Below are 288,358 nucleotides of genomic sequence, written 5' to 3' on the forward strand. Positions count from 1 at the left end.
ATGTTGCGCCTTTGAAAAGTAAAGAAAACCCTGCCATCTTAAACTTCAGCAATCCTTGATCTTGCATTTATAATGTACTTAACACGTATCTCAAGAAATGCTGTAAGCGGTCAATTACTGAGGCTCAGCTGATCTACAGCTCAGTCATTCTTGAGACCTCAATTTACTGATTTGGAAATAACCAAATAACCAGCAATTACAAATGCACAATAGTTACCATCTTCAGTCATCTCTAACTACTGAAATCCTCCTTTTCATCTGTGGATTGCTTGTAAACTGCTACCAGCAGTCCAATGCTTTTCTATGTGCCTTGAGAAGTTGTAGCACCTAATGTACCAGGCACTTGTACTGATATGGAATCAGCTCCACTCCTTAATCTCTCTGGCATATCCCTTACCTACATCTACCTGGGATCAAGATTATCAAGGAACTATCAACAACACTCACTAACCTATAAGGATTGGGCCTATAAGGATGCTGTGGGCCTATAAGGATGCTGGAAAGGGACTCTTCATTAGGGACTGTAGTGATAGGACAAGGGGTAACAGGTTCAGACTTAAACCGGGGAAGTTTGGATTGGATATAAGGAGGAAGTTCTTATACTGTAAGGATGGTGAGGCACTGGAATGGGTTGCCCAAGGAAGTTGTGAATGCTCCGTCCCTGGTGGTGGTCAAGGCCAGGTTGGAAAGAGCCTTGGGTGACATGGTTTAGTGTGAGTTGTCCCTGCCCACAGCAGGGGGTTTGGAACTTGATGATCTTAAGGTCCTTTCCAACCCTAACTATTCTATGATTCTATGATTCTAACCACCACTGTCAGCAGTCTGTAAATTGAGGCCTTTCCTACAGCCCATTAGATTATTCCGCAGTCTCTCTCAGTTTTGTCTTTCTACTCTCTTCTATACCTGCCCGAAATCTCCACCACTTCGAGGATTTAGAGAACTCCTTGAAAAGCTCGAACACGTTAAATACAGACCTAGAAATAAGATGCTTTAAATTCTCTTTCTTCCAAGAAGTTAGATTTATTTCAACCCTAAAGCATGGATTGCCACCTGGAGGGTAATCCAGCCGCCAGAGTAATATGACCTTTATATAAACCATGCTTAGCTCCTCCCCTGTGGCAGTTCAGAGCTGCTGCTATGCACAGCCTCAGCAGTGAAATATTTTCTCCCCACCCCCCCAACCCCCACCTCCCTCCCCCCACCCCCACCCCCTCCCCCGGGCAACTGCTAAGTGCCTGAGTGCCTGCTCATGTGGATCTCCTTATCCAATAGGCTAATTTTAAATGAAACATACTGAATTTAGGACAAAAAACCTCAGGAACTATGTTTCATGCCTTGGGGTATTATGACAGCTCAGAGGGGTTGGTCCACACCCACACTTGTTAACAGATTGCCACAAAAGCAAAACAGGAGATAAGGGCTGGGATACTGTGGAGTAGTAGGTGATAGATTGATCAGTGACACCATTTTACCATAATAAAGATAACACTTGTAAATGACAAGCACAGTTCAAAGGAGGAGATGCACAAGCTCTGGGACATACTGACTTCTCTCAGTAGTCTTCTCTTTGATCTACTTCAGGCTAGAACTCTAAGTCTAATTACATAAAAAGCTTAAGCAAAATGGAGTTCAGAAACAGAATTTGTGCAGGCACTAGCTGCATGCAGTGAAAGTGCGGGTTTGGAAGTTTAGCACATACGATGCTGACCACAGCAGATCTTGTTCTTACAGAAAACTCTGGTTTCCAGTATAAAGAAAAAAAAAGGGAAGAATTTCAAAAGCCGAGTGATTTGTTTTTATAATGATTAATTTGTACTATTTTCACTGATGATTGCCTATAACATAAAGTGAGACCAAAGTAAAAAATGATATCCCACAGTCCTAAGATTAGACATAAGATACCTTTTCAGTGTACTGTACAGATAAAGTAGAGCCAATAATCTTACTTCATAGGTTGCGTTAAAGTCAGTATGTTTTTGGTTGTTTTTTGTTTTTTTTTTTTCCGTAACAAAGCAGTATTTCAAAGGCAGGAACAATCTTGAAATTATTTTTTAATGCCACCAAATGGAGCAACTAAAAAAATTCTGAGAATAAATCTTCTGACATGACAATACTAAAAAACTGAAAATTTACCAATGAAAATAACATCTGCTAAAATTAAAACTGTCTTTGAAGTTTGATAAGCTGTATAATCATGACTAAAATCAGTCCTTAAAAATATTTATGTTGTTCTCATTATCACTAATTTAGCACATATGCTTCTGTTCAAAAACAAGAAACATCCACCAGTATGCTTTTTATATATGAGTACCAAGGAGATGAAGCAAGAACAATGGATAAACAAAATTAACTGAATTTTTTACTAGAGAGTTGACATGACTAATACACTTTTTTACTTTATAATTGGAAAATGTATTCCTTGTTCTCAAGTTTCTGTAACTGGATAACAGATACCTTGTTAAGTAGCAGTGTGATTCATGTATAGCTTTAAATAACATTAAGATAACAACAGAACTGTTTGGTCATGCTAAACCATTAACACATCTCAGTTTATGGAGCTATGTTTCAATAACTTTAACAGTAAAAAATGCAAACATGTCAGAAGACCTGGGCCATAAACTTCTATGATATACTATACCTATGCCATTTCGTGTTATGAAACTCAGTGTTAAATGGTTCAGCGTAAAATGTATCTGAAAGATCTATTCACCTGCCATGCATAGGTGTCATGAAAGAAGTGATTCATACACTCCAACTTCAGGTGTGTCATCCCACATGTCTAAAACAAAGTATAAAATCCTATACAGTGAATGGAGTAAGGTATCACTGTGCCAAAGTCCTGACAAAATACATCCTCATGGGAAGATATGGGTAGCTTCAGAGCAGTTCCACTGTGTTACGATATGATTTATGCCACTCCAGTGCTTCTCAATCTACATGAACTTTATGGGGAGCCTCTATGACCGAGTATTGACTTAGAGTGATGTTTCATAATCAGTTTGAGCCAAAACACCTTTATGCTGTCTTCTCCCTGGCTACGCACTCCCACTCTCACCATGTCTCAGCACTAGGGTTTGTTGCACTCATATCATCATCAGCATAGCGAGCCATCTAGTTTAATGGATGGATTTATTTCCTTTTGAATCACTTTTGATAGCATTTTACTCCTAATTTAAATTTTGGACTTAAACTAGGTTGTACTGTTATTGTTGGTTACATTAACATATGTACCTACTACAGTAAATAAATTGTTCTCAATACCACCCTGGACAAACTAATTAGCTTTTGTTCCCTAATAGTAATTACAACTAATTTCAGTCTTGGATTTTGCCCTTGTACATCCAATTTCTGTTCCTTCATTTGGTTGGGTTGTTTTTACACAGAAGAATAATCTCACTGATTTGAGTACTCACATGGCAGAAGGTATGCATGTTTATAAGCTTTTTAATGCTTAGAAATGCTTGACCTTTCCAAAGTGCTAGAAAACTAAACAAAGCACCTTGTATCCTGTATCTATGATAAAATATATGTTTTGATATTAATTACCACTTGAAAAAGGAAAAAACAAAATGTATAATAATGGCCGCTTTCTTTTTAAGTCATCTTTCTTTATGTGGGAATTGAATCAACAGCTTAAAAAGTCTTCAAAAAAGAAATCCTCTAATTTTAACTTAAGTGGAATGAATGTGCTGTTTAAAAGAAAATAGCAAGAGATCAAAAAGACACAACAAACCCACAGAAACTCTCTACTAATATTTAAACTATAACAAAACCATAAGTATCTTTGGTATCAATCTCTAAAAGTACTACAAAATTAGCACCAAGAAGCTAGTCCTCCTATAATTTTTAATGAGCAGAAATGTACCACATGTTTTTTGAAAAAACCTGACCTGAACGAATTATTGAAAACTGCAAGCATATCTTACTTCAAATTAATTGCCTTGAAAACTATGAAAGAAACAAAATATATGACCCTACAGCCTCACATCTCCAATCCCTCCATTGCATTAGAATCATAGAACCGTTAGGGTTGGAAAGGACCTTAAGATCATCTAGTTCCAACCCCCCTGCCATGGGCAGGGACACCTAACGCTAAATCATATCACACAAGGCCTCGTCCAACCTGGTCTTGAACACTGCCAGGGATGGAGCATTCACAACCTCCCTGGGCAACCTATTCCAGTGCCTCACCATCCTAACAGGAAAGAATTTCCTTCTTATATCCAACCTAAACTTCCCCTGTTTAAGTTTTAACCCATTACCCTTTGTCCTATCCCTACAGTCCCTAATGAACAGTCCCTCCACAGAATCCCTATAGGCCCCCTTCAGATACTGGAAGGCTGCTATGATGTCTCCATGCAGTCTTCTCTTCTCCAGGCTGAACAGCCCCAACTTCCTCAGCCTGTCTTCATATGGGAGGTGCTCCAGTCGCCTGATCATCCTCATGGCCCTCCTCTGGACTTGTTCCAACAGTTCCATGTCCTTTTTATGTTGAGGACACCAGAACTGCACACAATACTCCAGGTGAGGTCTCACAAGAGCAGAGTAGAGGGGCAGGATCACCTCCTTCGACCTGCTGGTCACGCTCCTTTTGAGGCAGCCCAGGATACGGTTGGCTTTCTGGGCTGCAAGCGCACACTGCCAGTTCATGTTCATTTTCTCATCAACCAACACCCCAAAGTCCTTCTTCACAGGGCTGCTTTGAATCTCTTCTCTGCCCAACCTTTAGCTGTGCCTGGGATTGCTCCGACTCAGGTATAGGACCTTGCTCTTGGCATGGTTAAACTTCATGAGGTTGGCACCAGCCCACCTCACAAGTGGGTCAAGGTCCCTCTGGAAGGCATTCCTTCCCTCTAGCGTGTCAGCTGAACCACACAGCTTGGTGTCATCGGCAAAGTTGCGGAGGGCGCACTCAATCCCACTGTCCTTGTCACCGACAAAGACGTTGAACAAGACCAGTCCCAACACCGATCCCTGAGGGACACTCGCTACTGGTCTCCAGCTGGACATTGAGCAGTTGACCACAACTCTTTGCGTGCGGCCATCCAGCCAGTCCTTTATCCCCTGAGTGGTCCATCCATCAAATTGATGTCTCTCCAATTTAGAGACAAGGATGTCGTGTGGGACACGCTTTGCACAAGTCCAGGTAGATGACATCAACTGCTCTACCCCGTCCATCAGTTCTGTAGCCCCATCATAGAAGGCCACCAAATTGGTCAGGCAGGATTTCCCCTTAGTGAAGCTATGCTGGCTGTCACCAAGCACCTTGTTGATTTTCATGTGCCTTAGCATGCCATCCAGGAGAATCTGCTCCAAGATTTTGCCAGGCACAGAGGTAAGACTGACTGGTCTGTAATTCCCCGGGTCATCCATTTTCCCCTTCTTGAAAATGGGGGTTATATTTCCCTTTTTCCAGTCATTGGAAACTTCACCTGACTGCCATAATTTCTCAAATATGATGGACAGTAGCTTCGCAACTTCATTTGCCAGCTCTTCAGGACCCGCGGATGGATCTCATCAGGACCCATGGACTTGTGCAAATTCAGATTTTTAAGATGGTCTCGAACCAGTTCCTCTCCTACAGTGAGCGCAAGGTCTTCATTCTCACAGTCCCTGCATCTGCCTTCCAAGACTTGGGTGGTGCAGTCAGAGCCTTTGGCAGTGAAGACCGAAGAAAGAAGTCATTCAGAACCTCAGCCTTCTCCAAATCCCGTGTAGCCAGTTCTCCCGAGATCTTCCTGAGGGGGCCTACATTCTCCCTAGTCTGTTTTTTATTTGCTATGTACCTGTAGAATCCCTTCCTGTTATCTTTAATACCTCTAGCTAAGTTTAATTCTAACTGAGCCTTAGCTTTCCTAACCTGGTCCCTAGCTTCTCGGAGAACATCCCTGTACTCTTCCCATGCCACCTGTCCTTGCTTCCACTTATTATATGCCTCTTTTTTCAATTGAATTTTCCTCAGGAGCTCCTTATCCGTCCGAGGAGCTCTCCTGGCCCTCCTGCTGCACTTCCTTCTGGTTGAGATGCAACACTCCTGAGCTTGTAGCAGGTGATCCTTGAATCTCAACCAACAGTCTTGGGCCCCTCTGCCCTCTAGGGCTGTATCCCATGGAACCTTCCTAAGCAGGTTCCTGAAGAGACCAAAGTCTGCTCTTTTGAAATCCAGGGCAGTGAGCTTGCTGCACGCTCTTCTCACTATCCTGAGGATCTCAAATTCTAGCATCTCATGATCGCTGCATCCAAGGCTGCCCTGGAGAGTCACATTTCCAACGAGCCCTTCCCTGTTGGTGAGCACAAGATCAAGCACGGCACCTCTCCTTGTCGGCTCCTCTATTACTTGCAGAAGGAAATTGTCTTCTGCACAATCGAGGAACCTCCTGGATTGTTTGTGCCAGGCCGTACCGTCCTTCCAACAGATGTCAGGGTGGTTGAAGTCACCCATGAGAACAAGGGCCTGCGAGCGTGAGACTTTTCCTATCTGTCTATAGAGTGCTTCATCCGCAGGCTCTCCTTGATCAGGCGGTCTGTAACAGATCACCACCGTAATGCCTCCAATAGCTATATTCCCTTTAACCCTGACCCACAAACTCTCTGTGGACTGCTCACCTCTCCCCAGGCAGAGTTCCATACTCTCCAGCCTATCCCTAACATAAAGGGCAACTCCCCCTCCCCACCTGCCAGGCCTGTCTTTTCTAAAGAGCCTGTAACCTTCCATTCCAACACTCCAGTCATAGGAGCCATCCCACCATGTTTCTGTGATGCCTATTATATCATACCCCCGTAGATGTGCACACATCTCTAATTCCTCTTGTTTGTTCCCCATGCTATGGGCATTTGTACAGAGGCATCTGAGCCGAACTCCAAATGAAGCCAGCTCATTGGCTGGAGCAGCTGGAATATCTCTACATTGCTCCAAGCATTTATTATAGGTGCTGGCAACTGACTGGGTGTGTTGGGATGGAATGATGCCCCCCTCCCCCAACACATCTAGTTTAAAGCTTCCTTGACCAGTCTGGCAAGCCTCCTACCAAAACTGCTCTTTCCCTTAGACCAGCTCCACCAGTCCCCACTAGACCTGGCCTACAAACTTTATTCCTGTGTTCAAGACACCCAAACCCCTGACTATGACACCACCCTTTTAACCAGTTATTAACCTGGCTAATCCTCCCAGATTTTTTTAGGTCCTCCCCTGTATCCTGGAGAATTGATGAAAAGACCACCTGAGCTCCAGAGCCCCTAACCACCTCTCCCAGGGCTCTGTAGTCCTTCTTTATGTTCCCCAGGCTACTACTATCTATGTCCCTAGCACCCACATGTATCACCAGGAGTGGGTAATAGTCTGTGGGACTTACTAGAGGAAGCAGCCTCTCTGCCACATCCCCGATCCGTACCCCCGGTAGGCAACACACCTCCCTTGAGACGGGGTCTGGACGGCAGACAAGTGCTTCTGTCCCTTTCAGTGTAGAGCCCCCTACTACTATGACCCGCCGCTTTTTCCTAGCAGCACCAGTGGAGATCTTCTTTAGGAGTGCATCAGCCGGCTGTTTCTGGCTCGAGTGCGCTTCCTCATTAGCCCCCTGCAGGACAGCAAAGCGGCTCTGCGTGAGGACAACAGATTTAGGAGGAAGCCCCTTGCTTTTGGTTGTCCTTTTCCTTCTTTTTTTGGTTGTTTTTGTCACTAATTCCCAGCTTCCCAGGTTAACGGCCTCCTTCTTTCCTTCATGACGTAGAGGTGAAGCTCGAGGGCCCTGGACAGTTTGGGCGTGGAGCAAGCATTCCTGCTTCCTCTCAGCTTCCCTGACATCTCGCAGTCTATTAACAGCATCCCACAGCTCAGCCCCTGCTGCAGGAGGACCTCCACCAGGGAGCACCGAGTGCAGCCCTGCCCATTGGGCACCCTCCCCTCGCAAGACCGGTGCAGGCACTCTCTACACCCTGAGCTCTGCACTGCAGCCTCCCCTCATCGGCTCTGTCTGGGTGCCTACGCTGGCCACCGCCGGGGCAGCGAGAGCAGAGCTCCCAGACCGGGCTCTGATCATACGACGAGTGCTCATCATCCCGTTCGCCTGCCCGCGCGAACTGCCTCGACCCGCTCTGTTCGCCCGTTCGACCCGCTCTGTTTGCCTGCTCGCCGCGCTCCCGGTCTTTCGCGCTCCCTGGGGCAGGTTTTTACCCAGTCAGGGCTGGTGCCGCTGCTTCACGGCTCCGCCCCCTGTGAGTCAGCTGCTCGCTCTCGTCAGCTGAGCTGCCGGCTCATGGGCAGGTCCTGTCGAGGACTTGAGGCTCCCTCGGTGGGAGGCTCTTGCCGCTCTGAGTTGAGGCTCCTGGACGCTGATCTCCCCCCCCACTCCGGTGTTGAAGGCGTCCTCTCTCGAGCTACTCACCAATTCAATTAGTATAGAGAGGGGTAATTTTGCAATGCTTGTTATAATTTTTTCTTAATAACACAACTTATTTAACTGAGGCTATGTGCTTCTTTTGTTTCTGTAGTGAATATAGGTAGTCACTCAATATGTTTTATTTCTTTGTAAGTACGACATTTTTCTAATATTTCCTTTCCTGCAAATATTTTCAGTCATTACATGCTAGTTATTGGAATGAGACCAGTATATTTGTAATATAGCAGATAGAGATTTAAAGGATACTTTCAGCATTTGAAATTACTGATGCACTAGAAGGTGACATTTACTGGTTCAAGGTAGATAGCAAGACAGGACTCACAAATAACTAGACCTTGGGGTGTAAATTTAAATTCTGTTTTTACTGAAATGGATGCCTTCTCCATCTTTTAACTTCCCACCTCCATGGTTTTCAAGAGTTGCCTCTGTGTTCAGTGAAACAAGTGTTCACCACAATTTTCTTTGGTTTGGACTTTATTTTAGTGTACACTTTCAGATTAGCATGAAAACTAGAGTGCTGAATAAATATGTTTTTTTTTCAGATTATTTTTGTGTGTGGAAACAAGAAAAATAACAAACTAGTCCACTGTCATAATTTTACCTTAGGCAGAAAGATAAGAAATTGAAAGACAGATTGTGGAAAATAGTGTTGTATTATTTTTTGCTTAGAGATGTCTAGAGTATTCTGAGAGGAATATAGGTCACAAACTATGATTGGTATGTGAATGTTGAATACATTGCCAGCAATTTGTTGTCAGATATGAAGTTTGGACTAATAACCATGTGTATCCTAATATCCTCAAGCCTAACCCAAAGCAAAGGAGTTCACTGACCTATAGTTCTTGAGCATGCATTCACCACTAACAAAGTGTTACATGAAGGTTTACTATACATGACATAAGTAAACTATTCTTGGAATTGCTTTTTTTTTCTATTAAGTAACTATGCTACATAACATCAAACTGAATTTTCATAAGTCTTGTTTTATTTGAAAATTCCTTAGATATTAAATGTAATAGCAAATTAAATAGCCAGTGAATTGGACATTTATAACAAATTTGTATTGATTATATCTAGGGATTCTGTATGTTATTTCATCCTCAATAAGCTAGGTAAACAGACAAGCATAGCACCTCAGTATGCACAGCTTGAACTTCAGCATTACGCATCTGTTAACAAATATAAAAAAATATCCTATTAAACTGATTGTTTCAAAATATTCATACTGTTATGATGTTCTAAAGCTTAAGAGCTTATCACAAGCATTTAAGTCCTTCAGCCTCTCAGTGTTCCTCCAAATAACTTTCAATTTTCTATTGACGTGACAAACTGACAAATCCACAATAATTATTGCTAGTAAGAATGAATGCAGACTTAGATGGATCTTTCAAAATGAAACCTGTGCACAGCACTAAATCTTAATATAATCTACAAATCTACAATACATCTAAGACAAAAAAAAAATGTTCAGTGCAGCTTCTTGTAAAACCACTCCTCATTTGGACTGGATGAGGATATCCTAACTTCACCAGAATGCTAGAAAACATTTATTCTAGAACTGGAAAGCAGACTAATTCTTGGGAGAAAAAACAAAACAAAACAAAACAACAAAACTGTAATAGTGTTTGTCATTGCACCAATAGCCCAGAGACATCCTTATTGAGATCAGCTTGACATATGAGGACCATTGTAGCTCACAAGACAACTGTATCTCTAAAGCAGAATATTCTGGAGGAGTTCATTAATTTAAAATACTTTTCAATGATAAATACTTAGGACACTCTATTAAATTCTGATTTTGACATTTATTGTTTTTTTTTTTTAATGCTTTTGCATGGTACCATTAAGTGACTTTTTTTTACTTTGTATGCAAGGAAATGTTTGCATTTCTTTCTACATCAGACAGGATGAAGTGCCTAGATATAATTTAGAAACATGAAGAAACATGGCCTGAAGCCAAAAATCTGGGAAAAATGATCACAGAATGAAGTGATTCCTGATGTTTCAGATTTACACAATTAGTGCCTTTTTAGGACTATAATTTCACAGGGTAGAAATCATGTACAGTATGTGCCTATTTCTAAATTGCATTTCTTGGTATATGGTATTTGGTATTTATTATGATCTTGGTTACAAAAACTTATATCCTGCTGTCTCCCACAGAGAACTCTTATAAGAGTTTTGTTGTATCTGATTATATTTTATTCTGCTAGTAAGAGACGTATGATTTTTGATTGTTTAAGAAAATCTTAAACAGGAAGTCAAACTTTTGGATGATTATCCAGTTCATATGGAAAAATCGTTTCAGGTTCCACAGTTTTCTCTCATATTATAAAAATAAAATGGATGTTTACAATTTTAATAGGAAATGTGAAGAACTGCACAATCTGAAAGAGAAAATTCTTATATATCTAATCTGTACATAAATAATGAAATGTAATAGTTGCAGAGAGACTAAAAAGGAGCTTTTTATTGCTTTAAATCATATTTAGATGCTTAACACAGAATGCACCTCAGATGATTATGGTATATAGTATCCCCTGGAGCAGATATTTCTCAATGGATTATGATCTAACACTAATAAAAAAGTTTTATTATACCATCATTAAATCAGATAAATCTCTCCCAGAGAAAGCATTAATAAATTGAGATAAAATTTGAAGAAATGCATTGTTAAGTTTTGTCTCTCTATATTTTTATATATATGTGTTATATATGTAGGCAGAACTTATGTATACATGCATACATACTTAGACGTGCACACACAGATGAAGACAGACAGAAAAACAAACATTTAAAATACATAAGCATGCTTATGTGGTCTTAATCATGACCTTTTAGTTTTTTATTAAATTAGGAAAAAGAATAGAAGAAAAATCAGTTGCTATGTTGCTACTGAGCTGTAACTGTAAACTTTTCCTTGGTGCAATTGAATGTTTCTGACTCAGTTATTGTCTCTTACTTAGTAAAAAATGTTTTACCCTTTATGGACTACCTCAACTACAGAATAGTTAGATTAATGCAATCTGAAGGTTGAAAAAGAAGGGACTAGGATACCTAGGAAAAAAATTTCTTTTCATTTTTTCCTTTTTTTTAAATAAGAAGATCGTAGTGATTAAAATCTCCCTTATTATGACGTGGGTTTCTTCTTCACTAGATTTTTTTTTTCCCCAGAAGCCAAGACCTTTGGAATTCCTCAGTCCTTGGGCCATTAAGTTGTTCTTCATTAACTGTGCCTTGCCTCCCCTTCATTGCCTGCTTTTCTCTCCTCCCTGGCATATGCTGCTGACAGACCACAGAGTGGGAAGCACTCCTCATCTCATGATAGCTTCGAGCTTGTTGCAGGCTTCAAACTTTTGGAGACTGTATTTTTTTGACATATTTTATCTGGAATGATTTTTTTCAGAGAAGCATTTTATATTGAGGTCATCACAGCTACCTAAAAACCCTTTTAACAGGAGAAAAGCTTAAAAAGAAAACAGTATTAGGATTAAGTTGCAACAAGATCAAGTTATTGATTACAAAATTGGAAGTGAATTTACAATCAAAAAGCATTTAGTGCAGAACAGGTAAGCTGGGAACTAACCTTTCTTTCCTCATCTAGGATTTCTCATGCTTCGGCTGTCTCATACTGTCTGTAAAGAAAAGCCTTTAAGAAATGAATTTCTTCTCCAGTTTCCATCTTGTGTTCTTCTGGCTATTATTCAGTGTAATAAAAAGGCATTTCATGATTCCTGTGACTTTCTAAGGTTGCTCATTGCAGTGCAGCCATGCTCAACACTCTCAAACATTAGGTGAATAGCTGGACACCTTTTCCATGACAGACTGCGGCTAGCTTGAGTGTGATGGGAACCTGTATGTTCATAGGACTGAGGTGTCCAAATTCTCCAACTCTGACTTCTTTCTGTTTTCTTTGAGGGTTTTCTCAAAAGCATGCCTAGCACCTATCACAAGTGGCCTGCAGGCAGAGAAAGATTTTGAGGTGACCCCTCATTATTGATGTTTCAGCACACCATGTGCACCTGAAGAAGCTGATGCATCCCTGTAACTTAAGTATGCACCCACCAAGGCATGCCCTGACACTTGCAACCTGCTTCATTTCCAACTAGGATGGAGACCTGTGAACTGAGAAACACAGAAACACTGGGGGAGAGCAGGGACTGCCCCAGTTCCCTGCCACACCAGCCAGTGACCTGTTAACACAATCACAGCCTACTTCAAGCTCCAGGTTCAATGCTTTCCCTCTTCTGTGACACACATTCCACTTCTCCCCCTTCCACCAACACATTTGTTTTCCAAATAAGGGAGAAACACCATCTGAAACACACTCTGGAAGCCTAACATGTTTTGTGGCAGTGTCTAGATCAGTCTACAAAATGTGGTCACCTCAAGCCTCAGGTGCTTAGAAGGCTGCTGGCTTAGGTGACTATCTAAGGTTTGACTTAATCAATCTTGGCATTATTCCAACATTAAAATATTTTGCAATTTTTGCTGGGTATGCACTGCCCCCCTGAAATGAATGCTAACTACCCTCAGTGAAAGTGAAACAGAGCTTTCAAAGCACAACCACGACATTGGATCTAGGAGTGGAACAACATAATTTTCATGTCAGGGAACTATCACTTATTTTGCACTTGCACCAGTTCTAAGTTTTTAACATGCTTTTAAACAACAGATTAATATATTCTTGTAACTTCCTGATATAAGTCTAAGTATTGTAGCTTCACATTCATTCACAGTTAAACTTTCCCATCTGTGCCTGAAAGTGACATTTTCAAATTAACTCTTTCATATTCATCAATAGCTATTTAGTTTTCTAGAAAATGTCTTTTCCAAATGCAGCCCTTCTCAAATTATTTAGTTTCTTAGAACTACAAGAAAACAAATGTGATTAATTCTAAAAATCATAGTAAAAACCAGCCATGAATAATTACACTTTTTATTGAAATAGTCTCACCCATGCAGTATATTTAGTAAGTCAGCATCAAAGCCCCAAAAAGTTCTCCCTTCTGCTTTTTTTCATCAAAAATATCTCAGTAAGCAACATTAGTTAGGATAAAAATGTGTGGAATCACTTTGTTTTTTGTTCCTTATGCTTGTTCAAGCAAAAAGGTAAGATCATCTAGGATTGTCATACAGAAGTTTTCTGAGTTGGTACATCAGAAACAATACCTTCAGAACAACAGAAAGTAGCTCTAGAGGGAAATATGTTACATCTTCCTTTTCTATAATTGTTTCTGAAAACATATATATGAGCATCTCAGAATATTACCTGAATAGCATGAATAATTTAAAGCAATATTTTATTAATATTAAAACAAAGGAATTATTCTCTGTCCACTATTAGCCATATACTGGCAAGGACCATAAAATGTTCTGCCAATGACTGTCAGAATTAATTTGCAAGCCGCCTGCTTTTTCTGGTGCTGCAGAATGTAGTGAGTTTTGCTTCCCTTGTTTTTTTTTTTTTAATGAGATTTAGAAAACCACCAGATTTGTTTCCATTTGTTTCTGTAGCTAACATGCTAGAGAATCTATCAATAGGCTACTGTTCTGACCCCAAACCATAATTCCAGCATAGCCTACTGAGGACTATTTATTTCTTACAAGTTGCCCTCTGTGTCCATCTACAAATGAGATAGATTGTCAATCCTGCAAACTCTAGTAACTCATGCACTTAGCTTTGGAGTCTTAATTACCTGTACAGCAGTAGGAGACCAAAGTGAAAAAAATATACCCACCATCCACTAGGCTAGAAAACAATAAGCAAAATGTTTTCTTCATGCATCAATTTCTCTCCATTTATCTTTACATATATATATTCATACATTCAGAATAATCAGGTCCTATTATATTAACTTCTCACTGTTTTCTGGATGGTTTTAGACCAGTACAACATTTACAATTACAGAACATCTTTGAAATTCTTCAAATAATCGCCAAAGCAAAGAAGTCTTTGAAGCAGAATTTACACCACTATATCTGTATATACAAATATATAGAAAAGGGGAAGTTTGGAAAGAAAAGCTCAGGTAAACATAACTGTAGACTTTCAGCAAAGGTAAAAACCAGCATCTGGTTTAATATTCCAATATCTGAAACATTAAAGAGTTTATTATTCAGTATCAATTGCTACCAATTTTTTCGTGAACAACAATCTTTTAGATGATATATGGCACATCTCTCCATGGAACAATGTTTAAAGTCTTTTCCATGAAATTATTGTCAACATACCGTCACATTGTCTTCATACATTAACACATCAAATACCTTCATAAAATCTAAATATAAATTATGTGTTTGCTACTTACCTAACTGGGTCTCCTGAATTGTTAGCTTACTCTCCAAGGGATGCAAAAGCTTCGGTGGTTTATCTGTTAGTGGTGCTAGAAAAGAAAGACATTCACATATTTAGTTTTCTGATTATTATTGGGTAGCATAAGACTTGATTTTATACCTATTGTTTCAGATATGTTTCAGTTTTTCTTTTGTTTAAATAATGCTCATGTGTTCAGTAGCTGTAAATATTTCTGCTTAGAGAGTAAATATAGCACTGATATTTAGAATCTTTCACATGCTAAGATATTGAATTCACTTCCATTAATAAAACTCATCTCTTTAAACTCTCACAAAAAACATGCACTGATATATTATAATTTTGTATTTTCATAAATATTATCCAGCATTTCATTGTTTGTTATAATATTTAATTACCTTTCTATCAAATGTAGTTATTAACAGAGAAATAATATGATCAAAGTTACTGTAAAACAATTTTGAAATTTTGATTAAAATTGTATTTAAAAGATATTGCCGTCACTGAAACATTTGACAGTAGAATACTAGGAAAAAGGCTCAGTTTTCAAAATCCAAGGGACAGATACAGTGAAATAATGTCAAGATTAGTAAGATTACTTTCTAAGAAGATTATTTTCCTCCTCCTTTTTGATCTGCCCTGAAATAATACTAGGAGACTTACGCAAATTTTGTAATAGGAAGAGTTTTGTAGTGGTCAAAAAGCTTTTGAAGGTTGTTGAAGCATGTGCACACCATGCGTCTAAATAGTGCAGTCATTCCACTAGATTTATATAACATCTTCATACTTTATTCACAGAAGTGATATTGATTAGTACTACATTTGTTGTTGATAGCAAGTGTAATCCTTACTGATCTCTGACAGGTAAGTGCATGCAATATGAAAAAAAAAAAGAACATTTATTTATTTTTTTCTTTAAAATTTATAGTAAATGTTCAGGGGAAAGCTCCAACCTGGAACACTTTGATATTTTGCTTTTCAACATTAATTCATACTTCAGTCTTTAACACAGATTATGGGCTGTCAGAGATTTAAAGTACATTTGACATTTTGATATAACTCTATAATATTTCTTCCCTCCAACTTGTCAAAATCACTGTTCCCTTTCTTACTGACACATACATCCACATGTGTATGGGTTTAATCTACTAAACATACTCATCTTCTGTCAGCTGAATTGCAGGAGAGGTTTATGCATTCCCTTTACTGTTTCCTCTCCTCTTTGATTAAGGTATGATGCCTTTTAAAATCTACAATACAAATTTCAACTTCGCAACAATGACAGAATGGATCCATTATCTACTCACATGTGTCTGCATTACAGAGGTTTTCCTTTATCTGACCAGAGCACAAACCCACCCAATTGGTGTCTGCAATTTTGACCCTATCAAATCTAGGACTGAATCAAAATATTTCTTCAAGGATAGGAAAAGAACAGGATTTAGTCCACAGACTTTTCTTCCATTAATTTTTCCAACAACAGGTTCTACTTTCTTATACTTTTCTAGGAAATAATTCTAGACTATCGACTCTGGAGAGAGCCACAGCTGTGAAAGACTTTTCTTTACACTGTTTTCTGATTTGAATTATTTTTAGCTCATTTTTCTTTTCTCTTTTGTCTTTTTTTTTTTTTGGTCGATGGGAGATAATATGGATAGAAGGCAAAGGAATTCAAAATACATTTTTTCTTAAACTGAAAAATTAGTCATTTCCATTTCTTTACTCCTCTGTAAAGGCTCATAATTTATCAGCACATTGCAATTTTTTAACCATCATCCACTATGAATTTAAATTTAGTTTTGCAGTTCTGTCATTTTCAAGTCAATTACCATTCATCAGATAATATCTTCTGAGTCACTGTTGTTCTAAATCTGTTTTGAAACTCTTCCAGCAAACAAAGTTTTCTCATTCTAAGTAAAGATATAGTAACTGGTGGAGTTAATCTGAATGCAAGAAATAAGTAGATTAGAAAACAGTTTTTTTCTCAGTTAAGGAAAGACTGACATGTGATAGTCACCAATACCTGTGGCCAGGAAGAATTAATGCTTAATAAGACGCTGCACCTCTAAGCTCTTTAAATTGGGGCAAATATCAGTATTTCAGTGTTGCATTCCCTACTGATGCCTGCCAATCTAACACTGCTGTGGGTATGTCTGTACTACAAGCAATCACATCTTCCAGGGCAAACTCATTAACCCATCTTGAAAATGAAAAAAAAAAAAAAAATACCCTGGGTATTCTGCATTGGAGAGGTTTAGGCTGTAGGGAAATATTGTGAATGGGAGTAATACAGGCAAGGAAAATAATTTCTGTAACTTGGTATAATTAGAATCTCAGATTTTCAAAGGTGATTTGAAATGTGCCCGCAGCCAATCAACACCTTTAGTGTCTGTTATTTCATCTATTTATTAACCTGCAAATATATGTAGGTTTTCATTGCAATTAATCCATATGGACTGAGGCAGAGGTGGAAATATCTCCAGCTGCCTCTCTTTCTTTCAAGTTTACATTCTCCACAGATAGCAACATTAATGGACAGCACAGAGTATCTGCAACCCTTGTTTGATTTAGAAACTCTGAAGTAGACATATGTGTCTCCTATAAGCCGTTTTATGTCCTTCAAACCATGGGATTTGGCTTCTTAACTGGGTCAATTCACCATGCAACAGGCTATTCAAAATTAATATAATTTTCAGAAGGGTCTACTGAGGCACAGTTATCTACTAAATCAAACAGCAAACCTAGAAATTCATCCTTGCTTCCTAAACTTTTACTAAACAGCTAGAATCAAACAAAAATTACAAAACTCACAACTACATCTGGTCTCTTAAAAAGTTAAGCAACTTTTTTCTTTTTCACTAATAGATGCTGCAAGGCAATAATTTTCATGTCCTACAAAAATATTCATGATTTCAAAGCACTTCCTGTTCTGTACTGCATACAAAGAACCAGAATTCTTTTGAATGTGTTTAAAAAACACAAAGAGAGGGTCCTCTACCCACCAGGTAGTTATCAACAGGGTTGTCATACAGTCGGAACAGAGTATTCAGATTCTTATTCTTGCATAAGGGAGTTCTCGCCTGTCGGCAAGAATCTTAGTTCCTGGATATTATCCCCTACTGATGCATGGGTGCACTTCTCCCTCCCTCTCTCTCTCCCCCTCCCCACTTTTTATTTTTCTTTCTTTCCCTATTGATAGTTTAGTCTGGTTTTTTTTTTTTCCTTTCTTTCCCACTTAAGAGTTAAGAAAACTGGTATATTCCTCTCAAAAAAATGAGGTTTGACGGATCGAATTCTTTAAAAAGAAAAAAATAAATAACAAACAAAAAAAGATGATGGGTTACTGGATCATAAATCAAGTTTATGGCCAATCTTATATTTGATTTCCGAACCACCAGTGACGAATGTCACAAATATGTCAAACTTGATTTTGATTAAAAACAAACTGAAGTTAAAAAAAATCATGTTACCAATTCTGAAGCTTTATTAAAAATTACTATTTAACTCCAGAGATACAATCTAGTTGCAGATATATTGATCCTGCTCAAAGAGAAAGTGCCTAAATTCATATTCAAAGTCTATCAGACTGGTTTTACATTTAAAACATATTGAACAATCTATCTTGTGGCAATGAAAGTGAGAGCCATCACAATCCGTCACCCTTCTGGTAACTAGCCAGAAGATAATATTTTTACATCAGCTGCCTACTTCCATACTGCTCTTTCTAAGCTGCCCTTTTAAGTTTAGAAGCTTATGGTCACAATATACATTTCCCTATGCAAAATTCTGTTATTTGAAGAGACCACCCACCTGTTACAATTTAGCAGAGCTAATGAAGAAAAGCTTAATTCAAACTGTACATAAAAAAAAATCACAAATCTGGATATCAAAAATAGAACTGCCTCAAACCCTACAAGACTTATAATAGAAAAAAAAATAATTCAAAATTTCTATGTTCATGTCTGTTTTACAAAGTGCTCTCAGATTCTTCCTTGCAAATTGTAATGATTACAGTTAATTTCAGTTTCTTAGAGGCAGGAAGGGCTGTGGAGTTGTCTGCAACTCAGAAATCCAGTTTATTGGGTAGACACTTCCTGCAGGGGAAAAAAAAATAAAAAAAATCACAGGAATGGCTGCCTTACCTGGCCAGTCTGAGTTACCTATATTTCAGAGTATTTCTTCAACTTTTTTATTGAAGTAAAACTTCCTTTCTGAGGATGAAACCCCTTCTGATCCTTCTGAGATTTGAGAAAATGAGATTAAACCTCTTATGTTTATGAATTTAGACCATTTTTAGAAAAAAAATGACTGATATAGCCCTGTAACGCATTGCAACTAAGGCACAGAATTAAATCAGGCAAGGAATTCATTGCTATGCTAAGGCAAAATATTCATACACTTTGAAACAAAAGAAGCCAGAGGGATGGAGTTCTTTTCTTGAAGTCCACACTGTTTCTCTGACTTCACCCTTCAGTTAAGAAAGATCCCCCATCTCAACTTGCCTCTAGAAATTAAGGAATTCCTCATTACTATTATCTTCCCTGCTGATTTTCTGTGCCTGGATTTCTTTTTGCGCTCACTTCATTCCGCTAATTTTGCCACAGGCAAATCACTCCGGGGACAAGGCATCTCTGTCAGAGAAGGGACATTAGGTCTGATTAACTAAAAGCTGAACCTTCAGGCACTTCTGAGCATGGTGCCTGGCACTACTCCCTACTCCTCATGCCCTCAGAGTTGGACGGTGTCCGGCTATTAAGTGCACGTGGTGTGCTTACCCCTCTAATTACTACATCTCAACATTTAACCAAGCATTTTCAAGCCTGCTAAACTTATATCAGTGGCAGCAGAGAAGATTTCAAATGAGATTAAAACAATAGATTTGATTTTTATACTGCTGTGATAAGGTCCGTATCATGATGGGGCTCTTTAAATAAAGCACTGTCATTAGAAAGCCATCATTTATGAAAAGCTGCTGTAGATGGCAATATTTAGGAATCACAGGTATTTATAAAAATAGGAGGAAAAACTATAGCATTTCAGTTGATAAGTGCTGTACCTTGGAAAACAGTTGCACATGATTTTGGTTCCTTTTTTTTTTTTTTCCAATAATCATGTCTGTAAAACAAATAATGCAGTAACAGTAGTATACCATAGACTGCAATAAAATTAATTATGTGCAGCCTGAACCTGAAGCCTTGAAACATTGGTATACACAGTTACTGCCCAGATGAATACTAATTTGGGGAACTCTCAGGTTCCTTAGAGCAATTTTGAGCAGAGCAAAACATAGGTAATGCAATACAAGGATGTTGGTTTTTTCCTTATTTCTCCTAACGTATGCATAACTCTACGTATTCAAATATGTCACTAGAGAAATCATTGCCTTTAAAAAAAAATATGTATGGTAAGGACTTCCATAGAAAGGGAATTCTTTATAATATCTTGATACTTCTAACAACCTTAAATCTCATTTCTCAGCTGCAATCAGATTAGTTTTCATTCACAAGGGCATCATTTAAAAACATGTATGCCATGAATTGCACAGTAACCTTGTAAAACTGTCTCACTGTGTAAACAAGGCTGGTTATACACTGAATCAAGCAGTTCAAACTGAGGGCAGATAGATGCATATACAGATACTAAAGTTACATGTGTGAAGCCATAGGCATGTGACCATAAACGAGTAACCTAATGTGACCTAGCTATTTACTTCGACAGATTAAAGATCAGCTCTATCTTCTGAAATGTTCACATAAATCTTACATTGAGAAAGAAAAAAAACTCTGCCTCTTTTTTCAGTTTATGTCTTTCTGTCCTGGGGGGTGTGTGTGTGAACTAGCGGGCTGCGTGGCAGCTGGCCTTAAACAACGACACTTTCTCATTGTCTTATTGCACATTTAAAATGCCCCAAACCTCCTGCTCTGGACATAAAAATGAATACAGTTTTTATTTCTCATACCTAATCCTTTCTTATGATGTTTTTCCAAAACTGAAGTTTACATCCTCATATTTTTTACATCAGAAAAATTTCCTAAAAGAACTATGTAGAGCATTAAAGACAATATTAGCAGTTTCTGCGAGAAAGTGCAGCAGCAGATAAAATGGCGACTACTAAAGAGACCATTATTATGTAAAAGTTACTGTGATGCATATTGAGAAAAGAAATGACATTGCTAAAATGAAATCTTAGAAGACAGGAAGAATATTTGCAGGAAGCCTATTTAAGATTTTTTAACTAGCAAGTCACTTGGGTTTAATGACAGTTTGAATATGGGAGAACAGCAAATGAAGCCAGATGTTGAGGTTTTACATTATCTGTTCATCTCTAACTATAGAGTCATAGAATAGTTAGGGTTAGAAAAGACCTAAAGATCATCAAGATCCAACTTGTCCATGGGCAGGGACACCTCCCACTAAACCATGTCCCCCAAGTCTCTGTCCAACCCAGCCTTGAACACCGCCAGGGATGCAGCATTCATATCTCCCTGGGCAACCCATTCCAGTGCCTCATCACCCACACAGTAAAGAATTTCTTCCTTATATCCAATCTAAACTTCCCCTGTTTAAGTTTGAACCAGTCATCCCTTCTCCTGTCACTACAGTCCCCTGTGAAGAGTCGCTCCCCGACATCCTTATAGACCACTTTCAGATACTGGAAGGCTGCTATGAGGTCTCCATGCAGCCTTCTCTTCTCCAGGCTGAATAGCCCCAACATTCTCTGCCCGTCTTCATACAGGAGGTGCTCCAGTCCCCTGATCATCCTTGTGGCCCTTCTCTGGACTTGTTCCAACAGTTCCATGTCCTTTGTATGTTGAGGACACCAGAACTGTACACAAAACTCCAAGTGAGGTCTCACGAGAGCAGAGTAGAGGGGCAGGATCACCTCTTTCAACCTGTTGGTCGTGCTCCTTTTAATGCAGCCCAGGATACGGTTGGCTTTCTGGGCTGCGAGCACACACTGAAGCTGGCTCATGTTCAGTCTCTCATCAACCAACACCCCCAAGTCCTTCTCCGCAGGGCTGCTCTGAATTCTTCTCTGCCCAACCTTTAGCTGTGCCTAGGATTGCTTCAACCCAGGTGTAGGACCTTGCTCTTGGCATGGTTAAACTTCATAAGGTTGGCATTGGCCTACCTCACAAGCATGTCAAGGTCCCTCTGGATGGCATTCCTTCCCTCCAGCGTATCAATCGAACCACACAGCTTGAGTGTCATTGCAAACTTGCTGAGGGCGCACTCAATCTCACTGTACATGTCATCGAGAAAGATGTTGAACAAGACCAGTCCCAACACCAGTCCCTGAGGGACACTACTCATTACTGGTCTCCAGCTGAACATTGAGCCATTGACCACAAGTCTTTGCGTGTGGCCATACCTGAATCTGATGTGACACTTAGGCTACCCCTATGACCTCAGAGAAGATGTATATATTGCTTTTTTTTTTTAATTGTTAGTTTTCTTGAACACAGGGTGACATTTCCCGGTGGTCTCCAAGGAAAAAGCACAAATAATTAAAATGCTGTCATCACAAATGCTAATGCATTCTTGAAACACAAAAGCACCAAAGAGTATATGTAGTTAAAACTATTGAGTGAAATATTAGCCTAACATCTTGACATGATTGGTCTCTTTGCATGGCAGATTTAAAAGTTATATTTTGTATTTACAAAGAGGAAAGAAAGGAATAAAGAAAGGTTTTAATCCTAAAAGAATATTTATTCCTCCTCCCTATCCCAAGGAAAAAAAAAAAAAAAAAAGAAAAAGAGACCCTAAACACACAAAGACAAAAAAAAATTAAAGGTTCTAAAATATTTTTTCCTCTCTTGCATAATATTTCTATGCATTACACCACTGTTTCTGCATTAAACTAATCCCTAAAGCAAGAAAATGGATATGTGATTTTCTATGCAAGTCTATGAAAATGATGCCATGCTAAAGCCTAGCCTGTCCGTATGGTTTATTAAATTTGGCTGTCCACTAGGAGGCATCAGATCACCTGACGAAAACCTGACAAATGATGAACAAGATGGTTGCTGTTGTTGCTATAAACAAGTGTGATATATTATCCGTGCTTTTAATTAAAATCGAAGTTCTTCTTCACAGAAGAATGAAACAATGAAACCAGGCATCTGGGAACACTCAGGTATTTTCTGATATTTCATATTTCAATTTTCTGATATTTCATCTTAATGGAGAACCTCACCAACATTTAGAAATTTTGTCTTTTTCATGTTTATATTACTGCCTCATATGAGTCCTCTAGGCCAAAATAACCATCCTTCTTCCTGCCAGAGTACCAAAAGTGGGTGTTTTGCATAAATATTTTTTACACTTCTGGAGGAGGACGCCCAGACCAGTTGCTGCTCACATGTAACAGGTCACTCTTATAAAACATGTCAATAGGATCTGGCATTTTGCGTGGTCTGTAACTGTTCCTTCTGCCTGTATTATGACAGCAACTAGAAGTCAAAATAAACTGAGGACAGAAAAGGCCACTACAATTGGCACGTTTTTGTATTCACGCACTATGCTACTGGTTTGAGTTTGGCTTATTCTCCAGTTTTACCTACACAGACCTTTCCCTAAAACATCCTTGTCTTTACCAATGGGTGAAACCAGGATTAAGCAAATCCAGTTCACCTCAGTTAAACTGTATATGCTACAGTTTCTTCTATTGTTTCTGTTCAAGACTAATGAAAAATTCTGGGAGGTGGTCTCCTAGCACTTCTTAAGTCTGGCATCACATACTAATGATTTTTGGAGGTATCCATATGGGACATAATCCTTACCATAACTATTTATAGACATATTTATTTGCTTTTAAAACTTATAAAAGTATTCTGTTGCTCCTATATCTATGTGTTATATTATGCCTTTGTTTATAAGAGTCTTCAAGGGTATGTTGTATAGATCTTGTATAAAGCTGGTGAAACAAATAGAAACATACACAGTATTCTTCACAATTGGACTACCTGAATAGTTTACATATTCATGCAGCAAAACAGAGTTATATAAATCATGAAGTTTTGACAAACAAGCCAGACTCACACATTTCACAACAAGGAACCATTCTGCAACACGCACTGTTAAAATTTCTCTGCATATTATAATAGGTTCTCTTATATTGTTCCCTTTGTCTATTCTCTTTTCTTTTTTCCCTAGGTTAAAATATAGAAAATATAGTGGGGAAAGTTTCTGTTCTCTGTGACAAGGCCAAACACATGTTTTCTTAAAAATTACTGTATTATCCTTACTGCATGACTCCCAGAAAATCTTGTTTATTGTCCAATTAATTAGAAATAACTACATTTTCTCATTCAGCTTCAATTTTATGATTGCCAGTTGAATTTTAGCATTCACTATTATTTCTTTTCCTCAACCTTGTCATGATTGTTAAAGTTTTCCCTTGAAATTTATTGTTAATTTTTATTTTTGCCTATTATTTCATACAGCTGTCTCAGATTTAGATTTCAAACCCAAGGAACTGAAGTATATCTTCTCTCATTTAAAGTAATTTACTGTAAATTTTAGAAACTTAATTTTAGAATTTTAGAAACTTAATAATATATGTGGATCTCCTTATGCCTTGTTTTTGTTATTCTCTCCTGTTTTGAGATTTAGGGCAGATCGTTATTGGAAATACTGTCGCTCACGACCTTTGAACACAAATTCTAGATACTCGACGCTTTTCTTTTCATAATTAAATCTTTCTGCTGATAATGCTGACATTTCAGAATGAGATTTCTCAGCCTCTGAGGAGGCCTTGTAAAGGGAATAAGACCCTATGCACCCTGAGCACTTCAACTCTTCCAAAGAGCTGACATTTAAAGGCCTTGCAAGTTTTTACCTATCACACAGAGTTTCCTCTTTCAGGATTTGTAGTCAATCTTTTAATTCTGTTGCTTTATTTCAAAATAATCTTATTTAAAAGGCAACCTGCTCTATTTCATTCTGTTCTGATTCTGTCTTAGACCTGTATACTTCTCATTTGTTCTTTGAGTCATCTCAGTGATTTAGTTTTCTGAATCTGTCTTAGCTCTGCTATTTGGACATACTATAATTTCTTGTGACCCAAAAAAAAAGTGAGAAAAATCCATAATTTCCTCTTTTGTGAACAATATGAGAGCTTTTGTTGTTTTTTTTTTTTTGTTGGTTTTTTTTTTTCCCTTTCTTTCTGTACTTCTCTTTTAGTGCACATTAAATTTCCTGCCCTGTCAGACAGCTATTTTTTATCTGCTCCATTCAACTGGGCTTATTTGGTTTTAAGCTGAGACACTTTGGGCTATAACATAGCAAATACCGCTCTCATCTTCAAGAAAGGCAAGAAGGAGAATCTTGGGGAAATAGGCTGGACAGCCTCATCTTGACCCCTATGAAGGTGATGGAATAAATAGTCCTGGAAACCATTTGAAAATACACGAAAGAGAAGAAAACGGTTGGAAATAGCATGGATTTATAAAGGAGAAAATGTGCTTAATCAACCTAGCAGCCTTCAGTGATGAGCTGACTGGATCAGAGATGTGAGGACAGTAGCTGATGTTGTTCATCTCGACTTTTGCAAGAACTGACAGTGTCTCACAAAACATCCTCACTGACAAACTAACTATGGACTAAGTATCCAGTAAAAACTGGATGAACTGCTGGACTCAGAGTATTGCAAACAGCAGCACTAAGTCCAGCTGCAGGCCTGTACTAGCAGTGTATTCCAAGGATCAGTGCTGGGGCCAATGCTGTTTAATGTTCTCATTAGTGACCTGTATGACGGAACACAAAACTGGGAAAAGTGGTTGATAAACCAGATGGGTATGATCCCACTCAGAGGGAATTTGACAGGCTGGAGAAATGATCTGACAGGAGCCTCAGGAAGTTCAACAATGGGAAATGCCAAGTACTGAAACTCTGGAGGAATAACCTCACACTCCAGCACAGGCTGGAAGTCAACTAATCAGATTAGCCGAGAAGGACCTTGGGATGGTAAAGAACAAGTTAGACATGAGTTGGCAATGTGCTCTTGCATCAGTGAAGACCAACAGCACCCTGGGCTGCATTAGGCAGAGAATTGCCAGCAGGTTGAACGACGTGATCCTTCCCCTTTAGTCAAATGTAATGAAACACATTTGGACTGTCGAGTCTAGTACTGGGCTCTCCAACATGAGAGAGATGTAGACATACTGGAATAAGGACAGTAAAGGACCAAAATGATGATTAAGGGATTGGAGCATTTCATACAAGGAGATGCTGAAAGAGCTGGGACTGCTCATCATGGAGAAAAGAAGGTACATGGGGATCTTGTCCATACATAAAAAACTTCATGGGGCAAGTAAAGATAACAGAAACTGACTCTTCTCAGCATTGCTAAAGGACAAGAAAAAGGCAATGGCACAAACTGAAACACAGGAAATTCCACCTAAACATAAGGAAAAAATTATTCACTATGAAGGTGTTCACATATAGGAACAGGTTGCCCAGAGATGTTGAGTCTCTATTCTTGTATATATTCCAAACCCAACTAGATATGACCCTCAGCAACCTACCTTTGCTGAAGATCAAATCTGAACAGGGGGATTTGACCAGAAAATTTCTGGCAGGTCTATACCTTCTTTTTTATTTTTAGCAAATATTTGTTCTTACAATCAGGTTTAGAAAGTCTGGAGAATTCACAGGGTGTCCTGAAGGTTTATGCAGCAGATGGGATAGGGCTGGATTTAGGGTACATGCCATGCAAATTGCACTGTACAACTCTACAGTTTATCATACAGATCATAGAAATATAGAATCATAGAATACTTAGGGTTGGAAAGGACCTTAAGATCACCAAGTTCCTACCCCCCTGCCATGGGCAGGGACACCTAACGCTAAATCATATCACCCAAGGCCTCGTCCAACCTGGTCTTGAACACTGCCAGGGATGGAGCATTCACAACCTCTGTGGGCAACCTATTCCAGTGCCTCACCACCCTAACAGGAAAGAATTTCCTCCTTATAATCAATCTAAACTTCCCCTGTTTAAGTTTTAACCCGTTACCCCTTGTCCTGTCACTACAGTCTCTAATGAAGAGTCCCTCACCAGCATCCCTCTAGGCCCCCTTCAGATATTGGAAGGCTGCTATGAGGTCTCCATGCAGCCTTCTCTTCTCCAGGCTGTACAGCCCCAACTTTCTCCGCCTGTCTTCACACAGGAGGTGCTCCAGTCCCCTGATCATCCTTGTGGCCCTTCTCTGGACTTGTTCCAACAGTTTCATGTCCTTTTTATGTTGAGGACACCAGAACTGCACACCAGAACTGCACACAGGCCCTTCTCTGGACTTGTTCCAACAGTTTCATGTCCTTTTTATGTTGAGGACACCAGAACTGCACACAATACTCCAGGTGAGGTCTCACAAGAGCAGAGTAGAGGGGCAGGATCACCTCCTTCAACCTGCTGGTCATGCTCCTTTTGATGCAGCCCAGGATACAGTTGGCTTTCTGGGCTGCAAGCACACACTGCCGGCTCATGTTCATTTTCTCATGAACGCTCTGCCTGGTCTATACTGTGTGTTCAGACCCTCTCATAGCAGCATGAACCCTGGCACAGGGGACTTCAGGTTTCCATTATCTCTACACAAAACTTGTCTGAAGCCTAGGCCTGAAGTTTTAGTTTCCATAGATTTTCTGTTTTGTAACATGGTAGGAAGTCAAGGTCTACCACAGGACATTAAAATCAAAAAGTTATGCAGTCCATGTAAGGGGAGGGAGGGGAGCATGCCTGAGAACAATAATATCTGGCACTTACTGTCCATTTGATATACCAAGCTTTAACTAAAACTCCCTATAAAAACCTAGTATGGCAGATGTTATATTAGCACACATCATACCGTTAACTTGGCAACAAACAGAGATTAGACATCATAAATATTTGGTCTACTGAAATGTTATGAAAGCTGGTGCTTATACAACCATTATTTAATACTTGATACATAAAAAAAGTTGTAAAAAATGTGTATATATTTATATACTACAATATCTCTAAAGCAAGCTCTTAAACCAGAAAATCATGATAAAAATAATACTATTAGATATTAAAAAATACACAAGCAAACAGAAAAACCCAACAAACAAACAAAACACAACACAAAACACCCTTTCTTAATTACAAACAAGTTAATAAAAAGCACTATTGCTGCCAAACAATGTAGATCACATTAGATTATTTATTTTTCAGATACTGTAATAGGGTAATAGGGTAATAGGGTAATAGGAAAATGATGACAGACTTCCCTCTCTTTAGTTGACCTTTTTAAAAAGAAGTCTTCTCTACTTTCATGTGGAAACAGAAAATGGTGATTGGGCAAAGTTAATTTTATAAATTAAGGAGATTAATGACTACTAAATCATTGTTTTCTTTGTACATTGTTTTCTTTGGTCAGAAAGAGACGTTTTCTTTGGCTAGAAATCTAAGACATCCTATTTCTGTTCAGGATATCTACCATCATAAATTCACAATAACTGTCTTGATTGCTATTACTCAGGTCTCTTCATAATCAAATACCTTCAGCTAGAGGAACTGAAAAGCTTTTGCTTAATTTTCACCAAACTTGTTATTTCTTCTGAATGTAAGGAGGAATTCATAATGCTGTATATATATTGTTTACACAGAACACAAATTGTTATTCAGGAATTTTCTAATTCTGAAATTTTCAGTAGAAATGTCCACTTTTCTTGACTGAAAAAAAAAAAAACCCACAAAAAAACAAACCCCATGACACGTTGTTTTGTGATTTCTGGCGTTGAAACAGAAGTGTTCATTTTTAATACAACATTTAGAGTAAGGTCTCTTTAATATTACTCTTTGTCTGCCTACATTTCTTCTTATTGACTCTTGTGGTACAAGCAGTTTATATTTCACAATATCTCGGTTTGAATCAAGGCTGAAGTTAAGAGATCAGAAATTAATACAAACTCATATTTCAACTGAAGGGCTAGCTATCTATGTTAGAATTTCCTAATCTATCTTGGAGTCTGTCTACAAGGCACTACTCAGTGTTGTCCAGAGTTGTATGAGCCCATTAGAAAGAATGTATTAGGCACTATTGTGTCTTGAGCTAAAATACTCTATTTCAGAAATTCAATAATCTGTGCCGGTGAGCAAAGGAAGAGTGCCCTCCTAAAAAATCTGTGCTGCTCCTAGCATTTGAGCTGAGTACTACTGTACAATACTTCACTATAATACATCATTAGTTATTTAGGAGCCTTATTCTGGTTTTCAAAAATGGTATAGCTACTTAGGAGCCCATGTGTCATGCCAGTTCTCAAAAACTCATGACTTGATATGAATCCCATTTTTTAAATTCTTGTGCTTTTGTAAATCCCACTTGGTATCAGCAGGAATCTAAATCACTGGAAAGCAAGTGACTTGCCTGAAAATTTTCTTTGGCTGAAAACTTAATTTTCCAGCAAATCAGACTTTTTTTTTCCCAATGGATAAGAAATCTGTAATGTAGAGTCTGTGTAGAAAGTGTAAGCATAGCTGGTTTTGTATACAAATACTCTTTGAGTTTACTTCATATAGCTGACTTCCTTCACATGTTCGAAGAAGTGCATAACCTGTCATGCCAGAGAAAGGATAAAAATAGTTGTCACTTCGGCCACCTAGTTTTCAGAACCTAAAAAGGTAGAGCTGTAGCAAACACTTTAAGTTGGTTTTATCGGGAAATGGAGAAAGAAAAGCATTGAATCAGAAATACTGAAGCTTTTACAGATGACAAAATCATAGAGAGAATATGAAAAATTTGTCATGAGAAAAATCCTCATTCTTGTATTGATTGGAAGATTGTTCCTTGGTACTATTTCATCCTTGTGGCTTCTGTGTTTAGTTTTGATAGCAAGGAACAAATTTTGTCCCATAAACAGGTGTAGGAAATTACTACTGCATTACCTGGCTCCATCTCCTTTAAGCAGAGAAAGAAGGCAAATAGAAGTTACTATCCTGTAGTAGCAGCCATCTTTGCTAGGTAGCGCACTGGCTAGGAGCAGTCTGCCCAAAAGACTGGCATCTCTGTTTAATGTTCTTAAATTCTTAGTTATCAAACAGGCTTTAGGCAGTAAACATTAGGACACAGTGCCTCCCCAGGCTGGACAGCAAGCTAGTATACTGAAGGAAGAAAAAGAGGATCTTCTGAGTCAAATGAAAAACAGATGACACCTTCTGCTCCTACATTATATTCCAAGACAAAGTAAACTCAGAAAGAAGCAATGCTACCAACAAAACCCAAAAGAAGACCAAACCCAAACAAGCCTTCCACATATTAACAAGGGTGAGGGATGAGAAACAATTTAAAAGGTGTATATTTTAATTACTAAAATACGCTGACAGATGCTTAGGTAGATTTTCAAAGTCTTTTGATATCCCATTCCCATTGTACCCCGCAGTTATTGGGTATTTTGGAAAACCAGGCACTGTACATTATGTACAAAGGTCAGAATACATGTCAAAAGCATAAAGACTATTCCAAGATTTTCTTTCTGACTCAGTTATATCGGTTAGGTATAGTCACAATATTTGTCATTCTTTTGCATGTAACATCTCCCAAAGATGATCCAGAAATTATTGCCTCCCTCAGAAGTTTGTTTCACCTGTAACATGTGTTGGTGGTACATACAGAAGTTTTCTCCTGTATTTTGTGTTATACTACTATCCATGGCATAGTTTTCATTGTTACCAGCGGCTTTCACTTGAACCTCAAAAGCTATTACTTCTAATGACTGAATCATTATATATATATATACATATAAAACCCTATCTAGAAACACTGAAAGTATCAGATCAGGGCCAAAGGTAAAATAATGAAATTATTATTCAGATCAACTAGAAAGAAAAAAGGTAATTACTATATTTTTTAGCAGTTTGAGAAATGCCATGCTTACGGTATTCCACTTTGCTTCCCATCCCACTGCTCAGCTTCCCTATTTGTTTAATACAAACCCAGTTAAAGCCTCATTATAGTTGTTTAGAGCTGATCACTGGGGAATACACACTAAACAGTGATGTTACAAGAAATGGTACCTCAGCTAGTGTGGTGGCAAGCTTAACAGGCTGTAATGCAATAACTTAAGTTATTAATCAAGCTGACTAATCACAAATTGCAAATGTAGACAACCACTATAGAAGCTAAAAAAACACTCCTGAAAAAAAACAACAAAACAACTTGTGGGTATTTTTTGTGTTAGGAATAAATATCATTTCCAAGCATGCTCAGTGACAGAGAGGAAGAGAATGAGAAGCAAAAGCAAATCACTCCCGAATTCACTTTGCATAAGGAACAGTGGAAGAAAGCATGACAACATCACACATTTCTATTGAAATCATCTGCTTCATGTATAAATGCAAAGCTTCAAACTCTTGCAGCACTTGAAGATTTTCCCCATCATTATTTTGATAGAACTGAATTTATCAAGTGTTTGTGGGTTCTCAAACCCATTTCATATGTATATATTTATCCTTCATTCATATTTAAAAAATATTCATCAACATGCTACAAGATAAGCATTGTTCAGTCAGACTTACTTCTGATAAATGTGAAATGAATATATTTCATTTATGACAGCAATAGAAAAAGAAAATAAATAAATAATAAAAATTGTCGAAGCCAGGTATATTATTCTGTGTTTCTCTTCTGGGAATACAACTAGCTTTAAAGTACAAGGTGGATTCAAGCTATCAGAAATCAATAAGCAAGAAATTGGAATCATTTGTGGTGTGAAAGAACCCTGGAGCTATGCTATAGCTATTTTCCTGAGGAAAACCTCATGCTAGGATGCAATATGGGAGGTAAAAGAAGTTATGGGGAATGTGTACCCCTTAATGTATGCACATCTTTTCTACAACTTCCTTCTTTTTTTAAAGGGAAAGGTGAGAAAGGAGGAGATTTAGCTTTAATACATACTTCAATTCAAACCAAACCATATACACCAGAGAACAGAAAATGCAGAAATGCAGTGCTAATTAAAAGAAAAAGTATATAGCAAATCATACTATAAAATTATCATGTGAAATGTTGAATTGATTTAAAAAAAACACATTCACAAACAAATATTGTAAAGCTATTAAAAGCAGGCAGAAATAAATCTATTGAACAGAAAGTGTTGCTGAAAGATTTATAATTTTGCAGGCAATTTGTGCCTTATTCACATATTAATCAGAATGTCTCATCAAAATGGGAATATTTCAAAAAGAGTTTCTAAGAGTGTACTCATTGTGTGAAATATCAGGATCACGAAGTGGTTGAGGTTGGAAAGCTCCTCAACCTGGAGGTAATCTAGCCCAAAACCGCTGCTCAAAGCAGGGTAAAATAACCAACACATGTTCAAGGGACCTTAAAGAAATAATCTTTGTTGTATTAGTAATTTTGTATTCTTCCTAATCACCTTACTTTATTTTCTATAATAAGGTATTTCAGATAAAGAAGGGAGGTCATTTCATTCCCATCCACCTCTGCTTTACCCCAGACAGAACAACTTTGCACCAGAGTTCTGACACAATAACCCACACAAGAACGTGATTTCAGAACTTTCTTAAAACAGGTTTTCACCTGCTGAACTTTTAATATAAGGACCAATGTCTCTGACAAGTGTTGGCATTTTTTGAAAAACAAAAGACTTACTAAAAACTGCTTGTAAGGATAGCCAAGTTATTAATAGCTGAGCATTGGCAGCAGACTCAGGAACATCTAAAATACGCTTTTTCATCACAAGAATTACTTCATACAATAGAATTTCTAATTTTATGAATCCACATCACAAAAAGGTACTCTGAAGTTCAGAACAATCAGATATTCTGAGATCATTTGTGCTTGTTAGTATTTTTATTATTGTAAAGGCACCTTAAAATGCACTTATTAAAATGGATTTACCTCATTAACAGGCATTTCCACTTTTGTACTCTTCCATATAAACTGTTGTGTTTACACTCTGCAGACAGAGTATTTTAGCTTCTAAATTCCCTATTTTCTTCAGATATTTAAGTAGCTATAATGTACATGTTTTCAGGTGGTTTTGGAAATACACAAATGGAAAAAAACAGGAGTTGAACACAGAAAAGATAGAAAGATAGATAGAAAGATAGATAGATAGATAGATAGATAGATAGATAGATAGATAGATAGATAGATGATAGATAGATAGATAGATAGATAGATAGATAGATAGATAGATAGATAACAAGGGGTTAACAAGTACAATGCCAAATTTCTGTAATCCTAGGATGGCTAAAAGTTTAAACAGCAAGTAGACAGATCCTACTGACCTCCAATGAAAGCAGGAGATTCAAGGAAATAAAATAGACTAATATCTTCTGACTGTTAGAAGAAAGAACAGTTGGTTTTGAGAAGTGAAAATTAAAAGGAACAAAGTCCCCTTCGTTCTATCTGCTGAGAATTATTTGGTTACAGAAGTATGAAACTACTCTGTCATAAGTTAACTACTTAAATATATTCATTTTTCTTAAAGATTTTCCTGCTACTCAGCACTTTTATCTGTAGTTTATGTTCAACCTTACAAATATTCATAGCAGTCCACATTGAACTTCTTAACAGAAATCATCACACAGTTTTTTTAAGTGGGTCTGTACTGTGTCCAGCTCTGGAGTCCTCAGAATGGGAAAGATATGCACCTGTTGAAGAGTGTCCAGAAGAGGGCCACAAAAATGACTAGAGTGATAGAACACCTTTCCTCTGAGGGAAGAGTTGGGGTTGCTCAGCCTGAAGAAGAGAGGGGTACAGGAAGACCTTATTGCATCCTTTCAGTTCTTAAAAGGGGCCTATGAAAAAAATGGGGAGAGACATTTTAGCAGGGCCTGTTGTGATAGGATGAGGGGTGATGGTTTTAAACTAAAAGAAGTGAGATCAGGTTAGGTGTGAGGAAGAAATTTTTTTTACAATGAGTGTGGTAAAATAACAGAACAGGTTGCCCAAAGAGGTGATGGATGCACTATCCCTGAAGACATTCAAGGCCAGGCTGGATGTGGTTCTGGGCAACCTGATCTAGTTGAAGATGTCCCAGCTCATTGCAAGGGGGTTGGACTACATGAGCTTTGAAGATTCCTTACAACCCAAGCTATTCTGTGATTCTATGCAAAACTCACAGGCCCACCTGTAGTTTTTTAGACAGATCCGTACTAAAATCATGAGCAGAGCCTACAACTTTCCTTACTTATTTACAGAGAACAAGCTCTGCCTCTGGGCCAGTTGGTCCAGTCTGAGACCACTCTTATAATGTGTCAATTGGTGCAAACCCAATGGTCTGGTCTTCTGTATAATGTGTTGGTAACAAGTACACTGAACAATTAACTTGCCAGCATGAAGCTCCTCTTAAATAAGTTGGTTATTTCACAAGAAATGAAAGTCCAAGGTCCCAGAACAAAACAAAATGGGAAATAGATGTTAAGAGATGAAGATGCAGACTCAAAACTTATTTTCCCAGCTACACTGCAGGGGTGACAGTTGACGGGATGTATGGAGGGAGAGAAATAAAAACCATTTTAGTGACAACAGAAGTGACTGACTGAAGTTAGCTTTCATGTTACGTGAAAATCAAATGCTTACTTGAAATTTGGAGTGCAGAAGGATCATAAAGAGATCCATATTTCCAAAACCTGCCAACAATACTGGGTGCATAACTTAAAAAAAGTTCCAAGTTTGGATTCATGGCGAGAATGCAGAGAATACTTTACAGGTCTTATCTACAAATTTCTGTATCTTTTTATTCAAGCAATTAACATGATTAAGTACAGTCGCCCTATCTGATTTAATTAGCTGCAATCATACCAAACTATTGTAAGTTTGGTATCAAAGATGTATGACATCTTTTCAAATAAGTGTACAATTATTGTGAAAATGAACGTAATTGTAGTGTTCACTAGCCCAAGGCAATTACAATTATGAGAAGTGCTTGTTTGGTAAAAGGTCACAATCTGGTGTCATGCATTTGCCTGAAATAGTCTTGTCACTGCACAGGCTCTAACAGTGGAAGCATATTTTTAACAACCATGATTTAGCAATTTGACTTTAGAACTAATTCCATCTGCTCCTGAATATGTTAACAATGAAAATTTAAAATATATTACCCTAACAGAAATGATGGATTAAACATTTAAACTGATTATGATTTTTGTACTCAAGCAGTTTATACCTTTACATATAGGCGTATTGCTTGAATAAAGTGTGCCAGTTTTATGGAACAGCAATGCTATGATGATGATAATTTCTTAACATTATGTGAATTGTCAAGACAATTTTTAGTGACCCTTCCAAAATTACATTAATTTTCAAGTTTCTCCCCGCTGTCTCCTGATTAACTCACTTCCATTTTCTTGGAGGTTACTCACATAAAGCCTTTACCTTCAACTGAAAGGCTGGGGAGCCTGCTTTCAATACAGTCCACATCACATCAATCAAGCACCAGTGCTCTTCCTCCATACAGCCACTATGTATTAATGACCTGGTTCCTGAAGTCAGAACTCTTTGCCAGAAACCAGTTTTCTAGCTTGCATTGTAACACACTTCAGCTGTAGAGGATGTAACATAGTCACTTTAACATTTGCTGCCAGCAAGCTGTCAAAGAGCATTTGGGAAGAGAGGGAGGGGAATAGTATAGAAATTGAGAACAATCTTAAATTAGATTATTATGAAAGTAATTACTTTTTAAGCATCATGTGCCTCAAGAAGGAAATGGAATAAAAATAGAAACTTAGCTGGCTGCTGTCTGAAAAACACGCAGAAAATGACAACGCCTAAAGCTCCTGGTTCACACCATGAATTAACCATGGTAAACATACTAAATGCATTCAATAAGAAAAATCTATTGGAGGTGGAAGATAAAATTATATCAAATCGATGAAGCATCCCTACTAGAGTAAATTACAGTTGTTTGCAATAGGCTTTGCTAACTCTGTAGGAAACTACAAACTTCTTAGGAGATAGTTTCAATGCTTAAGCTTTTTCCCTTTTGACTTATGAATAAAAAGCCAGATGATATGTGTAATTTAAAGATGTCATTACAAGCTGCTAGCAAAAGGTGCTGTGATATAAGTGCATACTGAAAAAGTACGGTTTCTCTGTTGTTGACTACACATACAGGTGAAATATAACTGTGTTGTGTTTAAACACAGCATAAGATACCAAGGCACAGTACAGATATTTGGAAAAATAAGCAGAAGAGAAGAAAGAGAATACAGTTAAGAGAAATTTATAAATTAAATAAAAAGAAATAAACAATTTACTGAATTAGGAGTACAATACTTGAATAACCTGTCATGCATGGTGACATGTGTCATTGTTTTAAAGACATTGTTTCATGTGTTTCATCTCCTTCTTCATCTTTCTTTCCAGACATGTGACAAGTGTATTGAACACCATGTATCTTTCTATGAAATCCTGTACCCTTTCAAACTTCTGTTTTAATGAAAACCCATACACTTAATTTTCTTTTGGAAAGACAATTCATCACAATCTGAAACACCTCTGTAAAATGCTGGATACCTAAATGTATCCAACATTTAATATACAAAATGCTTTATCTTGTGTACCAGAACAAAGAGCAAAAGAAGTTAAACCTCTCCACCCCCCATATTTTAAAGCTTCCCAGCTATTGCCCACATACGTGCCAGGGAATTTTCACACAAAGGAAGAGGCTTTTTACGCAACAAAACCTAACCGGGGATTTTGCTTATGTCTACGTTTTCTGAAATAGAACAAAACCACCATTAAACTAATATAAGTGACTAATTTTCTCTATGATTAAGCTATTTATTAATTCAGAGACAGACACACTCTAACCTAAAATAGCCTTCTTTTTCCCTCTGTACTTTCCTTTAAGTAAAAGTAAAATCAGGAAAAGTATTCCATTTCCTTACATCTGAATGCTTTCTTACTCCCAAAACCTCTTTTTCCACAGGATATATTCTTCTGCATAGGAATTTATAATCCCTGTTTTCTCTAAAAAGCAGACTCAGTTCATTCATGACTTATTTTGCTTAGGCACCCAGGCCAAATAGTGATTAGTGTCAGTGCACTTCTTATTCATAAATATGTATGGCAAGTATGGTAGGGCCACATAAGTGAGAGCAAATTTGTGAGTAATACAGGAACACCTGAACAAAGCTACATCAAATGAGTTACTTATTCAACTTCCTTATGTGATACCTAAATATCCGGTCTCATCTGGAACTGCTGGAAGTGGATCTGTTCAAAAGTTTGTTTATTTGAATTAAAAGGAGTTGCAGTCTATTTATATTTGCAACTTTTCCTTAGTTGTAATTTCTTTATTAAGCTCAATATTCACAAGAATAGACCTTAAGCTTACATATTTGTTTAGTAATTCAAGTTAAACCAAGTATTATTTAATATATTCATCAACAATTTAGATGAGGGAATTGAGTGTACTATCAGCAAGTTTGCTGATGATGCTAAGCTGGGAGCAGTGGCTGACACGCCAGAAGGCTGTGCTGCCATCCAGCGAGACCTGGACAGGCTGGAGAGTTGGGCAGGGAATAACTTGATGAAATATAACAAGGGAGAGTGTAGAGTCCTGCATCTGGGCAGGAACAACCCCAGGTTCCAGTATAGGTTGGGGAACGACCTGTTAGAGAGCAGTGTAGGGGAGAGGGACCTGGGGGTCCTAGTGGACGACAGGATGACCATGAGCCAACACTCTGCCCTTGTGGCCAAGGCCAATGGCATCCTGGGGTGTATTAGAAGGGGGGTGGTTAGTAGGTCGAGAGAGGTCCTCCTTCCCCTCTACTCTGCCCTGGTGAGACCGCATCTGGAATATTGTGTCCAGTTCTGGGCCCCTCAGTTCAAGAAGGACAGGGAGCTGCTGGAGAGAGTCCAGCACAGGGCAACAAAGATGATTAAGGAGTGGAGCATCTCCCTTATGAGGAAAGACTGAGGGAGCTGGGTCTCTATAGTTTGGAGGAGACTGAGGGGTGACCTTATAAGTGTATATAAATATATAAAGGGGGAGTGTCACGAGGATGGAGCCAGGCTCTACTCAGTGGTAAACAATGACAGGAGAAGGGGTAATGGGTACAAACTGGAACACAAGAGGTTCCACTAAAACTTGGGAAGAAACTTCTTCTCAGTGAGGGTGACGGAACACTGGAACAGGCTGCCCAGGGAGGTTGTGGAGTCTCCTTCCCTGGAGACATTCAAAACCCGCCTGGACACATTCCTGTGTAACATTATCTAGGTGTTCCTGCTCCGGCAGGGGGATTGGACTAGTTGATCTTTTGAGGTCCCTTCCAATCTCTAGCATACTGTGATACTGTGATACTGTGAAATGTCAAACATAAGTGTAAAAAGTAAGCCAATGAAAGTTAGCAATGGAACAGCAAGCAAAGCAGAAAATCCTAATACACTTCTTGTTCCATGCAAGATCTAAGCTCCATATTAATATTGAAATTTACAGCAATGGCAGTGCTGGAAAATATCAGCACATGCACAAATATGTGTTCTTAGGGCACATGACAAACTTGGTACAAAAGGTGTAGATGCTACATCTGCTTAGTAATAACCATTTGATTATTTAACAGAACAGACTCATGAATCCTTAATGCAGACAAGTACCCTTACCTGATGTGCAGTGATGATTTTGTAGAGTTGTGTTTATAGTACTTCACTTTTTTACTTGCAGATGATTGAGAAACAGACAAACTTCTATTTCAACACAAAAATACATGATCCAAATTTCAAGTGCTCTGCTGCCTGTAAGCCCTGGGAGTATGTATGTAATGGAGGGGAGAGCAGGAAAAAGATTTTAGAAAAAAAAAAACCAAACACTATACTTTTAGTACCAATGCTGGGAGCAACCTTTCCCTTGAGTGGTAGGGAGGCAAACGACAAAATTGTAGTAAGGAAATATGTAGGCACAGAAGCCAGCTACTAAATCAGACATTTTAAGGGAGGGATGTAACAAATAGGTTCTGAAAGATGGTTCTAAAACTTATGTGGCTTTCCATCATCGGCCAAGATTTTGAAATGTAGCCATTACATGTGTATATGTACATATATGTACATATGTTCAAAGCCACATTTGCAAAGGAAGTTTGCAGCAACTCAGATAACTAATTCTCCAAACAACCAATGATAAGACAGATTTCTGAGCACTGGAACTGCTCTGAATGAAGTCCCAAGCAAGGAATACTCCAAACTTCTGACTGTGTAAAACACAAAGCTTGTTTTTAAAATATGATTTTTCTTTCCAGAGAAGATTATAGAATTAAGGTTGGGACACCTGGGACAAGGCTCCTTCAGCACATATCTTTTTCCAAATTTTTCTGTGTGCATCACCATCCCTTCAAATAAGCATGTTCCTAAAGCATAAGATTTCTTTTAGAAGAAAAGAAAGAGCATACTTTCTTGCAATTCTGAAATCATGTATGACATGAATCAGACGAAAACTGAGCAACAAAAGCAGTCACACCTCTAACAGCTTGAAATCATAAATGCTGAAAGTATTATGTGTCCTGATTCATCACAGTGAATTTCACAAGGAATATGAAAAAGGTCATTCAAATATTAAACATGCTACTATTTCACTGATGACAGCCCCCACTAAAAGCACGCTGTACCTCTATAGTATAATTCTAAAATAGCATCTCTGCTGCTAAATGCCCCTGATCACCACAGTTGCAGTTTAAACAATGCTAAGCCAGTGAAACTTCTCTACCGTCTAAACTACAGCTAAATATTATAAGAACGTCAGTGGTTAATAAACCTGACAGGAACAACTTGGGCATTTAAATGTGGGAAGTTATTTGTAACTGAGAACTAGAAACTCAGAATGAGGTGCAACTTGCTCCCCCTCCAGGGACAGGAAGGTAATTCTCTAGATCCTCTGAAAGGATTGTGGCTTGTCTATACTGAAGAAGGTATAACTCAAAGCATCAGTGGCTGTGGATAAGCCCGTGCTTCAGCAAGTACACCTTCAACATGAGTGACTGTGCATTAGGTCATGCTGGAGCACCTCAAAGAGAATGGCCATGGATAAGATAATGGCCCCTGACAAAGCAGTAACCCCCTAGAGGACTGTAGTCTGTGGACAAATCCGAGCCAGAGCAGGAGACAAGGGGAGGAGTTCACTGCAATGTTAAACCCTATGGTTTCATCCAAAGGGATGAACGACCTTGTGCTAAGCATATAAAGCTGAGGAAAGAAGGAAGGGGGGACACATTTGGAGAGATGGCATTTGTCTTCCCAAGTCACCATGATGAGTGATGGAGCCCTGCTTTCCTGGAGATGACTGAACACCTGCCTGCCAAATGGAAGTAGTAAATGAATTCCTTGTATGCTTTGCTTGCATGCACACCTTTTGCTTTACCTATTAAACTTTTTCTATCTCAATCCATGAGTTTCCTTTCTCTTACTCTTCTGATTCTCTTCCCCATCCCAGTGTGGGGGGATAGAGTGAACAGCTGTGTGGCTGCCAGCTGTAGTTAAACCATGACAGGTTCACTCCCCACAAACTGACCAGCAGTCACCCTGTATAAACAGAAATTAAATATCCTCTGGGCAAAGGAAACTTGTTCCAAGTTTCATAGGATTACATATTCAAAACTGCACATGGTGAGATAGATGTCTGGTGGCAGGAGTTGTACCCGTGGGATCTGGCTGGAGTCCCACAGCCACAGGACTGCAGGCTGTACACATGCATGTGAAAAGGTCAGCCACCTTTCTAGCTTTGAGCAACTCTGTCTGAAGGTTCTGGCCATGCAGACCTGAAGTATCCTGTTGACCGGGTTGAATTGTCAGTTCCTGCCTTAGACAAAAAACTGATTTCTAATCACAGTCACACTGTATCAGACTTTTAAAAGGTTAAACAGGTGAGTTTAAGCAGTTTTAACTTGAGACATTCTTTGTATCATTATGGCCTCATCAAAAAGCCAGGGAGCATTATACTGTCATTCATTCATCAACAGGTTGAGATGGAAACAACAGAAAATGCCTTGAATACAACTTCCTTGATTGCTTTTGAATTTCAAATTTTGACATGCTACACACACAGATCTCATCCATTTAATCTGATAATCAGATGCCAGTAACCTTTGATCTTTGCTACAGATTATAAATTATTAAAAATGTAGTTTTTATATATGTCTATGGCATGATTCAGAATATCTAAATGAAGAGCATAAAGTTTTTATCAAGTTAACCATGGAGACTGAATTTCTACAGTTGTAACTCTACTATGTCCTATATTAAAGCCTGACTGATAAAAATTGCCATGGTAACCAAAAAGTTTCAGAGAGCTTATGACTTTCCATATGAGAATTTCATAGCAAGTTTATACTTTCTTTTTTTTTTTTCCAAAAAGTCAATCAGTTTGTGCAAACAGTTGTTTTATATATGTATTTGTATTTATAAAGACATTAAAACATGAAAGTATTTTGCAAAAATAATTACTTCCATGTATTTATTGGTAAAGTGGGTAGCTAGGTAAATTCTTCTTTGTAAGAAATCAAGATTTTGCAATAAAGTTAGAAAATTGATTCTCTTATTTAGTCCAATAAGAAGGTACTTGTAATTAGCTCAAGGCTATCTTCCACCACTGGTCACAGCAGTTGATAACACATATATTACATAATGACATTTGGCTTACATTGTTGTACTGTTTGTCAGCAATTATATCAGCAGACTTTTTTTTGTTACCAAAAATTTTTTAGGCATGCAGTACCAAACCAAATGGGATGAAGATGTATGTCTCTCTGCAAGTACTTGATTCCCATCAGTTTGCTGCTTAATGTGACTGCAGTTGAGAACAAAATTTCAATAATTTGATGTAAAATTTACTAGCTCCATAAATCATGAAATTCATTATTTAGCATTTCCTCTTGTAGCAATTTCAGACTCTCAGCTATGATAAACAAATAGACTGGTTTCAGCTTTTATTTAATTTCAGAAAATAAGCCATTTCTATATATATGCTCAAAAATTCTTTGCATCTCCATGAGTTGTTCTAATATATATTCTAAAATTTGCAAGCCTAATTTTCTTTTTTTAAAAAAAACAGCAAAATAACATATAGATAATATGTATAAACCCACAGCTTATATTTTTCGCTAAAACCAAACTTGCTTATGCTGTAATAATACACCTCCTGCAAAGCATGTGGAATATAATGTATGCATTATATTTATATCTAATGCAGCATCTATTCTTACATTATACATTTCTAAATGTGATATATTCAATTTCAAAATTGTAAGCATTAATGCAAAATAATTTATATTTAAGCTTAAATGCATACAATAAAAAATTCAGTGTCATACAGTGGTTATAGATTATCTTATCAAATACCCATAAAATGCACTGTTATGATGCACAGGTAAATAAACTGAATCTAACAAAAGAAATTCCCTTTGAATAAGCAACCGAGTTCAAAATGCTCAAACAGAATTTAAACAAAAATTAATTCCTCTCATATTTTAATTTCTTTCTCCCTCCACTTCTCTTTCAGTCTAATGAGAAGTGAAGGGAAAATTGTTCTTCAAGGATTTCCACAGCCATGATGCAAAAGGGGGGGTCTAGAATATGCATAGAACATCCAATAAACATTTAGTACTTTACATATTTATTGAACCAGAAAGATATCTGAACTCTGTGAAAATACTAGAAATAACACACTCTAGAAATAATTTCTAGGTATGGGAGAACTTATAAGATCCAGATGAATGCAGACACTTCCTTTTTTCTAAAGTCAATCCTGTCAGTCAACAGTGTTAAAAGAGTTGATACAGGAAAAAATAATTTAACTGCTCTGTTCCTGCACTTCAAGTTCTTAATTTAGGTTAAAAATAAGAGCTATTTCAATTACATGGTTTTGATGACTTTTTAGAAAAACAGTTGAACATTCATAATCTAAAATGATATGGTAAAAAGCATAACAAAATGCTATAGTATTACAAAATTATGACTCGTTTAAAGAGTAATAAGATGAAATCACACCATCATTCATGGCAATCATATAAAAAGATTTCCTGTATTTTACTCCTAAAAAACTGTCACTGTGGAACATTAGGAATCTAATATAAATGGGGTCCTTGCATAGTCATTAACTATCATATGTGCAAGTGGAAATTAGAAGAATTTGAAAATATGGCCATCTACCATTTTCTATGAGAAACCCACAGAGATTTTCCACCAAAGTAGACATGAAGTATTAAATGGCTCATTGCCTCATGACTCTGCAGTAAATACATCCAGCCTACCAAATCATGATTGCCAATAAAACCTTGGTCAGCTTCAGAATACAGTGTTCCAGGGGCTGTCATCACATTGTCAAGACACACAGGACAATTTCTTTCTAAACTTCCATTCATCTTGTGTGCATCTTACTGTGCAAGAAGACTCAGTGCTCAATATGGACACTCAACCACAATCTCAGTGCTTGCAGCCTATTTTTAAGTGCAGGAACACCTGAATTAGCTGCTCAAATCATCTATGGTCTGATAAAACTGTCAGTGCAAAGCCCAAACTTGGTAAGGTGCCTTCTTCTCAACTCCTCTGCTAAACAGAAATGAAACACAGCCCCAAGATTTTTGCTTTCTCAAGTAATTCAAATGATAGGTCCATAAACAGACTAACTGAAAATGGCAGACAAATAAAAAAAGAGAAATAACAAAAACAAATAGGAACCCAGCTTTGTGTAATTTGGGGACATGTTGCAAATACATAATCAATCGATCAATCAATCGAACAAAGAAAAGATAACATTTTTTTCAGAAATAGCTGGATCCTAATAGAGCATTATAAGCTGTATTTAAAACACAATAGGATTTACCAGAGTATATGGTCTTAAGTCAATATATGTTTATCTTGTGCGGGAAAGGATCCCTGATTCTCACTATGTTTGTGTAGTGCTGCTTTTTGTAAATACTTTGCTAATTAGCTAATGATTCTGAAGTATTTATAAGTGTTATGAAAGAGCCAATTACCAATATAATTATATTGTTATATTATGGATAATTTAAAATACACATATTTACACATTTTCTTTGTTTCCAGTTATATGGCAGCTTAATTTTCAGGTTCTGATTTGCAACAGGAGAATCACAAAAGGCTGAAGTCCCGCTGAAAACCAATGAACCCAGTTCTGTTCTAACAACAACCAACAATGCTTTTTCTAGCATATTGGTTCAGTCAGTTTGCTGTAATAGACTTCTTTGAAAGGGCATTATATCCTTTTCTACCATGTTCTGTACAAGACTGAAATCACTACTTTTTTCAAAATTTAAATGATAATAATGCTTATGAAGAGTAATATGTTCAATAACTAATACCATGTGTAATAATGGATTATAAACTATAGTTAAAAAGAGGGCATTCTAATTCTAAACGCTGTCCTGCTAGGAGCAGATTTCTTGCTTATACCTCCAATCATCATGGAAGCATGCATTACCTATTACTCTTCACCATAATTAACAAAATAATTGACTTCAACATATGGGTATCTTTACTCTTAGCCGAATATCACTGCCATTAGACTCTTGAAAGTGTGAAACTATCTTTGACCACATGATTCAATATATCTGAAATTACATAACTTACTTGTACTGAAATATTTTGAAAATCAGCTGTTTTATGCTTACTAGGATGCTACTGTCAGAGCTGCTGAACATGGATCAGGATGAAAGACTATATGGCTAGTCACAATGTCCAAAGATATATCACCATGCAAGCTGGTGTCCAACCCAAAGAAAACAGGAACTTTCATGACTTGCACCCAACACTTATAATCAATGGAGTCCCTACCACCATGGGGCTAACTCTGTGTAGACATGAGGGTACATGAATCGTTCCTAATTCTCCAAACCAAATTACATCGGAAGTTAATATCGGAATGAAATGAGATAGAATACTATTATTAGTTTGTTTTGGTTTTTTTTTTAAATTAATTCCAATTTTAGCTCTAAACAGAGTAAATAACTTTTTTTTTTGGTCTAAAGCTTTTCAATTTTCTGCCTTTTTTTAAAACTGGTTCTACTTATGAGAATTGCATATCAGAATTCAAATGAACAACACTGGTAGTAGAAACATGAATCCTATTTTTAGAATTTCAAAACTTAGTCAGCATTTAATTTAGAAGCCATTGTGAAATACTTGGCATAATGATATGTGAGCTGAGACTAATTATTTGGAGGTCAAAGGTAAAGAATTTTATACAACAGCATTGCTGGATTTTCTCTGTGCAAAAGCAATACTGGAAATGGGATAGTTAGCTAGTAAATATCTCAAACCTCCTATGAGAAATTCATATTTTGTTCCTTACAGCTTTCAGTGACAGAAGCTTGTGTCATGTTCACATATTCTGTTTGCTAAAAACCTGCATAACTTGCCATTTAATGTCTCTCAGATGCAACCGCCTACCCTGTCAAATACTCAGTAAATCAGATGAAGTATTGTCAGAGTGCAGAACTCATCTTGTGGAAACTTTGTAGCAAATAAAAGGTAATTTCTGAACTGTATTTCTAGCTGTCTGATGCAAAGAAACTCTAAATAGATTTCTTACAGCTTTTTCTCTTCACTTGGATTGGAGCTATTGCTATCAACAGTGAATTAATAGCTCCAGGAGGCACAGGATAGCTGCTTGTAAAGTTCATCACAGGGCAGATATGGCAACTGCATTGGCGTCCCATTGGTTGCTCATCAATGGTGGCTGTTCTTCAGTAAATGTAACTCTGCAAGACCAGTAGAAAAGCAGCAGAAGAAATTCTACACCACAGTTATACTGATAAAAGGAGTAACAGCTGTCTGCATGACAGATATAATGATATTTATTATTAGCTGTCATTTGTGTCTGAATTAATGATTTTTTATTATTTTTTTTTATTCAGGAACTTGCTGAATGCTGCTTGTAGTTTTGATTACATGCCTTAAGCAAATATTAGTTAATGTCTTTGAGTAGCTGAAGACAAGTATTAAAACTGCCTCAACTTTACAATGGATAAGCTTACGAATTAAAGTCTCACCAGGACTCTACGGACAAGTTTATGTTGTCAATCTTACTATTTTTACATACTGTGAATCAGTGAAAAGAGAAACAATAAATCAGAAACGTAAGAGACTGTCCCCAGCATCACAAAACCTAATGCTGCATAAGATGAGTCACTCTGAAATGATCTATGGAAAGATTAAACATGAACAATAAGAAAACAGCCAAACACAGTGAGATAGCACAATAATGTGTACAATAGGAAATTGCTTAAAAATGCTAGCTGGAAATAGAAGAACAAAATCTGAACATTTCTAGCTGAGCTTTTAAACAACCTCAGAATTTCTGACCCATGCATTTCACTGAACAATATGTAATATGAATATACCAGGCATGAGATTTCATTCTTTCATGGAACAATCAAAAAAAATTTAGGTATTTTCAAAGAACGAACAATCATTGTAAAAGTAAGTATCTGACATTCCAGATTGGGAATGTATCTGTGCTTGTCTCAACTTCCATCCAGGAGGTCAATTTTCACAAGATAATCAGCACAGAGGAGTCACATTTTAAAAGCTTTCTGAAAGCTAAATCCTCCCTTATTGCCTGCATTGACTTTTCAGTATATTTGCTGGGTAAAAAAACAAGCAAATGAAATTAGTGTGCACATTTTTTTGAAGGAGATAATATAAACCCACAAACATACATGAACAAATTTGTTTGAGACCTTCCTTAAAGAATATATTTAAGATTCTTAGGTTTCTGAAGCACTTCTTGCTGACACTCATGTAAAGCATGTGCATGTAGGCCATAATTTAAAATTCTCAAATACACCTTACAAATGTGGTGTAAGTTTAGGCATCCAGTTTTAATTTATGTGTGACTCTATCATACTCAGATTTTGTTACAATCCATATTTAGACCTGCAGCATATCTGATCTACAGGAGATGAACCAGAGAAGGTGGAAGGTGCATGTCACTATTTTATTCAGTTAATGTGACACATTTTTCAGAACTTTGCTCATGATGATCACATGGAATTTTGCCCCATCTTAATTTTTTCCTTTTTCCTCAGCTCTATATGACAATGACAAAGAGAATGAGCCTGCTTAGAATAATTGTTAGAATAGCAATGAAAAAATACCTCAATTATCATGGTATGACAGCAGAAAGCAATCACTGTGTGTGGACATATCTGTATACATTTATGCATCTGTTACTTAGCTCAATGGACTTAACACTTATTTTGCTTTTGATAAAAAACAAAACATAATTCTACTTTAATTTTCATTTGTAAGTTCACTGCACTGTAACAAATTATTAGAGAAACTATGTAATAGAATTTTCTAAATATTATCAGTTCTCCCTAGCCTTTTTTCCATCTTTAGCCTGTTCCTACAATCTTCTCCAGATGAAGTCTTGCCAGGGAATTAAAAGGAACAGAGTAACAGATTTCAAAAGTATAAGTGATGAACAAAGGACATCACACTTACTTACAGCTCTCTGCATCTGTTACAGCTAGACAAAAAAATCTTATGCTAGCTAGTGATGCTGCTAGTATGGCAAAAGTTTACCACATAATATGCTTATTATGATAGTTTCTTTTTCTTTTTTTTTTTATTTTACCTAGATAAAACCATGCTGTAAGGTTCCCTAGCTCCTGCACTATAAAACAACCTTCAGCAAGCGCTGCAGAACAGACAATGGATAATCCATTCTGAAGGATGCATACAAAATACATTCTTTTCAAGTTGTATTACTATGTCTCTAATAAAAACCCTACAGCCGTGTTGCACTGTAATAACTGCTATGATGTGCTGCTATTAAACAAAGTTGTTATGCCTGCTTTCTTTGTTTCATCACTGAAGTTAATTACACCATCAGGATACTTAAGCGCAGCTCATAGTTCATCACAGCTTTCCATTCAGATTAAAGTAATTGCAAGACCCGGATGTGACCAAAATGGAAATATGTGGAAAAAATATTTAACTCAACCAGATTTCTCTGTTAACAAAGTTGTCATTAAGAAGTGTCATGTTACACATCTGACAGGTATTTTTCTGGTTATTGTTTTCTGGGTTGTTTCAAAATCATTTTACTCAGTATATGAAGTGCTACTACAACACACAGGGGTGCAGGAGAAGCCAAAAAGAACTGTGGAGAGACAAAATCAAAGATGGAGTCTTCTGAGTATGTAGAACCTGCTAAGCCCTATTGAAGTACATCTGGGAAAAAAGCAAAATTGTCAGGCAGGGAGAGTCAGCGAAGCTGTCCTACTCGACGAAGAGGATGCACTTAATTTCTAGCCAGTGTAATATTTAGGCAGTATTAACTCTGACAGAGGAATAACATGTATGAAGTCCTGGGGATGCAGGGAGTACAAGAAAATGTTTAAAAAAGGGTTTCTTTTCACAGTAAATTATTTTGCAAGGTAAAATCTGCTGCTGCCAGATGATGACGTTCATCTTGTGGATTGGCACCTCACCACAGTTTGCTAAACTATGGAGAAAGAAAGTGCCATGGGAACTTTCTGTTGCAATGGGCTGACTGAAATCATAAGAGCTCTGTTTTTGAAGAAAATCTCCATCTGTCCATTTCCAAAAGAATCAATTTTAAAATACATTTTCAGAATGTAGGCATACACTATGGTCTGTCAGCACCAGATATGTGGTTCTGCACTATGTATTATTTCATGAAAATAGGCAAAAATAGAAATACTAGTTATCCAATATTATAAGTTATCATCTAGGTCCAAAGTGGTGCTTTGATTATGCTCTGTGTTGCAGTTCGAAACTAGAAAACATCAGATTGCATGCTAAAAACAGCCAGGGTGCTTCATTAAGGTATTGATGGAAATATAATGAGATCATGAGTATGCAACCTCCATAACAGGATCCATGACTGTCCACATGCTAGTTTGTGTGCTGATCACCAATGAAGAAAGATGAGTACAGACACAGTGCTGCAGATCCTCTTTTTAATGACAACAAGCTATTAATTCAGTTTTAGGTAAGAATAAATTATACTTGTACAAGCTATCTAAAAAAATGAAAATAATCAAAATATGGTATCAAGATTTATATAATCTTCAGTGAAATGAAAAAGCAAACAAAATGCTATGACATTTTTTTTCCTCTTAGAGGAATCAGAGGACACAAAATATGGTTTGCAATGTTGGGGATTTTTTTTAATTTTTTTTTTTTTCAAATATTAAAAGAACCTGGGATGCCCTGGATTCTGCATCTTGGAAGTATTTTAGTAGACAAATAAAATGTCTCCTCAATAGAATTACTCAAGTACTTTTAGAATTCAAATGAACTTAAAGAGAAAAGTAATTACTTTTCCTTTCATTTATGCAACAACTTATTCTATGTATGGTTAAAACTCTCTGATGACATAAATAAGCATATATGTTATAGAAACATAGACAGTGTATCCTAAAACATAACACATAAAGTTGCTGTCTGGCCCCAATATTTATAGCAGTCATAAAGAAAGTGTGAGGATGAGTGGAACTCATCCACACTGAGTGGAACATCTAGTGTGCGCTGGAGTGCATAAGGATATCAAACCCTTTAATGCTAATAACTGGACACTACCTGCAACAGAAACTCTGCATGTGCATTAAAGTTTTAATTGAAAGAAGTTCTGCCCCTCAGTACTGGGGAAATTGCTACTGACAATTACTTTAATGTGCATTGTAGATCTAAATTGATAACTAGGATATATTTTTTATACTTTAGGAATTTTCAAAAGGACATTTAATAGTTTAAAAACGATACCACTGCAGTCATTGCTATTATATTGAACAACATGATTATTTTTTCAGTAACCAGTCCATGAATAAGTAGTTAAGGAAAGATTCTACTAGGCAGCATTTTTGAAGAGCTTTTTGTTCACACACGTATTGCTTTTAAATGCTTAATTTAAGTAGAACTGAAACTACTGATATATAAATTAAACTATATGTTAATAGCATGTCTGTCTTTAAATATAATGTAAAATTATTGAATTTTCAATTCATATAAAGTCGAAGCAAATGCTAAACCTTCCCTCAGAAGACATGCACTCCAGTGAATAAATAGCCTTTTATGAACTGTTTGAACATTACTCAATTATTTGAAAAATACGTAAATGCATCTTCAAAATTTCCTAATCACTTTATTTTAAAGACCTGTTTCTTGCTGTCAGAACTGATGAATTTATATCTTCTGTCTAAATATAGATATACACTTTATAATTCTACAAGATACCAAATTTACTGCTGAATGGGAAGTAAACTTCCATATGCAAGAATAATGTACTAGTGCAAGATGGAAGTAATGAGCAACATCAGTTGTTTTACTCTATAATCAGCTTCCAGGCTTCATATAATTCATACTAGTACTTCACCATTCTCATCTGTTTTCTTCTTAAAATGTTCATTGAAACAGACACATCAGGACATGCATCTCTGGATGAACAGAACTACGAAAATGGAAATAAATGCCTGTGTTTTGAAAAACAATAAATCCTTTCAGGGGACTTAATCAGTATTAAGAATGATACGTGACTGAGAGTAATGGATTGGTGGTTACAGCAGGATAAAAAGAAAATTTCTCTTTCAGTCTTAGCTGCAGGAATTGAATACACCCAGGTGTAGCAAATAAGACGATTTACAGTTGCTTGGATGAAGTAATGGAAATTCTGATCAAGGTACTGATATTGCTATCTTCTATTTGACAATACAAATTTACATGTTTCAACAAGGCCTGCAAAAAGGCAAATATAAATGATTGCATGTTCAGAGCCAGAGATAAACTGTAAAATCTTTATAACTACATAATTGAGAAAGTTCCCTTTTGTTAGACTAATTGCTGAAAAACTCCACCATTTTTTACCATCTTCTAAAGGCTGAGATTACCATGCACATTATAACCTCTAGGGGATAGGTGTACAATTTTTACAAGAAACTGACAAACTCCTCTGTTCCTGGTATTCATAGCACATCAATCCCTACAGCAATTGGGAAGAACACTTGCCCCTCAGTTTCTCTGAGACAAGGATATACAATATCAAGTACAGGCTTAAGAAAGAAAAAATAAAATAAAGCACAGATGTTTTGAAGATGATTATGGCTAAAAGACTGAAGCTAGAAAATTCATGCTTTGGTGCAGTTAGTTTATAACATATCGTCTTTATTTCACCAAAATGTTGTAGTTCATTTAACAGGATTTAGAAAAGTCAAATGCAAAGACTGCCAAAACAATCTAACAAGAAAGCTGATGAACAAAGCTGGCATACTACATATCTTCAGTTATTAGGTCCTTTCAACTTTTTTTGTGTGAAAAATGTCTTGATGCAGACTAGAAAGAACTAAATTAGGAAGAACAGAAAAAAATCTGTATGAAAATTCAGTTAAACCAAATCAAGATTGTCTGCTTTAATCATGGATCCCTTTTTTTGGACCTGACCAAAATAAAGGTAGTAAAACAGATACAAAAAGAGAAAGCTACACAAAGTCAAGCTAAAAGAAAAAAAAAAAAAATAGGTGCACAATTGATTTTTTTGCATTTAATAAAAAAAAATTTAATCCTAATATAGATTTTACTGCCAAAAACTTGACTGACTCATTACACATTTACAATGCAAGTGTTCCTTTGTTTCATTTCTTCTCATGATGAAGGTGCTTGGAACAACCTGCACACAAGAATTCCCACAAATTCAAAATCACAGTCTAACAGGCTAGTTTGCACTGCACATTTAAATAAATATTATACTGTTATACACATACACAAATACTCGCTGCACATACATTGCAACATTATATTGTGTAAGAGGACAGAGACATCATTTGCATATATTTCAGATTTGTTCAGTACAATCAAATATTTTCTGCTGTATAACTCTGTCCTACACTGCAACACACTGAAGTAGCATGAAAATAACTAGCAACAAGCAAACATCACCACTTGGATGATTTCCAACCTATAGTTTCCAACACATTTTACTCAGCGATATATTGAACTCAACCTATATATACTGTTCTTTGTCCTATCTTGTGTACAATATGTGGATTTTCTATCACAATCTCATAACCTGGAAAAACTTATCTTTCACACACACACACAAAAAAAAGGGATAGCAACAAACATTTCTGCATGAAAAAGACATGAAGCCAACCTAAAAAAGTAAGGAATAATTGAGAGACCTAGCAATGTGAAATTATAATAAAATTAAAATTCGGAAAACAATCTTTCCTCTACTTTCTCACGTTGAAATACAATTGTAAGAAAATAGCTAGGATCAAACAAATTATTTTGTCTAGAGAATAATTGTATAAGAAAGGCTTCTAAAAAACAGCACAAAAATAAAGCTTAATAAAAAAATCAAAAATATTGTCTTCACACTTACAGATTTAAGCAGGCAGTAGTTTCATAACATCAATTAAGATTTATATGCAATTTGATATTGAATATTTTTTTTACAGGAAGTATATATATATATATATATGTAAAAGGAGTACGAGAATGCTGAGATTTAAGTAATTAGATTTTTACCAAAATAAAAAGATTTTGTCTTTTTGTACATTGCAGTATTTTTATTTCATTTTCTTAATCAAGTATTCTCCCTGGGGCTATAGGAATAACAGTCCAGAACATGTGTTTTAGATTTCTCACTTTAAAATAATTTTAACACACACACACAAACACACACACACACACACACACACACACACACACACACACATATCTTTATGATATATTAGAAATATGATTCATGATTTCCTTAGATTGGTACTGTGATTGGAATAATATGGATACCATCAGATACAACTATTTATAGAGTCTGTACGTAATCATAGAAACATAGAAACATGTAACAGTTTGGGCTGGAAGGTACATTAAAGACCACCTAGCTCTAACTCCCCTACAATGGGCAGGGACACTGTTCACTAGACAAGGTTGCTCAAAGCCCCATCCAACCTGGCCTTGAACACTACCAGGGATGGGGCATAATATCAGATCATTCTGAGATACTTCCATGAACATACTTATAACACAAAAATAGAGTCTCACATGAATAGTGTGAGGTGTCCATGCTACCTCAGAGCTGGTCTAGCAAGATCAGATTTCTGCCTTGGCGGGATGCTGGGATCAGTATGTGCTACCATTCAATCTCTTTTGCTGATTCATGTAGCGAAAGAGATTTTGCATTTGTTTAGAACTTTAATCTTTTTTTTTTTCTTTGCAGCTGTTCTGTTCAGGAAATCATATTACAAATGAAATCTGTCAATGAGACGAAAAAATAAAAATATAAATTAAAAGCAAAGAACAGGCAATACATTTTAAGTGGAATAACCAGAGCACTCATCAATTAAGTTTGTTCAAATAACTGTCCTTTAAGAAAGGTTTTAGTTGCTTGTTGCTTGGTTTGGGTTTCTTCCCCCTCTTTAATATGATAAGTATTGATATGCAAACAGTCTCACACCTTATTTATAACGAGGCTGACTTCTCCAGTTCAACAGCTGGATTTGTGAGTCATCTCTTGGAGGTAACTTTATATATTTATATTTTGATAATCAACCTCATTTTTTGCAGATGGAGAAATACAGCTAAATAAGACATAAGGATTCTCCTGAGCATTCTGTCAGCACAGTTTTTCATGGGCGGAACTCTTAGTCCGGTCTAAAGTGGCATGAAAACTGGATTGCCACTCAGTAATATCTGGAATGTGTCTGCTCATCCTCTGGCAATGAAACAAATATTAGCCTAGGACATAAAATTAGAAGGTGCTCACCCCTAAATGATCAGGACAAAATAAAAAGCAGCAGAATATTTTCTCCAATGTCATGCTTTAATTTTTGAAAATAAAATTGTTTGTATATAATAAAAAAGTCATGGAAAACCAAAACAAAGTATTTGTCTGCTCAGAATTATAAAAGAAAGGCATAAATGAATGACAGGAAGAACATGAATACAGGAAGAACATCATATAATTATATGGATTTAACTTCTTCACTTAAAGTTTTATACTTATCAAACGAACAAATACTAAAATTAATCTTTTTCAAGGCAACTGCAGGATGACTCTCTCTTAAATATTTTTTTGTTTTGAAACATATAAAAGGGAAGTAGAATTAAAGGGAGTATATACAAAATGTTCCAAACAAAGATTTCTGGATAATTAAAGAGATCAGAAATGTCACTGAAGGATTTTTGCACCATGAACAAGTGAAATTTTTCAAGACATAAATCTCACAGTTCTTTGACATGAAGTGTGATTTTTCTAGTCTGATTTATCTTGTGATAATTATACATTCCTCTGGTAAATAACAACCATTAAATTCCCCTATACTGTGGTGACATTGCTATGCCCTCAGTGGAAGCACACAATGCTCTCAAACACTTAGATTTGATGGATCTCACTGAAAACTTAGTTACATGCCCATATATAGCCATGGTAACAATGAACATATTAATTTAGCTAATAAGTTCAAAATTAGAAAAATATCTTCAGGAAAAATTTTACCCTTAACCCACTAGTCTGATATTTTATAGGAATAAGCTAATTAAGAAAATGTTGATATTCAAATTAGAACACCATTTGCGTGTACATTCCATAGATAAAAATATATATAACAAAAATAAATATAAGTTGTTAAGAGATAAGTGCAAACTGTTTCAAACATCTGATGTTGTTCTTGTAGGATGTAATGATGAAACACAAAACAGAAGAAAATCTACAGTGTTATGTTTATAGCTTGGAACTTTCTGAATTAACTTTAAAAGATTGTCAGTGTTTCCCCTGCTCGGTCTCCCAGTTACTTTGTAGTGAACACAGTGGAATCAATGGTTCATCCATCTTCTATATTTCTTATTGATTTATTAGCATTAAACATGAATGGCTGTGACACAGTAGCAGTTAAAGACTATTTTACAAGGACACAATCATTTTATGTAGTAGAAAGATACTAATAGAATAGATGCTGGTTTGCTCAAGTCATTTCTCTATTACTGTACTTACAAAAACATGAAAATCCTGTGCAAGATTTACATAATTACTACAGTGGGTTTATTGGTTCAGCAAATATTTTCATATGTCATTTGCCTGCAGAGTATATATTTCAAATTGGTTTGGGCTTGCCTTGTGGAAATCAACTTTTTTTTTTTTTTTTTAAAAAAAAAAGCAAAAAACCCACTCCAAACCCAAAGAAATCTCAGACTGTACAAGATGTAAAAAAAAAGAATCTCCACCCTGTAAAATTACAGGGATAAATAATTTCAGCTATGCAAATGTAATTGAAATTCATTTAAAAATGGGAGTGTCTTAATTAAATTTATGTAGACATCAAAGTCTTTTTCTAAGGAGTAAATCAAGCTCTGAGCTTTATGATTGTACCTGTACAAAACAAAAAAGAATATTTGAAATCCAAAATTGTTTTATTAATAGGAAAACATACAGTTCACCTGTGCCATAATAAATAACACTTAATGGCCAAAGTAATCAGAAATTTGAGAAAGGTTCAAAATAATGACATATTCATGTCTATAAAGTACAAATTAAAAAAAAAGCTTTTTCGCTAAAAATAATTTATACTATAGCGAATGTTACAGTGTAAGAGTACTTCAAAGTATAAAAATACTTCAAAAAAGTATTTTCATGTAATAAATGAAATAAACCTACATACTAAAACCTATAAACTTAATACTAAACTATTGGAAAAAGCACCATTCAGGGCAACAAGATGTCTCTCTCCCTTATATTATTAAGCCCAAAGGCATTTCAGTGCTCTGAACTTACAACTTTCTTTTACTATTGAGTTATGTAGAAAGTTGTGGTGAAGTAACTTGGGTGCTACAATTACTCCTTAGATTTTCCTCAGTCCTTTCAATGGAAATTATGGAGGTGAAACTGGTCTCAGTAGTTTATAACCCCTCTGTTTATAACTCCTCTGAACAAAATGTTAGACAACTCTGATTTCGCATATGTCATATTGAAGAAATAGCATCAATATGCTGGGTCTTCCAGAATTATATGGCATTTCCCTGTTCTGTTCTTCAGTAAGATCTTGAGTGATAATAATGATCACTCACTCACAAGTAATGATACCTCCCCAAGTCTGTACAGATTGTATCACCTTCCGGTTCATTTCCTATGTGAGGCTCCTATGTTTTTCTTGTGCTGCTGTGTGTTGGCTAAATTTGGGCCTTGAGTGTTTAACTTGGATTGAATCTGAGTAAGACTAAATTGAATGATAAACAGGTAAATTATGATGAAAATATGGAGGAAGATTATTTTGGCCAATTTGTTAAAAAGGCCCATCCTCCTTTTGAACATGTCAAAAGTAGTGTTAGATTTTGGGATGCATCTTTTGGTATCAGTGGATTTTACCTCTTTTGGCACTTCTGCTTGCTGAAATCACTTGAAAAATTTGCTCATGTTGAAGGCTTTTTACCAAAGCTTACTAAAGAGAGCATGAAAAAGAGACATGATTATACAGTGTCATGGCTGTGCCTACCAATAACCAGGGAATCACTGTGAGAAGGGCTGCTCCAATCCAGATTTGAAATACAAGGGATTAACTTCAGCTATTCCAAATCTGCGAGAAGTTACAAAAGCGGCTAGCCTGGCTGCAATCCTTGAGCCCAGTGTGCAAAGCACATGCCGAGGAGATGAGACCAAGCAAATCTCACAAAACAACCTTATTGTCATAGTACGCTGCAGGAACTATGTTTGGTTAAAAGGCTTTGCTTCAGAGCTCTAAGGTTCATGATGGATGATGCAATCTTCCACTTATTCCCCAATTTTAACTACAATGGTTGCATCTAATTGCTAATTCTCATATACCAAAACTCCTGTTAGATCCTCTCAAAATTTGATCACCATTATCTCCTGTATCCTAATACACAAGAAATACTGGTAAAGAAGCAAAGGATGACCTCTTTTTATATATTACTGCACAACACTCCAGATCTTCAGGATCTGAAACACTGATCAGCTAGGTTATCACTGACACAGGCAAAAGAAGCCACTGGAACATATTTCCATTCCTGCACATCTCTGAAGGAACTGGGAAGGGAATGAGAAAAAGGTAGTAATTTCATACAGATATGCTGCAGGCTTTTGAAAGAAGGAAGGATGCTGGGGCAGAGCTGCAGTAGTACTGGCTCATTTTTTCCTTCCTCAAGTGCCTCTCTCTCACACATTACCCGTTTAAAAGAGAGGAGAGGCTATCACAGACTTATTAAGGATAAACACCAATTACAGTTTTGGCAAGACCCAAACACTTCTGATAATCCCAGTTGTCTCCTAAGTATAGAATATTTACAACACTGATTTAAAAAAAAAACCCAAGCAACATAGTAAATCTGAAGATGAGTCATTTTCAATAGACTGAAAGAACATGTATTTGTCCAGCCATTCAAAGAACAGTGATGCTTCCCTTTGTTTAGCAGAGAGATGTATACTTAGGTTGAACCTAGGGGAAGGATCTTTCCTAGGTAACTGCAACATGAGAATAATGACAGGTGAATAAAGAGGAAAATTGAATTTCCTATCAGTCCCAAGTCATAAAAAGCATAAGTAGCTCTTTTATGGTGCTGCATGCAGACAGGAGAGGCTGACATGGTCCACTCGCCAAGCTCAGAGCAGGGAAAAGTCTACATTTGTTCATGCTTCCTGATAGTCAAGATTATCAAAAGAAGGGCATGAGGCATCTGTGAAAGCATAACGAGTTGGCAGGAGGGCAGCAGCAAATCACCACATATGTCTGCAAGACTGAAGGGAAAGAAGTGTATGACCATTTGTGTGGCAGAACATACACCACTGACAGCTGGGAACAGGTGGGACTGGGAAGACAGTGGTGGACAGTGAGATACCCTCAAGTGGTCAGAAACACTGTGAGATGCTGCAGTGGAGAAGTTCAGGTGATAAGGAGAAGTTAAGGGAAGAGAATGGGCAACCTAAGAAATGGAAAAAAAGGAGGAAGATATAAGTTTTCTAGAAATGACAGTTCCAGCACATAAACAGATTTAATGCAGCCTGCAGTTTGTACAACACCCCGCTACAGGCAATTAAACAGTGTGACAGCACCAGAGAGTTGCCAGTATTTTCTCCATATTTGATTTCAGGGCAGAGCTATCACTGTAACATTTTTTTAGTCTACCAAACTGACAATTGATGAATAGTTCATATTTAAAACAGAATCAGATACTAATGTTACCTTATGACCAGGGAAATTCACAAAGCAATATTCCCTATCTCATGCATGGGGTAAAGCCTGGGGTTCAGAGACTAATTCATGTGCCCAAGGTGCTACAGGAAGTCATTGGAAATACTAGAAAGCAAGATATGCCACACTCCTAGGCTAGTACCCTAACTACTACCCAAGCATTCAGAACAAACATGATGAAAATCCAATTAAGCTGTCACTAATCTGCTTGTTTTTTCCTCCATGCTGTAAAGGCACGTACACTACCTTCTTCATTTACATCATAATGTAATGTAATGTAATGCATGCGTAAACATGAAACTTAAATGGAAATTTGTAAACTAAATATTGAGATAATAAAAGGAAAAATAAAGACAAAAATAAAGACATACTGTCATACAATGACTTGCACTTAAGATGACCTTACCGTTCGCATGCCAGAAAAAAAATTTGTAACTAGGAATTTTCTGACAACACATTTAGCTCTTAAGCCCTTGTTGGAAAACACTTTTCCTGTTAAATGCCTGGTAATAAGTTCTGTGGCCAGAAATAAGTGCAAATTTAGCTCTAATCAAATGTAACAGAGATGATGATGTTTGAACTGCCAGTAGATTTTATCTGAAAAGCAGTAATTAAAAAGACCTCCACAACATTACAAACTAATTGTAAAATTCAGGGGGGATGGTCTCCAGAATTCATTCTCACATTTTTCTGTCACAGACATGGCCAGAAAAGGCCTGTAGGAGACAAGGTTACACAGCTTCCTCCAGCAGCAAGGACATATGCATATAGCACTACATACCTATGCAGCTAGTGGAGCTGCTGCAAAAGAAAGTGGACTGGGGATAAAAAGGGACATCAGCAGGGAGAATAAAATGACAGAAGGAAAAGGATCTTACTGTCACATTGAATCAGGATTAAAATGTGGCATATGCTGACTGCACATGAGATGTTATACCCTCTTGGCATGGACCCTGGATACAGAAGCGGAAAGGGGGAATCTGTCTTTAATTATTAGGCCCTACTCTGTATCAGGGAAAGAGAGCTGGGTTGGAAAATAATAACTAGCAGAGTAGTAGTACTGAAATATAATTTTTAAATCACCTGTCAGAAAAACCTAAAGAACTCTTGTAAAAAAAAATCCATCTCTATTTCCCTTTTATTTCAACTGATAAAAAATTTGTTATTGGATTCTTCCAGACATCCCACCTCATTAGAGCTTGAAAAGGAGGGGAACAAAAGTTAACTTCTGCTCTGTTTCCCCAGGGGAGTGTCCATACCAATATGGTTTTGGAGGACTAGTATCACTGCACCTGAAACTCCTGAAATTAGGCACAATTGGGTGATTGAAGTCAGCTTTCAAGAAGTGGCCGATAGAGTGAGTCTTTTTAGACCAAGGAGGGAAAGAGTGAGATGAGAAGTGAACTAAGCCAAAGTTTCACCGGAAATCTTATCTTTTCCATTTGTCCCTCGCTTAGCTACAGCTGTACTTTCATGTTCACTTCAGTAGTTACGGACAGAAATAAACATTAATTTAAGAAATAACTCCAGTGCCTTTAGTAGTACTAAGTTTCTAGCAAGCATATCTTATTTTCAGTGGTCTGCCTGTTAACTCTGTTTTGGCGTGTTTAACACAGGATATTCAAGATTCATATTAAAAAAGTCATTTATTTAAAAAAATGTAAAAATTAGTAATAATGAAAAAACCCTGGAAAATTAGCAAAAAACACCTCGGTAATGTAAAATGTCTGAAGATAAAAGAAATTAAAAAAAAAAATTACGCAGTAACAATACAATTAGCACTACGCAACATGTGGTGAGATTTCTGGTTTGGATCATTAGCATTCCTACAGCTTTGTCAGCCCAGGAATAATGAGGATAATGGGGTGTTTTTCTCTAACTGCAGTCACAAGGTATGGAAATTAAAGAAATCTCTACAGATCCTGAAATTTGAAGTTATAAATAATAATGAAAGCCCTCCTGGACCCTGGAATTAACTAATGACACATGCACTTTTTTCTGAGAGGAAAAATAGCACTGCCAAACACTACACCACGTTTCTTGCTATTGTCTAACACACCTTCCAGATCCTAGTCTCATTTTGACTATGGAACAAGCAAAAGACTTTGGTGCACAAAGGTCTAAGATTTTACAGGGCAAGACCATTTTGTTCACGTTTTCTTCCCCACATTTATTTTTTCCATGTAGATTTTCTTGTATAGCTTGTTTGAACTAAGGGTCCCTGCATTACAGGAAAAAAGACACAAAAGCATGGATCCCAAAGCTAATTCTAAACACCCTGCAAATGTGAGAAGAGGGTGTTTCTGAGCCCTCTTCTCACTTCTCTGAGGTGGGATGACTCATTAAAGAATCATTTCAGGATTAGGCTGAGAGCAGAGAAGAGGTAACTGTGGTTCAGTGGCAGGAAGAGTGAAGAGATTCTAATATGACTATTTTGATTTTTGAAGTGAATTATTTACTATAAAAGACTTTGTAATGAATTTTTGTATCACTCTGTACGAAATAAACATATTATTGCATGCATGACATATAAAATGTAATTCTCACTGGACTTCCACAATAACTTCATCTGCGTGTTAATAATTTCCTATGAACAGCAGCAGAAATTTAACATTTTCTTACCAAGATTCTTATGCAACCAATTCTTAAAAATACTATATTAGCAAATAAACTGCAGTTTAACAGTCTAGTTTTGAAAAAAAAGAGGCAGACCAAAACCAAAGCTTAAAAACGTGTTTAGATAAAACCAATAACTTCCTCTTTTTCAGAAAAAAAAAAAAAAAAACAAAATAAGGGGATTCTAAAACAATGAATGACATAAACAGCTTTCCATTTCTATATTTTTTCCTTATCAAAGACATAAAATCAAAAAGTTCTCTTCAGTCAGCAGTAAGATTCTGAAGGTGGTTTTTGTGGATTGTTTTTGGGGAAAACTCCTACTTGCAGAGATGGGAAAAGCATAAGGATGAGAAACAGGCACCTCACAGAGTGCACTTTTTTACTTTCTAACTTATGAGGAAATGCTCAAAATTCAAATGAACATCATACTTGGTCATCTAACATTGTTTCTTATTATCTGAATTTTTAATATTGGCTCAATTCAGATATATTTCACAAGAGCAAACTCACTTTTACCAAGCTAGGCCATCATTTGAAAAACTTCTAAACAGTAATTGGAAATAAAGAGTAAAATTAGCTTAAATAAACAATTCCCAAAGAGTATTTGAGAAAATAACCAATTGTGCTCATAACTTATGTACGGCTTTGAGGTTGGAGAGCATGAGAAGGGATTCCCACATTACCCTTAGGAGTCTCAAACTTCTTGTTGAAGGACCATCTCTAAGTATAAAAATATATACATGCTCAGAAAAAAATCCAAGTTCAATAGGACAGAATATGAGGCAAAAACTGTACTGGGAGTAGAAACCCATATAGCAACCTGCTCACTGGGAACCCTAGGGAAACCATTCTCTTCATTCCACATGTGACTAAATGCATCTTTGCAAAGGTTCCTCAAACTAATTGATGTGTGCGTGTTTTGATTGCAAATATAGTTGCCACCAAACCTGCATTTTTACAGAGCTTCTTTTTAAGTAGCTCTCAAAATAGAACATATAATTTGCCCTTTTTTTTATAACATTGGTTAAAAAAGATCATCTCATCAGTGAAGGGAGTGCAAAGAATCAGTAAAATGAGACAGTCCAGAAAAACCTTGTAAGGATTTCAAGACAAGAAAATCTCTTAAATATTTCTAACGAATGCCATTCCAGAACAAGATCTGTTTTAGAGCAATGTATGATTTCAAGCTGCAAAATAAAAAATAAAGGAAGAGCAAACATTGCTGTATATTTTATGTGTAACAGATACATAACATACCTTACTATATATGCACATAACTACATAGATACATAACTATAAGCTCAGTTCTGACATCCAGAGTCAGCTTGATTTTTTTTTTTATTTCAATCTCATCATAAATTAACTTATACTAGTGGAATATGACATATTAAGCATATACCAGAAATGAAATTAATCAAATAATTTCCATTTTAGGTGTACATTGCTTTAGTTTGTATTTGTATGCTTGCGTTCTTAAAAAAGTTAAATGTGTCACAATATTAAGATTTTTGGAAAACACTGGCAATAATGGAATTTTAGTTTAAAAAACACGGAATGACAGAGTTGAGTTAACTGGACATCTTTTATGTGGAAATTGCACAAGGTGTAGATGAAATTGAGGAGCTTTCATTTTTTTTGTTTGTTTGTTTGTTTAATTAGTAGTTACTATTACTTATTCCTTCCCCTATTTTTCCCCACTTAAATTGTGGAGTGTCTGAACAATATATTAAGAATTTAATTGAGATGTCTGGACACTGGTAACATTTAGGTTGTATCCTCTAACTTTACTGATGGAAAAAAATAAAAAATCACGATATTCTGAAAATACATACTTCATCTAAAATATTTTAAATTCATAAACTAGTACAAATTATTAGAAAACATTATTTGTCAGTGAAGAACAGGGAATGGAAAGCAGAGTTGTCTGAGCATTTATAACAGTGCTAACTGGAGGAAGGCTTCCTTCTTGATTTCTGGTTTGATATAGAATGGAAATAAATATGGTGGCTTTAACTATACTGTAGCTGAAACAAATGTAACAGACACTAAAATGTGTTGAAATTTTGTCTTAGTTTGACCTGTCTTTTGTCTGTCTTTATTATATTATCTTTGTTGAAAAAAAAAATCATAGAAGTTCAAGAAGATTACTTTTGTGCAACAAGGATTTAATCATGTAATTTCACTGAATTGGAACTAAATTGGTTATGAGAGATATATAGCATAAAGAAACAGAAGGAGGGCAGAATGAAAAAGACTTTTTTTTTCTTTTTTTTTCCTGTGTAGGCCATGTACATTATAATAAATACAAAAAGTAATGTTTTGCTGCAATAATAATTCCTACTACTGTCATAATAAGCATTTAGAAAGATCAGAATATTTCTATGTACCATGCAAGTTACCCTCTGCTGACACAAAACATGAAAATATTATTTGGCATGCTGTTTACTCAAGAGTTAACATTTACAACCATTTTGAACCCTTTTGAGTAATATATGTTGCCTGAAGCATCCCTAGATATCTTCACTGAGCCTAATACTTTTGAAGTTAAGTGTAAAAGCACTCAAAAGGAAAAAAAAAGGGATACTGAATGACAAATACATAACTATTATTAAAATTTGAATATCAAGAATAAAGTCATAGTAGGTAGACTGTGTAATGAAACCTACTGGGTTCATTCAAAATAAAAGCCTTGTCATGCAGAGAAGCAACCTAATTCAGTATCATTCAAAGTAATCTCATTACTTTATTATGTAGGTAAAATTATCTGGAAAGTTGATTGATAAGGTTGATATATGTACCATAGCAATATAAACCTGAAATCCATAACAAAATTCTGGGGCTCATTCTGAGGATAGTTTGTATTAAATGTACAAAGCCCATAATTACAAAGCAATGAACACCTCTTCAATAGAAAAAACAAAAATCTTTTGTCAGGAGAACTGTGTAGTTCTGCCATAGGTTCTTTGCTGCATGTCCTGAAGAGTGCATTGGAGACATTTAAACTTTAAAAAGAAGTTTAAAAATTGTATAAAATATCATTTTCAGTAATTCAGCTCAACTGTTCACCCCATGAGTGGTTTATTGTTTGTTTATGTTTTTTTTTTTTAATATCTTTCAGTCAGTTGATTTTATTATGTTTATGGGTTTGATTTGGGCTTATTTTTTTATTTTGTTGACAGTTTTTAGTATGAAAAAGCATGTGCCTGCTGTGTGTGGGTTTTCCTACAGCATGGAAGCCACTGAAGTGTATTTCAGAAAGTAGCAAAACATCCTGAAGCATGAGGAAAGAGGCTTTGGTGCTACAGCAGTCTAAAAATGTCTGCATAGAACTCACTACAGGTAGCAAAATTTGCTTTCTGAAGTTAGTGCGGAGACATAAAGATGTTTAACTGAGCTGGGAACAATTTCCCTCTGAACACAGAAAGGGAAATTTCTGAATGTCCATTGCTTTTTCTTTACATAAAAACGTGTTAAAAACTCAATTCTAGTAGGCTATTCCACATCTGACAGAAAGCTTGTGGCAGACAATGGCATTGCGCCCAAACCCCTCATACAACTTTGTCTTATCTTTCCAGCTGACTGAAATTCTTCTTGAAGTGATGAGATTCGTACATTTTATCAAAACTATTTCATAAAGTAACACAATGATCTAGACGTGTGTCTTTACGCTGCTTCACAGCCATGTAAATATAGTTGTCTATGAGCAAATATAGAATATTCTTTATATTCAGACTCTTGACTGACTACATGAATCAGTGCTAAAAATACAGTTAATCACTTTCTACTCTTCTGCAACTGACAGGCCAAAAGTGACAAAAATTAGCTGTCACAATGTGTTAAACATGCTCTAAAGTTCCCACTGAAATGCATGATTCAGCTGCTTTGATAAACACATATTGCTGAAACAGCACAATTATTTATCTTCAAAAAAATTTATAATTGAAGGAGCAAAGTCTGCTTTTGATCATTACTTTGAAATCTTCATTAGCACAATTTTATTTAGAGCTGCAGCTGCTTCTCTTTGGTGGTGGAAACAAATCAATCAAAATGCAATCTTATACTTCTAAAAGACTACAAAGCAGCATCCAAGTCTCAGTATATTTTTGGTGTGCCTTTAAAGCAGACTAATGAGGAACAGAATATGTAATTCTCTTTATTCTAAATACACTATTCACAGCAATGACAGTTAATTAGCAAGTAAAACACAAAAGTAAATATTTGCCAAGATTACAACTTTTAAGAAAAGGAGTGTAAATGAACTACTGGGCCAACTAACAGATGTTTCCATATTGTATACCTGACAGGAGGGCTTTTTAAATGAGGCCAGTGACAAATTCTTTAAATTATCGGTTTTGTTTTAATTCAAGATAGAAAGGATTAATAACTTGTCCTCTGTAACAGTCTGTAATTTATTAACTGGAAACTGCTGTATAGTTGCTGGGTTTTATCTCTTGACTGTCTCAGGCTACAGGAATAATTAAGGTTGCCAGAAACAGAATTAACTGGAAGTGATGAAGAAATTTGTCTGTTTTTTCCATCAGGAAATATCTATGTACTAGCATGACCAAAAATTCTAGTCCGATCTTAAGCTGGAGAAAGCCTATCACTTACAAGGAAGATGATAACCCTTTATAAGACTTTGATGAGGATTTATGAATATATAGCAGGCATAAAATTCTATTTCGGGTACTTCTTTGCATGAAAATGTTATATAAACTTAGTTCAGTGGAGCAGACGTCAACTCTAGCTTTGTACTAACTAGTTATCATATGGACATGAGACAGGTACAGGTGTTTATATGGCCATGTGGTGCACAGTGGAAACATTCTTCGCTAGACAGAATAGGGCTGGAAACAGAGACACATTTTGCATGACACAGCTTCCTCAGAAAAGGTAATTATGAATTATTAAGGGGGGGAAAGTATTGTCATTTTGGAATAATTAAGAAGGGAAAAATCAGCTGGATCAAGCAGGGTTCAGCTAACTCTTCTGCAGCACCCAATAAACTCTATTTTACTAGTGGAAAAATAAACGTAAAAGGCAATTTGGTTTGATACAGACCCCAAGCTACACCTGGTTATGCATAGAACAGTGTTAGGTGGGCCTACCAGGTGTCCTGCAATGAAGGGTTTACCATCATCATCTAAGGCCCTGAAGTAAAAAAAGCCTATGGAATCTAGGCTGATCCCATGCTGACTTGCTTGGATACCACTGCACTACACCTACCCATTTCATTTGGACATCTCAGCCTCTCTGACTTTATACAGCAACATTTGAAGGAATGAAAAACAGCAACAGTAAAGAAATTCTGCAGTGCTAACAACGCATGAAACACTGTAGACAATCAGTGCAAGACCCTTATTGCATGGAAATTTAAGATAATGTAGATGTCTCCTTGTTTTCATTACATGCATTCAAAATAGGTACAGTAAAATTGAAGGCAGCTGAGACTGCAGACATCATATTTCTTGTTCTAAAGCATCTTTAAAGATGCAAAAGAAGCATGTATGTGAATTCATCTTTTTTTTGGCTGGTGGCTGAGAAGTTGCAGTGATTTTAGCAAAATGCTTAACATTCTGCAATCATTGAGCTAGTTGATAGTGTCAATGCACTATGAAACAACATAATGACAATAACTTATTTCGAAGATCTGCAGGTCAAAATCATTGTGCATCCTTGCCTCTATTCTCTATAAACAAACTGCTGATGAGATTTCCTTTATGATAATCTATTTTATGGTACCAAACCCACAAACTGACGGTGATTTGTGGTATTCTTATCTCAACTTCAGCAAAGAAGTCATAATGAATCACCTGAAACTATGTGGCCAGGACATATGTGGAGGTTATAAGCCACAGAAAAAATGCTTTCAAAATGGAAACAGTCAACATGAAATCCAATAATACCTTCTTGGAAGAACTCATGCAAGTGAATAATCCTTGTTCTGACATGTAGTTCAGCTACATAGCTTATTCCAAGCTAGCCCCTGGGTTAAGTAAAAGTGAACAAAGAAAAATCTTTAGTTTCTCAAATACTGATTTTTATTAATGTAACAGAATATGAATAATTAGGTGAAATCTTCCCTTCTATTTCTCTAAGACTGTTTTCAAACAGTTATCTGGTCTGTCGCAGACAATCTAATAAAAGCAGGTGCATTTTTCTTCATATACTATTGAAGTAGCCTGTATAAATTTTTAAAAGCAATTTGCAACAGACATTTTATTGTCTCAGAATTTTCATAAATGCCAGCTACTGTAAAATAATTGGCAGTTACAAACACAGGCTTCAGACAAATAGTTTTCCCAGAAATCCTGATCCCAGTCATTCAGAAAGAACTACCATTTTTCTAATATGTAGAAATCTTCACATTTAGCACAACATGTACACCTACGATCAGAAGATGTATTAATTTAAATGAACAGCAAGAGGTCCAGCAGACTTTGACCCTTTTCAATTATATTCCTTTGAGGATAACGTAAGTAATGAATGGGGGGCAATTTAATTAAGAAAAATGAACTCTTCCTGGTTATGCATGATTAAATTCATAGACCAATAAAGATTAACACTTAACATTTGCTTGTTTTAACAATGCTCCATGGGCCTCTAGAACTCTGTGAGGACAGCATTTTCTCCCGTATAAACTAACAGTATTACAGTGGTGGATTCATGCAGACTCTGAGACTGGCTGGTACGTAGAGATTTTTAGGTGAAAAGTTATCATAGGTATTAAAAATCATTCTAAGAGTTTAGAAAACTTGGTTTTTAGACTTCACAGGAGAAAACAAAAACCATTTGTTTGAGGTCATCCTTCCCATAACAATTCTTACCACCAAAGTTACAGCATATATAACTGTGTCAACAACGTAGGGTTCCTTAATCTTTATGTGTGATTTCTTATGTATGCTAGCAAGGCTGGATTAACAAATGAAAACCCCCTTTTTTCTTTTTTTTTGTATGCATTCAGTGTACACATAATCCAGTTAGAGGAAAATTAGATTGCCCCTATTGCTGGAAATTATTTTATATGTTAATAGCTAACAGAAATACAATATTGCTCTGGTTTAGCTTTTTAAGCATAAAGAAGTCTAAATAATGCTGTCCTCAACATTTGCAACTAAAAAAAGACACTCTCCCATGTGAAATTAAATAGTTTCTATAACCTCATGAAACACTATACTGACACAGAATTGTAAATGCTGCATTAACAAAAAGTTAATGCAGCCATTTGTGCCCTTCAGCTTCAGGGATATAAAAGCACCTAATTTAATGAAATCAACTGATTTTCTTCTGGAGTTCCTTGCATCTTAACATCCTAACATCATAATACAGGCTAAGTGTCGTGAAGCCTTTGTAGAGAAATGGTTTTAAGTCTTGTGTATATTGCAGGAGTTATACACCAGATTTTGTGCTTAACTCCCACAAAATGTAGTCTGTAAGACTTCTCAAACATATTAGACTATTAGATTCTCAAACATCTCTTACTGCATACCAAACTATAGTACACTAATAAATAAAAATTTGTATAGCTTAGAAGATTCTAAGGAAAGCCTGAGTTACTGTCCTATATCAAAAGAAGACCTTTCTTGAGTACAAATCAATTGTTCAAAAACTATTAATGCTCCTGAATCATGCTGACTCTAAACAAATTCAGAAAGTTTGTTGTACAGTAAGAAAATCTAAAGAGATTAGCAAACAACTGAAAAGTCACAGTTGTGACTCATCAGCTTCACCAGGAAATTTTAAAGTTTATGTGCAGAATAACTCAGGAATACACTGCAATATCTGACCATCTCTGAAACTTTTTGCTTTAGGTGATGGAGTTGATCAAGGAAGAAATTTTGATTCAGCCCCAGTAACTCCGGACCAACCAGATCATCACAGTGAATATGCTTTTCTATGAGATGGTGAGTACACTGCATTCATCTTCAGAAAGTATTTTGCTTTCCAATGAACTAAAGCTAGACCTAATAATAGCTTACAGACAACATATATGCTTACAGTGGGATTTTCCGTACTGGGCTCTAAAATCTTTTCACACACTTTCTATGAAGAAAAAATGCACACTAAACACTTGGAAGGAGCTCAGCTCTAGACAAAGCTTTATCAGCATTTCAAAGCACTTTACTCGTGAGTGTCACAGCACTGAAAGACTCTTCACACAATATACCAATGATAGAAATATTTGTGTAGGAAGGGATTTCCCCCTTGTAATCTGCTCCCAGGATTCACTTTCATTGTATTTTGGTAGTGATCATTTTACCAATGCAACCTCTCTGGGCAACATGATCTATTGCTAAAGTGTTCTTACTGGTATGATGATATCCTTAATATTAAATCTAATATTTGAGCTGCAGCTCAACCATATTACTTCTTCAATGTGTTCAATGGAAAAATCAAATGACTGAACCCCATATTATTTTTAGGAATATTTTAGGCATACCATCCCCAATTGTTTTTTTTCCTTTAATCAGATGTTCAACCATTTTGCTGCTCAACTCCCTCTTCCTACACACCTAAAATGTGCCAGTCAGAACTGGCTCTTGTGATACAGAGGGTGTTTGATATATATAATATAAAACTATTTAGATGCTGAGTGTTAGAATTAAACCAGGTTTATCGAGTATGTTGATCTGGAGAAAAGAAAAACAAAGCACCAAAAACAAATGAATCTAAAATTCATTAGTTAGAAAAATAGTTGGAAAATGGTAGTAAAATCAGACTGAAATGTAGAATTTTTAAAATTCTTTCATATACCTTGTTTTTAAACCAGAAAAAAAACAAGCCAATATAGCAAGAAAATAGAACTGATACCGTAGAATCATAAAATTGTAGCATTGTTTAGGTTGGAAAAGACCCTTAATGTCACCAAGTCCAACCATAAACCTAACACTGTCAAGTCCAGTAAACCATGTCTCTAAGTGCCATATCTATATTTCTTTTAAATACCTCCAGGGATGTTGATTCAACTACATCCCTGGGCAGCCTGTTCCAATGCTTGACAACCCTTTCAGTGAAGAAATTTTTCCTTATATTCAATATAAACCTCCCCTGGCACAATTCGAGGCTATTTCCTCTCATCCTATCACTTGTTACCCAGGAAAAGAGACAAACACCCACAATTCACAGCATTTCCATATGTAGTCTTTGCACTAGAGTAGAATGGCAGACTTCATTTGCACATTCTGAACATTTGTGTCCAAATTACCTCAGTGGAATAATTCTAGGATAAATGGGCAACACCAATTTACGCATACTGAATGTCTTGCACCATTCATGCTGATCAGGCATGAATATTAAACTCTGAGTCTTCCTACTCTAATAGTAAGAGAAGTTTATGGCTGTTTTTATCTAACAATCACAAAAGGTACCACACTGTCATCAATTGTCTGTTTGCTTGCCTATCTGGTAAAACAAAGTGTGATTCTAAAGTTAATGTATCAGAAGTCCATAGTATCTCTGAGCTACTGTGACAATTTCTGTTGTTCATGATGACCACAAGACAGTAATCCAGGAAAGCAGCTAGCTTCTTGCCTAACTGGAATATAGTCAGACACACTATTCACTTGTTTGATGATGAAAGTATTTTCAGTGTTAATTTTCACATCTCCACATAGTTAAATAAGCAGCACAACCCTGAACATGTAGTGCCATTAGCATGGAAACTCCTTTGTCTCCTTTCTTCACTGTTTGATGTTATAGTGATTCAAATGTGTATGTGGTTAAAGCAAGACAAGGAAGTTAAGGGACAACCAAAACCAAGTTGACCCTCTCTATTTCTGCACATTGTTTATGTTCAGTATGTTGGTGCACCTTCCAGTTTGTGATTTTCTTTCTTTCTTTCTGATAGTGTTTCTACCTCAAAAGATTTTTTTTCAAGATAATATCAAACAAAAGCCAACTGGCATTAAAAACAAAAAGATCAAAACCAGAACTGGCAATGCTCGCAGGAAGGAAAGAATTTGTGTCCCTCCAGGCACTCTTGTTCTGTATGAACTCCTGTCCAGGTGCTCTTTTCTGTAGACATAGAAGAGACTGCTCTTCAACATGCTAATGTCTCCCACAACATAATTTTTTCTTCCAGGAATATTCCACTCTCTGGGCTTAAGAAGCATCTAGACTCAGAGTCTTGAGTAAGAATAATCTACTAGCTGCACCAGCCTCAACTCCAGATGCCAGTAGTTTGTATATCATTACTCCTATCCTTCTCTCACCAGGCTGGTGTGAATTTGAGTGACCCGGACTTTTACTTTATTTTCAAAATCTTGCTGACTCTTTTTAGTTCTTACCTCATCTACCTTTACAGCTGCTAACCACAGAATCATAGAATCATAGAACAATTAGGGTTGGAAAGGACCTTAAGATCATCTAGTTCCAACCCCCCTGCCATGGGCAGGGACACCTCACACTAAACCCAGCAGAATACAAAAATTTAGTTTATCCATTTTCAAAGCTTTCCCTTTACAACCACTGCCTTAAGATTTTCAGCAGCACCTCATTTAGTCATTTTTTTGTTTTAGGCTTACCTTTTGGAATCAGACCACTGTTACAAAAATGCAGTGCTCAAGAGATTGTAATTGTTTTGATTAAGCCCCAAAAATTCCCTAACACATAGAGTATTCATTACACATTTGAAATTAATTTTTAAAAGGAAAAACTCCTCCCCATAAAATAACTGAAACAGTTGACTGATGTATGTCTCCAGAGGATATCTTTCTGTGGATTAATTTGGGAACTATTCCTACAATGAGAGAAGATGTTTTGTTCGTGTATGTACAGATTTTACATACTAAACAAGAAAATTTTCACTTCTGACTTGTTCTTCCACTGGGAATATTGAAGCTGATAAGAAAAAATTTCTGTTGGGAAAAAAAAGAAAAATCTATGTAGGAAAAATGAAAGAAATTTCACTGCCTATTTCAGAACTGAAGAGGGCACGATACAAAAAGCTACAACCAAAATAACCCTCTCTATAGACCATTTTTGTCTTGTATTCCTTTAAGTAAGTGTCTACAGCTTAGATTCACTTTATTCTCCATGCTCTTACTGCAAATATTCTCTGCCAATTAAAAGAAGTATTAAAAAAGTATTACTTCATAAAATCAATTTTGTATATGCTAGACTTCTAATCTACACCCCTTCAGAGCTGGAGGCTCAGAAAGCATGGGAAAACAACACTAAGCTAGTTGCAAAATGAGTTTACTTATTTACCAGACACAGAACATAATTTTAAATTATATGTGCCAGTAAAAATGTAATGACATAGCCATTTACAATGAGGTACAGCCAGCAAATCTGAAAAGGTTTTAATTTCAAAACATAAAGGATTGAAAGTAGAATTTTCATCTTTTTTTTCAAATAGAAATATAAAGTCATTAAAGAACAGAGAGCTGCAATGAGTGCTTTTCATTCCCTTGTGCCTTTCTGCATTGCCGAAAGCCCTGTATTTCCCTATCTTGGTCCAAGGGAACTCCTCCCAGCACCTGGGATGTGGCTGTCCTGCTCCCCAGGGCCACAGGTTGTGCTGGCACTCACCCTTTCTGCAGCTCAGCTGCTTCACCTTTCCAGTCTGCAGCAGGGACCGTAGCAATGCTGCCAGTAGTTCCCCAGACTTTTTAGACAGAACTGAAAATATGTACCCATACACTGTCATTTACATAATAAATAAAAAGTCTGAACTTATATTTTATTCTGGTCTTTTCACTTATCTTTTTTTAAGATATTGAGAATTAAAGCTAATCTTTCATTTTGTCTATTTTTCTGTGGACATTTTTTTCCCAGAATGCAAGTATAGTATATGGTGTAGCTCAATCAAAGTATATCAGAGTAAATATATGAATAGAGAACAAAGTAAAACTTTCTAGATTTTCTCTGTGTGGATTTAAAACTAAGGAAACATTTACTCAAGAAAAGAAGTCTTAGTATTTTTTTTTAATACTGATACCATTTTCTTCTCCTACAAAGACATTAACCAGAAACACAAATGGGCCACACTTTAATGATTTACTGAAGTTGTTTTTTATTATATTATTTCTGCTTTCATTTTGAGGAGTTTCATGAGTCATTAAATCAGCCAACAGTGCACACAAAATAGAATGTCAAGCAAGAAGAAATTATTTAAAAGAGATACAGGTTTGTTAATAACAGCAACAGCAGAAAACTCACTGTAAATGTTAACTTCTCATGAAAAAGTGTTTTTATCTTTATGCTTATTATTAAATCTTTTTCTGTTCATTGCATAGTCACTTCTCCATGTTGGCATAGGATGCTATGCTTCTGATTAATGGTACATTTATAATCTACACTGTACTAAAATGTACTCAGATTTTAACTAATGAGGATACGATTTTTACGCAAATACTGAAAAGACCATGCAAACCTGAGAACATTTTTGTTTAATTCCTTAGAAAGTGAATCCACACAATATGATTCCATTTAAGTTGCATCAATTTGATATAACCGGGATTATAAATACAAATTGCTTAGATTAATGTAAAGCCTGGTTGTTGGCAGTGCAATTATTTTCACAATCAACTTTATTCTTACTTCATTTAAGATAAGTAGAAAGCATCTAATAATTTTAATTTCCATACACAATTCTGAAGAAAAAAATGCCAAGTGAAAAGATACATTAGAAAATGAACAAATCAAACTCTGTTACAGTAATAGTAGCTTTTTTCTTTTCTCAGAAATTTTAGAAATTGCGAATATTGATACTAATATATGAATACCAGAACTGAGTAGTTTGTTTCCTCAGCCGTATATATTTTAAACACAATTAGGAAAAAAGTTAGCTACTAGCTATTTAGAGTGACACATTCCTAAAATAGTGCTAGTGCTAAATATCCAGTTCTCCAATACATATTATATACAGTTATTTGAGGGTCCTTTCAACATTTCTTTAAAGATATATTCAAAACTCCTTTTGAATTTATAATTAATTCTTCTTATAATTCATATAAGTTATTCTTTCCTATAAAACCAAGAATTTGGCAAGCATATCATGATGTAGCAATATAAGACAGATCAGCCCTAGCAGGAATTTAGGCAGAGGTATAAGTTTAATACGGGCTAGGGGAAAACATTATAGTTTAATAGATAAGACCACAGAGATATTCCACAAAGACTAAAACCATTGTTATATGTAAAAATATCTTTATTGTCATTAATACAGCCTTGAAGGAGCGGGTGTTAAATAGATGCACACTCATGTAAATTAACTTAGGAAAAACATTCTGTATGCAGGGGATGACTTGGAAGAAAGTAGAGTGTTTTGTATTTCCAGACTGATGCTGTGCCTGGAATTCAGAAAGGGGGATAAATGATACTATGAGATGTATAATAAGTCCATTTTTAAGTATTTCCAATAAAAATATCTTAACAAAAAAATGCAAGATATAACTATTCTGTGTGGCAGACAATTGGGGTTAGAGTGGACGTTCTTACGAGAGATCAATTTGTGTAAATCATTGTCTTGTTTAACCCCCTTTTATCTTCTAAGAAAAATCTGTATTTATCTGGATGTGAATTCTTGATTTGCTGCTATATATCTGAGCTATAACAAAATACTCCATAACCATGTTTAGCCTACATAGTTTGGTCTAACTTTTGGCAGATTAATAACAATAATCCGTATACGTAAATAAAACCACTGGACTGATGCAGACAAGTTTAAGACAAGCCATACAGGAGACAAAAGGGTAAAACCTCGGACGTATAAGAGAAAACAACTGAAACTACCCCAGTACACACTACCTGCCTGACAAACAGAATTTCCCCTCTTTCCTCCAACCCACTTTCCCAGGAGCCCCTCCTGGCTTTTATCACATTTCTACTCAGAGTGTCAGTGACTGTCGACAGCTGCAGGGACACCTGTAGCACACTGTCAAAAGAAAAGACTGCCCACTGAATTTGCTCTAAATTCACTGTAATAGTTGTGCTGATCAACACATGGACAGAGTCCATGCACTATAGCATTTGACTGAAAATCTCTTAACAGAAATGAGCACATTCAACAGGATAAATGTATTTGAAAGCAGTATTTCAAAACTGAGAAACTTCTCTAAAACCTACTGAAAGAAGGCACTTGAGACAGTTTCCTCTTACAATGTATTTTCAAATTTCAAGTTTTAAAATTTAATTATTTATTTCAGCTTAGTCACTCAATAGCCTTATTGTCACTAGCTGTGACTATTATCACTAAATATCACTAGAATACTATTATACCAGATAAGTTATTTAAAATTAATTAAATTATGTAAGTTTGTCATTTGGCGAATAGATTGGACTAGATTTTATATTTTTATCTTGACTAAATATAATAATTTATGCCAAAATACAAATGTGACAATCTCATCTTATTATAAGCTGTATTGTCACAGAAGTGACTGCTTAGAATTTATTCCAAACTAGATCTATTAAGCAAGTGATCGATTTTGACATCTTAAGAATCACAATATATTAATAGCATACTCTAAAGTTATTGCTATGATTTCTGAATCCAGCTACCACTTTTAGTCTGAATTGCTTGACAAGCAGTGAGCACCAGTACCTAGGAAAATTACAAAAGTCATGATAACAGTATTTAACAAACAAAAACCTATTTTTGAAAATTATTAAATGTTTATGTTAACTTCAACTGTTTAGCTATAAATGTGCTCCTCATAAGTTTTGAAAAACTATATACTTAGTTTTGCAAAAATAGAATGAAAATTAAGAATACATTTTAAGACTTCAAGTATAGTAGAAACTATCCTTCAAACTTCATAAACCTTGGTGAGCTTTTTTGCAGTTTCCTGACTGAATTAAATAAAGCACTCAGCAAAGAGCAGATGTGCAATGCTGCAATGGCAGTGGGGGCAGGGGAGCTGAGCAGTAGCATTATTTTGCCAGTTTTCTCGTTTACAGTCTAAAGAATACGTTCTTTCATTGGCTGCAGTACTCATGACTCCTTCAGAATTTTCAAGGCTAATTATTTAGCAAGTGATTTAGTAAGTTGTTTAGACATTAGACTGTACAATACATTCAAATCCAAGGATGAAAGAAACTAAATATTGTGTAAGATAGAAAAATTTCTAAGAACATTGTTTCAATGAGATTCGATGAAAGTATGCTTTTTTATATGTACACTTAGAAATTCATATCCAGAGAAATATAACAGTCCTCATTGCAAAACCACAAAAAATCTGCATATGTTGCAAATTTTATTCTTGAGGCAGTAGCTTCCCAAAACATTGCACAGAAATTGCTTTGGAAAAAGAAATAAAAATAAAATCTTTGCCTTACGTATGAGCATTTGAAATTTAACTTATGGTAACAGAGTCTCCAATAAGAGTTACAATCTTTCATCCACCAGCAGGTGTGATCTGTTTGACTGGATGTTTATAATCCCAATCCAACTGCTAGAGAGACTGAGAGAATACACAGTGCTTCAGCACATCTGAAGGCTGAAAATAAATGAAATTCATACGGGTACATGCTCTCATTAGAAAATGTATTTTTTAAAGGGGACTTGGAAATAACTAACATGATCTTGAAAAACAACAAAAATCCACTGCATGGCACCACTAAATAATGATTTTTTTCCAATACTCTAAAAGACTGCAAGTTACATAGCCTAGCTGGAACTTGGGCTGGCAGGATGTTTTGGTGCTGATCGCTGTGCGTGTGGGTGGGAAGTGGGGAGATCCCAGCAAAAGGCTGATGCTTGAAACCCTGCCCCATAGTGTGTCAAATTCTGGTAGGATTTCCCGGAAGAATTCATTTCTCCCTTTCAGTACTTCCAGTGAAAGCCAGAAAATGAGATAATTACAATCCTGGTAAACAAAGGAAGTGGGTTTTGTTTTCTGGGGGGGGTAAGCCTCTAACAATCAACCACAGATAAAATGTGGAAGACATTAAATCCCACTCTGCCTGACACACCTTACAAGACTCAACCTAGGTCTGCCAGAGCACAAGTCCATACTTTTCCCCATGCACTTCATTACAGGATTTTGAGGGAGTTTTTCTTGTGTTCACTATAGGAACCTTTAGTCCAAGTCTCTGATCTGAATTTCTAATGTGTCTTTTAGTCAAATATTTTTTTCAAGAAATCTTGTCCTGCCCCTAGGACAGTTACTTTCTAGGGAGTGCTAAAGAAATATTAAACATTTTCAGCTTCCCCCAGGTTTAATTTTCTAATCCTTTCCTGATATGCTTCTCAGTTTCCAATCTATATTGAAGCATAGACCCACTCCTAGATTTTGTCCATTCTTTTTACTTCACTATCTACTTATAAAAGAATGTGAAGGCACCAGAGAGTAATGCTTCATTGCCTGTCTATACTGTTGTGCTTCTGAGAAAGATTTTCTGGATCCCATTAACCTTTTGTCTCCCAATGTGGGGATTAAATACTAAATCCCTTTCACTCTTAACACATATTGCTTCAGCTCTGACAAAGAAAAATATTGCAACCTAATTATTATTATCTTTTTTAACTTCTGCTAACAGCAAAATCAATAAAAAATGGCCATGAAAAAGGTTCTAAAACAGCTGCATTTAAATAAATTTGTACATACCATATTTATCTTTTGGAGGTGTAAAGCCCATAATAAAACATAGCTGTGGGGTTGGTAAAATGCTGAGATTAGAACCTGTTTATGATGACAACTTGTTATACAAAATGCATTTTGTCATCACCCCTTGTAAACAGCTGCCATGCTTATTCATTGGTCTTTTTGTCTAACTTTCATATCAGGAAAAGAACATTTTAATAATCATACGTTCTCTGAGGTGCTTTCCAGAATAAATGTGTGATGTTGACTTCAGAAACTGCTAGATCAATGGACTACAGCGGAGGAGCAGGAAATAAAGCAAGCTTGACTATATGTGGTTGCGAGCCAGAATCCCATGTCTTTTCTAGAAAGATCACTGGAAAATGAGATAAGTACACACTGTAATCTCATCATATCTGCAATGTGAAGATAGTTACATATTTTGTACACTTAAATGTGCCTCCTATAAATTATTCAAATACCTTATTTCCACTTGAACTTTTCAAAAATATGTCTCTGTAGGAACTTAAAATTGTAGAGTAGACTGCACTGCAGGTAGATCAAGTCAGCCAGAATTTCTGGGCCCATCAAATGTATCAAATTGCATTTCAGAAAGATGAGGGCCACCAGTAAGTTGCTAATGCTCATCCTTCCATTTTTTTTTCTTAGGTGAATCATTATTGTTGCTTCCTATTATAATTATTTATTTTATTTTCTTTTTTTTTAATGACAAAAGGCAGTTAAGACAAGCTAATAGCTTGGTGCTTGCCATGCTCCTGACAGATCCATGAGACCAGTTCAAGGAGCAGTTAAACTGTCACAATACAACTGTGTGCATACTGCTACCTACTGCATATATATGCTTGCATCAATTGTCATTATGATTGTCATAAGAATCAGGATCTCTGCCATCTTTCTGCTAGTTACTATCCACCAAACTTGCTTCTTCTCTGTTTTTCATTATAGTTTCTGACTCATATTTACTGCATGTTTGTTTTCAAAATGTGTTTCAGTTATCCCATCTGCCACAAGAAACTTAATAAGACCTGACCTTACCACTAATCTTTCAATGACGTTTGTGACCTCAGACAGCTTTGCCTCTCATTTCTCCTGCTCTCATATCATATTCTCTTTAAAGAGCATGACTTCTTTATACTCTATTCACATATGGTTTATTCCTAGCAAAGTATTTCAGGTTTTCAAGTCAAAATCCATCTTCCTATACCTTTTAACACCTGCAACATCCAGTTGTTTATTTAGTATTCCTGTTTTTGTTTGTTTTTGCGGGTTTTTGGATTATGTTGTTTTGTGGGGATTTTTGAGTTTTTTTTCTTTTTCCTATAGGCAGGATTGTCATTTTTATGTGGTTAAAAAGAAAAACCAGAAGGTATGACATTATTATTTCTCTTAGTCTGTTTTCTTCATGTCTATTTCTCATCCAGAGACACAGCATGTTCTCTCTTCTTGTCACGCCTGTCTCAATCACCCTGCTTGTATTCTCTCATCTCTTAATGTTGACAGTGGGGAAGAAAAATTTACAGCTGTTTAAGGAACAAAAAAAAAAATCTCTCAATATAAAGCATATGGTTAGGCAATTTTAATAGTTTGTATACACTGCATGGCAATAACAGAGATGTCATCTATTTTTCTTTAAATTTCACAGTCTGTGACTGATGTAAGTATGGTATCACAACTGGCAGTGAATGACTCTAATTAACTCAGTGGCATACAGTCACAATAAGTATTAACAGCATAGTGTTGTGGTTTCTGCAAGCACTAGAGATCCCTTTTGCCCTGACCTGCAAAGGTCTATAAGACCTCTTGGTTGGCTATGTGAGCCCATATGCAAGCACAGTGAATCAAGGTGTCGTGCTGGCATTCAAAGGCTGTCAGAAAGTGGTCACCCACCCCTGTACCAGGTGATGCTCAGGGCCTGTCATTCCCCTTATGGGTCAGAAGCCTTTCCTGTCACCTAAATAGATTCAAATTTCCTATTGCATCTTACGATGCCAAATCTAAATTCCTCCCTATGTTTCTCTTTTCATTTTCACTTTCCTCAACTGCATCTTACTCTAAGAAGATAAGAAATGTCCAACTGTATCAGAACAATTGCCTCTAGTTCAGCAATCTGGCTGCATCTAGCTCAGGAGTGGCAATGGGAAATGTTAGTCAAAAACTTGCCTCTTTCTCCAAACCATTCTCCCACAAAGACTATTACCCTTTATGCCCTTTCACATCATAGTACGAACATGGTCAAGTCCCCTCCATTTTCTAAGGAAAAATGCATTCAGATTTTCCCTCCAGTAACTCTTTTTTTGTCCTTTCTCTTAAATTTATAAGCGCACAGAATGTTACAATGTCTGCTCCTAAGTGGGTTTCCATACATTTCCACAAACTATTAAAACCGTTAGTATCTTTTGTATATTCTAATAGTAAGACAAGTGCCCCCTTTTCCTTCTTTCACTTACCAGCTTCCTCAAGCCAACTTCCTTCTTCTGTCTTGTTTTTACTTCTGTTATTCCATTTTTTTTTAACATTCTTTTTCTTCACCGGAATCACTGCTTCATAGAATCATAAAACCATAGATTGGTTAGGGTTGGAAGGGGCCTTAAAGACCATCCAGTTCCAACCCCTCTGCCATGGGCAGGGACACCTCCCTCTAGACCAAGTTGCTCAAAGCCCCATCCAACCTGGCCTTTTCAGACTATCATGGAAATATGATCTCAAATCCTGTGGCATTTTTCTCCACAGCTACTTCAGTCCTCCTGGAGTTCTTTTTCTGTTTAAATAATTATTTTCTGTTTAAATAATTTCTTTCATGAAACCTCTTCACAGAAAACAAATTTATCTTCTATTATTGCATAGCAGCACACAATGCAACCAAGAATTCACCACATGTAACTTCAGGCACCTATATATATAAACCACATCTCTCTTTACAGTCATTGCAGAAAATAAAACAAAGCAAAACAAAACAAACAAAACAAAAAACAGAAAAAAAAAACAAAAAGCCCCCAAACAAACAAACAAACAGAAAACAAAAAAAAAGACAACACTCCCACCCCAAAAAAACAAAACCGAAAAACTAACTCAATGGTTTAGGCACTAATCTGTTTCAGATTAGTATTTTAGAAATAATGGTTTCCTAGCTGTGTCTTATTTGTCTCAGATATAAAAGAGTTTGGGTGGTTAGCTCAGATATTAATGACAAATAATCCCACTTAGCCTGTCAAAATTAAGACGTCCATTTGACTGATCAAAGTTTTACTGGATGCCTAGCTATAAACTTAAGTTCAGTTGCCTAAACAAAACTTTTTCCCACCGTTCCTCCTTACTACCTTGTTCTTGTCACTAAAGATTTCCACCTCGGTTGATCCAGGCATTTAACTTGGAGGAACTTTATTTCCGATAACTAGTGTTTAATTCACAACTGGACTTCTTGTCAAGGTGATTAGTACAGCCCATGAGGAAACACCCACAAGACTGACGCAAGACTAGCCATCAGAATGATGGAGGAACCATTCATATGACAGGAGGGACAGGAGGGACAGACATGTTTCATGGCAGCAGAGCAAGAAAAGATATTTTAACTAAGACCTCAGTTACCATTCTTGAAGGCCATCTTGATGGATGTTTCTATTTTTTGAATCCTGGTTAAAATAATCATCTCTAAGAGCTAGGAAGATGGAACTTATGCAGATCAGATCAATCTCAATACTTGTGTTCTGTGAGAGATACCATTAATGAACCAACTGATATTTTTCCCCTACAATTTCCTGAGTAATTTGTATAACGTACAAAGCTGTCTCTGCGGAAAGAGAGTGAAGGCAGGAGTTGTATCAAATCAAACATACAAGCACCTGAGTTTTCGGAAAAACTGAAAAAAATAAAATTGCTGATTGATTACAGATGTTTACTTACAACTTTCAGTTTGAAGTTATGAGAAGGACAGAAATAAAGATTTGCAACTATATCATACTTTTCTAGCTGTGCAATGGTTTCCAGTTCATTGCTGTACATGTACTTCTTTTGTACTATTGATCTCACCACCTTTTGAGGGGAGAAGCCTTAATTCCCATGTGACCATTCTCAGGCACTTCTGTGGCTTCTAACACATCAAGAACCCTCACGTATTTGCTTCTGCATTGATATCCATTCCTTACCTCCACTGAGATGGCAGACCGAATCACCTTGCTAGCTGTCCTGGGTTCAGCAGCAGCAGTCATGTGGCCTACGGCCACACCACCCTGACAACGCCCGATCTTGTCTGATCTCGGAAGCAGAGCAACTGGCAACGCAGAGGTAAACCCATCTGGGCTGCTGCACTGTGGAAAGATATTGCTGCCAGGGTGCAGAACCTGGTGGTGAAGGTACGTCATGTAGATGCCCATGTACCCAAGAGTCGGGCCACTGAGGAACACCAGAACAACCAACAAGTGGATAAAGCGGCTAAGATTGAAGTGGCTCAGATGGACTTAGATTGGCAACATAAAGGTGAATTATTTTTGGCCCGGTGTGCCCATGACACTTCAGGCCATCAGGGCAGAGATGCAATATACAGGTGGGCCCGTGATCGAGGAGTGGACTTAACAATGGACACTATTGCCCAGGTTATTCATGAGTGTGAAACATGTGCTGCAATTAAACAAGCCAAGCGGTTAAAGCCTCTTTGGTATGGAGGACGATGGTTGAAGTATAAATATGGGGAGGCCTGGCAGATTGACTATATCACACTGCCACCAACCCGCCAAGGCAAGCGCCATGTGTTTACCATGGTGGAAGCAACCACCGGGTGGCTGGAAACATACGCTGTGCCCCATGCCACTGCCCGGAACACTATCCTGGGCCTTGAGAAACAGATTTTGTGGCGACACGGCACCCCAGAGAGAATTGAGTCAGACAATGGGACTCATTTCCGAAATAACCTTATAGATATTTGGGCCAAAGAGCATGGCATTGAGTGGGTATATCACATCCCCTACCATGCACCAGCCTCTGGGAAAATCGAACGGTACAATGGCTGTTAAAAACTACACTGAGAGCAATGGGTGGGGGAACTTTCAAGCATTGGGATGCACACTTACCAAAGGCCACCTGGTTGGTCAACACCAGAGGATCTGCCAACAGGGCTGGCCCAGCCCAGTCAGAACTTTTACATATTGTAGAGGGGGACAAAGTTCCTGTGGTGCATATGAAGAATTTGCTGGGGAAGACAGTCTGGGTAATTCCTGCTTCAGGTAAAGGCAAACCCACTCGTGGGATTGCTTTTGCTCAGGGACCTGGATATACTTGGTGGGTAATGCGGGAAGATGGGGAAGTCCGATGTATACCTCAAGGGGATTTGATTTTAGGGGAAAACAGCCAGTGAACTCAATTGTATGCCGTTGCCTGCTGTGTAATGCTTTTATAGCCCATCAACTAGATGTCTCCAGGTCACCAGCGACTGGCCCTGACTTCCCTCCAGCCATCATCCCAACAGAGAATGAACTTTGAACATCATGGACCGAATGGACTCGGCAGCATTATAGGGATTGGTCCATGCACTAAGAAAATGATCTTTTCGTCTTGGTCTGTATGTATATGGATGTATATATATGGGAGAGCGATGGTGTACTGAAAATGTGGGATCTGAGCACGACGTGAATGGTATGGAATAAGGGGTGGATAATGTCCTGGGTTCAGCAGTAGCAGTCATGTTTGTTTTTTTTTTCCTTTGTGCTAGCTGGTGCAGTGCTGTGTTTTGACTTCCAGCCTGAGAACAGTGTTGGTGAAGTCAATGTTTTCAGTTGTTGCTAAGTGATGTTTACCCTGACCAAGGACTTTGTGAGGCTCATGCTCTGCCAGGGAGGAGGGGAAGCCAGGAGGAAGCAGAGATGGGGCGCCTGACTCGGGCTAGCCAGGGAGGTATTCCATACCACAGCACGTCATGGCCGGGGTGGGGGGTGACTGGGAGTTACCAGGAAGGACACGGGCTTCCGGGTGGAACTCGTCTTCTTGGCCGGTGGTATCGTATTCTCTTCCCTTGTTATTTTCCCTTATCGTTGTTGTAGTTGATAGTTGCGGTGGTGATTTGTGTACATTGGTTGCTGGACTGTTCTTGTCTCAACCCGTGGGAGTTGCACTCTTTCGATCCTCCTCCCCGTTCCTCCGGGAGTGGGGGAGAACTCCGGTGGGGGGGGGGGGACACGGACCTCAATTGTTGTCAGCTCAGCACCACTCACTGGGAGTGAGTGAACAAGTTACCTGACTGGGTTTAAACCACGACACTAGCGCACCACCCCTCAATCACTGGTGTGTTGGTGTGAACATAGCATTCTGCCAGGTGGATGCCATTGCTCAATGGTCAAGCTGGCAGGGCTCCAGCATCCACCCTGACACGCAAACTGCTGTGCCATGTCCTTTGTGCCATGCCATGCCATTTGCCCACCATGTTCGTGGCACTCCCTGTTGCTGGCACTCCCTAAGGGCTTCTTTTGTAAGTGTGGGGAAGCTTGGCTACCATTGTTCTTGGCCCTGCTCAGGTTTTGTCAGCCACTGTGGCACAAACTACTGGCTCCTGGTAGTTGTCTTGGCTCCCCAGAGGTTTCCCCAGTTCAGGAACTTGCTCTGTGCTCTGTGCTAGAGTGCTCCAATGTGTATTGTGCTGGCACTTAAGCTGCTCATCTCAGAGGCTGAGTACTAGTTTTCATTGCCATTATCTCCTGAATTTGCTTCGCCACAAGTCTGTGAAGGACCGTGCTTCACAAAGGTTACAGCTGTAGCATTCTAGTACTAATTGTGAGCAAAGTGATTGTACAGATTATAAGAAAATAAGCAAATTGGGATTTCTGTTCAAACTGAATTATGGAGGTAACATTTGTTACTTTATTTGACAATAAAAGAGGTTTCTCCCAAGTGATTTTAACATTATATAGAAAAAGCAGCAAATGAAAAAAATACCCAACAAACAATAAAACTTCCAGCTAACATTCATTCACTTCTATCTACTTCTGTGAGCAACTACATAGAAATGATTATGTTATAAATCTATTTTACTAAGTAAATATATTAATATGGTGATTGCAGGAAAAGCTCCAAACTTAAGGAGCTCTTGAGGAAAAAGCTTTTTTTGGCTGTGCTTTTCTTTTAACATAAAGGCACTTCCAGCATAATTAATTTCAGGACTTTGAAGAGGCTAATGAATCACTTTGGAGGTGGGCAGACATCAGGCTTCAGAAGGACTTTCTCAAACTCATGGGCTAACGCTGTATTTTGATCTGGTAATATCCAGTTTTCTCCTGGGAAAGCCTAGGCAGTGTCTCACAAAGGCAGTAGAGGCCTTCATGTCATGGTGCCTCCCTTGTAAGGTATGGCAGTACTTTGACCAGTGTTGTCAAAATCATAATATCATAGAATCACAGCATCATAGAATCACAGAACCATAGAATCACAGAATAGTTTGGGTTGGAAGGGACCTTAAAGGTCATCCAGTTCCAACCCCCCTGTATGGGCAGAGACACCTTCCGTTAGATCAACTTGCTCAAAGCACCACCCAACCTGGCCGTGAACACTGCCAGGGATGGGGCAGCCACAACTTCTCTGGGCAACCTGTTCCAATGTATCACCACCCTCATAGTGAATTTCTTCCTAGTATCTAATTAATTGTACTCTCTTTCAGTTTTAAACCATTACCCCTTGCCCTATCACTACACTCCCAATAAAAAGTCCTTCCCCATCTTTCCTGTATGCCCCCTTTAGGTACTGGAAGGCCACTATAAGGTCTCCCCAGAGCCTGTTCTTCACTAGGCTAAACAACCCCAAATCTCTCTGCCTGTCCTCAAAGGGAATGTGCTCCAGACCCCTAATCATCTTCACTGTAAATCCTCTGGTTACCTGTAGTTATGAGAATGATATCTGTGGGACTGGTTCATGCTTGTTGTCTGCCACAGCACAAATGGGAGTCACTGCAAAATCAGGGCATAGAAGAAAGAACTAGAGGGTGTTTGCTTAGGAGGGCAGGTGGCCAGATGGGCACTGCTGATGAGATGAAACACTGTCATGGGCCTTGCAGGGCCAAGCCATTGTTTGGTGATCAGCAGGCAATCAATGCAGGTCATGCCAGTGTAATATCCTTCTTACAAGGCAGGCTTCAAATCCAAGGTTCAGTTAAAATATAACTCCATAATGGGATTAGGTAACTTTCCAGCTTGAAAGCACAAATAAGATTGATGCATTACAAAATAATTCTAGGTCTTTAAAAATTTAGTGAGTAAAGAAAAACAGTTACCCATTTTATGGAATTTTGCCTAATGGATGTTCTCTATATGTGTGTTAAAAAAAACACCACCAACAAAATCCTAAAATATAGCTAGCAAGTTTGTGTATATAAACAAAAATGTAGATCTTTCTTCATCTTTTTTAGCACTCATTTTCATTTACCAGGCCTCTCATCACTATGCCTCCAATGCTTCACTATGCTGCATATCCAAATGAGCTTTACAGTAGCTTTTCAAAGGTAAATAACTCTATATTCCAGACAATTTGGTTGTTGTATAGTATAGAAATCTCCACCAGTACAAACAAGTATTTCAGAATGCCATGCTGCTAACTTCCTTCCAATGCAGAAGCTGATACCTTTGTTTTCTTGTGGAATCCTCTTTCTTTACCAAATTTCAGTGCTTGACCTCTCATGTCATGGCTGACAAACTTGCCAAATTTTTTAAACATGCTTTTCTGAAGGGCTACTTAAGGTGATCATTATCTTGGTCTGATTATACTGAATTAAGTCTACTTCAGCATGAACAACCATTCTGCAATGGCAGTTATTATATGCCTGAATCCAATTTCTCTAATTGGATAAAATGGACAGAAAGTGAACTTTTGAGCCTCCAGAGAACATTCAGCACTCCAAATGACTTAATCTGATTGCTTACTGAAAAAACTGTGGTGCTAACTGACCAGTCATCTCTGATTAGGTATAGAATCATAGAATAGTTAGGGTTGGAAAGGACCTTAAGATCATCAAGTTCCAACCCCCCTGCCATGGACAGGGACACCTCACACTAAACCATATTACCCAAGGTCTCGTCCAAGGTACTGGACGAGACCTGGTACTGAGCTATATGAGCAATATGAGGTAGCTCATTTTTAAACAAACAAGCAAGCAAACAAACAAGCTGTTGGCAGGAAAATTTACACACAAAGAATAAGTAAGAATACCAGATAAATCTGAAATGAAAACATACACATAGTAAACATTTAAGATATAACAAATTATATCTATAAATTTGTCTTTAGAAAAAATTTATTAATTCCTTCACATATGTGAAAATGACCTCTTAGCTTCTCCAGACTTTCTCAGCTAGTCTGCTTGTTCTCATTTATTTATTTGTATCTATATCACTATTGTTCATTGACAAGCAAGTGAAACATCCTTTTCTACACATTTCAAGGTCACAAGCAGCACTTAAAAATCATGGATACCAAATAGTGTTCTTTCATCCTTCAAATATACAGTTTCTTCTACCATATTTTTTTAATAGAAACTTCAGTTGGAAAACCTCAGGTCTTTATTTTTATCTCATTTAATTTCTAATTGCTTTGTTTCTTGTTTTAGTTTATCTGACAGGCAATGACTGACATTGTTGCCTGTTAAAAACTGTAATCAAACCTTTTCAAAATGGCTGGACCCATTTCTTTTACTGTGATGCAGACTTAGGCATAATAAGACAAAACTTGATGCCTTCTATCGTTTTCCCATAACTCAGGTTTTTCATTTGCTGTCGTAAACTGTCTTGGTAATAAATTGTCATTCTTCCTATTTACAAAACAGCAAGAGCCAGGTTTTTTTGGTTGAAATGCTGCCGTAGGACAATTCAAAGCTTTCACTGACAGTTTGTGATGGAACTTCAATGAGAAATAGAAACTAGAAACTTGGGTAGGCCTTTGTTTTCAGCAAGCATTTCATTGGACAAAACAATAAACCCTCTCCTATGAAATCACAATTCCCTCTAAACTCCTCAAATAAAAAACAGTGGGATTTTCATCCAGCTTTCAAAAGAGCATTATCACTCAATATGTGCTGTGTCTATATCAAAGCTCTGAAAGTCATGCAAGGTACATTTAGGCATCCTTTGCTCTGTCTGTGCTTTACAAGCACCAAGCACTCATTTAGTGAAGAGCAAACAAATGTAAAAGAAAAGTTATAAACTTGCCACATGGTTGGCACGTCTTTTTCTAGTCTGTGCTTCATCACTTCTTCCAGTACTGGGGAAGTTTCACAGAAGTCTAGTAATCCCTCCATTAAAACAGGTCCTCTGTAATAGCACAATATTTATCCTCTTGATTTTTTTGCAGCTTGGAAGATGTCTCTAATATTCTTATAATTGGATTTCCGTCAGGATATAGAAATAGAGATGCAAATACTGAGAAAAATCTTTTTCTCAAATAAAGTATCTTTACATGATAAATTGATGAATATTTACATAGTTCAGCTGAACAATAATAACATTCATTAAGTAATCTGGGCTGAAAGTTAATAACTGCTTCATCTTCCCAAGTCTTGGGAGATCTTTTTTCATGAAGCAAAGTTTCATATGTATATGGAATATATCCAGGTATAAATCTCTCAAATATAGAGAACATACCCCTGAATTAATTCCAAGGTTAAAATCTTTCAGCACCTGCTCACATAAAGACAAAGAGTTATTTAATGGTTATTGGTCACATCAATGCATTTTACAAACCACCACCAAAAGGGTCACACTGGCTTACAGAGGGAGAAAACATGTTGAAAGGTCAAATTAAGTACATGTCCAATTTCTTGTTTGTGTGGCATTGAAGAATACGGGATACATTTCTCCATCTATTATGGTGGGTGCCCTATAATGCATTTGTTTAAAATATTTATTCCTTCTTTGTTTAAAAAACAAGTGTTTTGTAAAAAAGACATTATATAGTATTTTATTATTTAAAGTGTTCTAGTTCAGAGAACATGAATGGTACTAAATTCGTCAGTGCCTTCCTATCATATTTAAACAGAAGTATTATAGCAAAGAAAAATGTTTTTTCTGTGCCTTATCTACAGTCTCACAGGGAGAGGACTATGGCAGATCTAATTATATTCACAGTGAACTCGGAGGAAAGTGGTTCAGAGGTGAACTATTCATTAAAACAATTAACGTGTATCTCCATGTGCTAATTCATATATAGATGCTGAGCTGTAGAATGTGAAGTTTCTAAAATACATGTCAACTGTATTTGAGAATTAATGAGCTTTCTGAATACTTGTCATGAGAAGTCATGTACTCAGAAATTTGATAAATCCCAGGGACAGAGAGGAATAGACCCATTCAGACAGTGAACATTCACATTATGTTCAAAACATGACGTTTTCCTTCATGATGTATCTGAATTACCCATTAACAAAGGTAAGTGGGAACAATCTTGACACCAAATGCCATCAGCAACATGCATAAAGGTCACTAGCTTGTTAATGTTATACTCAGCACCTGTGTAACATAGAGTGGTATTACTTGTACTACATACCATGAGAAGAGGGTTTTTTTTAAAGAAGTCTTTTGCATGGATTGATACGGAACAATAAATCATCATTTGAGGAGAGCTGCAAGTGAGTGTTTAAGAGTAGAAAACATAATGACAGTAATAGTCCTTTATGTTCAGATGTTAAAATTTAAAACACAATTTTGACATTAAAAAAGCCTATAACTTGAAGTTAAAATATTAGCGTTCTCTCAATGGTTATCTTGAACAGTATTTAAGTGATATATAATATTGCGTGTCAACATATATATTTTATCACATTTGAAGTTCAGGCCTAATAGCTATTTCTCATTGACATGACTAGGATATTACAAACTTCAGCATCTCTCTTCAAATCAAGTAATCCCTTCAGACTAGTTGATATTGCAAAATCTGCTTCAGGCATTTTTGTTTTAGCATCATAAATAAGATAGCGTTTAGCTCTCTTGCATACTTATGCTGCATATGAAAGTGAGGAACATTTATATCTATTGCTGAGATAAAGTGATGCAAAAAAGTCTAAATTTAACCTTAAGAAAAGTGAAAAGTAATGCGTCTATTTCTGCATTTTCACTCAGTTTAAAGATGCTTACAAATACAGAAGGTCTGCAAACGTCTAGGTGAGTTCAAAGAAGAATTAGAGAGTCCTAATGTCAGGACTAAAATAATAAATGAGATTAGGTTATTAAGAGGCACGGAAATAAATTGTTCCTACATTTTAAAAGTTTATAGTTATTTTGAAATGCACACAGAATTATTGAAAAATATGTAACTTCTTTTAAAACAAAAGTTCAGTTCTCATATAACCATTTAGGTTCAGATCCTCAAATGCAATAGGCATATAACATTAAACTTGGTTTAAGCAACTGATTCACAGTAAATATAGACTGAAGTGAAAATTAGGCATCTCAGTATCTTTCGGGATCTGAGTCATGGTAAGCAATAACAAAGCAAACTAAATGAGGTTCACGTCAATGCTATTTCAGAGGAATAAATAAAAAAAAAGAAAAACCAATAAGGAAATCACTGTGGATTGTGCTAAATAGGCCAAATTCAGTATTCTTACTTTAGGGTCTCTATTGTGAGAACTTATGCACAAACTCAAGCTGAAACATGCAGTTTCCATGAGTGATTTATATCTTTGGGAGGAAGTGTGTAGGCAAATTTCAGAACAGACCTGCAGGCTTAAACAACATAGTAAATTTTCTCTAAACTCATCTGTGTTGGAAGTATACAGCTTCAATCTTGTTTAAAAAGAGAAATTACTTTTCCTGACCAATCTCCTACATTTACCTCTGCAAAGCAGTGGTTAATATATAAATCCTTTCCACTATTTTTATTTAATTTTATCTTGCATTAAAAGTGTACTTTGTCTGAAAGTGTTCTATAGAGGTACGCAAGTATCTCAAATTTCTGGAAAAGGTTGTGCCCTTTATTAGTTTCATCAGCATAGACATAAAAGACTTTGAATTGACCAGTGAGATACACACATGATGAAACATATCATCTGCCTTTTTCAACAAAAGCTGCTATAATTGTGATACCGGTAATGTATACTTCTCATACGACTAAATATAAATGAAACGTACTATGCTTTCCGCTGCTGGAGAGCTGAGCTATTAGCTATTCTATTTGCCACACTCTAATTCTCTTTGAAATACTTGGGAAAGCAGTAAATGTGATAATGATTGAACTACGTATCATAAATACCATAGAAGCCATACCGCAGTTTGATTTAACAATACCTAACATTATTTAAGCACTCTATAGACAGGAACAGCCTCATGTTCACAGGCGCTTGTTCTCATGGGGACTTCAACCACTCTGATATCTGTAGGAGGGATGGTATGGCCTGGCACAAGCAATTCAGAAGGTTCCTTGATTGTGTGGAAGACAACACTCTTCTGCAAGTAACAGAGGAGCCAAGAAGGAGAGGTGCCATGCTTGACCGCGTGCTCACCAACAGGGAGGGACTGGTTGGAAATGTAACGCTCCATGGCAGCCTTGGTTGCAGTGCTCATGAGATGGTTGAGTTTGAGATCCTGAGGACAGTAAGAAGAACATGCAGCAAGATCACTGCCCTGGACTTCAAGAGAGCAGACTTTGGCCTCTTCAGGAACCTGCTTAGTAAGGTTCTGCAAGGACCCCTCCCCTCTAGGGGTCCCAAGACTGTTGGTTGAGATTCAAGGATCACCTGCTACAAGGTCAGGAGTGCTGTGTCCCGACTAGAAGGAAGTGCAGCAGGAGGGCCAGCAGACCTCCTTGGACGGATAAGGAGCTGCTGAGGAAAATTCAAATGAAAAAAGAGGCTTATAAAAGGTGGAAGCAAGGAAAGGCAGCCTGGGAAGAATACAGGGATGTTGTCTGGTAAGTAAGGGACGAGGTTAGGAAAGCTAAACCCAGTTAGAATTAAACTTGGCTAGGGATGTTAAGGATAACAGGAAGGGATTCTATAGTTACAGTGCAAATAAAAGACAGACTAGGGACAACATGGGCCCTCTCTGGAAGCTATCAGGAGTACTATCTACCCTGGATTTGGAGAAGGCTGAGGTTCTGAATGACTTCTTTGCCTTGGTCTTCACTGGCAAAGGCTGTGACCCCACACCCAAGTCTTGGAAGGCAGATGCAGGGACTGTGAGAATGAATACTCTAGGCCTACTGTAGGAGAAGAACTGGTTCAAGACCGTCTTAAGAACCTGAACGTACACAAGCCCATGGGACCTGATGAAATCCATCCTGGGGTCCTGAAGGAGCTGGCGAATGAAGTTGCCAAGCCGCTGGCCATCATATTTGAAAAATCATGGCAGTCAGGTGAAGTTTCCAATGACTGGAAAAAGAAGAATATAACCCCCATTTTCAAGAAGGGGAAAATGGATGACCTGAGGAATTACAGACCAGTCAGTCTCACCGCTGTGCCTGGCAAAATCTTGGAGCACATTCTCCTGGATGGCATGCTAAGGCACATGAAAATCAACAAGGTGCTTGGTGACAGCCAGCATGGCTTCACTAAGGGGAAATCCTGTCCGACCAATTTGGTGGACTTCTGTGATGGGGCTACAGAACTGACAGACAGGGGTAGAGCAGTTGATGTCATCTACCTGGACTTGTGCAAAGCGTTTGACACTGTCCCACACGACATCCTTGTCTCTAAATAGGAGAGACATCAATTTGATGGATGGGCCACTCAGTGGATAAAGAACTGGCTGGATGGCCGCACGCAAAGAGTTGTGGTCAATGGCTCAATGTCCGGCTGGAGACCAGTAACGACCGGTGTCCATCAGGGATCAGTGTTGGGACCGGTCTTGTTCAACATCTTCATTGTTGACATGGACAGAGGGATTGAGTGCGCCCTCAGCAAGTTTGCCGATGACACCAAGCTGTGTGGTTCGGTTGATACGCTGGAGGGAAGGAACGCCATTCCCAGGGACCTTAACATGCTTGTGAGGTGTGTCAACCTTATGAAGTGCAAGGTCCAACACCTGGGTGGGAGCAATCCCCGGCACAGCTACAGGTTGGGCAGAGAAGAGATTCAGAGCAGCCCTGCAGAAAAGGACTTGGAGGTGTTGGTTGATGAGAAAATGAACATGAGCCGGCTTCAGTGTGTGCTCGCAGCCGCGAAAACCAACCCTATCCCGGGCTGCATTAAAAGAGGTGTGACCAGCAGGTTGAAGGAGGTGATCCTGCCCCTTTACTCTGCTCTCGTGAGACCTCACCTGGAGTATTGTGTGCAGTTCTGGCATCCTCAACACAAAAAGGACATGGAACTGTTGGAACAAGTCCAGAGGTGGGCCACGAGGATGATCAGGGGACTGGAGCACCTCCCGTATGAAGACAGGCTGAGAAAGTTGGGGCTGTTCAGCCTGGAGAAGAGAAGGCTGCATGGAGACCTCGTGGCAGCTTTCCAGTATCTGAAGGGGGGCTAAAGGGATGCTGTGGATGGGCTATTCATTAGGGACTGTAAAGATAGTACAAGGGGTAATAGGTTCAAACTTAGACAGGGGAAGTTTAGGTTGTATATAAGGAAGTTCTTTACTGTAGGGTTGGTGAGGCACTGGAATGGTTTGCCCAGGGAAGTCGTGAATGCTCCATCCCTGGTGGTTTTCAACATCAGGTTGGACAGAGCCTTGGGTGACATGGTTTAGTGTGAGGTGTCCCTGTGCATGGCAGGGGGGTTGGAAGTAGATAATCTTAAGGTCCTTTCCAACCCTATCTATTCTATGATTCTATGATTCTATAATAAGAGCAGCCAGTTGTGCCAATAAATATGCACACATATACATCCAGAGACAGAGAAGGGCAAGGATTTAAGGGAGGGAAGCATAATTTCATTTTCTGCTATAATACGGGAACAAAATAAACCAATAACAGCAGTTCACAAAACTGCCTAAGGCCAGAAGCGAATACCACATCAAATTAAAAGTGCAGGGGTTAATTAAATTCAGCTGAGTATAATTACCCTTACTGGAATCTGTCCAGAACAGAGTTACCAACTCAGCAGCTCAGCCAGTCGAAAGCTGTCTCCAAAGAGCAAGTGCCCAGGGTGATTGTGTTGAACATGGGCTTTCAGGCGGGAAGCTACTTTCGAGCTCAGATATAGCTCCATAAAAGCCTGGCCAGTGAAGCCTGTCACAAGAATGGTGAAGCAAATAGGGACCTTCAGCTTCTATGAGGAAATAATAAAACCTTTTCTCTCTACTTTTTCAGGCACATACTTCCTTTCTGTGCATCAGCTGACTAATTAACTGTCACAATTAAAATTGTTTCAGTTAATAGACATTCCAGCTTGATTGGGAATTTCAATGAATTTACAAAAAGCCACAAGTGACTTTCCCTTTTTCGTACTGACATCACCAAAATCCAGGAAGCTATTATATCGGTAACCAAGTTTTCCCTGATGTTTTTTTAATGCAACTGTCAGACATTTCTGTTATGACATATCTTATTTGTCCTGTGTATGGCTAGCTAATATCTGTAAAGAACTCACCAAGCAAAAAAGAAACATATAACATTAAGACACAACCTGAACACTCTTGTGCTTTTCTGACTCCTTTTGCATTTGTCTGCACCTGACCTTAGCCATCTCTCATTAAATAAATGAAAAGGATGAGGCAGAAAGATGAAAGAATGCAATGCTCAGCAAAATCAGGATTCTTAGATTGATACTTCTTACCCACATTTATTAATTTTGTAATTTTTTGTTCATTAGTATCTTTTCAAAGATTCAAAAATTGGCTGAGCCTGTGAGGCACCTCAAGAGATCACCTGCTCTGAGCATCCACTCAGAGCAGGGTACATGATAGAGGGTTGCTTAAGGCTGTGTCCAGTTGAGTTTTCCAGGATGGAGACTCCCTAACATATCTGTGCAACTTGTTCCTATGTGTGACAACCTGTGCAGTGAAGAAGTCTTTTCTTCTACTTCCGTGGAATTTCCTGTGCTTCAGTTTGTGTACTGCCTTTTGTCCTGTCACTGTACACAGCTGAAAAGAGTCTGGCTCTGTTATCTTTATTCCTCAATCATGTATTCACGCACATGGGTAAATCCCCCTGAGCCTCCTCTTCTCCAGGCTAAGAAGTCCCAGCTCTCTCAGCCTTTTCTCATATATCAGATGCTTCAGATGCTCAATCTGTGGCCCTTCACTGGGTGTGCTCCAGTAAGTCCATGTCTCCTTTGTATTGGCAAGCACAGCAGTAGTTTTATTTTCTAAGAAAAGAAGTAATGCTGCTCTGTCACAGTCATCTGAGAAGTAGCTACAACTTAATGTTATGGTCTAAACCCAGCAACAATAGCACTTAAAATGCAGGTGCTGAAATTCCTTGTCACTGTCAGGAAAAACACCACAGTATTTTACAAAGGAATTTTCTAAATAAATGTATGAACATATTTGTATGTAACTAAGTTCTTACATGAAGATTCTATTTTTGTTATCCAGGATTACTCATTTTACTGTGCATTTCCCTTAATTTTGCAACTTTCTTTTGGCTTACTCATTAACGGAAAACGTATTTTTGGTTCTGTTGACCTTTTTATTTCACTATACATACAGTAAGTTCTTCAAACTTCTCTGATTAACTTTTCCATGTAAAAAAAACTTTATAAAAGATAAGGCTTAAAGGATATTCAGTCTCAAGTTATATTAAACTTTGACAGTTTTATGAATTTTCTTCCAATCTGCTGCTGAGGCAAAAGCATATTTGTAATGAGCAATGAATGCGTTTGTCACTGTAAAAATATATTGATTATATGATACCTGAGAGTTTATTAATGTCTTTAGAGTTTGTATTTACTAGTTGATACATAAAATCGTAAAAGTACCGACATCATTTTTTCATCTAAGCCCCCGTGCTTGGTTTGCCTTTAATCTCAGAAGTTTCAGTGTTTCCAGAAAAAAAAAAGGAATTATCTGAAGAGGAACAAAAAAGGTAAAGGGATAGAAATGCTTGTTATAAAGTAACAGTGCTGATATATTCTTAAGTATGTAAGAACAATATAATTATAGTCATGCCTATTCTTCATCATGTTTATTCAAAAAACATTGGCTGACCTAATTACCATAAGACCTATGAGTGTGTCCTGGGTTCAGCTGTAACAGCTATTTTTCTCCTTCTTAGCAGCTGTGTTTAGGCTTTAGCCTGCGAACAATGTTGATAATGTACTGATGTTTCAGTTATTGCAAAGTAGCAGTTACACTGATCAGGGACTTTCCAGTCTCATGTTCTGCCAGTGAGGAGGGACATGGGAAGCTGTGAAGAAGCAGAGACAGGACACCTGATCCAAACTAGCCAAAGGGGTATTCCATACCACAGCATGTCATGCTTGGTATGTAAACTGGGGGCAGTTACCTGGAAGGCCCAGATCGCTGCTCGGGTCAGGCTGGGTATCAATCGATGGATGGTGAGCAATTGTATTGTTTATCACTTGTGTTTATTATTTTTCTTTCCCCCTTTTAGTTTTATATTCTCTCCCCTTGTTACTTCCCTTATTATTATTATTATTATTGGTGTTAGCAGTAGTAATTTTGTGTTATACCTTAGTTACTGGACTGTTCTCTCAACTCATGGGATTTACATTCTTTCAGTTTTCCTCCCCATTCTGCTGGGAGCTGGGAGGAACTATGTGGGAGCGAGCGAGCAGCTGTGTGGTTCTGAGTTACTGGCTGGGCTTGAACCATGACACAGTGCTTACAGGAATTACCATAACTTCCTGTAAGAATCAACTATCAAGCTTTTCTTTCCATTCCTGGACGGATCAAGCAGACAGTTTGGAAAACACAGTAGGCATAAGGGTATGTGCTGCCCTCTGTGAACTCCTTTGACCTATATAGGGGAATGCAGCGTTGCAGAACCGAAGAAACACTGCCCAACTCATCTCCTTCCAAATGTCATCATCAGTATGACAAAGCATAAGGAAAGGCAGTTCAACTGAAGAATTTTTGATGCTTTCAGCCATCAGCCTCAGGGAGAGGTGCTGCTGCAGAGACTGTACTACTTCTGTGTGAGGCAATTAAGTGAGAAAGGGGGTGAAGGGAAGCGGCAGCCATAAAAGAGGAAAAAAAATAAAGAGGTTGAAAACCAGCATTAGAAATTTTATTGCTTAAGCATATCCATAACATTTCTGGAAAAGTTCTTAGCTGCAGTAAAAATTATTTCACATGGCAAATTCAAGTAGGACTACTGAAGACTTTATGTAATGTTTCAGGATGGCATGGAAACAGTCTAAAAATATGCCAGAAAGCTCTGGATGGATTTCACCCCTATGGTACTGTTTTATGACTATTTGGGATCTGTTAGTAGCATTTATCAAGTCATCATACAAATTACAGGCCCTTAATAGCGACTGCATGCCCTTCTGTAAGAGCAGGGACAAAGTTATGTTGCTCTGTATAAATAAGAACTCATTTTCTATAGATGGTTCTAGAGTGTCACCAAGAAAGAATCACAACTTCCATATAAAATACCAATATAACTCTTTCTTAAGCATCCATTACAATGGATCCCTATAAATATCATGTTACTACATAATCTATCCATCAGATTCACTGTTACCTTCTCTGAAAATCACATACAATTCCATTTGGTGTTGCTAATTTGATAACAATTTTCAGTCACCTGCTATTTCAGCTTTCTCATAAAGGTTAACAAGGACTTAAACTGTAATCATAATCATAACAATAAATCAACTGTTAGGCAAAACATTTAAACTATCTTTAAGATAGCACTAATATAGTGGAAATACTTTGTAATTCATTGCATTTCTACTTAAAATAACTTCACAGTTTCTTTTGAATAATTAATGCAAGTAAGGAAATTGCAGCATAGGAGCTTAATATGAAATATAGTGTACATTGAACAGAACAACAGCATCCCTCAAATCCCATTTTCCTGTCTTTCAAAGCAGAGAATGCCTTTCAACTCTGAACTACTTCTGATTTTCTGTAAAGTTATCTAAGGACCATATTGACAGCATTCAAATCTTCACAGGCTTCACAAGAGTCTTCACAGGCTCTTACGTCCTTAAAATGTACTATTTGCTCAGTACTTTGCAGTAGAATCAGAAGACGCTCCTCCTAACCACTTCTACAGGAAAAAAGCACTGGGAAGACATAGAATACCTTTTCTATTTCCTTTACTATGGAGCTAGATGCTAAAGAAATCTTACTAATCTCACACTAGGGACTGCACATGCAGAGATAACAGTCTGGAAATCTGGACTGCATATGTTGGATTACAAGCACCTATAGGGTGCTGCATGCAAACAGGCACACTGAGTTTAAAGATACTGCATCAAAACATACCAGATATCTTGTGTGGGAAGCCAACAAGGAGTTATGTGATATTCTGCCATTGATGTGCTACTGTATTACAAGTTATGAGCATCTAAGCTAATTATTTTGTCACAGGGAGATCAGCTGATAATAATCCACTTTGTTTTTGAATAGTATTACATGGAGAAACCAAATAAAAGACCTTAGAACCTTTTTTTCTAATAATGTTTTGTACTTTATTAGGAAAAAGGAAAATGTGTATACTGTTTAACTGATTTCAACATTTAAGAATTCAAAAGAATTCTACAAATGGCTGACAGTTGCTAAAAACTTGTAAGACAATCTTCTTATAATCATGACACTCCTAAACATTCATGCCAGTACCTGAAGTCAGTTTTTTCAATCTGATTGATCCCACTATGAGATATACAAAGTTTAGCCTTTCAGAAGGTACATATGTAAGAGGCAACAGTTGAAAATATGAAATAGGGTTAACCCAGTTATATGAATAGAAAATATGAATACTGGTTAACCACAGAAGCTAACTATAACTATATAAAATGATTTTTTTTTTGTGCTTGTATAATTGTCACCAGATGACTTGTGAGTACAAAAAATTCACCTTATTTGTCAATTATCTTTATTCTACTAAATTATATTATTTTATTCTCCAGAAAAAAAATGAAAGGTTTTATATATCATCTGGTCTTTATAAAATAGGATATATTACATTTGAGAAAAAAGTAGTGCATAATGGTAAATTCCACCTCTCTATACACACCTTTCAGAGTGACAAAGGTAAATGGCAGGGTTCACAATAAAGATACTTTGGAATCTTCACAGACACTTGATTTTCTGCTCACAGCAAATTTTTGAAGCCATTTCTCCATCACCTTCTTTATGGATGAAAAATTCCACCCCATGCAACTAATCACAGCAAAGGAAAATGGTGAAAAGAGAGATGAAATTGAGAACTGTTCTTAACACTACTTTTGATTTTTTTAAAAGCTACCAAGCTTCAAAGAAGTCTGCATGTTTTGGTACAGAATAAAATTTCGCAGCCGGAAATCACTGAGAGGTCGAGTGTTATAGTCTGAAAGAATGATCAGTGAGAGCTGGTAAGAAAATATACTCTGGTTCCTACTTGTTGTTTTTTTTCTTCATGCCATATGGATTAATCAGCAAGACTAATATAAGAAATCTATTGCAAGTGTCAAAAATTAAATACATTACAGTTGTCATTTCTGAAATTATTATTATTGTCTCTACATTTATTTGGAACAGATTTAAGGTTTCCAGTATAAAAAGTTCTACAATTCTCAGTTACATCGAGTAGCATATTTCATAGGCATCAGTGTTTAATTTTCAGACGTAAGCCTAAACTCCATTCATTGAGTGTTTATTGAGGTTAATATACATATTACCAGATAGATAGGAGTATTTCTTGGCATTCTCGTCATAATAACTATGTCATACAACAGTAAAGCTATAAATTATTGATCAGTTTCAAATCCTGGGCTAATATATTCTTTTTGGTTAGCCATCTTATGTGACAGGATCTTGATAAAGCTTTAATTCCTACACAACATGGCACCACTACATGGGAAGTGCATGGCCTACATCTCTCTAGGCTGCTACTATAATTATTTTATGCTGGTACAGATACATGCATAAGAGTTAGGGTAGAGTGGAAAAATAAGAGAATTGCTAAAATAGAAAAATTTTATCAAGTTTTCCTAAATGCCAGACCTCTTTTGTCTTGCTTAGTAAGAACTATACATTGGTAATTTTTACTGAATGAAACCAAAAGGCGCTTTTTTTTTTTTTTATTATTTGAGCGTAACTAATGTAAAATCCTGTCAAAAGAGCAACATTGAAAGCTTAGTTTATTTTGTAGATTTGGATATTCAGATATCTGAATAATCTGTTATAAGCAACCTGGTATTTAGTTTGCTGTCCTACCCATTTCTGGGCTCAGAGCAACAAAGGAAGAAGGTTAGATGAAATACTGATTTCTGTGATGCATCTTAAATCCAGTGTATCTAAGAGGGAATACTGTCATTTAGTATTTATGTTGCAGAATTTGCAAGAGACCTCATGTCGTGGTTTAAACCCAGTCAGGCAATTCGTTCACTCACTTCCCCCCGCCTTCTTGCCCTCCCCCTCCTCCCGGAGGGACGGAGAGGAGTCAAAAAGAATGCAACTCCCACAGGTTGAGATAAGAACAGTTTAGTAACTAAGGTATAACACAAATCACTACTGCTACCACCAATCATAACAATGATAAAGGAAATAGCAAGGGAATAGAATACAACACCTCAGCACCAGCCGACCGATAATTTGCCCCCCCCAGCCGACCAAACACTGACCGATACCTCCTCCAACCCTGCAGTCCCCCAGCCCTTCTGGCTAACTCCCAGTTACATCCTGGGCATGACGTGCTGTGGTATGGAATACCTCTTTGGTCAGTTTGGGTCAGGTGTCCTATCTCTGCTTCCTCCTGGCTTCCCCTCCTCCCTGGCAGAGCATGAAGCTCACAAAGTCCTTGGCCAAACCAAAACATCATTGTTATCAGCTCTGTTCCCGAGCCGAAAGTCAAAACACTGCACTGCACCAGCTACCAAGAAGGAGAAACATGACTGCTACTGCTGAACCCAGAACACCTCAACACACAGTAAAAAAAGTAAAGGACAACTAAAGAGATGTATTGTCTGAGGAACAGGAGAAGGGAAGTACAATTGTGTCTTCTTTTTTCAAAGGGAAACTGAGGTACAAGGAAGGCGAATGTCAGAACAAAAAACAGTAGTAGAAAGCTACGAGCCCTGACTACTTCAGTCATGAGTCTGAATTAAGCTGTTAGGAGTTGCTCTGGGCAACCTGGTCTACTGGAAGGTGTTCCTGTCCATGGCAGGGGTGTTGGAACTGGATGATCTTTAAGGTCCTTCCCAACCCAAACCATCCTGTGGCTCTATGAATTCCTTCCACTATTGTGGATATTGTGGAGGCTTTCACAGGACTTCACAAATAAGTCAGCTTCCAGGAGCCTCAACTCATAAAGGCAAGAGCCACCGAAGGAACCTCAAGTCCTCGACATGACGCAAGCAGCTGACTCACAGGGGGCGTCACCAGGAGGAGCAGCACCAGTCCTGACTGGTTAAAAAACCTGCCCCAGGGAGCATGGCAACCAGGAGCATGGCGAATAGGGCGGGTTGAGGCAGCTTGCGAGGCAGTTCGCAGGGGCAGGCGAGCGGGATGGTGAACACTCGCTGTATGACAGGGCCCAGTCTGGGAGCTCTGCTCTGGCTACCCCGCGGTGACCAGCGTAGGCACGCAGACAGAGCCGGTGATGGGGGAGGCTGCAGTGCAGAGCTCTGAGTGTAGAGAGTGCCTGCACTGGTCTGGTGAGGGGAGGGTGCACAATGGGCAGGGATGCACTTGGTGCTCCCTGGTGGAGGTGCTCCTGCAGCAGGGGCTGAGCTGCGGGATGCTGTTAATAGACTGCAAGATGTCAGGGAAGCTGAGAGGAAGTAAGACTGCTTGCTCCAGTTCCAAACTGTGCAGGGGCCTCAAGCTTCCCCTGTAGTTCATGGAGGAAAGAAGGAGACAGTTAACCCAGGAAGGTGGCAAACAGCAACAACAAAAAAAACCCAAAAAACCAAAAACCCAAACCCCCAAAACAACAAAAAAAGGAGGAAGAGGACAATTAAAAGCAAGGGGCTTCCTCCTAAATCTATTGCTCCACCCACAACCGCTTTGCTGTCCTGCAAGGGGCTAATGAGGAAACACACTCACACCAGACACAACCAGCTGATGCACTGCTAAAAAATCTCTACTGGTGCTGTCAGGAAAAAGCAGTGGGTCATACTAGTAGGGGACTCTGAAAGGCACAGAAGCACCCATCTGTCAGCCTGACCCAGTCTCAAGGGAGGTGTGTTGCCTACCAGGGGCATGGATCAGGGGTGCTGGAGAGACGCGGCCTGCTCTAGTAAGTCCCACTGCCTATTACCCACTTCTAGTGATCCATGTGGGTGCTAGTGATACAGACAGCAGTAGACTGGAGAACATAAAAAAATGACTACAGAGCCCTGGGAGAGGTGGTTAGGGGCTCTGGAGCTAAGATTGTCTTTTTGTCAATTCTCCAGGATAAAGGGGAGGACCCTAAAAAGGCTAGGAGGATTGGCCAGGTTAATAAATGGTTAGAAGGGTGGTGCCATAGTCAGGAGTTTGGGTATCTTGAACACGGGACCCAAGTTAGTAGGCCAGGTCTACTGGGGGCTGCTGGAGCTGGTGCAAGGAAGGGGAAGAGCAGTTTTGGTAGGAGGCTTGCCAGGCTGGTCAAGGAAACTTTAAGCTAGGTGTGTGGGGGGAGGGGGGCATCATTCCATCCCAACACACCCAGTCGGTTGCCAGCACCTATAATAAATGCTCGGAGCAATGTAGAGATATTCCAGCTGCTCCAGCCAATGAGCCAGCTTCATTTGGAGCTTGGCTGAGATGCGTCTATACAAACACCTGTAGTATGAGGAACAAACAAGAGGAATTAGAGATGTGTGATTGTCTACAGGGGTCTGATATAATAGGCATCACAGAAACATGGTGGGATGGCTCCTATGACTGGAGTGTTGGAATGGAAGGTTACAGGCTCTTTAGAAAAGACAGGCCTGGCAGGTGGGGATGGGGAGTTGCTATTTATGTTAGGAATAGGCTGGAGAGTATGGAACTCTGTCTGGAGACAGGTGATCAGTCAACAGAGAGTTTGTGGGTCAGGGTTAAAGGAAGAACAGCTATGGGGGACATTATTGTGGGCATCTGTTATAGACCACCTCTTCAAGAGGAATCTGTGGATGAAGCACTCTATAGACAGATACAAAAAGCCTCATGCTCATATGCCCTTGTTCTCATGGGGAATTTCAACTACCCTGATATCTGTTGGAGCGAAGGTATGGCCTGGCACAAGCAATTCAGAAGGTTCCTTGATTGTGTGGAAGACAACACTCTTCTGCAAGTAACAGAGGAGCCAAGAAGGAGAGGTGCCATGCTTGATCGCGTGCTCACCAACAGGGAGGGACTGGTTGGAAATGTAACGCTCCACGGCAGCCTTGGTTGCAGTGCTCATGAGATGGTTGAGTTTGAGATCCTGAGGACAGTAAGAAGAACATGCAGCAAGATCACTGCCCTGGACTTCAAGAGAGCAGACTTTGGCCTCTTCAGGAACCTGCTTAGTAAGGTTCTGCAAGGACCCCTCCCCTCTAGGGGTCCCAAGACTGTTGGTTGAGATTCAAGGATCACCTGCTACAAGGTCAGGAGTGCTGTGTCCCGACTAGAAGGAAGTGCAGCAGGAGGGCCAGCAGACCTCCTTGGACGGATAAGGAGCTGCTGAGGAAAATTCAAATGATAAAAGAGGCTTATAAAAGGTGGAAGCAAGGAAAGGCAGCCTGGGAAGAATACAGGGATATTGTCTGGTAAGTTAGGGACCAGGTTAGGAAAGCTAAAGCCCAGTTAGAATTAAACTTGGCTAGGGATGTTAAGGATAACAGGAAGGGATTCTATAGTTACAGTGCAAATAAAAGACAGACTAGGGACAACATGGGCCCTCTCTGGAAGCTATCAGGAGTACTATCTACCCTGGATTTGGAGAAGGCTGAGGTTCTGAATGACTTCTTTGCCTTGGTCTTCACTGGCAAAGGCTGTGACCCCACACCCAAGTCTTGGAAGGCAGATGCAGGGACTGTGAGAATGAATACTCTAGGCCTACTGTAGGAGAAGAACTGGTTCAAGACCGTCTTAAGAACCTGAACGTACACAAGCCCATGGGACCTGATGAAATCCATCCTGGGGTCCTGAAGGAGCTGGCGAATGAAGTTGCCAAGCCGCTGGCCATCATATTTGAAAAATCATGGCAGTCAGGTGAAGTTTCCAATGACTGGAAAAAGAAGAATATAACCCCCATTTTCAAGAAGGGGAAAATGGATGACCTGAGGAATTACAGACCAGTCAGTCTCACCTCTGTGCCTGGCAAAATCTTGGAGCACATTCTCCTGGATGGCATGCTAAGGCACATGAAAATCAACAAGGTGCTTGGTGACAGCCAGCATGGCTTCACTAAGGGGAAATCCTGTCCGACCAATTTGGTGGACTTCTGTGATGGGGCTACAGAACTGACAGACAGGGGTAGAGCAGCTGATGTCATCTACCTGGACTTGTGCAAAGCATTTGACACTGTCCCACACGACATCTTTGTCTCTAAATAGGAGAGACATCAATTTGATGGATAGACCACTCAGTGGATAAAGAAATGGCTGGAAGTCCGCACGCAAAGAGTTGTGGTCAATGGCTCTATGTCCAGCTGGAGACCAGTAACGACTGGTGTCCATCAGGGATCAGTGTTGGGACCGGTCTTGTTCAACATCTTCATTGTTGACATGGACAGAGGGATTGAGTGAGCCCTCCGCAAGTTTGCCGATGACACCACGCTATGTGGTTCGGTTCATTCGCTGGAGGGAAGAAATGCCATCCAGAGGGACCTTGACACACTTGTGGGGTGGGCTAATGCCAACATCATGAAGTTTAATCATGACAAGTGCAAGGTCCTACATCTGGGTGGGAGCAATCCCAGGCACAGCTACAGGTTGGGCAGAGAAGAGATTCAGAGCAGCCCTGCAGAAAAAGACTTGGAGGTGTTGGTTGAGAAAATGAACATGAGCCGGCAGTGTGTGCTTACAGCCCAGAAAGCCAACTGTATCCTGAGCTGCATCAAAAGGAGCGTGACCAGCAGGTTGAAGGAGGTGATCCTGCCCCTCTACTCTGCTCTTGTGAGACCTCACTTGGAGTATTGTGTACAGGTCTGGTGTCCTCAGCATAAAAAGGACATGAAACTGTTGGAAGAAGTCCAGAGGAGGGCCACAAGGATGATCAGGGGACTGGAGCACCTCCCGTATGAAGACAGGCTGAAGAAGTTGGGGATGTTCAGCCTGGAGAAGAGAAAGCTGCGTGGAGGCCTCATAGCATCCTTCCCGTATCTGAAGGGCGGCTAAAGGGATTCTGTGGATGGACTATTCATTAGGGACTGTAGTGATAGTACAAGGAGTAATAGGTTAAGAGTTAAACAGGGGAAGTTCAGATTGGATATAAGGAAGAATTTCTTTCCTGTTAGGGTGGTGAGGCACTGGAATAGGTTACCCAGAGAGGTTGTGAATGCTCCATCCCTGGCAGTGTTCAAGGCCAGGTTGGACAGAGCCTTGGGTGACATGGTTTAGTTTGAGGTGTCCCTACCCATGGCAGGGGGGTTGGAAGTAGATGATCTTAAGGTCCTTTCCAACCGTAACTATTCTATAATTCTATGATTCTATAAATAGGGATGAGAAAAAGACCATTGGATATAGTCAGTAGTGGAAGAATTCCCTGAACTGCAAGTAAGACAAAACTGAAAGATACTTTCAGGAAATATCATGGTCATGCTTACCCTGTTCTTTCCTTTCTCCTTATGCAAACAACTACAGGCCACACATGGAGATATGAGTTAATCCATAGCAGAATTAATATCTAAGAGGAGCGTCTGAAAAGTTCTGTAATTAAATCCCAGAACCCTCTAACTGAAAAACCTTTTCCCAAGACTGAAAATGAGAAGAAATTTTACTTCCATGAGCTAAAGTAGATGATAAAAGTAGTTTTAAATATTAAATAATATATGCAATCGAGTATAAACAAATTTTGAATGAATGTGTGCCCTATTTAAATTTCTCAGCATTTGCTTTGGATGGAGAATTCAGTATCTACTTCATTTGTCTAAGAGAAAACTGAAATACACACTGTAATTGCTTTCTTATCACTTCAATGAAAAATTCATGTCTTAGACTACAAACTGACTTTATGCTCGCTATTGGGAGATTACAGTGTTGCAACACTGCATCTTGAAATTATTGGGGTATTCAAGGAGAACTTTAAGAGAACATGAAAGAAAGCTGATTAGTCATTTTGTTTTACATTAAATGTTTTACATATAATCCAATAGCACTTGTATATGCTATTTATTAATAGCTCTACCGGCAGTACCTGTGGTCATTATTGACAGTTTTGATATGAAATTACACATTATACAGTTACGATTGTAGCACAAGGTACCATTAATTTTTATTTTTTTAAATTCAAAGTGTTCATAATTATTCAGACTCACAACCATGCTAAAAATGTAGCAATCAGGCTCTCTATCTAATTATATAGAGGTGCACAAGGAAAAAAAAAAAAAATAGTTACATTCCTTGAAACTGTATTATGTTAGAGTAATAAATAATCCAGGAAAAGTTCATAAAAAACTAAATCAAATCTTCACTAAAGGAATTTTTGTCATTACTATGAATTAGCAACTTAAAATTAAATATAGACATATTTTTGGGTTTATAATAGCTTCTGCAAGTCGTGTCATACCTACTAGTCCAGAAACTACTAATTTAATACACATCTTCAATATTAAAATATATCCATTTTTATCCTATAAATTACTTATTTAAAAGTAAAAACCTGGCTAGATTCCTTGTATTGCTTTTTTTTTTTTCCACTACTTTATAAACTACTACCATTTCACGTATCCATATTTTCATTATAACAAATCTAAATTTACACTTTTATTCCAATTTTATTCCAATGTAATAGAGTGGATAGCAACAGGGACTGTATCACTGTATTTCTGTGCATTACACAACTTCTGGTTGAACTCAAAACCTAAAAATCAGTAACAGATCAAACTGATTCAATCTACTTGCAGCAGACTTTGTGATAACAGGGACTTCTGCCAAGTTGGATCATAGATTTATTTCCCCAGAGAGGATCAAACTTTGCTGAAAGTAATGAGAGATGCAAATTATCAGTCAATTCCAGTGCCAACCAACAAGCAAAAGGGTTTCACATCAATACAAAACTTTAAAGATTCTTTTGCACAAATATGTTTGGGTTTTTTTCTAATGGAAGTTTAATAGGATATGGAGTTTCTGATGGACAGAAATGCCTCATGAAGGAAGCTGGTGATTGTAGGATAGATATCAGTATAAGCAAGCAATTTATGAGATTTCCCCCCTCCCCTCCTCTTTTAGCTAAACTTTCTCTAAAATCATAACTAGGGCCTGTCTGAGAGATCTTATCCTCTGAAGCATAATTCTAATACACACAAGGTAGTAATTTCAGTGTTTATAAGGAGGCAGTCACTAATCATGCCAGTGAGATTTGTCTTGCCAAACCATGGCTCTGTCTCTAAAATTGACTTTTCTTCCATAAAATATGCTACTAATGCTAACATATACACATCTGGGAGGCAGTATCTTTCAATTCTTTTCATAGAGGAAACTCCCTATTGACTTCCATCTCTCACTATGAGGAAAGAACCATGATTTCTCAGATACTGTGAAACAGTAATAGAGAGGAAGCTGCTGTCAAAGGGACCTATAATACCATCTTATTTTTTGTCGCACAAATTTCTCTTCTTTGAGAAGATGGCTAAGATTATACACGGTTTCATACTTCTTTTTTTTCCTCCCGATTGGCCACTATCATTACAACTTTAACATCTATACTTCAAAGAGAAGCAATCAGAAAAGAGACTGCTTGGAAAACTTACTGTATAATGTTCTAATAAAAATATTAGTCCAAATTCAAAATGATTTCTTAAAAAAAAAAATAAAACAACAACAAAAAAAGTTGCAAACAAAACCCCCCAAAAGCTATGTTTGAATTTCAGTGGTAATAATTATTTATAGAAATAACAATTTCAGCAGCAGTTTAATACCTCTAATTAGGTGCAGCCTATATTAGAAAAGACTTTGGCCAGCATGAGACCTATTTTAAATACAAATACAGAGGAAATATCTATTTTTGATTCAAGCAATTGCTTCTGTTTCACATTTTTTCAGTTACTTACATTTTATTCTTACATTAATTCTTGTGTAGGGACCAGGAATAAAAATATATTTCATTTAAGAAACATAAGAAAATGATGGAGAAAATTTATTTAATCTAACATCATACCCTTTCCCCCCCATCACTCCATTTACTTATTGATTGATTGATTGATTCATTCATTCATTTATTATTTATTTTCCCCCAGTGAACTGGAAACTACTGCAGATGAATAAAAGACGTATTGTTATGAGAGCATAGCACTTTTATTCTAAGGCTATTTCCCTGCACAACCTCTTTCCAAACTGATTATTGTTTAATCACTTCTTTCTGTGTTTATAAAGCTTATTTATTTATTTATTGATTACAAAGCAAATTTAAAAAGATCACTCCCTTTTTTCAGTGCAATGGGTAGTGCTACTCCACTTTATGTTCTGCTCTTTCAGGTGAACACAGTTCTAAACTGATTCCATGTAAACTTATTCGAGTGAACTTGTGAAAGGACAGAGTGAACCAATCTCATTTTTTCAATTGGCTGGTACACAATTCTTAACAAGCCGTAGTGAAGGAAATGATTAGAACCAACTGGGCATCATTAATATGTCAAATGTAAGAGTCACTGACAATTAAAAGTGGTTGCTAAGAGCCCAAAGTACCATGACCAGCACCAGAGATGACCAGGAAACATGTACTTTTTCAGTTGGGTTCAAAATTAGGGGAAAAATTGGGTTCATAAGAAGCATATTTCAGGTCTGAGCAACTGTACTATTGATTCTTGCTTCCTTGTACCCATGTGTGTACCTGTATAGGCATACATGGATCTGTGAATCTTGGGTCTCTTTTTCCCTTCATAAGGTATATAGTTCCTTGATGAGCAAGAGTCAAAAAGGATTATCTGAAGAAAAGTAAGAGTTTATGGACAACAAGGGTCATCTTTTCCTTGTCCCAGAGCAACACCATTGGCAGAGAGGTATTTTTCTAACACTAAGCCTTAACTACCCTGTAGCTCTTTGTGTTTTGTATCTTTCCTTTTCTATGCCTACAGTTCTAAAAAAAATAGCAATATTAATTCAAAATGCTTTAACTTTTTTTAACTATTTTTTTTGTTTGGTTTGGTTTTAATGTTTGTTTGTTTGTTTTTAATGTCTTTCTAGAAATCATTCAGGGTGGATGATATATTACTTTGGTGTCCACATGATGTTTGAATATAATAAAGTTACGAACCTAGCTGGGCTTAGAGAATCTGAAGTCAATATCTGGAGACTTCTTTCTCTCAGAGTCTGATCAGAAGAATTTGTGACCGGAAAGACAAGCACAAAAGTGTTTGTTTCATGTGCCTATATGTAATAAAGCAATTGAAAGATTCTTTGGATAAAACCTTCTGCATTTTACTGAGTATAAAGCTAATGGTTAGTCCTAGTACTTTTGCAGCCAACCAGTCTTCATAAAAGCCTGCAGCTGACCAGAAAAATCTAGATTACCTAGAAATGAGCAGCTCTTACCTGCCAACACTACCACTTGAGGTTTGACAGTCTTAGGCAACTATGTATTGTGCAGTTTTCACTGTCAGTTTGATATGTTGCCTAGTTTAGAAGCACTGGCATCTTTAGACAGAGAATTGATTATGAAGTGGGTTCTGCTGGACAGAAGTTTTGCACAGAAGGAGGAGGGCTGTGGGCAGCCTGGGATCCAGCTGGGAGAGACTCTGGGAGAAGCACGAGAATATTTCAGCTGACTTTACTGGAAAATGTTGATGTCTGTCTCAGCTCTCACAGCAAAGTTTAGTGTTTCATTTTGCAGTGGTGTTGATGAAATAGGCACAGCAGAAGTGCAATGCAGCCATGAACTTATAGGCAAGAGCTTTAAATTTGATCAGTACACCAACAGCAGAGTACAAATATTCTGCCTTCCCTTCACATTTTGGGATAGGCAGGACAGGCTACCACTAACACCCTATTAGTTGGTAGGGTTTTATTCATCTGCTTGTTTGTTTGTTTGTTTTGAAGTAATACTGCCTTTCTGAATGCTAACACTGATCTTCACCCTATGAATTGCTATTTGAAAACAAAAATCTAAAAATTGATTAAAAGGACTAAAAATTTAACCAGTTTAATACCATTATATGTATTATGTATTCTATGTATTTGACCCGGGGAATTACAGACCAGTCAGTCTCACCTCTGTGCCTGGCAAAATCTTGGAGCAGATTCTCCTGGATGGCATGCTAAGGCACATGAAAAACAGCAAGCATGGCTTCACTAAGGGGAAATCCTGTCTGACCAATTTAGTGGACTTCTGTGATGGGGCTACAGAACTGATGGACAGGGGTAGAGCAGTTGATGTCATCTACCTGGACTTGTGCAAAGCGTTTGACACTGTCCCACACGACATCCTTGTCTCTAAATAGGAGAGACATCAATATGATGGATAGACCACTCAGTGGATAAAGAAATGGCTGGAAGTCCGCACGCAAAGAGTTGTGGTCAATGGCTCAATGTCCAGCTGGAGACAATTAACGAGTGGTGTCCATCAGGGATTGGTGTTGGGACCGGTCTTGTTTAACATCTTCATCGTTGACATGGACAGTGGGATTGAGTGTACCCTCAGCAAGTTTGCTGATGACACCAAGCTGTGTGGTTCGGTTGATAGGCTGGAGGGAAGGAATGCCATCCAGAGGGACCTTGACACACTTGTGAGGTGGGCTGATGCCAACCTCATGAAGTTTAACCATGACAAGTGCAAGGTCCTACACCTGGGTCGGAGCAATCCCAGGCACAGCTACAGGTTGGGCAGAGAAGAGATTCAGAGCAGCCCTGCAGAGAAGGGCTTGGGGGTGTTGGTTGATGGGAAAATGAACATGAACTGGCAGTGTGTGCTTGCAGCCCAGAAAGCCAACTGTATCCTGAGCTGCATCAAAAGGAGCGTGACCAGCGGGTTGAAGGAGGTGATCCTGCCCCTCTACTCTGCTCTTGTAAGACCTCACTTGGAGTATTGTGCGCAGGTCTGGTGTCCTCAACATAAAAAGGACATGGAACTGTTGGAACAAGTCCAGAGGAGGGCCATGAGGATGATCAGGGAACTGGAGCACCTCCCATATGAAGACAGGCTGAGAAAGTTGGGGCTGTACAGCCTGGAGAAGAGAAGGCTGCATGGAGACCTCATAGCATCCTTCCAGTATCTGAAGGGGGGCTATAGGGATTCTGTGGAGGGACTCTTCATTAGGGACTGTAGTGAAAGGACAAGGGGTAATGGGTTAAAACTTATACAGGGAAAGTTAAATTGGTTATAAGGAGGAAGTTCTTTACTGTAAGGTTGGTGAGGCACTTGAATAGGTTGCCCAGGGAGGTTGTGAATGCTCCATCCCTGGCAGTGTTCAAGACCAGGTTGGACGAGGCCTTGGGTGACATGGTTTAGTGTGAGGAGTCCCTGCAAATGGCAGGGGGGTTGGAAGTAGATGATCTTAAGGTCCTTTCCAACCCTAACCATTCTATGATTCTATGATTCTATGATTCTATTCTATATATATAAGATATATGTCATGGTATTAAGCTATATAATAAAGATAATGGTATTAAGCTATACATAAGGTGTATATATGTATACCCACACTCGTCTTTTAACGACTTTCTTCATTTCAAACCTGCAAAAATATTTTGTGAAGCACCAATGAGAATGCCATTTATTGCTGACTGTAATGGCATTTTCTGCGACGTAGACATTTGTCACACAATATCACAATGAGGCAATTCTGTTAATTTATAAACAGAAATGGAGTGTCTTTTTCTCACTCTCCTTATGTAACTGCTACATGACTGAGAGATTAAGAGAGATTTTGATTCTTGAGTCTTTGAATTCATCAGCAGTGAAAGTAAAGAATTGTTTTTAACAGATCTCCAAACCTGGAACTATCTAGACACATCCACAAAACTCAAGCCTATTACTGGCCTTTTAATGCACAATTACAGCAGCTGCTTTGTTATTTGTTTTATTTGTAACAAAATCCTCTTTTTTCAAGAAGAACTGCCAGACAGGGATGACATTTCAGTGACTCTAGCAGTGTCACAAAAGTCATCACTGATAGAACCACTGTGCATGTAGCAGAACTATGCCACTCAAAAAAAAAGACTTTGTGAACACTGTGGTCTTTCAGGCAGCACATCCTAATAATTGATCACCAGTAGTATTACTAAGATTTTCTGAGCCTCTGCAGTGTCTGCCTTCTCTAACATATGGCATCCTCCCAAATTTTCGCACTTCCACACAGTTAAAGTTCTTAATTACAGCATTTTTCCTTTACTTCTGCAGTCGTATTTTATTGAACATTAAAACTTGACTCAGGATTCTGGAGGGAAAAAATCTAAATAATTTTAGCTAATTTTTCCTGCTGTGTTAGGCAGAAAAAAATCTCCTAGAAAGAAAACAAGGCATTAGCAAGCTATGCTTAAAAGCCTGATTTCTAATGTAAGTGTTCAATTTCTTTCAGATAATATGAAAAAAAGAATTCCAAGTGCTTGTCTAGGTGTCAATCAACTTCAGACTCATAATTTTTGCCGCTTGCATTCCAACCCCTATAACAATGCCTGAGTGGAGTACCAGATACATAGAATCAGGTTCCAAAGGCCATTTTAAAACAGTTTTATATCTGGATGCAAAAGTATCTCCTTACTTTTACCAGACAAAATAAAAAATATTTTTCATTTTATCTGGCTAAAGGGTTGGGCTTTTTTTTCAATGCAGCAGTGAGAGGATGGAGGAGGGCTTACAGACTGTGACAGATTATTTGTATAACAAAGCAATATTAAACATTAATTTCCTTGTTTAAAAATACTATTTTGATATTCTTTATGCATTTACATTTCCATGCTATTAAAAAAAAAATGTGCATAACATGCACAGGTATTTCTCAAATGTCTGTATAGGTAGCCAACATAACCTAAGGGAGGGAGAAAAATAGGTTCATATGTTTGACAGTGTTGTTTGTTTTGCTATAATGCCATTTCTAGATTAAACGCAACTAAGCAAGTAAACCAAAACCATGCAGTACATTACACAGTAATAGTTTTGAAGGCAATTTGGAGCCTCTCACTTGTTATGTTACTTAGAATAAGGACAACAATTATAAACCTTTTTAAACAGGAAAAGGCTGCATAACGCAGTTGAAACATTTCATGATGACAGGTAAAGGCAAAGCTGACAGATAAAGGCAAAACTTATCAATGGATTTCATATAAATTCCACAGTGAATGTGGAAAGTACCCTTTGGGTTCATAAAATCATTGTTTATCAAATAAGTAACGATGCCTAGCTCTGCTTTTAGCAGATTTTTCATTACAACCTTAGGTTGTAATCCTACATGAGAGCATCATTTCAGTGGGATTCAGGTAGGGTACATTCTTCACAAGATGAATGCAGAAATACACAAAGTAAAAAAATTAACTAAACATCCATCATCTTCGAGCTTCTCTCAGAAGCTAATTACTGATAATTTTCAACTTGTAAAATAGTTGTTATAGAGCCTGATTGTACATAAACAATAAATTAAAAGCCTTAAGCTTTTTTTCTTTAAAGAAATCAGAATCAAAATTCAGTGTGATATGTCTACCAGTCATAACAATTTCTCAATATGCAACATTAAAAAAAAAAAATTCATTTAATAGTTTAAAGTGTCAAATAGTCTTCACTGTTGGTATAGAATTATTTAACCCCTCCCAAGTGTATATGTTTCATTACTTTTCACAGAAATTTTCCCTCTTCTTTTCCTTTCTCTCTGCTCTTTCTCTTATAAATCAGTTATACAGAATGAAAACAAATACAAGCATATTCATTCAACTTATATTATTTTCTTTAATGGGATGTTAACAACTACTGTACTTTTGAGGAGCTCCATGGACTGTTGAAACCTACAATGGTTTCTAGAAACTGTGACTGCAACAGCCATTCATGATGGCAGATAAAACTGTATTTGCTTCAATATATTCACACCTCCTGACAAGCTCACCGTGGCATCCATTGTGAATACGATTTTGTGAAAAAATGGTAGGGACTCCCACAGCAGAAAAAAATCATAAACACATTTACAGTGGGCCTTTAAAAAAAAAAAAAAAGAAGTCACTACCTTCTCTTTTCGTGTTTTTCTCATCTCTACTAGTGGAAGCTTCTTACTCTTTCCATCTTCACATATTGCTTTTCTCCCATACCCACTGAATAGCTCAGGGCATACTGTTAAATTCTTCCCAAGCTTCTGTCCACAGTGGAAGAAAAGATATGCTTCTATTAAACAAAGACTCTGTTTACCTGCCTTCGTACCACTCCCCTGCTTTAAATTCACAGCAATCCTTTCCCCTGCTCCCAGCAAAACTGTCATCTTATTTAAGAAAAAGAGTTGGTGCATTACTATGGACGTGGAAATCTGCTTCTTATCTCATAGAAGAGCTTTCTAATAATATATCCAAAGCAAGAGTTTTAAATTATCTTGTTCCTCTCAAAACTGTCTTTTCCTTCCAGGTCAGAAAGTGCCATATATTTCTTCAAAGGCATGCTACTCAAATTCTATAGAAGATTAAATACAGATAAATACTATTAAAAACATGGGGTTTGTTGTTTTGTTTTTTTTTTTCACACAAAATCACACAAACACACAAGCAACTTAATTCTCCTTTCTCCTTTCCCAGCCTAGTTTCTTTTTAATGGCTGAAATTGCACTAAACAACTTTTTTCTGTCCTAGCATGCTGATAATGCTGAAAGGCCTCTAACAAAATAAATACCCTTTTGCTGTGTAATGAAGAATAATCTGTAGCATGAAAATTTAACAGTATTTCAGTTAATTTAACTTAGATGTTATCAACTTCCAAAAATAAACAAGAATTAAGAACCCCTGCAATTCAGTTCCTGAGTAAGAAGTGCATTTGTACTCTAGTTATTTCATTTACTCTTCCATAATGTACAAGCGGGAACCATAAGGACCTTCTGCACATGTATCTATTAATTCTATAGCAATTTACTTATTAAAAGTCTCCTTGCTGCTCACAAAATCCTTTTAAAATCCCAAGAGTAGATTCATCGTTTTTCTGTTCACTCAGTATAGTATTTTTAATCAAGGTAATGCAAGTTTTCTGTCCTTGGATACTTTGAAGCACTCAGTTTAATAAAGAAACTTGGTCAGCTGGCATGTTTTTCTAGAAAAGATACTCTGACAAACATGCAAAAATGGAAAGAAAATATTCATGTCATGAAAGTCTTTGATGTTGTTTGGGTTTGTTTTATCTTTGCTAAATTAAGTGAATTTTTTCAGAATTGGTGTAAGAAAAAAAAGAAATAACACTGACAACTAAAAGAAATCATGTTTCTTACAGAACTATTAAGTAATAACAGGACCCTGAACTTGCATTTAGAGATAATATATACTTTCTATTCACAGAAACTACATGATAAAGTAAGATATTTTCAGTGCCATGACAGATCATGACAATTTTCATTAACTACATAGACAAGAAGATACCTAGAGCAGAAAGTAGAGAATTTAGTCTCTGAGAATATGAGATGTAAGTGACAACTAGCTTATGTATCTAAACTATTAGAATAAAGCATTACAGAACCCATGCAAAAGCATTTTGTGCTTGACTTTTCAGAAGGCGGAATAGCTCTTTCAAATATTTTTGTCCTTCAATTTTTTGAACCTGTCTTTGTCAAAACAGTAGCTCCACAGGACTATTTCCTGTATAGTTCTTTTTATTTTTGCACAAGTGTAGGTAAAAGAAATGTTTTTGCTGTTATGATCACGTAATTTCCAGCAAATGTCACATTATCCACATTTTGCAAGTGTCTTTTCTTCCTTTACCTGTGTTTCTGCCCTCCCATTTATCCTAAGTAACTGTCATTCCTCAAATGTGAGCAAAAAGTCTAGGGACTGCTAGCTATACAAAAAAGACAAATAGTTCACCTAGCCTTATTTTTCTTTTTCCTGAAGGTGTCGGAGTAGCTCCTCAGAAAACTGAAATTACTCATAAAAATACAGATTAAAAAAAAAAAAAAAGAAAAAAAATATGCAACCCACACAAAGGAATAAGCCTATTTCTATTTAAATTAGCTTATCACAATGTATCTTTTGCCCTTTGCCAAGTTATTCATGAATGACTTTTTGAATGCTAGCTCAAAAAATTCTGAAAAATTTGAAGGAATAAAACATTTGAAAATATCACAACAGGATTTCATCAACGCTGTGCCACTTCATGGAGGGGCGAGTGCTCAGCCAGAGGCTCTGGCTGAGATGAGGGCTCTGTTTCTCAGATGAGGGTGGGCAGGTGCACTGTTTGGCACCACAGAAACTGTGGTCCCTGTAGACTCCGCCTGCAGCAGGTCATTTTTATGCTGCCTTCCTAGCAAGCATTGGCTTGTTCACTGTGGCTGAGTTTTGCATAGGGTAGGATGCACAGACGAGTTGTTTGTGGGAGGGCAGGAACAACTTCAGTAGTGTTTGTGGAGAGGTGGGGTGGTCCCTTCAGAGGTCCCTGCTACTGGTGCTGCTGAAGCACATCCTGGAATCATGGAATCATAGAATGGTTTAGGTTGGAAGGGACCTTAAAGATCATCTTGTTTCAATGCCCCTGCCATGGGCAGCAACACCTTCCACTAGACCAGATTGCTCAAAGCCTCATCCAACCTGGACTTGAATACTTCCAGGGATGGGGCAGCCACAGCTTCTCTGGGCAAGCTGTGCCAGTGCCTCACGACCCTCGTAGTGAAGAATATTCTCCTAATGTCTAATCTAAACTTTTCCTCTGACAGTTTAAAGCCATTCCCCCTTGTCTAAGCATCCTTTTAAGAAGTACCTGTCAAGATTTCTTGCAGGCTCCCCTTAGATACTGGAAGCAATGCCAAGATCCAAAGTGAATTGCTGGCCTGTACTTTCAAAAGGCAGGCTTGGAAAAATGAGAGCAGCCTGTTTTGGTCATTGAAATCACAAACTGAGTCACATTGAGGAGGGGGGGTATGTTAGGAAAAGTTCAGCAGGTGATGCTATAAGGCAGCTGGTGCTTGGATTCTATCACCAGTCACAAAGCTGCAGAGGAAGTAGGAGGCGTTCACATCAAGTAACACGTGTTGTGCTGGGTGGGAGAAGGTTTCCTGAAGAGGTATGTGACAACGATATAATAATACCATCGCATCTCTCCTCAGGTTCTTTACTCTCATGGGCATTAATGTCAGTTGATAGTGACATTAAAAATGCCCCGTTAGAAGATATTTGTAAGTAGTGAATGGAAGTAGTAGTTTAAAATAAATTTACCATCTCTACACTGAAACATCATAACCCATACTTACTAATAAAATATTTATTCTGTTTACTGCAGCTCTCAAATCAAAACATGTGTTTCCAGAGGGGACTCAATTTTGATTACATTTAGTTTGAATTGTATCCAGAATAGTGAAATATAAAAGGAAAACTTTCAGTTGTCTTGTAATCACAATCACTTTCAAAGAAAGTGCAGAATATAAAAGGGTACACTCTGTGTTACATGGGAAGCACAGTTTATTCCAGCTGCCAAAATGAATCAAAACAGTAATATTTTAATAAAACCTCTTATCCTTATTTTGCACAATGCAGCTAGCTTAAAGAAATGCATGCTGTGACTCCTATCTAAGAAAACTTAAATACCATGAAAAAAAAATAATAGTAATGTTGTTGTAGACATTATGGCTTAGACAAAACAAGGTAGAAGCAATATGTTTTATTAGACCAGCTGGTATATTAAGCCCCTAAGATCTGAAGATAGCCTTGTACACCCAAAAACTTGCTTATTTTTTTTCAGCTGTATATCAGTCTAAAAAAACAAATAATAATTCTACTACAGATTTGTTCTTGTCTGCTTCAAAAAGATGTCATTAATTTTTGGACTTGTTTATAACAAGTTTTATAACAATAATAATACGAAGAGCAAGCTTACAGTTTCCAAACATTATAAATATAACAACTGTGTAATCTTAAAGTGGTATTAATACAATTTAGATACCTATATATAAATCTACCCTAGCTTTTGTCACTTAAAGCTCCTTTGATAATCAAGAGAAGGAAGTGGGACTTTGTATAACACAACTTGTCTGACGTTTCACACACTAGCATTAAAAGAATACAGCTCATGCCATGGAATTGCTATGAAGAGTAACAAGCTCATATGCATGAGCTACATCATATGCAGATGGTATAAGTATTAAAATTAGGTGAGAAGGAATCTTATCTCTAGAGAAAAAAGCAAACAAACAGACAACAGATCATATACTTACCGGAAATAGACCTCCCATGTATTGAATAGAATTATACTGTGGGACTGGTGACTTCATAAAGGGTATAATAAGTACTGGGAATAGTTCTCATCATATTTTGTGTCTGGAGAAATATCATCATCTTATTTAACATGGCAAGGATGCAGTGAGGATAGGCAGAATGATTTAGAAATAGAAAACTCACAGGCATCTTTCTACTCCCTCCCTCTCCAGTTTCTTTAAAGAATATGAAGGAAATCCCCTGATTTATATCACTCCTCAATCTTGTTTCTATGAAGCTATATCTTATATGTTTAAATTAATGCAGTTCTGGATGTGGATATAATACTCCAAAGTAATAGCAAATACCTTAAAGAAATGAAAAATGTCACTGCTAGCTCAAATTTCTTTCTTATATTCAAACAATTATCTTGTGTTATCAACTTCCCACCGGAAAAAGAAAAAAGTTGGTGAACTTGTTTTCCTATATTAATCTCTCACACGGATAAGCAAAACATCAGAAGTTAAATTATGATATAGTTAGGTTTATTCATTCCTATTCATTTTCACATATCTTTAAGCTTTCCAGATAAAGTACCCTAGAATAGAAAAGTTGTTCTCTTGACTACTTTATTTAAGCTCTGTACTTTTCCCAGTGAGCCTGAAGGTGTTTTGGGCATATTGATTCCAGTGAGAATAGGAACAAACTCTTTACCAAGTGATTAAATTAGGAAGAACTAAAGTTTCAGCCAGATCCAAAATTAAAACCTGCATTTTAGAGTCCTGCAGAAATAGATGGGCAGGTATTCCACATTTGTTATGGTAAAAGAAATTTCATCTACTATTCATTCTGTTTTAGATGGTAACTATGCAACTATCATGTCTTTTCTCCTGCTACTAAAGCATGATGAAGGTATTCTAAATTTCTTTTTTAGAAGTGATTAATTAATTGAGAGAAATTGCATGAGAGAATAACCAATAAAACATCAAGGTGATTTGCAGAGTTGGATATTTTGTAAAATCTAATTTCACTTTTTTAAATGACCTTGAATTTGTCTTTCTTAACAAGTCAAAATATGAAATATTGGCTCCTCTTCCAAATCAGTAGTCTAACTGCCACTGATCTCAAATAAATCAAGACCGCTCTTGATTCACACTTGTAAAAGAATTTCAAATGAAACTTCTATCTTAAATTTTACGTGCACTGCTTTTCTGTTATTTGTATACTATGATATTTTAGATGTCTAATTAATACTGTGAGGCAACAACATGAACAACAGATTGATTGCCTTTTTGGGGGGTGGAGAAGGGGAGAGAACATTTTCTGAGGTCACCTCAGGATATGAGTACTCTTTAAGAGAAGTTTACTTTTGATAGATTGGAATACACCTCAGATGCTCTGCACATGATTTTGAGGTTACTATGCTCTTAATGCTGTACCCAAACAGGTAATGCTGCAGCAAAAATGAGGTGCCTTTCTTCTTCTTTTAACAGTATTTCTGCCTTTAGTAACAACTGCAGTGATTTCAGACACATGTATTATCTGGAATTTCTTGATGAACTACCAATATAATTTCACTCAGTAGCTCTGAGTTCAGAATTTGACTAAACCAGTTAAGACACTGAAAGCAATGGAAAAAATCTCTCTCCATTTTAAAGCTAAATATTCAGTTAGGGTAATTATGTACAGATTGTTTTTAAGGATGTATACAGATTGTTTTTAAGGATGGAGGCAACACAATATCCATATGCTATTGTACTTGTACATTATATAATATAATTTATTAAAATACCATTGTAGAAGGATCTAAAGCACTCAAAGAAAAGCTAGGAAAATGATAAATGCTCAGTTAGGATAATATTGTTGGATCTAACATACTCTAGGGGAACGTAAAAGTAAAATGAAGTCTTCTGATTCCTCAGCAATAATGTGAAACATTAACATTGAATATGATTTATCTATGTTTTAAAAGGTTGCTTAACAAGCATCTTGGGTGTCTTAAGAACAGATTTATTTAAATTTTGTAACATCTTATTGAACTAGGGGGTTTTAAGTCTTTTACGCCTTTAGTAGTCACTAACACTGTCTTGTGATAAACATTTTTTTCTACAGTGTTTTTCTCTGCAGAATGCAGCTCATTGTCACAACTTCACCATACTAAACTGAAACAATGGGAAGCAACACCATGGTAACAACATCCATCAAAAATGTTTATATTTTAATATTATCATATGACTCATGAAGAAAGAGAAAATGACTCACAAATAAACTTCCATCACACTAGGGCATGGCATTTCCTTAATTTTTCTCAACTGATGTAAAAAGCATTTGTTTGGAGCTTTTTTTTTTCTTTATCTTTGTTTTTAACCTTATAAGCTTAAAAAGTCATCAGGTTTCTAATAATAACGCTACAGATACAAATAAGCAAAAATGTCATGATTTTAACAGCAGTATACACAGCAACACACTGCACTTGTCATATAATAGCTAACATAAGTGGAATTATTTATTTTCATCAGGGAATAAGATTTCTACTAATTACCACATGTTAAAACATCCCCTTGACCTTTACCAACACCATATTGTCAACAGGGAGTACAGCACTCCAACAGAAGTTATAACTGTACCATCAAATACATTGTTTTACAGCAGCTGCCCAAGTAACTATCACGAGTAATACTTATGAGATAAGCAGAGGCATCAACAGGCATGACACACAGTGAAAAAGGATAATTAAAATAAGCTTGAAAACAATGAAATTTAACATACTAAACCCCAAAATTTCTGCTATATCCTAAAGGTTTATAACTAATGTTCTATTTTTACATTATCTACATAAAAAGAGACTGATCATTTCTCTTCTGAAGCTACACTATCAGGTAGAGAGGAAGACCTAGGTTATAGCAAGGTGTTCTGGGTTCAGCAGTAGCAGTCATTTTTCTCCTTCTTGGTAGCTGGTGCAGTGCTGTGTTTTGACTTTCGGCCTGGGAAGAGAACTGATAGCGATGTTTTGGTTTGGCCAAGGACTTTGTGAGGCTCATGCTCTGCCAGGGAGGAGGGGAAGCCAGGAGGAAGCAGAGACAGGACACCTGACCCAAACTGACCAAAGAGGTATTCCATACCACAGCACGTCATGCCCAGGATGTAACTGGGAGTTAGCCGGAAGGGCTGGGGGACTGCAGGGTTGGAGGAGGTATCGGTCAGTGCTTGGTCGGGCTGAGTGGGGCAAGTTATCGGTCGGCTGGTGCTGAGGTGTTGTATTCTTTTCCCTTGTTATTTCCTTTATCATTATTATCATTGGTGGTAGCAGTAGTGATCTGTGTTATACCTTAGTTACTAAACTGTTCTTATCTCAACCCATGGGAGTTGCATTCTTTTCGATTCTCCTCTCTGTCTCTCCGGGAGCAGGGGGAGGGCAAGAAAGGGGGGGGAAGTGAACGAACGAATTACCTGACTGGGTTTAAACCACAACACAAGGTAAGTGAAAAATAAGTTGTACTTTTATAAAAACCCTTAGTAAAATAAGAAAAGCCAGCAAAAACGGCCATGTCCTGCAGGTTTTTGTGATGAATAATAGAAAAAGATAGCAACTAAGGCGATACTGTTATAGATGGCATATTATACACATATTACGACTTCATCCAGAATGACAACTATGCAAACATATAAGGAAATGCTACTCCTTCTAAAGGCCATAGTGACTATTTTCTAAATGCAACTCGGTATACTTGTCTGAATTACGGGCTAGAGGAGCTACTTTGTCTCCTGTGACCACAGATGGGAATAATCTCCAATTATTAACGATGGCCTTTGTAAGCACCCCAATTTAGCTATCACAAAGGGAGAAATGTCAAGTCACCAGCACTGAGTCTCAAAATAAGAGCTGGGGGTTTATCTCCCTTTAATTTTTGCATCCATTCTTTTGCTAAGTTGCTGAAGTTGGTTTTCTAATACATAATTTCAACCTATAACGTGTCGTACATGACATTATTTGCACTTACTCTGCAGTAAAATACATCAAGCTTTGCTCATTGCTGTCTTCATATAAAGCTAGTTTTGAATAATGCACTAAACCCATTTACAATGAATATGTTAAATGAACATTTACAGAAAACGTTTTAAAAAATCTCTACATAACATTTTGATTATTACTACTCAAGTGCACACAGGAGATTAATTTAGACCCCATTTTCAGCCATACAAAAATGATTGAATCATAAAAGAAGATAGCTCATTTCTAATCAAAAAAAACATCTAACACACTCTTCAGCCACGAATAAAACCTACAGGGTTTTACGTATAATGAAAATGCCAGGTTGGCATTTTGAAAATGCTGCTTTCAATATGAATCTATTGTTTGCTTTATATTTTATTAGTCTTTGGTAAATGGTAAATATAATTTTGATCTGAATATGTTCTGTAGTTGAATTAAATTCATGACAAACAAAAGGAATGAATATCAGCTTTGATAATTATTAGGATCAGCTGAAGCAAGGAGGGGTTGGGTGCATTCAAAATGGTTCATCCCTGTCATTAACTGCAGAAATCAAGTAGAGATTGTTCTCAAGCTCTAAATGGCTGGAAACCAACCCTCTTTGTTCTGTAACACTTTTCTCACTTAGCACCTGCTAAAAATGAAGAGGTACATGCTTATTGCAGCACCTTTCTGCATTCCAAAGTATTGATTAAGAAAGAGCAAAAGACTGGTAAGAATTAAAGCCAACATTTTGGGAAAAAAAAAGGGCACATATTTTGTCTTACAGAGTTAGAATACAGACCATTTAAAGCAGGCCAAAACCTTCAATATTCCTCACTACTACCCCATTTTTTTCTTTTTTTTCACAAAATATTGTTATTAGCTGTGTGTATAAGATCCAAACATAGCGAGCTGTGAGGCCAAGTGCGTAATTTCATAGAATCACAGAATGATTAGGGTTGGAAAGGGCCTTAAGGTCATCTAGTTCCAAACCCCTGACATGAGCAGGGACACCTCACACTACATCAGTTTCCTCAAAGCCCCATCCAACCTGACCTTTTCAATCTATCATAAAAATATGATCTCAAATCCCACAGCACTTTTCTCCTCAGTTACCAGAGTCTTCCTGGACTTGTACATTTTCTCTTTAAATTATTTCACTTCCAGTGGTGGAGCATTTACCACATCTTTGGGCAACCTGTTCCAGTGCCTCACCACCCTCAGAGTAAAGAACTTCTTATATCTGACCTGGATTTCCCCTGTTTAAGTTTAAACCTTTTACCATAATTTAATCATAATTACTTCTTCACACTATGTATTTTCACAGTGGATTTTTTAGCACTAAAAATACTTAAATATCTATAGTCACAAGATTTTCCACTATGCTAATGGAGACTAGTTCTATCAGAAATCAAAAGTGACAAAGCTTATTCAACAAACTCCAACCTTTAAGCAACAATAACAGTCAAGTGATGTATAACTGCAAAACAGACAAACTACATTACTTCATTTGCCTAAAAAAAAAAAGACCAAAAGCTCTGTCACGGATAACAGATGGAACTGGCATTTTCAAGCTTATTGCAGAAATATTTTAAACTGAGCAGGCTAAATTTAAATAATAGACTTGTATCAATTTACATTAAATTTAGTATTGCTATGGCCTGATTGCAAATACTCTCAAATCTCCAAATCTGAAATGGTCTTCTTCCAGCAGGAGTTGTTTTCAAGGGGACTGTGATGGTACTATTTGATGAATAAAGACATAAAGAATATCTGTGGAAAGGCTCTAGGGGTAAGAATCTACTGATTATCTATGACTCCATCTGTGAGTTATAAGATCTTACTTTTAACAGAATGAAAAGAATACTTTAATATTTAAAACTAAAAAAGTCTTGGAGGAATTGAATAACTGTAAATCTGGTGTGTTCTGTTTCCTGTATGATGTTCATCACAGAGAGATATTTGATATTGCACTGGGGACACATATACTCTCTCTTAGACCCAAGCTAGACTTCATTTGACCTGAATGAAATTCTGCAAAAGTGGAAGGAGTTTTTGCCTGCAAATGCCCTGGTACTGTAAGTAGCAAAAATAATATTATTAAAAGCTAACATTTAATTAAAAGAAATCACTGCTGGAAAACATTTTTAACCAATGTTGTGCACTATGAATTAATTAATACCAAACTGTTAAAATATGTTGAGTTTTTTTTCCCAAGTCTGAATGTGCACTTAATTATGTCACAGCCAGCAGGTATGCCTTAATTAAAATTCCACATATAAAAAAAAAAAAAATTGCTAATCTGACCAATATGAAGATATGTCTACAAATGTTTTTGTACATTGTAGAATGCTTTAGAACATGTAATTACATAACCACGAAGAACAATCAATGATGCTGTTTACGTGAAAATTTACATTAGTTACAAGCCAGAATAATCAGTGTATAGTTTATATTTTGCAAAGCAGATGATTTCTATATCAGACCTCAGAACAATAAGAAAATTGATTCAAGTGACTTAGATGATCATATATTTTCAGTGTAAGATAGAAATCTTCCAATTATTTTTTTCCATTATATTCAAAGTGAAAAAAAAAAAAAATCCTAATAATCCCTGAAAGATGCTTCCATATTATAAGAAGAAATCATACTCAGGAAAAGAACTAAAGTATATACATACTCTTGGTAAGAAATAAGTACATAATATTTGAACATTCTCTGCGTTATTTATGAATATTAGTGCAATGTTGCTGCCATTAACAAGACATTTTTCATAAATCCAAAAATGTGAGCACTAAATATGGTTGTTACTTTAAAAATGTCCCTAAGGTGGCATTCAGTGCTTATAATTTAATCTAAGAAAGGACAATTTGTTTTCTCATTCTTTAAAAGCGGGACAAATAATTCTTTTCCATGGCTTAGGTATTTTCAACAGCTATACTTAGATGAGATGGATACCAACTATAAAGCGAGTCTGGCCTTTTTAAAAATGTGTGAATTTCCTTACTTTCTTAATCCTTTATTTTTAACTTTAATTCTAAATCAGAATATGAGCCATTCTATATTTCACTATGAGGTGTATAGACATGCAAGGTATAAATCATTGAGGTTATCATAACAAATATACGCAACATTAATACTGAAAATAATGTGCATATAGAATTACATCAATAGTTTAACTGACCAATAGCAGGGCAGGAACTACTGCAGCTGTGTTTCTGGGGAGGCAGGGTGGCCCTCTTCAGAGGTCCGTACTGCTGGTGCTGCTGAAGCACACCTTGGAATCATGGAATCATAAAATGATTTGTGTTGGAAGGGACCTTAAAGATCACCTTGTTTCAACCCCACTGCCATAGGCAGGGACACCCTCCACTAGACTAGTTTGCTCAAAGCCCTTCCCAACCTGACCTTAAAGTCCTTCTCAGGGCTGCTTTCAATCCAGCCTCCCCCCAACCTGTGTCTGTGATTGCCCTGTTTCGGGTGCAGGAACTTGCACTTGGCCTTGTTGAACTTCACTGGCCCACCTCTCAAGCCTGTAGAGTTCCCTCTGGATGTCATCCCTTCCCTCCAGTGTGCTAACCACGATACACAGCATTGTGATATCATCAGACTTACTGAGCGTGCACTCAAATCCTGTAAATGTTACCAAGAAATTATATAGCTCTGGTCCCAATACCTGCCCCTGAGGAGCACTACTCATCACTGATCTCTGCTTGGACACTGATCCCTTGACCACAACTCTTTGCTGCCATTCAGCCAATTCCTCATCCACTTAGTGGTCTATCCATCAAATCCATGCCTCTCCAGTTCAGAGACAAAGATGTTGTGTGGGACAGTGTCAAATGCCCTGCACAGATCTGTTTGTTTTGTTCAGTTACATAATATTATAAAGATGATATGAAGACCTACGTACTACTCAAGTAGTTTACTAATTTGGAGGTTGTCCTTACATCTGCTGGGGTTTGCAGAGGTGGAAACTGAATAATTCCCTCCATATGCATTCATTCATTTTTAGCACATCAAAATCAGCCGAGTCTGTTTCTGTCTCTGTCTAGTTAAAAATTAAATACTGAAATCCTACTTACACTACAAGCAATGAATTACATTTTTAAGACTATTACTACAAATAGTAACATGCCTCTGGCTCTAACACTTTTTTCTTTCTCCTTTCTGTCAACCTGAGTCTGTTTGAAATATTGCTGCGTAGTGGAGCACCAACTGTAGGGACAGAGGAGATCACCTGAGGACTGAGGGAATATGAACATTTTGAATCCATGCATCATACATTGCAAAAGAAAACTGACAACTTCCTTCTGGTGTAAATCAAATTCTTGAAAACTCTGTTTCTGCTTTCCTCATATGAGAGTCAATCGAAGTATACAGATGTTTACTGTGAGCTTAATCAATAGACAGCAATTGTCTGTCTGTACTGACCAAATAAATCAATTCCATAAAAAAAAAAAAATTAAGAAATCATGGGTATTGAGCTTAAATAAATGTGATTTATTACTTGAATTCTTTCAAAAAAACATAACCAATATGATTACCAGTCTAATCTACTAGAAGAAAATTGCAAACCGTAATTCACTATAATTTCTGTTAATATGAAAGGCAAATGGGATACATCAAAACAGAAAGCAAAGTTTTCGTCATAAAAAGAAACTGCTGCAATTCAGCCTAATGCACGATATAAGTGCTGTTCCTATTTGTCACTATGCAATAAATTTATATATTAGGTACTAAAAAGGAGGAAGAAAGGCCCACAAAACTCCTTCTCTAAGAGCTGTTTCTTGGTTTATTAGGTATTTTGAAGGTGGAAGAACTTGTATAAACAAGCATCTTTATCTATCATAGGAATGTAGCTCACCTCCAGTTTGTGCTGAAGTGGTTTCTGTAAGTGTAATGACTCAAATACGCACAAATCACAATAGTCACTGTATTTTTTCTAAATATAAGAGATAGCAAGAGCCTGTAATTACCTGTAACTGTTAATTCTGTAGTTCTTCTGACAACAAAGAATCCGTATTTCAACTCACAAGTGTAATTTCCAATGTCATCCTCTCTAACTTCCCGAATGACAAGAGTATCCTTTTTAAACACAATACTTGATCTCCATGTCTTTGACTTGCATTCCTGTTTAAAGATAATATAACACTTCAGTGACTGTTTTTACACTAAAATTGGACCACTGCTTTCAATGCTTCTCAAAGGTAAGAGAGCTAGGCAAAAGCCCAGGCTAGTTATGAACTTTGCATACACTAAATACTTAAAAAGCCAGTTCAGGTAAGTGTTGATTAAAAAGAAAAAAAGACTATGTAATTTTATCAGCTGACTTAACATATGCTTTCTGACAAGAAAAAGGAGAAGAGCTGCTTCCTTTGGTGGTTTTCATTAGACATTACTTTGCTGAGGGACTTCTATTTCATTTACTTATTTTCCATTACAGTTATGTCTGTGTTCCACGACTATTATATTAGCAGTAGCTAGAGGTTAAAGGAGAGACTTTTTCTAAGCTGTTTTTTAAAAACTTCCAATCAAAAAATATAAAGAAACAGAGATGACAACGAGGTGAAATTAGGATGCTATATAGCTCTTTCTACAAAATCCTAAAATCAAATCTCTCTGTAGACTAAGTAGAACGAAAGTTTTGCTTCTACAAAAAATGCGTAACATTTCAATTATTACTACCAAAACATTTTTTTAATGCTATAGTAGATGATATGCATTTTTTCATGCATGTTTCTTAGTTCCCTAAAATTACTTATTTTCACTTAATTAACATAGGAACAACTCAAAATAACTTTAAATATTTTTAGTGTTTCTAGGTTTTTTTATTCTTTTTTGTATTGTAAAAAAAAATGTTGCAAATGTTTATGAGCAATTAGAACAAGGGATTGGTGCTTCTCATAAGAAAATTATCTTTTGATTGGCTATCACAAAATATTTTACTTCAGCATAATCATTGTTTATACAGAAAGGGCTTTTAAAAATATTAAAGTATAAGAGGTTGCATGAGTTCATTCAAACAGATATTGTCAATGACTCTCAAAAAGCTAGTCTTCTGAGCTCTTATATAACAAGCCAGTCATAGTTTTAAATTTGTTAAAACTTCAGGTACACATATTGTCTTATAGAAGCAAAATTCAAGATGAGTATAAGCAAATAACTGGTTACATACCTCTTATCCTAGACATGCATTCAATTGGCAGAATCCTTCTAGTTTTTGCTTACTACATAGCATAGTTTTGTGTATCACACTTAAAAGCAATTATGCTATCAGGTAAATTATCAGCCTTTAAAAAAATAATCTGTATGCGTATCAGCTCATACTTAAAACTCTGACTTCCTATATACACAGACATCTGTGTGGTCAAAGTATACAGACTCTAAATTTCAGATTTACTGAACTGTTTGAGGACTTTAAATTGTGTGCCTTATAGTATGTAAGTATTGAGTGTCTCCTGCGATGGTAAGAAATCCAGAACACAAAGTGCTGTTCATGGTTCTACTGTGATGCCCAAAGGCGGCAGCAGCTCTCTTTGCAACAACTTGTCTGTCCCTTAAGTAATGATCAGGGAATCAGTACACAATATTAAAATAATACTGATAAAAACAATTAAATTATATTTGCAAGTAAAAGGTAATATGCAAAGACCAAATTTTTGAAGTCTTTACTAAATTTTATGCTGCAAAATTAAGCCATCCATTCAGATAATAGTGTGTATAGCTATCCTATTCATATCCAAACAGATTTTACTCCCGAGTTTTTAGAAGCATACTCTTTAGCCTGTACAGCAAAATGAATTGCTACATAAGCAGCTCCCATGATTTTACCTTAGCAAATCAAACCAGCCCAGGCTGGTAACACTTTTCAGTTTTAGCCTTCTAGTTAAGCAGAAAGGTGGCAGTTCTTTGTGACAGTCAGAAATAGATATTAAGAAAATATAAGCTCTAAAGTTGACCAATGGAAGCATTTTAATTTTCTCCACTTAATTTATTCTTTTCTATCCTTGATTCTGTTGTGTGTTCTCAACAAATTTTAAAACAATCCAGGATTCATATCATATTTAGATCATGAAAATCAGAACAACATTGCATAATAACATGTTGAATATTAAAATCTTCAGCATTCCTTACCTTATACCACAGAATTTCAGGCTCTCTAAAAGGAAATAAAAAATCCTCAATTTCAGGGCATGAGATTTCCTTGCTTTTGCTAAGTTCAGCTTTTTCAAAATATTTCATCTTTGAATTGTAGCAGAGTCCAGTGTCATTTTCACCCACCATCAATGAAATGGACACTTTCATACAGTAAGTTGAGTTTCTGTAATGCAATAAAAATAGAAATAATAGAATAATGTAAAAAAAGTAAATTCAATGTACGTGACATTGGGTTTATGTCATTATTTTCATCCCAAGCAAAAGATAGCAAACAGATACTGTATTTTGTGTTTATTTTATAGCTGTTCATAATAATTTTCCTTCTTTCTCAGCCACTACCTACAATATTTAGAAGGCATTGGTTGACCTTACTCTAAGACCATTTATTTCTCCCTTTTGTCAAACTGCTTTTAACATTACAGTCCCCACTGTGTATTTGAGAACAGTTTCCCCCAAAGTAAGGAAGAAGTTCTTTACTGTAAGGGTGGTGAGGCACTGGAATGGGTTGCCCAGGGAAGCTGTGAATGCTCCATCCCTGGGGGTGTTCAAGGCCAGGTTGGACAGAGCCTTGGGTGACATGGTTTAGTGTGAGGTGCCCTGCCCAGAGCAGGGGGGGTGGAACTTGATGATCTTAAGGTCTTTTCCAACCCTAACTATTCTATGATTCTATGATAAAGTAAATAAGCAATGAAAGCTCCATGTATTTGCCAATGAAATTAGACAACCGACTCACTGACAGACAACATTACAACAATTCTCAGGGTGAGCAGATCATGTTGTAGTACCAGGGGTCAGATGCCAAATTGGAGCATCAAGATCCACCTACTCAACGTATCTGAGAATATTTTAAAAGTGGAAGTGCTAATCTTTTTGAAGTCTTGAATTAAAACGAGTCTTGTGATTTTTCCCATTTTGGAATAAAGGATGTTTTAAACTAATGGACTGCTAACTTATTTACATTAGCTTTCAATCCCCATACTCCTATGCCAAAATGTTTCCTCATTACCTAGAGCTTTCATTAGTTTGGGCTCTCTTCTGAAACTTGTTACTTCTGCTGCTGCTAAATGTTGATATGCTAGGCAGCCAGAGACTAGGGAACATTGTCTTCCCACATCTTTAATTAGGCTAAAGACAAAATTACTTGATTTTTTTTTTTTTATTTCAGTTTCCAGGTGGGCAGCAAACAAGTGTGTAAAGTTGAGTACTCCCCAGGACCACACTGTGACAACGCAAGATTTCTCTCCTATTGTTTTGTAAATGCATTTGACCCCTGATCTGCTGAAAGAGGATCCTGCGGACAGCAGTGAGGAAACATTAATTGTCTTATTTCTATTCTCGCAGTCTGCGAGCAGATAGCTCATTTACAACAGTCTTGTGTTTCTCAGACATGGCAGGATCTCAAAGATGGCTACATTTTCTCATTCTCTTTAAATTTTGTAAATCTGTTTCGTTTTTCTTTTCAAGAGAGGGGACAGAAATGCTTAAGGACAAAGAATAAAAGAAACATCATTCAAAGAACTCTATAGTCCAATTTTCTACAGAAAATGTAAACCTGAAAAGAAAGATATGTAAGTTACTGTTAAATTAGAGAATATTCTTAGAGTTATAAATTCTGGAACAGAATGACCCTTAGCTATCCACTTAATTCATGGACTTGTAAAGAAAAAAAAACACAAATTAAGCCCTTATAATGAATCTGTAAGTATAATGTATTAGCCCATTCAAGAATCTGAGTGTATAAAGCAAATAAAGTTAAGCTTTATTCAAAGCAAATTATGGATTCTCATTCACTGAATACGAATGACTCTTGCTACTTTTAAGCTAAAAGCCTATCACCATTCTTACCTGTGCATGCAATTTAAAATCATGTAGTGTTTTAAAGAACACATTGTTATTTCTTTACATTATGTTGTTCCCCCATTAAGACTCTATTTGGAATATTTATTGATTATGTGGCTGGAAAACATCATAAAAAGTCACCTAAATCAGTTTTTCAAATTGGCAAAATTGTTTTTCTGTTCCTGGAAGATCTATCCCTTGGAAACAGGAAGAAGGTCTAAAGAAACAATCAAGCTCTGAAGATCAAGAGTTCACTAACTAGGTAAGAAGATTCCATTACTAGATGACAGGGAGCAATACATAGGAAGTGAAGACAGAGAAGTACTGGCTACTCAATTTGCATTTTTAAATATTCTTTTTTATTTCTTTTTGTGTTTTGTTCCTGTTACTGAATCTTACAATTTAAAAATTTCTATAAGGAGCTGGGAGGGAAAAAAAAAAAAAAAACAAGCACAAAACCTAATTAACTGTAATTCCATTCTCTGAAGAATGAAGTTGAGCAAAAACTTTCAGAAGTTTTTTTGTTTGTTTGTTTGTTTCATTGGGTTGGGATTTTTTGTAGGTTTTTTGGTGTTTTTTTATTGGGTTGGTTTGTTTGGTTTTGTTTTGGGTTGTTTTTGTTTTTGTTTTTTTCCATATTCTTCAGAGTGAATTGGCCAAAAATTCTGGTTTATGTTTTGGTCTACTCAGAGCTCTGTTCTGCAACAGTGGCAATGTCAATTGCCAGAGCTAGAATTCCTTTTGAGGCACATCCAAGTTTCCATCGCAACAGCAGATTCATTACCAGATGCAGCTTAGGCTTCCTACTCTGTAAGAAGAAATATCTCAAAAATGTTCAAACCCATTGTTTGAAGAGGATGTTTGAATTTAATGACTCCAAGTTGTGTGTCTGTGATTTGAGTCATATGGATATAAGCCTCCTGCAGACAGAAGCACAAATTGACCGGGCTGTAAGGTAATTATGTTCTAAAATGTCAGATATAAGGTACTGAAACAGTCTGGATGGATACTTTGTCAGCTGAGTTCCCTAACATAATTTTCTCTCAAAATCCCAAAGCATCATCAAAGGACCTAAAGCACAGGATGCCCCCTGGTGACACAGACTTTTTTATTGCAATGCCAAATACTAACTGCACTGTCAATCTGACCTATTTCATACTCTGTCAGAAACCTAGGCTGTAGGAGTGATACAAAACTGAAAAGAATGATATAAAAGGCAGAGAAACACAAACAGTATGAGCAAAGAAAACCAAGATAATGGGCTCACAGAACAGAAAAAGAGAAAGAAAATTAAACAGTTCCCAGGTAGGAATGAAGAAGAAGAAAGAGGAGGTAAGTGTGCTGGTAACAGCTGGAGCATGGTGGATACAGTAGGTGTGGAGCCCCTCAGCTAGCAGAAAACGTAGCACAAAGCAGAGCTCTCTGGCAAGCATGCATATACTATGGAGGACAAAAAAAAAAAGGAAGAGATCTAGACCATACAAAAACAGGAATCAAGAAGCTATTGGGGATTTTTCTTTAAGACAACAAATCCATTTAAATCAAACGCAACTTAAAAATAAAGTAAATTGGCAAGTAACTTATCAGAACAGGAGGAGGAGGAAGACGAGACACAAGGGGGAAATAGAAGAGAACATATGCAGAGCAAAAGTAGTTTCTCTAAACTACTTGCAATATCGACATCTACATTTAAAGGGATTGCTTACAGAACTAAGCACTTATAGCATAATTTCTAAATTGCCCCTAAAAAGGGCAAGATAGGCTACTTTTACAGAACTCTACTTTTTTCTTGCACTGAATAAAACCTGGTAATTGTCAGCCTCACCAGAGAGAATTTGGCAGTGGATTTATACAGCTCAGTGCTCCCCAGGCAGCAACGCTCATCATCCCTATTCATGACAGAAGGAAGGAAACTGGGACTCTTTCTGCTACTTGTCCACTCTGGTGCTTTGCCAGGCATACCTTTAAGCAGAAGGATAATTCAGGGAGATATAGCACGTATATTCATCTTCCACGTATACAGAAGACACAGTGTCTTTGGGACTAGAAAGAAATGTTCTTTGGAAAGTCCTCACCACTACCCCTGTTTTATTTCATTGTAGAGTGCAGCCAAATTGCTTTAATTGTGTAAAGAAGGAGTTCCTCTCCACAAAGGTGTTAACAATAAAACTATCTTCATCTAGTACAAAAAAATGCATCATTCAAAGGAGAGATGAACAGGTCAAACAGACATCTGTTGATCCTGACATTTATCATCAGGCACAACACTACCTTTCTGCAGTTCTAAATAAGGTCTGATGGAACCATAGTACAATAATGATACTTACAAATGCAGCCAGACCCATTTAACAGTGTTTTTCATTTAAGACAGCAATCTTAAGTCTTTGCATTCCTCTGCATTTCCTTTATTTCTCCTCCATTTTTCAAGGGATGTAATACTTGTAGTACATAGCCTGTCATTACGCTGTATTTTTACAGGGTATATTAAACACAATGACAAATTAGGAAGATAACTGGCAGCAGAGCAGACACGTTCTTTCAGTGTACATCGTGACAGCAAATTAAATTTTACCCTTTCAGTAGAATTACTAGAAAACTTGCAAGGTGTGTATTAATAGAGATTAGTTGTTTGTACTGAGTTATGCTATATATATAATAATAATGCTATTTACCATGGTAAACAAAACAGAGAACAAACAGAAAGCAAAAAACAAATCTTTACTATTTCCCCTCACCATACAAGCTGAGTTAGGAAAGTAACTTTATTTCCAGCTCCTCTCAAACTTGACATTGAAAAGAAAGTCTGCAAAAAGTCTTTTCTTCACAGTATTTAAAATTTGAATAAGTAAATTTGTCCAGTGATGTCAATATTCACTTTCTACAAATTGTCCACCCCATTTCAGGGGAAAACTTTTGTTGACTTCATTAATAAGTTTTTTCATGGTTTTGTAGATACAAGTCAGTTCTTTCTCAGACCAAGTAACTTCTGTTAAGAGTTATTTGGATGCCTGAAAGCTGGAGAGAAAAGCTTTCATTTAAGGGAAAAACAAAAACATGTTATTGATAAGCTACTTGTGCTCTTGGCCACTGGCTTCAGAAGCTCTTTGTGAGCTTTGGAAGTTTTGCACAAAAAAATTATAAAGCCTTTAGATAGCAGTGGGGTTGCTTAAGGACATGGCTGAGGCCTTGGGCCACCTGGTGAGGGAGGAAGGCCAGCAAGTACTGCAGCCAGAACTGCTGCCATGCTGTGAGGTCCCCCTAGTGGTAGGGTCTGATGCCCTCATCAGTCTATGGCTTCTGGACCATTTATACAAATCAGCAGTTTTCAAACTTTTTATGCAAAGCTCCTGTTTGTTGGTTTTGGGTTTTTTTCCCCCAAGCTCTGGGATGGCTGGCTCCCACGCTCCCTGGCCCTGGTAGCTGAAATCACAGATTGTCTTTTCCACAAAGCTTCCAGAGCCAAAAGAGCTGCAAGTGCTGGGGCAGTGCTGCAGGAATGGGGGAGGAGAGAAGAAAAGCGGAGGGAAAAGAACAGAAGATGGCTGGAGTTTTCCTCAGTGTCTCAGAAAGTATCTCCTGCTTCCACACCCCCAGGGGACAGCCCAGTTTGAAAACTGCATTTGACCTTGACTGAATTACATAAGCACCAACTTCTCCCCTCAAGGATCACCTAATTATTTGCATGATACTATGAAATAATCCACTGCACATGAGACTCCAGGACTATTTGAATACCAGTGCTTTGCAAGATACTTGTTTTACTATGTTTTGAATTAGTCACACCAGAAAATATGGCTTGGATTTAGTGCCTACTTCCATCCTTGGAAGCCAAAACTTCCACATTTTATCTTCTGCCACAAGTGATATATGCTGCCACCCTAAGTTTCCCCTTCTCCTCTCCCACTCTTCCAAAAGATAACGCACAGTCTAATAACTGTGTTAGAATAACACTTTCCTTGGGTCAGAGAGCTACTGATTGATGTGAAAGGCCTTTTATTGATGCTTTGGACAATAAACATGAAATACAAATTAGCCTTTAGAAAGGGAATTCAATTTTCTCTTCCTTATACCTTAAAGGTTCTTTTCTGAGTAAGCTAGAAAAAAACGTATGTGTAAACTTTTATATTATTGACTTTTTTGCATGATCTCTGGCTTTTTTAATATCTAAGTGAAACTTATCCCCCTGTGAGAGCTGGAATCAATCTGACATTGATTTCCACATTTTTATAAAGCCTTACTTTCTTAGTACAAAATACTTGAACAAAATTATGACAATCTTAATTAAGAATTTGTATGGGCAATTACATGAAAAGCAAAATTGCATGATGTTTACTGATTTCTCCATAAAATATTTTCTTTAAAATTAAAGATTCCTTTCAGATAAATTAAAAGGAAAAAATATAAAAAGCCATACTCTTACAGCACTGGAATGTCTAAATACTCCTATAGTGTAACATTTTACTCTTACAGTATATGTATCTAAATACATTTTATTTGAAGTTAAAACTTTCTTCCAGATAAGTTTAAAAGAAAACTCCCATATTCTTACAACATATATTCCTACACTCTATGTGTCTATACTTATGTATACATATGTATCTGCCAGGCCCTAGGGAGCTTGAACAGTGACAGCAAAGTCCTCAGGTCATAGGCTTGGTTAGAGTATCCTTCTCTTAGATGGATGGACTTACAAGGCTAAACGAGCTCCTTCTGCCTGGGTTTGAAGTTAGAGTTGTCCTCCTAGGATGGCTGCCCGAAGGCTAGTGAGCCCATCCTGCCCACAGACACATCTTGTCTGACCCTTCAGTTGAGACCCGTCTGCACGGGCCCAAGGGGTTTACTCTCTTGCAAAGCCTTGTGCTTGTAGTAAGCGTGGGTAAAGCACTTCCCAAATCTCTTTGTTCTCAAAGTCAAGCCATCATCATCATACACATGTATACATGTATAAATCAGTTATACCAGTATCTAAGGGATTCCATTAATTGTAAAACTAATCAGAGAGAGTATGTGATTTAAGAAAATTATAATTTAAAAATTTTCTAAAGTATATTAGTACTATACCTATATGCTACTCGCTGGAAATAAATCCCAGTTTTTAAAACTATTTTATATTAAAATACTTAGTATGTGAACTCTTTCAGGGTATAGCACTTAAATATGATTGCAGGTAAAAATGTTACAGGTGGCTAAAGAAGGATGGGAATCAATTAGAAAAAAACATTGTACTGCACAGATTATATAAGGTGAGCATAGTATGGATTATCCCTAGTCTGAATTTAATAGCATATTAATATTTTAGTGCTACTTACAAATTTAGTGCTAAATTAGGTACTCATTTCTGTGCGGCCTCCCAGGATTGTTAGCAAAGAAATTTTGTGTCAGTGAGTCATAAAGCACTAAAATGGAGACATTTCAGATTGATACTAAATGTTTTCTCTGCAGCAGATCTATGTATATTCCCAAAGGAGACAAAAGTATGAAGAGCTTGTGAATGCACCATTATAGCTGAAAATCCCTTTAGCTTTCTACAAACTGTAACAGGGAGATAATACCCTTGCACGAAATGCCTTTATGTAGACTGCTGCTTCATAATTCAGGAGGTGATGGCACTTTCCATCACCAGTGATCATGAAGAACCAATAATCATAAAGAAGAGTAAATTTTATACCTTATTTAGCACCATATGCAAGAATAGAAGAAATGCAGTACAATGGCTTATTTAGGAAATGACAAGTTAACAGAGCTTTCTTATTTCTCCTATTTCTTTCATCTACAGAATTACAGAATCACAAAATATTTAAGGTTGGAAGGAGGTCATATGGACTGACTCCCCTACTCAAACAGGGTCACCTAGTGGTGTTTGTTCAGGATCATGTCCAGACAGCTTTTGAATATTGCCAAGGATGAAGACTCCTCATTCTCCCTAAGAATCCTGCACCAGGGCTCAGTCACCCTCACAGTGAAGTGTTTCTTGATGTTCAGACAGAACATCCTGTGTTTCATTTTGTGACCATTGCCTCTGGTCCTTTCACCAGGCAACACTGAAAAGAGCCTGGCTTCATCCACTTTGCATACTCCCTCCATGTATTTATATGTTAGTAAGTTCATTGGAGAGATGGACCAATTCCTTAATCAATCACCTTTGTGTGTCTTCATTGGACTCCTTCGAGTATGTCCATGTCTCTCTTATACTGGGGAGCCCAGAACTGGTCACTTACTCCAGGTGTGACCTCATGAATGCTGAGTAGGGGGAAGACTCGCCTCCCTCAGCCTGCTGCCAATAGCTTTTCTAATGCATCCCAGATTATCATTAGCCTCCTTTGCTGCAAGGGCACAGTACTGGGTCGTGTTTAACTTTATTTCCACCAGGACCCTCAGGTCCTCTTCTGTAAAGCTACATATATTATTATTCATCGAATATCTGTTGGGGGGGGGGGGGGGTGTGTTTGCTTTTTCCTTTTTTTTTATTTTTTTTACTGACAGGGAGTGGAGGGAAACTGGTAAATCAAAATTCATTTTCCAAGGATTTATAGAAAAGGGACAGAAAAAAAAAATAGTTGGTATGAGAATGAATGAGAGAAAAAAGCTTATTTATTGAAGCCAGAGGCCCTTAAAATTATGTCTAGCAGCAGTGTGTGCCCAAGCAGCTGTGCCTACATGGGGTTCTGAGTTCAGGAACAACTGAGTGTTAATATGTCCTGATGACTCAGAAGGTCATCAAATATTGGAACATCTTTACCACCACATCATCCCTTTTGCAAATGCAATCCACCTTCTTGATAGAAATAAAACTGACAGCATTATTGGAAACAAGGAAGATGCTGAATGGCTTCTCCCTTGTTCCCTCTCTGACTGATGAATTAGCACAACTGCAATCTACAGCTCAACTAGAGCTAGAGGAGGACAGAGCCTATCATTCAGTCTCAAATGTTACACTGGATTCTTTTGTTTAGCTGTTATGCAGCTGCATAAAGATTATCCCTTGAAGGTTTCTGTCTTGTTTCTGAATGATTAGATATTTATCTCCTGCTAACTCTGCATGAGTGTGTTCTTTTCTGAATAGAAGATATTTCTCATGTTCCATTATCAGAATTACTCATTAAAGGTAGATATGGACAGAGATATCCAGCAATTATAATATTTATCATGGATATTAGAAGAATGACATTTGCACATGAATAAGATTCCTTTGAAATACTCTCTGTAAGTCTTCTCCATATCTACCCAGCAAAAATGGGAATAAGTATGACACGCTTTGAAAGTAGACACTAAAACCAGAAAAATCACCACTAAGTTATTGCTTCAAGGCAGTTTATTAGCAAACTGATGCCACTTCTCTAGACTCCTTGAAACTCTCAAATGACATTGCATTACAACTCTCAATTTAAAAAGTAAAGAATTCCAATACTTATAACTGCTACAGTTGTTATGAAACAGTTTTAATTATTCTTGGTTTACACTTCCCTATGAAGAAAAAACAATTCTCTACTAGAAGCAGAATTAGAGAGAAGGTCTCTCAAGTAGCATGTCATCCCATAGATTAATGCATTGATGTGTGCATTTTGGAATACAAAGCAAGTAGTTTCTGCACAAGAGTCAGTCTTTGACAATGCTTAACCTGCTACCAAAGCAGAACTTTAGAAAATTTCAAGAATTTTATGAAATTTATGTAAGTGAATATCTCAGAGCAAGTCCAGAATTCCCAAATAGGAAATTCACATGCTGAAAACAAAGCAGAATTTGAAGAAACAGATCAATAAACAAATTCATATAATTCAATTTGCATGTGTCTTTAATCCAAGGACCATCAAGTACATAGAAAATTTACCTATTGTCCTTGGTTCAGCAGTAGCAGCCATTTTTTCTCCTGCTTAGTAGCTGGCCTGGGAACAGTGCTGATAACACCGATGTTATTAGTTACTGCTCAAATGTTTAGCCTGACCAAGGACTTTCTGAGTCTCATGTTCTGCCAGGGAGGAGGGGAAGCCAGGAGGAAGCAGAGACAGGACACCTGACCCAAACTAGCCAAAGAGGTATTCCATACCAAAGCATGCCATGCCCAGGATGTAACTGAGAGTTACCCGAAAGGGCTACTTGACTGCTCAGTTGGGCTGGGTATCAATGGGTGGTATTGTATTCTCTTCCCTTGTTATTTCCCTTATCACTATTATTATTGGTGGTAGCAGTAATGGTCTGTGTTATACCTTAGTTACGGGGCTGTTCTTATCTCAACCCATGAGTTAAATTCTTTTGATTCTCCTCCCCGTCCCTCCAGGAGCAGGGTGGGGGGAAGAAAGGGGGGGAGTGAGTGAGAGGGCTGCATGGCTGACTTATGGCCTGGGCTTAAACCACGACACCTATCAACTGTTTTTGACTGTGCTCATATGAACGGCTTTACCACAAACAGTTTCCAAAACTTCCCCAGTGTGGTCTGTATCAACACAGTAAATATTTTTTAATTTGCTCTAATTTTGAGCTCTAAAATTTGATCCTGATCTGCTTCAGGCTGTTGCTGAAAATCAAAGGCACGGAAACTCAGGCAACAGAAACCAGAACTCAAATTGTATTCATATTATGTTCACATCAACAGCATCCCTGAAGCCAAATATAGGCAAGGAAGCACTTCCACCCACCCCAGCTACCTACTCTACCCAGTACTGGAAGTGATATTTCTCAGTCCAGCCTCCAGAGCTTCTTTCCAGTCTGTCTGTTTGCCCTTAAAGGTAATAAAAGCCATCTTTATGCGCACACGTTCAAAAGTGTAGAGAAGTAGTCAGCTTCAGAGAAGAAAACAGCTCAGTAAGCCATTTTAGTTAAACATCACTGAAGGATCCTTTGGAACTAATTTCTTGGAAAGGCCAGGACAACCAGAGGGGCACACTTTTTTGTTGCAAGGCTCTCAAAACACAAGTGAGTTGAGATTCCGTGTTAAAGAATGAGTAATTCCCTTCTTCTGCAGCAACCCTAAATAAATTTATTCTTATTTTTCTGATCTTGACATAATGTAAAAAAACAACAGCTGTGCACTTTCACTCCTCTCGATGACAGGTTTCCCTCTCCAGTGGCCAGCCTCAAGCAGAGTGTGACACATCTCAGAATTCAGCAGAGCCTCAAGTTTCAAATAGATAAAACCATACTATTCTTTGTATATATCAACCACTAAGGTAAATAACTCTGAGGTGAAAAATGAAAAGGCTACAGAGGCTTCAGCTGCACCAATGAACAAACAGGTATGAGAATAAGGCAGAGATAGGTGCCAGACACCTTAACTATGTATTTTCATTTCTTGATTTAGTTTTCAGACTTGCTGCTGTCACCCTCAGAATCATGAATCATCCAGAATATCCAGACATAAAAATACAAATTCATGTGAACAGTGCAACGTGAATGTATGAAAGCATTTATGCATAGACAGCTTTGAATAATTTCACTTAATGCAAGCATGCCTCTGTAAGCTATTTTAGTTTGACAGAAATGAGTTTTGCTTTACACATTTTTATTCACATTTTTATTTATTTAGGTTTGAGAAACCTAAAATGTAAACTGAACAATTCTAAACACATTTCAGAAAATTGAAAGTCACTGCCTCTTCTTTTCAGTGGCCCAACTTCTATGTGTCAGTGTCTTTGTACAGTGCCTTTCAGCACAGATATGTGAGGAATGGTAGGAGAGACCTCTCCAATACTGTTTCTTGGTGGTGATCTCACAGAAAAACCCACTTCATTTGACAGAAATGCAGAATCTCTCCTTTGGCTTGTCTGGCTGCTTCCTCCTGTAGCAGGACACAGCTTTCGGATGGGCTGGTGCTGCCAGCTTAATTATCTGTGGCTTTTTCTGACCTAGATTCACCCCCACATTCCTCACTATCTAAATACAAGAATAGCTGTATAACACAGTTTGGTTCAGTTCATAAATACAGTACCACCGGCTTGTATAATTGGCGCAGATTTAAATGAATACATAAACTCCTTCTGAATATAAAATTCAACTGATGCTGTCATTCATGTACTACATTTTCTGTTCTATATTTTTGTTCCTGTGTGGAATAATGGGGAAAAATTAAAGATACTTCCCCCTGCCTCAAATCCTCAAAGTTATGTGACAATATTAAAGAAATTTTAGCTTTTTAAAGAAAATGTAGCTGCTACTTCTGGGATGGAATGAGGTTAACATGCATAGAATCTACCCTATGATAGCTCCCCAGCACCCCTGTGACCTTGGCATATGCTGAGATAAACTGAACAGAGAGTGGAAAGGAGTGAAGACACTGTGGCCAGGCTCTTTTATACTCCCTGCAAGTGAGGGAACACGAAGATGCCATGTACTGATAAACATCAGTAGCAGATGACAAAGAAGAATTGTACAGTGAGAGAATTTCACACCAGAAATACGTATCACTAGAGCCACTCAAATGCCACAGACACATGCTCAAGCTCTGTGTTTAGTTTAAGCTCCATAACAATATATTTAACCTTATAATCATATACAATTAAAATTCCACAGGTATTTAGATAAGAAATTTGGACTTGTATTACTGTGAAGGAGCCTAAACAGAGACAATGACCTCTTAAATGGTCAGGAGGCCCGAGAAACAAGTGATTTATGATGAGAACTGACAGCTGGAGGGGTTTTAGCCTTGTAGGAAGACTGAGAAAAACAGAACTGAGGAAAACAGGACTGAGAAAAATAAGATTAACAAATCCCTAAACAAGAAAGACTTGAAGTCTGCTACATCCTGACAATTCCTGGAAAACTCTCAAAATACGCTTTTCACAAGTGAGAAAAATACTATTAGGTGTCCTTTTATTGAACTTGCCTGATTATAATCTCATTCTAATACTAAAAATTACACCCACAGGTCAAAAGACCCCTGCCCGGGTTGGAAGACCTTTGAGCATGAGTAGCTAGACAATTAGTTATTTGTTCCTTGTGCAAGTAAGTTGAACAACTGGTAAAAGGTGGAAGGGTTACAGGGAGCTACTAATTTTAATTAAATTGTATAAATATGAGAAATTAAGGGAGGAAAAATGAGAGGGAAGACTCCAATGTAACTGCTGGGATCGGTCAACAGGCTGAACCAGTCTTCTACCCACACAGGGATGCCTACTGGGTAAGAGATAAATTCTATTCACATTTCATTTAATTTCAGCTGGCTTTATATGTTATTTTCATGCTTTTTCCTGCAGCTAGTATATTATATTGTCACCGGCAATCTTTGAACCTTAAACCTGTCACAAAATAATATAATAAAACTCTTAGTGAAGATCTATTTTGTGTGAGTTTCCAGAGTCTTAAATTGACTTACAATCAGCTTAAAAACTCCCTTTACTTTTTTTTTCTAAGTGAGTGAATCTGTTACTGGGTACCCTGAATAGCGTAGTCAAACTGCCTTCTAATGATGTGCTGTCTGACAAAACGCCTGCAGATGGCTCTGACAAGCTAATCGTGTTCAAGGGTCTTGTCTTTCCTGGGACAGTAATAAACTCATCAAATTTACAGGTGAAGGAGTGACATTTCCCCACTTAAAGGGGAAGGTGGTGATGGGTAGTTTTGAACCCCTTTAAAGTGACATTCTGCAATCTATTTCAGTCACAATTATTTTCTTCAGATTGAGAAAGAGCAAAGAAAAACTAAATTCCTGTTTGGATTAAACATTTTGTCACTTTTTTGGTTTTTTGTTTTTTTGACAAATTCATATCTATTTGCAAGTAATTTAATATTCAGAACAATTTGGGTTAGATAGCTATTTCCTTGCTATTTATTCAGAAACATGACTTCTGCTTGCACTCTTGATGTCTTTGTTGGAAGCAGCTGAATCCAGTAACCATATAGATGAGAAGCTGCTCAGTACAGGAAAGATAAGGCCCTGTTGGAAAAGGTCCAGAGGAAGGCCACAGAAATGATCAGAAGGATTAACACCTCTCCTATGGGGAAAGGCTGAGAGAACTGGAGTTGTTCAGCCTGGAGAAGACTCTGGGAATCCTGTTGTCTAATGATTTTCTAAAACTTTCCAAAAACTAAAGCAAAGGCACATAACATGTCTAATCAGTTTTTGCATCTTCCTAGAAAACTTGAAATAAGACTGTTTCTTAATGTTCAGTTTCACAGGAGTATTTTTTCTATCTGATTTTTTTTTAGTTATTATTCTCTTTTTAATTACCATTTTTAGACCCACTAAATTATTTCAAAGATGTATTTCATTATACTATCATAAATATATAATGTCTCAATATAACTTCCTCAAGTCCTAAATATCCTGAAAACATTCATTTTGCAGTGCCCAAGAAAATAACAGAAACATTTATCTTCTAAACTAAGCAGTTTTGGAGCTACTACAAACAAAATAAATATAAAATAGCTGCAAAAATGCTAGACAACATTTCAGGGTGTCATAATTGTATATGTCACCAGAAGAATCATACTGTTAGAAAAGAGAGATACCATATTAAAAAAACAAAAACCAAAAAACCAAAAACCAACCCCCTCCCCCCCAAAAAAAATCAAACCAAACCAAACCAACAATAACAACAACAAAAACAAACAAAAAAAATCCCCTCCCCCCCCCCAAACACCAAAACTAAAACCTCAAAAAATGACACCAAAGAAAAAGCTGATTTTTTCTCAGCTACTTCAGGGTTGTTTGTTTTTTTTACAAGGCTTGTAATGGGACATATTCCATTGTAAATATGGATTAGCAACTGCTACTGCACAATACTGAAACTTTCTGTATAATTTCTTTCTCTTCCTACTTTTTTTATTTTTTTTTTTTAAGAGAAAGATAACTCAGAAATATTTCAGTTTCCAATTACTGAAAGATAAACACTGGAATGCTGAGATCTTGAATAAGAACACAAACTGTGCACCAAAGAAAACATGCAAGGAAAGGGTTTTGTTCAAGTGTGCAGGGCACTGATGCAACACAAATGTTTTGAGGAACATGATTTTCAAGCCCTCATATTACACCCTGCTTCCTCTTTCTGCTGGTTGAAATTTAGGAGACACCCTTGCTGCTACTGAGACCAACAGCAGAAGTCCTATGGACTTCAATCTATAGAGGTAGACTCTTCCTTTTTACACGTATGCATTGGTGTTAGCCAAGAGTATTGTATGTTATAGTACAGCGTGTTGTCAACAGAATATTTGGCCCTTAAGAATTTATTTGCACCTTCTTTAAGCATCCACATAAAATTACTCACTTCTTCGGTTATTATATTAAATAATTTTTGAAACAGACGATTTCTGAATCTCAGTCTGCAAATACCAATGGTTGGTATTAACAGCTATTAACAAGGTGGACAAAAATACGTATATTGAAATGTAAATTGCCTCAGAAATGAAAGAATTGGAACAGTGGAACAATAAATGGAAGCTTTCTACATTATCTACATGTTTGAATCAAGGAATGAATAATGTCATTCCTTGGAACAGTCAAAACATCTGAAACGTGTCATTTTTATGTAAGAAGGAGAGAACTCAAAAACATGTTCAAATTTTAACATACGGTAGCTCTGATAAATGCCAGCATTACCTCAAAAGCCCTTTAGCGTGACAGCAACCCAGTCTATTATTATGACAATAAAGTAGTTATAAAACAAAGTTGTTTTCACAGGATAAAAACCACTCATAGGAACATAGTATGAGAATGGCTTTCCTGGTTTCATATGATTTTAAGTTTCTACAGCTATTTTGCAATGAAAGTTCATGATATTACTTTCATTGTAAACATGGGCAACTGCAAAAAACATAATAAACCAAAACCAAACTACATCTGTACGTACTACTAGCACATGAGTATTACTTGTTACAGCAAGATGGGGGTTCAGTACAAATATAGTATTTGATTATTAATTATTCATGCAGCTTCTCATTGTGGACTACCCAGTTAAATCTAACTACTAGGATGACTTAATCGTATAAACTGTGATTTTTGAAAGGTGCTCCTTGAGAGTATCACCATACACAATTATTAAAAAAACCTGTAAATTTGAAAGAAAAGTCATATCTTCTGGTTATACTTCAGCTGTCAGCATTTACAGACTAGTTCTAGAAAGCTCCTGAATTTCAGGACACTGTCCCTCCTTTTTAAATTAAGCTACCAGTTCTAGAGATGAAAGACTGAACACAAGAAGGTAATTCTGGGTAGATTTTACTTATTTGAGCAGACTTTCACAATTGTTGTGCAAACTGAAACAGCTTGATATGAAGAGTTATTCACCTTCCTTGCAGGGAACAGAACTGATTTTTGTGTGTGTGTGTATAAAACCTGTGTAACCAAGTCCTATTTTCTGTAGTAGTTCAGTGATAGCTCATCATTACTTTGTGACTGAAGGTGACACTGAACATTTGACAGAAATGGGCTTATTCTGTTGACGGAGCAGAATTTCACCACAATCTGCTGAAATGCATAATCAGAGGAGAGATAGGCTGCCTCTTCTAGCACACAGGTTCCTCTAAGACAGCTTTCTGCTGTAGTTTCCCTGCACAGCTAGACTTGTGGCTTAAATAAAAATATCATCTGTGGTGGTTTCAGACAGCAAGATGGTATGTTATATTCAGAAGCAGAGGGAAGTCCTTACAATGGCACGCAGCATATGCAGATTTATATATACAGATATTTAATGTTTTCAAACAAGGAAAAAAATTACAAAATTATTTCTAAACCATTGTTTTTCTTATGATGTCATTAATGAAAAAATAGAAAGGCCCTTACTCAAATGACTGTTATATCCCTTTAGCTCTCCCTTTCTGTGCACTTACAATATGAATCAGTTATTAATTATATGATCATACACTGAGCGTTTCCTAATTCTTAACATTTCAAACTTCCTTTAAAAACATAAATCTCAATTGCTAAATCTGAGGCATGTCATGGTGAGGGTTAGAAGCCCCTACATATATCCTCATTTATTCTGAGAAAAAAGGCAACAAATTCAATAAAGAAAAGGAAAAAGGAAGCTACTTCAGGGCAGAGGAAAAGCCATTCTCCAGAAGTTCCCCTGGCTTAGTAGCCTTAGTGGCTACTAAGTCCCCCAAGCTAAAATACAGGCATAGAGACACCCTGTATATCAAGTGTAGCTCAAAAGAAGACAGTGGTTACATAAACCCTACATCCTCTCTCCCCACCAAAAAATCCAAGAATAAGGTTGTTTTTGATAGGAGAGTGACAGATCTGACTGCAGCCACACTAAAATATATTTCTTTTATCACTTGCCCTCATATCAGTTTCTTATCTTTTTGTTCACTGCACAGCAATTAAGCAGAAATGCAAATGTCATATCCATTTTTATAACAGTGCCTCTTATAAAATTGCAATGAAGTCAGCAAATGATATATTTGTTAAGTGATCTATCATATTTTTGACAACAAATTCTAGCTAATATAAGGATAATGTCTGTGTATGTACCGTATGTGTGTTTGCATGTTGTATAAATGTAGGAAGATTATTAGTTACAATTCTAGCATAATTTCCAAGGAAGCATTAGACTTTGAAAGCTCAAATCAGTTAAATAAGACAGGAAGAGAGTTTATGAATATTCAGTTTGGATTTCAAAAGAAGAAAGATGTTGAACAAGACCAGTCCCAACACCAATCCCTGAGGGACACCACTCGCTACAGATCTCCAGCCGGACATTGAGCCATTGACCACAACTCTTTGCATGTGGCCATCCAGCCAGTTCTTTATCCACCGAGTGGTCCATCCACCAAATTGATGTCTCTCCAATTTAGAGACAAGGATGTCGTGTGGGACAGCATCGAACGCTTTGCACAAGTCCAGGTAGATGACATCAACTGCTCTACCCCGTCCATCAGTTCTGTAGCCCCATCACAGAAGGCCACCAGATTGGTCAGGGAGGATTTCCCCTTAGTGAAGCCATGCTGGCTGTCACCAACCACCTTGTTGATTTTCATGTGCCTTAGCATGCCTTCCAAGAGAATCTGCTCCAAGGTATTGCCAGGCACAGAGGTGAGACTGACTTTTCTGTAATTCCCCGGGTCATCCATTTTCTCCTTCTTGAAAATGGGGGGGGAACTTCACCTGACTGCCATGATTTTTCAAATACAATGGACAGTAGCTTGGCAGCTTCATTTGCCAGCTCCTTCAGGACCCGCGGATGGATTTCATCAGGTCCCATGGACTTGTGCACGCTCAGATTTTTAAGATGGTCTCGAACCAGATCCTCTCCTACAGTGGGCCCAAGGTCTTCATTCTCACAGTCCCTGCATCTGCCTTCCAAGACTCGGGTGGTGTGGTCAGAGCCTTTGCCAGTGAAGACTGAGGCAAAGCAGTCATTCAGAACCTCAGCCTTGTCCAAATCCTGTGTAGCCAGTTCTCCTGATAGCTTCTGGATGCAGCTTACGTTGTCCCTAGTCTGTTTTTTATTCGCTAGGTACCTATAGAATTCCTTGCTGTTATCCTTAACATCCCTAGCCAAGTTTAATTCTAACTGGGCCTTAGCTTTCCTAATCTGGTCCCTAGCTTCTCAGACAACATCCCTGTACTCTTCCCATGCCACCTGGCCTTGCTTCCACCTTTTATAAGCCTCTTTTTTAATTTGAATTTTCCCCAGCAGCTCCTTATCCATCCCAGGAGGTCTCCTGGCCCTCCTGCTGCACTTCCTTTAGTTGGGATGCAACACTCCTGAGCTTGTAGCAGGTGATCCTTGAATATCAACCAACAGTCTTGGTCCCCCTTGCCCTCTAGGGCTATATACCATGAAGCAACAAAATAATTCAGTAATTGCCTATACTGAATAATGAACAACATGGTGTCACGGTGATGAGGGCTGACCACTACTGCTAGTAGAAAAGATATCACCCAAAGCACAAGGGGTGTGCTTTGCTGCTAGACATATTCCACACAAACTCCATCTGCCTCCAACTCTGATATTTGCCTGTGACCTCAACAAAAGGCAGCCGAGTGTTTCACACTCTGCAATAAATTTGTTTCATCATCCATGAAGTGTAAAAGTGTTATTTCACAGAAGAGGAACTGGCATGGAAAGACTGTGTCCTCACTCATTCCAAACAGGAATATGACTAAATATCACAAAAATAATTTAAATCCAATTCTGAACACTTATCCTCCATAATCAACTCAAATTCTAAATAACTGTATTACAGGATGAAGGAGCCAAAAAGAACATATGAAAGAAAAAGCAACATTTGTATCATTTTTTCCTCCACTTGTTCAGCCTTTACACAAACTATTCACAGCCGTGTGCAACAGCAGGCTGGTAACATCAGGAAAATGGCAGGAGTAAAATCAAGATGCAGGTAGCCTAAAGAGCAGCAACTAAGCCTGTGCCAAACAGCACCTTGTCAGGATAGATTACAAACATCAGGCAAAACAAAGGGCTGTACTGCGCTTACATGGCAAGGTGTTGGCAGCAGAAGGCTGAAGAGGTGGACTGTATAAAAGAATGCAGAGATTGAACCTTGCTAGACAAACCTTGTTCCAGCCTGCTCCAATAGATCTACCTCAGGACACAAATGAGCCTAGCAGGCAAGCTGGCCATGCCCCTAGGAAACCATATTTAAGAATGCATTTAAGAAAAAACACTGTGCAGGAGCTGTGAGAGAGAGGACTGAGGAGAAAATGTGAGAAACAGCCCTGCGGACACTGAGCTTAATGAAGATGGAAAAGGTGCTCCCAGTGCTGGAGGAATCTTATTCCCTGCAGCCATGGTGAAGACAACAGCAAGGAAGGATGTGACCCAGCAGCCCATGATGATCCACAGTGGAGCAGGTGGACATGCCATGAAGGAAGTTGCAGCCTCTAGCGATCCTGCACAGAAGCAGGTTTACTAGCAGGAGCTGAATCTGATGGGAAAACCATGCTAGAACAATCTGCTTCTGAACAACTGTACTCTGTAGAAAGGAGCCATGCTGGAGCGAATCTTGAAAGACTAAAATTGGAGCAACTGCTGAAGGACTGTATCCTGTGAGAGGGACCCCACTCTGTAACAGGGTAAAAGTGAGAGGAAAGGAGGAAACTGCAGGAAATTGCTCTTGGTTTTGTCTTTGTTTCTCACAATCCTACTCTGTTTTGTTTTTTTTTGGGGGGGTGTTTGGTTTCTATTTTTTTTTGCTTATTTTTGTTTGTTTTTTTTTTTTCCATTGGCAATAAATTAAATTGATTTCCCCCAAGTCCAGTCTGTTTTGCCCATGAAGGTAATTGGCACGTTATCTCCCTGTCTTTATCTTGACACACAAGATTTATCATTTTTTCCATATATGCTGTTGAGAAGGGGGAGTGAGAGCAGCTGGGTAAGCATGTGGCAGACACATGCACCACAAGGGCAAATCATTCACTTCATGCTCACACTCAGAGTAATTTTGAATCCCAAAGGTGTGAGAAAAAAACTGTTTTAACTTTTACTGTCACTTATTCTCTAATGATATTTTATTAGTCTTACTATCCTACCCAAGAATATCCTTATGCATTTTAAAAAAAATGACTTTGTTTTACACAGGCTATTATATATTGTAATCTTTAAAAAGTATTCATTAAACATGAGTTGCATGATTTTCTGCAGAGCTACAAAAAAAGGAGACAGAACCAACACAAAGATGACATGTTAGGCAGAAGTATTGCTTGTTTAATCATCACTTCTGGAGACTAGACAAGAACATCACTTTGATGTACCATACCGAGTATTCTATTATGATTTCAAATACTTAAAGGCAGAAAAATACCATAAAATGTTGCCTGACTGAAAAACTGCCTTTAAAAAGACAAGAAAAGCACTCTTCATTTGACTATGACTTGACATTTTAACTTTGTCTTCCTCAAAAAAAACACAGTCTTCTCTGCTTTGCTTTCACTTTTCTCATTTCTTTTTAAATCTACCCTGTATTAATAGGAAAAAAAAAAATCTTGAATGTAATCCTGATCTGTCATATAATGTGATGAACAGAAAAACAAATGCAGAATCATGTGCTTTTATAGTACTTCTCAACTGCTTTCCAAAACAGTGGTAGCACAAGCTCAAAGACTGTGTCTTGAGGTAGAGGAATAGCTGTAGTAAAGCACTATCTCATGTATGCAACAAACAGTAATAGCTCATGAACAGATGTAGTTTAAAAAATGTGTATTTTTATAGGCTATTTGGTATTTCTCATAACTTCTCTTCTGTAAATATGATGATGATGATAATAACCATAATCCCCTAAAAGGAACAAAAATAATTCTAATCGGTGCCTCGTCTAAAATAAATAACTTCCAAAAATTAGAGCAATCCTCCTTAGCTATACTTTGATCTTGTTATTCAAACACATTGTATCTCTCTATGGAAATTACACTTCATTTCATCTTATACTCTAAGTAACACACAAGAGTAACTGAAAAGGAGGCCAAGAAGCATTACTGTACAGCAGCACTGGCACAGAACAGTTATGGCTTTAGGTCCTGAGAGGTAGCAGTGTTACACTGCATGCAAACAATCTGGCTTGCTCCCTAGAGAAGATGACCAAATGGGATGTAACAGTCAGTATTTCTGAAAGGTTTAACCAAGGGCTTATATGCTTTCATTGTCTAGCCAATTAAAGAAATTTCAGCGCAGCTGCTATTTACTAAGGAGGCTGGCCTTTAATAGGTCACAGTTAGATACTCAGCGGTAGAGGCATATAAATGTTTACAACAGAACATAGATTTTACAAATCTATATCTCTCTCTACACACCAGTTTTAAGCTCACTCTTACAAATGCTTTTACTCTGAAAATAAACTGAAATCCCATGTGCTTTTCCGGTAGTTCAAGTCTTGGAATTGTAACATATTATTTGTATTACAGTAGTGTCAAAATGCTCTGGTCAAAATGAATGCCTCCCTGTTTTAGGTGTTGTGTATAAACACTTCAGAAGAAAACCCATGACTGAAAATCTTACATTGGAAAAGAATCGATCTTTCAAAAAGAGGAGGAAGTGTTTAAGTACAAAGCTACATGGATTTTCTGTTTCTTGTTTCTGAAATTTTACTTCTTTTTTTTTTCTTTTTAAAATTGCTAAATAAGGAAGGATGAGTGTGTTCAGACTACAACTGGTGTCAGGTATATCACCAAAAAAATCTTTTAAATAAGTAACTGTTTGAGACTGTATCTGGACGAGAAGCAGAAAGTAGGCAGGACAGGCAGAAAGGCTGGCAAGAACGGAGGCCTGGAGGAAGCCCAGCACTGAGATGAGTAATCTCTTAAGCATCACAGGGAAGGATTAAGGTCACTTTGTTCCTGATTTAAAGTCAATTGCAATGAATGGAACTTTTCCATTTAATTCAATGGACTCAGAGAAGGGCTGTTTTTCAGTAGGTTTCTTTCCTGCCTGAGAAGGAAGAAAAGGTGGAATCAATATTTCAAGAAGTCAGTCAGCTTGGAACCATGTGCCTTCACAAGGGCATAATTAGACTTCAGGCTTCCTCAGCTCACCCTGCAAGAGCCAACCTTGGAAACAGGAATATAAAGCCTCCTGAGTCATCCCTATGTGACTTCCCCTTCAGATACCATAACATAGGTGCACTGATGATTCTCTGAGACAAGGCTCATAGCAGCATGCACCACACGGAGGAGCTGGCACTGCTTCATGTAAAGAAGACCTAGAAGTGATGTTCAAGGCTATTTCTCAGGTTGCTTTTCTGAGAATTCCAATATCAATGTTGTCAGTGGCACTTATGTGCCTGGCAAAATCTTGGAGCAGATTCTCCTAGAAATCATGCTAAGGCACATGAAAAACAAAACAACAGCCAGCATGGCTTCAATAAGGGGAAATCCTGTCCGACCAATTTGGTGGACTTCTGTGATGGGGCTACAGAACTGATGGACAGGGGTAGAGCAGTTGATGTCATCTACCTGGACTTGTGCAAAGCGTTCGACACTGTCCCACATGACATCCTTGTCTCTAAATTGGAGAGACATCAATTTGATAGATGGACCACTCGATGGACAAAGAACTGGCTGGATGACCACATGCAAGGAGTTGCGGTCAATGGCTCAGTGTCCAGTTGGAAAACAGTAAAGAGTGGTGTCCCTCAGGGATTGGTGTTGGGACCGGTCTTGTTCAACATCTTTGTTGGTGACATGGACAGGGGTATTGAGTGTACCCTCAGCAAGTTTGCTGATGACACCAAGACGTGTGGTTTGGTTGATATGCTGAAGGGAAGGAATGCCATCCAGAGGGACCTTGACATGCTTGTGAGGTGGGCAGATGCCAACCTTATGAAGTTAACCATGCCAAGTGCAAGGTCCAACACCTGGGTCAGAGCAATCCCAGGCATAGCTACAGGTTGGGCAGAGAAGAGATTCAGAGCCGTGAATGCTCCATCCCTGGCAGTGTTGAAGGCCAGGTTGGACAGAGCTTTGGTTGATATGGTTTAGTGTGAGGTGTCCCTGCCCATGGCAGGGGGGTTGGAACTTGATGATCTTAAGGTCCTTTCCAACCCTAACTATTTTATGATTCTATGATCCCAAAGTGAACTAAATCTTGTTACAGATGACACAGTGATAAGAAATCAGATTCTTAAGGAAACTATTTGTCTAAAGTAATCTGGAGAAACTGGTGCAGATCTGCTGTAGAAAAATGAAAACTCTTAAAATAATGTTAAATTAATTTATAAAATAAATCCATGAAAAGCTGCTGCAGAGATATTTTGTGTCGATAGAAACATGATTAGCTGCAACATGAAGTGGACAATATGTCCCAGAAACAAGGGGAAAATATGTGTTTGCCTGGATGTTTAAGTTATAATCAAGTCAGCATCTCATGAGACACAATTTAGATAGAGATTTATACTTTGAAATAGTATTTTTATAAAATGGGAAAGAGAATACATGGAAGATATGTCAAAGACATCCTAAGATAGCCCACTTATGTGGAATGCATTTTTAAATACCTTTCTGTATCACATTAGTAAAATGCTGTGACTACACAATTTCTCGTTTTCAGAGAAATGAAACAAACCAGCTTTGAAAGTAGAGAGAAAAAACTCAGTTTGAGAATTATTGCCTCTGTCAGCAGCTGTTACTCAAATTTCTTATGTGTAGGGCCAAGAAAAAATATGCTTCTTCAAACATATATACAGTATATGTTGCATCATTGTGTAATTTTGTAATTTTGAGAGTCTGAGAGATATTTATTTCTTTATTTCTGTTTAGAAGAGTACATATGCCAAAGCCGAAAAGAATTTAGTTATTTAAAGCAGTCAGAAGTTACAGAGTAAAGACATATAATACAAAACCCCACCACAAAATATAGCAGTTTTGTAAAAAGACACAAAATCATATAGGATATACTATAATAAACAAGTCTTGGATGACTGCAAGCTGAAACTCATCCAAGGAAAATCAAGGAATAAAAAAAAAAACGAACTACTCAGAAATTAGTACTGACTATAACCAAGCAGATGACTGTGAAGGAAGCACTATGGCTTTAGGTGGTAAGGTACCGACTCACTACATCTGTATGCTGTTTTTTTTTTAATATATTTTTTTCTCCACTGTTTTTTACTGGTATGTTCAATGCAAACTGATTTTCAGTTTTCTCATTAACAGATGGGTAACACTAATGTACACATATTTAAGATACTAAAAAGACCTATACAATAGGTGTGTCTATTCAGTCTTAATCATCCAAAGACATTAAAGGATGGTTCACACTGAAAGAAATGCAACTTACACCCTTGCCAAATGCAAAGGGAAAAGGAAACTTTTTAGCTTTAGCAAGTACTTGATCAGCTAAGAATATGTACAAAAAAAAAAAAACAACAAAAAAAGAAGGAAAAGGCAGCAAAGCATTACACGCCACCAAAGTGAAACACAAACTGAAAAAAATATTTCATTTATTTTCCTTCCAAACATGCTTAAATATTTTTCCACTTTTTTTTTTTTTTTCTGGCTGCATTGTATGATTGGTATGGCAATGAGTCATTCCTTTCCTAATCAGACTTCATGATCACCAAAATTTTCCATGGACCAGCAGTGTGGACATCTTTAAAATACATTTCCAAGAGCAGAAACTGAAAAACACACTCCACTACAATGAAATGAGCATGGTGTTCCGGTTTCAGCTGGGTTAGAGTTACTTTTATTCCTAGTAGCTGGTACAGTGCTGCAGTTTGGGTTTAGTCTGAAAGTAATGATGTTAAGAACACACTGATGTGTTTAGTTGTTGCTAAGCAGTGTTTACACCAACTCAAGGACTTTTCAGCTTCCCATGTGCAGCCAGCGAGAGGACTGGAGGGGCACAAGAAGTAGGGAGGGGGCACAGCCAGAACAGCTGGCCCAAACTAGTCAAAGGGATATAGGATGTCATGCTTGGTATATAAACAGGGGTGGGGTGTGCGTGGGGGTTTCTGGCCAGGGGTGGCTGCTCAGGAGCTGGGCATTGGTCGGTGCGTGGTGAGCAATTGCATTGCACATCACTTGTTTTGTATATTCTTACTTTTTCACCATTATTTTTTCCATTTTAATAATTTTATTTCTTTAATGTTCTATTAAACTGTCTTTATCTCAACTCACAAGTTTCCTCACTTTTACTCTTAGGTTTCTGTCTCCCATCCTGCAGTGTGTCAGGGAGTGAGCAAGTGGCTGTGTGGGGCTTAGTTTCCAGGTAGGTTAAACCATGACACATTTTCACTGCAGTTGAGCTGTAGCTGGTGAAAGACACCTCATTTACCAATATAAATGTTTCCTTATTTTGTGTAGTGTTTTCTTATTGCCTCAACTGCCCTTGAATTCAAAGTGGAAATAACTCATTGCAATTATTGCCAGTAATCTGAGAGTACTAGGAACCTTGCGCCATTATTTATTAGCAATTTTGTGGTACCTTGTGCAGTTTAAAAATAAATACGTAGTTTAATACTTTTCAGTGTAATAGCAACTTTGTTCATCCTCAAAGTGGCTAGCACACCATATTTTTCAACAAGTGCCGAATAGTACAATGGAAGAGCATCATGAAAGCATGTATGAAAAAGGACTAATCTGATCTAATAAACCATAACAGACAATATAAACTAGACTTTTAAAAGGAGTATGGGCATATAACTTACATGATACATGTATGGTGTTTTGGAGTGGTGAGTATTAATAGTAATTGCCTTCCAAGTGGCTGATTGTGAAAGATCCCACAGGAGCACAGGATCTTCAGTATGCTGAAGGAAGTAGCAGCCAAAATACTAAACTACAATTCTATAAGAGGACTGCATGAGAAAGAAAAGCCTGAATATATGTCTGCATAAAAAGTTAAGAATAATCAGAATTTAAAATTTATTATTATGAAAAAAATTGTCATTAAGATGTTAACTCAGGTCTTGTCAAAATATTATTACTGCTTGTGCCAGCAGAGATGACTCCCAGGCCATCCATGACCTCAGAAGTGTGGGCTTTACCATTACTGGTAAAGTCAAGCTACAGCCTTTTACTATAGGCTTTGTGGCACAGTGTAAGTGAAGAACATCTCATCTTGATTAAAAAAATACTTGTAAGAGCAGATATTGAAAACTGGAAAAGAAGCTTGTTGAAATTAAGGGGAAGAGCAATAACTGTCATGGAATATTTTCCAAGATTGAGCTGTTTATTTTTCAAAAACTCTTAAAACTTTTAATCTTCATGTTTTCTAGGTTACTCTCAAGATCAATCAATTTTTTAAAGTTGTATGATGAATTAAAGATGAAAATTCTGCTGGCTGATCCAAAATTATGAAAACACATGCCCTTTGCAAGTAAATATACATGTAAATGGTTATGACAAAATTTGAAAAATGTAAGAATCACTTTATAGGCTTGGTCTAAATGCCTCTATTGACTATAGAGGCAATGTCATTGCAAAACTATGGGGACATTGTTATTTGCATGCTTTTTATAACTGCTTTCTTGTAGCATTATGACTGAAAAAAACAATTAAAATTCAGGTCTTCTGAGACCCAATGGCAATGTGTCACAATGCAATTTTAGAGAATTCAATTTAGATGCAGCAGCTGCTTTTCGATGAGATTTTGATGTTTACCCAATTTTGCTGCTGGGTTAATTGAGTCATACTGAGGTCAAGTGGCTTGTCTGCAATCACCCAGATGTTGGCTCAGTAAGAATTACAGCTCAGGACTATCACAGTTATAAACTTCTTTTCCCTCCAATAGGGCAAAAATACAAACAGACATAAAATAATCAATGAAATACTGTCAGTAAAAAATTACGTCATCTGCCACAGTAGATTACTTGGGCTACTCATATTACTAAAGAATAGTCATTAAGTAGAATGGAAGAAAATAAATTAACAAGAAAACAAGAATAAAAGAAGAGCTAAATACTTTAGAATTTATCTCATATTAACAAACTGGCTTATTTTAAAACTTGCCAACAAGTTAAACTTGAGTAATGAACCAAGCAGTAGAGTTTAAATAAAATCTCTTCCTTTGCCACAGGACAAAACGATTTCTTACTTAACTCACAACATAAATTGACTGCTTCTTTGTCTGAAAGCAATATCCAAATTGTAGGCAATGTGAAAATACACATGCCCAAAGAACAGCTTGAGCTTCTCAAACTCATTCAATTCAGCTGAAACTATTCTGGGAAAAGGTGTCATGGAAAATGGTCCTACATGCAGCTGCAATCTCATCTGCAGCAATAAATAATTAAAGATCATAAGTTTTACAGATGCACACATAAATAATTAAAATTAGCATATCTTCACTCTGAATATCCTATTCCTTTTACAAACCATATTTTAAACTGTTAAGTAATCCTAGTTTGGAACTTATCTATCCATGACTAAGCCTCAAGTTACAGAATGCATTACTAGAGATGAGTTTTGATACGTTTTTGGAGTGCAGGGGGAGATTTTGAATGAGTGTGTGCTCATGCACAAGTACAGGTAAACAGGTACTCCAGGACAGAACTGATGGCTCAGTAGGAAATATAATGGGTAGAACATGGCTAAAAGTGCAATGTCAGAGAAACAGAAATATATTATTTAGAGGAAGAAAAGATAAGTAGGTGGCGGTGTGATCAAGACAAGTTAGCAGTAGCAGCATTTCAGAGGGCCTCGAGACAGGTAACACAACATCAAAAGGAGTAACAGAAGACTAAGAGTCTTCCCTCAGAGCAGAGCAGCACACCTACATTTGCATTTCAATTTGTATCAAGACTGTACTTTCATAGATAACTTCTTGATTATGTCTATTGCAGTCTTAGTGTACAAACCAGGCTCTTTTCAGAGAAAATAAAACTGAAAGATTGTTCCAAGCACACACTTAATGTGCTCCAACCACCACCAACAGAGTTCAATCCAAGATGCCAGACTGCATCTAGGCTAAAATAAAACACCAGAAATGCATGTAATATAAATGTCAGATCCACATGACCAACCCTACAGCCCTGTACTGTCAGATACAATCCTTTATGAGCACTTAGAAGTAGGTAGAAACTGAAATAGTTTCATTTTGGGGAAACTAGAGAAAAGCAAGGCAAAATTCTTTTCAACTTAGACTGAGCATCATCTTTTTAAAAACTAGAAAGGAAAAATATTCACTATAACTGTCTATAGATTAATGTGATAATAATTTAGGTTGACATTCAAAGGTCATCAAATCCAAACCCCTACTCAAAGTGAAATCTAATAATGGGCAAGTTTGCAAGGATTTGTCCATTTCATTTATTTTTGTGTACTGTAAAATCTTATTGTCCCATCAGCCTACTCCAAAAGTCCAATTTTTCATTAATAATATTCATGCTATGTACATTATCAGTCTATCATAAACCTGTACATTCCTTAATACTTATTGAAAGTTATGGGGATTATTTCTTTCTCAAGAAAAATCCACCTTTGTTTGAACATTACCTAATTACCCCAAAGACACTTCAACCTTCACACTTCTGTAAATAATGACTAAAACTGCACAAGAAAAGTTTCTTTCAAAAACCTGTTAACAGCCTTCCAAAATAAAGCAAATACATATCGATAGTATTTTTGAATTTCCTACTTTTGTTACAACAGTTCTTGGAAACAGTGCTGAATCATAAGTAATGCTACTCTTCAGAGACCTAGTTATAATACTGAAACATTAAAAATTTTTAATAGCAATTACATTTTGACATAATAATATCTACTTTTTACTTGCTGCAAATCAATAGTTAATACACTGATAAACACAATGCTACGTTCAAGAGGCAAGGAACTAACTAATAGAGAAGCAGAAATCAAAGTCGGCCACTTCCTAGTTTATGTTTTCACATACTCATATATGTAGCACATATCAGCATATATATATAACACCTGCCTATACATATACTATATGCTATTAGCACTAGCTTTGTTTAGTGTTAAGTTTTAACAGTTTAGTGATTACAGGTTTTTAATCACTCAAGTATTTTCTAAACTAATTGTGAAGTTTACTGGTGCTCTGAACAAAAAGAAAATTCTCTTTTTCATGTTTTCTACTTTTGAAACACCTTCTAAAAAGCTTTATGGTAAGGTAATGAAAGTCTTTATTGGGAAACACAGAAAAAAGATTAGAGACATCCAAGATCAAATAAGTTACAGACTTGAGATCAGAGACTGATGATGCATATGCAGAATTATTAGTGCACGATCATTATTTCACCAGAATTTTATGATTGCAAAGCAGAAAGCTTTTAAAAATTGTAAAGGTCCTGTATCATTTTTCAAAACCCTCTGTATTTCTTTAGCAACAGAGAAGAGTTTCAAACTCTGCTGTTAAAGAAAAGCAGGAAAATGTCCTGGTTAGCTGGGCTTACACAGGAAGGCCTTGTTGATTGAGAGGGCGCTGTTTACTTCATTCTTTGTCATAGAGTTATGCTTTCATGACAGAGGGAAAGAAGAGGAATAGAAAGAATAGAGCTCCTTTGTTTAACAACTGAGTAAAGCAGCGTCCCTTAAGAAAAGATTGGGAAACTTCAGACTAAAATAAACAACAGGTGTAAGAGATGGAAGAAAAGCTTTTGGCTATTTTGTTTAACAAATGGACAATCTGCAGGAATATCTTCATTCAATTAAAACCTCTAATCAAATCACACAAAGATTTATTGTATGCAAAACTTGTGCTGCTTTGAGTGGAGATTCCAGCAAACTATGGCCATGCACCTAACTGTGTGTCACCTCATCCCCTTCTTATAAGGTATGAATCGTGTTCTTAACTATGGTATTGCTCTAGAAGTGACATGAAAAATGGCTAATTTTCTCTTTAAATATGTAGCTTCTATTTTGCCTCTTCATTTGGTAGAAGAGGGAAAAGAAGCAACTACAGATTTGTTTCATTTATAGAACATATTTGTACTTCATATTTGTACAAATGTATTTGTACCCCCATATTTGTACTTCAGCCATCATCCTCCATACCAAAGATGCTTAAACCATTTGGCTTGCTTAATTGCAGCACATTTCACAGTCACGGATAACCTAACAATGGTACATTGTGAAGCCTAGCCCTCGATCACGAGCCCATCTATATGTTGCATCTCTGCCCTAATGGCCTGATGTGTCATGGGCCCATTGGGCCAAAAATAATTCACCGTTATGTTGCCAGTCTAAGTGCACCTGAGCCACTTCAATCTTAGCCGCTTTATCCACTTGTTGGTTGTTCTGGTATTCCTCAATGGCCCGACTCTTGGGTACATGAGCATCTATCTACGTGGCGTACCTTCACCACCAGGTTCTGCACCCGGGCAGAAATATCATGCCACAGTGCAGCAGCCCAGATGGGTTTACCTCTGCGTTGCCAGTTGCTCTGCTTCCATTGCTTCAACCACCCCCACAGGGCATTTGCCACCATCCATGAGTCAGTATAAAGGTAAAGTACTGGCCACTTTTCTCGTTCAGCAATGTCCAGGGCCAGCTGGATGGCTTTCACCTCGGCAAATTGACTTGATTCACCCTCTCCTTCAGCAGTTTCTGCAACTTGTCGTCCAGGACTCCATACAGCTGCCTTCCATCTCCGATGCTTTCCCACAATACGGCAAGAGCCATCAGTAAACAAGGCATACTGCTTTTCACTTTCTGACAGTTTATTATATGGTGGGGCCTCTTGAGCATGCATCACCTCCTCCTCTGGTGACATTCCAAAATCTCTGCCCTCTGGCCAGTCCATGAGGACTTCTAGAGTTCCTGGACAACTGGGATTTCCTATTCCAGCTCATTGTGTAATTAGTGCAGCCCACTTACTCCATGTAGCATCAGTTGCATGATATGTAGAGGAGACCCTGCTTTTGAACATCCAGCCCAGCATGGGCAACCGGGGTGCCAGGAGGAGCTGTGTTTCAGTACCAATCACTTCTGAAGAAGCTTGAACCCCTTAGCCATGGTAATTTAACAATATTTTCTTTAAAAAAAACCAAATCCTAAACAATAACAAAAAATACCTATATTTCCATCATAATCTCATTCAAATCAGGTCTATACTATCTATTTAAACAAGGAAAAGTGCAAAGTCCTACACCTCAAGAGGAACAATTCCAAGATCCAAGATGCACTGAGGGACAAGACAGCTAGAAAACATCTTGGCAGAAAAGGACCTGGGAAACACCAAGTTGAACATGAACACGCAATGTGCCCTTGTGGCAAAAAAGGCCAGTGGTATTTTCAACTGCATTAGCAAAGTATTGCCACCAGATCGAGGAATGTGATCCTTCCTCTCTACTCTGCACTGCTGAGGCCATGCCTGGAGTACTGTACCCTGTTCTGGCCTCCCAAGTACAAGAGAGACATGGACAGATGGGAGAGAATTCAACAAAGGGTCACAAAGGTGATTAAGAGATTGGAGCACCTCACACATAAAGAAAAGCTGACAGCTGGGAAGGCTTGTGGGGGGATAGGGTGTGTCTCAGTGACGTACATAAACACCTGAAGAGTCCAGAGCCAGACTCATTTTAGCAATGCCCCGTCACAAGAAAAGAGACAGTGGACACAAACTGAAACACACGAGGTTCTATCTAAACAGGAAGCACTTTTGGACTGTGAGGGGGAGTGAGCCCTTGGCACAGGTTGTTTAGGGAGGTTGTCAAGCCTCCATCCTTTCACATTCCATCTGGACAAGTCCCAGATCAAGGTCTGGGCAATCAGCTCTAGCTGGCTCTGCCTGAGCAGGGGGATCGGACCAGAAGACCTCCAGAGGTTCCTCCAACCTCAGCCATTCGGTGATTCTGTAACTCTGTTAGTCTGTGTTGCAATATAAATTGACGTTTAATCAGATGCAGGAAAAACACACTCACATTGAAACCTGCATTGCTAGACATGCTCTTAGGAGTCTCCAGGACATCTGTCCTATGTTAATAGAACAAAAACTTCACTCTCTGTTTTCTTTTGTGGTGCAATTACGTCATTATATGTGGGATATCAAGCTGCATCAGGATTCAGGAAACGTGGATTCCATTAAGCCTCCTCCACTTGCTGTCTGATCACACAGAAGTCAGTTTATTTTTGCTTATATGTAAAAATATGTACATATGTAACTTAATGTTAACATTTTTTATGTCCTATGCTCTAGAGATCAAGGCTGTCATTATGAGTCAGGTCCTCAGGGTGTGTCAGCTGCCACAGGGTTTAGTTAGAGTGGATTAGGATCTTTTGCTTGCAAACAGTTCCATGTCAGCAGTTGGTAAGTGTAACTGCAAGAGAAATAAAGCCTAACATTAACTGCTTGTTCTCAGCACATCACATAAGCTAATTTCTATGACATGCTTTATTTTATTTATTTATTTATTTAATGTTTTTGTCATGGTTGAAGCCAGTTACTCTGGATGAGAGAAGATGAGGTGCTCTTTAATTTTTACCCTTCTAACTCTTGTTGCTGATGTCTTAAGATTTGGATAGGTGCCCCTCCTTTTGTCAAGGAAATTAATTTATTAATTCCTGTGTCAGAAGAACCAGTTTCAACCAGAAGATGAAATTGATCACGATTTTTATAAATGTAAGAGGAATCGGGATGGAAAGCTTATCATTCTGACCTTGTAAGTGAATCATGAAAATAATAGTCAAAGGGATCTTCAAGGCCAGTGTTACATAGTTTTACTGTGATTTTTTAGAGTTATATTAATATCTAAATTTAAATTTTCAGCTACAAATTTTGAGCTTTGCTAATTACAAATATTATAAGAGTAATAGGAATTGCTTTTAAGGAGAGTATATTTCTTTCTTCATGTATTGCAATAGCACAATCTTATCTTGACTTTAAGTACACAGACAAATGTATCTGTGTATACATGTGTATACACAGTCAATGAATATATACACTTGACTTTTTTAGCTTAGCGACTCCAGAAACTTTCGCATTTGTTTTGTTTGTACTAGTAAGATAAAAGGATAATATTAGTGTTGCTTGGTTATGCTAGGGAATAAATTGCTCTGGCAGTTGATTAAATACTAGATCAAAGCCAAGGCATTTAATCAATGCATAGAGCCCTTTGTTGCCTGCACATTGCATCAACATGAATTTTACTGCTAATCTGACAAAAATAAAATACTTACTGACAACATGATCTTATAATCTCCCTTTCTTATTTTCAAACTCTTAAATGTGATATAATGGTGACATGATTTATAATCCGCAATGTTCTCCACAAATCAATCTGAAAAGATGAATCTGTCTGCATATGTAAGATTTATCCATTTATTTCACATTATTTTTGACCCTTGAGCATACTCTTCTTACATGTGGGAGAAAAAAAAAAGGTACATTTTCAGATAAAACCACAATGATTCTGCATAATTCTTTCTATCCACATTATTTGTTTCATTTCAAAAATCCACAGGGTACTTTGGCTTCCTGTCTATTAATTTCAGTGAAACATCTGTTAAAATCACCTATGCAGTTTTCTCTTTTCATGCATAATATGAATTATGTACAGAACACAACATACAACATGAGACAAAAGTATGTAAGTTCAGGATGTGGTAAATATTTGCAAAGATCTGCCTTAGAACTCACTAAGTTATCCAAATGATGTATGGAAATATATTCTATGTCCTGTAATTCTTTGGAACCATTTCTTTTTGCAGTTTCTAATTTCTTTCTTTTTTCATCTAACATGACTGGACATTTATATGTACATCATGTCTTCCCTCACTACACTATCGAAAAAAAAAAGATTGAATGAGCAAGAAGTAATAATAAGGCTACTGGTCAGACATGAATACTCATTTAGCACAAGAATACAAACAACTATTTCATGGCATTGCGCTTGTCACTTTCTTCAGGCCTATCAAAGCTACTTGTTAAGTTTTCTGGATATAACTATTTTAGGCTTATTCTCAAGGAAGGATATAATTCCTAATAAGGTGCATTTTGAGGAATAAAAGCTGTCATTCCACTGTAAATTTTTTTTTTTTTTAACATCAGAAAGGATCATACTATAACCCTGTAGTCTAACCACCTGCATGATGTTAACTGTGAAAAATTTGATTTCAGTACTGGCATGTAACTTCTGCTTGAGGTGTAACACGTATTTTACAAAGCCAATTTTACTCAATTTAAATATTCTAGCAGACACACAACTCACCAAAACACCAAGTAAACAACTCCAAACATAATAGTCATTAAACGAGTCATTGTTCCTAGCATGAGTACAGGTTGCTCAAGCTCCATATCACAGAACCTTGTCCTGCCTTTTGCTAAGCCATCCTACTTGACACTTGACATTCTCGTCCTCTGAAACATGCATAGGGTAGTAGATTCAGAAACAAATCAGCAGCTCATATCTGAGTATTCTTTACAATGAGTCCCTAGATCCTTTCAGTCACAGCACTACCAGGCAGAGTTCCTTATCCTATTCATGTGATGCATGCTCTATTCTAGCATGGATTAAATACTCACATTTTGGAAGAGACGCCACATGATAGGACCTAAAATCAGTCTCTAAAACTTTATAATTTATCATCTACAAAATGCCTCACTTTCCTAAATTTTTATTAAATAATTATTTTCTCTAGAAAAATTGACATTTTTAATGGCCAAAGAAGGTATTGAAATGTTGAAACAGTCTAATTATACAGTGCTAACATAGTAGAGTTACCTGACTGCTGTCTGTCTACCAAGGTTCTCAACCCTATCCCCATACTTTACTGCAGGTAATTTAGCTTATTAATTACATTTGATGGATATCACTTAACTGGTGCACTTCAATACATATTTTATTTCGACTTAAATCCTACTGCTTCCTCATTAAAAAAAACAATAATAATAAAGTAACTACACATTTATAAACTTGACTACACACTAACTTTCTGGAAGACAAAATTTTCAATTTAATTACAAGTCTGCTAGTTTTTCGAGTTTGTAATAGTGGTAGGTACAATAGTGCTCGCACGTTAAAGGAAAACAGAAAAACATGGATCACAATATGGATTTCTAAAATAACTGTTTTCACATTACACTACTTTGAACTTAATACATTTCACCTCTGATTTCATTTGAACACAAACCAGAAGTGTATAAATGATTAGATTTTGTTTTTCACAATATATTACTGGACGTTTAGCTAGATATTTTTGTTTTGCTTTCTTTACTGAAATTGAAATGGTATAGAAGGCATGATTAAAAGACAGTTACAATATGTTTTTAGGTTCCCTAAAGCTCATTCAAAAATGTTAAAATTAAGATAATCTCTAAACTGCTTAAATCATTTTTAACAGTAAATTACTGTTTAAATGATCTTTCTTCTACAACAGTACTACATACTAGAAGAACTAATGGACTATGAATTAGAACAGAACACCTGCTACTGTCCCTAGTTCAGTGTTTCTTAACAACATATATACCCTAGAGACACTTCTAAGCATGTCTACCATCCTCTCCCTCCTTCCTTATACACAGCCCTGAGAACGGGAAACATTTTAAGTTACTAGTTGAAAAGGTCAGTCAGTTCTCCAGCTGAAGCTACTTTGCTAGCTAGAAGCTAACCTGTCACATTTACAGAAGATAATCATACCTATGCATGCAGCCTGTTCTTTGAGGTACAGAAGATTAAACTCACAGAAGATTAAAAAGGGGAGGCATAATTTTTTTTTAATCTGAGGAGAAAATATGTATCTTCAAGATTATAGGAAGAAAGTTCCACAGAGATTACAAAATCATAGAATATCTGAAGTTGAAAGGGATCCATAAGGACTGAGTCCAACCCCCTGCTCCTCACAGGACTACCTAAAATTGTATGATAAAGATTTGGTGGTAAACATAGAAATTCAGTACAGTATAAACAATGTTAATTATGATATCCCTTTTTTTTTTTTTGGTTTTGTTTTTGTTTGTTTTGGTTTTGATTTTTTGTTTTTGTTTTTTTGTTGTTTTTTTGTGGGTTTTTTTTTGTGATCTTTGGAGTTTGGGCTCATTTTGAACAAGACGTAGATCATTTTTTGCCATAACTTATCTAAATGCATTAGTTCATATAAGTACATGACCTTGTCAGGATCACAATACTGTAGATATGGAAAGACCTTCTTGGCATACTCTGCATGTTAAATCCCTTAAATTTCTTTTAACTGAAGTGGCAATTTGCTAACTAATGAAGCTGAAATGACTGAAAAAACAGCTTTAAGAACTTGAGAACAGAAGAACAATAAACAGCAACACTTATAGGTGTAGTACAGGATGAGTAAATCATACAAATTTGATTGTTGCAACTGTATTGCAACATCAAAATCAGTCTAAACACATGAAAATTACTTCTTTAAATTCTATTAATTGCTACATAACAGTAGCAGATGATGATCCCCTTGAACTTAATATTCTCTCCTTTTTTGGTGACAGAAAAATTTAAACCATTATTCTACTCACAGTGATTATTCATACTTTTAAAAGAAATAGCATCCATGATTCAATTCAAAATTAATTGAATACAAAGACATATAATTTCTGTATTGTAACTTGTAAAATGCGCAAATTTGACACACTGCAACAAACAAATCTGGTTCTCACATCTCTTCCAGATAGAACTATTAAAGAATCAGAAAGAGACAGATGTTACTGCATATAAAATGCTCGAAACTTTATTAATCATGTAGCTGTTCACTCAAAAATATCACTCCCCCTTTAGCAGTCTTCACACTCCTGAAACAAGAGAGTCTATAATATCCTGTCATTCAAATTAAATTTCTTTTATGTGTTTTCTAAATACCAAAGAGTAAAACTTGGATCTCAAAGAAACTACTGCATGCCTATGATCTTCTCAGTGGCAGCAAGGGACTGAAACACAAGCAAACTGCTCATTTAGTCTCCATTTAAATGAGACTTTGAGAAGAGAAACTGACAGTAGGATTCACTGTAGTTTCCCAAAGTTAAGATTTTCATAATATACTTGCTGTTATGTTTCATGCAAGATTATTATGCCTGCGATAAGAGCCTCATCCATATTTTTACTCCCCCTCCAATCATTTTAGAGGGAAAATATACATGCTTGGACAGCCCCCATATGCCACATAAGACAACACCTGCTGCCCCATGTAAATCACTTTATGTTATGTGTGAGACACACACGTAAGTTGCATCTCTTTGAGAGATACAGCAGGGACCCACTGTCCAGCACAACTTAACTCATCTAGCAACCAGCCCTGCCTCTTCTGCCCTGGTGGGACTGGGGAACTCTGATTTTCAGTGCTTGAAGTATGCCTCAGAAAAATCTGGATCTTAATGTATTATTCTTACATTTTGTTCATGGCATTTTTTTCACTGACAAAATGTAACTATCATGAAAGGTGATACAGGTCAAATTTTTCAGACTATATCAAGCCCACAGAAATGGTATTTACTGATTAATATCATTGATCTTATTATTTTGCCTATAAGCACATGTTGCAAAAAGGGAGGTGAAAATTCACCCAAACTTTTCTACTTTAGCTGCTTTCCTTTCATTTGGCCTTTGCCACTTTTCCTCATGCACTGAACACCCATAAATTTGAAGATATGTGGGAGGAATTTTCTCAGAGTGAGAAAGTACAGCTTAGAAGTACCACTTTAAACAAATGGTCCATTATCACATACACTGCTGGTTTATTACTCTAATGTACAAGTGGGTATTTTTTCTCTGGTGAGCAATATGAGAATCCCTGATTTCCTTCATTCCCTGCTGAAGACCCTCTGTGTCTAAAAAGTCTAATGCTGGGAACTGTATGGTTTTAGAATGATCCCCCAAATAAACTTTCCCACAAAAAATAAATAAGAAAAAAAACCCTGAAAACTTCTCTAACAAGGAAAACTATTCACAGTGTTAAAACTGAACAGTTTTTCAAAAGCAAGGGCACTATTTCAGGCCAGACAACTGTCCTAATATAACAACCCTTGTATAATGAACAGCCGCAAGCTTAAGAGGGTGTTACTTGGGCCCATAAAGGAGTATGCATGCTTCAGCAGCTGAGAGGCAAATGGAAAAATGAACAATTTCAGTAAGCATGAATGGAGTATTTACTATCAGTGTATCATAAAAGTCCTGTAGATCTTGCATTTATCTGAGGTCATCAGATTTCAAGTGATGTGTGAATTAATGCAACGTTGCTGTCAGCAGGAAAAGGGACTAACTTTTCAAACCTGGAAGCAATGCTAATGCGAAGGGAATCTTCTAGGGAGAGGGTATTTCAGCAAGTAGCAGCCAGGGAGATCAGACACATTGTCAGCATCACCACTGGTATTGAGTTTTGCCTGTACAGGAACACTTGCCCTGGTCATTCCTATATGGGGGCCCAAGAGAACAATAAAACTTAGAAATTGGAGAGTTGGGTGCATTTCTATTAAATCTCGTCACCATCTTAGAGAAGTTTTTAAGGACAAGGACTAAGTTTTATATAACATTAAATCTGTTTAATTTGTTAATAGATTTTCTACCTTCAGTGCCATAGAGCCTGAGGTAAAATTCACAGAAGAATCAGAGATGACATATTAATTTTAACAAGATATACATACCCCATTAAAATTACATCCCTACAATTCTACTGCCATGCAATCTGTAGATTTAAAATGCATGAACAAAAAAAGTGAAGCAAAAAAAAAAATCACATGTAAAGGAATGCAGTAATTAAAGTTTCCTTAATCCTGACACTCTGCATACCTATATTACAATATTATCTTTAGATAGCATGAGCACAATTCTTTTTCCCTAGTCTTTCCTCCACTCAGCCACTTCCTCTTCTTATTTGGTACTCTGGATGTACAATGGATGTAGAATCCCCAGTAAATGTGCTCTGATCTCATCTTTCTATCTTGCCACTTAGTATGCAGGTCTCAGTTTTACTTACTGAATATCCTGAACTGAATACAAAGGATTTAATTTCCTTATAAGCTCATACATAGTTTTATCACTGCACTACCCAAGTTTTTCATTAACCTATCACCTTTCAAACTAGAATATTTGACTACAACCTCCCAGTGAAATTATTTTTTCTTTTTCTGCCCTGTTCTGAAAACTTGAGCCAAACAATTCATAAAGAGCTAGGTTTTTTTCACTGGAGAGTTAACTGCACTTTTCTATTCTTAGATTAACTCTCCTCAAATAAACCTTGACTGAGTGAAAGTGACCATTAAATGACATGTACTGGAATGAATGTATAAGCAGCTGAGAAAAATCTTAGCTTACTCCATGTGTAACTTATATAGACTCAAATCCTGAGTTCCAGCTGCTTAACTGAGTATCCCCACATTCAAGTTAAGACTCCATGTGGTTAAAGGATGTTACCAGCAACACTTGAAATACACTTCAAATTAAAACAACCTAGCAATGACAGAAGGAAAAAATGTGTTAATATTTAACACCTCTGAAACTTTTAATATGAGTTGGTAACTGTACAGGTCCCACTGGAGTTACCAGACAATTTCCAGTGCCTAAGAAGCTAGAATCTCAGTCAAAACTCAGTCACTTTTAGAAGGAACAGTTTGATTTGGAAAAGTACTCATACTTTCCCCACATCGGTAATATTATAACTCCTTGCTTATTTAGGAAGGAATTGTTTCTAAAAGCATTAGTTTAAGGGCACAGACTCTTTTTCAGCTCAGGTGGGAACAGTAGGATAAACTGATGCCTTTCAGTCCTGGAATATTGCATATTCAGTGCTCCTGTAGTAAACTGAGTAAAGATGTTTGTTCAGAAGGCTCATCTTTTGATTTTTTACACTTTATTGTTAGTGTTATGTGGCACTATACTGCATCCCACATGTCCCTTGTCTGCATTCCAGTAGAAAGACCTGGGGTTTGCTGAGACTGAGTATCTGCTCTGTTCAGGTGCTGACAGATACAAAGCCAGGAGGTCTAGGTATTTTACCCTTCTTTCCCTGCCACTGAGTGTGGCATTCTGGAAGTACATTTCCATAAAAGGACAAGGTTTTGAGTTTTATTTTTCATTTGCCTTAACTGTAAATATTATGCTGAAATATTATGCTGAAATAAATTAAATTTTTGTAAGACCTTGTCTTTGCCAAGAATTCACAAACATGAAAAAGAAACAAGAAAACTGCTAATAACATCTTTGCTTTTGGCTACAAAGTTACCTTTATTATGTAATACTAACAATGAACACAACTTTGAATGCATTTAATTCAACCTTTGGGAGTAAAGTGCCACATTAACAGTCATACTTTAAACAATCGTCAAGATACAATGAACTACAGCTATTTTAGTAGATATAATGCCACACATAAAGAGGCTGTCTGTGACTGTCATTTACCTCTTATCTGTAAAAACACAACCATGAGGATGTATTTGACTATGTGCTCATCATTTAATAATATACCACAGCTGGGGTTACTGACTGCTACTTGTAACATGTACAAATAGTGTTCATGGCATCTAGATTGAGAGTAGCTGTGAAGCAGGGCCTCAGAAACATTAATTCCGTTATTACCTGCAGATACATATGCATGCATGTATATTTCATATATATTTATCTCCAAATAATATACATATATACATATTGAAATCTATGCATGAAGGTGAACAGTTCCAGTTCTTAAGGCAGCAAAAACGCAGAAGCACCTTTCCTAGTAATCGTGGGGGAGAGAAATAGCTCTTGCTGGTTTAAGAAAAAAGCAACAACAACTGAAGCCCACTTTCTGAATGACAGAGCACAATGTTAAACATGAGAATGCAGAATAACAGATGAAATAAGAACTGGAAATCGGGTCAATAGCAGCTTCTCTGCAAAAGTGAAAGGCTGTAGTTTCTTAAATTTTGTCCTTAAGTATTGGAAAGATTTCTCTTGAAGTGCCAAAGAAATGTTCATGTTCTTCTTTCCAACTGCCGATACCAACGGCACACTCCCTCCCTCTGTCTTCTCCCCCAGGTCCTGAATGAGGTTGACCTGCCTATAGGATAAAAATCACTTGTGTTTTCCCTTATCACTTATGTTCTCCAACACTTCACCTTGCAGTTCTCCACAAGCCTTTATTGAAATATTGCCCCACTGGTTATCCAGGACATGTTTTGGGTGCTACGAGACATCGAAAGACCAAGGCATACAGATGTGATGTCTCGTACACTGGAATATCATCCATCCCCTCCTGTCCCCCCTTTATAGAGTTGTTATAGGCATCCTATTTGGTCACTGAATGCATAATTCAAGGCCCGTCTAGTACCATATAAATATCCCCAACCTGCCTGGTGTGGGCATGAGGCTAGGTAACACATACTGTAAGAATTCCCTTAATTTGTCATAAAACTTTACAAGAACACAGTAGGGTTAGAATTAATACTAAGGCAGAACAACACCTGGGACCAAACACTGAACCAAGCTGCTTATACCTAGTGGGGTTAATCATAACATCCAGAAAAGGTAGACAGACATTTCAGGAGGAAAAAAACAAAAATATGAACCCCCCAAAACATAAACAAACAAACAAACAAAAACCCCACCCAAGCCTCAAAACAATCCAGAAAACAAAACCCCCAAATACTACACAAATACTACACTACTACAATACTACAAAAGCATGTCATAAAAATGCCACTGTACAGACATCAGTACTTGTGCTCAAATGAGCAATCTGTCACTTTAATAAACCACAGTTGAAGGTGATGAACTTCAATCTGTACTCTATGCCCTTAGAAGACAGACAACTTGATCTTAAAAACACAAGAACATCACACAAACAAAGCCGATTGTACAGTTGGTTATCCTGTGCTGATAAATCTATCCAGTTCACCTTGTGCTAGGAAGTGGAAAAACTTGTTTCAAAGGGGGAAAAAGAAATCATAACTGTTATTTGTTCTTTTCACTATATATTTTAAAAAACTGAAAATATACAAAAAGTTTGTTCTGTTCTTCAAAGATATCATAAAGTAACTTAAAATATCAGGCAAAATTTTTTTTTTTTTTTGCACCCAGCCCCGAATTAAATTCCATTATATAATTGCATTAAATATAAAATGTTGGGATCTTTTTCACTCTCAGACAACTAATATATGTATGAAAATTAATTCTGACAAAACAGCTAAACCAAATAAAGCCACCTTATCTCCTTATATATTGACATGTATTTTAAATAGTTTATATCAATATTTAGCATGCATGGCTAAAAAACATAAATGCCAGAATCATGGCAAGGTCATATTATAAAGATTTCCTGCTGATTAACAAATTTAATTTGCATAGCTGTTATCATCAGCATTATATCAAACTAAAACTTGAAATCATGCTAAGGCATGAGGTTCTTTCCAGTGCATCCTGAAAAAGAATGGCAGAATCCACAGTGTGTCCCCAAAAAAGAGAAAGGCCAAATTTCTTCCAATGACTTGGCCATGCTCACATAAGAAATCTGTCACAGACAAAAGTTAAACCCAGTTTTCAAGCATGTCCTCATCAGCTGTATTTAGACCATCCCTTCTTTCCATTCATTCTCAGTTCACTATGCATGCATATATATATATAAAAATATATGTATGCATATGGGGGCATGCAAGTGTGGTTATATGTGCGTGTGCATTTACAAGCACAGACTATAGCAGTAAGTGAAAATGGGAGCCCTCTGCGCTGTCCAGTCTTGATTAACTCTCTAAATGAAGTCCAAATTTAGCACTTGAGGCTATATCAAAACGCTTCCTGCATTAAAAGGCTGACTTAAGATGATAGACACAATCTTGACCTTGGATCATCTTCTCAGCCTCTGCAGTTAAACACCTCAAGATCTGTTGGGTCAGTCTCATATTTGAAATCAGCAGCACCAGGCTACATCACTTTGACAGATGGCAGCACTGAGCAAGCACTAAATATGCAAATGTCATTAGATTTCCTCTACAGTGGCAATATTGGCATAATATCATTTTCAGTGTTACAAATATTTCTTTACTTCCCATGTCTGCTTGTAAGCATTATGTCTGGAAGACATAAAAAAAAATAAAATAAACCCACTGATTTCAGACTATCATCAATTCTGGATATATTTACTGCAAAAGAGTTACACTTTAGTCATTCAAACTGGAACTGATAAAACTATTCTTTATGAAATATTGTCATTGCAAACATGGATCTTTATTTATTTTATGCTTACATCTGAACTCTGACTTCACCCTAATAGAACAAGAAAGACAAATACTCAGAATCCCAACAATTTAGGTGTTACAAGATGTTATCTTATTGCTTCTGGCACATCAAACCTGAAGACACTGAGGTCTCACATGACTTCTCCAAATATTCTACCCTTTTCACACTAGACCATTGATTCATGTGTATCAGCACTTCTATTGAAACCCTGCTATTTGACATTGCCAGGCATTGCCTGTTTCCAAGGCTGTATTTCATTACAATAAAAGCTGCGTAAATGAGTATCTCTTTCTTTTTTGCTCCAGTTCATCATCACCAGCTATCAGCTACCACATAATGATATCATAAACTATTTGGTCAAACATCTTATCTATATGTACCTTTGAGAATGGATGCTACTAAACCAAACTATTCTTGACAAAACCGTTTTTAGAAAATATTCAATCCAAATCCCCCTCTTTCTCAGTCCCAGGAAACAGATTAACATTCAATAACTCTTTTTCAAGATATATACTATCTTGAGGGTCTGGATCTTAATTTTTTTTTAGCAAAAAGGTATTGCTATTTAAAAAAATAAATGTGTATAGAATAGAGACTTGCCTTAGCATTTATTCTCAAATTTCCATTCTTATTAGAAGTCTTTCAGATTAGTAAATTTTGATGGACTTGTCTGACTACTGGAAGATACCCTTAAAAACAGGGATAATGCATCTGAATAGCTATCTCTGTTTAAAACACTTGTATGTAAGAAACCTTGCCACAGTAAAAATGGGTAAAATATTAACCATGCAAAAACTGTTTAGAGACACTATTAGAAAAACAGAGTGATTTCTTTTTTCTCTAAGATTTACAGATGAAAAAAAAAGCAAAACAGATTTAAGTCAGAACAAAGTTTTCCAACAAGAGAATACTGATAGCTTACCTTTACAATTCTATCAGCTAATAATTTATTCTTCCATTTCTTCTTCACTTGTTTATCCACCTTCCTGTAACTTATGCTGCTCTTTTCGATGAGAGATACTATTTTTCTTCAAGAAGGAGAGGTATAAAATTTATGCTCAAAAGCAGTAATGTAAGTCCTCAAAATAATTGAGACGGCTGTTTAGTCTTCCCATTATTCCCCTTATTTATTTGTTTGTTCTTATATTTAAAACTTTGGGGGGGGGGGGGGGGATGTTGTTATTGGTGGTTTTTTTTGTTTGGTTGGTTTTGGTTGGTTGGTTGGTTGGTTTGTTGTTTTGGTTTTTTTTGGGGGGGAGGGGAGTAGGGGGAAGTGCCTGGTCCTCATTAGCTAGACATAGGAAGGAAAATAAATCAGCTATGCTACATGACCAAAATACAGAGAAATCAGAAGCCATGTATATGAGCTTAGAGATATCTTAAGATTTTTCCAGTTCTTGGATTATTATTTTTTTTAATGCTTCTTCATTTTCAAGATTTTCTCCTGAACAATAATATTACCATTAAAAGTTATTTTAAAAAGAGCAAACAAATAACAACAAAAAAACCCACAGCACACCACACCTGAAAATCTCTTACTAGTGCTTTTGTCTAGGAGTATGCATTTCAGTAAAATTATTTACCAGACTGCCAAAATAAAAGAAAAAAAAAAAGGAAAAAAGAAAGAAACAACTGTTAGGCATACTGGAAAACTTACATTAAAAGATAACTTTTATTTAAGTACTGTCTACTTATTTTTCCTTGATACTTTCACCTATTTATTTTAACTGATTGATTTTGTTTTCTCTCTAACAAGTTTCCAAACATTCATAGAATCACAGAAGAGTTAGGGCTGGAAAGGACCTTAAGATCATCAAGTTCCAACACCCCTGCCATGGGCAGGGACACCTCACACTAAACCATGCCACCCAAGGCTCTGTCCAACTTGGCCTTGAACACCACCAGGGATGGAGCATTCACAGCTTCCTTGGGCAACCCATTCCAGTGCCTCACCACTCTTACAGTAAAGAGCATCTTCCTTATATCCAATCTAAACAAAATTCACCTGATTTGCATCTAAATTTTCTTCAAATATTTCTCCTCATAGATAAGAATTAAAGCCCAAACATTTTTCACTTTTTAAATTTTGTCATCATGTCATTCTCTTACATTTACTAAATTTTCTATTGCACACATGAACACTTCTTTGATAAGTAAAAAAGCCCCAGCCCAAAGACTTCCAACAAAGATGTCTCTCCTTTCTTTTTCTATCAGATAAAGTGGAAGTCATGGGATTTTTTTATAATTTAATCAAAATAGAGGAAAAGCTTGAGGAGAAGAGAAGAGAAAGAAGGGCAGGGCCTTCACCTTTTTAATCTTCAGTATGCTGGGAAACACACAACCTCTTTTTCATTTTTGGCACTGTTGGGTGCCTTTTGGTGATTTCTGAAGGCAGAGGAGAAAGAAGCAAGGATCAGAACAAGGACCATGAAGGAGTTTCTGCTAGGAAAGCTTTAGATCTGTCTTGGTCTGGGGGTATTAGTCTAATTGCTTTGGAAAGCAAGAATCAATTGAATTGTCCCAAAGACATCCTAAAAACATAGCACCTTTTGCCCATCTTTACTTGTTCCTACCATAACTGCACCAGGAAGTCATCAGGAAGCAGATTCTCTTCAGTCTCTCCACTCTATTTGTAACCTTTCTGGGTTACAGCACACATGCCCTTTTCAGATTCAACCCTTCTGAAAAAGTCATGGAAGACTTCACCACAGATCATCTAATATTTGATGCTTCTTAGAATGTGACAAAAGAATCTCAGCTGCAGCTTTTCTTTCCCTTTTCTAAAGGAACATCTGTAACACTCACTTGTGCAGAATCTTGGAAATGTTAATCTAATTACCAAAAAAGTGCCTTGTTTATTGAACTGATGGCTTTTATGTCAGTTTGATGAATTTTGGGACCCTCAACCACTATTTTAGATTTGCATTTCAGAAGAATTTAGATTATAAATTAATTCAATCACATTACATTCTTACCTTATAGTCTTCAAATAAGTTTAACATTTTAAAATGTCAGTCTCATGACAGCTCTGAGTACAGAGATGTGTTCCTTAACTTTCACATCAACCAGTGCATTTCAATGTATGTGCCAGGAATATGCAAGTTAGTTTGGGATTCAGCTTAAGGCATTTTAGTTCTGCGACCCACTTACATTCATATACCTGTGTGTTATGTCTAAACTCCTACTGTAGCTGTTAGTTTGTCTGATGGAGCCCAGCAAATGGTTTAGCTGAAAAGCCACAAAAAGCTCATTTTATTTACCTAACAGTGGATGTGCAGTGGCATGTGGCTTGCCCAAATGTATCCCACATTCAGCTTCCTTCAGATCTAATGCCATATATGTCATTCTTTGCAAATGTCTTGGTAATGTGCCAAGTGTCTCTAAAATAGCAATAGACACCTATCCCTGTGTAACAAAATAAAGTTTTAGCTATATTTTAATGGTGGCTAAATTCCTCTCTGTCCTGAAAACAATGGATATTGAAGAGGTAAACAATTCACGTACATCTCTTTAGTATCTAGATGCTTAAATTTTTTGATGCCCGTGTGTTGTTTATATGCACAGAGGTAAGCATTTGCAGGACAGCGATTTGAAGTACAATTTGAAATAAGATGTTACAATCAAACTTAAATGATGACATGAAAGATAGAAGGCCCATATTACTACTACCTGTACAACTTGGTTGTTTTGAATTCTGTTAAAGGAAACAATAAAAGCTAACCTGTGAACATCTTTTGAGAGACAAAGAAAAAAATATATGCTATTGTTTTGAAATTATATGCAAGTCATTTTAGTTATTTGCCTTGTCTTCATTTTTCTCTAGTGCATGGAAGAAAATGATATACTCTTGACTAAATTATGCATTATATGGAATTAACTTTATCTGTATTTTCTTCTTCTTCCACTTTTGCTAAAATGAGAGCTGACAGACAACTTCTTCCATACCATTACATGACTTTTGGTTCTTTTTTAAGATGGATGAATTCAGCAGGAGATACTGCCTACTCTTTAACAAATGATGAATCATGTATCTTATTACAAACAAAGTATATTCACACAAGCTGACTACATTTTAGGATCTCTCCTCCTGAAAATACAGCTGCAAAACCAAAGACTATAGTTATGTTTTACTATTACACTGAAATGAGATCTGAAGTGGTACTTTTTTGGTCAGAACTATTACTTTAGTTGTAAAAAGAAGAACTGTGACAATCAAACAGCATTTTAAGCTGGTTTGAGAGAAGAACTTTTTTGGGAAAACAAATAAATAAACCCCTAATAAGATAGTGGAAGCAATAGCCAGACTAAGTTATTTGTTACATTGCTGTATTTCAGCAGATATCTCAACAGAAGAATTAGTAGCAAAAGAAACTTTGTATCATATTGAAGTCTTGTCTTCAAATAATTACATCCTAAAGCATTATCTGTGCCATACCTGTAAGTTCAGAACTGTTAAAATGGGATATTAACAATACCTTCTGCTCAGTAAAGCACAACTTGTAAGATAAGACTGCTTGTAAGGCTTAATTTTCAGATTTTCTCTCTGTTGCTTTTTTTTTATTTTCATCCCAATTTAATAAGTAGTTGCTATCTGAAAACTTACTCTTTTCTTAAGATAATAAGTAGAAAAAATGTATAAAGTAAAAAAAAATGTTTGTAAGTATATATGGACATGCTCAGAAAACATTTTTAATTGGCACAAAAGTCTCACTATTAAGACCCTTGTTTCATAGTGGTTAATTAAAATGCAGGATATAAAATATGGTACCTTATCACACATGCATAGAGCCCGCTGTCTTGTACCATTGTTGGTCGGAACCAAATGGAGTCTTCTTCTTTGCTCATTCTAGTTCCATCAAAAGCTATAGGTTCCTCAAAATCCCCAGGTCCAGAGCTTTTGTACCACATCAAACTAAGTCCAGCACTTTGCGCAAGGGAGTAATTAGCTCTAATATATCCATAAAAGAGTGCACATTTTATACGAACAGGTTCTCCCACTAGAACTTGATATTTCTTGTAATCCACAGACCAATCAGTGCATCCATCAGCTAAAAGAGAAGAGAAAATGACAAGAGATTATCAAAGGCTTCAGATAGCACTATTCATACTGCAACCCTTATTGTGGGGAAGTACTGAATTTCCGAAAAGATCCATTGAGTGACTAGCAGTACTCTTGATCTCTAAAAAATTAACTGCATTATCACAGTATTAATGTCATGTACTTGTCTATGCAGAATAGACATATTCTAAGATTTTTGTGTTAAGTGTTGTTAATTTCTGAGCTAACTGAGCAATTTTTTTTTTCTTTTGTGTAGCTCCAGCATGACCAGTTCTAAAATACTGGACTGAAATCAGTGTGACACACAGGACATGTGGTAGATGGAGTGTCTGTGAATTTTATCAGTAAAATACCTTCAGGGTAACCATGTACATGAAAGAAGGTGCTCAGTCTCAGAAGACATTAGGATAAGGATCTGTGACCTGAGCCAAAAAATGTGAAAATAGGTTAGATTTAAAGAACATTTAAGAGCAATCACAGCAAATGTGCAAAAAGATACTGCCAAGAATATGAATGGCAGTATTTTTTATTACTTGTTTAAGAACAAGTTAAGCATATCTGACTTGGAATTTATGACCTTCTGTTGAATAATGTCAGCCACTACCAACAGTGTCGCACAATAACTGTTCATCAGAAAGCAATACTAGATGTCTGTGATTCTATGATTCTATGTTTGACTTTCTGAACCCCAGCAAAAAAATAAAACCCTCAAAAGAACACCCAAGCTCCCTCCCTTTTTCCCACTATTTTAAGTTAGAAAACAAGAATACCAAAACAGAAGGAAAACAGATACTTTCTACACTGGCTTCCTTAACAAAAGATTATGTTTTCTTTTCCTTAAGGACTTTCAGCCATGGAAATTGACCATTAGGTTAATTCACTTGAAAACTTGGTGTCCAGCCTCAGCTAGCTAATCACAGTCTTAATCCAGTCATTTTTATTTCATCTTGAAATTAATATCTACTGCTCATACACGTATTTGGTCTTTGAATTTACCACTTCCTTTTATTAACTTCAGAAGAGCTTAGACAGCTAGTTACCTTAGATCAACTTATGCAAACCTGAAGTCACATCAAACGCCTCTCACCCTATAGTTAGTTAAATACTGACTTTAATGGGGAATTCAAGATACTGTGGAAGATAAAGCAATATTAGCACTTTAAACATAGACATGTTTCAGCTCTTCTTTGGGAGAATAGCATGCCAATTAGTAATTTCTGAGATTCACATTTGTATAATACCACAGTACTTATTATATATTGTAAAATAAAAAAGAAACAAACACCTCTACCTATCTCTGTGTAAATAATAGCCTAAGATGATACAACATTGAAAGATGGAGGAAAAAAGACTAAAAACTTTAGAATCATCTTGCATTGCGAACAGAAGCCACATAAAGAAATTCATGCAGAGAAAAAATATTTATCTTCAGATTGTCTCCTCCTTCATTTACTTTAATACTGTGAAGGGACAATATTATGTCCCTGTTCCAATTTTCCTACCCAACAGTCCCTAAAAATTACTAACCTTTACAAGGCTCTAATAAGACATAGATGTATCCTTGCAGAACTTTTGAGTGGAGACAAGGCTACACTATTAGCTTCCCCACAAGACTTAAGAAACTAACTTCCATTTACTTCAGAATTTATTTACATCTTTGATCTGTTAATTTTTTTACATTACTGAAAGTGCATTCTCTCTCTGAGATGATTCTATTCCTCTCTGGTTCTAAATCCCTATGCCAAAAATGAATTAACAAGCACCTCTAAGTAGCATTAATTTCATTATATAAGTTGCCATGTAATAGCTTCTTCATTATACTTTATTATCAAATTGTAATATTCGCTTTTACTGCCTAATTAAGTTAGTACACTTCTGTTTATAATATTAGTCTACTAGTCATGTTTTCTTTCTCAGGATATTCAGTTCTAATGGTTTCCAGTTCCTGGAGCTTGATGAATCCATGACAACATATAGCAGAACCCTGTTTTAAGACTTCATATTGAATGAAGGCTTAACTATGCAGAGCAGATATCCTTGACTATATTTCAGCATGGTATGCCTCATTAAAAAAGTGCTAAGGAACATCTGCCGTCCACTTTAGGAAGCTTAGGCAAACATGCTAACAGGTAGTCCATACTCACAAGCAAAACCAGAGAGAACAGTATCAAAATATCGAAAATGATCAAAGTTCAGTTCCTGAGTTTTAAGGAGAATCTTAACAATATGTTGAATATGCAGGCATTGTATGGCCACTGGAACTCAAAGGTATGCTGACCTGCAATAGTCCAGGCATTTGAACAGTGGGATTGAGTGTGCCCTCAGCAAGTTTGCTGATGACACCAAACTGTATGGTTCGGTTGATACGCTGGAGGGAAGGAATGTCATCCAGAGGGACCTCGACACGCTTGTGAGGTAGGCTGATGCCAACCTTATGAAGTTTAACCACGCCAAGTGCAAGGCCCAACACCTGGGTTGGAGCAATCCCAAGCATAGCTACAGGTTGGGCAGAGAAGAGATTCAGAGCAGCCCTGTGAAGAAGGACTTGGGGGTGTTGGTCGATGAGGAAATGAACATGATCTGGCAGTGTGCGCTTGCAGCCCAGAAAGCCAATCATATCCTGGGCTGCATCAAAAGAAGCGTGACCAGCAGGTCATAGGAGGTGAACCTGCCCCTCTACTCTGCTCTTGTGAGACCTCACCTAGAGTACTGTGTGCAATTCTGGTGTCCTCAACATAAAAAGGACATGGAACTCTTCGAACAAGTCCAGAGGAGGGCCATGAGGATGATCAGGGGACTGGAGCACCTCCTGTATGAAGACAGGGTGAGGAAGTTGGGGCTGTTCAGCCTGGAGAAGAGGAGGCTGCGTGGAGACCTCATAGCAGCCTTCCAGTATCTGAAGGGGGCCTATGAGGATGCTGAGGAGGGACTCTTCATTAGTGACTGTAGTGATAGGACAAGGGTCAACAGGTTCAAACTTAAACAGGGAAAGCTAAATTGGATATAAGGAGGAAGTTCCTTACTGGAAGGTTGGTGAGGCACTGGAATGGGTTGCCCAGGGAAGCTGTGAATGCTCCATCCCTGGTGGTGTTCAAGGCCAAGCTGGACAGAGCCTTGGGTGGTATGGTTTAGTGTGAGGTTTCCCTGACCATGGCAGGGGTGTTGGAACTTGATGACCTTAAGGTCCTTTCCAACCCTAACTATTCTATGGTTCTATGATTCTATTGCCATCAGGCTGAGAGAGGTGATCTCTTCTAGTCAGCACTAGTGAGGCCACACCTGGAGTAACAGTGTTCAGTTCTGTGCTCCCCAGCATGAGGGAGACATGGAAAGACTGGACCGAGTCCAACAAAAGGCCATGAAGACGGATATGGGACTGGACCACCTCTGCTATTAGCACAGGTTTAGAGCCAAGGCTGTTCAGCCTAGAACAGAAGGCTGAGTGGGTCACTTATTTAAATATAAATGCCGGAGGGTGCAAAGAGGACAGAGGCAGGCTCTTTCCACTGGTGCCCTGTGACAGGACCAGAAGAAACACAGTAGGCTCTTCTGCACTTTGGGAAACACTTTTTCACTTTGAGGATGACTGAGCACTGGCACAGGTTTCCTAGGGAGGTTGTGGAATCTCTATCCTTGGGCATTTTCAGAAGTCGGGTAGACATCGTATTGGACAAATATTTCAAGGTGGCCCTGCCTGAGCAGGATTTTGGACCAGATGACCTCCAGAGGTCCCTTCAAACCTCAACCATTCTGTAATACTGTGATTTATTACAGTTACATTCAGTGATAATGTTAAGAAAACATGTATCCTCTTTTATTAAAGTGAACATGAAAATGCTTCTCTTCCTGCTTACAGAAATATTATACCAATTAAACTCTGCCAACACGGGCATTCAATTAACTTAGCACTGTATTATTACAGCTGGTAGCATTAATACCCTAAAAAATCTTTCCAGGAAATACCTCATACTACTGCTCAGCCAATGTGCCTTCATCTACGAGAAAGTGCTAATGCAATTTTGACAGATATAATAGAAGTTCATCATTATCATCATAAGACACATACACCGTTCTGTGATACTTTTGATAACAGTGGCATTTCAGGAGAAAACTATCTATCTGTGCTTAAAATGCTCCTATTCCACTGTAACTAAAGAGTACAAACAAAGGCTTAAAACCAAATTATGGACAGAAAAATAGACTGCTGTGTCCTTAAAAATTATATTACTGTGAAAACTGACAGATGAGAGTATGTGTGCACTGTGACTGACACTTCCTATGTACACTTTGCATGTGGTGTGTAGAGCACGTGCATTTTTCAGTGTAGAAAAACTTGGACGTATCAGAATCCTAACTAAAATAATGGTTTTCAAATTCCTTGAAGCATGTAAACAAACATTTTCCAAGACCCAAAGACTAATTATATTCATGATGCCTTTAATATTCATAGAGATCTTTACATTTTTCTACTGACATTGGTATCTTAAAAGTATTTCATATTTGCATGTTAAGCACTTGTGTTACTGCATTTATAAACAGGGACAGAGGACAGCAATGTTAATTCAGACTCGTTAATATTAAATAGATTGAGGGATCTGTACTCTAACTGTAGTTCGTTTCTGTTTTGACTGTGTTTTCTTTATTTTCTTTGTGTAAAAGCAGGGCATTGACAAAAGAAAATACGTAATGTTTCCCTTCTCAGCTATGGCTGCCACTGACACACAATCAAGACTTTCATATACGCTGGTTCAAAACAACTGTGGGGAAAAAAAAACACACTCAAGACTTTTCAACTTTTTTATTTCTATCATCACATCATCAAGCAGTCAATCATCTTCTATTTTATAAATTGGTAAATACTTGAATAATTCAACAGCTTTGAAATTCCAGAGCAGCCTCCATATAAATGCTAATAGTCCCTGATCTCTATTTTAATAGGCTGCCAGCTAGTGCTACACATAATAGCACAATACAGGGTCCAGGACAAATATCGTTCACTCAGTTATTTCTTTGTGTGATTTCAGGCTATGAAATAAACCACACTATATCACTGTCTTAATAATGAGATCATTATTATACCATGCAAGACAGAGCAACCAAAAGAACAAATTCATGCTGAACTTCCTGTTTCTACTCTAAGCAAAGAATTCTTCCTCAACGCTCATTCAGTCTCTCTTGCCTCTTTCAACCCCTTCTTTTCTAGTTCAGCATATCACATAAAATAGAAGGCTTAGTAAAGACACATTTAAAGGTAGCCTAGTCCTTGCTGACCTATCACGTTCTGGTGTGTTGATCCCATCCAGCAGCCAAGCACCCACACAACTTCTCAATCATTAAGCTCCACACACAATAGGACAGGGGAGAGAACAGGAAAAGGGAAAGTTAGAAAATTAATTAATTGGAATAAGGATAGTTTAAAGTGAAGGAAACAGAGGGAAAAAAAAAAAACACACCAAACCCCCCCCACAAAAAAAAAAAAACACAAAAAAACCAAAACAAACAAAAAAACCAACAAAACAAACAAGTGATGCAAAAGCACTCACAGCCCCCAAAAGCAGACTAATGCCCAGCTGGTGTCTGATCAACAGCTACCTTGAAAGCCAACACCTACCCATTTTTAGTGCTTCTTTCAATTACTCATTTTCAACTCACAGATATTCTGTCCATTTACAATAACAGCACAGACATGGCAGTATAATGTAATATGAGAAAATTCAGAAGATTAGTTCACAATACAACAGGATTAAAATTAATCAAATTACGACACGTGCATAGGAAAGCGCAAACACCTTGTTGCTGTGACTTAGCTGGTAGAAATTTCTTAAGCTGCATTATCATGACTATTTGACTAAAACTGCAGAAATTAAAAGAATTGCAGTGAGTGTTTCAGAAGAGCCGACAGCTAAAGAAACACTATTTCTAACAGACTTTGACTCAAAGGATCAATTTTTTACTTTAGTTTCAAAAATTATAATTTCTAACTATATATCACATATACCTAGGCTATGAGGTTGACAGCAATAGAATACATTAAAAATAAGCACATATTTCTGTTTATTAACCTGTTCTACATTACTTTCACTGTTGGAAATGTTGGAGAGAGATAATATACTGAAGCTGATTTTGGATCAATGTTCTTTGTCAAAGTATATGTTAATTGTATACAATTCCTAGTGATTTTGATGACTATTTATTGCCTACAGACAGTCCTACATGCAATTAAACAGAAGTTAAAACACAGTTGTCCTGGGTTCAGCAGTAGCAGTCATTTTTTCTCCTTCTTAGTAGCTGGTGCAGCGCTGTGTTTTTGACTTTCGGCCTGGGAACAGCACTGATAACGCCGACATTTTTAGTTACTGCTCAAATGTTTAGACTGACCAAGGACTATGTGAGTCTCATGCTCTGCTAGGGAGGAGGGGAAGCCAGGAGGAAGCAGAGACAGGACACCTGACCCAAACTGATCAAAGAGGTATTCCATACCACAGCACGTCATGCCCAGGATGTAACTGAGAGTTACCCAGAAGGGCTAGTTCACTGCAGGGTTGGACTAGGTCGGTGCTTGGTCGTGCTGGGTATTATCGGTTGGCGGGTGGTATTGTATTCTCTTCCCTTGTTATTTCCTTTATCATTATTATTATTGGTGGTAGCAGTAGTGATTTGTGTTATACCCGAGTTACTGGACTGTTCTTATCTCAACCCGTGGGAGTTACATTCTTTTGATTCTCCTTCCCATCTCTCCGGGAGTTGCGGGAAGAAAAGGGGGGGGAGTGAGAGTGAGACTGTGTGGCTGATTTATGGCTGACTGGGTTTAAACCACGACAACAGTATAGCATTTAAGAGTTTAAAGCAGTTCTAGGAAGGCTTTTGTTTTTCTTTACTCAAGATGACCAAGTTCTTTATTTCTCCCAAAGTTGACAGGAATTTTAAAATAATCTTCAGTGCACATCACCACTTCAAGTGGATTAACTGTGTGTGTTCTTGGACAGGGATATGATGTCAATACTTATATCAGTAGGTTAATACAAACATATGGTGCCATATGAAATCTATTAAGTAAGGTTTTGGTAGTCATCGGTGGTTTTGAGACACTCCAGAAACATTTTTAACACTTGAGGAGAGAATGTCTTCTTCCTATAGCTGTTCTTGGGCAGGTAAGTGGAGCAGAGGTAGCTCCAAAGGCTGAGCCTGGCCAGAAGGAGGGAAGTCATCATGGAGGAAGAGAGGTCTGGAAGGGCTTTATGGCCTGGTGATGTCTGTCTTGGCACCAATGTATAGCCTGGCAATGCACAACACTGCATTAGCAGACAGGAGATTTTTGACACAGGACAGGTCAGATGAGGATTTTCATTGCCTTACTGGCAGGGCTAAACAATGATGAAAGATAGGAAAAAAACTACAAACTACTCTCTCTGTGTAGCTGTTTCTGCAGCAGGTTACACATTTAGTTTTACAGCATAGTAGTCCTTCCTAACTGAGAAAAACCTGTTCTATGTTGTGCAATTACATAACTTAAAAATAGTAAAAAGTATACACTGATAACAAATATTGCTAAAGTTTTGGTTCACTAATTTGTGTACATGTATACGATCATCCTAGGTTCAGAAAGTGACATATTTTCCTTCTCTTTTGCATTTCTTTTTATTTCCAAGAGCCCAGTTTTTGTGCAAATGGCTCAACTGAAAAATAAATTCTTGACTTTACTCTGAAGCTTACTACCAGCACACAATGCAGCACCCAGTGCCATGAATTAGAAAATGCATACCAGCAAAAACAAGAAATGTAGCCACTGTCAGTTTAAAATTTGTTAAATTAAGTATATCTATCTTCTTTTATATAAAAATACTATAATTTTATTTAATACCAAATATTATTTGGTAGTTATTTAATAACTACCAAAATTGGAATATAACAGCCTGAAAAGAAAAAAAAAAAAAAAAAATTGTGTTAACATTGGGTAATTTAGAATCAGACTGCTAAAGAAAGAATATATTTGCTTATGAAATAGAAATGAATTATTTTAGAAAATTTTTATGATACATGCTCTTTTCCTGAAGATGTTACCAAACAGAAAAACACAGTAGTTTAAAGCCAGTAGGAACCCCATAAAAGACTTAGAAAAGAACAACAATATTAACTGAACTTTAAAGAGAAAATATTAGCTACAGTAAACCTGCACTCAATGGATTATAAAAAGTCAATATAAATCTGTTTGTACACTTTTTTTTTCTGTTTTAGAAGAACCCGTACCATTGTGGCATCTGGCATTTTCCTTCCTTTTTTTTTTTTTTAATTCATATTAGGTCTAGAAGCTAAAGCTTACGAATGATATAAAATTTTTTAAATCTTTGCTCCCCACTTTGACATTTCTTCTGTTCCCATATGCCACATGCTTGCCACACTTGACACAGCTTGCCAAAGAGAAAGAGGTCACCAGCATAATACAGTAGTTCAGAACTTTAATCTCATTAGGCAAAGGAAATGAAAATCATTACTACTTGAGTTTGTGAAGAAAACTTTGCTTCTTTCAACAAAGCATACTTTAAACCTTAGCATGAATGTTTTGGTTGAAGCAAATATAAAGAAATAGAATGAATTTAATTGAGCCAGGAATCCAAGTTCCACAAGACTCAGATATAAAGCCTCCTCAAGCACCTTTCTTGATCAGGAAAGCACACTGATGTGCCTAGCTGCAATGAATTTCAAGCACAAAATCAAAACATCAGAGAATTTCCCTTTCTCTCCTTATGTTAAATCCTAGAATACATCCAAACCAAAATTAAGACCTCTTAGATAAAGCCAACAAAATACATTCTTATATTCAAATACACTTTTTGCATCCTGACTCAATAAATATGATAAAAATTTTTTTGGAATTGAATACTGAGAGTATTTTCAATGAGAATAATTTGTCAACTTCAACTGACATTTTTTTGATATAAAATAAATTTTTCATTTGAGTTTAACAAAGAGATACAGAATATTTATTTGATCATGGAACTGCTTTTTCCTATAGTGCCTCATGGTGAGGTCAGATGGTTCAGATCAGCCACACTTCTTAGCCATCAGCTCATACAAAATCCTTGCAGCGATAAAACCTCTTAATGAATGACGAAAACCAAATTACACTACTAGACATAGAGTTCAACATGCAAGTTGCACAGCAGAAGGGATGTGGACTTTGGACATCCAAATCACAACTTCCAAGGTAAAAAATACAAAAAAAAAAAAAAAATTCTGTGGATTTACTTCAAGAATTGTTTCAATAGCCCCATACTAGCTACTATGAAGAAAATGAACTCTATCTCAGCCAAAAGTAGCACATCAAAATGTTTAACCTACACAATCAACATTTGTACAATATTTATGTGGTACTCATTTACTTCCTATATTTGTTGCTAATCATCAACAGGACAAAAAAAAAGGGTTTTTCTTTCTTGGTGTAACAATTTGGCTGGGAGAAGGGACAGCAGTTGCTGGAATAGGGTGATAACCAACCACAGACAGAACATCGGGTGAAAAGCACAGGTATCTTTAAAGAGTAAAGTTCTGCATATACTAATTCATGTGCCAAAACTGAGACTAAATTCATAAAGTTGGCATCAAGAGATAAATTTCAGGTTGTCTGTGGGATCTTTTTGTTTATGGTGTTCATAATAATTAATTTCATCAACAGGCAAAACCAAAATCCCTATGTTTTAATTTTTTACATGGACTTAAATCTTGTATTTTCCTTTAAAATGCTTTCCAGAGCACAAATTACAACTCCAATTTTAAAATGCTGCCCCTTTGCTTCGAATAAATTGACTCTCATGGTTCATTCCCTTCCACGAACTAGAAAGGTTCATTACCTGACCTGCAACTGTTTTCTATGAGACATTAGTCTGCACTTTCTTAGCCATCAGATGGATGATGTGATATATCATCCAAAGAAGCCTCGCATACAAGACACATGGGACTAGGAATTATAGGATGGTAGTGCTATTCTCATCCACCCTCCTCCCTCCCCTTACCCCCTCCCCCATCTTTTTTTCTTCCTTAAAGGAAGAACTATTTTTCTTGTGAAATGTAAACCAAATTAATAAACAAAATTAATTATAATACACTACGCTTTCAGTTAAGCCTAGTACTCACATGCCTGAATAAAGATGAATATGTTTTCTTAGTCCAGAGTAGGTACTAGGTATGACTGCACTGGATAAACATCACAACAAATTTACTCTCTATACCTTCAGTTAAATACTTGTAGCATACGGTCATAGTTGAGCTACATGGAAAACTGAGCTACTTTTAGTAAGTGAACAATTGTTTTTGAACATGTTCAAAAATCCACTACTAAAATAATTAAATGGAAATGTCTATGTTTCAAGTTAAAGAATTGGCCTACAAACCTGTACTATCCCTTTCCAGTCACTGAAGAAATGAACATTTTTATAAAGAAATTCAATGAAATTGGAAATAGTTGCCAAAGCACCTTATAACCCAACTATTCAACTGAGATTTACTTTCATTGAGTGATGTTTCACTCTATTTGACCTCTGTGCAGCATTTTTGCTACTTCAAATGCACAGAGGCAACGGTATTTTTCAAGATAAGGTCACAGAGCTGAAATATATTTTGATCTGCAGTAACTTAAAATTTCTTCAGGGATTGTTCAATTTATTAACTAACTCACCTTCTACCTATCCTCACTGTCCTCCTCTGCACATATACACATACTTAAATGCATAATTTTTTTATAATTTTTGCTGCACAGGGTAAGGAATACTGATAAAACTTAAATCTGAGTGCAAACTGGAGCTGTGCAATTAGAGGGTCACTGGCGTCATTGCCTGCTGCTAATACCATAGGTAGGCAACATATCCATGTTCAAACATAGGCTCAGATTTATGCCAGAAGAGAGGAGACATTACTAAAGTAGGCAAATAGACAAATATCATCATCCATACAGCCAAAGATCAATTTGCATTTATGTCTGGAATGAAAGGAAAAAGGGACAAGGGACCTTTTTCGTCAGAAAAAAAGAAACCGTCTACCTCCTTTTCCCTCCCAAACAAAAAGAAACAAAACTAAGGGGAAGTAAGTGGAAAAAAAAATTAGTATACTAAAAGTATTAGAGAGGATCTGGACTGTATAATACCGTATAATACTGAAAGGCAGGGAGGACATAAGAAAAAACAACTTAGTTAATATAAGTTTCTCATGTTTATGAACAAACAGTGCTCATATTGCTCCTTGTTGTTTTGTTTTGTTTGTTGTATTTTGTTTCTCCTCAACCTCCAACTCTTTTTCATATAAAAGCAACAACTAACAAGTGAAGCTCCTGGAAGAGTTCCTATTATCTCCCCAAATTTCCTCCTCTGGCACAAATAATATACATCCGTTTAGAAAAGGTTCCAACACTAAGTTTATGCATGAATGTGTTTGAGTGCTTTTTCATGTGTTACGCTTAAGGTCTCTTTTTTTTCTTCTGGAGATGATTGCAATTTCTGGTCAAAAAAATATAAGATATAGAAGAGCCTAAAATTGCAGCATTTGCTTCTGAATTTCTAGAAATTTGAACATGGGGAGGAAATTTCGCCATTTTTTATAATCAGGTTACTTATTTTGTTACACTTCCCACAGTTCTTATGCCCTTGGATGAAAATACTTGGGACATCCTAGTTTCTTCAATGGACACCAGGTCAAACACCTGAAATGTGGATAATAGAGCAGGAGAGTGATAGTCTACTAAGACTCTCTAAGGATCCAGAAAATAAACAACCGACATATACATGGGTAGGGTTTTTTTCGTTTGTTTGGAGTTTTTTTGTGGTGTTTTTTTTTCTTTTTTTTTCTGAGTAACTATTTGTATCTATTTTGATTTAAAGAAACAACTTACATAGGTTTATAACGCAGGGTGACTTTGGCTCATTTTAGCCTGGCTTGAGTTGACTGGATATGAAACAGCCCAATATTACCACAGTATTGTGCACAAGCTGTTAAGTTTTGTACTTCAGGTTGGGAGCAACTCTGTGCTAATGAGACTGCACAGCTTCCAGTCTGGAGAGCTGCAAAGCTCACAACTGTCAGTGTAAGCATAATTTCTTCTTTCCCTTCAAAGATCAGTTCGGTCTCTGAAAACAGTCAGAAAAGTTACATCAACTCCTGTCCTGGGTTCAGCAGTAGCAGTCATGTTTTTTTTTTTTGTTTTTTTTTGTTTCTTTTTTTTCCTTTGTGCTAGCTGGTGCAGTGCTGTGTTTTGACTTCCAGCCTGAGAACAGTGTTGGTGAAGTCGATGTTTTCAGTTGTTGCTAAGTGATGTTTACCCTGACCAAGGACTTTGTGAGGCTCATGCTCTGCCAGGGAGGAGGGGAAGCAGGGAGGAAGCAGAGATGGGGCGCCTGACTCGGGCTAGCCAGGGAGGTATTCCATACCACAGCACGTCATGACCGGGGTGGGGGGTGACTGGGAGTTACCCGGAAGGACACGGGCTTCCGGGTGGAACTCGTCTTCTTGGCCGGTGGTATCATATTCTCTTCCCTTGTTATTTTCCCTTATCATTGTTGTAGTTGATAGTTGCAGTGGTGATTTGTGTACACTGGTTGCTGGACTGTTCTTGTCTCAACCCATGGGAGCTGCACTCTTTCGATCCTCCTCCCCGTTCCTCCGGGAGTGGGGGAGAACCCCGGTGCGGGGGGGGGACACGGACCTCGATTGTTGTCAGCTCGGCACCACTCACTGGGAGTGAGTGAACAAGTTACCTGACTGGGTTTAAACCACGACAACTCCTCATTCATTCTTTGACACAACCCCCAGGGTTTTGTGACTAACACCATTCATTGTTCCATTTTATAGTAATAAATTAGTGCCACTCCAGTAGCTCAGGATGGCTGTTCACCTGGTATTTTTTGGCACACTAGCCAAGCAGAAGTCATATGTGTCTCCCATTTGATGCTTGAGTCTCATTTAATGGTTGGGTTTGTAAACACTAAGAAATAATATTTATCAAGTTTCTCATCTATACAGTCTTCTTAACATCAAGGAAAACTTGTCTTTGAGAGTAAAATTGTCTCCAGCTGAGCTACACTTCTCTGTTGCAGTTTGTGAGTAAACTTAGCTCTTATACTGGTCATCAGCAATTTAACTACCACCATTGTCTAAGGCTTGCTTTTTAATGGCAATAAATGTACCTGAGGAACAGGTTTAATTTTGTTTGTGGCTTACCCAAACAAAGTAAACAAAGCTTTCCACCTGCATGAATAAAAAGACTGTATCTTTACAGAAAAGACCTGATTCATATGAATGACCCTGATGTAGAACACTTTGAAACAAATATTTCAGCTAACCTCTGAAATTAAGATCAGAATATTTTTTAAGTACTTATTTTGAAAGTTTATCTAGAAAAAAATCATATTATGATGCACAGAGCTACAATTAGCAAGGCAGAACATGGAAATCTAAGGTAAGATTACATGCCTCCTGAAATGGCAGTTTCAAATTAGTCCTTTACTATGTCATTAACCAAGAAGGCTAGGCAAGGAAATAAAACCAAAACTACAACACATCCCCTGTGTAGTACAAGTGAAATCTGATGGAATTAAGCCTTAATATATGGCATGGCATATAGTGTATTATTTTACACACATAATAGAGCAAATAAACGGAATTGAGGCACCTAAGTATTAATCCCAAGATTCCCACAGCCTTCATCCTCAGGAATTTTGTTTTTTCTTTCCTCAGAAGCAATTTTGTAAATGGTGACAGAAGAAAGAAGGAAAAGCTATTTTTAGTTGCAATAAATGAATGATGAAAATTAAAATCCAGGTCCCATAATTAATTCAGAACACTTTACATGATTATATATGAACTCTAGATGATATGACCTTTTATTATTACAAAAATTTTATTAATAACTTCATAGTTAAGGCCAAATTGAGATTTCTGCTGAAAGCAGGATTAAAATCCTTCCGTTTCACACTTCTTTGATTGAATCTCTATTATATTGTTAACACAATATCTTCCTGGATTTCTCTTTCATATTCTAGATGCCTGCTATTTTTAATCTCAAAAATCACAGTAATCACACAGTTCAGATTTACATTATGTACGCATGTATATAACCACATTTTAGTCAGGTCACTTTTCAAAGTACATTTTATTCAATTTATGCATTCAAACCCTCACATAAAAGTGGGATTAGAAACCTGAGAGCTTCTTCTTTTACTATTCAGCATCTCACACTATCTCTATGACTTCAGATTTTTATAGAAGAGATAACTGCAGAAACTTCACCAGAATTATTTGTTCAATTCACTGAAATCAGGGTTACAGCAAAACTGGGTCATCTTAATAAAAACTAGTTTTTGAAATGAAGTTGGAAAAGAAAGCAAGCACACATTATTAAACATTGAATTAAAAAATATTTTTACTTTTCCTTTAAAACTTATTATATTTTATAATACTGCACAACAAAATAGACTTTAATGTAAATAATCAGCACTTGAAATAAAATGCTTACTAGCCTTGAATTTTTTTCTCTTTCATTTGTGACAAAATGTCCATACGTTGTTATTCATGGCAAATCAAGGTTTTAAAATAAAGACTCCTCCACAAAATTGTATTACCAGTCTCTGAGCTTGCCTTTTGCAGTAAAAGTTCTTGCTCTCCTTTCATTGGAAAGCTCCTCCTCTATTGATTAGTTCCCTGGCTCAACACTGTCCGGAGTCACTTGACTGCCTGCATATGGACAGCACAAGGAACCAGTTGGCCTATAAAGAAATGCCTTTTTCCTTCCCTCTCAGCACACTGCTTTTGACAGGACTGTCCTGTTTGTATTGAAATGTGGCTTCTGTTTAGTGGGAAAAAGGACATTCAGATTTTGTGTTTAATCTGTTACAGAGACACCAGGTATACATCTTTTCTCTGCTGTCTTACATTTTGCCTGTTCTGATGTCACTGGAGAGAACCAGCAAAACTGATGAATTACAGCCGAGCTAGCTGACAAATGCATTAAAAGATGCATTTGTTTAAAAAAGAGAAGAGCCCATTGCAGCAAACTAGAGTAAAACTGTCAGATAAGGGCAAATTAGTAAGTGCCAGACACACTCATGAAAGTGGGGTTTCACTTTTGCAAAAAGGTTTTGGAAATATAAAGGGTTTTTTCTGTTGTTTTTTGTTTTCCAGGCATATTGAAAACTTTCAGTTTGACAAGAAAATTAACTCATGCATGACAATTTCACTTCATCTTTGACTTTCATTTAAGGGATTCTTATGCTTGGGGCGGGGGGGGGGGGGAATGTGAGGCTCCCTTTCCCCTGGTTATTCAACATAGCACAATACAGTTCCTAAATTTTGCCTGCAATTAAAATTTTTTATTAGAATATCAAATAATTCCTATTATGATACAAATAAATATCTTGACAGAGAAGTAGAAAACAGTTTTAAGAACTATATAATAGTTATATACCATATATTTTGTTTCCAGCCTGAAATATCCCTAAGATCTCTTGTAGAAAGCATTTTTAAAGACCTCTTTGAATATCTCGTCCCACCAAGGCATTCAAACATGTGGAATTATTAATTCCTTTATGAACTAAGCCCTACTGAAAGGGTGACTACATAATGTAATAGTAAAAAACTTTTTCAACACAGTTAAAAGACATGTAAATTAAAATCTAAAATGTTAGTATTTAAAAAGTTATATAGCAAACATATGGTAATGAAACATCATCTAAAAATAAAGAAGAAGCTAAGAGATTTCTGAGGGAAATGGAAGATTTTGCAAATTAATATTTCTACCTTTTGATTGAGTTGCCAACAGCTGCTTAGCTTTTAATTTAATCTGCACGTAAATGCATTTTTCTATCTTTATTAGACAAGTCATGATGCCTGAAGATCCATTTCACCAAAATGGACATGTAGATATAGTGAAGGATAATGAAAGTAACTTTGTGAGCTTTTATCTCTATTATGTTCCCTTTTTACACAGGAATGATTAGCTTAATTTTCATAATTTCACATGACAAGCTGTCAAAACCATGGTTTCCCCCCTTCTGATTTATTTTTAAAAAGCACTACCTCTCCTATTAAATTTAAAAAAAATAAAACAACAACAACAAAAAACAGAAAGGAAAAAGGAAACATGCACTCCTGCAAGTCAATGCTGTGTATGATGTATATCAGTCTACATGAAAGTGTCATTTTTCTTCTCCCAGGCATCAGATCAAGTTCTGTATATATATGCCAGTATTCTCAGAGGGTACTAAGAGAGTATCTAAGGAAAAGAGGTAATCTGTTTCTTCAAATAATTCTGATCTTGCTTCTTTCCCACATGTCCTAAAAAGTTATTCCAAATATTAGATGAGGCATTATGCAATGGTGATATTCATGTAGGGTAAAAACCAGTTGGTTCCAACTGCACTATGCTGGTAGTTAAGAGTTCCGGAGGTATACAAAATGCGTGGTTTTCATTTCTATTTTCCTATGCAAATTTCTTTCAGTTCACTCAAAAGTGTATTTCTTCTTACTGAGTTCTGTTTTTAGTTATATGCACTTTAGCTAATGTTTGTAGTCTGGCTTTGCCATTTTTAGGATTTGCTAAGGCCTCTCTCCCAGTGGGATTTGAACCTGACAAGGAAGAGATGAACATACAGTTGTCAGCAAGTGCCATTTTGTGCTAACTGCCATAGTTTTGGCAGGTCTTCTTTAGGTATTAAAACATTAGATCCTGAAATACTTACACAAAAGCTTATTTTGAAGAATTTGAATGGCTAAAGTTAATAAGACTTCCTACATGCAGAGGGATATTCAGATGTCAAACATCTTCAGAACTGACACCTGACAAACTCTCCTGATCTTTTTCTTTCCTGCTTTTCCACCATCCCTTCTACCATTTCAAGCAGCTAAGAAGCTGTAAAGCAGATCTGGTGTGATAAAGCATACAAACCAAGGGAGCATGTTTGTTAATAACACCTGCAGTTTCAGTGTGATAGGCAGAAGGCCATCTTCCTCTGTCTTCCTCTGTCGTATTTGGCTTACTGAAACCCATACCATATACTTTCCCATATGTCAGTGAGGAGTCCCATTTTCTGAAGCTTTTGTCGGAATAGGCACAAATGAGCCAGCATCATGCAGCATGAAGGCTCTCAAAGTCTTTTAATGCTTTAGACATCAGTAATTATTTAGTCAGGAAGCATACAGAGGAACTAATCCCTACCTGAGAAAGACTGGTTGTTGCAGCAATAAAACTCGTTATATCCACATGAGTTGTCCATACTTTCATAACAGAGCTCTTTTTTTCCCTGTGAGCTTTATGTAATTATATGCTCAGAAAAATTCTATGCAGCAGACTTATCATGTCTTACAGACCTCATTAGGAAACAGAAGGAACTGCATGGAAAAATTAATTCATTTTAAGGTTTCAAACACGTTAAATTTGCAGGTGGATGTTAGAATACTGTATTTTTTCTCTGGCATATATACTCATTGTGTCTGTGTAAGTGTAAGTATATGTATGACATAGCTTAAAGAGTGTTAAGAATGCTTCTAATCTGCTAACAAAGAACATTAAAGCTAGCATATTTTTTTCTATTCTGTTTACTTCTGAAATTCAGAGAAGGCCTCTTCTCCCCCTTGTTCAAAAAGGAAGAAGGAAAACTCTTCTGAGAGAAACAAACAAACATGCAGACAAAATCCCCAATCACTAGGTCTGAGCTTCAGAAATTAAAAAAGTCAAAAAAAACCCAAACCAAAACCACTACAAAACCAAAACAAGATCATGAAATGGAAAACACCTACTTGTATATGAACTTTTCCTTTCTTGGTGCTGATTCACACACATGCATGTGGTTTATGACTTGGATTATAATTATGCAAATACATACATAACAACTACCTCCTTGCTTTTGTCCATTTTTCTTCCTCCTATTATATTTAAACTGTGCCTCATTTTGTACTATTAGTTTTAATCACAGTCATGAAAAATCCACAGGATTCTCACAAAGTCTAAGAAAACACTGCTAAAAAAGTGGGGGAAAAGCTCATTGTGCTTGAAATGATTGATTCATCCACCTTGTCCAAGCAGCTTTTGTCAGCTTTATTAGAGGTATCAATAGCAACACCACATTTAATGCCATATTGAGATTCGCACTTAAAGCAGCATTAAAATTCTCCCATTTCATCCTTCAATGACTAAAATTACACTGCAAACAATGCGGCAACTCTTCAAAAGATAAGTATGTGCCAGGTGATTTACAGATGAACATTTGAAAGTAATTCCCTATTGAATATTTTTTCCCCCAGGAGTCTTACTGCACTGGCATTACCTTAATAACACAAATAAAATGATTTTTCACAAATATAACCTAGTCTTAAAAAGTTCCAAATTTAAAATGCTTTTTAGGGGAGTGTTTAACCACCGTAATTGATTTTGTTTCTCTTTTTTGTTGTAAAGGTCAAACAAGAGCACGTGCTGATACTTTTCAGCTGTGCCTATGTCACAAAAACACCTCTGTGTTTTATTTGAGCTAGTACCTGGTCACCTCCATAGCTCTGACTGTAGTTTTTACTGTAGTCTTGTTCCAGATTGATTGTGGAAAGAAGAAATTCATGTCAGTGCTGAGAAGGAAGCCCTTAGATGTTCCCCAAACCTCTTTTACTCGAAAACCCAGGAAATTCATGATTCCTTAAGCCAAACAAAAAAGTATCATGATAGGCAGCCTTCAATTAAAAGTAATCATAGTTGTGCATTTTATATTGCTTTCCTCAAGTACCTCTTCCTCTCTCAGATGTGGGACGTTCTGAGGTACTTATGTATATGCACAAAAGGGCTTCAATAGCCCAGTGGGATATGCAGGTAGCCATAACAAACCAGAACAACTACAATTATCCACCAGGTCATATATTTCCCATGAAATCAGATACCACCATATTTTCAAAATCAGTTCTGATATATTAAAAAAAAACAACAAAAGCAAAAAAAAAATCAGTATTTAATAATGATATCCGATTTTTCAAACGAGTTGCAGAGTTTTTCTCTTTCAGAGTGATGGCATCTTTTGCATTGTCTTCAAATAAAGTAGCAAAGAATGCTGGATAAAAGCAAAGTTTTTACACTGGCAATATTAAAATGAATTAGAGGCATTGAATAGATCACTGTGACTAACTTAAGCAAAACCACTGTGTTTAAAAGTAATTTAAAATTACTGGTAAAAATCTTCTTGTGTCCTACCACAAAAGGGCTTTTTCCTACAGAAATGCCTTATTAGTTTTACGAAATTACAGTGAAGCCTGTTTTAAGGTGATTATAGTTTCCAACCATGGATACCAAGATAATTCAAATGAAACAAGTGTGGTATTGAATTTGTGCTTTCCTTTATGTTGAAGCCCCATGGTCATTGCCAAAATGATAAAAATTTAGTACCAAAGTAATATATTCCTGCAAATATGATAGGAACTCATGGAGTTTCCAGTGATTCCTTGAACAAAAATCGTAAGTGGAGTCATGCTGTGCAAGCTGTCATTTTAAACCTCCTCAGTTTCTTTTAACAACTCAGTATGCCTACATCATTTGTTGAAACCTCAACAAGTTTGTCTCTGGGTGCTGTGCAAGATCACACAATGAAGTCTTCATTGTAGCATCTTAACGTATAACAGATGGATTGTTAGCACAAAGTGTAATAATTCTTTTTCAGTATACAATGTCTTGGATGCAAACATTAAAATCGACAAAAGCAGTTACTTTTATATTGTTATTTTGTCATAAATTTAATTTAGTTTAGACACTATTTCAGTGTGTCAAGGTGAAAATTACCAGGTTGCACAAAAGCCCAACCTAAATATTTGCAAGGTCTTGCACCATTTTGCACCATTTTAAAAAGTAAGATGGTGATGCATACTCAATGGTTGGAAAGAAGCATTGCAGATTGTGAACCTTAGGAGCTGTACAAGAACTCCAATTATTTAACAGTTGATATTTAAGTTCACTCTAAGACAAACCCATCAGCAAGACTGCAAAAGCTAACTGGTGAGTTAGCTGTTGTCAGATCCAGCTCGGTGTTCTGTATGAAGAGTCACAAATTAATTTGGACTTCTCACAGTGATCTCATACGTGGCTTCACCTAGACAAATATTTCAAGACCTTCTGAAGTGAAATGACATGAGCTGAAGGACATTTAATTCTATTCACTTTAATTTGCAATTGAATTGTAACCTGTAGAGGTAGTTGGATCATGTCTTACTCTGAGATAAGGTTTTATGAGTATAAAGTAGTTAGAAATCCTGCCATGTCATTCTTTCCAAGGGTTTTTAAATTTTGCATCCCGGTCTAGTTCTACTTAAGCTTCGCATTATCCCAAAGCACCTACAAAGTCTAATTTAAGCAACTCAGAATCAAGGTACCTACAAAGACTAGTTTTAAGGAACTCAAAATCAAGGCAAACAAGGATGAACTTGACTCAATCAGTACCCCAAAGGAACCCCAGTGTATTTCCTGTACCTATTGCCCAACAGATGCCAGTTAGTTTACCTATGAGTCTAGTGAACCTTTCCAGTAACCCAGTCTGCCTCCCAACCTATTCAAACACCACTGATTTTGAGAACAGTGAAAAACCCACTCTGAAATACTAACATGAGTTGGCCTTATATGACTACTAAAGTAGTTAATCATCACTAAGAAGTTTTATTTTGCTGCATTCATGTTGCCAAACCCCAAATGGCTCTGCTGGAAATCATATAACATTCCATAGAGATGCTAGGCTTTTTAATTTTATTTAGAGAGGTAACTGCAAAGGCTGCTCTCTTTTCTGAAAATAGATATCTGCAAAACAAATCAATTTTATATTTGTATTTTACAGCCTCTTCACTGAAGGATTTTCCCTCAAAATATGTGAGTTCAGGAAAAGTAATGCATTATTAGTCACTTTTTTGAAAACATGCTATATATATTATCTAAAAACCTCTGCTTTATTTTATAGTATAAATTTCTTCTTTGAAATGTTTAATATTAAATACATGACAGAACTGTCACCCTATTTTGGACTTTATGATATAAACAAGGTCACTGTATAATTCAGAGCATAAAAAATGTGTTTTCTGATGTGGAAAAAATTGAGCCAGTAAGGCTCAATATAGCCACACTATATAGTTAATTGGACTGCTGGGACAAGAGATTTCAGGTGTAGCTACAGTAGATTTTTCTTCGCCACCATGTATAGTATTTTTCTCTGAATGCCTCTGTTTGATTACATTTTCTCTGAGAAAGGAATTTATGCATAAGGCTTCTCTCTAACCTATTTTATACTAATATCAATGCAACATGCAGATCTTCATCAAAAGGCTCTTGCTGGGAAATGAAGTTCACTGCAAAAGTCTAAGTTTACAAGGAGTTGTGAAGGTCTGTTTCTTGTTTTCTGGACCTGTTCTTCTCAGAACTGATTACTTGAATCTTTGTTTTCTATCTGCATAATGTGCTTTGCACATATTCTAAGCAGCAGAACAGTTGCAAGCAGATTGATTGAGCCCAGCGTGATTTCTCCTCAATTACTACTTTCAGTAATAATAATGTTCCCCTTTAAGCAGAACTATTGATTACTGGCCACATCTTTTGGTAAAATTGATCTAACTCAAACTAAGAACGATTCCTTACCAGGTATGATGGATGACTTCTATGACTAGGATTAAAACTTACAGTAATGAGATCATCAGATGATTATGATTCTTCTTGTGACAGAAATGTTAGCTTAGGCTGAGTCATGTAGCCAAGCTTTATTGTTTTCTTGAGCTATACCTGTTGATCTGACCTTAGTCTTAGCTGACTTGCTTAACTTGTATGCCTCCAGATAGCTTTATGTTTTCAGTAGAGAACAGCAGAGGATGGAAATAAGAATAAGAGATTTTACACATCCTGTAAGAGAATAGGAAGGATAGTTTATTCAAACGCTTTTTTTTTTTTCCAAAGTACTAACATAGGTCTTAGAGTTTTTGCCAAAATACACCTTTGAGCAGGGTTAAAAAAATGTGCATAGTATCCTTTAATAAAGTCTGCAACAATCTGTACAAATACATGTTAGGTACACAGCAGTTCTGGCACTAATTGTTTCAATTATAATATTGGTGTATTATCATGAGGTAAATCTGGAATGAAAAGAATTACTGCAAGATTGAATAGTATGCTGAATTAAAAAGTACTTCCAGCTGTCAATGCTTTGCCTTAAGTGACTCCTTGAAAATGGGATGCAAATTAAAGGCCAGCTTGTGTAACAGAGGTTGGTATTAGTTCATTGATATTTTTTTAATACAAAAATTCCTGTCCATGAAAGCTCTTATATAGACATTTTTTTATAGGCAAACATAATCACATATCTTCACATCCACATAAACTAAAGAGGAAAACAAATCTTTATAATAATGATTTTTTTTTTAATTTATACTTGTTTTTCCCAGCTTCACTCAGATAACACATTTCAATGTTTAGACTGATGTATCATGCAATGAAGGTCTAGCTCCACTGTTAGAATTGTCACACATGAAACCCACAAAGCAAACATCTTCTGGATAAGTAATATTTATTGTGTACGTCTGAACTTCTCATCTGCATTATGATTATTAATTTATCTCCCACCCACCCAATTATTTTAACTATATCAACCTCACTTCATGTGTTAGAAAGGATCCTACTACCAAACTATTTTGCTTTTTTGCTTCCAAATTTTTATTCCTCCACCACACCCACACACATGACATTATTGTGAGATCTAGGACAGGTATCACTCAGTCCTGAGCCTGAAAAAAACAGCATTTCTTGATCTTGCTGACTCAAGAAAGGTTTCTTTATGCCACAGGAAGGGAGTAGCTGACAGGATTCTGGGCAGGTGGTAAACACAAAGCAGAGGAATTACTTCACACTATGTACACTTGTTTGTTGATTTTGATTATATAATGTAACTGGCACATAAAGAAAGAAATTCAAGGTGAAATGAATCCTTTCATGCTATTGGAAAATACATTTGTAGAATTAATTATCTGTTTACTAAAACTACATTCATATAAGGAAAATTCACCATTAATCCCTTGTTGTAAGGCAATATAAAATTAAATTATGTAACATCAGACACCTCAAGGTTGGGGCAGAGGCAAATATTTTCACATTTTATGTTTGATGCTAAGAAAAATGAATAGCAAAGGTACTTCCTACTATCACAAGGATGTCACTGATGACAGTCAGTAGACTGGCTACTAAAAGCTGACATTGCAACCTTTAGCAAATTCTGCCCTTATCAGTTCTTCATATTGAACAATCCTTTTCCCACAGCTTTGTTTCATTTTGTTCCATGTGATTTGCAAGGTATTTAGGCCTGGGACAGTGCCTTATGAGCATGTATGCAATGCTGACCACTGCAAGATTTTGGGTTGTACCAGACACTGCAATAATACACTTATTACACTTCTTTCATCCATGAAAAGTGTTACAAAATTAGCTAAATTTCTCACTGCTTTTGATATCAAATTTTTTGTTATGAAAAATATGGGAAGACACTTGCAACTTGGAAACAGCTTCCTGAGACTTAAAAAAAGAACTAAAATCCCCAAAGACACAATGATATTTTCTTTATGATAAGAACACAAGTAGAGAATTATGAGGAATAGAGCACTCATTTTAAATACCCCTCTGTCAAGCCAGAGAATTATTATTATTTTTTTAATTTAGGGTATACAGGTGAGAACTGTTACTCCAATAAGGATGGAATGCATATAAAAAAAAGAAAACCCAGTTAAAAAGAATGGTTGTGAAAGAAATGTTGTGTAGTATGAATTTTTTTTTTTAAATAATTGTTACTGTCTCACTACTTAATTTCCAGTGATGTACAAAAGCAGTCTACAGCTTCAGCACTCAACAGAGTTGGAACATTTGATCTAGAACTAGTTTCCAACAGAAAAATAATGTTATCATTATTATTACCATCATCATCATCATCATTAAGAAGCTGCTCTCATAGTTTGGACTGTCAACCCTGTGGCCATGACCATCTCTTTGTGTAGATGTTTGTTCCACAGACACCTGTAACTGTGGATGTGCTAATGCAATATGAATGTCAAAGCGTAACAGTAATGCTTAAACACCTCTCAACACCTTTGTCTTCCAATTTTGATCCTATTTCTCTATCCACATTCAGGAAAGCTGACTGTTTATAAAGCATTAAGATCTTGAACTTTGCCACCAGCAACTGTTCACAAGTAGAATCAAAAGCAGTGATACAATAAAAATAATTTAGCATCAGTAACCTCTAGGAAATTAATCTTAATTTCTTGAAAAAAGTAAACCTTTCCTCTTTCCCCCTTTCCTGCTTCAAGAACTCTATCAGCTTCAAGACAACAACATAAGAGCTACTAAATCTTCCTTTCATAGCTGGAAATAAACATTGATTTTCACTGAAATTTGACTGGTTACTGATGAAAATCTGAGTGTACAAATATCATTTGAAGGCAAAGCATTTTTCTGCCCAAAGTTAATTTTATCACACAAAAATTAATGTCAAAAGGAAACTGCCTTCTCTCCACAAGTCTCAGACTGCCAGAAAGCACAGTGTTTATAATGCATTCTTCAATCCAGCTGACTACAAAGCCTTCCAGTACAAATCCCATATTTTTACCAGAATGCTAAGCCTTCAAACCATAAAGTCACACAGCTCAGTAAATATCTATACTACAATATAGTGATGTACTACGATCCCCCTGATTCCCAATTCTTCTTACCCAAGGCTAAGAGGTAATGCTAAAATAAATTTTCTAAGTAACTTCTAAGAGGCCCACTGCACTCAATGACAATTTATCTTTTTATGTAAGAATAATATGTACTGGGAGAAAAAAAAGTTGGCAGATTTAGGATTTTAAGATGTAGCCTAATTATAACTTGTTATCTACTTTTAAATGATCCTTCCTGAATAAACTAACTTATTGGGTTTATTCAATTCCTCCATTTTGCTTTCCCTGATGATTCGTATTTTCTTAGCTATTTTACTTCAGAATTTATCTACTGATTTGTTTTTTTTGCCTGTATACCATTCCTCCCTTCCCTATTCTCCCTTAACAAGGAACTAATAATTTTCTAATATGACATACCACATTATACCTTATCTCAGCATTCTGGCTATGACTTTCAGAATTAACATGCAAGGAGAAAGAGAGACAGGTGATGCAAAACATATATTTGCAGTAAGAGATACACACATACAGGAATACCTGCATAGTGCTCTCAGGGCCTCTCTAGAACTCCATCAAAGTTTTATAAAAAATTCAGAGAGAAAAAATTATCAACTGTCATCCTCTTACATGAAACTTCATTTCCTTCTTATTTGTTTAAAGTTACAAAAATTTTGAACACAGGCTAAACCTAAATAATTAGATTTTCCATTAGAGATTCACAAGCTAAATAACTGACTACTCTTGTAAAATCAATAAGGGTGAATTAAATTTTAAGTGATAAAAAGTTTTTCTTTTCTGTTTTTCTTATAATGTGGAATTACATAAAAAAACTTACCTAGAAATTATCCAGAGTAACCTGTGTAAAAGTTTACTTTTCAACAGTAGTGTAAGCATGCTATAAGGGAAGACACCCTCCCCACACACACATTCATATTCCTGTTATAAACACCTTGGACACAAACTTTAAAAAGTCTTTACTCTTAAACCTAACCAGAGAATGGAGGGAAAACCCGTTATCTTCAAAAAACAGTTACCTTATACATAGATGTAAAAAGCTGTTAACCAGCTGTTGAGACACCAGTTCTAGCAACCAAGAGGTTTCCTCATGGAAAATAGCAGAAGATTGAGTATTATGTTCCATAAAAAAAGACTTGGACACTGAAATGCTCTTACTAGAAAACTATGTAAACATCTACTTCTGATTTAGGGGGTCAAGTTTTCCTTTTCCCCAGGGGGCAGGAAAAAAAAGGTCTAGGAAATGTTGTGTCACTCTGCATGCATAGAGGTATCCAATGGGATGCTCATAAAAAAACTGTTAAAGAACAACTTGTCCTATGCAGCTAAATAAAAGAGCATAAACAGGGACTCATGATGAATCACAGCCATCTGTGCAGGCCAACATATGTGAATTAAAAGGTGGTTCTGGAACTATTATAATATCCCATTTTTAATTTATGCAAAAAAACAAAACAAAACAAAACAAAACCCAAAACAACATCTGACCTACTTCAGTCTCTCCCTAGGTGGATTGGATGATCTTTCCCTTGAACAAATGGGGGGGGAAAAAAAAAAGACATTAAAATTACTATCACGCAAATATTTTTCTGATTTTTAATACCTTGTACAAAAGAATACCCCTTCCACCCATATAATCCTGGATACCTACAAATTTGACCTAGTTTTTATAATATACTGGTAAAAAATCCAGCCTGCATGCTGCTGCATAACCTGAACCCAAAGCTGCTTCGGCCAGGGGAAAGCACTCAGGCTTTGAAGAAAATATATTTCTTTCTATTTCTATTTCTACTTATATTTATGCTTATTAAGCTATGTCAGTGTATGAGAATTAGCTTTCATCCATTATTTTTCTTCAGCTATGTTAGGCTAAGACAGAATTACATTCTTTCCCACTTGAGAAAAAAACTCTTAGACTTTTTTTTTTTTTTTTTAAGTAAGTGAAATAAGTCCTGGTGGACTGTGTTACTGCCATGAAAAGCTGCCTAAGGAAAGGAAGCAGATTAGAAGTTTGGCAACTCAGAAATGAGCAATAATTTCTTGAGTTCAAGCTTCTGTTCATAGCTTAAGTTTACCAGCTCTAGTTTGGGGACCAACTTTCCCTTGCTTCTGATCAAACTCTTCTAATTCAACCTTTTCAGTGCTCGAAAGTTATGCTGGCACCATAAATATCTGAAACTGTTTTTTTTGACTGAAATAAGGTGGAAAGCCTGGTACCAGGGCATGAAGTATTGAGATCATTGTTACACCATACCTGCATTACACAATATTATATCTGGCTACTGGCTAGACATTAATTTTCTTAAACAGTTTTGAATGTTTCTCTCAAGAATGATCTTTAATGACTATGATCTTGTTCATGCTTTTTGGGTTTTGACCAAAAAATTTTACAAGCAGAAATTTTCCTTTTTGAAGACAAATAATCTAAAGTAAGTAGTTAATTCAAATAGATGTTATTAGCCGCAAGATTTTGAATAAAATGAACTGGGCAGAAGAGCTTAAAGGTAAAGGTGTTATATGAATTACGCAAGAGATCTGTTTTATGTTTTTTAGCATAAGTTGCTAAAAAAATTTATTCTTTCCAAACCACTAAAGCTGTAAGATGACTAATAGCTTTATAAGTATTTTGAGCAATAAGGAAGAACTGGAAGAATTCATAGCAGCCTTCCAGTATCTGAAGAGGTCCTACAAGTATGTCAGAGAGGGACTTTGCATCAGGGACTGTAGTAATAAGACAAAGGGTAATGGGCTTAAACTTAAAAGGTTAGATACAAGTTCAGGTTAAATATAAGGAAGAAGTTCTTTACTGTGCGGGTGGTGAGGCACCGGAACAGGTTTCCCAAAGTGGTAAATGCTCCATCCCTGGCAGTGTTCAAGGCCAGGTTGGACAGATCCTTGAGTGACATGGCCTGCCCATGGCAGAAGGGTTGGAACCTGATGATCATAAGGTCCCTTCCAACCTAAACCATTCTATGATTCTATGGTTATACTTTTACTTGAAAATCAGGAAAACTTCAAAATTTTTGTTTGTTGCTTCTGACAGTAAATCTTGCCTTATCTAAACTATATTTAGAAGTTCCATGAGTCAGACCTTATCTGAAGAATTTTTTTTCTTTTTTTACAAAGTTTGAAAATTTAGATTTTGGAAAAAAATAGAAACAAGATTTTCAAAATAAAGCATGGAAGAGTCATGTATTTACAGCAGGCTCCATACAATTTCAGAGAACTTTCATTGAAATGATGGAAGAAAGTAACTTTCACTGAAATTACTCAGTCACTTTCACTTTGTTCCTTCTCACAAATACAGCTCACCTTCCCCACTTGTCTTATTTATATTTATATTACTCTACTGTATCAATGGCTAGCTGCATCAGAAATATGAAGCATACATTTACTTTCATGAAAGTGGTTTGAAAGGAATCCAACAGGGTGTTTTAACCCAGTGACAGAGCATTGGATCTTCTGTCATCTTAGGATCCAGAATGAACATTTGGTCTACTATGCTATGTGAAATCCCTGTCAGGAAGACTGACTTTATTTAGCATTAGTAGATCTTTCAAGTTGAATAAAATGTTGATCATAATGTCTCTCAAGCTTACCTGCTCGTGTGATCTCCGAAATCAAACTACTCTGCCCCCCTCCCCAAGGTTCAGAGCATATAGACATTTCAATCTCAAATATATTAGCCTTTATTTTTTGATTAATTATATACGCACTACAGGTAATTTCATAGAAAAAAGTAGATTATAATATTTATCGTCACAGAGGACCATGTCAGTTCTAAGAGAAGTGTTCCTATCTTGTTTCTGAAAACCGACCCACACTTGTTTCCATCAAATGATATGAGCTGTTGGAGAATATTCACATTGTGAGATATAGCACTATTTTTCCCCTCATTTATGACATAACTCAGAGCCTTTTAGCATAGCCTACAAACATGATCCACTAGAACTTCCACCTTGAAAATGCTTATACAGACATGTAATAGCACAACTAAACGGAGATCTGGCATTTACAGTTTCGTAGGACTGAAATGATCTCCCTGGTCCCAACTGCAATAAGCACTAGCTCTGTCTCTTTGCTAATAAGCCGTACATCTTCTCCTAGTGAGAGCTATGTGTGAAAGCAGGAAAGACTTTTATATTCTTCTAAGAAGTTATTTAATTGTTTTAATTGCCTCTAGTGTGTCTGAAGGGCAGTAACTAATTTGCTTAAATGCCTGCAATGATTTGCAATATAAGAGGAAATGCCAAAATGGAAATAGGATATTCATTAACAACTTGAATATATTTACATTAACATCACAGTTTGAATATATGTTAAATGTAATTCTCTAACTCAATACACAAAGAATTATCACAATATATCAGTACAGAAAGCATAGTGACAAAAAGTTAATGTTAGTAAAACACAGTACAGCTTATTATAAACTCACATGCAATTTGGAACATGAGTTTAAAATAGACTCTTTCAAATACAGTTGCTCTTGAGTCACTTATTTTTGCTAATGGAACAAGGTTAAAATGGCATGATGATAAGTAGTCTCAACATTTAAATTATATATCTCCTCTCATTTTAAGCCTCCATTCTAGTATAATTTTTCTTCACTGACATACAGGGTCTGGCTAGACTGATGAAAGCTGACTCTTATCTGCCGGTATTCATCAGCTGCACATTCACTGCCTGTGTCCAGGCACGGGAAGGCTGGTACCCTGGGGATTCGTGAATATATCTGGAAATACAGCTTTGTTGCAGTCATTTCAGGTCTTCTCTTGGGACATCATGGTCCTCCTGTTCCTCACTGGATCTGAAACAAGTAACTAATGTACTCCCTAAGGTAGAATACTCACAGAGTCCTCCTTGCAAGAGAGTATATATGACATCAGCAGCCATTAAAATAAAAAGGGATAAAGCAGTGCCTCTGTTACGCAAAATGCAAGCATTTAATCATTTTATATATTGCCAGGACAACCCGGATTTTGTACTTAAGTAAATTAGCATATTTTCTAACCATTTTTATTAAAGAAATAATTTTGGTTTTTTATGATTTATGCATAGATGTCCTCTTTTATTATCAATTTTCACTGAAATACTTTTCTTGCTAAGTTGCAAAAGACATATTTATTTGAAAAAAAGGTTAAGTCACACACATTTATGTCCTTCCATTCAAGAAGTTGAAAGAGGTTGGGAGAACATGAGTTTCTTTAGATTCCACATTTTTTGTCACATTTTGGGTCCCTTGAGCAGTGAGAAAACTGTTTCTTAAGTCATCCTTAGGTAACCTCCTAAGTATGGGAATGTAGGAATTCTGTAATGAACCAGTGAGAACGAAATGCTATACTTTGTGAAGGCCGGGGTTAACCAAGGGCGAGCTGTAATGATTTTTACAGGTCATGTCATGGAGCACCTTGTCAAGTCAGTCTCTCAAAGTGTCTCCTAGGACACTGTTCTAACTTACATACATAGGAACAATCAGTGACCTAGAAATAGCAAAAATGACTGTTGTCATCCCACCCAAGACAACTGCAAGCTCGCAATATGCTATTGACATATTAGCTGTTAGAATATATATTCCAGCAGTGTATTCCCTGAAGTAGTGTCTGCTGACTAAGGCTTCAGTCCTCTGTTGTACATGCATGCAGCATAGCTTCTCTAGAAATCAATTCATATCTGAGAAAGTCAGAGAAGCTAAACACAATGCTACTTTCATGACTGGAACCTCTATCTCCTTTCTTCACAACATGATGAAATTAGTTATTAACGCTTGTCAAAGAATGGTTCCACTTCTTTTTCATGTACTCCACTGAAAAATGTTTTCCTTTTTGTGAATAAAGTGAAAAGCAGAAACATTGGAGTTGTGATGTTATTGCTAACGACTCATGGGAGTTGCAGTTCAGAAAACAGCCACAGAGCTGTGAACAATTGTTTACCAGATGGACACACATCTCTCAATATACGAGTTATGGGAGATAGATACACTAGATTGCAATGCTGGAATAAAACTAAAATAGTTATGTAAGAGAACATGAAGACCAGCATAAATACATACATTTGCTTATGTATATATAAACACTGCTTTCCCCAATAAGCAAAACTTGCATCAATTTTGTGAAACTGAGGATTTGTTTTGATTATTGTTTGTTTTTCTGTTTCCCTTAAAAAAAAAGTTTATCTTGAATCTAGTCTTTAAATTTCAGTGAAACCTTGCACTTGGGTTTGTTGAACCTCATAAAGTTCAGATGGGCCCACTTCATGAGCTTGTCCAGATCCCTCAGGCTGGCATCTCATCCTTCAAGCATGCCAACCACAACACTTAGTTTGGTTTCATCTGCAAACATAGTGAAGGTGCACTTGATCCCACTGACTATGTCATTGGTGAAAATATTAAACAGTACTGGTCCCAGTATGGACCCCTGAGGGGCATAATGATTTAATGATTTAGTTATGATACATATGAGAATTAAGTTACTTTGGTGTAAAAGTAACTGAATTAAAAAAAAATCTTACAAAAGTGTAAAATATATCACTTTTGGTTCATAAAAAAACCCTTCCATTTATTCATTCTTCAAACAATATATTTAGAACTTATAAGACAAGTAATTTTATTTTAAAATTTTTTTCTGTGAAATAGCAATCTTATTCTTAACAGAGAGACACTCTAACAGTAGCAATTTCACTGATGTCAACAGATACTTTTCATTATTAGCTATATAATTTCAGTTATTTAAATTCACATGCTCTTGACCTAGTTTCCTTTTATTTTTAACCTAAATAAGTCAAATATCTAGAAAAAAAAAAGCTGACATGTTTCTACAGAGATTGACATCATTAAACATACAATGAAATGAATATGACATGCATATATTTATTTATATGCTGCCACCCTGCTTGAATATAGAAAGCTGAATCAAACGAGGAAGGTAAACAAAAAAAAAAAAAGGCAAAGATGACATTCCTCACACTGTATCAAGAAGGACATGAAATAAACAGCCTGACAATTTGCTCAGATGGCAAATTTTACTCAAATGGAAAGGGAACACTACAACCATAAAGATTCTGGTCTGAAAAGCAATAGAAGAAAAGAGAGGAGCACTGGGGCTGAATTACACATAGTTCATTGCAAGGCAAAGTCAGACTATCTATGGAAGAGCGAGAGTTAAATGGGCTTAAAGTAACTGTCAAAAGTAGGCAAGGAAGGATCTCATCTTAGGTAAGATTCCTAAGTATTCTTTGGGTTATGATTTTAATCTCTTTATTCCTGGGGTTATATAACTTGGGATGAATGAATAAACCATACTTTATGCGGAAAAATTTGTGGGTGGTTGGTTGCTGAAAACCTATTTCATCATACTCTTATTTTTTGAAGGCTCATGGACCAAAACTGATTTGGCCTCAGGCTAAGGGGTTTTAAAACCAGCAAGATTTGAGCCTAGTGATGCATTCAAAAGCAGCTAAGTCGTATGGCTTCTACTCAGAATGAGGAGCAGAAAACAAGATTTGTCATTAGAAGGTGCACTCAAGAGTAATTAAAAAGAATTTAAAGCATAGCCCTCTCTGGTACTATAACATCTCCTTGTACTAGTATGTATTTGAAGTAACAGTTGGTCTTGCTCTTTATGGCTTTCATTATGAAGTGAGTCTTAAGAACCAATTCCTAAAAATTAGTAGTTTGGATTCCTAAGCATGCTTGATTATAAGCCTTCTCATGCCCAGAAGGGATTGCTATTTTCTTATTATGGGTAAATTGTAAATATGGAGGGTACTACCATTTTTTTGCCAAGAAAGGATGTTTTAAGACAGATTCATGTATGATTTGCATTGCACACCACAGCTGCAACTCTAAAGCAGCAACAAGCTCACAAATCTTAAAACTTTTGCTAAAATGAGGTAGGAATAAGATGTTATTTAACCACATGTGTTAATGTGGGGTAAAGCTTAATATTATGATATAATGCTAGCTGTTGTCAGATGGGTCTAAATTGATATACATTTTTAAGCTGCTTCTAAGCAGCATTTATTATGCATCTTTTGTCTGCTTTGAAAACAACATATGGGTTTTCTTAAACTAAGAAAATCTACTGAACAAATGGCAACTTTGTAGAAAGCTTTATTGTTTTAGAATATGCTTGTCATCAACCTATATAACTTAAATAACAAAGTTTCACACATTTTTGAAAAGTAATAAATGCAAATGTGATCTCTTGAAATATGGGGGACAGTATGATATCTCTGCTAAGGAGTCACAGTTCAGTTTTCAAAATACAAAATGTTCAAAGAACAGAAAGGCAGGAAAAGGAAAATGAGGTCATTTTAAACTGATTTAGTTAGAACTTTATTTTATACTCACTGAACTTCACAGCAAACTCTCACTGGCATCACTTTTATTAAGTGCCACCTTTACACTGTGCAGTTAGGCTGCCAAAACCAGTGTTATTTCCTTTTAATCATTATTTTGTTATTTCTGATCAATTTCTATTGATATTCCTTAATTTTCAATAATAGTTTCCCAATTTTTAAATTGCTGAGTGACAGGGACTTAGTTTTAGATAGTATTACTATGCATCATTTACTAGCTCATCTGTTCCACTTCTTCCATTACATTCAGTACACCATCATCACACAGAGTTTCAGACAAATATTTACTTCTTGCCCCAAATCTGTGTTGGAATGTAATTTCACAACGATAAACTGAAATAAAGCTTTCTTGGTTTTGTTTTCCTTCCTCGGAAACAAAGAACCATATCTGGGTGGAAAAGCGTTCCCTTCACAGACTGCCTTGGTGAAACTTCCTATAGTCTTAAAATATGAAAAAGACAAAATAAACAACTTAAGAAAACTGTTTTCAGAGGGGCCTCTAATAAATTCAGTACTTTTTGTTGATACATTTTGATAAAGTAAATATACTCATTAGTAATTTGAAAATCAACAAAAAGACCTGATAACAGATTTTATACATCATGCAATTCAGCTGCAATTCAAAGAGCTTTCAATCTAGTTTTCATTATTTGTGTCTAATCCTCCACAGAGAAGATCAGGTTTGAGATCATCTAAGGAAACTGAAAGTGCACAAGTCCATGGGACCTTGCGAGGTCCTGAGGGAACTGGCAGATGAAGTTGCTAAGTTGCTGTCCATTGTATTTGAGAAGTCATGATAGTCCAGTGAAGTTCCTGCTGACTGGAAAAGAGGAACTAAAAAACCCATTTTTAAAAGGAGAAAAAAAGAAGACCCAGGGAACTACAGGCTAGTTAGTCTTACATCAGTGCCTAGCAAAATAAACGAGCAGATTCTCCTGGGAACTATGCCAAGTCACATGGACAATAAGGGGGTGACTGGTGATAGCCCTCAGAAACACACTACAGGAAGCCAATAGTTAAAGAGAATACAAGATTTAAGTTATATCTGAAACCAGTCTAGAAAATACTCTAGAGTCTCATCTAGTCCTAAATGCTGTCATCTTTTTAGATAGATAAAACTGGTTAAAAATCTATTTTTAATTTTTTTTTTCAGGCACATATAACATTAAGTGGATGTGTATGAGCACTGTTTCAAAAGAACACAGTGATTTCATTAATAAATACATGGCCTTAGGTAATTGACCAAGTTCTTCCCTGAGTTACACTAATATGCAGGACAACTTTCAAATAAGCTGAGTATGGGTTTTGGATATTGCCTGTATACTATAATGTATGGATATTTAATTCAGTTAGGAAACAACTGTTGTTAATTTGAAGAAAATAACAGTCTGAAGAGACAATGATAAGCAGAGCACATACAATGAGGAAAATGCTGTAGATGGTTTTAGACAATTTGTCATCCTTACCTAAGTGTTTTAATCAATAAAACAGCTGAACAAGTAAGGAAAAAAGCAGTTGCTACTTATCAAGTGCATTGGTGTGAAAAGCTATGAAAACAAGTATTATGCACGTAGATTTCATTTTTCTGTGAAAATAGATAGAAAGAAAAAGCTAATATATAAGCATTTGCAAATATAAATGAAGTACAGCACAGAAAGAGCACAAAATTTCTTCAGTGTAGTTTGGTAGTATTAAGATCTGATCATAAATCACAAAGCTATATATGCAAACTGTTACTACAGCACCTTCTCTGGAAATCTAACACCCAACAGCCATTATTGAATTTAACTTGTTAAAATGAGACATTTAATATATGCAGAAAGTAGACTGTAGGAAATACTATGCTGAGTATTTTGTTAAATCAACCCCTTAATTCACATCACTCAGTCTAGTACAGAACTCCCAAACTGAAGACATCACAAAGTATTTGCGACCTCATAGCGTTGCACTTAGTAGGCAAGGTATGATTTACTACACTGATTATTGTCATCAAAATACAAAATTCTTAGAAGTCTTGCAAGTCAAATGTCCTTTGCACCATTAAACCTCAAGATGCTTTTAATAGTACCATACTTAGCAGCAAAGACTAAATAGAAGATGCTTCCAAACTCTCTGCTGTCAAATAATCAGTGCTTCAAAACATTGTCTGCATATCTACAGTACAAGGAAATAAAAATCTTAAACTTTTAGGAAGAAATTGAAAAAAACAACTCTTCAAGAGCTAGAAAATTTGCAACGCTTTTTGTTTTTACCATGTTTTACTACTACTGGGGATACTGCAAGTGAGCAGAAATATAGAGTCATGACTATAGTCAATACACTAGATTTAGAAACTGAAATTTGTCTTAAAGTTAGGGAAAAATGTCTGGATATGTGCTGTAACATAAAGAGATTTGCAGACAGGTTGTGTAGGAATGCATCAAACTTCACACATTCGATGGAGGTCACAGAGGTGGTACATGGCTTTTAGAGGAATTTTTAAATGGGGAAGAAATATGAATAGCAGCCTTCTACTGATGTAGATAGTCAGAAATTTTCTAATGGTGTTCCATGTGGTTCTCTGTTTTAACACAGTGGAAAAAAAAAAAATCTTGGAATTCAGGATGCACATCAGAAGTACTCAGTTTCCTCAGCAAAGAGAGGCATCCCTTTCCTGTCTCGAACTCATCTTCCATTACCACATAACATAGGGAGCTTACCTGCATATATGTTCTTTATCCACTATGCATTTACTTCGATGATAACTTCATTGGCACTCAAAGTCTTATTCTTTTCTCTCCAATTTAGCTTGTACTCTTTCCCCATCATTCCTTTATAGAAGTTCATTCTAGTCTAAGACTCTGCAACAAGAAAGATTTACTCCACCATGTTTCCTCACTGTGAAAATGTCTTTTCCTAAATATATTTTTTTTCAACCCAAGTAAAAGTTTTACAACCCAAGTTGCAAACCCAAAAGCTTTAAAGCAAGATAATACAGTTGGAAATAAAGAGTCAAAGAAAAAAACACCTCACAGAATGCCATGATGCCCAGGACACTTGTATGATTATACAGAAGCTTCAGTTTTCATCTGTTCTGCTAAATTCTGTGCATGGGTTTTAAAACAAGAAACTTCTCTTCTGTGCATGTTACTGTAAGAAGTAACAGTAATAACACCCACCCTAATTCAGCAAGTTTTTATATGTGCAGGTCCATCCCACACTTGCTTAGAGCTCCCTTGACTCTTAGAAGTGCTTAGCATGGTTATTGCATCTTAATACATGCTCAGTTAACTACAAGTCCAGAGCCTTTGCCAGTACAATTCTTCAGACATCAAGAAAAAGAAATTCTTGTACTGGCAGAAATCCCAAGAATTTTCCTTGAAACAGGATTTCACCCCAAATGTGGCAGTTAGTAGGTTAAAGAGCAATGGTTTATGTTTCACTCACATCATTCTATGTTGGTAACACGCCAGTACAAAATAGTTGCATGAGCTCAAGTTAAATGCTTTAACTTTCTGATACCAAAACACAGTACTAGCAAGATGTCCTGTGAAGTCTCAAACTGTCTTCTAACGGTCTGAGATCACTCTTGTTGAAAAAAATGAGGAAAGAAATAAACCAGGCATACTAAAATGTAAATGTAAAATGTGGCACTAAAGTGCCACAGTATTTTATTCACCATAATATCTTTATACCTAAAAACCTTATTTTGATTTTGTTTTGAACATTGAACAAAATCTCACATCTCTTGTTGCAAAAAGTATTATGAAACATTTCCATAAAGTGAAATGAGTGATCTCCAAACACTATTGTTGCATGAAAAGGAACAAAAAAAAAAAAAAGTGGTAGTAAAGGTTTTCTTGCTTTACTTGTTTCCCTTAAAGGCATAGGCAAAGAAGAAAATTTATTACATGGCATAGGTAGATGTGAATAACTTCTCATGTTGCTTTATATATAAAAGTTCCTGTCAGGATAATTCAGGAAAGGAAATTGAGGAGAAGAAAACTTCAGTGATATTCAGATGTATATTCATTATATCTGTGTCTAACTTGCATTTTGAACTGTAGAATAAATGAGCAACTTTAGGTGATGTTACAAAAAATGATGTCCGAAGATATATGCAAACTCTTAAATACAGTTGATACATGTGCTATAATGAACACTGATAGGATTGTCCCTTAAGTGCAGAATATCTGAATTCAGCAGTGATATCTAATATTTTGAAAAAAATGCAAACACTGCCCTTCAAACAAAACTGATTGTTTCTGAAGATACGAAAGATAGCTTATCAACATTTTATCATAAAAAAAAAACAACATGGATCCAAAGACCACCACTTAACCATGTCACTGAGGGCCTCAGGGGTGGAATCACCTCAGTGGTGGACAGTGATTCCACCACTTTCCTGGGGAGCCTGTTCCAATACCTCATCACCTTCGTGGGTGAAGAAATTTTTCCTAATATCCAATCTAAACCTCCCCTGGCACAGCTTAAGGCCATTACCTCTTGTCCTATCACTTGTTACATGGCAGAAGATGCTATCCCCCACCTCACTACAACCTCCTTTCAGGTAGTCATAGAGAACAATAAGGTCATCCTGAGCCTTGTCTTCTCCACACTGAACCACACCAGTTTCCTCAGCTGTTGCTTACCAGACTTGGTCTCCAGACCCTTCACCAGCTTCACTGTCCTTTTCTGCACCCACTCCAGCACCTCAATGTCTCTCTTGTAGTGAGGGGCACAGAACTGAACACAATATTTGAGAGGCAGCCTCACCAGTGCTGACTACATGGGTGTGACCACTGTGTTGGCCCTGCTGGACACACTATTTCTGATACAAGCCAGTGTGCCGTTGGCCTCCTTGGCTAACTGGGCACAAGATGGCTCATGTTCAGCAGCTGTCAATCAGCAACCTCAGGTCCTTTTCCACCAAGCAGCTTTCCAGCCACTCTTCCTCACTTGTGTAGAATTGCATGGGCCTACTGGACCCAAACATAGGACCCAGAACTTTGCCTTGTTGAGCCTCATAAGTTTGGCCACAGCCTGTCCAGATCCCTCTTCAGAGCCTTCTTATAGAATCATAGAATAGTATCATAGAATAGTTAGGCTTGGAAAGGACCTTAAGATCATCAAGTTCCAACCCCCCCTGCCATGGGCAGGGACACCTCACACTAAATCATATCACCCAAGGCCTCGTCCAACCTGGCCTTGAACACTGCCAGGGATGGAGCATTCACAACCTCCCTGGGCAACATATTCCAGTGCCTCACCACCCTAACAGGAAAGAATTTCCTTCTTATACCCAATCTAAACTTCCCCTGTTTAAGTTTTAACCCCTTGTCCTTTCACTACAGTCCCTAAAGAAGAGTCCCTCCCAAGCATCCCTATAGGTCCCCTTCAGATACTGGAAGGCTGCTAGGAGGTCTCAACACAGCCTTCTCTTCTCCAGGCTGAACAGCCCCACTTTCTCAGCCTATATTCATACAGGAGGTGCTCCAGTCCCCTGATCATCCTTGTGGCCCTTCTCTGGACTTGTTCCAACAGTTCCATGTCCTTTTTATGTTGAGGACACCAGAACTGCACACAATACTCCAGGTGAGGTCTCACAAGAGCAGAGTAGAGGGGCAGGATCACCTTCTTCGACCTGCTGGTCATACTCCTTTTGGTGCAGCCCAGGATACAGTTGGCTGTCTGGGATGCAAGCGCACAATGAAGCCGGCTCATGTTCATTTTCTCAACAACCAGCACCCCCAAGTCCTTCTCTGCAGGGCTGCTCTGAATTGCTTCTTTGCCCAACCTGTAGCTGTGCCTGGGATTGCTTCGACCCAGGTGTTGGACCTTGCATTTGTCACAGTTAAACCTCATGAGGCTGGCATCAGCCCACCTCACAAGTGGGTCAAGGTCCCTCTGGATGGCATTCCTTCCCTCCAGGGTAGCAACTGAACCACACAGCTTGATGTCATCGGCAAACTTGCTGAGGGCGCACTCAATCCCACTGTCCATGTCAATGACAAAGGTGTTGAGCAAGAGCAGTCCCAACACCAATACCTGATGGACACCACTCGTTACTGGTCTCCAGCTGGACATTGAGCCACTGACCACAACTCTTTGTGTGCGGCCATCCAGCCAGTTCTTTATCCACTGAGTGGTCCATCCATCAAATTGATGTCTCTCCAATTTAGAGACAGGGATGTCGTGTGGGACAGTGTCGAACGCTTTACACAAGTCCAGGTAGATGACACCAACTGCTCTACCCCTGTCCATCAGTTCTGTAGCCCCATCACAGAAGGACACCAAATTGGTCAGGGAGGATTTCCCCTTAGTGAAGCCATGCTGGCTGTCACCAACCACCTTGCTGTTTTTCATGGGCCTTAGCATGATTTCTAGGAGAATCTGCTCCAAGATTTTGCCAGGCACAGAGGTGAGACTGTAATTCTCTGGGTAATCCATTTTCCCCTTCCTGAAAATGGGGGTTATATTTCCCTTTTTTCAGTCATCGAGAACTTCACCTTACTGCCATGATTTCTCAAATATGATGGCCAGTGGCTTAGCAACTTCATTTGTCAGCTCCTTCAGGACCCGCGGATGGATCTCATCAGGACCCATAGACTTGTGCACGGTCAGATTTTTTAAGATGGTCTCGAACCAGATCCTCTCCTACAGTGGGCCTAAGGTCTTCATTCTCACAGTCCCTGCATCTGCCTTCCAAGACTTGGGTGGTGTGGTCAGAGCCTTTGCCAGTGAAGACCGAGACAAAGAAGTCATTCAGAACCTCAGCCTTCTCCAAATCCTGTGTAGCCAGTTCTCCCGATAGCTTCCTGAAGGGACCTACATTCTCCCTAGTCTGTTATTTTCTATGTACCTGTAGAATCCCTTCCTGTTATCTTTAATATCCCTAGCCAAGTTTAATTCTAACTGAGCCTTAGCTTTCCTAACCTGGTCCCTAGCTTCCCAGACAACATTCCTGTATTCTTCCCAGGCTGCCTGTCCTTGCTTCCACTTTTTATAAGCCTCTTTTTTCATCTGAATTTTCCTCAGGAGCTCCTTATCCATCCAAGGAGGTCTCCTGGCCTTCCTGCTGCACGTCCCTCTAGTTGGGATGCAACATTCCTGAGCTTGTAGCAGGTGATCTTGCAGATCAACACTCCCAGCCAGCTTGATGTCATCTGCAAATTTACTGAGGGTGCACTTGAACCCCTCATCCAGCTCATCAGTGAAGATACTAAACAACAGTGACCCTAACACCAAGCCATGCGGAACACCACTAGTGACCGGTCACCAACTAGGTGTGATAGCATTTACCACCACTCTTCAGACTCAGCCATCCAGCCAGTTTTTAACCCATCGAAGAATACTCCTGTCCAGGCCAAGCGAAGCCAATTTCTCCAGGAGAAAACTGTAGGACACAGTGTCAAATGCATTACTGAAGTACAAACAGACAATGTCCACAGCCTTTCCCTCATCAGCCAGGTGGGTCATCTTATCGTAGAAGTAGGTCAGATTGATCAAGCTGGAAAAAAGGTTTCCTACTTCCATCCCTCAAAAAACTATTGGGTTGAGGGTGAGGGGACTGGGTTGTTATTTTCCATGATCATACTTTCCAAAATAGTATTAGGATTCTATGGCATATAAAAAAAAAAAAAAAAAGTCACAAAACTAGAACAAAGTTATTATTTCTAGCCATTGGTACCTAAATGCAATCTGCTTCCCAGCAGCTCATTAACTGCAACTTTATGAATTTGCAAGGGCTCAGAACTTTTCTCCACAGGATACCATAAAGATGATATGCAGACCAACACTACTGAAATGACAGCAAAAAAGATCACTTGTTTGAATCTCTTTTATTCCTCAGTCAAGTGGATTAAAAGAGATCCAAACAAGTTGTTCATTTCACCATTGCCAATATAACAAAAAACTAGACTTCCGTGATTTTCAATTTTCTCTCAATTTTCCTGTAAAAACAACATTCAGTTGATCAACACGCACAGAGAAAATATGGAGGAAAGCAAATCAGACTAGATGACTTTATTGCCCAGTGACTTTTTAAGAAAACTGGAGAGAATAACAGTACTGGCAGAACCCCTACCTGCACACATATCCAAGTTCATCTCATTAGGATGGGAAGTTCAAAACACAACTGGGTTCCATTTCTCAACTGTTGATAGCCAAGGCCTCAGTTAAATTAGAAATCATTGTACTTATTAAAGTACTATATTTATCATACACAATATTCTGTTTGGCACACATTATTTAGTAAATATTTTTCTGCATGCTAAAAATTCTTTAGACACTGACAGAAACGTCAGTTTTCAAATAACATTTGAAACATGGGGAGTCAATCCAGATTTTAGATATGTAAAAAATGTAAAAGCAGAAATCTAGGAGTTAAGTGTTCCGAAATCTAAGGACAAAAAACACAACCCAAAATCTAAATTATTATGGATAATAACAGAAACTGTATGGATACATAATCTATAATCGAATCTAACTATAGTCCATGTCAGCAGGGTAAATTACTTTAATGCAAGTTGAACTGACAATTTTTTTTCTGATAAAAAATTAAAATTAATGTTGTAATCATAGCAATTATTGCATGGAATTTGCATACACATTAGTCATTTCCCAAGCATGTTTTATTGACTAAAAGTTGAGGGCTTTTTTAAATGTAAATGAATGTGTATACGTATGTGTATGTGTACATGTATATGGACACATAAAACTCCCTTAGCAGAAATATATTAACAAAAAGTATACGAAAATTTGTAATTAAAAAGTTCATTGTTAGGAATATAATTATGCAAAAAAAAAATACCTAAATGTAACATTACAAGCATCATTAAACAGGAATCCCTAACTATGTAAAAGAGAAAAAGTAGTTATATTTGCAAGGTTGCAAATGAATATATTCTGGTAATTCTGTTAATCCCACAGGGAAGACAGAAGTTACATGCATATTTTATAAACAAAAGTGAAACAAAGTTATTAAATTGGCTGTTATATTCTTCCCTTTCTTCTTGTAATATTGTAGCTAATGCTCCAAGATACAGACCTCTGTGCAATTACAGTGTCAGCTGGCCGTAATCTGGGTGAAGTAGATAATCTTGGTTCACTTCTATTACAGCCTAAAATCTTTTTTTTCCTTTTCTTATTTTTTCATCAGATGCTCTATGTCATCTAAAGAAAACAATTTGATCATATAAGAATGAAAATGATTATGAAACATAAGACACGGCAAATGAAACAGACAAGTTCCTAATTAATGAATATTTTAAAACGGCATGACTATCCAAGCAATGTCTTTCACAATTTCCATGACTGTTCATATTTCTTACATTTCCCTTTTTCTCTTTTGGCTTTTTTTCCTACCATGTCTTTATTACTAGAACAAAATCCACTCAAAACAAACAAACAAACAAACAAAACAAACAAACAAAAAAAAAACAAAAAAACCCCACAAAAGAACCCCACACCCAAACCCAGAACCCAAACTGCATTTTCGTAAGCAGAGGTGCTTTTAAATGCCAGTCTTATACTGTTTGTGTAAGTTCTGAGTGCTTGTCAGCAAGTTATTTTCATGAGACTTCATTTGCATATACCAAACACAGGTAAGAAAATTAATCATGCTCTGAAATGTCACCTTTGTAAGTCAAATATCAATTATTTAGATATTGACTAAATCTGTGCATTTTATGGGAGAAACCTGAAGCAAAAACTTGAAAAGGGGAGTCATGTACCCAGTCGCTTACATACTCCTGATGTTAGGATAGAACCATTGTAGTCTGCTGTAGGTTAAAGATGCTGAATAAAGTTTAATTCTATTGAAATCACACCAGGTTTTCAAATATTAAATATACAATAACTTAATCATACTAACTTAATCTTCTGTCTTTGAAATGGAAAATAATCTTTACACCCTCACACACCTCCTCACTACAGATTTCAGCATAGTTCTGGGGTTGCAAGACCAGCATAAGAACAGAAGAGAAGAACATTCAGTTTCTTTGGTTAACTTATTTTAGCACGACTCCTTACTACTTGGAGACAAGTTGTCTCTGTTAAGATGCTGCTGCCTGGGCGCAGAATCTGGTGGTGAAGGTACACATCTCATGTATCAAACAGTTGAGCCACTGATGTGCAATTGCTAAACAATTCCACTGTATACTTCCCAAAGTATAGAGGTGATAACCACACTGGGAACGCAAGCCAGACCAGTTTCATGATCAATGAGCCTATTGTATTACAAGTCATTACCATGAAATACAGCGGAACAAGAACCTTAGCACAGGTCCCTGAGCCAATAAACACTAAAACAACAAATACTGGCTGTAAGTAAGGTATGACACGCTGAAACTCTGAGATCAAGACCAACAACTCTGAGAGCCAATAAATCAGCACTATGACGAGTGACTATTAATCTGAAACAAGGGATGCTTATCACAAATACGATTAGACACACTGTTCAGATCTACTGCTATCTCAACCCTTTGTGCTCCATGTTGGTGGCCACGAAGAATTTTCATGGGTTAAGTCCAGTCAGCAACCCAGAACCATGCAGCCATTTGCTCACTCCCCATCTTCTTCCTCCCCCCCCACAATCCCAGAGGGATGTGAAGAAGAATCAAAAGAATGTAACTCCCACAGGTTAAGAACAGTCCAGTAACTAAGGTATAACGCAAACCACTGCTGATACCACCAATAATAATAATGATAAGGGAAATAACAAGGGGAGAGAATCAGTTGCTTACCACCCCCTGACTGATACCCATCCCCACCCAAGCAGCGATCTCGGCCTTCTGGGTAACTCCTCTGAGTTTATATAGTGGGCATGACGTGATGTAGTATGGAATACTCTTTGGCTAGTTTGGGCCAGGTGTCCTGTCTGTGCTTCCTTCCAGCTTCCCTTCCTCCCCAGCAAAGCATGAGACTGAGAAAGTCCTAGATTGAAGTAAACATTACTTAGCAACAACTAAAACCAGTGTTATCAGTGTTGTTCCCAGGCTAAACACAGCACTGAACCATCTACTAAGAAGGAGAACAAATGACTGCTACTGATGAATTCATGACAAACAAGAAAAAAAAACAATGCATTTCTCCTGTCTAACACAATTAGCTATAAACTTTCCAGAAATAACTGAGATGACACTCAATCTTGACTTTAAGTTTCCCAACAAAATGATAAAGAAAATTTTGGAATTTATTCTTTTCTGGAAAATAGATGGTATTAATTGACTTTAACCCTCTTATCAAGTGTCTCTAAAATGTACATTGTGCAAAGGAAGCAAAAAGAAATAGCAATTTGGAGTTCATTACAGCCTAATTTGCCATACTTCTTAGGGTGAGTTTTCAGGTAAATTGCAAAGCCTGGTAGGTTGGTATGCACAGAAATCAGTGCAATCATGATATCACATTTTTATTTAAGGCAATACATGTGACTGATTTAAGGACCACACATCACAAAAACTTTACCACATGGGTACAAATTAAAAAAAAAATCTTGTCACAGTGCATTCAATACAACTGAAACTGGGATTTAGTAATATGTTTCAAATATAGAGAGAATTCTGGAAATAATAAATTGATTAGGTTTCGTAAATGTTTAAGAGACTGATATGCTAGAGGATTCGCTTACTTAATTCAGAATGTTTAAGGGAATCTATTGCTATCCAGCTTTCCACAACAGAGAATACAGATTTCTTCCCCTCCCTGCCCATCATAAACAAGAAAATGTTAGCGCATATTACAATTCTAAATACTTTTCTATTACTTTCTGCCACTGACAAAATATACTGGGATGACATTTATCTAGAGGACAGATATAATGGAGGTTGAATATGATGTGTTTCAGAAGGAAACCTGAAGTTCAGTATGGGACAATGTAACAAAAAAGTTCATCTGAAGCAGAAAGAATAAGCCAAAATATTTTATATGCTTGATTGAACACAAAAGAAGTCTTCAAATGGTAATGTTAGCCTATTTTATAGCATACTTATAAACTTTTGTTACACTTACATTGTGTTTTATATTTGAAAACCCTTGTTTTGAGCTAGCTCTGTGACAGTTGTGATTCTTAGTGATTAATATGTCTGATGAAAGAAAACCTGACGATTCGGTGGAAAGTTTTTTTTTTTTAAATATTGAGGAATTATACAGATTCTTCAAGTTTGATTTTAAATTTAGTGTTTTCTTTTCAGAGCACTGTTCCAAAACTTTTAATGCTTAGAATATTTGTCAGTTCTAGCACATTTAGGATCAATTTATACACACTTGATCCTGTATCAGCACTGCCTTTTAAAATTATTTCCTTCTTCTATAATGTTTATCTTCTGTACAGCAAATCACATAAACACTTAACCTTTAAGAAGGCTAACTTGACTATTTCTTTCATACAAAGAGCCCAGATTAGTCCTCTTAAACTATTAAGTTAATATTTTTGATTCTGAAAACCTTCAATTGTACATAATATTCTGCATAAGATCTTGCTAAATTTAAACGTATTCCATATAGAGTTCTACAGTACCCATCTTTCTATCATGGAAAAAATATAGCAACATCTATATTAGAGAAAAAGATTCATGCAGTCTAACTTATAAAATTCACAACTTAGTATCTTCAAATAAAATCCTAAAGAAGACTAGAAGACCAATGTAAGGAAGTGCAGATTTCTCAGAATATAGCATCTTCCCTGAACATGTGAAGTTGTGTCTTGTATTTTTGTCTTAACTTAGAAGCTGCAGGAAATGTTACAAAACCTGGTTGAGTGGAAGATGTCCTTGCCCGTGGCAGACAGGTTGGAACTAGATGATCTTTAAGGTCTCTTCTAACCCAAATCATTGTATGAATCTATGATTTTTTTTTTTTTTTTTTTTTTTGTTTATTTTGAACTGTTAAAAAAGTATTTGGCTGCTGTGGGAGAAAAAAAAAAACAAAAAAACAAAAAAATCCTAAGCAAGTGTTACCTTTTTGTGGTTTTGCACAAACTGTACTACACAGACTGTATATCACTGTGTAGGATTTTATCTCATCTTTTAGAAAAACTGCAAGAATTTGTTACAGAATGCTGGTAGGCTTAACCAAAGCTTTGGTGAAGTGGTTCTTTAGCTTAACTATGTTGTAATGCAGTACAATGCAAATGACTGAGTCAGATCTGATTAAAAAATAAAGGTGTCCAAGCTCTTTTTGGTTTTCTTTGGGTTTTTTTGTTTGTTTGGGAGTTATAAAGCATCAGAGCCATTTATTATCTCTTTTGTAACTAAAGAAGTTAATGAGAAAACTAAGGGTGGAAAAAAGAGGAGACAAAACCAAACAAACAAAAAAAGTAAAAAGGGGGTGGGTGAAAAAAAATTGTAGTATCTTGTTTATATTTTCAAAGCAGCAAAAAAAAGCATTATTGATTGGATTAAAAAAAAAGTTAACAAAAACTACTGAAAAGTTCCAAGATTTACATAATCTTTAAGCATAATTATGATTTAACATTTTCAATGTTCTTGTAAAAAAATAAAATAGGCCTGTTTATTTTATGAAATATATATTTGCATTGACATGTTATGTTTAACCTCATAAAAATTTCTTAGTCTTTGCAGAATTTATAATTTCTTACTTTATAAACACCTCTAAGGATGAAATCATAGCTGGCACTAATATAGTATGCCACAAATATTTTCAGTTTCACAGTTTAAGAGACCTTGACACAAGACAGCACCAAAATTCATTAAGACTCTAGGAAAGCACAGAAATTATATTCTCAGTTTCATCCAAAGGCCATTATTCAGAAACATGTTCCTAAAGCTATTTCCAGAAGAAGGTAGAGAAAATGTTTCAAAGATCTGAATTCATCATCCATCACGCAGTATTTTTATTATGTTATATTCAGTAGACCTTTGGAGTCCCTTAAAAATTACTAGGTTAAATTTGTCCTGTCACAGCTGTCTCAGTCTTATACAGAAACTTTCTTCGATATATAACATCGCCCAAACATTGGAAGAAGATATTCAAGGGAATCCACATAATCACTAATGCTATACTTACTGTGTGACACCACTGAGTCTTAAAGTTGGAATTTCATGGAGTAAATACTGACATACTGTCTCAAAACCCTACTTACATGCTGTGCTGCTCTGACAGTTCTGAAAACACTGTGTACAAATGTCTGATTTAAAGGAGTAGTCAGCTACTTCTGCCATCCGTGCAGAGTTTCTTAATTCAAACATTACATAAATAACTCACAAATACTTATTTTGCAACAAGAACTTGACCAGAAAAGCATGTGGCATACAGTTATCAATTAACATAACTGTTTTTTAAGATTTCTGATTTCTAGGGTTGGACTTTTAAAAACATTAAAGCTAGCATCTTCCTTTCTTCAACAACAGTTGTGACGTACTGTGTATATTTTTTTGTCAGAACAAGTGGTTTATAATCATATTTAAGATAAAAATAATTAAAAAGTACTTAAAAAATAACAAACCAAACAACAAAATCCAAACTATGTGTCTGTGTTAGAATATTAGGTACGGTAAATTAAAATATTTTGTTGATATTTCCTAGCTTAAAACTAATTGTTTACATTTCTGTCTTCAAATGCCTCCCACAAAACACAGCTTGATCTGCGGACACCTGAGGTGATAAATATCTAACGAGAGTAAATGCACCAGGATAAATCATGGTGAGAGGCCACTATATTTACTTCAGCTTCTGTCAAGATCTGAAACCCAAATGTGGACACAGTTCACACATTTTATGCTGCAAAAGTGTTGTAAAGAATTAAATTGCTATTGTGCAACTGATAAAAAAAAGAAATAAAAATTGAAAAGTCATAAGCAACCCCTTCTAAAAAGTAATGCAAAGGTTTAGCAATGTTTATATACCATAAACAATCATAATGCACTCTCTTTCTAGTTCTCCAGAGAGCTTATTTTTTTTTGATTAGGCAAAACAACAGTAGACATCTTTTTGGGTTGTTGTACATGAAAAGAAACTGAACTTTCTGGTTTGTTCAAGTAAGCTGATTTACCATTATCATAAGATATTAACATATTAGCATTTATTATCCAGATGTCAAGGGACTAAAAAGAACAATTAAAAAATTATGCTCTCCCAGTTGTAGCAAAGTTATTACTGAAATTTAAAACCATGTCAGGGGGGAGGGGGGTTTAATGTGATGGTTTTTGTTTTGGTGGGGTTTTATTTGTTGTTTCTTTTTTTCTTTTTCTTTCTTAATTAGAAGTTTATCAAACTGAACACTCCTCACTTGTAGAAAGAAAGAAGGACCTCTGATTAGCACCTTAGGGCACTTCAACAGTGCTGGCACTCAGGACCTTTATTAACAGGGCAACACAAACACAAATGATTCATATAAATACTTAAATAAATCTTTGAGTTTGTATCTGCACTTCTGAAAAATGTGGAGCAAAGCTCTACCTTGGAAGGAATCTTGCCATGAAGCTCCCTATGACTCACCGTTTCGCCTCTTTTAATTTTAATGAAATTAATCAGTTAAGGTACTGAAAGTATACAAAATAGCTTTTTAAGCAAATGTCATACAAACCTTAGGGACCATAACTTCATAAATCTAAAAGGGAGACAAGAAATATTTCTCTAATTTGATTGTTAATTTTGAAATATAAAACTTTGAATCACATTTTTGTGAGAATCAGTTTCTTCAGGACAAGCATGGACAGGACTTACCTAAATAACACATAAAGTGACCATTATCCATTATTGGGTATCAGTTAAAAAATGGTGTAGCACCTGCTGAATTCAATTAAAAGATGTGAAACACACTCTTCATACATTTTTAGGAAAACAACTGTCCTATATCACTTCAGCTGTCTGTGAGAAAATCAGTATCTTCCTAACTCTATCCTGGTACTCAAACCCCGAGACCAACTCTTTTCTCTAAGATTATTCAACTATATCCTTCTGAAAACTTCTAAAACAAAACTTTGCCATAACACAGCCCTCTTCAGAACCAACAGAAGAAATTATTCAAATACATAATAAAATGACATATTTAATCTTACGCCTACTGGTATTTTTGACAACAAAGTGCACATGGGAGGTGAGCTGAACAAGAACAGTAGCCGCCTACTGTACATCTTCACATTAATGTGATTACTGAACAGGTATGTTTGGCAACAAAAATAAAATAAAACAAATTTTCAGTTTGAATTTCAGTTCTGGCTATTCAAATGTCCCTAGAACCTTTCTGACAGTTTCCATTGCTCAGGATAGTGGCCAAGCCACTTTTTTTTTTCTCTCTCTCCCCCCACTCCTCCCCCCCCTTTTATTTACTAATTAAATTATTTTTAAAGGTGAGAGTGTGGTGTTCCTGGTACCCCCACCTTTAACTGCACAGCTGGACTGACCTGCAAAGAGTAAAAGTGACCTCTGAGAGAGGCTGCTGCTACGTTATGAACAGGAGATGACGATGGTAATGGCAAATCTCTGGAGATGAAGAGACTGGATTCTTACATGACAAAGGTGGTACATTTAATTTTAAAGTGTGAATATAATTATGTGTACACTTGTTGATTTACTTTTATTTCAATTCATTGATATGAATAAAAAAATAGCTTGAGGATCTACAAAAATTACACTTATTAACTATCCTTCTATTGACTTACTACACTCTACTGGGCAAGATTCATCCCTCTCATAGCTCGAGCACATGAGAATGACCTATTATACTTTTTTAGCACCTTGGAACTATTAAGACTGTAAAAATCAGATTAAAAAATCATATTACATGTGTAAAGCAGAGAGTATAAGAAAGGCTATGCATTAATTACAAAGTAATAACCCAGCAGCTGTTAAAGTCCAGTTCACATCCAAGATAATTCTGAGGAAACTTCCTATTTCAGGTTGGAGTAGATATTAATATCAGATACTTATAGGCTGGTCATGCTTTCAATATGCGGATATCAACAACAAAGGAAATACTAAATTTTATTTTAAAATACACAATTATTTCTATTGAAAATTGGCATCTGCCAGCTTTCTAGAAAATGAGACTCTTTCTTTCTTTACCAGCATAGGAGCATTTAGCTGCTGAAAGACCTGATAAACCTATCTGTAAATCACTGTTCGCTAAATCAAGTACATCTGTAATTATGTAAGATTCCCAGCATGAAATTAAGAATGAGAAGTTTACTGTGTAAAAACATGTCCACTGGATTTAATCTGGCCCCTTTCTTAATGCTATACTGCTCAAAATATTCTGGTGAAAAGATCCAGCCCAAAGTTACCCACATTTTTTTTTTGGTTTCCAAATGAAATAGCCAATGCACACTCTTATAACAATCAAGGATACTATTAGATAAAGCAGGATTTAATTTAGCATTTAGACTTAAGAAATAATGCTAACATCAGTTTACTGTCTTTAAGGATACCCAACATTCAAACCCAAGAATATATTAAAAAACATTGAAACGCATTCACTGTACAGGTTACAGTAAAATTTATCTAGATGTTTCAAAGCTAAGATTTCATTAACTAACTAGTACAAATAAAGGCACTTCAGTTACCTTGGAAATATAAACAATGGCAGAAAATGTAACATACTGGATTAAAGTGGTGAAGCTTTAGAACATTTTTTTTTCTTACTACCTCTTATATTGATTACCATCTGCAGAATAAATTGAAGTTAACAGGATAAACATACAAAACTCAATTTTCATGCATGTAATAATTTTCATCAAATTGCAGTGGTAAACATTAATGTTAAAATTCTAATTAAGTAAGTTTTTATATATTAAATATGTCTAAGTCATCAAACAATAATACCAAAATATTTCATTTTACAGCTGGAGATGAAATAGGTCTTTAGTAGTTTTCTCTAGTCACATTTTTAAGCACTACCTGGATGAAATGACAAGTTGGTATAAGAACCTTAAGATGAAATTTTCAGCAAAAAACTTATAAGAATGTATCAAGCATGAACTGGTGGGCTTATGGTAAAGCTAAAGTTGCTATGGAACTATTCCAAAGAAGGCAGGGATAATAGTTTACAGCCATTTTCCCTGAAAACTGGCTTTTTGTCACCAAGCTTGACAACAGCAATAGTCTCCATAAGTGTCAGAAAACACAGATGGTGTAGTAGAGTGACTTGATATAAACAAGTTACCTTGCCTTTCTGTATTGAATTTGCCAGGTTTCCAGAATTTCTGTTCCTTTGTGAGATATATAAACAAATGGTCTCTGGTAATCCTACAGTTTCACTTGTTTGCATAACTAAAAGTACAGTCAAGTTCGATAATCATGACATTATGTTTGTCAACTGGTATCCTTTCCTGCAATAACTATTGTCACAGAGAACAAAAAAAAACCAACCCTGCACACCTACACATTCTTCCCTCTCTCTCTCTTTTGAAATTAATTTCTCATTGGCTCATTAATGTTGTTGAGAACTTTAGGATCACAACTCATATTGTACAATGGAGAATCAGTGATTCATAATTCCACTATCAAACACGTAACATCTTAAAATATATAAATGTATACTCAAACACAAATTCAAGCGCAAGAAATACACAACTTATTAAAGAAGAGTATACAAAGGAATGCAGCGTGTGTATACAAGCACATTTCACCCTTCTACTGATGATTTATGGAGCCATTCTTCTTCAAACTTGATAGCTGATAAAGCTGATTAACCAGCTTAATAATAATTTGTTGAACATCTAGGTTAAAACAAGGTTTTAAAAGAAATGTATAGACAGTAGTAAACATATCTCAGTATTTTGGTGAATTTATGTGAATGGTTTAAACAAGAAGGGTACAGCAAGATTTTATTCAATTAAATTAATAATTTTAGACTGATGAAGATTTTCCTAAATACCCCAGAATTCATACCAGATATTTCAATTTCACTACAGTATCAGCTCACCGCATTGCAGCAAATACAATGGCAACTGCTGAAGTCAATGCATGACATGAGGCAACTGTTTTCAGTTGTTTCAGGGGGAGCCTAAAACTATTTCTACTAAAGATAAAATTTAAGTAGGATTTTTCTTTAATGTGATTAAACTTAAGGTCATTACAATGCTTCTTAGGCAAATCTATGAAAAATGAAAAAAAAATAAGATAAATGTAGAGATTTTTTGTTTGGTTTGACCTATCTTTTTATGTACAACTTAATACAAAATATTTTCACAAGTTCTATGTCCCTTTTTATTTTTTTTCCTGTTGGGAATGTCTGTCCTACTTCTAACAGATTTTATTCCTGTTTTTCCTTCTCTTTTCATTGTCTATACTTATCCTGCATGATTTTGCATGTTCTGATCAGGTGTTATTTGCAGTACTGTCGTGGTTTAAACCCAGTCAGGTAACTCGTTCACTCACTCCCCCCCTTCTTTCCCTCCCCCTACTCCCGGAGGGACAGAGAGGAGGATTGAAAAGAATGCAACTCCCACAGATTGAGATAAGAACAGTTTAGTAACTAAGCTATAACACAAATCACTACTGCTACCACCAATAATAATAATGATAAAGGAAATAACAAGGGAAGAGAATACATCACCTCACCACCAGCCAACTGATAACTCCCCCCCCAGCCTGACCAAGCTCTGACCCATACCTCCTCCAACCCCGCAGTCTCCCAGCCCTTTCGGCTAACTCCCAGTTACATCCTGGGCATGACGTGCTGTGGTATGGAATACCTCTTTGGTCAGTCTGGGTCAGTTGTCCCGTCTCTACTTCCTCCCGGCTTCCCCTCCTCCCTGGCAGAGCATGAGGCTCACAAAGTCCTTGGCCAAACCAAAACATCACTATCAGCTCTGTTCCTGAGCCGAAAGTCAAAACACTGCACTGCACCAGCTACCACGAAGGAGAAACATGACTGCTGCTGCTGAACCTAGGACAAGTACCAAGCTTTTGCTTAAAAGATCTTTCTCTTTCCAGTCTCCATAAGCCTAGAAAGCCACTGGAAGGTATCTTATAAATGCAGTCTTGAGTATCTAACTTTCTCATTTTACATAGACCAGTCTTCTAAAAAAAATCTTATCTAGTAGTCTCTATTTCTCGTCCTTACCACATTTCCTGAATTTTATGCCTTCCAAGTTATTTTATGCCTTCCAAGTTATTTTACACTAGTATTTCAAAAGATAGAACTTTAAATTCGACAGCCTATGAAAAATCTCTCAAATCTTTAATTCCTCAAAGAACTTAATATACTCTTAATTAAATTGACCTAATTATGACAAAAACTAAAGAGAAAATATTCATTTTCTGAGTTGTCTTTAAGGGAATTTAGCATTGAGATGGTATTTAACTAAGGCATTACTGATTAATTCAGGTATTTAAGCCCATCCTAACAGTTCGGGATGTTTTAGGAGCTTAGCACCTAGGCACAAGCCATTTAATTCTCATGGAATTAATCCTTTTATGAAAGCCCTTTAGTTAACACTGTTTCAGTTTAAAGCTTTAAGGAATCTGTTTTGATTTAAATTAAATAATTTCTTGAGTATTTAAAGTAGTTTATCTGTTATTTTTCAGCTTTGGGGAATTCCAAACTTGGGTGTCTTTTAATATCAGCTATTGCAAATGGAAGAAAAGGCTTGATATATAGTTCAAATATGCTTTACAAATCAAGTTCTATAAATGTTAAAGTTTAATGGAAGGAAAATAAATTTGCCCTGGCTCACACCGTGATTATTAACCTGATCTTCAACCACAAGTGCAAACCCTGTTGATGTCAGACATTGCCCTCTACCCCTGCAGAACCACAGAAAAACCTTTCAGCAGCATGGCACAGGGGCAATTGGCAAATATAGAACTCTGTTAACAATGCTAACAGGAATGTGATGATTCATGAGCTAAAAGAAAATTCTTTTTACCATCCCTGAGCTGATCTAGACCTGTAGAGTTAAGTGCCAACTAACAGTATCATTTTATTTCTTTCTCAAATAAATGAAATGTAATAGAAAATGGAAAAGGAGCAGATCTGATACTGCTTATGTAGGACTTTCTTATTTAGGTCCTGGGCTGCGTATCAGCTTAATTTAACATGGTAAAACTCAATTATGCTGTTTTAACTCAGCCAAGCCCCTGAACCAGTTTAAGTCCTCAAAATGGTACACAATTTGCTTTAAAAGTTTAGTGAGTTCTAAGGTAGCAATTCAGCTCCTAAAATGCGTCTAATTACACTCAGCATTTTTCTTTTAAATAGGTTTTACAAATATAGAATCATCATTTATCTACTCATTTAACTGACTAAGCTATTTTTACTTTTTTTCTGTTTATTTCTGATGGCCCTGCATAGCTAATTTGCTGATAGGAAAGCCATCTGGAAGCTCTTATGTTTTATGAATGGTAAGGCAAAACTCTGACCTTAGTTTAAACTTTACAGGATTGCCAATACTAACAAGAAAAGTGGTAATCTAATTTAAAGAAAAGCATTCTGCTGTTGAAACAGCATATATAATTTGGCACATTTACGCACTTCTGTCACAACATTTAAGAGTTTTCCATGCAAAAGGAGTAATCCCACAGTTTATTTTGAATTTTTTACCCCAAAACAATCCAAACAAACCCAGAATAAAAGTTAAGCTTTTTTTAAGACCACAAACTAGTTTGAACAAAAAAGGGTTATCTGTATCCATAGATAGTCATTAAACATGACACCAGCAATTTTAGTTTTGTACAATGAAATGCATCTCAAAACAAGTCAGAACACAGCATAATTTTTTCTTGGTTTCTCTGCAGTGAAAACAGTTTTAAAACTTCATAATATCAAGTGCAAATTCAAACAGCTTTGAGCTGAAAGTCAATGACATGCAGCAAATATCCAATCCCAAAAATGGCAAATTAGGAAACACTTTCAAATGAGAGCCACTTCTGAGCAGAAAATGCTGTCTAAGCAGCTAAAAAATAAACTAAATTAAGAAAAAAAAGCAGCTTGTATTAAAAACCATTAGCTTTTCCTCATGACCTAATAAAAGCTTGGAACACAGGAACGAAAATTATAATTAAAAATACCCATGCATAAAAAGACTAAATGGAATTTCTTCAGTCTTCATTTTCTCAGAATTTTTTACTTCAATTTTTTCTTTCTTATTTTTTTCACTCACAAACTTCAGGTATACCTTGTATATTGCTTATTTGTCAATTCCTGGAGACTATTAAGACTGTGCTCACATTAAAAAATTTGTTTGGTCTCTATCCCCTTCTCCCGTTCTCCTTTGAGGTTACCAAGAACTTTCCACCCAGCTGTGGAAAAAAAGGACTGGGAAGCTAATTGCAGGGATGCACACAGTTCTTCTAGTGCCATTAAGGATTTTCAGTAAAAACCACAGCTTGCATTAACTCCATACATAGCTGAAAAAATACAGCTGTCAAATCTCTAACAAACTGTAGCACTGAGAAGGACCAGACAGAACTACAACTTGCCACATTTGTCAGTCTCATGAAGAGGCATAAGGCCTTCCTGCAACAATCATGCTCAGCAGAGATTTGTAGGAAATAGCAGGAAGCTTTCTTGACCATTTGTTGTCACACTTTAGGCTATGGCTAGGAGGCTTTAATAATTTTCTGAGCTGAGGCCTAGAAAACTCAGGCATGGGCTGAGGGTTCCCAGTATGAACGAGTAAAGTATTGGCATGTTTTCATAAAGACTTACAGTGATGAGAGTTTCAAGTCTCAGAATTTAAAGTTCTTGAGCTTTTCAAGAGCAAAATAAGTTTGTTCTTGAAATTTTGGGTTAGAACATGCACTGAGAGTACCCAGTGTCTTATAAACTCATTTAAACCATCTACGTCAAATGTCAAATTTATAAAGTTTCCCCAATTGTGAACAAACTCTTACTGTATAAGCTTACTCTATAGCTGAATAACACATTCTCTGATGAAAATTATCAATTTTAAAGGTATATTTAAGTATCTTTTCCCAGAAGCAAAAATAGAAGGGCTGATAAAAGATTGCATTACAAGAGTCAAATAAAGAGAAATCTGGCTTATTATTTGGATAATACCGTTTTGGTTTGTTTGTTTGTTTGTTTGTTTTTTGAGAGATGATCACAGGAGAGAAGAAAAATATCCTCAGGACTTTACTAATAACCAGAATGCTTCTTCAGTTTACTTAGCAATCAACAGTTCTCTTGACAAATCCTGAATATGGAAAAAAAAGCCAAACCACGCCTTATTAACCCAATAATAAGTTCCAGATGGAGATATAATTTTATCATATGAAAATTGTCTTCATTGGAAAAAAAAAAGGAAAGTAAATTATGTTATTTGTAAAGTCTACAAGGAAATGATTGGCACTATAGACTTGTGACTATAACCTACCATTTTAAATACCAAATTTATATGATAAAAGTATCAGACATGAAGATGTTCATAATTCACACATTTGCACCAAATATTTGACCTGTGGAAGTATAGCATACCTATTAGTAAAATGACTAACTTACTGGGGAGAAAGACCTAAAATCATACTAAATGTTAGCTCTTCACTTTCTTGTCATGGCATGCTTCCTCTCCCAGCATAGGTTCTTGCTTTCAAGTGTTACCCTACACTTTGTAATGGTAAAAAACATCTTCAGGGAGAATAAAGAATGTTTAAGAGCTGTTTTTTACAGATGAGAACCAAGAGATAACATAATCCTCACTTTAGTTGTCATGAAGTCATTAACATTTTTTAGGTATTTGGATCCTTTGGCAACAGAAGCTCTACAAATAGTTTAATCTTATAGTTGAATTGTTGCAATAGATATCTTTCTACCTCTGTCAGTGGATGCTGTCTCCTGGGATCACACATTCCCCCGTGACATACTAGAGAAGAAAACAAGCAGGTTAATCAAATCCACCTTACCTTGCACTCTTTTCTTTTTTTTTTTTTGTCATTTTCTAATGTCCCCTTGCAGGTGCAGAGTTCTGAAAGCCTCTTTCTTACTATGCAGTACAAACTTCCACCTAGTTTCCATGCAAAATCCTTACAATCTCATAATGTGGCTTGATAAAAATACATTTCATCTTCTATATTGCCCTCTCTTTCGTTTATAATCTATGTCCGAAATGCTTTTTCAGTCACTGTGTTCCAGCAATAACTGTTACAGTGTTATGCATAAGCAACTTACTAAAGCGACAAAACCTGCACTGTAAAAAGTTTGGATTAGCTGTCTGAAAGGCAAACACTTTTTAAAATGCAGAGTGATCCTGTATATTGTGCTATTTCTGGTCTGGGAAATCACTGGAGACTGCAGAAAAACAATAGAGCAAATGTTTTTCTTCAAGTTGCTTTCAAAGTCCCTACATTTTTAATGAATTAACCCTTAACTGTGTTCTCTATTTCTCCCTTGCTTATGTGGCATTGAGGTATCCCCAAAAAATGGGGAAATGCATCAACGTTGGCCTACTAAAGAAACCATAATTGTATTTTCTAAAAGTCAGGTGTAGAAAAGTTCTAAAATTGGAGATCAAAACTAGATTGTATAAAGAGAAACTGACAAGGGCATCTATGTTTCTGTACATTTAAATTTATTTTGTAGACAAAATAATTACTAAACATATGCAGTTAAGCTGTTTTCAAATATTTTTCACCCAGTTCAGGCTTCAGCTTTAAGCTATATTTACTCTGACCAAATTACAATGCAACATGGTCTTCCTCTGCATACAAAATAAATATACAAAATACTACATACAAACCTCCCTCCCCTTCCCCCCCCCCAATTAGGTATTACTTCATATTAGCAATGTAATTTTCTATTTCTAGGTTAAAAATGCCTTTAGAAAACTAGCTAATAAAGAAATCCAGAGTTTTTTTCCAGTCTATCAAATCATCACATTACAACTTTATGGGTGATAAATAAGATGTTTTATTTTAGAAAGACTGTCAGAAAGATATTTATATATTCATATTCATATATGCATTCGTTTTAAAGTAAATTCTAAAATGGTGGTACATGCTGCCCATAATTTTATGAGCTGACCTTGCATTTATGGTCTCTGAAGGGACAAAGGATAGAAGTTTGTATTTTAAGCTGGCAAACATACGATCATCCTTTTAGAAACCATGCTTCCAATACATTTTCTGCTTAGCTCATTGTAGAAGTTCTTCATGCTTTGAAAGTGTAGAATTTTCTAAACGTTTTACTTCCTCACACTGTTTGTGGACTGTATGATTTGGAACAAAGGAAAGAGAGTTTGGTCTCTGTTCTGTCCCCATTACGACGCATAATGAAAAGTCACTTTTGCTTTCATCCCTATATAGGGACATCACTATATTGATTTTGGAGAGTTTTCAACGACACAAAGAATTTTATCACTACTGCAGACAGGACAAGCAAGCAGTTTAAGCTCCTTTCAATGCCACTATAGGCATCCTTGATCCTCATGCTCTTCCTTCAGAAAGCCACAACCACCCCGTATTTTTCCAGTACCACCATGGTTATACCTTATAAACTCAACACAGACCTGTTTTTAAGATCAGCAAAATTCCACACCTTTACAAAACTAATAAAAAATAATCTCACTTATAAAACATTTGAGGATTATTTTTGCACACCCTTCCATACATTTAAGTCCTTGGTGCTGACCAAGGGATTATGTTAGTAACCACAAAGCAAGAAAGATCGTTTTATTTACTCAGCATAAGACGGACTTGCTTAATGAAAGGCAAGAAGAGATTCAGATTGCTCCAAATGGTAAAAATTTAGGAGAACATGGAGCAGAGAATGTGTGGGTCTTTTGTTTTATCACACCAGAGCCAATTCTCAGTATGAAGCCTGAAACAGCAATGGTTGTTGAACAACGGCCTAAATGTAGTAGTTCAGACCAACCTAACCCTAGGAAAGCATAAAAAAATTACTTATTTGCCATAAGAGTTTCTATCTGCTGAAGTCATTGTTATCATAATGATTTTTTTACTTTTGCCCCCATAAAATGCTGCGTACTTTCTAGCATTTTTCTCCAGCAATACTCAGAAATGCTCAAGTGGATGTGAACTTCTAGCCAGGGTATGTCATTCTCTGCAGCATCTTTTCAGCAGAGAGAGACAGTGAGTATGTGTATATGTATATTATTGAGTGCCCTTAACATGGTCCCACTTCTTGACCACCACTATGTGTGGTATCACCTTCAAGATCTACCATAATTTGGAAGGTCCCACAAGGGCCTTTCAAAATAAAGACAGCACAGCTATGGCAAACCCAGTAAATTTCAGTCATTCTTCAGCTGGCTGTCACCTGAGAAGCAGATGAGGGAGCAATTTTCCAGAGATAAGTTAAAATTCTTTATCACATCACACTAACTCCTTCTCTGTGAGGGAACAGAATGAGTTTTCTCCCTCTGACATTGTTAGTATAGGTCCCTAATCTGCAGAGATACTGTCAAGAGTCAAGGTCTTTAATATGGTCAAAATTCATGCCAATACACTATGGGATCAAAAAGAAGTTGAATTTATAAGTGGAGAGGCACAGCTGATGGCATATGCATGCATTATAATAGAGACTGTTTTAGAAATTGTGTTCTGTTTAGGAGTGCAGGTTTCACTGCCATCGCAGATGACCTGTTAGATTTTGCTTTGTATCTTTTTTGAAAATATTTGGGAACATTTTGGTATTAGCATGTACCTGTGAAGTCATTAAATTTGTAAAGAATAATTTCAGATCATATCTTTATCTATGTGTATGCATGTAAATGCAGAAACAATGATCAAAACCCCCTAACAATTCAAGATGGAGAAACAGTATTCCAGAAGCAGAAGTCCATGTGTCTTCTAACATGCCAGCCTTGTTATACATCTGCACTGCAACTAGACTGTAAAAGGTGCATGGCCACAGAGTTGACAAATTAGACCTGCCAACAGCTACAAAGAGAGCAAGATGAAGGGGATTTCATTACACAAGAAAATGGCATGCTTTCTTCTTTGAGCCGACTTTACATTGAAACGTAGTGTGTGGTTTAAAATAAACATGTGTATGGAGTGCTTTACAGAAAACAGTCCTCAGACACAAACTCTTACTAACAATAGCCTAGTGAACAGAAAATTGAATTGACCTGAATACAAAAAGCCCACTAGCAGTCTCTCTTTTTCTTTGCATCCACTGAAGCAGAATAATACTTCACTGCCTGTACAGTCTTTCCATTCTAGGCTAGGACAAACATACACCAACTGAGAGAGCATCAGATTCCCTGGTGCCAACCTTCAATTTAATTATACAGACAGAAAGGATTCTGAAAAGAATGGTGTGTCAGTAGCTATCAAGATCATTAAATCCAATCCCTATGAACAAAACATTGAGTTGTTTTCAAGAGATTGAGGTAGAATGGCTCTTGGCCATTACAAACTAATTTTGAATCAGCACCCAGTTTAACTCTGCTTATCACACATAGAATCTGCTTTCATAAAAATCTGAGATTAAGTATTTGGGCTCCTTGTGAAGAAAAGGTTTTGGGGCTGCAGCCTGCACACTTGACACCAGGTTTGCTTTATTTGCATCCCACGCTTAGGTGAGCTCATTTGGTAGCAGAGCTCTCAAATGTACATTGCTTTGATTTTCTGGACCCTGTAACTAATCCAGATGCATCTTCTAATATAAATTAAAGTCTGATTCAATTTCCTAACTTTAATATTTCCATTCATTATTGATCAAGTTCATGAAAAAGTTTCAACTCCTGATTTTAGTTTCCTTTTGGTGTTTCTCTTAGCATATGGCCATTAAGACTACTGGAGTCACTCCTGATTTGTACGGACACATATAATAAGACTTCTGACACTACATTAAGAGCAGTAAGTACTAGACAGAAAAAAAACTATTTTGTGCAAAGAAGTTTACTTGAAGGCATCCAAGAACCTACTGGCATTTAATCATTAATTCCATTACATCCATAAGCCTAAGAATTTATATCTTTTTATGTAAGTGAAATAAAAAATAGTTCCTCATACTATCACAGAATTCAGTAGACCATGTCTGTTATTTCAAAGCTTTAGAATACTTTTTCTATATGCAGCAAAAGAGAAAGACAGTGTAGGGAAGAACACAGGCATATTTTTTGAAAAGTAATAAAGAAGAGAAGGCATTAATAATCAGTTAAAGTTCAGATTTTCTTACAGGTTTTCATACCATCTTGCTGTATTTACTTCCCCACATTTTTAAACAGAATGACCCTGAATATATCTGAATGCATGACTTCCTGTCACAACTATCCTAACCAAGATTTCAGAGTTCTCAGCTTGAAACCTATAGACTTTAATGAAGTGTGTGCCTAACTTGAATGAAAATCTCTCTCAGAATGATTGTAGAAAATTCAGAGAGCTGAGTCAGTATAATACAAGCAATATGCACACACATTACTTGAGGACATAAATGGTCTGCCTGCTTCTATCTTCTAACATATGAAGACAACAAAAGAAGGAAAGATCATGATCACATCATGTCCTTTTTCTCGTGAAGTACCTTACCTCAGTAACAAACCATGATATCCTTATACTCAGTATAAGAAACCAAGCTCTTATTCTAATAAAAAAAGACAACTTTGTTGAATGCTAATCTACCCATTAAAATATTTTATTTTATGCATTCACTACACTTTTCCTTGTAATTATAATTTAATAATTACAAGGGAAAGAAAGTGTAGTGAATGCATCTCACCTCAACTATTTTTGCTATGTGTTTGTGTCCTCAACTTTTCATCTATTTATCCTTGCAATGAAAGCACAAGACAACTTTCCTTTTTTTTTATGCAGAGCATAAGGGGTATAGAGATTACCTCTCAGATACAGGATGTGGCAGTTTTCAGCCACATTCTGCTTTCATATCAGAGTAAGCCCATGCACGGACAAGTTCCTCTACCTCTCAGCTGTAGCACAGTTTCTATGAAAAGGAAATGCCAAGTGTGTGCCTTGGATAGAAATCTCAGAGGGTATACGCAGATGCAGGTACAAATGATAAACAGCATACCGTAAGTACCTGGAAATCACATGTAAGCCAAGTTCAAAGTATGTTCTTCTTCAGTATGGATGAAGAGCAACTTGAAGTAAGTGCAGCTTCTCAAAAATTAAAAATATGTGAGAGCCAAACTAGTCTTCCTTTGTTCTCTGTAGAGAGTTATCAAATTAAAAACTGTAAATACAGTTTTCATTTTAAATGCAGCCAGTTGAGATTACAAAGTGTGGCAATCTTATTCCCCCTAAAGAGAAGCATCACACCTTAATGGAAATTAGGTCAACAAAGAACTTGTCATATCTTGTCATATCTCACACATTACAGGACATTACATTTAAAAAAAATATTAATTTCATAAATTTAATAACTTGTAGTAATTAAATATACTCAGTATTAAAAAAATTGGCCTTATTGTTTTAATTTAGTGACAGCTTGTAGGTGCTGACTCTTTTGATACTTTCCTCCCTTATATTTTCTTTATATTACTCTTCTCCATAAAAAAGATTTTTAAATTATGAAATAAATTTACTACTTCATTAATTTATTTTTTTAAGAAATCAAAAAGCTGAATAGACCGTGCCCTTTCTCACTGGTATTTTTACCTGGTTTGTTGATCTCGTATGTGGGCTTTTTTATATTCTAGTTTTCTGAATCCTTCAAGCAACTTAATGGTCATGAATGCAGAAATATTGGCCACACTCCTGCTTTGCAGAGACAGAGAACAGAGTATGGATTGGAAAATTCTATTTGGTTCAAATATTTATTTTCAGGCTCAGTCTGAAAATGTTATTTTCAAACTTTGTTCACCAAGACACTTTGACATGTTGCTTATTATCGGCATGTTATTGGTTTTGTATTGTTCCAAGTTGGAATCATGCATATTGCAAAGGGCCATCATATCAGGGTTGTATAACATGACATAATATAATAGTCAAAATACTGTTTTATTAAAACAAATTACGCAATTTCTAGCTGGTACAATTCACCATTTATTTCTTCTTCAAATTATCTACAATTATTAAAGAAATTAAACATTATGTCACTCTCATCTTCCAATAAAATATAAATGTGCTGAGTGGTCTCAGAAGTGAAGAACTAGTTTTCAACAGTCAAGAAAATAATCCAGTTTAACAAAGGTAAATTGACAACATCTGTTCTCTTAAGTAACATACTTAATGATTCTTTTGCTTCACTGTGAAAGTGTCAAGATGTCAGAACAATTTCACAACCAGTTCCAATACCTAAATGCCTGGCATTTCATGTCTCTCATTCCTCTTTTCTATGAACTGCTTCCAGATGGTTCTTGGACTTCACTTCTCCCCATAAGAGGCTGTGATCAATGAGCCCCCATTGTATTTCTTAACAGACTGCTGTGAGTAAAGGGTCTACACTTGAATTCACTAGGGAAAGGAAGATCCTAATATGCAGAATATGAGTTCTACTGCCAGCTCATCTGTCTTGCATCCCAGATTTTCAGAAAGGATGAGTGACTTTCTGAAACCAAAATATTATGCTCTGTCTAATCCATGTTAAAAGCAGAGCTTCATAATCAAAAGCATCTTTAACATGATAGGAGGCATTCATATGTATATATTGACTTCAAAACAAGCATCATCAAACAGTTACATTAGTAAGGCAAAAAAAGGCAGGATTAAATTTCCAGTGATGTTGTAGAAGAAATGCTGATCTAGACAGTAACCTCTCTTGTTAAATTGCTGACTAACGAGAAAATTTCCACCTGTAGAGTTCTTACACAGCCCTGTTTTTCCCGTACAGCATTGTTGTATGTGGCTGTGTAAAAGATCTATGAGTAATCTGTTTGAATCAAAAAAAAAAACCCACAAAAAAACCAAAAAACAACAACAAGAAAAACACACACAAAAAAAAACCAAAAGTATCCATCGGATTTTTGTCTTTTTTAACATGCGCTGTTACTAGTTAATAACACTGCACATTATAAAAAAAATAACTGGGAACAATTAAAAGAAAAATGTAAACAACTTTGGTTTTGCATGAATTTACTTTTATACATACGCTATTGTAAAAGTAACAGATAAAGTGTATTTTGTGATAAGCCTCTTGTACTGAACCCTCAAGAGGCCTACTTTTCTAAATTGATGTAACAAACACTACAGACCTATTCTTTATTCTGTATTATGTTCTCTTTTTCATATTCAAAGAATTTTATCTAGTGCTGCATGTTGATTAAAGACCTTTGGGCAACCTTGGACAACCTGATTAGAATATTGTAGCTTCCTATGTAGCATAAAACATCCAAAGTACTTTTTATTCCTGAATGTTTCAGCTGAAATATAGATGTATTTGAACTCCCATGTATCTCCCTTTTCCAAACATGGATAATATAAAATATGTCTATTCTTATGTCCTTTGCATTTCAGGCAAACGTATCTATTTCTTCCTTGATTATGTTGGGGGGAGCAAGGGTGGGAGGGTGATAAGCTGAAGAAATCTTTATTTTACCTATCATTTTCTTGTGATGGATTGGAGCAAGTAGGTGCAAGTAGCAGCAGCACTGTTTCATTTCTTTTCTCCTCAACAATATATCTAATTTTCTGTTATCTGTCTATAAGAGATCATTTCATATCGACCTGTTTGATAAACATATCAAACAAAAACAAAAGCTACCTACTAACTGCATTGATCTAAACTTGTTTGCACTCATCCTATACTTGGATAAATAGATAATAGAGATTAAAAAAAAGAAAAAAAAGATAAAATAAAAAGGTGTGTGTACAGAAAACTAATAGGTTGTATAATTAACTAACTATACCTGTGGAAGCAATACATCCATAGTTTATCTCTTGGAAATCACAGAATCATAGAATGGTTAGGGTTGGGAAGGACCTTAAGACCATCTAGTTCCAACACCTCTGCCATAGGCAGAGATGCTTTACACTAGACCGCATTGCTGATGGCTCTGTGCAGCCTGGCCTTGAACACTGCCAGGGATGGAACATTTACCACTTCTTGGGTACCCTGTTCCAGTGCCTCACCACCCTCAGAGTAAAGAACTTCCTTATATCTAACTTGAATTTCCCCTGTTGAAGTTTAAACCCATTGCTACAGTCCCTGATGAAGAGTCCCTCTCCAGCAACCTCGTAGGCCGCCTTCAGATGACGCAAGGCTGCTATGAGGTTTTCACAGCCTTTTCTTCTCCAGGCTGAGCAGCCCCAATTTACTCACTCTGTCTTTGTATGGGAGGTGCTCCAGCTGCTTTGTCATCCTTGTGGCCCTTCTCTTGACTTGCTTCAATAGCTCCATGTCCTTATGTTGCGGACACCAGAACTGCACACAGTACTCCCAGTGTTACGAGAGCAGAGCAGAGGAGGTGGATCACCTCTTTCAACCTGCTGGTCATACTCCTTTCGATGCAGCCCAGGACACGGTTGGCTTTCTGGGCTGCGAGTACACATTGAAGCCAGCTCATATAAAGTTTCTCATCAACCAACACTCCCAAGTCCTTCTCTGCAGGGCTGCTCTGAGTCAATTATATGCCCAACCTGTAGCTGTGCCTGGGATTGCCCTGATCCAGGTGGGGTGTATGAATGAAACAGTTTTTTAGACTAATTTTAATCATTTCTAGAAGCCTTTAACACACATACCATTACTATCACCTGTCAGATAAAATTCAAAGCAGGAGCTTGAATATTTTTAAAGGAATAGCCCACTTTTGTAGTGACAAATGACTTTATATACCATTAAATTATTCAAAATGTCTAAATTATTATTGAACTATTAAAATTATATTTAGTTATCATTATTAAAATACCAGTAATAATTTCATAAATTACTATTATAAGGGCATTGGAAGGGTCAGCCAGCATGATCTAAAGTTCTCACACATGCAGGTGACAATATACATGTTCCTTTCCACTTCAGAAAATAAAAATATTTTAGAGAAGTTAAGTCCTCCTAAACTTTTTTAAATCTATGTTTCCGCCTCACTGTACTGGAAACATTACGGGATCCCAGTGACTAATTTTATTATTTAATACTCAACTTTATTGCTGCACACTCACAAAACAAGAAATTTCAGGTAATTTAGTCTGCTATTCAAGTTTCTTATGAGGTCTGATACATTTTGCCAGAAGGCAAATTACCTTGTGGTTCTGATTATCACAAAGTTGTACATCTAACAAAATCATTTTCTACCTACAAATTGTCCATTCACAAAAAAATACTCCTTTGAGTTAACTGCAGTGAATGAGGAATTGTCTTTCTATAGCATGAACAGTATATCTGTATTAACAGGAAGATCCTTCATGACCGTAGACATTTGCATTGACTGTTTTTTTGATCCACCCCCTCCAAGAAGTTGATGGGGTGGGTCATGAACTCCCCTGTGCTGTCAGAACACACTATGTATATTATAAAACTATCTTCAGCAATAATTATTTCTGCTACTAGTCTTTTATCTAATTTTCTCAATAAGCTTTGGTGAAGACATTTGGCTTAATCTGCTCCTGTCTCACCACAGCCCATCTCAGAGCTGAAGAAAAGAATAACTTAAATTACTCTGAGAAACACCTAGTTCTGTTTGTTTTGTTCACATTCTGGTTTGTCCTGCCGTGTTTCTTTCCATCAGAGCTTTTCATCCCTTTGTTTTTCTTTCTCTGTAGGGGACACTCTTTTACTATCATCCCTTAAAAGTCCTTTATCAGATAGAAGGGGTCAAATTCTGATAATAAATGGAACAACACACAACTCTACTTTGAGACTAGAGCATTGCTGACCCTCATTACTTTTTCAGATATAAATGCTTCGCTTTCCTTCATTCTTTCATTCTCTTTTATCTGCCTCTTAACGTCAAAAGGAGGATGTTCTCTTATCTCTCTCTTAATCATGTCTGACACTCAGCTAGAAGCCTTATCCACAGCAATATTTCTGTAGCATGCTATAAGTTGGGTTCACCTCACTGTAGAAGAAGACAGAGTATTTGGCACCGTGACCTATAGACATAGTCTAGGTGCACTCTTTTGCTCTTTCAGTGTTTTTTGTGGAATCTTCATTATATAGGGTCTTGTCAACCTACATTACCAAAGCGTGACAGGATTAAAGAACATCAGGCTTGAGTATGATGGACAGGAAGAACTTTCACACTGTTGCGTGAAGACACTGACTGATGAAACTGATATAATGAAAATTATCAAGCTTTCCTCAAAGTAGTTTAAAAGTAGTTTAAAAAAGAAAATAAATCTTTCTGCATCTTTAAGAGGTCTTGCACATTTTTTTTTTTCTCTTACAGACAGGTAAATAAGGTGTAATAAGAATGTTATTTTATATTATATACACAGTTATGCATATTTGTATTAATAAATATGCATATGCATCTATGCAAATGCATCTATATTTGTTTATATAAGGGCACAAAACCTATATGTATATACTTGCATTTATGAACATATAGATTTATATAAATGTCACCTACTAAACTTCCAGTACTGCAAAGAGCTTTATACGCTAAAATTATAATACTATCGAATTAGTTAATCAGTCTTAATTTTTGCAACAACAAAAGCATTAATACCCCTGAGTGGCACAGAATACTCACTGGAAAGCTACGCTACAATGTTCATTACTTTACAATGTTTCAGAATTACTATTATTAGACTTAAAAAGAAGCACATAACATCATCTCAATATCTTTTATATTGAAACAGAATTCTAATATCTGCATAATAGAACTGTTTGACAACTAAATGATTCTTAAAAAAGCCTAAACCAGTAAAAATGCAAAGAAAGCTGAAAAAGTAAATTTTTCAGAATAATTATATGTACAAAATTATTATAAACAAAAAGATGTGTAAGAGGACTTCTGGTCAATAATAATGAGAATTTTCCCTGATATATGTTTAGCACCTGTTGGAAAGACTAATCTGCAAAGGCATAGGAAATAGCTAAAGTATTGATTAATATTTAAATAAAATTCTGTAGTAGTCATATCTAATATTTCAACATTAAGAAACAGTATCATGAATACACTCAGACACTATGTATGATTTTTACCCTCCCTGGTGCTCCAATGTGTTTTTCACTCTTGGCACAGTTGAGCCACAGACCATGGTCTTTGAAATGCAAAAATCAAAAAAATCTTGTAAGATAGTGTGTTCTGAGAAGAGTCTGGAAGGCAGGTCCACTGTAAAACAGTGACAATTGAGATCTTAGTGAATAATAGGAACCTGCACCAAGCATGTAAAGACCCAAGCTACCTCTGAGCTAATGCTGAAAAGCTGAAACTGAGATGCAGATCCCTTCAGCTAGTTCTCCTTGGACTACCCAGAACCTGAAGCAGGCCAGGTGTGTCAATGCAGTACTGAGCAGAAACCCCAAATACACACTGCTTAGACAGAGGAGCTGCAAACTCTATAGGATGCTGTGCTGGGTGGTTTTACCAGCTCAGATTCCTCCTAGCTAAAGATCAGCAGCTATTTAAACCACTCTGTTGCATATGCACTAGAGTAAAGCAGCAATGTTTCCCTGGTCCATTAATTAAACTCCTTTGTGGAACTGGTAATGGTGACAATGAAATTCACAGACACACAGGATTGTGATTTTGCATGTTGGAAAAGTGCAAATTCATTGTTAGTCCCAAGAGATAGAGGAAGTATTGGATCACTGACTTTGACAATCTTGACTCAATACATCTCCCAGATGTCATGAAAACTAATAATATTCTTAATTGTGTAATCAATTTTTAATGGAAAATAGCAGTTGCTGCATCAATTAATTACTATGTGCTGAAATAGAGAACATGTTGATTTTGTACAGACATAAATGCTATGGCATCATATTGACAATATTTCTAAAAGTGTAAACCAGCCAGGTTAGAGACTTTTTCATAAGCATATTTTTCAGAATATCCTTAGATTAATTACTTACTAATTTTTTTTAATGTATCTCATGTTAATCCTTCAGGATATTCAAGGCTATTCAACACTGACTGAAAGATGGAATACCTTTTTGTGCACCTTGAAAAAGACAGTTATCAGCTTTGAAAAAACACAGTCCTTAGCAAAAGAAATCTAAACTAAAAAAAACACCCAAAAAACCCTCAACAAATAAACCCAAACAAAAGAACACCAAAAAAAAAAAAAGGAAAAAAGGCATTAGTTATGAGTATTTTTAATGATAACACAAATCCTAAACTTTCTGAAAACCCTAGTCCAAAACTGACCTAGAAATCTTCCACTCTCAGGCACTGAAGCATGAAATTAATGACTAGTAGCCCATACTGAAAACAAAAAAACAGTCTTAACAACAATAAAACCCCACCTCATGTTATTCTGTGTTGGTAAAGGGAGAGAAGGGAAGGGACTGTCAATTTCTAAAATATATCACATCAGAGCATCCACACGTCTATATTTATCCCTTTGAAAGAAGAAAAAACATAGTGAATAATGAAAAATTCTGACCCATTATGGATCTATCAAAATGTCATTAAGAACTGCAATATAAATAAAAAATACAGCGCACAATTGTTGTGAAAGACTCCTTGTGGACCATACTAAATGCAAAAAAAATGCTAAACAATGACAGAGAAACTGCAAATTGAGTTTCCCGCCAAGGACCTAGTAAAATAAATATATACTGCCTAAACCCAATAACGCATGATTCAAGGCATTTCTGAAGTCTTCATGTTTTCCCAAACTAGCTGAAGTGTTGTCAGGTCCTAAAATATATTTCAGAACTAGGTATCATTTAGGAAATATGCAGTCATTTTGAAATGTAGTGACCTATGCCATATTGAATTATGATCATTTTGACCTTTGGTCTACTAAATACTACATCCTTTGTGTAATGCTTTTGGACAGTGTCTCAAAAAACTATGTAGACAAGGGCATGAGTTTAGGACTAGAAAACTGAGGGCTTTTAGAATAGATGGCTCAATGTTTGTCGTCAAAGGCTCAATGCCCGGCTGGAGACCAGTAACGAGTGGCGTCCCTCAGGGATTGGTGTTGGGACCGGTCTTGTTTAACATCTTCGTCGCTGACATGGAAGTGGGATTGAGTGTGCCCTCAGCAAGTTTGCCGATGACACTAAACTGTGTGGTTCGGTTGACATGCTGGAGGGAAGGAATGCCATCCAGAGGGACCTCGACACGCTTGTGAGGTGGGCAGATGTCAACCTTATGAAGTTTAACTGTGACAAGTGCAAGGTCATCCACCTGGGTCAGAGCAATCCCAGGCACAGCTACAGGTTGGGCAGAGAAGAGATTCAGAGCAGCCCTGCGGAGAAGAACTTGGGGGTCTTGGTTGATGAGAAAATGAATATGAGCTTGCAGTGTGCGCTCGCAGCTCAGAAAGCCAACCGTATCCTGGTCTGCATCAAAAGGAGCGTGACCAGCAGGTCAAAGGAGTTGATCCTGCCCCTCTACTCTGCTCTTGTAAGACCTCACTTGGAGTATTGTGTACAGTTCTGCTGTTCTCAACATAAAAACGACATGGGACTCTTGGAACAAGTCCAGAGAAGGGCCACGAGGATGATCAGGGGACTGGAGCACCTCCCGTATGAAGATAGGCTGTGAAAGTTGGGGCTGTTCAGCCTGGAGAAGAGAAAGCTGCGTGGAGACCTCCTAGCAGCCTTCCAGTATCTGAAGGGGGGCTACAGGGATGCTGCGGAGGGACTCTTCATTAGGGACTGTAGTGATAGGACAAGGGGTAACTGGTTAAAACTTAAACAGGGGAAGTTTAGATTGGATATAAGGAGGAAATTCTTTCCTGTTAGGGTGGTGAGGCAATGGAATAGGTTGCCCACGGAGGTTGTGAATGATCCATCCCTGGCAGTGTTCAAGACCAGGTTGGATGAGGCCTTGGGTGACATGATTTAGCGTAAGGTGTTCCTGCCCACGGCAGGGGGTTTGAGACTAGATGATCTTAAGGTCCTTTCCAACCCTAATTATTCTATAATTCTATGATTCTAAGATGTTATTATGGAATCCATCAAATAATTAAGAAAAGGATAGGGACTAGTGCAATGTAACAGAAAAACTGCTGAAGATTTTATTGCCTGTAATATATTCTAATATGTGATAATTAGTTTACCAAATTGAAGAATATAGAAACTAATACAAAGCATTCATATTGAGAATAATAAATGGCAGGAATATAGCATTCAGACTTCACTTTTGAAATATTGCAACATGTACCCAGGCTACAGAAACAGAGTCCAAGAGTCTTCAGTTCTGGTATGTCAGAGAACTTTATGTCCCATTAATATTTTGATAAAGCACCTTTTCTCTGAATGATTTCTACTGACAGTGAAATTCTGTATAATAATAGTAGCTTGTTTTTAACAGCCTTAGATTACTTCAAAGTTTCCAGTCTTTCTCAAATGTGATGCATATTACTCTGTTGACATGAATTGACTAAATAATGTGGTCCAGCTGGAAGCAAATGCCCTCGAAAATGTTTCTCCTCTATTGGCCTGGCCCAAACAGGGCCATTCCCAAATGCCATGTGGCCCCAGAAAATGCTCCAGATTCTGACAGTCCCTTAAATAATATGTCATCGAAACCAGATGGCTCAGATACTTCCCAGCAAAGTTGTTTCTATCAGAGGTATCACCAGTGATTCCCTACTGCAGGCTGTGAATATCATGGCTCATACACAGCCACACCACTATGACTGCTTCTTTCCGAAATTCTCTTTAAAGAAGGGTTCTTACACAATCACTCTTGGTCTGGTCCCAGGCTTTATCCATTTCAGTTTCCTTAATTTCTCATGTGAAGTAGTTCTATGGAAAATTCAATATGAAGCCCAAAGATAGGATACAATAGGATCAAGGAAATTTGCCTCCTTTACCTGAAAAATAGTGTATACATATTTTCTCTATATAGCTGTTTAAATGGAATCACAATCTGGTCTAACATTTACAGGGCATTCGTAAATAACTCAGCAGAAATACATTTTTGCATGCCATTTTTTCAAGCATTAACCTGATTTTTTCTTTTCCTTTAGGAGGTCAATGTAAAGTGTTTACGTTACTGTTTCTTAATATTTTCCATGGCCTTCTGGTAACAGCGATGAAAGAAGTAACAAAGTGTGAATTGTATTGCAGACATCAGTAAGGCGTCATTTTAGTATCAGAGGGTTTTTTTTAACAAGATAGTTGCATTTCCTAGGAAACAGAGGCAGGAGAAAAATTCAGTGAAGTTAGGTTTAGTGCATGAGTCATCTAAGCAAAATTAGCTATTTCTCCTGTATATAAAACATTACTCACTTAGAGCCATATATATGTCATTAAAATTTTAACAGTCTACAAATAGAAATGCAAACACATACTTGAAGTTTTCTCAGATAGCTCAGACACCCTACCTTAAACATTTCAGCAAGTCACTTCAGAAATTTCAGTCCGTTTTGTGTGAGTATTGCAATTCCTGTGTGGAAATCTATTCAGGGTATTGTATGGCCAGTAGCTAAATACTAATGTGAACAAGTCAAGTCATTTTGCAAAAATCAAAGAAACCCCAGAAAGAACCTGTTTTTCAGTATAAAAATGTAATTCTGTAGCAATAGAAGTAAGCTTATGTTATATATTTACTGAGATGTAAAACCACAAAAAGGAGCCAGAAAACTTGAGCCTCTCTCATGAAGGAGCCACAGAATGACACAGCATCAGGGCCTCTGTCGATGCTGGGTATGCAAAATTAAATTCCCCTGGAACAGTATGCCACGCATGATAGTTCTCTGGGAAAGGAGAACCAAACTCAAGTTACAACAGGTAATGCAGGACAAAGTGGAGTGGCACTGGGTATAGAGACAATTAAGTTTCTTCATCCCAAAGTCTGTGAAGAGCTCCCTCTTTTCAAGCAAAGAATGGGGAGGGTAGAGAAGGAAAGTCAGTGTCTTGCTCTGCTGACCCTCCTCTCCCTTCGCTAGCAGTATAATGGATGGGAACCTAGCTGAGAGGTGATTCCCATTCATGACTGAGACATAACAAAGTATGGTTTTTGTTACAGCGTATTCAGTAGAGTACATATGTTTATGTTCCACGTAATTGTTTGACAGAAAAAGGCAGGAAAACCAGGGTGCAGCTGTCCTATGACCTTCATACTTGGCTGCACTGGGGTGCCTGGCCAACACTCTCATCACAGACATCAGGGAGATCATAAACTGCACGGCCGCATGACGAAACAACTACAGATCTGACATAAAGTCAGTTGTTTTTCTAAGGGTATAAAAGTAGTATCTTCTGTAGCCAAATCCAAAGCCTCACCCATGGGTGGATGCACTGCATAAGAATTTTCCCAGTTACCTGAGACTTCTGTCATCAGCTGCAATGGGGATTAACAGCTTCAAGCGTAGGTAAGCTTGAATGATGATTCACTGATAACTGGCAATGTATTTCTCCCTAATAACTATTCTCTCTATGAAGCAATGATTTGATGCATTGCTAATTTTCCTCTGCACTATACATATACATATCTCTGATTTGCTTCATTGTGCTTATTTATTCTCTGTATATATACACATATATACCTGATCTGCATTAGTGTGCTCGTTTGCTTTAGTGCACTTATTCACTTCAGTGTGCTTGTTTAATAAAATGTGCGTGTTATACGACACATTATAGTGTGTGATCATCTTGTTGAGTACCCTACCTGTTAGCAGGACACAGAAGTGCCAGACATGCCATCAGGACACACTGCACCATGCTAAAAAATAAATGATGCTCCTTCTGCACCCTAAGCAGCTCAGGGAAACATTCTGTGCTTCCAAAATCAGCAACTCCCACTGTCTCCAAAAGGCAAACAGAGATCTGCACCACCCTGACTGTATCCATACCCAGACAGGCATAGTTTGGCACCCCAGAAATAAATGGACTTCCAGAATGTGACATTAACACTTTATTTCAGCAAAAGTAATAATTTTATCTAATTCATAACAAGAAAATGAGGTGAAAAATTCCTCAGGCAGTACTACCCCATGTTCTCTGTAAGCCAATCCACAGTAGGGAAATGATGTCTAAACATTGTTAAAGAAACTGTATTTGAATAGCGTGATTGCTATTATGTACCTTGCAGTGCGAGTTTGGCTTTTAGCACATGTGAAGGTAAGCTCAGCGTGGTCTGCTTTACGCATGTAAACAATTTCCCCATAGTAACATTGTAAATATTGTACAAACTAAATATAGCCATCAAGCCCAAACACCTCTTTTCAGTGGCTAGTGCTTTTGACTCTCCTTTTTGATCAAGTTTTGAAACAAAACCCCTTTCAATAAACTATTAAAGTTATTGTATGCATTAAAATGGTGGGTATATTTAGTGTATAAAAAGGGAAGGCAAGAAAACAAAAAAAAAGATTTCTATTCAACATTTAGATGGCTAAGTATCTGTTCCACCCTATCAGACAAACAAACAAAACCAGGTAACTCTTATGTATCTAATTGCTGGCTAAAAAGTTGTTCTAAGATGGTGGGAACATTTATATTCCCCAACACAGAGGATGGGTTTTCCAGGCTTTGCCAGTTGCCTACAAAGCCTTCTTCAAAAAAGGCTGATTCCAAAGTAAAGTGACTCAGTCTGAAAACAAGATACCTTTAATCTTTTGATTTGTAGGATCAATCATTCATTGCTACATATGTACCTCCCTGCATCACCTTCCAATTTTCTACTTTTTTTTTTTATTTACTACACAAGCTTCTTTCCTTTGTCTACTTTTTCTTCTTTCATTGGATTGAAAGGCTGAAAAGGATCTAAACATATCACCTAGTCCATCCTGTTGGGTCAGTGTCAACCAGCCAGCCCTGCTAGATCACTTTTTCTCCCTTTAACTCCTTTTCCTGAAAACTGCTTCTTCCTTCTCTACATTGGCTGGTAATTTTACAGCTTTCCAAAGCATAAAAAAAGCTTTCAATCACTTGTCTGCATACTTCAAGAAACACTGAAAAATGAGCTTTTCAAAAATCAGCATCCAAAGACATACATAACTTGTACTTTATTAAACAGATTAAAACAAATCCTCCTTTGAAATAGATCTCAATGTACTTAATGTATTTCTCACACATTCTTCCAGTAACAAAGAAATATTCACTAAAACATGCATGTCTCTGTTTTCTAAGCAGATATCCTACAGGTATGGCACAAAAAAATTTTTAGTGTACTGTGCTGCCCCAGAATCTTCAAACAGTACAATAACTTATGGACTGAGAGACTGAAGAACTTCCACAGAAAACAGAGAATAAACAGTGGCAGAAATGGTTGTCAGTGATGTACCAGCCAAGGGTTGTTTGTTGTTTTTTTTTTTTTCTCAGTAGACAAGGGACAACCACTTCTTTTGTAAACAGGAATTTCATCATATCTTTGGTCAGCCTGGTGATATCATCCTAGCCTTGGTAAAAACTCTGTAATATGCTTGAAGAGTAAGTATCAGACACTAAATCAAGGTCTCTTTGTTGGTGCAATGAAATATCATCACAGCAGTATTTCTCACTTTCCTTTCCTAATTCTAGTTCTTTGAAACAAAGAACTAGAACAAAGAGTAAGTCACATTAAAAAAAAAAAAAAATCTAACTTTTATAACCTGGAAATTTCCAACAACTAAAAATTAGAACAAACCAAACATTGCTCTATATTTTGCAAAAGTTTCAGTTTTCATTGTCCTTTATTTTGTACAACCTTCAACTTTGTACAAATACATGGAAATCCTCAAAACTCACCTTAAACATTAGACAGTTTTTCTTTTCTTAAAAAACACTGATGTGAACTCACTTCCATGTTCATAAACAGTTTTATATATGCATAAGCGTTATGATGGATTAAGGCTGTGATTATTAAAGCTGCAGGTTTAGCTAATAATCTCAAAATTTCACACCCTTCAAAATCACTAAAATTTTAATAAACATTAAAATAGAAAAGTCAAAGTGACATATTTTTGTTTATTTCCCCATCAGCCAGAATGAGGGCCTTTCATCATCACTTTTCAGGAAGGGAACATTGATGAAATGGGGAGAGTTTGGAGCAATAGCAGAAGAGTCAGATTTTGTTAGACAACTCAGACAGATGATGCTATCCAAAGGTAAAAGCAAATAAAATGTGATATTTCTGTTCTTTAATGGTCTTGGAGCAATACCTTACTCTTCAGCCATACATGGAGGAACTAACACCCCTAACCTGTCCGTGTACCACCAGCGGTTAACCTTCATGTAAACGGACAGGTGGACAAAGTGAATGATCCTTGGAATGGAAGAAAAATTTAATATCTCTAAAAATTGCGTCCATTTGCTACGTACACTCTCAAAGCAATGCAAAGCTTCCTTATGTGGTTTTCACTTTACATGTATGTCTGTATTTTGTGCCAGGTTAGATACATAGTTATGTATTAAAATGTTAACGTGTTTTGATAGATCAGTGAATATTACAGTTTTGGAAAATGATGCAAAATGATATTGCTTTTCAAAAATGGGCAAAATGTCAAAGTTACATAAAAACCTTACATCAAATTTTACATTTAATGAAAATTTCCATTTATTTAAAGTGAATTTAAATTAAAATGTATGAATTTGGTTTGTGTTGAAGGCTATTTAAAAAGAGCAAAAATTGAGTGAGCTTGCCTGCTAATGTACAAAAAAAAAAAAAAAAAGGAGCAGGTTCAGTATAAGGACATTAGGGCTAACAGGCTAAAATTGTTTGTTTTCCAATCTAATAAGTAAGTTGCAAGTTCAAAGGATGTCTGGAGAAAAATCTTTTGACATAAACTTTTAGTTAGTTTTGATTAGTTCAGTGGGTTAAGAGCAAAACCTTTCTATATTTGGTACACGGAAAATGACAATAGAGAAGGCACCATTATAAAAGGCCCCCTCGATTTCTGCTGCATTCTTTATTTCCTCAGTCCAAACATGGCAATAATTTAGATGTCAAGTCAAATTATGTTAGACAAGTTTTCTTTGTCCTTGTTTGTTCACATCACAACACTGGCATGTTTTTCCAGTTCAGCTGGAAAAAAACAAGAGACTTGAACTAAGGGACTTCAGTTTGAAATTATGACAGTAAAAGAACTCTGAGCAGTATTTTTCTGCACAATACTCAACTGCAAGTACCTTGCAAAAATATCTGCTCTAGGGACAAAGGGCTAGATCAGAGTGGCCGATCCAACTACATCCTGAATCCTTGCATGAGAGAAAAAACGACCTAAATGCTTTACTTTGACTTTGCATTTCATTTCTTAAAAGGGGCCCGTAACAAAGACAAGGAAAGACATTTTTGCAGGGCCTGTTGTGATAGGATGAGGGGTAATGGTTTTAAACTAGGAGAGGTTCAGGCTGGATATGAGGAAGAAATTCTTTACAATGAGGGTGGTAAAATACTGACACAGGTTGCCCAGAAAGGCAGTGGATGCACCATCCCTGGAGACATTCAAGGCCAGGCTGAATGTGGTTCTAGTCAAGGGCTCATTTCAGGGGATCTGAACTAGATGACCTTTGAAGGTCCTTTCTGACCCAAGCCATTCTATGATTTTATGATTCTATGGTAAAAGCATGGCAAAGCCAGGATTTTTTTAATTCTCTCCCTCTCCCTAACCCTACGGATATGTAGTAGAAAAAACTCAATGCTTGACAGTGGCTTGATATAACATATTGTTTCTCATCCCACTTCAAAGTGGGCAGTTTGCCAGAAATCTCACGCATTACAGTTTTGAGATATTTCTTACAGAAAAGTGAAACTCTAATAATCTCTGAGTAATCTTTTTTTTTCCGTTAACAAATTTATTTTAATTATTGTCATTCAGGTTTTTAGAACAGCTTAAAAGAAATTTATTTGAGCTTGTTATCTCCTTGAAAGTATCCAAGTAGCAACAATTTAGGACCATTCTCCTGACACACACTTCCAATGTGAGGCACCAGTGGAGGATATATCTATAGTTATCGAAAGCTGTCTAGATCTATGTAGAGATAAATCCACGACAGGAGGGAAAGAGGAAATCTAGAAGGACAAAGTGGCATAAATTTCTACTTCCCATATCTCTCAAAGGACTTTCCTGTTTCTTTTCTCTCTGGAACCACATATGCAATTATAATGAGATAAGAGTTATCTCATAAAGACAGGTCCTACATTTATGTCTTTAAGAGAATATATCTCTGATTGCACTGCCTTCAGCAGCAAGCCTCAGACACCAACATAAAATGATACAACTCCAAGACTGCTGAATTCACAGTTTTCAGTACTTTCTTTAAAGCATTAGCAAAATCTTTACTTATACAAAATTTAGTGAACTTCATTCACTAGCAACATGACTTTCCAGTCCCTAAACTGAAAATGCATGTGTTCAGAAGATATTATTTTACTATCCAGATGATCAACACCCTCATCTGCTTCTGCTCTGCAGTGAATATTGGATAATATTGGAAAATACATTTTGATGCAAAACACTTTCCCTGAGCTGTGAAGGAAACACAGGTTTATTAATAATAAATATACTCTCTGATGAAGCAATTTCTTCACTTGGCCAGTGCCTTTTGATTTTCATTGCTGAAGATTTACTTGGATTCTCACCTAAAACATTATCTTTACAGGATATTGAAGAATATTTCAGCAATAATTATGTTTCATTTACTGGCAATGTTAGTTCACAGTCACATTAAGTCAAAAGAGAATGTTTTATTACCTTTACATTAGCTGGGTGATTGATTTTTTTCAATATAATCCTGAAAATCATTAAGTATTCTCACACACAATATTGATGTCTCTTTTATGAGTTTAGATTCATTGTGTAGAAATGTCATTCCTTAATATTTTCAATGGAAAACTCATAAAATACCAAGAACAATTGTTTTTATCTCAGTAAAAATCCTATCACTGATCCAGTCACTTCAGAGGAAGGCTGTCTGTATTAAGCAATCCTTGAGTAGTTGTGAGGAGTTTCGTCTTAAATCTGCAAAAAACAGAGAAAGTCTGATGCCCTGTAGCTTGTTTTAAACATTTCCACTTTAATAGTATAATTTTAAACACCAAATAGTTTTGCATTCTGTATCAATGATGCTTAAAAAACCAAACATTTCTTCTTTCAATAATTAGCTTTTCTGTTATTATTATTATGGAATTTTTTTTTCCATTTCTCTTTTCCCTTTCTTCTTTCCAATGAAAATAGTATCTTCTCAATCTTTAACTAATGTCTTCCTTTCTTTCTAATAATTTGATACTCATTTCTCTATTTCTTCTATACATTTTAAAAGTCAAAGATGTAAAACCAGAAAATATTTGAAGTGTGGACTATGTGGACTACTGATTTATTTTTTATTTCCCCAGAACCCCAATTCCTCCTGGATGTTCTGTATGTCACTCATGTAGTGTATGTTGTTGATTAAAATAATTAAATTTCTTTCAGCCTGATCAAGGTTCTAGTCAAACATATGCTAGTTGATGGGAGAATTGTTTGTGTTTGATTCACAGATTCTTCATTTTCCAAAATTACCATTTAACCTGGAATAAAAACTTTTGGAGTATCTTTTTATTCAAATTAAACTGACATGATATTAATCAAGCTACAAGATGGGTTAAAGCCAAACATGCCCTGTGTGTATACCCTAGAGGGGATCTCTGTGGAAACATGCCTGAGACATACAGACCAAGTTGCTATCTAGCTCTTTGAGCTACAATCTAGCTCTTTGAATGCACCAGGAATCAGTGAATGAAAGTAGAAGACAAAATTATGTTTTTTCAATGGCTTACTGCATAGGTTTTTGCACGTATCTTAACGTTCTCTAATTTATTTTCCCTGCCTGCAAAATAGATATAGCAGCAGATGTACTACACACAAATCAAATTCTTCTGAACTTTTTGGGATCCTGAGGTAGAAGGCATCTTATAAGTGCTAAACATTATTATAACCACAGCATAATTGTGCATAGTAATATCATTTTTTTGTCATTTGTAAATACCTTACTATAGCAGAATATTAATTGCATATACCTTGATGGAATCTGGAATGTGCCTTTTGACCAATTGTCCTAATTATCTGAGATCCTGGGAAATGTATGTCACAATGGAAGAGTTTTTAATCGCTACAAGAAACAGGTTTAGGTGATGAGACAATACCTTTCTCTATGTACATTCTTGGTAACACCATAAAACAAATCATACCACAAATTGAAGTCAGAAACCATAAGGCATTTTAAAAACCTGGGTTGAAGTTTGACTCAATGATTTAAGTGAGTGGGGAAAAGCTGAAGATAAGAGGCTAAAAAATTAGCCTCTTAGTAGTAGCAAGTAGTAGCTGATCGTTGTTATCTTCAGAAATTAACTTTTGCACTAGACAAACTGTTCTGCCAGTTGACCAGATGAACCATCACCTTCATCCACCGCTTTTAATTAAAACACCCACTGTACTGTTATTTCATTTTACCTGTTTCTTCAGAGTGTTTTGCCTAGACTGGGAGCTTTCTCATTTAGGTATCTTTAAAGAACTCTCAATTGCAAATCCCTGGTACATTACGTATAAGCAGTTGCAAAGGAAAAAAAAAGCAATACTGAAATACTATGACCTCTTCAAATAATTCTCTTTAATAGTACATTATCAGCTTAATTATTTTATACCAAAGGACTGATATATTACTTTAAATGGAAGTAGTAAGTAGTACAATTCCATTTTATTACTATCTTGCTTCTAATATGCTGGTAGCATTCCACTTTTCTCTTTCTCTCCCTCCTTTTCTCTCTTTCTCTCCTCTTCCTCCCTCTCTCCATCCCTCCATGGCTTCTGTAGAAATTATGGGAGTGCAGAAAGACAATGCATACGAAAAGGAATAAGCACCTCAGAAATTCATTCTGACATTGAGACTTTGAAATGAGAGCCCATGTTGGTTGAGCCTAAAACGTCTGAGTCACAGTCCCGTTATGAAGAAGAAAAAAGAATTTGTGATTTTATAGTCTTACAGGCACAAACATCTCAAAGCACTAATCAAAGTAGGGCATTAACTACTGCAGTGCCTGTCACAGGTAAGCAAATAGAGAAACATTTTCCCTTCACACAGATGGAGACTTTAAAGACTTTTTAAGAACACTAATGCTAGATAATGCCCAGGGAACTTCCTTTGCTTTCCTTCCCCCTCTTAAAACTATTATTTTGGACAGTCATTTTGAAGCAAGGAAACACATTTTTGTGTCATACCCTAAATTATACAATCTCCCAAATTCTATTTGCCATGAGCTAAGCCCTTCATAGCAGGTAGGTTGAGTGCCCCTCTACTAGTTGCAGATAACAGAAAAATTCAGAAGTGAAGGTCTGTCAAGAGAAGAACATTTTTATGTTACCTAGCAGAAGCCCTTTTTTCCCCCATATCTTTTTTTTTTTTATTATTCTCTTTCTTCTTGTAAATCTGAATTTTAGCTCAATTCCTCTCTGTTTTCCCTAAAGTATATATTAAGAATTATGTAGTTCTTCCAAAGATTTGTATAAAATACTTGCTTTTGATTAGCAAGAAGGTAACTGGTGAATTGGCTATCTTTCATTCTAAATGCTAGCTAAAATGTGAAACTAGTTGGTTAATTCTAATCTACTATTTCATATAGTTAATGAATTATTCATAGGTTCATGCAGCTGCTGAAGCGCTGCAAAAGTTTAAATTTAGCACTCAGATGGTACACATGGCAACTTGGCAATTATTATTTTTTGGAAATTGGCTTGTAATTTAAATTCACATGTGATTGATGTGATATGACATGCCAAGAGTACAACAGATAGTTTAATCAACAAATAGTCCTTATGAAAAATGTTGATGGTAAAAGTTCTATTCAATTTCATGTCACTTTCCTCACCCTTCAAATGAATTTCAGCTCTTGTTCAGCTCTTGACATTCAACGTGTTGTTTTCTTTCATTACAAAGCATCTTAAAACACTGAGGAACAATGGACAGAAACATAAAGAGGAAATAGGTTATCATAATACTTTGTGTTTTCAAGGAGTTTAATTTCCATTTCTACTTATTTATCTTCATTGGCTTGGATTTGGTCCAACCTTTTCTACCAATTGCAGTAAGGTTTTAAATCAGACCCTATGATCTATCAGTAGATATATAAAAATATGGATGAGCCTACTCTTCTCACCCTTTGACTGCTTCTATAGGCCCTACAGTCTGCAGCATCAGCCTGGGAGTGGGGGACTCTAGGATGTCATCAGCAACCCATATCCTTCCTTGAGTGTCATGTTGATGCTAATAGCTTCTTGCTCATAATTTCAAGGTCAGAAGTACATGGCTTTAACACATTTTTATGCACCTTGTTTGTTGTCTGTTATTTGTTGGTGTTTCCTTTTCTTTTTTTCTGGAAGGTTGCTACTATATCTGGATTTACTTTTTTCATATTGTGTATGCTAGTTCTTTGTTCTCCTTGTTACTTCTCAAAACTGTTTCTACCCAGCTCTAAAGGCTGCATTTCATTACCAATAGGTAATTGACCACCGATGAGTTGTTTATAGATTTGGGACTTGTATATCACCATGTGCTACCTCTGTCATCATCCCATCCCTGTATTATCTCTACACTGTATGCTGTTTCTCCACTTCCAAGTGATCTGCTTCACTCTGATTCTTTTATTCCATTACACTATATCACTATGGCAGAGTCATTCTACACAGAACTATTACTTGTAGTACTATCTATGTAAAAATTATGGTTATACTGCATGGTTACACAAAGTTCAGCAAAAGTAAAACAAATTAAGAAATAGCCATCTGGTCATCAGAACATAGCTTTTGCAGCCAGACAATGTGAAACATAGCTCTGAGCAGACCAAGATAAAAAAGCATGAAAAGTCCTGAAGCTTTGCATAGCTACTATGAGGCCTGACACCTGTTATTAGGAAGGTCAATAATATATTTATTGTGTTACAGGGCTTCATTTTTGGATTGTCTCATATACATTCAGAATAGCAAGACTTGCCTAGAACACCTGGTTATAATTTGTCAGTTAATATAAATGCATATTAATTGACCCAGCAATACAATTGAATAATACGCAGCAAATAATTACTGAAGGTTTACAATTTATGATATGCTGTTGAAGAAAGAAAGATAACTGAATGGCTCATCTACAATATAAACTGAAAAAATCATTACTGGATATTTTTTAAGCAGAAAATTATTTTGATTAAAGGCCAAGCTTTGCCTTTACTTACATATGTACTGCTGCTACTGATGCCAGTTGTAGTTATGGGGGTGTGTATCTGAGGGAAAATTCTGTTTCTGAATAGGGATGGAAACTATTATTATTTGCTTTCAAAAAATAATAGCATTCTGGAGCCTCAGATATTTCATGTGTAACAAAAGGAATTGTTTGGTAGGGTTAAAAGTCGATTGGGACAGATTCTATCACCTTTGTGCAGTAATACCTATCTACCTATCTGATAAATAATCTTTCTGATTCAGTAAAATTACATTCTATAGAAAAAATATTCAGCATGAATAACAGAAATGAAAAAAATATCTGAGCTAGAAATGTAGCCACAGTTTAAGATGTATTATTATACAGAAAAAGCAGAGCAGTTTGAAAGAATTCATTTCTGAAACTCTTTTTATAAATGATGTAAATGCAGATTCAATCATTTTACATTCGGGTAGTGCTCCCATGAATTGAAAGCATTCCAAATTTGAAAAAAAATCACTTTGCTGCTCACATTACATAAAATTACCAGTAGGCATCTGAGTTGCATTTTGACAAATTAGGCATTAGAAAATAAATGACTGAAAAGACAATAGTACTGATAGATAACTCAAAATTAAAGCCATATCATCTTGTTCTTACTTGCTGAATATAAATATTACAACAAATATTTAGATTTATATTAACATAATTTTTCTTTCTGTGTAAAAACAAGCAGCAATAGAAAGTACAACTAATTCACTTTAGAACAATTGCAAGACACGTAGTTGTTAAAATGTATATATATACACATTTAGCACTCCTCCTATTGAACAAACATTGACATATACAGAAAAAAGTATTAACATTTTTCCTCTCCTGTGAAGTTTTTTGCTAGCTACTAGGAAGACAAAACTAGACTTTCTCTACCTTTCTTTTAAGATCTGCTAAAAGTCTGAACTTTCTAAATTTCACCTGAAAAGCTCATCCACACATACAATTTGATAAAAAAAGCCACATTCTAATGGGCAGCCTATACCTCTATTTTCTCATAACAAAACTTACAATGTCAGCAATGTAAGAATTCTTTTTTGCAATGCACATCAATAAAAGCAGTTTGATAGAAGCACATCCAATATTCATTTTTCTTTAAATATAGAGAAGATATTAAACTTCATGGATTACCACCACCAGAATCATTTTAAACCAAGCATCTTGGAAAATATGGTCACTATTTTGCTGAATATACCACTTTTATGCAAAACAATCATTTATTTCAGTGACTGAGCATGAAGTTGCCCACAAATGTACTTGATAATTCAAAGGTTCTCAGGTATAATTTGGGCTTTGCTACCTTTCTAAAACATGTTACTCTTCTTTTACATGTACTTTTGCAATGGAAGCATGGGCCCCTGAGTTTACTGGAAGGCTTTCTGTACAAGTGCGAGAGTTAAAGTGAAGAGGTTGAGAGTAAGGTTTAAGGATACTCTATCAGATTGCACAGTTACACATACTCTTCTTTAGGCTTCTCCTATGCATACTGTAATAAATACATGTGTGTAAGAATTTGCTGTACTCATAGTAAAACAAAAATATACATATTTTTAGGGTGTTTTTTTAGGCTGGTAATGAGAATGACGAACACCTTTCTATATTCTCATAGTAGATAGTTGTAGCATTGTCACATTAAAAGGGAAAGGCTGCTGCCCTCTCCCTTCAGTTTCCTAGGGCTACAACTGAAGCAAGTGTAGAACTGTCCTGGGTTTAGCAGTAGCAGTCATTTTTTCTCCTTCTTAGTAGCTGGTGCAGCGCTGTGGTTTTGAATTTCAGTCTGGGAACAGAGCTGATAACATTGATATTTAGTCTGACCAAGGACTTTGTGAGTCTCAAGCTCTGCCAGGGAGGAGGGGAAGCCGGGAGGAAGCAGAGACAGGACACCTGACCCAAACTAGCCAAAGAGGTATTGCATACCACAGCACGTCATGCCCGGGATGTAACTGGGAGTTACCTGGAAGGGCACTCTCTGCTAGGTCGGGCTTGTTTTCAGCGGGTGGTATCATATACTCTTCCCTTGTTATTTCCTTTATCATTATTATTATTGGTGGTAGCAGCAGTGATTTGTGTTATACCTCAGTTACTGGACTGTTCTTATCTCAGCCCGCCCATGGGAGTTACATTCTTTTGATTCTCCTGGGGAGGGTGCGGGGGGGGGAGGATCTAGACTGCGTGGCTAACTTGCTGACAGTTTAAACCACGACAGTTCTTGTAGATAGGGGAGGTGTAGCTGCTGTGCTTGGAGCTGGAGTAGCTGTGCTGACTGTTGCTTTGCCCTCAGATTCAGGGACATTTTTTTCCTTTTGAAGGTGCTGGATAGTGTTCAACAAGGCCCAGTAAGCACAGGCCAAGCCCCAGCACGTTGCCATGATTTGTCCCTCTACGGTATGGTCAGAATGGCAACACACCTCATTTAAGTGTTTTACTAAGTTTTCCGGATTTTGCACTTGTTCGGTGGTGAAATTACAAAGTACTGGAGGGGCCCAGTGGACTAGATACTTGCCCATACTGTATACACTCATGGCTGTCCAGCCTTGGGGAAAATCTCTTGGTCCTCCTATATCACTGTTTAACCCCAGACAAGACCCAAACCTTACTCTGCTTAACTCTTGAGGTCAGACAAAATGATCGTGGGCAAAACACACTCTATATGCGTGCCAACATGGTGATCCCCATCGCAATCAGCAAACAGGTCTCAACAGTATTAAAAGGCCATTCAAAACCTTCAAAACTCTCAAATGATGTTGTAAACAGCCTGGGGTGGGGGGTTGGGGAGTTGGGGGGGGCTGGAAGGGTAATAGAATTTCTCCTTCACAGGTTGACCACCCGAGAAGGAGAAAAAAGATGTGTAATTGCTAAGCATTTCTATTATATACCTCCCAAAGCATAAAGGTGGTGACCACACTGGCAGCATAAGCCAAATCAGTTTCATGATCAATGATTCTATTGTATTACAAGTCATTATCATAAATTACAATGAGACAAGAATCTTAGCCCAAGTCCCGCACTTGAAAAACACTAACACAGCAAATACTGGCTGTAAGTAAGGTATGATATACTGAAACTGTGAGATCAAGAGCAACAACTTTGAGAGCCAATAAATCAGCATTGTGACAAATGACTATTAATCCAAAACAATGAATGCTTATCACAAATACGATTAGACGCACTCTGGTCAGACCTGTCGTTATCTCAAGTCCTCGGGCCCCACGTTGGGCACGAAAAAGAGCTGTTGTGGTTTAAACTCTGTCAGCAAGTTAGCCACACAGTCTAGAACAACACCACGCCCCCCCCCCCCCTTCCCGGCTCCCAGAGGGAGGGGGAGGAGCTAAGAACAGTTTAGTAACTAAGGTATAACACAAATCACTACTGCTACCACCAAAAATAATAACGATAAGAGAAATAACAGGGGAAGAGTATACGATACCACCTGCCGAAAATGAGCCTGACCGAGCAGAGAGTGCCCTTCCGGGTAACTCGCTGTTACATCCTAGGCATGACGTGCTGTGGTATGGAATACCTCTTTGGCTAGTTTGGGTCAGATGTCCTGTCTCTGCTTCCTCCCGGCTTCCCCTCCTCCCTGGCAGAGCATGAGACTCACAAAGTCCTTGGTCAGACTAAATATCAATGTTATCAGCTCTGTTCCCAGGCTGAAAGTCAAAACCACAGTGCTGCACCAGCTACGAAGAAGGAGAAAAAATGACTGCTACTGCTAAACCCAGGACAAACAGTTTTCTTGTTTTTACCTGGCCTTTGATTGCAATCAATTAAAGAAAAATTAACGAAAATCATTATTATTTTTAATGCCTGCTTTTACAAGTGGGAATTCATTTTAATGGTTATGTCTAACTGGTAGAAACCATACAGCACTTTGGGGCTGAGACCAGTGAGAAGCAATAAGACTTCAACAGTAGTGGTGAGGTGCTGCCATAGCTCAGCTGTTTGTGGAGCTAAGGTTTTAGTCAGCGATATGACTTGGTTGATATGAAATTTGATGGAAATAATTAAAAAAAAGACTACTTGTCAAGCTGATTGAGGCAGCTCATTCCAGGATTATGGCTTTTATGTCCTATTGGGTCTACAATGCTTAAGATGTTGAAACTCTTGAGTGTTATGGATGTGCAGATTCACTCATGTTAGAGTCACACCTTTGTCTTCATTTGTAACTCTTGAATCAATTAACAAAGGGAATGAGATGTGACTAGATCAGATGCCTGATTTTCTGTAGTTACAGTGAGAATCTGTCCTTTGATCTTCAGCATATGCTGACCGTGGAGGATTTATATGCTTGGTGCGCATGCTAGCATTAGATATGCAGACAGGGATCCAGACTGACAACTGCTTTAAAAAAAAAATTTGTTTGGTGTGTCACTGTGAAAGGGGGTATAAAGGGGAAGCTAAAAAGAACATGCAAAATAAGCTTGCCACGCTATTATGGAAATACTGTTTCTATGGTAATAACTTGCTGAATTGATCCACAGTGCAAGACTTCAGAGACAGTGCACAGCCAAGGACAGGGCAGGTCATCATATACCCAGAAACGTTTTGGTTTATCTCTGTTTCCTTTATGATTTTAGACATGCTCCACACAGGAGCAACCTAAATATTTTGCAACTTGTCAACTGACAAGCCCAGAAATAAAAATTTGTATTTTATTGAGTCCCTCAGCTGAAGTCTGTATCAGCCAAAGCTAGTATAGTCTTTCAAGGCTAAGTAAGAGTCTAAGTTTTGGTATATGATTGTTAGACTTCTGCATTCTGTTTTAGCCACCTAGATTTAAGCATGTGTCACGGTTTAAACCCCACTGGTAACTCAGTATCGTGCAGCCACTCACTCACCCCTCTTCTGCCTCTCAGGTGGGATGGGGAGGAAAATCAAAGGAATGTAAAACTCCCAGGTTGAGATAAGAACAGTTTAATAACTAAAGTATAATATACTATTACTACTAATACTACTGATGATGATAATAATAATAATTACAAGGGAAATAACAAGGGAAGAATATATAAAACCAAAAGGGGAAAAGATGCACAATGCAACCGCTCACCACCCATTGACCAACACACAGCCCGACACAAGCTGAGTCCTTTCAGGGTAAATCACTCCAGTTTATATACTGGGTATGATGTGCTGTGGTATGGAATCCCCCTTTGGCTACTTTAGGTCAGGTGTCCTGTCTCTGCTCCCTCTTGGCTTCTTCTGCCTCTTCTCATTGGTAGAGCATGAGAGACCGGAAAGTCCTTGATCAGGGTAAGCATTACATAGCAACAACTGAAACACTGGTATTTTATAAGCATTGTTCTCAGACTAAAGCCAAAACATAGCAATGTGAATGTGCATGTAAACTCAGGATTTGGGAACTGTCTCTGCTCTCTGCTGGTATGTCACTTTGCAAACAGTTAATTTGTTCTGGCCTTTACTATGCCATCCCCCAAAAAGAGAGGATATTACTCCTTCATGGCCTACTTCACCAGGGTGCTGGAAATGTTTGCTGAATTATACAGAGGACTTAAAAACATATAAAATGATAGAGAAAACTTATTATTTTAACTGAACACAGAAATGAGATTTTGGGATAGAGAAGTTTACTATCGAGACAACAGACAGTTGCTGCTTCTGAAATTCTCATTAATATTAATTTGTCCCCTTACTCTGGTGTAGATAGCTAAGAAATAGGAAAATCAAAGCTCTCTATTCTAGGTTTTTTGTTGTTTTGGTTTGGCTTCATTTGGGTTTTTAGCCTGCTATACCTTCCCATAGCTTTTCAAGCAAATAATTTCAAACCTAATGTGCAATCCTTATCTACTTCTAATAGTTTCAAGCAATGACCTTAATAAATTCACAACAAATTTAGATGCTATAAAAATAAGTATTGTTATTGTAATCTCAAACAAACACACAAATAAGATTCCCATGTGTATTTCAAAGACAATCTGAAGCTCAAAAATTAGTAAATTATATTCTTCTGTTTAGACAATTGAACTGAGGTATATTGAGTGTCCTGTGGCAAAAAGACTACCCAAAAAAAGAAAAAATAGATATTAGAAAATATTCATAGTAGCTGATTAAGAGTTAAGGATGCAAAAGGAAAATTTTTGGGAAAACGTACACTCTGAAAAGAGCTGATGTCATTCTGTTAAACAGCAGAAGATAATCAGGCTAACATCCCACTTGATAGTAAGCCACTTAAATATGTCAACAAATATATTCATCTTGTTAGGAAACTGCCTTGAACAACAGTGATCCCGAGACACAGAGAACTATGTCTATGGACTAAGCTGCTTTTAGAGATCCAGGAGTTACCTGTACACCAGAACATCTAAGTGAAGAGTGAGTAAGGACACATTGGACAAACTTCCTGAGTATTTAGTAGTATAACTTTAAAAAACAGATACTGAAGGATAAAGATAAATGACAGCTGCTGTTTTTGAAGATGGTTGCTAAAATGCTCTAAGCAGAAGAAACAGAAAGAGGAAAAAATATGGCACATCCAGGAGAAGTTCCTGCTTCTGGAAGAGCAACATAAAAACATATACAGTTCAGACAGCTCAAATGAGCCAGTGACTGCAACTGTCAGAATGCTTTGCCAGTGTTTACCGGAGGAATTCTAATAAAAATAATGTATTAGGGTAGATTATAGCTGCATATATTCTCCTGGTGGAACAAACGAAACTATATCTATGTTGCATGTTGGAAAGCAATGCAAAAGTAAAACTAGTAGAAAGGGACAGAAAGAGAGGCAAAAAAGAGCAGTGTTAGAGTTTGCTTTAGCAACATCCTGAAGTTCATCTCCCTTCATCCTCTGTATTCAGTCCATATGATTTTATGATCTGACCTGTTTAGTAGTCATAGTAAGAAAGCACCAATCCTCCAGAGACTGGCAGGAGCCATTGAAATGATTCTATTTGGGACCCTAGCACCAAAAAAAAAAAAAAAAAAAAAAAAAAAAAAAGACCAACTCTCATCATTGTATTGAGATAATTCAGGCATATTTAAGCTAATCTGCTGCGATTTCTTTTCAGGTTTTATTTGCTAGAGTTTAGCATGCAAAGATTTTCAGGGTTCCATGAACAATTAGTAAAATAAATATTAAAAATAATTGTTTCTTGAACAATTAGTAAAATTATGCAAATTAGATTAAGAACTCTAGAAATGTTTCAGTCCTCTCCTTTCCTCTCCTATCCTCCCCCCACAACCCCCTCCCCTTTGTTTTAAAGTATATTCTACTTCATTCCATCCTATCCTATCCTATCCTATCCTATCCTATCCTATCCTATTCTATTCCCTTTAAGTAAACTAATATGGAATAACATTTCAAATAAGCAGAATCTATTCTTCTAGTTACTAAATAAAAGTTAAGCATTCAGTGTGTATTATGGTTTTGTTTTCTTTAAACTCACTAAGCAAATACCATATGAACCTTTTGTACCCGGAAAATGGTATATGTGTTTCTGTCCTTTGATGATTTGTATCAACAGGCAGATAAGCTAGTACTACTTCTGTATATGTTAAGGGCCAATCTCAATCAAAAAGCACAATGTCAGAAAATGGGTCTGAAAAATTGTGTGTTAAGCGTGTGATGTAGCTAGATTTTTCTGTCCTTAAAAGAATCTCTTAGAAAACATTTTAAAAAAATATATTTCTCTAAAAAGGGCTATATACCAAGTTCTATTCCATATAGAAATTCAGAAAGGTATGGCAATGGGGAAATATTTAGGCAAAAAAGAAGGTTCTTGTTTTGATAAATATTAAAAAGAGAAGCCATGATTCTGAACCAATGTATTATATGGGTTTAAAAAAAAGTAAAGCTTTCTTTACAAAGGTTTGTATATAAAAAATTATGACTATGAAATTCCTTTTTTTTTTTGTAAATTTCCCATTATTTAAAGCTGACAAAGTTCCTTTGACATAGTGAAGAATGAGTATAGGAAAACTATCCTGAATAACATATTTTTTAAGAATCAAGCCAATTAATCATTACAATGATGCCAATATTAATACACAGTCAGGCTGATTTTTCTCCTTTGAAAAGAGTAGACCAAGTACTAAAATATATATAAACCACCTTAACAATGCATAAACCTAATTCAGGTCTTTGCAACGTTTAGGCAGAACGGTCTCCAAGGACCTACAGCCCCAAAAAAGCTTATCAATGTTTAACAGACCTCAGTACAATGTTGAATATAGAATTAGAGACAAACAGGAACACTCATCACATGATCCTTAGGGTTTCTGACCACTAGCAGCTAAATTTCTCTGTAAACAATGCATATAAAACAAAACAAAAACATAAAGCATTTCATTCTTCTCCTTTTTCCTTCTCTCTTTTCTTTAGCCAGAAATAAATTTTTATTTACAAATTATTAAATCCCTCACTCTTTTTCTTCATGCATTTCAGCAATATGGGTGTCAGGCAAGAGTGTAAAATGGTGGAACAGCTGATCACTTCCGCTTTAGGAAAAAAATGTAGCCTTAAAATTTGTCACTGTACAAGCTTGATTTCAAGGCAGCATTTATTAAAGGCTCTCGTTAACAAAGGCATTCTCAGTATAGCTAGATACTGTGATGCAAAAGATTATGCCTTGGACAGCTGAAAATATATTCTCAAAGCATATACAACTCTTGAAATACTAATAAAGCAAAATGAATATATTTGCTCAGAGATACATAAGAAAGGTTGTAAAATTGGTTTTGGTTTATTTGTAGCACTTTCTAAATGCTCTATGCTATGATGTCCTGCCCCTAACTGTGCTAAACCTTGGTTTTATTTTTGCATTTGATATTGAAATGCAAAGTTATGTTTCTTTCATTAAATATAGCTAGTGTATGTAGATTTTTCCAAATGCAGATATACGTGCTTCTTATTTGACACTCAAAAAAAGATATAGTCCCAAAGTAGAAAGAATTGAAAAGTAAAAAGGTTGAAGTTATAGCAGAATTATTTCAAATTAAATGATATCTGGAGGGCAATATGATAATAAAATAAATTTCTGAACACACATACGCTTTCCACTTTTGGAAGGAGGAAAAAGCGCTACCACTGCTGTAAAAAGCATTTCTAAAGTTTTTCCAACTTGACCCTAAGGGTGGATCACATGAATTAATCCTCTGAATTTTTTAGGCTAGTTTTGGAAACTTCATCAACCTCTGATGTTTGAGTATAATTAGCTGAATCTCCAAGATCTGGATCAATAGTCTGAATTGCCATGCTTTAGAGATTTGTTAAATCATTGTCTTATAATACCATAAAATCTCTGTAGTTCTTGGTGAATAATTTATCTAAAGTAATTTCAGCAAGTCATTGTATAGTAAGTCTTATTGATCTTGACAGGATTGCATGAAACATGACTTGGCTGAACTGTTCTAAAAGACTTCTCAGAAGCATGATGGTTTCTTCTTCCCCCTCTTCTTCCTTGTTTGAGAAAAAGATGACACTTGCCATGATCTGTGTTAGCTTCATTTTCAATAGCAAAGTTTTCACATATTCCATTGTGCATATTCTAAAGCAGAAATTCTGTGTTAAAGGAAAAGCTAAACACTTATTCTATTAATACAATTAATTAACTTAGAAGAAGCTTAGGAAGTAAATCACTGGTGCTGATCTTATGTCTTCACAAAGTTTTTGTGAAGGATTAAAATTATGAAAGTAAAAACCTATTAAGAAAAAAATCTTTTCACAAAATGAAGATTTAACATTTCACTTAACATTTATCTTTTCCAATCTTTCCTCGGTTTCCTTTCAATTGGTTCCCTGTTTATAAAACAAAACTGTTGGATATAGTTAGTTTTTAAAGGGTGTCTACATAACTTAGGCTTAGGAATGGGCATGTTTGGTTGCTGTATTTGGTTGCAGACCCAGAGGAACAGGTAAGAATATTCTTTGTTGACAAACGTGAAGAATTTTTCAAATTAGCTTAATCCCTTACAGGTTTTGAATGTTTTGAAGCCTGTGATAAAGGCCATAAATAACCTTACTAAACTTATTCTTAAGAGTCTAAATTCCATTTAGAGGATGGCAGCCAAATACTAAAATCCTGTTTACAATGGAAGGCAGTCTAATAAGTCACTTATATGGTAGTGAAAATATCACCCGCATGTCCTCCTATGGACACATTATGCAGAATTATCCAATACAAGATTTTCTCTTTCTTCAAAAGAATCACCTCTGATTCCTGTTCCAGTTCTTCACTCAAGTCTTATTTTATTACAAAAAGTAATATTATTTAAAGGAGTACCTCTTCAGAAATTAAGGTATTAAAGATCATTTTGATACACAGAATAATTTATGTGAGAAGATCAGATGGATCTCAGAAGATCATCTGTTACAAACTTCCCTCAAGGCAGAGCTAATTTCAAGGTAGAACAGGTTGCTTTCAGCTTGTCCAGTTGAGACTTGAGCAAGTTCAAGAACACAGGTATTTCTTCAACTCAATCAGTGATCATTCAACCTTTTAAGATTTCAAATTATGGACTATGTTCCAAGAACTGTACATAAACTCTTCTTCATATTCCTAAATCCCCCAAGCCTATTCCTGTCTTTCCATTACAGAGTTTCCTCGTTGAAACAACTGCATCAGCTTTATGCATAAAAGAAGGTTATGCCCTGCCCTTTCTGAAGCCTTGATCTATGTGTGCTTGTCTTCATCTACACTACATGGAGGGACAAAGAGAACTTAGTCTAGAAAAGCTTTCACATATAAGGACATCTACTTCCCTTAAGCTATAAATATATGTTCTGGTTTATTATTAACCTACTAACAATATACTTATAAATTTAGTATTCACATAAGCAATTTCATATGCTCTTATATGAATGGAAAAGGGCCCATACTGATACAACCTATGTATTTGCAGGTACAGAATGATACAGTCAAACTGCTGCTATTTTTTAGAGAAATGTATTTTCTTTCTTCCATCTGTAATGTCAATATAAAGTTGATGGAATTAGTACATATGGATCAGATATGGTAAAAGACTATGGCTTTAGAACTTATGCTCCAAATACAAAACCAAAACAAATACATTTTGCTAAAAATGAAAGGCACTTATACAGGTTCCTTTCTTGAACAAAAAAGTAGCTTTGTGGGTAAAGGTTAAAAAAAAAAAACCTATAAATGAGAAGAAATCATTGGTCAGTGTGTTTCAAACCAGGCCCCAAACAAAGTTGGGAATGCAGGAATGTCGTTGGTTCTGACTTTCTAAGAGGAAAAGGCAAGAATGGTCACAGTGCCTGGAGCTGCATCCTCTCATAATCTACTACCATTCAAGAGAATTGGCTCCCTTGAATCAGTTTTTGACCTGGTGAAAAGAAGTAATGAAGACTCAGAAAAGCTATATGAATTTGTCAGCCATTGATATTGCTTGTGGTACGCAGAGTTCATGAGTTTCCTCATTACAGCACTTACATGCTGTATTAAAGGTGGAAGGAATAATTAGGAACATCTAGTTTGACTTTTCAGATTTGAAGGATACTGAGTTTAAATATAGAAACACACACACACATGGATCTCTAGTACATGTGTACGCACAACTATATATGCAAATCCATCCATCCATCCATCCATCCATCCACTCATCCATAATATGAAATAATGCCACAGAGTTTTAATTCCTGCTGCATTGAATACACATTTTCAGTGTTCCTGTATTTATTCCATATACCTGTGTTTGCTTTATCTGTCTTCATAAATGCATATTATGTACTTGCAAAAAAAAAAAAAAAGCATTTTGCTGCACTTCTTCTGAAAGCTTATGGACCACCACTGATCCAGAAATCACGACCCAATAAACACTGCTGTACATGGTTTGATGAAAGTAGTTTGTAGGGTTTTGTTTTTTTTTCTATGAAGCCAGTACACTGCACTATTTATATAGATCCTTCATAATAGATCTTTATGGATCAGTTGCCATTGCTGAATGGTACTCCTGAGGTTTAATCCAAACTGTAATCCTACTGAACTACTTGGAAAAATAATTATTATGCAAGCCCTGCAGATCTTTCTCATTGCACAGGCTATGAAGAGACCAGTCTCCAGTAACAACCTGTAGGTGGAAGGGTAGAAAAGGAAGCTGAACTAGAGATTAGATGCAAGCAGGGATAACGTTTGGATTTACATGTAAATGGGGTCATACATTTATTGAAAATTACTTTCAAACTTTATTAATGTTTGAAATGCTGAGTGATCACCTGACAAAAAAATACTCATACCATATCTATGAAAACAGAGTGAAATGGCTACAGTGGGTCCAAATAGCCAGGAAGACAGAAGCGTGATTTTGGCCCAGTCTTAGTAGGGCAGGTAGATGACAAAACTAAGATGGACCTTTACCAATTGCTAAAGGTGCAATAACCAAGAGTTCAAAAGAATTGGACTTGATCACCCTAAATGCCCTCTCTTCCTGAAGAAGCAAGATTATTAGGGTCTCTTCTTTTAGATGCTAATAGAAGCCTAAATACTGACTGTATGCTGATTTAAGTATGCTTGCAGATACATAATCACCAAATACATGTGAAGCATTACAGTGGCAATTTCTCAATATGATTTGTTTCCTTAAGCAGTTGGATCCTACCTGGCCATAAGTCATAAATGAAATAAATCAGTAATACACTGTGTACGTGGATAATAGATGCAGGTGAAACAGTTTCTGTAAAAAAACGCTCATGTGGGCATCGCAAGGCACAGGGCTTACTTGAAGCTTGATACTAAAACATCTAATGATGCTGTATTAGCAGTGTTTACAGATATACATAATACTTTCTTAGATTTCTGTAGTCACTCTCTCACTATTACGTTATTGTTTAGCACATTGTCACCTTTGACATGTGCAGAAATCTTTGCTGATGTTTGATTTCCAAGTATACAATATAAACAAAAGTAAGAAAAGTAATTAGAGAATATAGCAGCTAAATTTTAGTCCAATACAAGAGCTCTAGAGGGTAGCATAAAGAAGTTTCACTACTGAAACATCATTGAACTTTTGCCTCTGGGTATGTGTATTTGCTTCCTACATGACAGCACAACTGGCATAAAATAAGAAAGAGGGTCGTTAGAAAAAGTTTCTTAGTGCAAAGAAGCCTCACAATAATCATGCAACACAAAAAAGAAAAGGTCAAATTGGCTCACTGTGCTTGGAATGGTACAGGAGAATAGTACTAATGCACATTTATAAATGGTGGAAAGAGACAATTGATCAAATAAATGCTAAATGCTCCCTCCTCCTGGGTCCTCAAGGAACCCATTCACCAAAACAACTACAGAACCTTGCAGAACTGAGCAAAGTAAATATAAAAGGCTTTTAAACTAAAAATAGGGTGACCACTGAGCTCTGAAGAGTAACACAAACTATAATAACCTATCTCTATAATTTGACAACGATGTGACTTTTAGATGACCATCTAGTGAAAACTCATTGACTGCTGCATGCTGCTGAGTTAAAAGGGGATCAAGATCAAATTATTTAGGAAAAAACAAAATCCTAAAATCAACCAATGCACTCCAGAGCCAGAGAAATAAAAAGGAATCCTGCATGCAACCAATAGTGAACAAAATTGTTTTCACTTGTTCCAGTGATGAAAATGATCATAATAAAAAAAAAATAGAAAAGAAAATGAAATTATGAAAATCTGAGCTTCTATTTTCAAAGCTAACATTTCTAAATTTTATAGCTTTGGTTAAAAGTCTCAGATAAAGAACACATGAATCCTAGAAACTCTAAACTAAGTCCAACACAAAGACCATGAAGAATATTATTTTGAATTTTCATAAAGATCAGTAACACCATAATTTGTTCAAAAACTACTAGTTCATGATTTACAGACAGTATTTCGTTTTCACTGATGGGGAAGAAGAGCTTTCTTAAAAATGGCAAGAATGGAAATGGCAGAAAAAAACCTCATGTAGATCTGACAACCAAGACAGAGGCATATTATTTGCAATATAATGGTCTGAATATTATTTTTTTTGTTTCACAAGCAACAAATGTCAGTTCCACATCATCACACAGACCTTCCTTCAGGAAAGTATACTAGTGCCAATACAGTTCAATGTTATCACTATAATGATGTCATTATGGTAAGCACACCCTCTGTGAGTTTACAGATGATACAAAACTGGGAAAAGTAGCTGATGCACCATATTGGTGTGCTGTTATTCAGGAGAACCTCAACAGGGTGACGAAATGGGCCAAGAGTTTCACAAAGCTCAACTAAGTGAAAGGCCAAGTTCCGAACATGGAGAGGAATAACCCCAGGTCCCAGCATATGTCCAATGTATGCCTGATACACAGGGTATGCCCTGGGTATCCTGATGGACACCAAGATGGACATGAGCTAGTAGTGTGCCTCAGAGGCAAAAAAGGCTAACGGCATCTGGGGCTGCATTAGGCAGAGTGTTGACAGCAGGTTAAGAGAGGTGACCCTTCTTCTCTACTCAGCATTAGTGAGACACATCTGGAGTGCTGAGTCCAGTGCTAAACTCCCCAGTAAAAGAGTGAACAGTACAGTACAAGAGTACAAGTATTCACTCATACTTGAATGAGTCCAGCAAAGGGGTTCAGGATATGGAGCAAAAGAAGTCTGAGGGAGCTGGGACTTCTCAGTCTGGAAAAGAGAAGGCTCAGAGGGATCATAAACAGTTGATAGGAGGAGCAAAGAGGTCAGAGGCAGACTCCTCTCAGTGACACTTGGTGGAAGGATGAGAGGCAATGGGCACAAACTGAAACGCAGGAAATTTCACTTAAACATAAGAAAAAACTTCTTCACTATGAGGGTGGTCACACACAGGAACAGGTTGCCCAGAGGAGGTGTGGAGTCTCCATTCTTGGAGATATTCAAAACTCAACTGGACACAGCCCTGACTAACCTGGTGTAGCTGACCCTGCTCTAAGCAAAGGCTTGGACTAGATGATCTGCAGAGGTGCCTTCCAGCCTCAGCTTGTCTGTGAGTCTGTCATTCTGTGCTTTAATGAACAAGTCATACAACTCAAACTTCTTTTTGAGAGGACTAATTTTATCTCTAGATTGCAATCTGTTTTTACATGCTTCCTTCTCATTAAACTTGTCATTGCGTTTTCATATTATTGATAACAAATTTCTACCTACCTAATACACACAGTACTGTGTAAGTCCAGATAACCAATTCTGGTAAACAGTGGCAGCTCCACAGCTTCCTGATTTCCAACACAGCTCCACAGCTTCCTGATTTCCAACACAAAAATGGATTCTGATGACTTATTATCTGGAGGGGTATGAAATTAATTTTTTCAGCACTCTTTTCCATATGCATTGTGTTTCAATATTTTGATTCTAGATCCACACATATCACTGGCAATGTACGTGCACACAGTAGATGAAACGCTCTGTAGGCACAAAGGGATACTTCTATGGGCATGGCTCTGATGTATCTTAACAGATTTAGTTACTAGTGTACTACGAGCACACAGTAAGTTACTGTTCCTTTAATGATCTTTAAGATAAACAAAGGCTTTGGAAGAAGATTTATAATTTTACAAAAAAATTTTAATACCTAAACAACTAAAACTATTTTTTAATAGAGTCAGAGCTAGCAATAAGGTATATATATAAACACATAAATAAATATATGTGTAAAATATATTAAAGTTATGGCAGACTCCTGGAAGTGAAATTGGGAATTTGAGCACCACAGCAGGTGGAAGAGTTGAAAGAGATTTTTCATGTAACATCACATTCTGGGTTTTTCTCATCTGAATAGTCTGCATATAAAATCTGCTTAAGAAGCACTTTATTCAACATTTATGACCAGGTAGTTTCATGTCCTTCTGAATGATATTGGCAGCCCACACCCTAGTCTTGAGAGCAGGGCTGTTATTCACAGGGCAACAGAGCTCAGCTTGATCTGACTAGACACTTCATGGTAACTTGGACAAGGTAGGCTGCTCATGTGGACATGGTCCAAGTATCAGATCAATGTGAATTAGCTTGTGAGTTCACCCATTAAAAAAAATCAGCTTATCCAACATTTGGAAACAGCATTTGGAAACAAGTGAACAAGTGAAGTTTGTACATCTGTCTTCTGCAACAAGTTCTAAAAATTCAGAAAGGAAAAGGACAACCTAACCGCTGTGTATGAGGCAAACACGGAGACAAGTTGTGAGAAATCCAGGTTAGTCAGGACATGATGATTCCGACTAGTATGAAGCTGTTCATAAATTTACCTGATTGAAGAACTGCTCACAGCTTGTCAGAACTTCAGAGCTCTGTAACAGAATTGAAATGAATATGTAGCAGCTTTCATTACACAGAAGCAAAAAATAATTGACATCGACCACCTGCTAGGAGAACATCAGCAAGACAAAAACTGCTTTGTCATACTGTTGAACAGATACTACTGTACATTTGACTTCTGTATGTGCCATGAAATGCTGGAGTCCTTGAAAAGAACACAGAAAGAAAATTATGCTCCAGTATACCCTTACAGAGCTAGCCACTCAGACAGCTGGGATCTGTGTGCCTCCTTATATGCCTAAATATGCTATTGTGAATATCCGCAAATGCATATTTGAAATATGTTATGCATATACATGATTATGTATACATATCCAAAAATATGCATACACTTGCATATGTGTACATATACACATACGTATTTGTATATTCACACACAAACTTCTGCAGTCACAGTATACATTCATCCAAGAGGGCAAGCTGGAAAGCACAATGAATGAAGGACATGAAGAATCATCAAAAAGAGCTCATTTTCTTGGAAAATCCTTGAAAAAAAGCAAATATATATATATATGAAAATTTAAGAATCATCAAAATAGATGAAAACAATTATAAGAAGCTTTGCAGAGTCTCCAAGCACATAAGGAATTCCAGTAATAAACATGCAAAGAAAAAAAATAGAATAAAAGCTTGGAAACTTGGTATGCCCTGACAAAGGGAGGAAGAATCTAGAGGAAAAGCACATTCTGTATTGTCCTGGGTTCAGCAGCAGCAGTCATTTTTCTCCTTCTTAGTAGCTGGTGCAGCTCTCTGTTTTTTGATTTTCAGCCTGGGAGCAGCGCTGATAACACCGATGTTTTTAGTTGCTGCTTAGTAATGTTTACCCTGACCAAGGACTTTCTGAGCCTCATACTCTGCCAGGGAGGAGGGGAAGCCAGGAGGAAGCAGAGACAGGACACCTGACCCAAACTAACCAAAGAGGCATTCCATACCACAGCACATCATGCCCAGGATATAAAACTGGGGAAAGTTACTTGGAAGGGCTAGATCACCGCTTGGGTCAGGGTGTGTATCGGTCGGTGGGTGGTGAGTGGCTGTATTCTCTTCCCTCGTTATTTCCCTTGTTATTGTTATTATTGGTGGTAGCAGTACTGGTTTTGTGTTATACCTTAGTTACTGGACTGTTCTTATCTCAACCCGTGGGAGTTGCATTCTTCTGATTTTCCTCCCCATCCCTCTGGGAACAGGGGAAGGAAGGGGGGGAGAGTGAGCAAACGGTTGAGTGGCACTCAGGTACTGGCTGGGCTTAAATCATGACAGTTCTTTTTGGTTCCCAGTGTGGGGCACAAGGGTTGAGATAACGACAGATCTGACCAGAGTGTGTCTAATCGTTGTTGTGATAAGCATTTATTGTTTTGGATTAACAGTCACTTGTCACAATGCTGATTGATTGGCTCTCAAGGTTGTTGCTCTTGATCTCACATTTCCAGCACGTTGTACCTTACTTACAGCCAGTATTTGCTGTGTTAGTGTTTATCGGCTGAGGGTCTTGTGCTAAGTTTCTTGTTTCATTGTACTTTATGGTAATGACTTGTAATACAATAGAATCATTGATCATGAAACTGACCTGGCTTGCGTTCCCAGTGTGGTCACCACCTCTATACCTTGGGAAGTACATAATAGAAGCGCTTAACAATTATTCATCTTTTTTTTTCCTCCTCGGGTGGTCAGCCCATGTGGGAGATATTCCCTTATGCTCCCAGCCCCTCCACCAGACCGTTTACAGCATCATTTGAGAGTTTTGAATGTTTTGAATGGCCTCTTAATACTGTTGAGTCAGAAATTTTGGAAAACAATGAATTTTACAATGAATTTTCTGTCTGTGCCCTTAACAGCATAATGCTATGAAAAATATTCCTGCAGTTCTGACTGTGGGCTTTAATGCAAAATCTGCTAAAAGCCGAAGCATCCTTGTGAGCATTTCTAAACAAAAATTAGGACTGAAGCAGCAGGACAAAATTTTCCTTTCCTTTTATTTTTCTTTTTTCCCCCAGTATGTTTTTGTTTTCTTCATCTGACATGTGTTTGTTACTTTAAGCTGTGCTGCTTATTCTGCTCTATGTACAGAAGGACATCACAGTAATCAGACATCATAGAAATCTCATACACAGACATGCTCTCTCCTTGCATACATATAGGTGAGAGCAGAATTTCAATGTATTTCTTCACCAACAGAGGAATTTATGCAATATTTGGCAATTTGTGCACACAGAGTTGATTATCAAGACTTTGAATTGGTCTTGATTGCTAGGCTACCTTTCAGTGCCAAATTGTGAACATTTGTTCATGTTGGATATGCTTTTCTTTTCTGCACTTTATAGAGAAGAAGTAATTCTTATTATATGTGTCTTCAGTGGACTCACAGGAATCTTTAAATCTAGAGAACACAGAGATAAGGCTAGTTACAGTATGTTATAAAATAATGCACTCTTAATAATAATTATCATATTGTGTAATCAAAATCAAAGACAGTCAACATTGACTGTAAGAGGTTTTATAATATCCATTCCATGGAAAAAAGCAAATTCTCTCCTGATGGCTTGAATTCTGAACTGGACTTTAAGAAAATGCATACTAACCAAACCACAAGTCATCTTGTGGTCAGATAAAATTTTAAGGGCTCCTTAAAGGAGTATCTTGATATAGGGCTTACAAATAGATGAAATGACCTAATGGTCTTTTTTGGACTTAACTCTATAAGACTATGAGCATATAAAACAATTAAAAAAGTCAGCAGAGGAGTCAATATTATTTCAAACACTTTGAATCTGATTCATAGTACATTCCCAAATACATGTAAGCTGTCAATACATATTTGTATATTAGGTTAAATTTGCCTCTTCTGAAGCAGTCTAAATAAGAACAGTTGAGGATTTTGACAGAGAAAACCATGTTGGATTAGGACAATCATTAGTCTAGTATCTTTAATCAGATGATCACTAGTGTGATTAGTGGCTTTGTGTATACTTCATGCAACCTCATCGAGTTAGACAGAACTGTCCCCATTTTTAGTTGCCAAGCAGGGGCAAATGACTTACTGAACGCAGAACAGAGATTTACTTAAGATGGAGCAAAAAAAAAATGAACTGTCTCAATTTTAATTATTTTTTTTAATATTTTGTAGTCAAAGAACACTTATTTTCAGTTATTAGACCAGCACTTTTAAATTAAAGAAATGGTGAAAGCAATCTGCAATTCCTTTTCGCAGTTGTCTTCTCCATTCCACAAAGACAAAGAAAATATTTATAATGATAATTGTATTTTCTCATAACAAAGTTGTGTAAAAATAGAAGAAATGACAACCTTGACTTCCAGCACAAAAAATTATTAATGGGTACTTGCAAAGCTTATATCAGTACATAAACCAGTATAAGGTATAAAAAGACTTACAAGTGCAGTTAATTGACTTTTTGATATGCATTACTACATGTTTTCATCTGCAGTTATGTACTACAAATGGAAAAGGTTGTACATACACTGGCTCATCTGCTATCTTACAGGAAATGCTATGCTGGAGCAGACCTGTGATTATTTCGGCACTCTGTCTTTAACACTGGACAAGTCCACATAAATCAGAAGATGCAACGTACCCATGGTGGAAAACAATGGAGTAATCTGTCTCCTTAAAACATCTCTTTGTTCTTGTCACCTTGTGCCCTGAAGAGCATTGGCAATGGCTTGAAGGATGAATAATTGAAGCTTCTTATTTCAAGCTGTGAAGTGTAACAACTATAAAAAGAAATACAACTCTCCAAATGAGTTGCTGGGAGTATGCCTGCTGCAGTACTCTCTGAAACATTTGCATTACAGTACCAAAGAGAGAATAATAGACTAGATTAGTCTATTAGTCTATAATAATAGACTAGTCTGTTCTATTTTGCTTTCTTTCCTTTAAAATATAGAGAATTACATACAATCCTTCAGTTATTTTACTCTACAATTTTATACTTATAAGGGTAGCCAGTGGTGGGGAGGATTAATATTTTGTGGATGATTACCTTCTAGGAAATGGATGTGAAAGATTTGACAATGGCAGAGTTAAAATACTAAATGGAAATGCCTCTTTTTTTTTTTCTTTAAATTCTGAGCCATGTATTTAAAGCTTAAATAAGCAAGATTAATTTTTTTTTTATTATTAAATGAGTACTCAGAATGTTGAAAAAAGTGCCAAGAGGTTCAGACAGTACTTGATAGTACAATAGATAACCAATACTGAAAATAATAAAATGATGCACACCGGAGAAAACAACCCTGATTTTTTTTTTTTTTCCTGTTAACACTGAGGAGGAGTTACTACTGGTAGTAACTACTAGCTGTTAACCTTACTACTTAGACAAAGATCTTGCAACTATAATGAAGAGTTCTATGAAAATGTTATCTAAATATTAAAGAGTAAAAAAAACCCTAAAGAGGAAAATATAAACCCAAAATGTTTAACAACGATAAGGAAGAGAGAGTAACATAGTTCTGGTCCTCATATTCCCAAAAGTGAAATTATATTTGAAAAGAAAAAAAAAGAAGGGAAGCAAGGATTCTCAAAGATATGCAAACACTTTTGTACAAGAACTAACCTTAAAATCTCAGACATGTAACAGAAATCTGTGAAATCATAAATGCTAAGAAGAAGGTGAATAAGGAATGAGAGTTTATTGTTTGTCATTAAACAAAAATGTAATTAAAGGCCTGAAATCATCAGACTGGAAGTTCAAAACAGGACCTATGTTATCATTTTGCTCACAGCTGAGCTCTGCGAATGCACATAAAGGATTGCCTCAGTTGACATAGGCTCAAAACATTTCTCCTAATTTATGGGAGAAAAAAAGAATAACAGCATGAAGAATGACTAAAGACAGTAATAGCTGACTAATGAAGAGTATGAGTACACTTGACAAATATAACAATATGGTTGCCCCTCACCTCTTCACTGTCTGCCAGAGATTGGTGTCAAAATTAAGGTATTGAATTCAGTGTAACTTTCTTCTGACCTGACATGGCTAATCTCATAGAATATTAGAGTAAGTTTAAGTTATTATAATGCCATTTTTCAATCACTGTTTCCAGGATGGCTTCCTGTAACTTGTCCTTTACCGATGTATCATCATCCTTGGTTTATTTTCTTCTTATTTTCTTAAGCTACCCTATTTAGTTCAATCTTTATAGCTCCCTCATTTTCACATGTTACATTTACCAATATGTAGTGTTTATATATATATGTATACATATATATCACATGCATGTATACAATACATAGACACAGGCAGGGTACATACACTACAGCGTGATGCAACCTTATAAAAATATAATTATCCTTAGCAACTTTCTGATTTAAGGGAGATTTTCCTGTTATTAAGAAATATTAGGTAGTTTAATGATAACAAGTCATATATTATAGAATTGAATTCTGAAATCTAGTGAATTCATACCCTTGTTGCATCATTTATTAAAATTCCAAGTACCAGGAAAATAACTGAGAAAAACAAAAAAAAACAGCCTTAAGATAGTTTTGGATTCACTTGCAAAACTTGACACTGATTTGAAGCAAAGCATTTTCCCTTCTGGTAAAATATTACTGACCCAAAATAGTAACTACTAATATCAACGTGATTCTTCCAGCTTCTTGCAACAGAATTTGTCCTGAATATTAAAAGACATACAACAGAGCTCATTTATAGAATCATAGAATAGAATCATAGAATAGTTAGGGCTGGAAAGGATCTTAAGATCATCTAGTCCCAACCTCCCTGCCATGGGCAGGGACACCCCACACTAAACCATATCACCCAAGCCTCTGTCCAACCTGGCCTTGAACACTGCCAGGGATGGAGCATTCACAACTTCCCTGGGCAACCTATTCCAGTGCCTCACCACCCAAACAGTAAATAATTTCTTCCTTATATCCAATCTAAATTTCTCGTTTAAGTTTTAACCCATTGCCCCTTGTCCTGTCACTACAGTCCCTAATGAAAAGTCCGTCCTCAGCATCCCTATAGCCCCCCTTCAGATACTGGAAGGCTGCTATGAGGTCTCCACGCAGTCTTTTCTTCTCCAGGCTGAACAGCCCCAACTTTCTCAGCCTGTCTTCATACAGAAGGTGCTCCAGTCCCCTGATCATCCTCGTGGCCCTTCTCTGGACTTGCTCCAACAGCTCCATGTCCTTTTTATGTTGAGGACACCAGAACTGCACACAATACTTCAAGTCAGGTCTCACAAGAGCAGAGTAGAGGGGCAGGTTCACATCCTATGACCTGCTGGTCACGCTCCTTTTGATGCAGCCCAGGATACAGTTGGCTTTCTGGGCTGCAAGTGCACAATGCTGGCTCATGTTCATTTTCTCATAGACTAGCACCCCAAGTCCTTCTCCCTAGGGCTGCTCTCAATCTCTTCTCTGCCCAACCTGTAGCTGTGCCTGGGATTGCTCTGACCCAGGTGGATAACCTTGCACTTGGCATGGTTAAACTTCATAAGGTTGACATCTGCCCACCTCACAGGCATCGGGGTCCCTCTGGATGGCATTCCTTCCCTCCAGCGTGTCAGCTGAACCACACAGCTTGGTGTCATCAGCAAACTTGCTGAGGGCGCAGTCAATCCCACTGTCCATGTCAGCGACAAAGATGGTGAGGCACTGGAATAGGTTGCCCAGGGAGGTTGTGAATGCTCCATCCCTGGCAGTGTTCAAGACCAGGTTGGACGAAGCCTTGGGTGATATGATTTAGTGTGAGGTGTCCCTGCCCATTGCAGGGGGATTGGAACTAGATGATCTTAAGGTCCATTCCAACCCTAACTATTCTATGATTCTATAAGACCGGTCCCAACACTGATCCCTGAGGGACACCACTCGTTACTGGTCTCCAGCCAGACACTGAGCCATTGACCACAACTCTTTGTGTGCGGCCATACAGTCAGTTCTTTATCCACTGAGTGGTCCATCCATCAAATTGATGTCTCTCCAATTTAGAGACAGGGATGTCGTGCGGGACAGTGTCGAATGCTTTGCACAAGTCCAGGTAGATGACATCAACTGCTCTACCCCTGTCCATTAATTCTGTAGCCCCATCATAGAAGGACACCAAATTGGTCAGGATTTCCCCTTACTGAAGCCATGCTGGCTGTCACCAACCATCATGTGCCTTAGCACGCCTTCCAGGAGAATGTGCTCCAAGATTTTGCCAGGCACAGAGGTGAGACTGACTGGTCTGTAATTCCCCGGGTCATCCATTTTCCCCTTCTTGAAAATGGGGGTTATATTCCTTTTTTTCCCAGTCTTTGGGAACTTCACCTGACTTCCATGATTTTTCAAATATGATGGACAGTGGCTTAGCAACTTCATTCCTAGCTCCTTCAGGACCCCAGGATGGACTTCATCAGGTCCCATGGACTTGTGTATGTTTAGGTTTTTAAGATGGTTTCGAACCAGATTTTCTCCTACAGTGGGCCTTCAAACTTCATTCTCATAGTCCCTGCATCTGCCTTCCAAGACTTGGGTGGTGTGGTCAGAGCCTTTGGCAGTGAAGACCGAGGCAAAGAAGTCACTAAGAACCTCAGCCTTCTCCAAATCCAGGGTAGCCAGTTCTCCTGATGGCTTCCAGAGAGGGCATGCATTGTCCCATGTGTGTCTTTTTTTGCAATGTACCTACAAAATCCCTTCCTGTTATCTTTCACATCCCTAGCCAAGTTTAATTCTAACTGGGCCTTAGCTTTCCTAACCTCGTCCCTAGCTTCCCGGACAACATTCCTGTATTCTTCCCAGGCCGCCTGTCCTTGCTTCCACCTTTTATAAGCCTCATTTTTCCCTCTAAGTTTCCTCAGCAGCTCCTTATCCATCCAAGGAGGTCTCCTGGCCCTACCTGCTGTGCTTCCTTCTAGTTGGGATGGAACACTCCTGAGCTTGTAGCAGGTGATCCTTGAATATCAGCCAAGAGTCTTGGGCCCCCCTGCCCTCTAGGGCTATATCCCATGAAACCTTACTAAGCAGGTTCCTGAAGAGGCCAAAGTCTGCTCTCTTGAAGTCCAGGGCAGTGAGCTTGCGGCACACTCTTCTCACTGTCCTGAGGATCTCGAATTTGACCATCTCATGATTGCTGCATCAAGGCTGCCCTGAAGCATCACATTTCCAACGAGCCCTTCCCTGTTGGTGAGCACGAGGTCAAGCATGGCACCTCTCCTTGTCAGCTCCTCTATTACTTGCAGAAGGAAGCTGTCTTCCACACAATCAAGGAACCTCCTGGATTGCTTGTGCTGGGCCGTACCGTCGCTCCAACAGATGTCAGGGTGGTTGAAGTCACCCATAAGAACAAGGGCCTGTGAGCGTGAGGCTTTTCCTATCTGTCTATAGAGTGCTTCATCCACAGGTTCCTCAGGTGGTCTGTAACAGATCCCCACAGTAATGTTCCCCATAGCTTTTCTCCCTTTAACCCTGACCCACAAACTGTCTGTTGACTGATCACCTGTCCCCAGGCGGAGTTCCGTACGCTCCAGCCTATCCCTAACATAAAAGGTAACTCCCCTTCCCCGCCTGCCAGCCCTGTCCTTCCTAAAGAGCCTGTAACCTTCCATTCCAACACTCCAGTCATAGGAGCCATCCCACCATGTTTCTGTGATGCCTATTGTATCATACCCCCATAGACGTGCACACATCTCTAATTCCTCTTGTTTGTTCCCCATACTACGGATATTTGTATAGAGGCATCTGAGCCGAGCTCCAAATGAAGCCGGCTCATTGGCTGGAGCGGATGGAATATCTCTACATTGTTCTGAGCATTTATTATAGTTGCTGGCAACTGACTGGTTGTGTTGGGATGGAATGATGCTCCCCTTCCCCAACACATCTAGTTTAAAGCCTCCTTGACCAGTCTGGCAAGTCTCCTACCAAAAATCACTCTTCCCTTTATGATTTTGATATTTTGTTATTTTATTAAATAGTTATGCGTATGATTGATACTCTAGACCAATATTTTAAAAGATACACATGCATTTTTCTGGCTTTTTTACTTTATATATAATAATCTGTAAGTAAAAAGAAATATTCCATTGACTCAAGACTTCAAAACAAGCCAAAGAAGTTCATTGTGAACTTTCTCCTTTCAGAAAATAGTTCCTAGCTTTGTCTACTTTTGTCTTGGAATAAGAGACTTTTTTTTTTATTAGAAACAACATACACCTTTAATCAGATAATACAAACATCTCATTTTCCTTGTTTTTTATCTGGTTTATGTTTTAAAATGAATGTGATATACTGCTATGCATATTGCGTTTGAAGGTGTGTTTTCAATGTGCTCTCTAACCTATTTGTGGTAATCGAAGACTTGCTGTTCTTCACTGTTTTTAACAATTTGAAGAAGGCACAATACATACTTATTAAAAAAGCTGTCAATGCAATATTTTTGCTATAGGAAGTGCAATTAAGATCCTTAAAGGCCTTACGTTTTCTGAAAGTCTTCTCTATTCAGGTGTTTATTATATATACATATGACAGTATTGCTTGTTTCATTTACCTAAAAACCCAACCGTGTCCTGCTAACTGTTAAATGACAATGATACCTGACAATCTGAATTCACTTAAAGTTCTATGGAAACAAATCACTTGGCATTCTCAAGAAGATACCATTCTCATATATAGAAAAGTACAAACTAGATTAGGTGATACATTCATAAGTGACAAGCTATATACAAGAACATTTTTGGATGAGACTTTAATTGTGACCCAAACACAAATGTAGAAAACCATGAAGAGCAAAATGAATCAAAACTAAGACTTGAACTCTATTTTGTTTATATTGGAATGCAACAAGACATGAGTAACATAAGCATGTTTTTTAGAATTTGCATTTTAAACTTAAAAAATTTCTAAAGGAAACAAATGAAAATTTCAGTCCAATAATGCAATCATGTAAGAGGATTATTCTATGCTTAGGCAGCTAGCTTGATCTTAGCTCCATCCTAGCACCCTTATCAGGAACATTAGGAAAATCCTACACTAGGAACAAAACCAGCCAGCTGGTAAAAACCCAGCCAAGCCGGGTTTACACTTCAGTGTAAGAGTTCCTCCCTTATTCTCCCCTTTCTATCTCTTCCACTTATTTCCTCAGAATATACCAAATAATTCCAGTCAAAAGCCTTTTAGAAATCCTTACATGTAATTCAGAAGCACAACTTTTCATTGGCACAGCAATGTTTTCTTTTGTCTGGATTTTTGTGGGTTTGGGTTTTTGTTTTTTATTGTTGTTGTTGTTGTGGGTGTTTTTTTTTCTGATCTTAAGGAATTTGGAAGTATAAAATTGGATAAGATTATAAGAAATAACTTCCCCTGTTCTTGCTGAGAATATAGAAGAACATATAAAGGGTCAACCTCAGGCGTGTTTTTCCTTGTAGATATATACATGAAGCACTGGCAAAACCAAACAAAATGAGAAAACAAATAGCAAGGAAAAAAATTCACCCCAGAACCCTCCTAAATAAGCTGCTTTTCAAAATGTTTATAGAATGACTTCTATATCACTGTTTTGTATTGTTTACACTAAAAAATAAATTTAAGTAGTCTATCTGTCTAGTTAGCTGGATGGTCCTTCAGCTAAATACAGCTTTCTAAGAAAATTCATATTTTATTTTATCCTCAGTAAAGACTGAATGATGTTCTTTCCTCAACCCTAACAACCCAACAGGACATCTATGTGCCTGTTGCAGCTGAAGAAATGACCATTGTTTATTTGCCAAGTGTCCTGCAGCCTTTCAGTTCTTTTTAGCAGCTCCAACTTAGCACTGAGCTGTGCTCAAGCTGCACATCATACATAGGCCTGTAAAATCTCCTTTCAAATACATCAAGCTCTTTTTCTCTGAGAAATATCCATCACAGATAGGTTGATGCGGTCTCACAAAAGCTACCTTAGTTTCTGAGTTTAGTTTGTGTGTGCTGGGTGAGAGTTCAATGAGACATAGCCAATGCATATTTTCCAGCTCTAAAGATTTATTTCTAAATGGTAGTTTGTTGTTTTGCCAATTCAGTAGGTTTACATTTCACTGCAATATAAAAGAAAAGGTAAGCATGTCAGTTTTGGTCAGTTTGATAATGACAAAACTTAAAATTCTTTAACAGCATTTTGCGACTTTATCTCCAGTTGAAAACCTGACTTTCCACTTAGAGGTAAGCAGCTTATATTTGATGCTGTTAATAAAGCTGTTGTTTTATTTTATTCTGAAGTAACTTACTGAAAATACCACAGCATTAGTGTCTTACAAAATAACCTTAAAAACCCAACTGAAAATGCACTAACACAGTAAGTTCAAAAAAATCACATATACAATTCCAATACAATGGTTTTATTGATAGTAAAGTTAGTGGTAAAGGGTTAAGAAATTGCAATCCCTTTGTCTTCTGTTACCTATGCAGAACATAGTATATATACTTTTATATAACCTGTTATAATCTCTATCCCTCATGATTTACAGTCTAATAACTGTCACCATGTGACAAATTTTACATTTAGCTTTTAATTGTTTCAAACTTTTGCTGGGCAGTTGAGGCCATTAGCATTCCCAGGGTAAAACAAGCTTTCACTCTGGAAGCCTTAGTCAACAGAATCAGGTGCTAGGATCGCTGTAGACTGTTCCTTGGCAGGCTGAATTTTTTATTCAATCTCTTACATGGAACTGAGAGGAGCAAAAGATTTTATGATTGCAAGTCCTATTTCTAGTACTCACACAAAACCAAAATACGTTTTTCATTATCAAAGTCTAGCAGAAGAGGAATAGGCACCATTAAGTAATGTACTGATAAAATGGGAATTTGAATGTTAGGTTTGACCCTTCTTACTTCTGTCAGTGGAGCAGTTTCAAGAATTTTTTTTTTGTATATTTAATTCTTTAAGTATATGTTTCTAAGTGTTTAATAAAAGTCACTGATAAGAGTGTCATGAAAGAAGAGATTAAACACCATTTCTTTGATTCCCCACTTCCAACCTAATTCCATCATTTAGTTTACAATTTTCCTTTCTGAAGTTCAATCTGCGGCTCTCAAAACCAGAGCCATGGTGAATCATCTCTATTTACCGTCTATTTGAAAGTAATTGGTAGCCTGCCATGTTGTAATTCATCATTATTAACCTGAA

General features: G+C 36.9%; 1 protein-coding gene across 1 annotated transcript; it reads right to left on the bottom strand.

The window, feature by feature from the left end:
• Nucleotides 1–14,710: 14,710 nt before the first annotated feature.
• On the bottom strand, nt 14,711–177,256 carry LOC130599151 (interleukin-1 receptor accessory protein-like 1; the record flags this gene model as incomplete). Its single annotated transcript, XM_057409395.1, has 5 exons — nt 177,250–177,256; nt 176,653–176,932; nt 128,574–128,760; nt 126,416–126,569; nt 14,711–14,785 (listed from the first exon to the last, which is right to left on the bottom strand). Coding segments are annotated over exons 1-5 (703 nt in total), but the record flags the coding sequence as incomplete, so codon positions are not given.
• Nucleotides 177,257–288,358: the final 111,102 nt, after the last annotated feature.

Source organism: Pezoporus wallicus, unplaced genomic scaffold (assembly GCF_028554395.1).
Source record: "Pezoporus wallicus isolate ANWC-B61680 ecotype Strahan unplaced genomic scaffold, APGP_CSIRO_Pwel_v1 contig_7905, whole genome shotgun sequence".
NCBI lineage: Eukaryota > Metazoa > Chordata > Aves > Psittaciformes > Psittacidae > Pezoporus > Pezoporus wallicus.